The sequence below is a fragment of the Ailuropoda melanoleuca genome, chromosome 16 (assembly GCF_002007445.2).
Source record: "Ailuropoda melanoleuca isolate Jingjing chromosome 16, ASM200744v2, whole genome shotgun sequence".
Lineage (NCBI taxonomy): Eukaryota > Metazoa > Chordata > Mammalia > Carnivora > Ursidae > Ailuropoda > Ailuropoda melanoleuca.
The window spans coordinates 64,505,740-64,792,704 of NC_048233.1; the positions used below are offsets into that span (position 1 = coordinate 64,505,740).

Genomic DNA, 286,965 nt, shown 5'->3' on the forward strand with positions numbered 1-286,965 from the left:
TATAAATAAATATATATACATATATATAGAGAGAGTGTTGTGTGTGTGTTTGAGACTTCTGTAATGCATTTACATTTGAGGTAAAACCAGCATTGAGGTCTGCCTTGTTAAAACGTAGGGAAATTATTAGCATAAAGGGATGAAGTAATCATTTACTTTATTTACTTACAGGTGTTCAATATGAATGCCCCAGTTCCTCCTGTTAATGAACCAGAAACTTTGAAACAGCAAAATCAGTACCAGGCCAGTTATAACCAGAGCTTTTCTAGTCAGCCTCACCAAGTAGAACAAACAGACCTTCAGCAAGAACAGCTTCAAACAGGTAGGAAAGCTGGTGTCACTTCCTTGGCTACTTGCTTTCCAACACAGTTATTTTTATTTTTTTTTTTAAAGATTTTATTTATTTATTTGACAGAGATAGAGACAGCCAGCGAGAGAGGGAACACAAGCAGGGTGAGCGGGAGAGGAAGAAGCAGGCTCACAGCAGAGGAGCCTGACGTGGGGCTCGATCCCATAACGCCGGGATCACGCCCTGAGCCGAAGGCAGACGCTTAACCGCTGTGCCACCCAGGCGCCCCTCCAACACAGTTATTGACAGTGTTAGAAGAGGTTAGACTTCAGAGTGTCAGTGTCCAAGAGTTTTTGTTTTAGTAGTAGACCTTATGGATTTTTCATTATGGTTCCTGAATTAAATCGACTCCATGTTTATTGTATGCGAATTACCTGCACTTTCTTTGGAGGCCTTATACCAATTTTCTTTTGGTTGGTAAGCGTTCATAATATCCCTGTTTCGTTCTATGATTTTAGTGGAACCAAACTTGTTACTTAAATTATGATCAACTTTACTTTTAATTGCTAATTAATTGAAGCCAACTAGCGTGCTACCTGGTAGGTAGTAAGTCAGTTATATGAAGTTAAGAAGGAGTAAGGAGTTGGCTCGGTTGTCAGTGTGCTAGTTAGAATAAAACATGCAAAAGTCTCATGGTAGCTATATTTGGTAGACAAGGTTGAAACAAAGTCTTTGTTGGCAAGTAAGGTCATTCATAAGTTGGCTAGTTACCACACCCATTGCAATAATGTAGATAGAGATATCATTGATTTCTTAACTTTGTAAGGGATGAAATAACCTGCTTTAGGTCTTAGGTTATTTAGATCCCAGGTTGTTTATTGGAATCCCATAACAAACTAGCAAACCTTTCTAAAATCATAGGAGTTAATAGTTTAATTTTATCAGGCTGATTTAAGTAATTATGAAATATTCTAATTGTTCAGTTTCTTGATAGACTTGGATCAACATTATGGATTTTTCAGTACTAAATTCTTACATATTTCCTGTAGTTTTAAGCACCAGTAATTAGTAGGGAGTTTGAATCAGCTGCAATCTGATATTTATCCGTTATGCTGTCTGTCCAGCTGCTGAGTGATAAAACTGGGCTTCATGCTCTCAGGCTCCTTTAGTTACTGCCGTGTACTCATAGGCATGTCAGCACAATGTCTAAAGGCCCCAAATTCACCTGCTCCACATACATTGTAGTGTCTAGTCAGGAATGACATGAAAAAGGAATATGGCAAGAATCTGGCTATTATTTATGGACTAAAGAGTTTATGCTATACAAACACTTCGATAGAAATTCTGGTTTTGTTTTTTTTTTTTTTAAGGAATTCTGGTATTTTAATATTTTTTAAAAGATTTTATTTTTGTGAGAGAGAGAATGAACATATGAGCCTGGGGGCGGGGTATAAAGGGAAAAGCAGACTCCTCCCCACTGAGCAGGGAGACAGGTGGAGGGCTTGATCCCAGAACCTTGGGATCATGACTTGAGCTGAAGGCAGACAGACACTTAACCAACTGAACCACCCAGGCGCCCTGATTTCTGGTATTTTTAAATAAAGATCACACTTTAATTGTACTGCTACGAGTTTTCTTGCAGTGAGATTTGACCAAGACTAATAAAATTCTTACTGATAAAAAGTTGAGTTGAAATTTCACTTTTGACAGCTCTCTACTAGGCATGTGAATGAATCTCTTTAGATAGAAAATGTTACCTGTAATCATAACAGTTGGCTGTAGTTTTAAATTTGGGGAATGTAGTGAAAGACAGTCTGTAGAAAGATCACACTGTGAGTAGTGTAATTGGTCCATTAATTACATAGTTCAAAAAGGAGCCATGACCCCTTTCCCTAGGCATACTTGGGCTTATTCACTCCAAATAGCACTCTAAGAACTGGTAAATGTGTTTGGGGTTTCTTCAGGATATAAAATATATCAGGTGAAGTTTTTCAAGAGTCACACCACTTTTTCTCTCTGCCTAAACATGGGAGATTTGGGCTGGCAAGAGGCTGCTGATTGTTTTTGTTCCTGGAGTGTGGGCCTTCCTTTAGTCTCTACCTCCCTCACCTTCCAAAGGTAGTCTTCGCATCCTGTTTTTTCTCCCCTGTGAATTATAAACATTGGGGTAATACCAGAAAGGTACCTCAGGATTTAATTTTTGAAGATTTCTAGATTCTAGACTTCTCTCCATTGTGGAAGGAGGAGGGGGTGTGCAAGGTTAGTGTGAACCTTCTAGAATCTTCTCTTCACCTCATCAGGTTGAGTGCCAGTGTGAGTACTATTTAACTGTCCTCTAAATTGGTTGTATTTAAAAGTACTTGAAATGGAATCAGGCATTAAGGGGCGTAAAAGTTGAAGGCCTCTGCTTATTTATCTTTATAATTGACTGAATATTCTACCGTATGGTTGTCTAGCTATGGGAGAGCATGGTTTTATATGTTTCACTAAGTATCAAGGGAAATTTAAAAGGATAAGAAAACTTTTACCCCTAAGGAGCTTTATAGTGAAAAGAAATAATTAAGTGATACAAAATGGCAATTATACTCTTCCAGTGTGTAAGATCTTTTGAATTATTGTGGGTCTCTTGTGCTAATAGGCAGATGCCTCTTAGAAGATGTTTAATAATACAGGTTTTTGTTTCATTTGGAAGGATAGAATTTTGTGCTCTCACACATTTGTGTGCTTCTAAAGGTTTGGAATTATTGTTGGAGAATTGTATTAATGTATGGGTAGGAGAAAAATAGGGACTTAATGACTTAACTAATGTATAGTTTTCACTGTTGTTAATATGAAAATTTAAAGACAGTTTGAAGAGGAAGTATAAGACATCTCTTAAACCAGAAAATGTGAGAGAACAGGTTGTAATGAGCTGTGTGTATGCGGTGTGTGTATATGTAAATTTTTTCTTTTTACTATAGTGGTTGGCACCTACCATGGTTCCCAGGACCAGCCCCATCAAGTGACTGGTAACCACCAGCAGCCTCCCCAGCAGAACACTGGATTTCCACGTAGCAGTCAGCCCTATTACAACAGTCGTGGTGTGTCTCGTGGTGGTTCCCGTGGTGCTAGAGGCTTGATGAATGGATACAGGGGCCCTGCTAATGGATTCAGAGGTACAAAAAAAAACACAAAAAAACAAGTTTATGTTCTTTTTTTGATTTATGAAATACATAGAAATATGTTGTATGGTTTTTGGGAAAGATATGTATCTGCATTAGTGTCTTATGTACAACTTAAACATTTTTAGTATGTTATAGGCAGTTGTTAATTTTTTTTAAAAAGGATTTCATTTATTTGAGAGAACAAGAGAAAGCATAGGCGGAGGGAGGGGCAGAGGGAGAGGGAAAAGCAGACTCCTTGCTAATCAGGGAGCCCGATGTAGGGCTCCATTCCAGGACCTCAAGATCATGACCTCAGTCGAAGGCAGGTGCTTAACCGACTAAGTCACCTAAGTGGTCCTGTTATAGGCATTTAAATTGACAAAATTAGGAATGAATTTTTTTAGGTGTCAAACCCATGTCTTCTGTGTCCTCTAGGTGATAATTGCTTTCCATACATTATCAGACTTCATGGGGATTTTTTTTGGTGGGTGTGTGTGTGCATGAATGGGTAAGATGTCCTCTTCCAAGGAAGTTAATACTCAGAAACTTAGGAACAGATTGGATCAGGATAGGAAACTAGAAATTAGTTTAAATAATTAGCATGGCTTACAGTTTTTTAGTTCTTCCCTTGGTCAGTAGTAAGAAATAAAAATTCCTTGTGTAGATAAGAAAATTATTTTTTTGTCCTAAATTTTAGGAGGATATGATGGTTACCGCCCTTCATTCTCTAACACTCCAAACAGTGGTTATACACAGTCTCAGTTCAGTGCTCCCCGGGACTACTCTGGCTATCAGCGGGTAGGTAGAAGTTGCTTTAAAATGTAAACCTGACCTAAACACCCCAATGAAATGGACTGATGTGGTTGTTTGGACTTCAGTAATTAAGTAGTTTGGGGCTAATTTTGTACCTTTGTACAAGAAACTTCATTATGAAAAATGATGACTTTTGCTTTCCTTAAGCACTCAACATAGGTACTTATTTAATAGAGTCGGTTAAAAACAGGATGGTTTTGTGCACTGTTGGTGGGATTGCAAATTGGTGCAGTTACTGTGAAAAACAGTGTGGAGGTTCCTCAAAAAATTCAAAATAGAATTACCATATGAACCAGTAATTCCACTACTGGGTATCTACCCAAAGAAAATGAAAACACTAATTCAAAAAGATATATCTGCACCCCTGTGTTAATTGTGGCATTATTTATAATAGCCAAGATATGAATGAAAGCACCCCAAGTGTCCATCACTAGATGAACGGATAAAGAAGATGTGGTTTCTATAACGGAATATTACTCAGCCACAAAGAAAAAAGAAAGGAATCTTGCCATTTGCAGGAACATGGATGGACCTAGAGAGTGTGATGCTAAGAGAAATAAGTCAGAGAAAGACAACTACCATACGATTTCACTCATATGTGGAATTTAAGAAACAAAAGGTGGACACTCTTAAATGGAGAATAAACTTGGTAGTTGCCAGAGGTGGGAGGTGGACAGGGGGATTAGTGAAGTAGATAAAGGAGATTAAGAGTGGAATTACCTTGAGCACTAAGAAATGTATAGAATTGTTGAGTCATTCTGTTTTTCACCTGAAACTAATATAATTTATGTTAATTATACGTGAATAAAAATAAGTTTATGTAGGAGAAAAAAATGATTTTTAAGAGCAGAGACATCTCATTGAATGTTCTTGAATAACAGAAGTACAATTACAGAATAACTTCTAGCTATGATACATTGAAATGTATAAAAGAATGAGGAAGAATTTTGTGTTCTATAAAGTGTCAATAAGAATAGATAAGATGATGAGTAAGCATTAAAAATTACATTTTCTTCAGTACTAACTAGCTTGTCTTTTAGGATGGATATCAGCAGAATTTCAAGCGAGGCTCTGGGCAGAGTGGACCACGGGGAGCCCCACGAGGTAATATTTTGTGGTGGTGATCCTAGCTCCTAAGTGGAGCTTCTGTTCTGGCCTTGGAAGAGCTGTTCCATAGTCTGCATGTAGGTTACATGTTAGGAATACATTTATCATTATTACCAGACTTGTTGCTAGGGATTAAATGAAATGCTCTGTTTCTAAACTTCTCTTGAACCCAAATTTAATTTTTTGAATGACTTTCCCTGTTACTATATAAATTGTCTTGAAAACTAGAACATTTCTCCTCCTCAGAAAAAGTGTTTTTCCAACTGCAAATTATTTTTCAGGTCCTAAAACCTGCTAAATGTTTTTAGGAAGTATTTACTGAAACATTTTTGTAAGACATTTTTGGAATGAGATTGAACATTTATATAAATTTATTATTCTTCTTTCATTTTTGAACATGCATATTATATTTTAGGGTCAGAAATCCTTTAATGGCCAGATAAGCCATAGTTACATTTAGAGAACCATTTAGAAGTGATAGAACTAATTGAAATTTCGGTGCATTTGGATCACTAATAGAGATATAAATGTCAAATTATTTGACTTTTAAATAAAACATCCAAAATCCTAACTAACTTATTGAACTATATTTAAAAATTACACGTTTAAAGAGTTTCTGGTTTTGTCTGTCACCATAGGAAAACTGTTTTCTTATTTGGGCAGGAAGTCAATCTGTGTAACAATTAGAGAGGTAACTTTTCATAATGATCTGAAGTTCTGAATGGTTCTCTGATTTAAGAGAAGTTAAATTGAATAGGTTTCCTCTAGATATTGGCCGTAACATGTATAAAATGTATATTAAGGAGGAATTGCAAAGTAATTTGATTTCAATGCTAGTAGAAACTGGCCAGCAAAAAGGTGCATTTTATTTTTAAATTAATGGATCAGTTGGGAATTACTGACTTGAAGTATCAAAGGATATTTGCATGTGAATGTGGGTTATGTTCTTTCTCACCTTGTAGCATATTCTATGAAAGTTGAGTTGACTGGTAGCTAAAAATCTGTTTTAACAGCATGTAAAAAGTTATTTTATCTGTTACAAGTCATTATACAATTTTGAATGTTATGTAGTTTCTTTTTTAACAGTTTAGGTAACAAGGTCTGTTTTTCATTCTGGTGCTTTTATTAATTTTGATAGTATGATGTTACTTACTACTGAAATGTAAGCTAGAGTGTACACTAGAATGTAAGCTCCATGAGAGCAGGTACCTTGTCTGTCTTCACTGCTGTATCTATTTCCAACGCCTGATGATAGTGCCTGGCACATAGTAGGCACTCAATAAATACTTGTTGAATGAATGAATGAATGAGTACTGGTGGAATACTCCATTAGCTCTGCTCTTCTTTTAGCTAGAGAACATGAGCAAATTTGCGCATGACAACTTCCAGGACAGGTGAACACTGAAGAATTGACCTCTTAAACCTAATAATGTGGTGACAAGCCGCCCACATGCTTCTTGACTTCAGATGAAAATCTGCTTGAAGGCAAAGCAAATAATATTTGAAAGAAAAACCAAATGCCATTTTTGTCTTCTAGGTCGTGGAGGGCCCCCAAGACCCAACAGAGGGATGCCGCAAATGAACACTCAGCAAGTGAATTAATCTGATTCACAGGATTATGTTTAAACGCCAAAAACACACTGGCCAGTGTACCATAATATGTTACCAGAAGAGTTATTATCTATTTGTTCTCCCTTTCAGGAAACTTATTGTAAAGGGACTGTTTTCATCCCATAAAGACAGGACTACAATTGTCAGCTTTATATTACCTGGATATGGAAGGAAACTATTTTTATTCTGCATGTTCTGTCCTAAGCGTCATCTTGAGCCTTGCACATGATACTCAGATTCCTCACCCTTGCTTAGGAGTAAAACATAATATACTTTACTGGGTGATATCTCCGTAGTTATTTGAAGTGGCTTGGAAAAAGCAAGATTGACTTTTCGGATAAAATCTACAAATCAGCCTTAGAGTTATTCAGTGGTAATTGACAAAACTAAAATATTTCCCTTCGAGAAGGAGTGGAGTGTGGTTTGGCAGAACAACTGCATTTCACAGCTTTTCCAGTTAAATTGGAGCACTGAACATTTAGATGCATACCACATTATGCATGGGCCCTTAATATAAAAGGCTGGCTACCAGCTTTGACACAGCACTATTCATTCATCCTCTGGCCAAACGACTGTGGTTAAAAATACATGTAAATTGCTTTTTAACAGCTGATACTGTATAAGACAAAGCCAAAATGCAAAATTAGGCTTTGATTGGCACTTTTTGAAAAATATGCAACAAATATGGGATGTAATCTGGATGGCCGCTTCTGTACTTAATGTGAAGTATTTAGATATCTTTTTGAACACTTAACAGTTTCTTCGACAATGACTTTTGTAAGGATTGGTATATATATCATTCCTTATAATGTACATTGTCTGTCACTAATCCTCGGGTCTTGCTGTATTGTCACCTAAATTGGTACAGGTACTGATGAAAATATCTAATGGATAATCATAACACTCTTGGTCACATGTTTTTCCTGCAGCCTGAGGGTTTTTAAAAGAAAAATATCAAATGCCTGCTGCTACCACCCTTTTAAATTGCTATCTTTTGCAAAGCACCAGTATGTGTTTTAGATTGATTTCTCTACTTTAGGGAAATGACAGACAGTAGTTTCAGTTCTGATGGTATAAGCAAAACAAATAAAACATGTTTATAAAAGTTGTATCTTGAAACACTGGTGTTCAACAGCTAGCAGCTTATGTGGTTCACCCCATGCATTGTTAGTGTTTCAAATTTTATGGTTATCTCCAGCAGCTATTTCTGTAGTAGTTGCATTTATCTTTTTGTCTAACCCTAATTGAATTATCTTTTTCTCATGGAGGCATTTATATTCAAAGTGGTGATTCCTTCACTTAGATGCATAGGGAGAGTCACAAGTTCGATGGAGATGACAGTTAGTAATTCATGTACTGTTGGAATTTGTGCTAGCAGTTTGAGCACTAGTTCTGTGTGCCTCTGAACTTAATGCTGCTTGTCATATCCCACTTTGACTTCATGGAGAATTAATCCCATCTATTCAGCAAAGGCTACTAATACTAAGTGAATGGTATTTTCTGTGCAGAAACTGAATTTTGTTTTATTAGCCTTTAGCTATGGAATTTTTCCAGTAGGTGCTCAGTACTAAAGAAAAACAAAAAATAAGACACAAAACTATTCTCAAACATTCATTATTAGACAACTGGAGTTTTTGCTGGTTTTGTAACCTACTAAAATGCATAGGTTGTTGAACATTCCACATTCAAAAGTTTTTTGTAGGGTGGTGGGGAAGGGGGGGTATCTTCAATGTTTATTTTAAAATAAAATAAGTTCTTGACTTTTCTCATGTGTGGTTGTGGTACATCATATTGGAAGGGTTATCTGTTTACTTTTGCAAATGAGTATTTCTTTTGCTAGCACCTCCCGTTGTGTGCTTTAAATGACATCTGCCTGGGATGTACCACAACCATATGTTAGCTGTATTTTATGGGGAATAGATAAAATATTCATGGTTTACTGGGTAATCCCTAGATGTGTATGCTTACAATCCTATATATAAAACTAAATTTGCTATCTGTGTAGAAAATTATTTCATGACATTTAAAATTGAAGTAAATAAGTTCTTTATACAGTGATCTCCTCTATGAGTCAGTTCAGAGATGGGATGGGGGAGAAATGCTTTCTAGGTTTCAAACTATGCATTAGTGTAGATGTTGTGAATGTGTAAAGTTGTTAGTAGTTTTATTATTTCTATGTATGTTTTTAAAAGAATCATTTGTTCTTTTGGAAATATTATAATTTTTTTTGGCATTCTATCACAGTCTAAATGTTAAGCTTTTATGTCTCAATTCAGACTATATTTTTTAAAGGAGTGCCTCATTATGAGGCAGAGAACCTTTTAAAAAGAAGTCCCGTTAAGATCTGCGTCTTGGTACTAAGTGTCCTGTATAATATGTGAATACTTGTCCTACCTGCAGAAGGCCTTTTGTTTCGTCAAATGCTTTTAGCAGAGTTGCAAGGAAATGACTGTCAACATGTGTCACTGTAGCTTCTTGGTATAGTAAGACTCCACATATAAGGTACTTTTTTAAATGCACAATATGTCATCTCATGTGGATAATGAGACTTCTATTTTAAAGCTTTAGGGTAGAATGTCATTGATGACCTTGGTTAGAACAGTTTTATTTCTAGATCCTAATATCCCTAAAGAGTATGGAAGAGTTTTTGCAATCACTGTATCTTGATATTAAAACATATATCCTTTAAACATTTTTAATCGGTTAGCTTCTATAGTTCTTTTGTCTCCTATGTAAGCATCTCTGTTATGTGGGAGACTTTTCCACTTATAGGAGGCATGAGAATTTGTGTTTATTCTCAGAAGCCTCAGTAACTGAAGTGCTCTGTTGACAACCAGTTCATAAAATGTAGAAGGCAGTTGAGTAGTCACCCTCCTAAGTGTCTTAGGAAATTTGTACTGTTCATTATATTTCTGGTAATATACCTAGGGGAATGAGATACAGGTAAGCATGGAGTTCAAACCCTTCTCCATTTCATCTTTAAGTTCCCGAACTCTCTTCCTACTTGAGTTCTTACTAAACACTTTTAATTTTACTGGCTATAAATTATATTCAGAGAATCAGTATTGCCCTTGAGCTTATCCCTTCTGTAGCGTCATTGGGGAGGGAAACTATCAGGAAAATGAATGTAAATTGTTAAGGCTTATCTCTATACCTTTTCCCATTCTGAGATCTATAAAAACACTGGAAAAGACTAGTGAATGTCTTTAATTACATTAGATTAAATATTAAAATCTGATTCCTTACTGTCCTTGAGTGAAGTCTGCATTAGTTGTGTATACTATCCAGCAAAGCTCTGAAGTGCTTACTTGTGAGAGGAGAGAAGGAAAAAGCTTTGAAGAAATCTCTCTGGTAGCCTTGTCTTCTGTGGAGACTAGACTACCACCTTCTTTCAGCCAGGATCTTAATACCTTAATTTAACAGCTTTTGCAAGGCCTAATCCAGTCTCATGCAGAAGACTGGCTCATTGAGTGTAGGCAGTTCAAGACCACTTGATCTAGTAAAGGCAGTTCTTAGTGTTGTATTTTTATTTGTAAATACTAGTTTTAAGTACTGTGTTTATATTTGGGAGACACTGTATTAAGCCATTGAACTAAAGGCTTCATTTGGCAGATCTGGGTGTCCTTTCCCAAGCATCATGGCAAGCACTAAGCATTCAGTGGTGACAAAATCACTGTGGTTCCTACTTTCACTGAACAGTCTAGTCAAAGATAATGAGGTGGTGACAAAAATGTAGCAAATGCCATGATGGAGCAACATGGTTGATGACAGGCATAAAGGCCATGACTGAGTTATGACCTAGTCAAAATGATCAGGAAAGACTTTGGTGAAAGGGATAATTGAACTAAGACTTGATGGACGAGGAGTAATTAATTAGGCAGAGAAGTGGAGAGAAGAGCATGTCCAAAGGTACAATCTCCCAGTGACTGAGAAGGCTATCTGCTCAAGTGGAAGGAGACGGTTTTAGTAGTTAGTGGCTGAAGAAACAGGTAACGGGTGCTATAGATAGCTTCATAGTTATGTTCCATGTTATGTTTTTTTTTTTTTTTTTTAAAGATTTTATTTATTCATTCGACAGAGATAGAGACAAGCCAGCGAGAGAGGGAACACAAGCAGGGGGAGTGGGAGAGGAAGAAGCAGGCTCATAGCGGAGGAGTGATGTGGGGCTCGATCCCATAACGCCGGGATCACGCCCTGAGCGAAGGCAGACGCTTAACCGCTGTGCCACCCAGGCGCCCCTCCATGTTATGTTTTATCTCTTTAACAGTTGGAAACTATAAAGGGTTTCTAAACTGTGTGTGTATGGGGACAGGGGTGGGTTAAAGGATGGTCACCTAATAAAATTGCCATGTAAAGAATACACAGTGCAGTGTTGAGAACAAGATGTATGGGGCAAGACATGTTTATTGGAGTAGCCCATTGAGAAATGAATTACAACAAAGTGGAGGGCGGTAGTGAATGGATTCTGTGTTTCCTGTCTCACTGGCCACTCAGTAATCAGTATCCTTTGCTGGGTAATCCACGCTTCAGTTGTGAGACGTTGATCTCTAGCTACAATCTTCCCTAGGTGATCTCATCTAATTCCAGGACTTTGAATACAGTCACTCTCTGTCACTCCTAAATACTCCTAGGTCTCAGACTCCCCAAAACTCCAGTCCTAGTCAGATTTGAATGTCTTGAGTGTTCCAAATTAATCTCTTAATTAACCTGCATTCATCCATCCATTTGCTTAGGGCAAATACTTCGGCTCTCATTTTTTTTTTCCCTTTCATATGCTGTATCTAGTCCTTAAGCAACCTGCATGGTTCTACCTTGAAAATACGTCGTGAGTCATCTCGCACTTCCAACCACCACTACACTGGCTTAGAGCCAGGTAACTACCGTAGCTTACGATGGCTGGCTGCTGCTACTCTTGTCCTTCTGCAGCGATTTTTGCACAGCAGCCAAGAAAGCCTTTTCTGAGGGCAAGTCAGATTTTGTCACTTCCTAATTGCCCATACTCCACTGGTTTTCCCATCACACCTAGAATTCTGAAGTTTGGCCCATGTGCGTTCATTATTTGGCCTAATTTCCTGCCATTTTGTTCTTGCTCATTGTAGTCTGGCTACATTGGCTGCTTTGCCACCTTGCCAACATTTTTCCCATCTAGAAATCTATATGTTATATCTTCAGTGTGGGAAGGCTTTTCACTTAAGTATTCTTAATGCTCATTATTTCTAAATTCGGGTATTTGCTCCAGTGTTATTACCTCAGGCCTTCCATGGCCATCACTAAAACATATCCTTTGTCACTATCTACTTAATACTTCTTTCTTAATAGCACTTAAAACTTAGAATTATGCAAACTTCATGAGTGATAGGAACATTTTGGTCACTTGATTCGTTGTGTCTGGCATGTTGACATTTTTGTTGAGTGAATTAGAAAATGGTAGATATTGGACTAAATGGGTGGTGGTTGATTACATTAGAATTGGAAGTGTCTTGATTTGGGGAAGGAGTTAAGTGGGGAAGGGAAGATAAGTTCGGCATCAGACATTTTGAATTTGAGGTATCCGAAAAACGACAAGCAAGCAACTGGGATTTGTTAACTTGAAGGTCAACGATCTGGCCCAAAGACAAGAATGTATAAGAATATATGTGTGGTTCTTGTACATGGGCGAATTTCGCCTGGGAGCTGGTGGGGGTGGGGGGTGGAGGAAGAAAGGAGGTGAAGTAATTTTGCAAGAGCAGAGCCCCAGAGCTGGTGTTTCAGAAGAGCTCCGTCATCTGATGGCCAGATAAGGCCTATAGGGAGCTTACAAAGTACCCATACTGGTGGGCAGAAACCATACTGAATTCTCGATGGTTCTACAGGATTTCTGCAGGTGTGGAGGGTCAAGTGAGATGAATCAAATAGGCCTGCTGGTCGAGTTTTCTCATTTTGTCACATTAAAGTGGGAAGTTATTTAATAAAAGAATCCGTAAAATTACGCACGGATCCCTGGACTCTCGTTAAACTAAGCTAACACAACCCTGGACCACTTACATGTGCTGCCTCGGACCCATCTGGGAACCCGGGCTCGTCCCAGCACAGTGTCAGGAACTGGGGGGCGGACACCTGTATGCTCATTTTGCCCTCGGAAGCCAGGGTATTTTGAATCGGATGTGAGGCAAATCGCAACCGGCATCACAGCTGCCGCGAGCAGAGGCTGAATCCCAAGGCCGCGCCAGGTATTTAGGCTACAGCTCCGCCTCCCGGGCCTGTGACGTCATCACACGGAGACCTGGTTGAGGAAGGACCCCCCGTGCCGTTAGTGCGCTTGCGTACACGCCTCTTGCTAGGGCCTGAGCGGGACGCGCGTCGCGGAGTGAGGCCAACTCTGAGAGCGCGCGGCCAGGCATCCGCTAGGGGCAGCCCGCCGCTCCCTCCTGGCTGCTGGAGTAATTCGGTTCCCCCACGTGCTTCCGCTTGGCTGCTGGCTGGGATCTGCTGGGCTCGGGCCGCAGGTACCCAACACGGGATGGCTTGGGGTGGGTGTCGAGGTCGGTGTCCATTTATTCTTGGGCCCAGAGGTGACCGGATCGAGGATGAAGTCTCTGCATCCATGCCGATGCCCGGCCCTTGCCGACTGCCTTCCCGCACGGGCGCTCCTAGGTGATAGATTCTTCTTCCCCGATTAGCGGCCACCCTCGGCGTTCTTCTCGAGCGCTCTCGGGGGGGTTGCGTGGCTCGATCTCCACCTTCTAGGGACCTCTTGTTAGGGGTTGGAGTGAGGGGGTGGGTGACAACACTTTGGCTTTCCGCGGAGCTTACCCACAGTTCTCGGTATTGGCGCTGGGCATTAAACTGAGGCGCTGGGCATCAAACCAAGTCTAAATCTTCCCACGCTTTGAACTGTTTGTCTCAGCTCCTTCTTTTATAGTCTTTGTTCAGCAATCACATCCAGGACTTTGTTTTGTTAATGCCCCTAGAATGGTGACTGGCACATAGATGCTGTTTTGTTAGACCAGTAGATGAGTGAATGAAGACAAGTCCTCTTTCTCTTCTCTCAGGTCCCTGTTCATCAAGTCTTCCGTGGCACCTCCAGCCCAGAGTAATCTCAAACCTTCATTCAGACCACTGGCTGTACTATTATTTTTATATCTAATTTTGTCTGTCTTCAGACAGCGCCCCTTATCTGTTTCACTTGAATATTTTCTCCAAGGAGAATGGGAGCTCCTTGAAGTCAAGGCTTTATCTGGTATTGCTTCTGGGGCTCCCACAGTAACTAGGGCAAAACACAGTCTCTAATAATTAGTTACTGATTGATCAATGTGTGGTTGGTTTGTGGCAGCAATCAGCCGACAAGCTGGGCAGATTTGTGAGCTGTAAAGAGCTTAGGCTTTGGAGTCAGGCAGACTTGAGTGTGAATCCTATCTTTGTCACTTTTCTTCCTTGAGATACTTGAATTCTTTATACTTGCTCCTTTTCTTATGAAAAAGGAGCCATTTATTTTAACAAAATGTTTGATATTAAGATAGAACTGCTAAAACCCATATTTGGATTGGAGATTAGAAGCATGGTTACAGCACAGTTAAGGCAATTAATGAACTTCATGTTTAGAATGCAGGAGGCCCTGGACTTTCTAGGTAACCTGTCATTCTTAGTCTTATGTTGTAGTAATATAATTGATAGTCCTGATGTTTTTTTGGTGTATTTATTCTGGTAGTGATGCAATATTGTATCATATATAGTCACAGTAACTTTTACGGTCTATACAGGCTTCAGTATGGTTTTCCCTCCCTCGAGGAGACAATTGGGACACATTTCATCACAGTAATATTCATTGATTTCCTTTCCCTGACTTTATTAGTAATGCATATGATTTAAAAAAAAAAACAACAGAACACCAAATAACAAAAAAACAAAATAAGAACGATCTGCAGTCTCACCATTCAGAAATCATTACATTTTGGTGTTTTCTTCCAGGTTTGTTTTCCCTATATGTTATGTACATGCATAAAAAAAAAGGTATCGTGCTTTATCCCGTGATGTCTGTCTTCTCATAAGTATCTACATTCATATCCTTAGATAATTTCTGAAAGTTATTTTGAAAAAGTTTTCTTGAAAACTGCCTTATTCTATAAATATGCCATCATATATTTTAATCATTCTGTTTTTTGGAAAATTGTTTTCAGTTTTGAAAAAAAACTCCTTGATAGGAGTGTGAATTATAGCTTCTCTTCTGACTTTCCTGCTGAGGAAATATATTCTTCACCTCCCAAGCCTCGGTTTCCTAATTTTAAAAATGAAATGGACATGTTCCCTAGGGAACAGTTGGAGGGTTAAGTAAAATGTTTCTTAAAAATGCGCCTCTCACAGCCCCAGGCCCCACAGGAAGCCTCCAGCTAATGTTCCTCACCTAGAATCTGGTGTTCATGTCCAGTTGCGTTTCCTTTCTCTCTGTTTCAGTGGTAATCTTTCACCATGCATCGGAAGAAAGTAGATAACCGAATCCGGATTCTCATTGAAAATGGAGTTGCTGAACGGCAAAGGTCTTTGTTTGTTGTAGTCGGAGACCGGGGGAAGGATCAGGTAAGACCCAGTCAACACTTCCTGACTGACTTTGTATCTTATTCCACAGAGTCAACTTGTTATTGGCCCTCTGAGGTTTCAGCACATGGTAACCTTAAGGTCCCTTTGACTGGTCTTCTTTGAGTAAAATGCCTAGTGAGAACCTTAGCAGGGACTAAGCATGAGGTTAAGTGTGTGTGACCGGGCTTCTAGCCCCTGCTTAGGCCCTACTGGCTTTGTGACCTGGGGCACTTCCCTGTCCTGGCCTTCGGTTTACTTTCCGGATCTGTCAAGTCAGGTCTTGGGCCTGGCAGTCTCTAAGGTCTCTTTGGGCACTGAGATTCTGTGACTTCTTCCTTTGGCAGGTGGTCATACTTCATCACATGTTGTCCAAAGCAACTGTGAAGGCTCGGCCTTCAGTGCTGTGGTGTTACAAGAAAGAGCTGGGGTTTAGCAGGTAAGTTTGGCCTTTACCACTTACAGTTCCTGCCCCTTACTTCAGTACCAGCCAGTGATTCCCTGACCTAGTTTTTCTGGGATCATTAGGGAGGTGCTACCTCTGAGGACACTTCCAAAGAGAGAAAATGATAGTGCTGATGTCCTTTCTTCATTCCTGACAATAACTTTCACATCTGTTCCATGCTCTGTAGAAGTCCCCAGCCCAGTTCCTTGATTTCTGCCTGTGATTTTTCCTTTTACTTTTCTAGCTGATCAAGCCTATCTAATGCAAGTTCCTTCAGTTGACTTTTCCCATCTCATATTTACTCTGCATTTTCAGTCTCTTTTTTTGCCTTTTGTTTCTGAGGAGGGTGTGCCTCATCCCATGTCCACTGCCAACCCTTCATCTACGCTGGATCTCTTCTCTCACTTCTTTCAGGACCTGCACCCTCTTTCCTCTGCCAGCCAGCCACTACATACCCCTTTGAAACTTGTTCCTCTTTCCTGTAAACGTGCTCGGCTCTCCAGTCTCAAAAAAAAAAAAAAAAAGATTAGCTGCCTACCCAGTTTTATCTCTCAGGCTTTCATTTTCTCTCACGTTTATTGCCGTGAAACATAAGCCTTGTGTGCTTCTAGCCACTCTCTTTGATAACTGGTTTCTGCTTCGATCATTGTGACCAGATTGTGCTCTGGGAAGTCACTGACAGCCCGACATCTCACGCAGCAGCTTTTCTCCCTCCTCTCAGAGCTCTTTCTCCACCGGTTCACTGTTGTGTTTGACAGTGGGCCTCCTTTTATTTTTTGAAGCTGCTGTAGTCGAGATGTCTAGTTGTAAATAGCAGACCTTCGCCACAAACACACTTAGGCCCAAAGGGAGTTTCTTGAAGTATAGGAGATACTTACGCGGATGAGATTTCAGCCCTGCCTCGGCTGATATAGAGCCGGAGCACTAATGCTCCCCGCTCTTATTGTCGGCTCTGTTCTTCCCCACCACAGCTCCGCTTTCTGTGTTCTTTTGTCCCCATGGCAGAAGTAGCTGTTGAGGTCCAGCAATGTTGGACATCAGTCTTTCTTCCCAAATTCCTGTGGAGAGATACCCGTCCCTGGGCCTGAGGAGGTGGGGTCAGTCCATCTAGTGGAGACCTGGTAGTTCCGCCCATAATTTTGTGTATGGAGGAGTTTGGAGTGCCGAGTCCTGTTCCTCGGCAGATAACCCACTTTGTGATATGTCAGAAGTGCACTCCTATCTTGGCCTCTGTGATGCTTTCTCAGACTGCCTTCCTGAGCAGTGCTCTTTTTCTTGATCTTATTTCCTGCCCTCTGCCTAGCTTGCATGTGCTTTTCTGTCCTTGAGCCTCTCTTCTGTGCTCTGTTGCCAAATGTGTTTGTCTCTGGCGTTGACTCTGAACCGGAATCTCAGCTCTGGCTGCTCTGTGCAGTGGGTACTCCCGGCCTTGGCCCTGCTGCCTCCTCTGCCCAGGGTGCCACGTCTGCCTCTCTGGCATCACCTTCTGAAACATTTTGGGGCCTGCCTCATTCCCCAAACTTTCCCCAAACCCTGTAGTCACACCTCGGGGTGCCTCCACCCTCCTTACTCCCTGCTGTCTTCCAGTGTTGGTCACTCTCTGTTCTACTTCCCCGGCAAGATGCTCATCTGCACCCTGGTCTTGTTTTATTTCCAGGTGGTAAGTTCATTTAGTTAGGAAGCCTCACCTGCTTATCTTTATATTTTCGTATTTTCAAATGATCTGGCATGTTTGTAGTAGGTGCTCAGATAATATTTGTTGAGTTGAATGCATTGTTTAAGTTTTTTAATTGTACTTAGTTCCAAACGCTAAATTTGATCAGTTAGCATCCTTTGGTCTTCGAGAGACTTGATTCTGCCTAAAAGAAACTAGGTTTTGAGTAAATTGTCTTGCTTTTTAAAAAAACATATAAATGCGTTCTTGTAAGAAATACGAAAAATACAGGCAGATCACAAAGATGGAAATAAGAGCATTTATAATCTCAGTACGTAGGCATAGTTAGCATTTAGCTGTCACTGTGTGTCATTATGAATCATAATAGGTATTTTGTTGTATATATTCTTTCGTAATTGGGCAGGTAAGCATTTTTAATACAGATTGAGGATAAGCTCTCTTGCCTGTCAGCAGAATAGTAAGTTTCTGGGGCTTGTGAGTGTTACTGCCGTGCAGTTGGTAACTCAGACAGGTGCAGAATTAGGCAGTTCACAGTATTCGGGGCAGATTTGCCTTTCCTATTTAACCCCTCCGACTTCACTTGTAAGAATCTCTTCTTTGCCTCTTGTAGCTCTCCCAACCCTGTCTTGAGGTGACAGAGCCCCAGATTAGCTGATGCTTATAAGTCATGGGCTAAGGCACAATCCCTAAGTGACAGTAACCTTGCCCAACTGCCTCTTTCACAGATGAAGAAATATGGGCCCAGAGGGAGGGTCTTTGTTCTAGCTATTCAGTTAGAGAACTGTGGTAACATTTCGATCAGTTATAAGCCTCAATTCTGGAGCTTTCCTGTTTTTCTCTCTTTTGTAGAAGAAAGTTAAATGACAGTTGGATAGTCAGGGTTTTTAAGACAAAAGAAAAGTTCAGGATTCCTGAGAACTATCCAGATCCCATTCCAACCCTTATATCTTCTGTCTGTATTAAGTCAGAGCTGCCCTTGAGGACTTGATCCCACAGTCTGGGGAAGGAAGTAGATGAATTCATTTATGCAAAATGAATAAACTGCCTGTGGTCACCCTGCCTTTCCCAGGTCTTCTGGGGAACGGTACCATGTAGTGGAAGCAGGGGCTTGAGACTAAGGGATGAGGTCACCAAGGTTGATTTCAAACTCTGGTCTATCCGAGATGTGAGGTTTAGGTCCTTCCGTTACCCTTCTTTTGAAGTTAACTATTTACAGAAGGTGCCAGGGCAGCATAGCAGGGTCCCCACACAGACTTACCCCTGGCCCCCTCCGAAGCCCATCCTCAACCTCTCTACTCTTTCCTTCCCCTTTAAAGGGAGGGGTTAGCACTACAGTTGCGGAGTTTCCTTCTAGCTCTGAGGGTCTGGGTGGGTGATCATTGGCCTGTCCCCTGCTGCCACCCTTTTAGCCTCTCTGGTTTACTGGCCTTCCTGGGGTGTGTATGGGGGGGGTGATTGCAGTCACCGGAAGAAAAGGATGCGACAGCTCCAGAAAAAAATAAAGAATGGGACGTTGAACATAAAGCAAGATGACCCCTTCGAACTGTTCGTGGCGGCCACAAACATTCGCTACTGCTACTACAATGAAACCCACAAGATCCTGGGCAACACCTTCGGCATGTGCGTCCTCCAGGTGGGTGGCTCCCCCGGCTTGTGCCTGGAGCTTGAGCACGGAGGGCTCCCCGCAAGAACAGGCAGACTGTCAGGAGAAAGAGTCCCCTGTACCACCTCCCCCGAGCGTTGTCAGTGGAACACTTGGCCACTTCCCAAAGCAAACTTGATAACTCACCGCATATAAAAATAAACTTTTCCACTGAGAGCCACACTTATCTCGAGATACCAGAGCTGACACATATGCTCCATCACAGCTGCTTCTAAGCAGCTGAAGGTGAGAAAGAAAGTGCCGTGAGCTTCAAGCAGCCCCCGTCCCCAGATCCTTGCTGGAACTAGCTGAAGCCTTTGGTGAGCAGTGAGCAGTGGGGCCTGTTTTAACCGACAGGGTGGAGACCTGTGCACTTAGGCGTTCTCTCCAGAGTGCTTGATCGGCATAACTGCCACGGACACCCTCCATCCCTCTTTGTAGTCCTTAAAATCCCCTTACTTTTCCCCCCGTAGAGAACTACCTGGTGCCTTTTTTCACTGGTCTTATTCTGCCAGTCAAGTGAATAGACTAAATTTCACGTTTTTCTTTGTTTTGGGCTCTGGTGGTCTGGCGGTCTGTGTTTTATCTTTTGATTCCTGACATTCGTGACCCCCACATACCCCGAAAAAGAACACGTTTAAGCTCAAATCCCCAATTTTGGTATGTGTTTATTATATGCATTCATTACTATGATTAAGTACATCATAAAACGTACCTTACAAAATGTAAATTAAGAAATGAGGGGAAAAAATCATGAATTGGAAGTTTTTATTTTTTTCGACTTTCCAGTGGGTTGTCCCGTACTGCTGGCTTGCATCCCACCTTGGAGACACGAAGAGAGCATTTTGCCTCTTCTTGCTCAGGCTAACTGGTAGGGAGCGTTCCTAGGCTGCCTCTGTTACCAGGGTCCGTGGAAAAGGCTCCCTTAAGCAGTGGCTCCCCCATGTGGTGCAGTTGAGTTTTGTCGGACAGCTTCTGTCTGTAAACACGTGCGAAAATGAACATGAGGGATTTGTGAAATGCAAGTGCGGGTCAGTGAAGATGGGAGGATTTCTTCCCAAATAGGATTTTGTCTGAGATTATTAGACACGCTTGACATACAAAACCAGGTACCCCTATTCTCCAGGGCTGGGCTCGCTTCTCTGCCTGTCAGGAAGGGGTGTGTGTGTATGTGTCCATACTGGTGAGTTGGGTGGGGGCTGTGGTCTTGGGTTTGTTCTCTGAAGTCGTCCTTTTACTTTATCACCTGGTCTTTGGCGCTCTTTGCATGACCAGCCCTTTCCAAGCTCTTCTTCTTCCAGGATTTTGAAGCTTTAACTCCAAACTTGCTGGCCAGAACTGTGGAAACAGTGGAAGGTGGTGGGTTGGTGGTCATCCTCCTGCGGACCATGAATTCGCTGAAGCAGTTGTACACGATGACCATGGTAGGTGTATGGTTTTTAACTGAACTCTGGTGGGTCAGATGAAGCTGTGTTTTTGCTGTTGGTCATTTTCTTTTAAGAATTCCGATTGCACAGCTCCAGTGAGTGGTCAGCACAGGCTCTGAGCTGGGAGCTTTTTGACTACAAGTAATGAGAAGGTCACTGTGGAGAAATGTTAGCGGCCCTGACTGTGCCCGGGCTCTCTGAATTTCACATTTGCTTTCGGGTGTTTGCAGCTTCTACACCAGTGAGGTTCAGGTATGACGCGGCTGTTACGTAGTTCCATTTCTGGAATGGTATTCTGCAGAGAGCCATGCCAGTGGCTCATTTGTGTATTGCAAAAAAGGGACCATGCACAGACGTCCTCACCAGTCCTCATCCTGTTGGATAATGAAGGAACATTTGCCAGTTCCACTCCTACTTCGGCAAGAGCTTCGGCTCTGGGAGGGGTAGTTTCCATCCAAAGCCGAGGACATGGTTAGGAATGAGAATATGTCTCAGTGGATGCAGAGCTGGGCTCTGACCCCATCAGTATTGCCACGTGGATGTTCTTAGTTCTTAGGTTTTCAGTCATCCCATGGCCCTGCTCGGGAATGGTGTTAGGATTGGCCTCAGGCTTTCATGAGCTGTATTTATACAGTGACCTGGACTTTCCTCAAACCTTAGTAGCTGTTTCCTGTCACCACTCCTCTTCCCATCACCCACCACTGTGGCCCCTCTGGCTTCCTCAGGTGTCCTCAGACATGCCCAGTATNCCTCAGACATGCCCAGTACGCTCTCACCTCAAGGCCCGAGCACTTGCTGTGGCCGCTGGGATATCCGTGTGGCCCTCTTCCTCACTGCATTCAAGTCCTTGCTCAGACACCACCTCCTCAGTGTGGTCTTCCTCACACCCTGTTTGAAATGCGTGACCTGCTTTATTTTTCTTCAGAGCATTTGGCAACTACCTGAAGTTACATATTTATTTGTTTACTGTCTGACTTCCTGTGCTTGTCTCTAAACTTCGTGAGATCAGGGACTTTGTTTTCCTCACTGGTGCACTCCCAGATCCTGGAAGAGTGCCTGGCATTTAGTAATCACTCAATGCTTGTGAATGAATGAATAACTTGTGCCCGTGTCAGTTTGTTTGTCCTTCTTCCCCCTTTCATGTGGCTGCCTGCCTCTCACCTCAGAGGGCCTTCCCTCTGTATTGCATGTAAGTAACCGCCCCCCTGCCATTCGCTATCACTGCACCCTTTTTTTACTTTGTAGCATTTGCCAGAATTTTACTCGTTTGTTTCCCTCCAGCCACTCGACCATAGGCTCCATGAGCACAGAGGTTATGCTTCATTAAACACCAGCGTATACCCAGCATGTCTGGCACACGGTTGGTATGTACGTTTTATTGAACGAGTGAAGACATCTTACGATGCTGGATAAAATGTGGAAAAACGTCAAAGTTGAGATGAGGGGAAGTTTGTTATAATAGAAAACACTACATTGAGTGTTTGATGATCCCAGTTCTGGCAAAGAGCAGTCAGGCCGTTTAGCACAGCAGGTTACATGGCAGTGGATTTCCAGCAGTTGCCCCAGCGCCTCCTTTATCCGGGGGTTGCTTGTTAGACCGTCCTCGCGTTTAGACCCAGAGCCTCAGCGTTACTTTGGGATGTTTTTGTTCACGGACGTTGTCTCTTTTAGGACGTGCATTCAAGATACAGGACCGAGGCCCATCAGGATGTGGTGGGAAGATTTAATGAGAGGTAGGTCTGAGGCACATTTCTCCCTTAATTGTGGGGAGCTGTGGGAAGCACAGCTGAAAGCTGTGCTTTTGTCTGAGGGTGGGTAGCACGGGTCCAGAGCGGTGAGATTGCGGACAGCAGTGATGGTTGGGAAGCCCACTGGAGGCAGTGAAAGTGAGTGGGAAGCTGGGGCTTGAACCAAGTCCTCCTCCTCTCTGGCTTTTAGCTTATTTTTCTGTCAAAGGGGTAATTTGGGTCACAGATTCCCAAAATGTGTTTCACAGAACACTAGTATTTTAAAAGGGACTTTATGTCGAAAGGGTTTCTGGCCAGTTGTGTCTGGGAAGCTGTGATACAGTTTGTCCTGTGTGAAGATTCACTTTAGCCTGTCGTAGCCTCTGAAAAGTCTTGAAGCAGCAGGGACCTATTTTACTGATCGTTTCCCAGATTTATTTGACCACAGAGCCCTTCCGTAGGGAACGCCAGTTAGCAGCCTGTGAAACTCCATGAGAAGCCATGGCCTGGATTAGTGGTCCTCATCTAGAGCAGTCTTGCTCACTGGGGCCATTTGGCAATGTCTGGAAACAATGACTCGGGGGAGAGCATTGGCAGGGGCGGGAGACGCTACTGGCATCTAGTGAGTAGAAGCCAGGGATGCTGCCAAACGGCCTAAAATAAACGGAACAGCCCCACAAGCAAGAATCATCTGGTCCGAAACATTGCTAGTGCTGAGGTTTAGAGGTCCTGGCCTTGAAGCTTGGGGCCTTTCCAGTTTTCATCGTCTCTGGAGCTTTCGCTCAGTAGATGGANGGGGGGGGGGGGGGGGGGGGGGTGGCCGCGTGCTGCCAGATAGAACAATAGGAAGCCTGGGGTAGTAGCTGTTGGGGCTCTCTTCTTGCGCTGTTGGAGAAGTTTGAATTTTCTAGCCAAACACATGTTTTCCTACCCGTGGGAGTGTCTGTGTTAATTTCTTAAGGGAGCTTTTCTTTCTTCTGCCTCGTCTTTATTTTTTCTTCCTTGTGGCAGAAGGTAAATTCATTCGCATATGGGTTTGTTTCCCTGTGTGACTGGTGATCATTTGTGGGGTGGGTTTGGAGTTCCCCATTGAAGGATGGCCTGAGACAGCTCAGTCCTCAAAGGGTGAGCTAAGAGGGTTGGAAACGGTTGTATGACACAGGGAACAGTTGTATGACAGTCGTGCACAGTAGGAGTGCTTGTAACCTGTCTCTCAAGACAGTTCTGGGTATTCGCTTTTGCTGTATAAAGCACGTTTGGGGGGCGCCGGGTGTCGGTTAAGTGTCCGTCTTCTCAGGTCACGGTCCCGCGGTCCTGGGATGGAGCCCCACGTCAGGCTCCCTGCTCCGTGGGGAGTCTGCTACTTCCTCTCCCTCTGCCCCTCCCACTGCTTGTGCTCTCTCTCATTCACTCACTGTCTCTCAAATGAATAAATAAAATCTTAAAAAAAAAAAGCACATTCAGGTGCCTTGTAGGGAGGCTCGGCATCCTCTTGCACTGCCCTACAACTGGGTTTTGGCTTTCTCTGGCTTTCTTAGAGATGTGGGGGCCAAATGATTTTCCTGAAGAAAAGCCACACCTTTGTTGTGTAGACATTGCCCTTCTTCCCCCTCAACACCTCATGACCGTTTTGTTTCTCAGATTTATTCTCTCTCTGGCCTCTTGTAAGAAGTGTCTCGTCATCGATGACCAGCTCAGCATCCTGCCTGTCTCTTCACACGCTGCCAGCATTGAGGCCCTACCTCCCCAGACCCCGGTGAGTCAGCCAGCGGTCCAGGAATCAGGGCGAGGCCGTGTTTTTTGTGAGGACCCTTCCGTGGCAGTGGCAAACTCTCTCCTCTCTGGTAGGATGAGAGTCTTGGTCCTTCTGACCTGGAGCTGAAGGAGTTGAAGGAGAGCTTGCAGGACACTCAGCCTGTGGGCGTGTTGGTGGATTGCTGCAAGACCCTAGACCAGGTAAGTGTGGCGTTTCGAACTTCCCTGCCCTAGGATAGATAGTGCAGAGGGAAAATAGAACATTCAGAAAGCAACGGAAGCCAAGTTAGGACAAGTCAGGACTTGGATCCTCCTGGGGAAGGGACCTTTTCTCTTGCTTGAACTCATGCAGCAATACCAGGGCTACTTTCTGTCATCTGTGTTTATAACACGTCCAGGGATTACCTTCCCCTCCACCCCAGGTCGTTAGTCCTGGGAGTAGAGGGTCTGGGGGGTGGGGTGCAGGGGAGATGGATTGAATTTAAAGAGGAATCCCCCCAGCGCTTTTTCCAAGAGAGGGTAATCTGTATTCTTCCATTTCAGTTAAGTTTTAGTGACAGAAAGATTTTTGCTTCTGCTTTGTGTAGAGGTGAGAGGAGAGGCTGAGGCCCCTTGTATTTACCCTGGTTGCAGAGTAAGGCCTGATAGGGCCTCCATGGTGGGGTGGACCTGATCTTTAGGTACAGATAGTGGGCTGGGAGAGAGCTTCCAGAATGCATTTCTGTGCACGCCGAGGTGGCCAGGGCTGGTAGACTCAGCTTCTCTAGTGGTTCCTGGGCTGAGCGGGAGCTGGCTGGGCAGTGCCCAGAGGCCTTCAAGCTGTCAGGTGTGTTCAGGGTTCTGGTCCAGCCAGAGGATCAGTCCAGGCCTCTTGGCACTGGGCTCTGCCCTCATGATGGAAAACAGCTGCAGTGACACCTCCCACTAGGGGCGGAGGCCCAGCAGGCTGATTTCCCTGTTCGTTCTAGAAATAGAATTATCGGCCACATAGCTCTTTATGCAGCCCAGGCTGCAGGCTCTAGGCTGCTTTGAGCCACTTCCTGGTCTCCTTTGTCAGAGAGAGGAAATGAGTAAGAGGTTGGAGAAAGGGCAGAAGAGGGAATAGCTGTAAAAACAGTAGTGTGAGAAAATACATAGAAAAAAAATCACTAAGTATGAAAGAGTGTGCATTAAAAATTGGAAATGGTGTTTCTACTTGGCAGTCCCACTCTGCAGAGACAACTGCCATTAACAGTTTATCACGTGTTCTTCTGGAACTTTTTCTGTGCATACAAATGGAGATTTTAAAAATATGCGAAGGGATTACACCGTATAGTGTAAGTGGTCCCCTAGTAGGCATTTGGGTTGATTCCAGCTTTTTTCCTGTTGTAAACAGTGCTGTTAGGACCTTCTTACAAATACGCACTATCTCTTGGGTAAGTTTCCAGAACTGCGGGATTAGAGTGTGTGTGCGCGTTAAAATGGGTGTTGCGCCGGCTCATGGAACCAGCAACAGTGTGAAAACGCCTTTTTCCCTATACCTTACCAGCACTGGCTATGATTAAACTTCTAAGCCTACCAGCCCTGTGCTATGGGAATGCAGGATCACTGTTCTGATTTGTGTTGCTTGAATTATGAGAAAAGTGGTACTTTTCTCCTATAATTGCCGGTCACCCAGGTTTTTTTTGTTTTGTAAATTATTTTGGGGCGGTTGGTTTTTCATTTTAGCATATTGTTTTAGAAAAAGATTTATTTATTTGAGAGAGCACGTCTGTGCAGGGGAGGGGCAGAGGGAGAGAATCTTCAAGCAGACTCCCTGCCGAGCAGGGAGCCTGACATGGGGTTTGATCCCATGAACCATGAGATCATGACCTGAGCTAAAACCAAGATTCAGATGCTCAACCGACTGTGTCACCCAGGTGCCCCTAGAATGCATTTTTAGTCCAGATATCTTACCCTTCCGTTACGTTAGGTTTTTCCTACTTATGTTTTGTCAGAGTTTAAAACTTTTCAGCAGTAAGCAACAAAAGAGCAAAATACAGTGCTCAGCAAAAGCCAGGTTAGGATGAATAGGACCTGGCTCTCCTCTGAGTGTTTCCATCTGGAGAGACTCTGGCTTCTTGGAGCTCGTCCCCTTCCTTCCCTTCCATCTGCCTGGGCTTGTGCCTCTACAGTATCTTCTTTAGTGTCGCTGCCTGGGTGTGTAAGGCAACTGCCAGGCTGGACCATCTGGCCTTCTTCCCAACCTTGGCCTGTTCCCAGGGCAGATCCCAGTAGGGGAGTAGAGTTTGGCCCCCGAGTAGTGTTGTGGTTCCTCCTCTCATTCTGTGCCTCTGGCATCTTGCTCTCCTAGGTGCCAGGCACTACCCTAGGCACTGGGGTCAGCGGTAAAAAGGAGGGGCACACCTGCTTCGTGGAGCTTGCGTGCTGGTGGGTTGAGTCTGACAGTGAGTCAAGGAAACAGGCCAGTCCTGATGTGTAATAGAAGGTGCTGTATACGATGGAGAAACAATGTCAAAGAGGGATCGGGAGTGCTGTGGTTCTAGGAGGCCTGGTTTAGAAGGTGGTCCTCGAGCAAAGCCTTGAAGGAGTTGGGGCAACGAGCCGTAGGGCCGTCTGGAGGGAGAGTGCTGCTACCGCAGGTGCCGAGGCCCGAGGTAGGAGTCTGCCCGGTGTGCTCGAGGACCAGCAAGGAGGCTGCCTGCGGTGAAGCAGAGCGAGCAGATGAGAGTAGGAGGAGATGACAGAGGTCATGCCCCACAGCCACGTGGCCCCGAAGGGCTTGGCACTTATTCTCTGAGAGGTGGGCTCCCACGGAAGGTTTCACGTGTCCAGTCTCTCAGCATAGCTGCCGGAGAGATCCCCAGCTGAATTTTAAAATTCTTCCTCTGGCTGCTATGTTGAGTCTAGACTGTAGGGGAGCAAAGACGGAAGTAGAAAGACTAACTGGGAGTCTCTTGTAATAATGGGGAAGACAGGGTGGGGGCTTGGAGCAGCGTGGCAGAGGAGGACACTGGTGAGAGGTGGTAGGATCGATCGTATATATTTTGAAAGTAGCACTGATGGGCTTTGCTGGTGAATCAGGTGTGGGGAGAAAATAGTGGCCTAAATAGTGGGACAGTTAACTGAGATGGGTAAGACTGTCGATGGAGGAGGTTGGTGGGGGACACTCTGGGTTCCCCTCAGGTCAGCCTGAGAAGTCTGACAGACGTACAGGTGGAGACATGTAGGGGCAATGGTGTGTATACAGGAGCTTGATGGGTTGGGAAGAGGTCTAGAATTGGGTGTTCGCAGCATCTGAGTGGCATTTTAAGCCCTGAGACTGAGAGGAGATGACCAGGCAGTAAGAAGCCCAAGTGCTGAGCCTTGCCTCCTGGCTCGCCAGAACTGGCCCCCTTTGATTTCGGTTCGACTTCTCTACAGTAGTGGTGGTAGATGGCTGAAACTTGGTCTTTCTCAAAGCTCATAATAGGGTTCTCTTTTCACAGGCCAAAGCTGTCTTAAAGTTCATCGAAGGCATCTCGGAAAAGACCCTGAGGAGTACTGTTGCGCTCACGGCTGCCCGAGGAAGGGGGAAGTCTGCAGCTCTGGGATTGGCTATTGCTGGGGCAGTAGCTTTTGGGTAAGGAGGTCTCATTCCCCCTCTTTGGGAAATCTGAGCTCTGAGGAATAAGTGTGCGGGATAGGAGTCAAGGGACCAGGAGACCGTCCCTGGGTCTGCGCGGGCTCCTGTGTGAGTCTCTACGTTGTGGGTTCCTGTCTAGACACAGTGACACTGTTTCCCCCCATCCCCCCAGGGGTGCACACATGTGTGCAGGCGCATGGATACATATACCAGGACCTTTGCGATCACTATTTAAAGTTGAACAAACACAAAAAAAGTGGGACAGATGTACAAAAGCAAAGACACAGGAGTAAGAAACTTAAAGCTGTTTAGGAGGTGGGAATATATGTGACCATCTCTGCTGACTGCGAAAAGTACACGTTTGACATTTTAATGATTTCGGTCAGTAGGAATCTTGTTTGCTTTTGAGGAGCTGCCTTTGAGTGTGATGTCCTTTCTGTTCTTTTGCCTTGGGCAGAAGATTAATGCAGTCGTCAGAAGAGTGTGTACTTCAGCCTCACAGGCAGAGATAATGGACCTAGAATTTACCATGTCCTCATAGGCATGCTCTTCCTTGGTGCTTCTAATAGCTCCGTAAGCATTTCACAGTGGGATAAACCCGGGCCTAGGGAGTTTCAGTGAGTCACTCAAGATGCCCCAGCAAGTCAGTGCCGGTAGTGCTGGGGCTGAGGTCAGCCCCTGACTTCCCGTCTCTTGTTCCTGCTGCTCCAGCGGGGACCGTCAGCACCTTCGCCATCGGCATCCTTTACACTCAGCCAGTGTCCCCTGCAGGTTCGCTGCAGCCCAGGCTTGAGCGCTGATTGAGCTGTCGGGCTTCACGTTCTGAAACGCTGTCAGCACAGCTAGTGATGACTGTGAGGCCACCCTCTTGTCCCAGGACGCAGGCTTGGGAAGTAGCACGCTGCCTGTGCACGCGGAGGGAGTCGTGTGCCTTCACGGATGTCAGGAGCTGATGGCCGGGACGTGCTACCTTCACATCGTGCATGTGTTTTCATTAGTTTGGGAGGAACAATGTGCTCAGATTGGGAGTTGCTTTACTTTTCCTCCCTTAAAAGTGTTCTTTTCCTTCTGCTATTATCTCTGGTAATCACCTGTGTGATAGGGCAAACAAAAATCTCTTGTTTCCCCTTATGTGTTCCCTAAACGTCCCTTTTGGATTTCCTAATTACTTAAAAAAAAAAAAAAATCACCTTTTTCTTTTGTTTAACAGGTACTCCAATATCTTTGTTACCTCCCCAAGCCCTGATAACCTCCACACTCTGTTTGAATTTGTCTTTAAAGGATTTGACGCTCTGCAATACCAGGTAGGAAATTAGGATAAGAACTTCCTTTGATTCGGTGCTGGGTTCAGATCTCGGTGAGGCCTCTGAGATGCCCGCTTACTTTTAACTTCTAACGCTTGTCATTGATTTGACTGTCCACCAGGAGCATCTGGATTATGAGATCATTCAGTCTCTCAATCCTGAATTTAACAAAGCAGTGATAAGAGTGAACGTATTCCGAGAACACAGGCAGACCATTCAGGTGAGGCTTATTCTAAAACCTTGCTGTGTGGGGCCGTGTCCTGCTGTATTTAAATATGGTCACTTTATGTCATGTCATGTCGTGATCTGTGTAATTGGGTGTCTTGTATACAGTGTTGCTGTTTTATGATAAACCTGGTCCAGGTTTTCAGCCTCTTCTCAAGGAATACTTGCAAGCAAACTCACAAACGTATGTCGCCAGGTTGGAAAGTTATCGTTTTATCCCTCGAAAATGGAGTAAGTGGGATTGCGAGTATTCAAATCTGCTAAAAGAACTACAGTCACTGTTCTGACATCAGTTCTGATTTTGCTTAGTTACATAGGTTTTGAGATGGTGCATCTGTAACTAGAACAACAGCCTCTCCATTTAAAAGAAAAAAAGAACTTTGCAAGATGTACTCTGAATCTTTGTGGTTTAGCCAGTGGCCTATTTTCCTTTTTAAACAGTGTTTCCCTGAAAGCTCTATAAATCTCCAGTGCTCTGGAAGCCTGAATGGTTTCCACTTGTCCAAAGGCTGCAATTCTGTTCAGTTGTAGGAAAGTATCAGTGTGACAGGCTTCCAGAAGGGATGGAGGCCCCTGGGCTCCCAGCGGGGGAGGCTCATCGATTATGTCGGACTTGGGGTGGGAAGTGGGCCAGGTAAACTTGGCAGTTTATGACCTTTATGCCTTCGAAGGGATATGTATCTACCTGTCAGGGAGGTATGCCTTTCATCAAAGGTCCAGATTGTAAATAATATCGTTGATGCCTTTTATCTAAGGATCTTATTTTCCTACTAAGTCTCTTTGTAAAATCTCTTCATTCTGTACATTTCTTCCCACTTTTGCCAGATTCCCTTAGCCTCACTGAAAGTGGCGGGGGGGGGATGTCTGATGGTTGGGTGGGGTGGAGGGCAGGCTACCAACAGTGAGAATACAGAGACCTGTTAAAACTCAAGAAAAATACACAAACCAGAGAAAGAAAACCGTTCCCTGAAATGCCCAGGCTCAGCCCTTGCTGCTCTTTGGATTTGTAATCAGAGACCCGCTTGTATTGCCAGAGTCCCTTTGTCTCCAGGCTGGAGTTTAAACACAGAAGTGACCTGACTTTATGAGGCTCCATTTGGGTCCCTTTGAGGCCTCCTCCTCCTTGCTGGAAGTTGAGAAAAAGACGAATATTAGATTAAAGTCAGCTATGCCTCTCTGGGGGGCTGCTTTCTGCTGCTTTTATGAGGTGCTTGTTTAGTTTTTTTTCCCCTTCAAGAGTCCAAGACATGGGGCCCTACTGAGGGGGTGTATTTGCCGTTAGAGTTGAGTGGAGTTGCTCTCTCCCTGACCCGTCATTCAGCTTCCAGCAAAGCAGACGATCTTATTTGTAGTGAAATACTTCAGAAAAGTATGGAGGTCAAGGTAACTCAGAATCCGAGCACTTAAGCCTAAGAAACGTCGACACTTTGTTGTTTGCTGTGTTTATTTCATATTTTAAAAGTCATTTTTACTTCTGTCTTGAAGATATAAAGCATCAGAGACACAGTTGAAGCCCCTCTTGTACCCTCCCCATCCCCTTCCCTCCTTCCACTCCCCATAGGTAACTCTACTCTGGGTTGGTGTGTTTCTTTTCAGATCTTGTGTTTGTATTTTACTAGGTAATTAGGCATCCATCAATGGTAAAGTACTGTACTTGTCCGTTTTCGGCCTGCCTTGTTCCTCAGCATTTGTTTTCAAGATTTGTCCAGATTGAAGTTTGTAGCTCTGGTTGATTTCAAGCATTGTATGTTTATACTACTGTTTGTTTATGTTTCTAGGAGTGAAACTATTCGATTTAGGGTATGCACAGATTTCTCCCTTTCTTGGATTTTGCCAAATTCTCCTTTAAAAAAGTGTACCAGTTTACCTTCCGACCAGCATTTTTTTTTTTTTTTAATTTTTGTTTTCCTCAAGTTCTTACCAACACTGGGTGCTTTGTAGGTATTTAATTTTTACCTGTCTGTGTGTGAAATGGCATCGCACTGATTACTGAGGTTATGTGTCTTTATGTTAGTTCAGGTTTCCTCTCCTGTAAAGTACCTCTTCGTGGCCTTGCACAAACTTTAAAAATAGCAGGAAGCCCTGAAGAAACTGAAGGGGTGGTTTGTATGCGTACGGATGACAAACTTAGGGCAAGTTTGTGGTATTAGGTGGCCAAGCTAATAGTATAGTTAAGGATATGTGAGTGTCTGTGTATTAGGAAGGAATCAAGTCTTAGAAGTGTCCTAACCAGTGCAGGAGACTTGGCCTTAATAATGACGGTGTGCAGGCAGGGAGCACAGGACCTAGTGTGTGGTAGGTGCTAGAGACACCTGGCATCGTCCCATCTGCCACCTGTGCTGGGGTGAGGCTGTTCCTCTGGCTCCCTGGCCAGAGCAAAGCTGGGGAGAAGCATGAGAAGACAGAGAAGAAAGGAAGAGGGAGCCCCACCTATCAGTATGAGGCTAGACACCAGCCAGGGCATTTTTCTAGATTTCCCTGAAGTTTCTCTCAAGCAACCATCAGATAGGTATTTCCTCCACTTTACAGGAGAGGAGTCTGAGGCCGTGAGGCTACGTGACCCGTCCAGGGGCACATAATCGGTGGTGAACTTCCGAACCCAGGTGTCTGTCTCCAAGCTCATTCTGTTTTGTCCTGCCAAGGAAATGTGGAAAGAGGAGTGAGAGAAAGAAGAACTGGGAAGGGGGAGAGAGAGGGGACAGAGTGTGGCCTTTATGAGGCCTTGCAGGAATCACAGCTGTGGCCCTGGGGTGGCTGGGTAATAACATCCACTTTTCTTCCCCACAGTATATACATCCTGCAGATGCTGTGAAACTGGGTCAGGCCGAGCTCGTTGTGATTGATGAAGCCGCTGCCATCCCCCTGCCCCTGGTGAAAAGCCTCCTGGGCCCCTACCTTGTGTTCATGGCATCCACCATCAACGGGTAAGCAGCTCGGTTGGGAGTCATTGCTCCCATTGTAGGTTCTTGCCCATTAGACTGGGCCTGGGTTGGGGCACATCGGTCCGTTTCCCGAAGTCAGAGTTGTGGGAGCTGCTTTGGTCTCTCCTGGGGCTTGTGCACGTTGGAGTCAGTCTCATTAATGAGCGGTGTCCACCTCTGATCTGACAGTGAATGGGCAGCACAAGACTGAAGAATTTCATAACCCAAGCGGTGAGGGTCTCATTCTGTCTCTAGGCCTGATTAGGTTTCAGAGAGCCATGTGAAAATACAGTGTTACAGCAACTATCAAATTAGTATCAGACAGCAGTCGTCGTCTTCTTTTTTTTTTAAGATTTATTTGGGAGCAAGGTGGGGGGAGGGGCAGAGGGAGAGAGAAGATCCCAAGCAGGCTCCCAGCTGATCATGGAGCCTGACTCAGGGCTTGATCTCACGACCCTGAGATCGTGACTTGGGTGGGAACCAAGAGTAGGATGTTTAACCGACTGAGCCATCCAGGTGCCCCAAGACAGCAGTCTTTTTTTTTTTTTTTTTTTTTAAAGATTTTATTTATTTGACAGAGATAGAGACAGCCAGCGAGAGAGGGAACACAGCAGGGGGAGTGGGAGAGGAAGAAGCAGGCTCATAGCGGAGGAGCCTGATGTGGGGTTCGATCCCATGACGCCGGGATCACGCCCTGAGCCGAAGGCAGTTGCTTAACCGCTGTGCTACCCAGGCACCCCCCAAGACAGCAGTCTTATACCGGCTCGAGGGCTTTGTTTAGATACTTGAAATACTTAGTTCATGCTTGCTGTAGAACCGTTAGGAAAAATAGGCAAGCAAAAAGAAAAGTTACTGATAGTATCACCACTAAGAGATAGCTTCTGTTAGAATTTTGTTATACATTCTCTATGCATTTATTTTACTTTTTTATTTTGAACAAGAGTGTAAACATAGGTTACATATTGTTTTTAATTTGTCTTTTTGTGTAACAATGTATTGTGAGCTCTTTCCAGGTCAGTAAGTATGTATCTTCAATATTGGAAAGATTTCTTTGTGTAAATCACATCTTGAAGAGATAATTCTGTTACAGATTTATTATTGTGTTTGCTTTACTTAAACTGAAAATATTAAATAAAATGGATTTTACTTTTTTTGCTAACAGTTTTATTGAGATATAATGCATATACTATACAGTTTACCCACTTTGAGTGTGTAATTCAGTGATTTTTAGTATCTGCACAGAGTTGTGCAGCCAGCCCCACAATCAGTTTTGCATTTTCATCACCCCCAAAAGAAAAACCGTACCCTTTACCTATCACCCTCTAATCTTACCTCCCTAACCCCCTGCCTTGGGGAACTACTAGTCTACTTTCTGTCTCTATAGATTTGCCTGTTCTAGACCGTTCGTGTAGATGAACTCAAACAATGTGGGGTCTTTTGTGACTGGCTTCTTTCACTTACTATAATGTTTTCAAGGTTCATCCATGTATCTTGTGTCAGGATTTCCTTCCTTTTAGCGGCCAAATGATACCGCATTGTATGTTTATACACATTTTGTTTGCTCATGCACCCGTTGATGGACATTGGGGTTGCTTCTGTCTTTTGGGTGTCAGGACTAATGCTCCTGTGGACATTTGTGTATAGGTTTTCTGTGTGGACATGTTTTCCGTTCTCTTGAGGATATACCTAGGAGTGAAATTCCTGGGTCATATCGTAGCTTTATGTTTAGCTGCTTGAGGAACCGCCAGAGTGTTTTCTAAAGCAGCTGCACCATTTTAAATTCCCGCCAGCAGCGTATGAGATTTCCAGGTTTTCCGTGTCCTTGCCAGCATGCGTGTTGTCTTTTTGATTATAGCCATCCTAGTGAGTGTGAAATCGTGTCTTGTTATGGTCTTCATTTGCGTTTCCCTGACGGCTGGTGAGGTGGGATGTCTTATGTGCTTATCTGCCATTTGTAGATCTTGGAAAAATAGCTATTCAGATCCTCTGTTCATTTTCTATTTGGCTTATTTGTCTTTTTATTATTGAGCTGTAAGAGTTCAAGGTACAAATGTGTTACATGATTTACAAAAATTTTCTTCCCTTCTGTTTTTTTTCCCACTTTCTTCATAATGTCCTTTGAAGCACAAAAGATTTTTTTGTTGCTTGTGCTTACTTGTTTTTCTTCTTTTTTGAATAAGTAAATGGAATTCCTTTGCGAAAGCTTTGTTATGTGTGGTCAGGAAGGAGAATAAAATACCTCAAAATTCCAATTTTTTGATCATTCTTTAAAAATAGTGTTTGAGTAAGAGGAAGTATTTATATCTTTAAATATTATCATAGTACCATGAGGTGACATAATACTGAATATAAAAGACCCACTGAGCAGTCTGCCTCCCCCCCCGTCACCTACACCGTGACTAAAGGAGGAAATACAAACGAGAAGAGCTGTTTTGGTGACCAGAGTAAAGACGATTTCTTTTTTTTTTTCCCCCAAATTTTTATTAATTGTGTCACCTTCTCAGTGAAAGTAGGGATGAAAGGAATGACTGAGGTTGTGGGTTTATTCAGTCGCGATTTGCCGAACCGGAAGCGCTCTCTGCCTTCCTTCAGGTGCATTACTTCAGTGGCAGCTCGCTCACCGGCCATTTTCCAGTGTTCCAGTTCGTTGTGCTGAAGGCTTTATTCGCATCATCTTTCCAGTCCTTATTTTTTTTAGTTCCCAGCACTGTCCCGCGAGGTGTGTAGAATAACCCATTTTTGAGGATGAGGCTTAAAGAGGGTGAGGTCCTTGCCCAGAGGCGCGAGGTAGTTGGCCAGACTCGAGCCCGGGCCCGCCAGCCCCCAGCCGAGCCCCCCGGCTGCCTTGCCTCCTGCGCACGTGTGTACGCTCTGCTCGGAGTCCAGACGGCAGCAGGGTGAGGACGGTACTTGTCCGTCCTGTCCTAGAGAGTGTATTTGGGACGTCATGCCCGACGGCCTTTGCTTTTGCTCCTAGCTACGAGGGCACCGGCCGGTCCCTGTCCCTCAAGCTGATCCAGCAGCTCCGTCAGCAGAGCGCCCAGAGCCAGATCAGCACCACCGCTGAGAACAAGGCCACAGCGACAGCCAGACTGGCCTCAGGTACCCCCAGCGCTCTGACCGGGCCCGTCCTCAGCAGGTCCCCGCAGATTCTCTTGTGGGATCGTCTCCTCATACCAGCATGGGCGGTACCAGACTGTGCTGCCATCAGGCACAGAAGTTGGGTCCCCAGGAGGTGGAGTTGCTTTCCCCAGGGAACAGCAAGCCAGTGACTGGATGGGAGGCTGACCCAGGCCTTCTGGGTTGGGCGCTTGTTTGTCACTGCTTCAGGGCATGGTTGCACTGCCTTAGTGGGATCCCTGTGGGATGAGTGTCATGGCAAATTGAACATCCCCCCAGAACAGTTCAAAACCACTCAGTTTAAATTCTCAAGCCGTATTAACGTGGGCCGGTGACATAGAGAAAGTAGAACATTGCCTTGCTCTTGTAGACGGAACACATCTAATAATTGTTTCTCATCGTGTGTGTGTGTTGTGGGGAGCAGCGCGAACACTGCATGAGGTCTCCCTGCAGGAGTCCATCCGATATGCCCCCGGGGACGCGGTGGAGAAGTGGCTGAACGACCTGCTGTGCCTGGATTGCCTCAACATCACCCGGATAGTCTCCGGCTGCCCCCTCCCCGAGGCCTGCGAGCTGTATCCTCCTGGCGTCTGCACCCTGTGATGGGAGGGGGGCAATGAAAGCATTGAACAGAGGGCCTCGGCCCTTTGTTCCATAGGCTGCTGCTCCGGGGCGGGGGAACGTTGAATGTTCTCCATTTCCTTGCTTTTCCTTCCCTACTGTATGGGGTTTCTCTGGAGGATGCGGGGCTCCTCCTTCCAGGCTGGGGACCACGTATCCCAGTCCCTTTTGGAAGCAATATGTCCTGTTTGGGGCCCTCTTTGGTTCGTTTTGGCTGCTTAACTCCAGACCCAGCTACTACGTTAACAGAGATACCCTCTTCTGCTATCACAAGGCCTCGGAAGTTTTCCTGCAAAGGCTTATGGCCCTCTATGTGGCTTCTCACTACAAGGTAACTGCAGCCAGCCCTTGACTGAACTTTAGTTCTGACATTCCCTTTTTTGGCTTTTCGTATCTTTTATTACCTAATGGCTCAGGTGACCATTGTACCGGGAGTTAGATGTCCTGATATTGTCACGGTCCACTGATCTTGCTGGAGAGATTGCATTTCCCATTGTTCAGACCTGTCTTGGGCTCCTAGCGTTGCATAGAGTGTGGAATTCCTTCACGTAGCTTCGTGCTTGGCAGCTGGGGAGGGTGGAGAGCTTTGCCTATTTTAAAATGGGTTCTTGTGTTTCTCGCTTGTCTGCTAAACAGACGGGCTCAGGGCGTAGCAGTGGTTACGTGGTGGCGCCGACTGACCTAGGCGAGCCTTGTACCTCTGGGCTCTTTTTAAGGAGCACCGAGTGGGAGTTTAGAATATTTGAAAGTCTTCAGAACTGAAGGGCATGTTGGGAAGGACACTTCGTGAGGATCTAGGTAGCATTTTTATGAACACCCTTCAACAGAAGGCTGAAGAGTTGGGTGTTAGAAGTGGTGATAGGTTTTCTTGAAATAGCAGCGTCTTCTCAGGAAAAAGTTCACGCCCCAGCTGTGAAATCCGCGGTGCTGATGATGCACGGGCTTCTCCGTAGCCCCAGCACTTGTGTAGAGATGACAGCAAACATTTGAGGCGAAGTCCCTCCTAGGCCATTTCAGAGGGTCTCGGGCTGACTGGCTGACATAACTAGAAAGGCGCTTAGCCGGGTTTCAGCTCGCCGCTTGGCTTTGGGGAGGGCGGGCCTTCAGTCAGCCGGTGACTCCGGAGCGGCCTCTCGAGTAAAGGGCAAGAGGGGTGGTTCTCACGGACTTGTGTTTGTGCTCCCAGAACTCTCCCAATGATCTCCAGATGCTTTCTGATGCGCCTGCTCACCTTCTCTTCTGCCTCCTGCCCCCGGTGCCCCCCACCCAGAATGCCCTGCCCGAAGTGCTTGCGGTCATCCAGGTATGGTGGCTGGGATTTGGGGAACCATTTAGGAATCCAGGATTAATGGCTCAGTAATTATGGCGTGGGGGGGAGGTGTTGACTCCCGGTGTGGAGCCAAGTGGCTGGGAGATTGGAGGCAGGTGATTAGGGTGCGTGGAAGGGAACCACTACCGACGGAAACCCGGAGCCCCACTGTTGGACAAGAGGTCAGAACTGGCCACTCGTATTTTGACTTAGGGCTCCTCCTAAAAGAGAACTTTTTTGTTTGTTTCTTTTCCTCCTTTATTACAAAAGCAATACCTGTACTTCTAAGATTAGAAGATACTGATTGGAAAAAATAGTGTTTTTAATGTCTGGCATGTACTTAGGCATTTTTTACTTTTTTTTATTTTATTTTAAGATTTTATATGTTAGAGCACGCACACTCCCATGAACAGGGGAGGCAGAGGGAGAAGCTGACTCTCTGCTGAGCAGGGAGCCCAATGTGGGGCTCAATCCCAGGACCCCAGGATCTTGACCTGAGCCGAAGGCCGATGATTAACTGACTGAGCCACCCAGGCGCCCCTACTTACGCATTTGTATATTATTTTCCTCTGCATAAACATGAGAGCATAGTGGTAGGAAATCTGCGTTGCATAAACATGAGAGCATAGTGGTAGGAAATCTGCATTTTGTTTTTTTTGCAGCATGTCAGATATTCATAATTTGCATAGTTTAAAGGCCACATTGCATTTCATTTATGCACGTGCCATGCTGTTTTGACCCATTCTCCCGTTAGACCTCAGAGTCCTCGCGAATTGGCACTGTGTCGTGCAGAGTTTCGTGAGCGTCCTGTGTCTTAATTGATGCGCACACGTGCACCCCGTGCGTGGAGACCCTCGTCTAGCCTAGGTTTTGCCCTTTGGGCCAGGAGGAGGTGTGTGTTCTGCCTTACGAGTGACGGTGTCAGGATGCCCCCTGGGCATAGTCACGAAGCTTCCCCTGGAAGTGGAGGAACTCGTGATAGGATTAAGCCCGAACTGGAGTGGAAGCAGCTGGCCTCTCCAGGAAGCAGCAGCAGAACGTTGAGGATGTTCTGTGAGTGGACTGGACATCTGCTTCTGGCTTCGCTGTCTGCACTGTCCTGCTTCCCCCGTAGGTGTGCCTTGAGGGGGAGATTTCTCGCCAGTCCATCTTGAACAGCCTGTCTCGAGGCAAGAAGGCTTCAGGGGACCTGATTCCGTGGACGGTGTCCGAACAGGTGCTGCCCCTTTCCCCTGGTGTGGCCGAGTGAGTGAAGCTGGCGGTGCTGGGGGTGTTTCTGTGGCTCACTTCCTGGCTCGTGTCTCCCACACAGTTCCAAGACCCAGACTTCGGCGGCCTTTCAGGTGGAAGGGTTGTTCGCATTGCTGTTCACCCGGATTATCAAGGGGTAACATGTCCTCGTGTCTCTCCAGCCTGCTGGGCTTTGTTAGCTGCAGCTGTGCTGCTGGCAGCTCCTTAGGGCAGGTGTATTTGGTTGTTTGGATGGATGGCTAGTCAAGGAGTAAGCAGTTCCAGGTACTCCTCTGCTGTGGACAGTTTCGGTGGGGCTAGGGGTGGGCTGGTGGACAGGGTGATTGTATGTGCTTGCTTTTCTTTTGTGAAGGCAGGGCACTTGCGCACCTGACCTGCTTTCCACAGTTTCCTCCTGTCTCCTAGAAATCCCCACAGAGGAGTCAGCTGTGGAGACGTCCGTTTGGGCCTTGCTGCTCTGGGGACCAGCCCTCCTCCTGCTCAGGCTAGATGGTGTGAGAGTGAGGGTGCTAGCGTGCTCGTTCCTCGGGTCTCTGCTTTGACCTCACTGAGGGTTTCATTAGTTTTCTGCCAAGTGTAGTTTGCCTTGGAGTGAAGGCTTTCCGGAAGCAGTACGGGGGCGTCGAGGTGGTTCAGACAGTTTGAGAACCTTTCTGTTCCTTCTGTCTCCCTCCGTGCTCGCTCACAGATGGGCTACGGCAGCCGAGCCCTGCAGCTGCTGCAGATGTACTTTGAAGGCAGATTCCCTTGTCTTGAGGAAAAGGTCCTTGAGACGTCACAAGAAATTCACACGGTCAGCAGCGAGGTAAGCATCTTGTTCCCAGGAGAGTGGTTCTCTGGGTCTCCGGGAGCACCAAGAGCTGTTCGGTGGTCTGGGCTCTCTGCGCACTAGCAGATTCCCTCCTGTTTTGGAGAAGCTTCTTGCACTTGAGTGGAGAACCTCAGATCAGCATCATCAGCGTCACCTGGACACTTGAAAAAATGCCAGTTCTCGAGCCTTGCCCCAGGCCTCCTGAATCAGAGGGCGGGGGTGGGGCCCCGAGATCTGTGTCTTAGAGAACTCCCAGGTAATGCGGAAGTGTGCGCCGGCTTCGCCCCCGCACTCCGCCGGCCCCTCCTCCATCACTGAGCCCAGACTAAGGGAAGTTGTGTCTCTCTTGGTAGGATCATTAAGGCCATGAACTGCAACAGTTTTTCACACAAAAGTCACTTGCTTTTCACAATATGCCTGTTTAGGAGGCAGGCGAGGGGCTTGTATTTAAGGGCCAGCTTGGAGGTGTGTCACTTCCCAGGTCACACAGCCACCTGGTGGCAGAGCTGGATCTTCAGGACCCTGCCTCTATCTCTTTTTAAATGTTTAGGCATTTTGAAACTGTGGCTGTTTTCCTGAATTCTGGGTTTGGAGCGGTGTGATTTCATGCGCGTCCAGGTGTTTGGTGTACTTGGGAATGATTACTAGACCTTGTGGTGTGCCTGTATTTTAAAAACCAGGGAACAAACAAAGAAACCTGTCCCATTTTTTTGCCGTGTTTAGGGCTGAGCCTGGTATGGTGGGGGTGCTTGGGAATATCACTAAACTCCCTCCCCCTCTGCTGGGTGGACTGTGTTCTGTTCCTGGCACCCTCCAGGCCGTCAGCTTGTTGGAAGAGGTCATCACTCCTCGGAAGGACCTGCCTCCCTTACTCCTCAAACTGAACGAGAGGCCTGCCGAGCGCTTGGATTACCTGGGCGTGTCCTATGGCTTGACCCCCAGGCTCCTCAAGTAAGGGTTTGCCTGCCCTTCCTTCCTCACATCACTGCGTGGCCTTGGTGTCCCGAGAACAAGAGTTCTGTGGGTTGTGTGTGTGCCTTTCCAGGCGGTGTGTTTGTCAGCCATCCGTTGACCACCCTTCCCATCCTCTCATGTCAGCTGCTCTCAGAAGCTGCACGTGGTGACCTCTTTCTGTATCTCTGCAGGTTCTGGAAACGAGCTGGGTTTGTTCCTGTTTATCTGAGACAGACCCCGGTGAGTGAGGCAGAGGAGGGCTGTGGGTTTGCGGTTACAGTCGGTGACAGGTCTGTCCCTGTTCGGGCCGTGGTGCCTCTTGCTGATCTCTGAGCACGTGTGCCCCTGCCTCCAAGAGGCTGATTCTGATGACACTGAAACAGCCGTCATCCCTGAAAGGCCGTGCAGTCACATGCTTACTCCCGCGTTGTGTGGCGCACACCTGGCGTGTGCCAGGCCTTGTACTCGATTATAAAGCGGCAGAGTTGCACGTGGACTTGTTCATCAAAATCTGGAATCCTGCAGGCTGGGGGCCTTCTCGAATTTGTAAAAAGTAAAACGGTGTTTTTAGGGGACGGTTGCAGGTGGGCAGACTCAGATTATAAGCTGGTCTCTGAGGGCAGGGTGTAACTGCATGGCTGACAGAGCCATGGAGATTATGGAAGGGGGTGTTATTGACTGGGAGTCCATACAAAAATCCATTTATTTACCACCTGTAGTGAGCAAGGTAAGCCACGAAGCTTATTTTCTAATGGGCAGAAATGGGCAACAAGAAAGAAGATGAGAACTTTTCAGATCATGCTAGGTGCCGTCAAGAAAACCAAACCCTGAAATTGCGGTGTACGGAGTGGTCAGGCTTCTGAGGGTGTCCTTTCACCTGGACCCTGAATGATCAGAGTGGACTAGCCGTGCGGACACTCCTGGAGAAAAATGTTTCCGTGCAGTGGGCACAGGGCCTGAGGTGGAGGTGAACTGGTGATTTGAAGGAGATGAAGGAAGGCTGGCGCGGGTCACGGTGGGCAGTGTGGTTGGCTGGGGACTCTGTTTTCTTCCCGTCCGCTCGGAGGGAGGTGTTAAGGAGCCGTGACTGCCGTGTCGGCCGTGGACGGTGGTGGCCTGAGAGTGAAGGCAGGGACGGGGCACCTGCGAGGGGGTGGGGCCGAGGGGGAGCGGTGAAGGTAGAAGTGGCAGAGGCCACGCGTGTTTGGGGGTTGAACTGATGGAATAGAAGATGAGCGAGCCGGAGGAATTGAGGATAATGCTTGGATTTTTGGCTTGAGAGTCTGGGTAAGAAGCTGGAAGATGGAGGTGCTGTTTGCTGAGAAGAGCCGCTGGAGGAGGGACGGGTCTGGAGAGGACAGTGGGAATGCTCTGGCACAGTGTGACGTGTTGTCAGATACCTGATGGGAACGTGGGTTGAACAGTTGCCTACAGGAGTCTGGCACTCCAGGGAGAGGTTGGGGCTGGAGATGGACACTCAGGAGTGTGTTCTTAAGAGAATATGTTCCCTGGGGTCGAGGACTTCGTTTTCTTCACAGGTATAATCCCAGCACTTAATAGCATCTACCATGTAGAGTAGTATTGTGTTCAGTGAGTACTTTGGTTCAGTGAATGAGTACATTTTTGAAGTTATTGAAAACTGGGACTGAAAGTCGGCTGAGAGGTGGGTGCATCCTGGACTCTCCAGCCTCCAGAAGAGTGGGTCAGAGAGGAGTGGCCTTGAGCTGGAGGAGAAAGTGGGGGAGAGTATCAGAAGCCCAAGTTGAACCAGTGTTTCAGGAAGCGTGGGGGAGCCTGGGTGGCTCAGCGGGTTGAGTGTCCAGCTCTTGATTTCGGCTCAGGTCATAATCTCAGGATCGTGGAATCCAGCCCTGCATTAGGCTTTGTGCTAAGCTGGAGTCTGCTTGAGATTCTCTCTCTCCCTCTCCTTCTGCCCCTGCTCCCATCTCTGCCTGCATGCATGTACTCTCTCTCTCTCAAGAAAAAAAAAAGAAAGAAGAAAAAAGCGGGGGGATCTGTGGCTGTGGGAGAGCAGGTAAGCCAAGGACAAATAAATGGCCAGTGGACTTGCTGGCAGTGGTGATTAGAGGGAAGGCAGCTGCTGTAGAGCTGAGGGGTCATCCCCACTGGAGAGAAGGAAAGGTGAGAAAGTAGATGGTTTGAGGGGAAGCAAAAGGGAACAGAGAAACAGGTAGCTGCAACGACCTTGGCATTAAGAGGAGTTTGTCAGATGGAAGATTCTAGAACGAGTTTGCTGCAGGGTGTGATCCTGTAGAGATTGCACAAATAGTAGTGCGGGTGACGGGGGTCTGATTGCAGACCTCGAGGAAGCAAGGGGAGTAGGACCCTGAGTGCAGGAGGAGAGGTGACCACCTCATCCTTCACAGCAACAGGGAAGGCAGAGAAGGTGTTGGTCAGTTGGTTGCGTTGGTGTTGGGTGGTTGAAGTTCTTTTCTGGTTGCTTCTGTTTTCCCAGGGAGGGGAGGCTGTCAGCTGAGAGAAGGGGTGTTGGAGGTTTGATTTTTTTTTTTTTTTTGAAGTGCGCAAGGTGGCCAATATGCAAGGATGGTGCCCATTTGAGTGTTTAAAGTGGGCCTGTTGACGGCTGCTGGGTGTTTGGCTGCTTCCGTGTGGGCACAGAGCAGCTCCCACATGGGCTGGATCCTTGCTAGTGAGTTCGGTTGTGGCTGGGCTATCAGTTTGCTGGTCACCTGCAAGGAGCTTGCAGACCGTTAAGTTCAGTAGAGACCATGGTTTCTTCCTGTGCTTTTGTGCTGTGTGCTGCTCATTTGTGACATTGTGTGGGTGTTTTCTGTGAATGCTCTTAAATCCATTAGATACTTGTGTGGGGTTTTGTGGTGGTTGTGTAATAAAAATTTAAAAACCCATGCCCACTATTCTAGCACCTAAAGAAACTTGCATTTGCAAGCTGATTGCCAGTATGGGAATTCTAGGTGTGGGGCGTGTTTTGTTGTAAGGTTCCAAAAACATGTGGATTGGATCATGGGGAAATTAAGCTGTAATGACTCTGAGTTCAGAATCTGACCTGATGTGTGCAGGCGGCTCCCTTCCGTGGGTCCGGAGCAGACAGTGTGCTCGGACGATCTGAACCGCTCTGCTCCGCTGCCGTGGCACCTGCTGGGAAGTCACAGAACCAAGTGGTGTCTGCCAGCTGTCCTGAGGGAAATGAGGCTATGTGGAAGGTGCAGGCTGTGCACAGAGGGCCCTCTCCCAGCTGGGAGGAAGGAAGGCCCGGGGAAGCGCTGCATCTTCCCGCCCTGCCTGCTTGCCCTTCAGCAATGACAGGTGCTTCAGAAAAGGGTGCTCTTGGTGCCAAGTAGGCATTTGTGTCTCGCAGAATGACCTGACTGGGGAACACTCGTGCATCATGCTGAAGACACTGACTGACGAGGAGGAGGCTGACCGGGGAGCCTGGCTCCCAGCCTTTTGGAAAGGTGAATTGGAGTGGAAGGGGCGCAGCGAGGTAACAGGCTCTGTTGGGGAGCCTGTTGGAGAGTGGAAGGGGCCCCCGTACCTCTGACTGTGGGGTTGTCATCCACAGACTTCCGAAGGCGGTTCCTAGCCCTGCTGTCCTACCAGTTCAGCACCTTTGCTCCTCCCCTGGCTCTGAACATCATTCAGAACAAGAACATTGGGAAGCCAGCACAGCCGGGTGAGCTGGGCGGGCTGACGCGGAGGGCTGGTAGTGGCAGATCTTAGTATGTTTCGTGGGAGGAGGAGGTGAGGTGATCATGGTGGTCCAGGAGGAAGGCCGGCTTAGGAATTTTAGGACTCGAAGGACGGGTCCTAGGCCTGCCTCTCCCCCTGACTGCACACACCGCCCTCCCCGAGGCCCTGCTCTGCCTCAGGGGCGCCAGCACCCATAGTACCTTCCATCTGTATTACAAGACTCTGGAGATGTGATTTGACTTCAGATGTCAGATAGGGTCATACAGGTAGTTCACTGTGGAACCTGATTTAATCCTGTGAGCTAGGGAGCCCAGCTCAGTTCCGAGGCTCAGCCTCCTCACGCATGAAATTATAGTAAGAACCCGCACCCAGCCTTAGGTGGCCAACACATGGAAGGTGCTTTGGCACATAAATTCTATTTAAATATTTAAAATATTAAAAAGTGGATCATTAGTATTAACAGTTGTAGGTTATTTTTTTCTGTTGCTCAATGTGTTTGTGGGGGGTGTCCTTTTTTTTTTTTTGGCCAATTATATTTTGATGGAAAAAGCTGTGTTCCTTGGACTGGGCAGAGCATACGCACACTTCTGTGAAGCGGGGTCCTGAGGAGAAGCGGCCAAGTGGGGAGGGAGTGTTTCCTTGGTCTGATGTGTTGGCGTGGAACTCTGAGCAAGGGGTGCATGCCAGCTGCCCCCGCTCCCTGCATGGCCCGGAGCTGCCTCCCCCTTTGCAGGACGAAGGTCAGGGCTGCCCAGGGCCGTGTTGTATCCGTGGGCATGTGCTTTCAAGCAGCTCCTCTCCTGCCGTGGTTCGAGGCCCTGTGGAGGAGCGGCTGTTAGCGTGCCACCTGGGGACCATTGTGTGTGTGATCCCGGAATCCCGTCAGACCTGCGAGGGCATCTGGCTGCCCTGACCTGTCTGGCTCTGTTGCATGTACAGCGCTTAGCCGGGAGGAACTGGAAGCCCTCTTCCTCTCCTATGACCTGAAGAGGCTGGAGATGTACTCACGGAACATGGTGGACTATCACCTCATCATGGACCTGATCCCGGCCATCTCCCGGATGTATTTCCTCAACCAGCTGGGGGACCTGTCCCTGTCCGCTGCCCAGTCAGTAGGTTATCTGTGGCTTGTGTGCAGGGTGTCGGCTGGGAGGCTTGGATGCAATTTTGTGTGTTTAATTCCTTGTGGTTCTGATAGGTGGGTAGTGTTCTCCCCATTTGACATGTGGGGACCCTTGGACTCTGAAGTCGGTCATGTGCCCGGCCATACAGTTAGCGCGTGGAAGAGCTTCAGTGTGAACGCACCCCCTTCCCACCCCAGCACATTGCCTTGATTCTCAACTCTAACTTCGCAGAGGTTGGGGCACCCTGAACTTCTCATGCAGCTGTCAGGATAATCCGTTCGTGGAGTTCAGGAAGGGGGAGCATTTCTTGGTGGTTTCAGTAACAGGATGAAAGAGAAGGTGCCAAATAGACCGTGCCGGTCCACAGCTTGTACCAGAGAGCTGGGGTCAAAAGAGCACCTGGATCTTGGTGCCATTTTCACAGGCACAGGCCTGTTCTTGTGGCCTCTTTAGCGGATATTCCATCCTCCAGGCTCTTCTCTTGGGAATTGGCCTACAGCATAAGTCTGTGGACCAGCTGGAAAAGGAGATCGAGCTGCCCGCAGGCCAGTTGATGGGACTTTTCAACCGGATTATCCGCAAAGTTGTGAAGGTAATACCAGCCGAGGGCACGGTTTCGGTCAGTTTCAAATAGTTTAACAAACTCATTCCCTGCCTCAAGATAAATAGATGTTCATATTTGGCCATATTTGTTGCAGGTCTTCTCTCTCTCTCCTCTCTCTCTCTCTCTCTCTCTTTCTCACACACACACACACACACACACACACACACCCCAGGGGGCGGGCTTCAGCTGTGTCATGCTCCATGCTTTCTCCCAGAGGTAGCACCGGTAGGAATTTGCCACCTTTCTAGTCTGTGTTCTTATCCTCTTAGTGTGACTGAGTGCACTCGGTGCTACGTGAAGTGGGTGCCGAGTGGCTCAGGGGCGAGGGGCTGGGTCTCTGCTGCGGCCTTATCTTCTGCTCCCGGCTGTCATCTTGCAGCTGTTCGGTGAGGTGCAGGAACGGGCCATCGAGGAGCAGATGGTGGCCGTGAAGGACGTGGTTATGGAGCCCACTCTGAAGACCCTCAGCGACGACCTGGTACGCTCCTGCTGAAGGCCTGGCACCGCCGGCTGTGCACCCTTTCCCCTGGAGGAGGGGTGCTCCGCCCCGACCCCCGTGCCAGCTCCCCACGTCTCCCTGCCTAGGGGCGCTCCAGCTCTCCCTCCTGACGTGCAAGGCCGCAGCTGCTGACGGCTTCTTGATTGTCCTTTTGGACTTTTCCAAATGCCTATTTTCTGTTCCCGTCTGGTCAGAGCTGCCTCTGATGGCGGGGATATGTGCTGGTCCTGGCGATACTCTGCCCCCTCCCCTTTTCCTGTGCTTCGCCCTCTGCTGGCCTCTGACCGACTCTTGTCTCCGGGGCTTTGACCGCAGGATGAGGCAGCGAAGGAATTCCAGGAGAAACACAGGAAAGACGTGGGGAAGCTGAAGAACATGGACCTCTCTCAGTAAGGCCCCTGCGTGGCTTGTGGGCAACACTGGCTCTGCCTTGGCTCTCAGGACCCTCAGGACTGCGATCCTCTTCCGAGCCCCTTCCAGGCGCCCTGGCAGCTGTTGCACAGCAGGCTCCTAGAAGCCCTCTCAGCTGAAAGCTTCCTCCTTCCCTGTTGGCAGAATTTGGGAGGATTTTCCCTCCGGTCCCTTGGGGAAGGGGCGTGCTGATTGATAAGCGTCCACTTTTATGGCTACTTTGTGTTTGGCTCTTCTCTGTGAATTTGAAGAAAGGATTCCACTGCCTCCAGCAGCAAAACCCCTGCTCTGGAAGCCCCTGTGTGCTAGGACTCAGTCCCCTTCCAGCCCCAGCTGTAGGGGTGCTCGGGCAGGGGGCTGACAGGAGGCTCCCCTGGCGGGTGGCGAGTGGGAGTCGCGCTCCTGGCAGGCCCGGCGGCCCCCTTGCTGCAGTGGGGCTCCATGTCGTGGAGCCCGGCTCTCCGGGCAGGCCCTGCAGCACAGCGTTCCCCTTCCCCTGTGCCCGGGGCCCGGTCCGCCTGATGAGAATGTCATCTGTCTTTTTTTAATCAGGCTTTGAGATTTTTTCTTTTTTTAAGATATGTAATCCGTGGGGATGATGAAGAATGGAATGAAGTTTTGAACAAAGCGGGGCAGAATGCCTCCGTCGTCAGCCTGAAGAGGTGAGGCGGGCCCCACGCGACCTCTGGCAGGAGGGGCTTTCTGGCTTTTGTGCTTCTCTGGTGGCTGTCACTAGGAAATCGGGCTTGAAGCAAAAGCTTTGAGGGACAAGGCCCTGCTCTTCCCTCGGAGGGTTGCTCCTGTGGTAGCCTGTCTCCTGCAGGTGACGCAGGGCCGTGGGGCTGCTCTGGGCTTCAGTGTGGTGCCCGTTCACCCTCAGAACAGCAGCGGGGGCTGTTTGATTACCAGCGCTGCTTTAAGGATGACATGACGAAGGCTGTGGGGTGTTCAGGAGCTTCCGAGAAACATCCAGCCAGTAGGAGGCGGAGCCAGGTTGGGGACCAGGTGTGTCCACCGAGAGGCCTGGAGTTTTACCTCTGCACCAAAGGTTCTCCAAGGCTCAGGGCTTAGAGTTCCTTAGCGTCCTAAAGATTGAGAGCCCTTCAAGGGCTTTTGTTTATGTGGGTTGTATTTTTCAATATTTCCAATATGAGAAAGGAAAAACAGAAAAATATTCATCTAAAATTAACAGTCATGGGGCGCCTGGGTGGCCCAGTAGTTAAACGTCTGCCTTGGGCTCAGGGCATGATCCCACGCTGGGATCGAGACCCATATCAGGCTCCTCCGCTAGGAGCCTGCTTCTTCCTCTCCCACTCCCCCTGCTTGTGTTCCCTCTCTCGCTGGCTGGCTGTCACATAAATAATTTTTTTTTTTTAAAGATTTTATTTAACAGTCATGGATCTGTTATTGATTTGTTTTAAAAAATACTTTTTTTCTTTTCTTTCTTTTCTTTTTTTTTTTGCCCACAAAAATCTCAGAGTGGCACTGTTTTATATTTTGCCAGTCGGTACCATGTGGCTTAGTTGGAAGGCAGCTGGCTCATTTGGTTCTGCATTCAGTCTGGTGCCGCCACACACCTCGTAGCCTCTAGAAGACTGGCCAGCTGTGAGAGGACAGAGTGAAAGGCAAACAGTGTATTTATGTTGTTAGGAAAACAGTTTCTACCTTGGGGCCCACCTGGAAGGGTCTGGGGCATCCCTGGAGTCCCTGGACTTTGCTTTGAAAACCATCCCCTCCGGCTTCTCTTCTGCAGAGGGGAGCATTTGTAGATAACGGCTCCTCAGGCCAGAACCTTCATCAGAGTTCCCTCGGGAAGAGAATGAGGTTTCCCCTGCCCTGGGCCTCTGGAGGTGAACTTCCACATCTGGTCTGGGGTTAACAGGGAGGGGAGGTCTTGGCATTGCCACAGGACAGGGTCCCTTAAAGGATGTATTTGGAAAGATAAGTCTTGTGACTCTGGCAACCGTAGATCCCAGAAATCATGAAGTTGTCTTCTGCAGTCTCTGTAAGTTACTGTGGTATTTTGAAGGTTCCAGCACTGATGCCAGCCTTACTCCCCAGATGCTCCCAGATGTGGCACAAGAGCCCACTGTCAGCGTGTCCTGATGCGGCCCAGGGCCCATGATGGCTCCAGGCTTGAGCGCGGGGCTTTGACCGCAGCAAGAGGCCGGGGCCGTGTGCTTGGTGTGGAGACGGTTGGTTCCTCGCCGCCCAGAGCTTGGCTTTGCCTGCCGTTTGTGTGGCTGTTCTGCCGCTGGGCCTCCTGAACTCCCTGACCGTGTGGTAGTTCCCCGCTTGAGGGCTCTGATGAATGCCACCCTGGGAGTTCGTAGAAACACTTCATTCAGGGGATGTTAGCGGTCCAGGGGTGGAACTGTTCGTTTTCTTCTCCTAGGGAGGTGTTTGTTCCCAGGGCAAAATGCCGCTAGCGAGGATCTTCAACCTGTGAGGGGGAAGGAAGGTGGCGTCTGCTGAGGGACCCCAGTACGGAGCTGTGAGGCTCCTGCTGGCTGGCCGAAATGTGTAACCTGAGTTACTGCTCCTTAGGGGTCCCTCTCATTTAGGAAAACTAAAATAAGGCCACGTCGCAAAGTGTTATAAGGCTTTCCTTGGGAGTCTCCTGCTTTGTGTTAGAGACTGTCCTCAGGGTCCTTGGGATAATATGTTTGCTTTCCAGGGTAATCCCGAGTCGTGAGCCGTGGGAGGGAATCCTCCTTTGTGACGCCTGAGATTTTCCTTGAGGTCTCAGGAGCGGGGAATGAACAGAACTCCAAAGAGAACTCTGGTTTCAGGTGTGGAGAGAGGGATTTGTTTCTCTGTCCGAGGAAGAGCCCGGTCAGGGGAGGAACTGGGTTGACACATCTTCCCAGCCCAGTGCCTGACACGCGGATAGTCTTGCAGGAAACATCGGTGTTTAATGTCGTTAATGTTTCAGAAGGTGGAAACCCTTTCGGACAAAGCAAAGCAAGCCTAAGCAAAGCAGTCTGAGAGCTGGCACAGATCTGGGTATTTCATTTCTCTTTCTCTTTCTGCTCATGATTTTTCTGTTTTCTTTTTTCTCCAGTGACAAGAAGAGGAAGCTGGAAGCCAAACAAGAACCCAAACAGAACAAAAAGTTGAAGAAAAACAGAGACATGAAGAACAAAAAAGATATGAAACTGAAGCGGAAGAAATAGCGAGGAGGAGTGGGCACGAGTGGCTGGCGCGTAAGGAGAGCCCCTGATTTCCTGAGCTGCCTCTGGCTGGGCCGGGCGGCCACCTGGATTGTTAAAAGCAACAAGGGCCTGGCCCCGGACGCCGGCCAGGAATTCAGTCTGCGGGCTGCACTTGGCTTAAGGCAACGTCCCTTCCTTGCTGGGCCACCTAGAACTCGATGGTTGGGCGACCTCTGGCATTGCCGGGGGCCTGTCTCCCCTCCCGCAGTCCAGGCCTTTTCCCCTGTAAGTTCCTGTGTTGCTCCGGGCCCAGTTGTGTTAGCTCCTGGTCACACGTGCAGAAGCTACACTGACTCTTTGTCCCTCCTCAGCCATTAAACACACAGCTTTCTGGTGACACTCAGGAGGCTGCTGGTGGAGCCCTGGGCGCCTCATCGTGGCCTCGTCCAGACACCCTGAGGCCTAGGGCAGCAGGAGCTCTGCTCCAACCACGTGGCTGTGGCAGGTCGCTGTCCTGCGCCCTGGGCTTTGCTCTGCCGCAAACCGTGCCACTCCTGGCTCCGCAGGCTTGCTGCCCTGTGTCCCAGAAAAGCCTGAGCTCTTAAGATTATGACCTCGAGCCCCCCAAATCTGTTATTTCATTTATTTGGGAAAAAAATGTTGGATAAGACCCTTTTGCTAGCAGGGGTGAGGGAGAGCTAGAGAATCTATTTTTAATAAATAACGCGCTAGAAAGACCAGCTGCGTCTGGGTGCTCGTTGAGTCCACACAGTGGAAGTTGCCCCTTGCCCTGTTTCTTCTGGTGGATCTTGGCTGCCAGGTAGACTCTGGAAGTGTTGGGGCCAAGGCCAAGGAGAGGCAGTGGCCGGGGCTTATCAGCCCAGAAGTCTGTGGGAGAAGAGGCTGGCACCAACCGTGCCCACTGTGGGCCTTTGGAGGGACAGGCTGTGGTACCTGGAAGCTGGCCAGCTGTGTTCCCCCCCAACCCCCCCACCGGGCTCCTGTCAGGCCGTTTGGTTCCTTCCTTCTGTTGGGGAGAGAAATTATGTGGTGGCTTCACACATACTTTGGTATGTGTGTTTAATGGCATCACTTTGTGGTTCCAAATCCAGTACTGTGTTAAGCCGTGACCCTGAAGGGCCTTCTGCCAGTTTCTGTGGGATTGTGCCTTCTCCCTATCCCCGAGTACGAGCACCGCTCAAGGTGGAAGTCAGCTCAGTTGCGCTCTTGTTCGGATCTGCTGTTTCCTGTGCCCTGCGTGGGAGCTGAGGGCAGCCCTGCACAGCTCCCTGGCTGCATCCGTCTTCAGCTTCCATGCTGGCTCTTCTTTTTATCTGGAAAATTCACACGGAGGCCTTGGTTACTGATCTGCTTTGGTTTTTCATAGACTTTAAAAGGACTGGTCTTCCATGAGTCCAAAGACCCTTTCCTCTGCCGGGATGTGTAATCCGGGTTCCTCGAAGTCTAACACATGGCGGGGAAGGAAGCGGAGCTTCTGGACCAAAGAAGAGTAAATGCACGCTGCCCCGGACTCACACGCACAACAAGGCGAGCAGACCCTGCCTGGATTAGGGACCCCTACACCTTGTCTACACAGGACTCGGGGCCTTTCGTCTCCTGGATCTGCTGGTTTCTGCCCGCAGACCCCCTGTTAGGTCTGTAGGAAGGTTTGCTGAGACGGGCAATGAGACTCATTTTTCCTCTGCTTTTTTCAGGTGAGTGCCTGAGCCTGTCTTTCAAAAAGGATTTTCTTGGGAGAGAGGCTTAAAAGCAAAGTCAGAATCCCAAATGGTCAGAGCTGGGGGCTTTCTTAAGACTGTCCAGCCATGTCATCCCATGGGTAGGAGGGCCAAGGCCTTGCGTGGCCTCTCCAGCCCCAAAGCCTGGCTTGTGCTCTGTTCCGGGAGGCAGGGAGAGGTGCCCTGAAGCCAGACCTCCTGGCTTCAACCCCGCTCTGCCCCGAGTCTCACTGTGACCTTGGGCACACCGCTCACCTGCACGTGCTGTCCAGGTCGACATCTGCGAGATGCAGGTGGCAATGATCGCTGCCACCTCCTGGGCCGTTGTGAGGAGTGGAGCCGAGTACGAGGAGCGGACCACCATGTCTGGTGTGCGGCAAGTGCTCCAGAAGTCTCTGTGCCGCGTGGTCCGTGTCTGCATAACCAGGGGAGCTGCTTGGTGACACAAGCGCTAAGACTTAGCAAGACCGGTGTTGTTCTAAAGCCACAGCCTGAGCTCAAGAGCCCCACGTGGGCAGCAAGGAGAGGCATTGGCGGTTAGAGCTGTCGGGCTGCCCGGCTTCCAGCAAGGTGGTTCTTCGCCTGTCTGAGCCGCCTTCCCTCCGTGTGCAAAGAGAAAGTGAGCATCTGCCTGCGACCTACAGTCCCGGCCCTTTTATGGGCAAATCGAATGTTCCTAAACAGGTCTCTGCACTTTCGGGTTGTGCTCTTGGGTTCTCCTCTGGACCTGAAAAAGCACAGCCCCCCCCCAGACATCGCCATCTGGCCCGCAGACAGAGTGACATCTGTAAAGCTCAGCTGTCTCAGGAAATGTCACTGGCGAAATGAATTCAGAAAGGCTGGTTACGAATGCTGTCACCGGGATGGGAAGGGGCTCAAGAAGCCTGAACAAAGAAGATGCCTAAATGGGCTCCATCCCCCTCCCCCAGCCGGGTTGGGGCTCCTGCCCCACCTGCTTCCGTGAGTCCACTGCTCATCTGGCCCCAGAAGACTCCGGAGTGACCAGGAGATGGGTTGTGGAGGCTGGGGGAGGGGAGGAAATAAGTGACCGCCACCTTGGAAAAACGTCGACCCGTTACGTGAGGGCCATTACCGAAGCCACCAGCTTGCAGGCCTGCCTCCCTGGTCCCTCCGCCTCAGTGGGCGGGTCAGGCCTCAGCCTGGGAGGCGGGGAGGGGGAGGGGATGTCCGGTCTGTGGGCATCTGGTTGAAGGGGGACCGTCATCATCATCGTGTGGATTTTGCAGAGGGTTGGGGTGGCAGCAAATGGAAGGCCCAAGGCCCTCGTGCGGAGCTGTAGGTGTTCAGTGGAGGAGAAAATTTCCATGGTCCTGGCGTCTGGCTGGCACGGGGTAACCAGCAGAGAGCAAAGGAAAGGGGAAGGAGGATTGGGAAGGCAGGGGACCCGCAGGTCTGGAGAGGGTTTCCTTTGGGGACAAGGCCCAGGATCCAGCCGCTAAGCGCCTGCTTGTCATTGCCTGCAGGGCCGCTGCAGGAGACCGAAATCCCTCTGTCTAGAACTTGCTTTCAGCCTCTTGTTTCCCTGGGACTCCTGCAAAGGGCAAGTTCGCCTTCCTCTTCTCTAGCCTGCCTTTGGCTGCTAGTAGCCTGAGGTGGCAGCTGGAGGAGAAATGGCCCCCCGTGCTCTGGAGCAGTGGCCCTGAGGAGGCCCAGCCACCAGAGGTAAGGTCAGGTGACCACCTCCACTTCTAGTTCTCCTAGTCCCCTTGAAAGAATCTGATTTTTTTCTAATTATTTTTTTAAGTAGGCTCCATGCCCAGAAACATGGCCCTGAACTCACGACCTTAAGTTCAAGACCTGAGCTGAGATCAAGAGTGGGACACTTAACCGACCTAGCCACCCAGGTGCCCCCTATTATTGAAATGCTTTCTTGGTATATTCTGCTACACATAGGCTCAAAGGGGTCCCATCCCTCCCTCCCCTTTAGGCTGCCCCCCAAAAGAGAAGACGGCTGAGCTCTCTAGGTACTAGGATGAGGCATGTCCTACAGGGGGCACAAGGAGGGGGGAGAGACTTGTGGGGAGGGTAGCCACTGCCCCCTGAAGGTTGCCACTGCAGATGGCAAGTGCTGGGCAGGGACAGCGCCCCCCCCCCACCTCCCAGGGGCCTCTGCCCAGCAGGATGGTACCAGGGGGTGCACCTCCTGCCTGTGGCCCCCAGAGGGTGCCATGGGTCCACGCAGGGTCCCATCCCCACCCAGGCCAGGCCTCACGCTGCCTGGCCTGGGCCCCGCTCCGCAAAGCTAGGCATCAGGCCTTTCCTGGACTGGCCCCATCTGACCCCCTGAGGTCTTCACGTTGTCCCCCAACTTCTGAGTTCTGGCCTACCAGTTACTGAACCGCAGCCACTTGGGCCACTGTTTCTAGTGACCGTAGGAATTTTTCTTCCTGCCTCAGGTAGCAAACATTTAAAAAACCTTTATTTCTGGGGCGCCTGGGTGGCACAGCGGTTAAGCGTCTGCCTTCGGCTCAGGGCGTGATCCCGGCGTTGTGGGATCGAGCCCCACATCAGGCTCCTCCACTATGAGCCTGCTTCTTCCTCTCCCACTCCCCCTGCTTGTGTTCCCTCTCTCGCTGGCTGTCTCTATCTCTGTCGAATAAATAAATAAAATCTTTAAAAAAAAAAAAAACCTTTATTTCTGTTGGACTTCGTACCTAGAACAAATACAACCAGTCCCAGAAGACCCTTGGACCCAAGTCGCCCGCTCACTGTCCTCTCTCCATTCCCAGGTGGCACAGACCAGCTTGGGCTCAGCTGGGCTTGGAGGCAGCAGCCACTGAGGGACAGGTGCCCCTCGTCAGGGGGAGACGGCCCTGCCTCCACCTCGCCGGGCCACACAGGTGCCGACTGCACAACGGTTTGCAGACACCGTTAAGACAACCCCAACGGTAGTTCCCACGTGAGGGTCCTGGGCTCAGGGAAGATCAAAAAAGCCCCTGACAGCCATCTTACGGCTGGCGGGCGTGTGTGTGTGTGTGTGTGTGTGTGTGTGTGGTGTGTGTGTGTGTGGTGTGTGGTGTGTGTGTGTGTGGTGTGTGTGTGTCCTAACTCCTTGGGGCTGGAGGCCTGAGTAACTAGGAAATTATCCCTGGGTTCTGTTCCCCAGCTCTGAGCAACCGTCCAGCAGGAGTGACAAGGCCAAGGTCATTGTTAACAAGTGTTTATTGTTAATAAAACCATGGTACATTTACAATAAGTGACATTAATGCATAGTTACACTATCATACAATATTACAGCAATAAAATAATGCCTATTCTTTTGTACATCCAGCTGAAGCAGCTAGTCAAAAATATTTTCCAAGATTGCAAGCCCCCGGGGGCTTTTCAAGGTAACCAGTGACCCCTCCTGAAGTACCCAGGGCTCGTGGTGAATAAATAGTTTCTAAGGGGCAGCCAGACAGCCCGAAGAAGGCGACACCCAGAGCAGCCTGTCCAGATCGCTCCCCCAGTGTCTGGTCCATAAATACGACAGGCGTCCGACCTGGTGCTTGGCTCCCCCTGGGAGAGCCTGGAGCTCCAGCGGGCCTGTGGCAGGCGGGAGACGAACCCCATCCTTTCCACGCCCAGACTCGCAGTTCCCACGAGAAGTGCTCTGCTCTCTAGTCCAAGTGAAAGGACTTGCACTTGAGAGACTTAGCCAGCGGTACAGGGAGGGGTCTGCTTCCTGAGCCCCCGGAGGCAGCCTGACTCTAGGCTTGGGGTTTCAGGATTGGCCTCTAAAAGCAGCAGCAAGAAAAGCTGAGGCCAGCAGACTTGTCCCGGTACCCTGTCCACACCCGTGCTGCCCTTGGCTCAGCCTGGAAGTCTGTGGGCATCAGCTGGGGGAACTGCCTTCTCGCACTCACAGGGCAGGGGTGTGCTCCCCCAAAGGAGGGCCTCTGTAGGCCTAGACACCAAAGAAAATAGGACTCCAAGTGACCCTCTGGGCAGGGATCTTCAGGCCCCCTGGAGGCTCACATCGCAAAGGCACAGCCTTGAGGAAGAAGTTCAGGGATTTGGGCAGCCTTTCGGATGTGACCTTGAGGAAAAATACCGGCTTCTGTGTGAAGCGGCCTGGAGCCCAGAGTGTGTGTTCTCTGTCTTCATCAGGATGCCCATAGCCCCGAGGCTCCGGCTGGGACAGTCTGAGCTTGGGGAGGCCTGGGGGTTGTGGGCGGTCAGAGCCTGAAAGGCTCGGTCAGAAGCTGTTTCAAACAGGGGTGAATCAGGATCAGCTGTAGACCTCCAGGAGGGGAGAAGGGGCACACAAGGGTGAGTACAGGTGGCCCTCAAGGTGCAAACAGTATGGGGGTCGGTGGGGAGGGGGTGGGGGGAAGAGCCACCTTTTGGCCTTGTCTGCCCATCACTCGTCAAGCAAACCGCCCTGGGGCAGAGGGGTTGAAGGTGGGGCTGCCCAGTGACAGGAGGGCTCAGAGCACATCTACCTGCCAGAGGACAGAGCCACACCAGAGAGGATGTCTGCAGCAAGAGAGGGAAACTGAGTCCCATGAGCCTGGCTCCAGGAAGGCCTCCAACCAGTGCCCCTACCCTGCGCCTGCAGCGGGGCTCTGACCATGCACAGGCCTGAGGTGTGTACTTGCTCCCAGCCCTTCACACCGCCCCCCGGGCGTGCCGCCCCGCTGCGCCCCCACCGCGCTCAGACCCGGGAGGTGATGTACACCGAGTGCACGCGCTCGGCCAGCGTGCTCTGCAGGTCCTGCAGCGTGTCCAGGCCCTGCACCTTGCTGTTGCGGCTGTAGATGAGCTGCCGGAAGGAGTCCTGCTCGAGCAGGGCCTTCATGTGCTTGAGGAAGAAGCCTTCGCAGAACAGGGCCAGTTCAGGGGCATTGTGGATCTGTGGGGGCGGGGGAGTGTGAGAGCCAAGGCCTTCACATGGCCCCACCAGAAACGGCACCCCCCCACCCCCAAATCTTGCCCAGGGGCCAAGGGCCTTCCCCTTATCTGGATTCCTTCCATAATTCTCTCCTCCAGACGGGACTCATCTGGGTTGAAATCCCAGCTGTGCCACCAGGAACATCACTGTCCTTGGGCCCATCATTTACTTTGCCTGCTTTGCACTGCTGCCATTACGGAATGGCAGACGTCCTTGTTGGGTCGGAAGCCCCCCTTACCAAGGCCAGGGGTGGGGAGCCCAGCCTAAGCCCGGGGCCTGAGCACTTCACCCGGTACGTGCTTGGTAATGACTCTGACTCAACCACTATCAAGTGTCCACTCTGGGCTAGGCACTGGGCACCAAGTTCTGGGGGCCAGGTATCGGCCATGTGCTCTTAGAGCTGATGTTCTGCTTTGGGGGAGACAGAGAAGCCGGAGAACCAAGTGAGGTCACAGCAGATGGCGATAGTGGTGTGAGGGGAGTAGCAGGTGCTTCACGGGAGAGGCCAGGGGAGTCGGGGGCCTGGGAGGAGCTTAGGAAGTTGCTTTCCTGGGGGAAGGCCGTGGGGGAGGCGTGAGCTAAGAAAGCCAGGGGGCCAGGTGAAGGGAGCCGTGGGAGGGGTCCTAGGGGGCCAGCCAGTGTGTTATTCAGCCTGCAAGCAGAGGAAGCTTCGTGGGAGGGAGGCTTTAAGTAGAGGAGAGAGAGACATGGTCTTAACGCTTGTCAAAGAGCCTGGAGACGGCAGGGTGACAAGCCATGCAGGGGGAGGCTGAGCCAATGTCGTGGTCCGGAGAGGTGACGGTGGGTGGCTCAGGGCAGGGTGGGCACAGTGGACATGGAATAAAGTGGACAGACTGCCGATGTGTTCACAGGGAGGGAGCTGGCCTAGATGGGGCAAATTACAATATATGTAACTCCCAAGTTCTGAGCCTGAGCAGATGGCCGTGCTGTGTGCTGCGGGGTAAGATGAAGGACAGCTTGGGGAAAATGTCAAGTAAGAACCTAAGGAAGTGATCTGACTCGGAGAAGCTCAGCCCTTTGGCCCAGGCCCCCCAGCCTGGGAAGCTCACCTCCCGAGCTGCAGGCTGCCCTGCTGAACAGTGGGGACCCTGGGCTGCAGACGGCATCACACCCCCCTCCACTCCTTCCACAGCCTTTTGGCGCGGCCCCAGCACAGCAAGGCAGCCGAGGCCCGAGGCCCGGGTGGAGCTGAGCCCGCCGGAGGCAGGAGGCAGCCATGGCGCTCACCTTGGCGTACTTGTAGGTGTTTACGGCACTCTCCACGCTGAGGGTCTGAGAGCAGAGGATCTCGCAGTGTCTCTGCAGGGCATCCAGCTGGAACAGGCTGGCAGCTGACAGCAGCTGGTAGGGGAGGCAAACGTGGCCTTGGATGTGGGCAGTCAGGCCTGTGGCCCAGGCATCGGGGAACAGAAAACTCCGTGCAGTGGGCCCTGGTTTCTCCTAATCCTCGGGCCCTGCCCGCCTCCGCATGTCAAATCCGAGGACTGATTTCTTTCTGTTCTAGGCCGCTTAGGGACTTGCTGGGACACTTTGGAAGGCACAGGATGGGGGACAGACACAGGATGGGGGACAGACACTGGATGGGATTCCTGACCTCAGAAGGGTTTCAACCGTGAACTGCACTCTTTGTCTCCCGACCTTCTAGCCAGGGACCTGACCAGCAGGGGGTCAGTTTTCTAAGCAGTAAGGAGGTGAGTGGGAGGCTGCCTTTGGTCCTCCCGGGCCATTTTCCCTTCACTGGAGCCCTTCCTCCCCCACCCCTGGGCCAGGAGGCGGGTGGGCAAATGGCCCTTCCTGTCACAGGAAGAGAAAGGACCAGCAGGGAATCAGGAGGTCCTGCAGGAGGCCACCTCCCCTTTCAGCTCTCCAGACGCCCTGTCCCTGGGAGCCCACGGCTGCTGCTCCACCCCCAGCGCCGGGCCCTCACCTCCAGGACGTCGGCGGCGGGGACGTGCATGGCTTCCGTGCCTCCATAGTACAAGTACTGCATCACCATCTGCGGCGGGAACAGGCCCCGTGTGAGCACCAAGCAGACCCGCCGCGCCCGGGTCCTTCCCGGGCTCCCGCAGCGCGCCGCTCTCCGCCCCGCACTGGGCCGTGCCCTGTCAGCCCCGAGATTCTGCCTCCTTCCACGGGGTGGCTCCACTCCGATCCTCAGGACCGACCCATGAGCCCAGAGGGAAGGTACTATTCACAGATGGGAAACTGAGGCCCGGGGGGGGGGCCGGGAGGCAGCATGGCTCAAGTCACTCGGGTCTCCTGATTCCTACACTAGACCCCCAGGCGGCACGTTGCGTATCTCTCTCACCTACATTCTAAATCTGGGCCCAGGATGGGGGGGCTGCCCTCAGAAGCTGCTTCCAACTTTCCTGTATGTGCTGGGATCCAAGGTGGCGGTGAGAGCCAGACCCTGTCGCCGCCCTGGATTTGTTCCCTTGGACGACAAGCACAGAGCTGGGGGTGGGGATCTGCTCCAGAGGTCACCTTGCTGCCTGGCCCAGACCTGCCTGGGGCTTCCGGGAACAGAAGGCCTGGGATATCAAATGAGGTGGCCCAGGAGTGGGGGAACGACATTTAGTTTTGTTGGGGTCTAAGTGGCGAACTCTGCGAAGTTCCCCTTTGGAAACAGGAAAGCGATTCGCACTGGCTGGCTGAAGAAACAGCCCCAGCAAGGAGCTGGCAAGTGTGTAAGTAAACATGGCCCCAGCCGGCACAGTTGGGCTCTGTTAGCGGCAGGGCCCCGGGCTGGAAGAGGCACCAGAGGGTCTGGGGAAAGGAGCCCAACCCTGGGGGAATGGGAATGGGGAGATGGCCTGGCCAGACTGTCCGGCCCTGACACACACACAGAGGCGGGGCGCCCACGGGCCTGGTGCAGCCCCTGCTGCAGGAGGCATGTGCCTCGGCGGGCCCCAGGCCTGGGTTCTTCTGCAACCACCCCCCCGCCCCCCGCCGGGGGGCTCGGAGCTGTTCAGGACCGCACCGTAGGGCAGCCATGGGTGAGCCAGGGCTGGGAGTGGGGTGGGCGGGTGGGCAGGAGTTCCCAACATCGGTGGCTGAGGGCAGCCCCTCGGCAAGAGGGGACGCAGGGGTGTCAGCAGCAACCTGCCACTCCCCTTCCCAGCCTCAGCCTTTCGGGAGCTGGTTTTGACCAGGCACAGCCAGCTGTGGCCCGTGGAGCTCCCTGAGGGCACTTGAATGCACAGTAGTCCAGGGAAGTCCGACCACAACCGCTCCCGGGGAACCCTGCGGAGGGAGCTGGGTTTTGGCTTGCCCGGCGGCCCCCAGGCAGGACAGGGGTCCTCTGCCTCCCGGCAGGCTGCCCACGGCTCTGGATAGGCTGCTCTGGGAAAGGCCCGGGCACGATCAGCAGCAGAGGGACAGCACGGTTTGCTTCTGGGCTGAACACGAACCCAGGAACCCGCATGCAGGAAGGCCACGGACACTGCACGGACAGGACCGAGGTCAAGCCAGATAAGACCAGCAGGGCTGCTCCTCAAAGGCCTGGGTTTAGATGGCAGTGACCTCGGCAAGCGTCTAGACCTGGACGAATGCCACAGCCGCTGGTCAGGGGTAGCTTTTGAGCATCTGAAATAAGACTGGTCTGGACTGAGACGTGCTGTGTCGGATACCCACTGGATTTGAAAACTTAGTATGAAAAAAAAGGCATATGTCATTAATTTTTATATTGACTAATATTTGGGCTATAAAGGGTTAAATATATCATCGAAATAAATTTTACCCATTTCTTTTTGTTTTATGTGGCTAATATGAGATGTTAAATTACGTATGTGGCTTGCGTTAGCTTTCTCTTGGATGGCATAGCTCGGATCTCCTTGGGCCTGTTTCCTCCTCTAGAAAACAAATGAAGTGACTGATGACCTCCTTCCCTCTCTCTCCCTCTCCCAGTGCTGGGAAAGCCGGGGAGATACTCAGGGGCTGCTCGCACGCTTTCAGGCTTTGTCAGGAAGCCCCAGCCTGGGGTCGAGGGGCTCGGGCTGAGCCCGGCACCGACAGCATCTGGAGGCGCCAGCAGAAACGGCGCTCCCCCATGACAGATGTGCCCACATTTCCCAGGCTCGTGCGTGCCGGGGGTGCTGGAGCTGATGTTCCCGTGGGCCCTCCCCGCAGCCCCGAGAGGCTGTCCCAGGGCTGCTGAGGTTGCTCTGGCACGGGCACCCTCCCGGTGAGCAAGCACAGTCTTGCTGGGCAGCTCGGTGGCGGCGGTCAGCCGGGGCCACACACGGACCCTCACCCCAGCTCTCGACCTGGCCCTGCTGCCTGCCGCTCCTGCACTGCCGTCCTGTGTCTGCTCGTGGCCCCACCTCATGTTCCAACTCACCTAGACATTGGGCTTCTTAGCCAAACAAGTTTCTAGAGCTGCCCGCTTCCCAGTGAGTTGGATCAAGGGGTGGAAAAGAGGGAAGCAGAGACAGACCCCGCTCTGCTGCCTGTGCCAGACCCCGGGCCTCACTTCCTCCCCGTCAGTCCCCAGGTCCAGTCCACTCTCCCCCCATCCCACTGCCACCACCTGCTCACCTCCAGCACACAACTGGACTTCTCTACAGCCTCCTACCTGGGCCCCTGGCTGGAGTCATGGCCCTTCTGGGCCCTTCCTCACCCACTGAGTGGGCTTTGTAAATGTGAACTTGACCATTCCACGCAGCCTAGGTTTGAATCCCGGCTCTATCACTTCCCAGCTGTGTGACCTGAGGCAAGTTACTCAACTTCTCTGTGCCTCTGACTCATCTACCAAGAGGGAATTACATTACACACCTGCCCCTCCAAGGACCGTGCCGTGCCCTGGAGCTTACCTGACAAACATGGGCAAAGCACTTGGAACCACGCCTGGCTAACACCAGCTAACCACTGATGACCTTTCAGTAAGCTTCCTCTGTAGGTTAAAGGTCAAACCATGCAATGGCTCCTCAGGGCAGCGTCTTCAGAACCCCTAACCAGACTAGACCAGAGGGCGTTTCTGGAGCATGTTGTAGTCTCTGCTTCTGGAGTTTTGAGCACACCGTTCCCTGGCTGGCTGGCTAGCTGCCCCAGTCCTTGACAGCTGCCATGGCTGTGGGTTAGATGCCCCTCTCCTGAGCTCCCAGTGCTCCCCCCGCCCCACCTCTCACACTCTCGCAGTTCTGTCTCCTGGAGGGCAAGGCCCTGCCCTGCTGTCCCCATGGTGTCCAGAGATGACGAAATGCTAAATAATCAGTGGGTGAAGACAGCATGAGGGGGAACTAGGCCATTTTAGATGAGGGCTCCCTGTGCTTCCATGAGGCAGATCTGTTCCACTAGGCCACAAAGCTGTCCTGTGCAGGGCCAAGCCCTGGAGCCCACACTGGCTGCCCCCTGGCCTCAGTCCCAGCTCCTGGGGGTTGTCCCTGTAGCCCAGGGCCCACCACACAGCTTGGAGACCTGGAGTCGCCACTTCCCAGAAAGGAGCTCTCAGCTGGGGCTCGGCTGAGATCCCAGCCAGTCTCCTCCCTCCAGACTCTCTGGCCACGACTGGCGGCCAGCCTGTGGAGTTTCCATCACGCAACCTCTGATGTTCTCCAAAGCTGAGGGACTGAAAGACCTGACCTTGGTCTTCCACAACCAGGATGGACTCAGCTGGCTTTTTCTGCCTGGCCTGCCTGGCTGGGGTCTGATGCTTGGGAGGACTGGTGCAGCCCACACCACGCGCCTCAGAGTGCGTGCATGCCACCCGCCTGGGGGCTTGTTGATAGACGAGGGGTGAGGGGCAGGGGGCTGACACACAGGTCTGTGCTGCAGGGAGCCCAGCCTGAGGAATGAGGGCTCCTAACGCATGTGTGGCAGGTGCGGGGTCTGACATGTGCGTCTGTCCATCTGCCCAGGCCCCTCACCCAGTGGTCAGAGCTCAGGACTCGTGCGCGAGGCTCTGAACTGTAAGCCCACGCTGCAATGGCTACTGTGGCTGGGACAGACGCGCGTGCTCCAACCGGACCACGGATTCAGCGAACACAGAAGGCCATGGGGGTAGAGTGCAAGATTATGGCCAGCAACCAGCTGCCTCCCGGCCCAGACGGAAATGCGCAGCGCAGAGGCCCACCCACCTGGAAAATGTGGTACTTCATGTCGCTGATCTCGATGGTTTTGCCACCGTCGCTGTCTTGTTCTGATTTATTGGTCATCAGCGTCTTGAACCTGGAGCAAAGGGGGTGAAACAAGGCGGGTCTTGCACATGACTTTGACCTCATCACCGGGCAGCAATGGCACCATCCATCACCTGACCAGTCACCGGGAGATGGGGCATTTGTACAATTACTGCAGCGCTCCCAAAATAATTCTCCGCAAATGGCAGCTTACATCATCCTGGGCTGACAGCCAGGCTGGGCCCCCATCTGTCCCCACTGCCCTCCCATGAATGACTGTGATGCCTGTGACCCAAAAAGTGACTCTTCATTCCAGAACATTTTCTATTAATCGAAAGCAATACCTCGACTGGGAAGAATACCACCACAGAGCTCCTCCTGGAGAACTCTGAGTGCCACCCCTACTGTCCCTCTGTCCACTCTGCCCCGTGCCCCCTGTGGGGCGGCGGGGGCTCCACGGCCACGTGACCCATCTCCGTGGGGCTGAGGCTCGTCTCCAGAACGTGGTCACCTTCGTCTACATGAAGCCGCTCCCACCTGTCCGGGGTCGGGGCTTGTTCCCCGAGGCGCCTACCTGTTAGATGCCGTCACCAGCAGGACCTTGTGTGCATAAAACAGCTTTCCTTCCACTAGGAAGGTCACGTCGGACATCTCCTTGTTGTTCAGAAAGTGAGGATCTGTGCCCGAGGGGAGAGAAGGGACGTGACCGAGGGCCCCCCTGGTGCCAGGGAAGCATTCCGAGAGGCTGGGGGGCACCGAGGGGAAGAGCGGAGACACTGAGGCAGGGCCGCCGCGCGGGGAGCGGGGAGCGGGAGACCAAGGCGCGGGAGAGAAGCCGGCGAGGCCGCGGGCGGGCGGGCACCTAGCCTGGCGGGCAGGGTCCTCTGGATCTCGGGAATGCTGGGCACCGGGCTGCTGCCGTAGCAGTGCGTGAAGATGGCGGCCAGCTGCTGCGTGACGGCATCGTTCTGCGGGGCGGAGCACAGCGAGGCCCGTGAGGCCGCCTGGTCCTCCCGCGCGGACTGCCCTCCTGGCCGGGCTCCAGCCCCCCGGAGCCGGGCCGCGGGAGTCCAGGCGCGGGGTGGGTGCCAGGGGCTGCTCCGGCTGGGGACCTGCTCCGCGTCACTCACCTTGCTGGTCTTGAGGATGTCGAACAGGAGCTGCAAGCCCTCGGTCACCAGCTCCTCATTGTACTCCTCCTCCTTGATGGAGCCGAAGTCCCGCAGGAGGCTCTGCACCACCGAGTACCGCGACTGGGAGAAGGAGGTCCTCAGAGACTCGATCCACACGTGCAGCTTCCAGGGGACGCCTGCGGGAAGGCCGGCCGGCCGTCACCTCTGCCAGCTCGCCGCACAGACCCCAGCTGCGGGCGGGCTCCTGCCCCGTTGCCTCGCGCTGTGGGACTCCGAGGCCAGGGAAGGACAGCTTCCGTGGACCCCGCCAGGCCGGCCGAGAGGTCAGAGGGGACTTCGGGTGCCCATCAGAGAAGGCAGAGGAACGGCTCTGGCCCAAGGGCAGGGCACCTGGATGGCTTGGCCTGGGGCCACACCAGCCCCACTGTTTGTGGGGCCCCGGAACCACTTACTGGGAAGACCTATCAATTACGAGGGCTGGCCAGGGGCACTTGGAGGCCTCGGAAACGTGCCGGACGCTGGGCCCACGCCTGTCTAGAAGCCACCCGACCTCCCTCCGAGGGCTTCCACAGCACTCCGGGTACTGGCATCCAGTGGCATCTAATTACTGGGTACCAGCTCCCTGGAGTGTGTCAGTGGGGCCATAAACTAACTTAAAACTACTTTGTGGAGGTCATGACAAAAGCTAGTAATTTTCTTGGTAATTACAGAGATGGCTTCTTACCCCCCAGCCTCACTCTGGATTTAAAAAAAGGATGGATGGCATTCCCCAGAGACACAATGACGTAGGTGGCATGAGCATCCTCGGTGTTCTGACTGTAGATGGGAATGATATACCCATTTTACAGTGAGGAACACTGAGCCTGACTGGCTGCAAGAAGATGGTGTGGCCTCCCGTTCCCCTGGCCCGGCTGGGCATCTGTGTATGGTGGTCCCTGTGACAGTAACCACGCTGCCATCATGCACACAGAGCTCCCGGACAGCAGGCTCCAGGCCCTGTGCCTCGTGTGACGTCATGTTCTTAGATGAAGATCAGCAGTGCCAGTGATGGCGGAATGGCTGGGATCTCACCCAGGTCTGCCTGTCTGCGCGGCTTCCCTGGAGGAAGGAGCGTCCATGGACGCGCAGACCCGAGCAGCGAATGAGTCTGGCCGAGGGACAGCAGAGCATCTGGTTGACCAGAAACGTTGACTCATAGTGATGCAGATGTTCCCAGGACCACACATCCTGGCCGTGACAAGGCCAGGGGCCGTGGAGCTCCGACCAGGGAAGAGGACTGGCCTGAGGCTGGAGGGCTGGGGCGGTGCCCTCTAGATGCCGCCCCGTGGAGGACCGTCTGAGGCTCAGGGCCTCTCCCATCCCGGCCATCAGCTGTCAGGCCTGCGGCAATGGAGTGGCCTGTCTGCCCCTGTGGGGCCTGGCCCTCTTCCGGTCTGCTCTTGAAGAGCAGAGGGTGCTCGTGTGTGCGTGTGTGTGTGTGTACGCGTGCGCACGCCTGCGGGGCCTCACCCAGCGCCCGCAGCTCCATGGTGATGTCCACGTAGCCGTGCTCCGCGCTGTAGTACATGGCCTCCTGCAGGGCCTTTGTGCGGGTCCGGCTCAGCCGCACGGGCCCCTCGCTGCTGCTGCCCTGGCTGGAGGCATCGCTCTCCTCCACGCCCTCGGCCAGGATCTCCTCCAGGGACAGCACGTCCGCTTTGGCCTGCTGGGGCTGTGTCAGGAGCTTCCTTAGGACATTCCTGCGGGCCGAGGGATGACGGAGGGGGATGCCTGAGGTCCTGAGGGGCCCTCCCGAGCCCCGTGGACTAGACAGGCTGCTCTGGGGCACCTGTGGGCACTAGGGGCTCACGGTCTTCCCCTCTCAAGCAGGCTGGGCCGGGGCTCCCAGCACCCTCCACCTGCAGCCACCAGAGCAAGGCAGGGGAGAGTACAGGGGACTAGCCCTGGGGGCCGCCCGCCACACCCTGCCACCATCCTGGTATTACTAAGTCGTGGGCTTTGGGGCCAAGCAGGCCCTCCCATCCTGGCTGTGTGATCTCAGACAGCTTGCTCTGCCTCTCTGGGCCCTGACTGCTCTGTCATCTGCAGAGCCGGGTGTCCGCGTCACCCTCTTCCAGGGTTAACCGTAGGCCAATGTGACGGCATCGGATGCAGAGCCTGACAGAGCAGAACCCTGAGATGACGGCCAGCTGTACGCGCGGGAAGCGTCTGAAACCCAGGACGCACTCACACGCCTTTGTTTTCCGGCCTGCCGTGAGCAAGAGCACACTGGAGTCGAGACGCTGGTTACGTGACTTCGTGCGTAGAATGCAGGACTTGACGGAGCGTGCTCCCCGTACCTGCTGCGTCAGCCCTGAGAGCCCACGCACCCCGCCATTCCTGGCTGGCGACCGCAGCGTGCTCAAGGCCACAAGGGGCAGGAGTGCGGACTCCGGCCCAGGACTGCTGGTTCCATGCCCCAGGCTCATTCTGTCACATCCCGTGGCCTGGGATGGTGGCCGCGGGGGCAGGTCCACAGGTCACCTCCCAGCAGCCCTGCCCAGCCCGCTTCCCAGTCTGTGATGGAGGTCGTGTTGCACCAGGCAGAGACCCCCTTGAGAGACCCAGGGTCATCCCACTGTCGCTTTGCTAGCTCACCGAGCTTACAGAGCACCTCGTTTGTGCCAGGCGGTGGTATGGGAAGGTGAGCCGGCCACCACCCCTGTCCCCCAAATCCCGTGTTCCAGAGAGAGAACGGGAAGCAGATACATGGGCAGAGTGTGTCCGCACAGGGTGAAGAGGCTGCAATAGAGGAAAACACGGGGTGCTGGCTGGCTGAAGAGGCCTGCTGGCCCTGCTGTGCAGCATGGTGCTGGGGGGTAGAGGGGAAGGTGATTTAGGTGGCTGGCGAGCAGGGACAGCATGGGCAGAAGCTGTGGAGGAGAGCATTCCAGGGAGGGGGCCACAGCGGAACACACTCTGCTTCTGAGACTGGTGTTGGAGAATAGGGCACAGTTGTCCTGCCCGCTCTTCCCTCCTGGCCCCTTTTCTGGCTTCTAATAACCTTCTCTCTTGTCTCACTCTGCCCCCTAGAGCTGCCGGATGGCTCTGGTCCCAGCCTGCTGCCCGCCCTGTCACACCCCTGGGCAGGCCTGGCCCCCACAAAGCAAGGTCCACCATCTGCTCCCGGAGTGGGTTGTGATCTCCCACACGGCCACCAGGAGGCTCTTCGGGGTGAGCCATATGCTGTGCGAGGCCCCTGGAGCCCTGAAGAACCACTGAGCACAGGAAGGGAAGGGACGTGGGCCCAGGGTGGGCTGGCATGCCGGGTAGAGTCTACAGGAAGTGGGAGGGCCTGCCCCGGGCATCGGGACATCCGGGCTGCAGTCCCAGGTCCACCAGGAGCCGATGGTGGGTGGGGCACGGGGCCTCCAACATCTGAGGCCTCGAGGACCTGCCTCTTCTTTCTGGGTGGCTACCACGCAGAAACCCTGTCTGGAAAGATCTCTAGCTCTTCTGCTCCCCATGGAGGCTCAGACTCCTGAAAGCCTGTTTCATGCTCCCTCATCACACGGGGCAGGAACCCCAGGTGCGTACCTGTGGCCATGGGCGGCCGAGTGGCTGAAGCAGTTCATGTCCTCATGGAGGGAGGAGGCCATGCCGTTGGCTTCGAGCATGCTGAGTAGGGGGTCAGCCCCTCGGCTCAGCAACAAGCTGACCAGCTCGTAGTTCCCTGGAACACAAGGCAGACGGAGGCTGCTTCCACTGCCTGTATCACCGTGCGCCTCCACTGGCCGCTGCCTGGGTGCTGAGCTCCACGAAACGCTGAGAGTGGGGCGAGGGGGAGCCCCCAGAGGCCCAGAAGGAGAGGTTTCTAGGCTTGCCTCAGCGACCTGGGCTTGGGGCTGCGAGTCTGGCTGCAAGTCTGGCTGCAGGCTCAGCCAGGCTGGGTGATGCCGCAGGGAGGGGCAGGCGGAGCCCTGGGGCGGTGGGGGACCCTTGCTGGGCAGGGCAGCTGTCTGTATACCTACCAGCTGCAGAGGCCAGCTGTAGGGGGGTCTCCGTGTAGCTGTCCTCACCGCCACTCACCGCTGAGCCCTCCACGTGGGCCCCGGCGTCCAGCAGCAGCTGTAAGACACGGGGCAGGACACGTCAGCGTGACAGGGAGTGTCTGGGATGTGTGCAGGGGAGGCTTTGGGAGAAGGGCCTCTGACTCCCTCCAGGCATGTGACCAAGACCCAGCTCACCTGGGCACCTGAGGAACTGGAACTCTGGAACTTGAAGTTACCCTCAGGCCTTCAAGTTTCTAGAATCTTCACCTCTATGCTTACAGCTTTGGACCACGCCCCTGAGCTGTGGGGACCTCTGAGCTGTTTTTTCTCTTTCAAATGCTTTCCTATGAATCAACTGCAGTGACCTAAGAACTTGTGCAAATGAACTGAATAGAAAGGATCACCCCCAATCTACCAGGGGAAACTGAGGCTCTGGGAGGCATCAGAGGCACAAGTATTAGAGTCAGAAAGAGCTGAGTGTCAGTGCCAGCCACCAACCAGTGAGTGACGTGGGGCGGGGCACGAACCTCAACTCCCGAGGCCTCAGCCTTCCTCATCTGAGAAATGGCCAGAGGTCTGCCTTGCTGCCACACTGGGGATGAAATGAAATGGTGCTCAACCCACCACAGGGATTCGATAACCAGTGGCTTTGCAGGGTCTCACTGGAGAGGTCTGGCAAGCTACCCAGGCTGGGAGGCACAGGGCTGGGACAAGACCTCGCCACCCAGGACGCAACTCTCCAGTCTGGCAAGGGCAAGATGGTGCAGGGCTAACAGCCGCCAAGCCGTTCCCGTGGAGCCGGGCCTGGCTTTGCCTTGGGGCAGGGGTGGTGTCTGCGCTGCTCGGACAGGTGACTTTCGGCTGCACCTCACCTTCCCTGACCGGCTGCTCTGCAAGGAGGACCTAGATCCTTCCCGGGTTTCTGGACACCAACCCAGAGCCTCCTCCAAACCCAAGGGAAACCCTGCCGGCCCCACAGCGGGAGACCAGGCACGAGGGGGCCAGCTGATCTCCAAGCCTGTGCCCCAGTGTGTGGGAAGTGGGAACGGCTGTTGGCTGGAGGCTCTTATCAGTCAGAAACAGGTTGTGGCGCTGCTGCCGAGCTGGTGCGCCAAGGTGGGGGAGGCGGAGGCCCGCCCGATGGGGCGGAACTGGGCCCCAGTCCAGGCAGGTCCAGGGCATAGCCCTGCACACTGGTCCGGGCTAGGCTAGAGCTCTGCTCAGCTGCTTAGGAGGGCAGGAAGCAGCAAGCAGGCAGGGTATGGCACAGGCAGGGTACAGACCATCTGCTGACAACAGCCTGGACACAGGCCCTGCCCTCAGAGGACCTGCCTTCGAGCAGACAGCGAGGGTGGCACATAGACTCCCAGGAGGGAGTGTGCAACCCTGTATACCCCAGTGGCCCAGGGAGCAAAGGCGTCTAGGAGTTGAGTGGCAGGGTGACTGGTGGCCATCCTGGGGTGGGCTGCTATTCAGCTTTACTTCTGGGCCTGAACCCCACCCTCACACCAGCCACAGCTACCTGGGCCGTCGTGGGCACAACACAGCGTGGCCTGGCTGGATAGGTGAGCTGTGCCCCTCTGAGTCCTCTCAGGAACTGGGAAATTGAAAGACTAAGCCCGTTAATGGGGACGGGCTGGGCCAGAAGGACGCCCCGATACAGGCCCAGCTCTGCAGTACCATTCACGGGGGAGCAGAAAGAGCCACGGGTGGGAAAGATGGTTGCAGGAGAGGAAACGGAGCCCACATGCTGATTCCAGCATGCCCGGCGAGTCCCGGACAGACAGAGATGCCAGGCAGGCCCGCTACTGCTTGGACCTGGCCTTGTTCCCTCCAATTCCACACGTATCCTTATAGTAAAGCCGTCTCCTTGAGGCAAACCGGAGCGGGGGGAGGGGGGTCTGTCCTGCTGACCCGGAGCGGTGCCTCCTCCCTGATTCCAGGTGGCCGCTAGCCTGGGCCAGGCACGGCTATATTTGGGGCCCGGCCCTCCTGGCGAGTGAGGGCAGGGGCTCACCTGCACCACGGAGATGTGTCCGTGCAGCACGGCGAATGTCAGCGAGGTCCAGTGCCGGCTGTCGGGGTGGATGGAGGGGTGCCTGGGAGAGTTGCTCGGAACCTGGAAAATGGCACAAAGTATCCGTTTTTTTGGGTGAGTGCCGTTCCCGGGCACGTGACGCGGGCACCTGAGCGAGGGGGGCATGCTGCAGGGGTGGTGACTAGGAGCCTATTCGAGTGCTTTCTGTTGCACTGGTCACGTCTGTGTGGCGCACCCATAGCCCAGCTCAGCAGGATGGCTGGTGAGCGCTGCCTGCCCCGGGGAGAGACGTGGCCATGGACGAGGCCAGAACAGGGCCGTGCCCATTCTCTCCATTCAGCTCCCTGCTCTCGGACCGGAAGCCCACATGGGAGGAGAAGCGCTCTTGGCTCACGCTCATCTCCGTGCATCTGTATTCCTGTTCCTCCGAAACGCTGCACCCGGCGCGGCTGCTGGACCCCTTGGGGCGCTCCTTGCTGGGCCAGGTGCCCGCCGCGGTGGCTCACCTGGATGTCCAAGTTCGCTCCCGCATCAATCAGCATCTGGACCATGGCTTCGTCCCCGGCGGCACAGGCGTACATCAGTGGCGTCAGACCCTACGGGCATCGAAGGCCGACGCTAAACCACCTGGGAACGGACGCAGCTGCGTACTCCACAGGCCTCCGTCCCAGAAACCACAGTCAGTCTGCTTGACTCGGCTGCTCGTCCTGAGCAGTCCTGCGTCGTGGCTCGACCTCCTGCCCCTTCCCGGCCCTCTGGACACACACCCCGTGAGGCATGGGTCAAGAGCACAGGCCCCGAAGCCAGACCTGGACACAGAGGCCACCTCTGCCATGGGGAGCTGTAAACCGTGTCCAGGTCACTCATCTCTCTCTGTGCCTCAGTTTCCTCTTTAAAATAAGAACAACAACAGTATCTAGCTCATACAGTTGTTGTGAAGAAGACGAGTGACTGTGTATAAAGAGCTTAGTACAGAGGCAGCCGACCTCAAGAGCTAACGAGGCACAAGAGTGCAAGGAGCCCGTCACCGCCCGGCGACATATGCCGTATCCGAGCCCGCTGCATGATGTGATCTACGTGCAACGTCTCCGAGTCACCGTAACATCCCCATTAGGGAGGCTCTATTATTATCCCCACGGGACAGACGAGGAGCAGAGAGGCCCGAGGCCAGGCCACACAAGGAGGAGGAAGAACTCACACGGGACCCCGGGGCCACCTGAGCCATGTAGCCCCCCACCAGAGGCAGCTCACAGAGTGTGGACAGGGGTCTGACTCGGACCTCTTATGCTACCGAGCAAGTCAGAGCTTTTCCGAGAGCGGAGGCCCAGTCCCTCCCCGAGTCTAGATGGATGGCTCGATGGGCTGCCTCCTGGCTGGGACTCTTCCTCCGGGGCCAGTCATAGCAAAGGCGGCCGTGGAAAGTGTTATTTCACAGCTGGGTCCTGGCGAGCGCGCGTCCGGAGCCCCGCAAAGTTATTTATTAGGTTATCTGTGTGTAGACAAGATCTCCTGACCTCATAAATCCTTGCCTAGTGCCCAGAGATAAAGAAACGGCCTGACATTAATCACGGGCGAGAGAGCTGTTTACCCACAGATCATCCTATAAATACCAAGGCCGAGGGCACAAACAGGCTGGAGCGTTCAGAGGAGGGAGGCTCTGGCTTGGTTTCAGCCCCCTCCACGCTTGCTTGACTTTGTTCCCCACGCGTCTGTACACGGTCCAGCGTTTCCATCGGCTAGGAGTCTTGGGAGAAGAAACTACTTTTTTGTATCCGCCCTACCCCCACTCCAGGTCCACAGGAGGGTAAAGCAAGAAGGGCTGATGAACGGAGCTCACGGCTAATCGTCGCTGTCCTCACGTGGACAGTGAAACCCAGAACGAACACTCACTAAGCCTTTATTGTGTGCCAGATGCAGCAGTGTCCCCGATCCCTACAGGGCAGGGACTGCTGTCCCCCTTTGGTGGAAGCAAGGAAAGTGACCCTCAGGGAGGTGGAGCAGCTTGTCCAAGATGCCACGGCTATGACAGGGCGCATGGCCCTGGGCCTCACCCCGGTGCCCCGAGCGGGGAGAGGACGCCCTAGGATGAAAGCCCCCACAAGGCCCGGGGACCTGCCCTGACAGTGGCACCCCAAGGAGATCTGGCACCCAGCCTGTGGCCTCCCTGCTGCCCTGCCTCGGCCCCGTGGCCCAGCACATGCCCTGACTGTCCCACCTCTGTGCTCCTGCGCTGGGTCATCTCCTCTCCCTGGAGTGCCTGCCCCACCGCTCTCAGCTTCATCCCCACCTGCCCCCACCCGGAGGCCACGTCCCCAGCATTTCTGCTTGACCCGTCACCTGTCCAGGTCCACCTGGCACTTCAGCACTTCCCTCTCCCGCACTGGCATCTCACGGGACAGCATTCCACCCAAGCCCTCTGCTGTCACGGAGCCTTCCCCCCCGTCTGTGTGGCCTTCCAAACCACAGTGCAATCACCTATGCGGCGAGGACGCACGAAATGGCATCAGACGAACAAACCAGACAGTCCATAGTGGTGAAGAGCCTGGAGTCAGACTGCTTCTAACCCCAGTTCTTCTCTGTACTAGCCTGTGACCTCACGTAAGCCAACTTCTCTGTACCTCAGTTTTCCTAATCTATAAAATGGGCATAATAATAGTATGACATCCTAGAGCCACTGTCAAGACTGAATGAGTTCATCTGGGCAAAGCGCTCTGACCAGTGCCTGGAACGTAGCAGTGCTCTATAAATGTTAGCTCTTCACGGCAAAAAACAATAAGCAAAGCAAACAAAATCCCTCAAATTCTATCTAAAACTGTAAATCACGTCCAATGCTTCCTTTTCTGGCTTCATTTTACTCTCTAGCGCTTTTCGCTGACATTCTCTGTGTTTTACGTTTCTGTTTCTTAGCACGTGTTTCCCCGACTAGAATGTTAATTCCATGAAGGCAATGGGTTCTGTGGGCCCGGTACGGAGTAGGCCCACGAGGCGCCCAGGGCACACACCCCAGCGCTTAGCACTCACAGCGGGAAATCCTGCTGGGGCTCCTCTGGCTTCTTCCCAGCCCGGCACCAGCCGGGACAGTCCCCGGCCTTCCAGCTAGTGCAAGCAGAACTCTCCGTGACAAAGGTCTCCCCAGTGGTGTTAGGACTGTACGACCCCCTTGCCACGGCGAGCCCCGCCTGTGTCCCCCGCGCCTGGCTAGCAGAGCTCTCTGCACGCACCTGGTCATCCATCGTGTTCACCCCGTCCGGGCCCAGGGCGTCGATGGCCTGGTTGATGAGGTCTGTCCTGCCGCAGTTGAGCATGCGGAAGCCCAGGTCCTGGTTGAATTTTTCGGTGGCCGCTCGGGCGTCCAGCCTCCGGAAGGAGCTGAAACAGCATTCGGGTCTGCACAGACGAGACCGGCGGTGTGTGAGCAGGACCGTGTGAACGCCGGGGGCGAGGGCATCACCACTCAAGGAGGCGAGGCCGACGAGGGGCAGGACGACAGGGTGGAGGGGAAGGACGGGGAATTACGGCTCCATGGGCAGCGACTGGCCTTGTCATGCTCAGGGACACGAGCAGTACAGACTTCTGCTCTACTACACACGTGTTAAAGCAGAGCGCTAAGCTCTTTGGAGCTGTCCGCTGTCGGGAAACGATGTCCCCTCAGAAATAACCCACCAGGGACTCTGCCTGAGCAGGACGCAGCTTTAGCCCAGGCATGGGCCATGGTGCTCGCCTGTGTGCTTTCTGCAGAGCGAAGGCTGCCCTCGGACTACAGCATGGCCCCTGGCGCCCAATTCCAGTTCTTGGCCTACATCCTCTCTCCTCAAGGCTTCCCGAGGAGGCCCAGAAATACCAAACAGATGGTGGAGAGAGGCCCAGAATCCCACTGCCATCCAGCCATCCTACCAACGAGAGTCACAGATTACAAACTGCATCTATGAGACAGCACACCACAGGCTTCCCATAGGGGGCTTCAGCCTGGAGCCTTCGTTGGGCCAAAGTGTGGAAAGTTCATGTCCCAGAATGACATTTGGGAATTTGCCATGGAGACAGAGGAGCCTACAACTGGGGTTGGGGCAAAGAGTATTTAAAAAAAAAAAAAAAAAAAAAAAAAGCAAGTCTCTCACAGGATAAGGATGGCCATGGAGAACATTCTCCAGACCAACTTTAGGAGACCAGTCCAATATAAGACAGTCGTGCTGGGAAGAAAGTTAAGAGCCCAGGCTTGGGGCCATGTAGACCTGGGTTCAAATTCAGACCCTTTGCTGAGTATCTGTAGGCAAATTATTACTCCTCCCTGGTCCTCAGTTTCTCCCTTTGTAACGTGGGCATTAGAGTCCCTCCTTTTCCAAAGTTATCATGAGGACCAAGGTGACGCATTGTACAAAGGAAGGGCTCAGCCCAGCGCCTACACCAAGGAATAGTTCAGAAAAAATAGTGGCAAATATAGAAACAGAGGAGAGGAAGGACCCGCTTTTGCCGATTAACCCCCAAATATCCCACAGAGCCGGACTAAGTGTGCGTCTCCAGAAAGCAGCCAAGGTCTGGAAAGTTCAGTCTAACAGGCATGGCTACCCACGCAGCACGCCTGGGGAGGGGCCCCTCCCAACCTCCAGGAGAGGGAGGCATACAGGGGGCTGGGCGTGGAGCCCGGGCCCCCCAGCCTCACTCGTCCCCAGTTGCGTACTTGAGCTGCCGGGGCTCACAGTCCAGGCCGGGCAGCAGCAGCCGGGCGGCCTGCCGGATGTCGCCGCTGTCCACGGTGAGACTGCGGCGGTGCTCCGCGTAGGTGATGGCCACGCGCATCCACTCCATCAGTGGCGGCAGCAGCATGAAGGGCCTGGGAGACAGCAGAGAGAGAGGGTCAGGCTGGGCAGGCGGGGGGTGCTCTGAGAACGGCTACAGAGGTTGGCCACCCCAGAGGCTCCAGGCGATGGGGTGTGGAGGGGGCTTGCTCCTTGTCCTCACAGAGACCCCAATCTGTCCCATTCCACGGGCACTGTCATAGGTCAGGACACATTCCCATCACGGGCCACGAGCAGAACCCTAGGGCCTTAGGTGACCAATGAAAGGAAGGGTTTGCCAGTGTGTCAAATGGGGGACGCCTGTCCTCTCCAAAGAATTCAGATGGGGTCTCCGGGTCTCTCTCGGCAGGAGGGACTGCCTCCTGTGTGGTGGGGGCGTGTGGAGGAAAGCGTCCCACAGACCCAGGCTCCCACCCCAGCTGTGCCCTGAGCAGCCGTGCTCCATCGCCGCAGACCAACACAGCTCGAGCCTGTTCCCTGCGTCTGTGAGCTGGGCTGTCGTGAAGCTGAGATGATGAATGGCATGCTAGGCATGCGCAGCTGACGGTCACCCCTTCCTCAACCCCCACCTGGGCGGAGGTGGGCCTTATGTCACTTCCTGTGGCCGGCCAGAGCCGCCTCAGGTTGGCACTCCACGTCCTATGGGGACCAGTGGTCTCGGGGCCTAACACTAAAAACCCAGGGCCACAGCGACATGGGGCACTAGGTGGAAGCAGGGAGAGACTTCTGCGTGGGAAGGCCTCTGAGTTGCCAACTCCAGGGGGCACCAGTCACAGGGTAGTCCATGTGTCACCAGGGGGCGCCATTCACACGGAATGTGACTAGCGCCCACTGGCATTGAGCAATACGGCCAGCACAGCTGCTCAGAGGCCGTCCTTTCCCTGCCCCAGGCCCTCCCACCCCCATCCCGCCTGATCTGGGTTACAGCTGGGGAGGTGGGGTCCGGCCACTATTGAGAGGCTTTCCTCCTGTCCTCTATCAGTTCTGGCAAGTCTTCCACCATGAAGATCTTGGGAGACCACCTCAGTCCAACCCATCTCAGTGCTGGGGGCGGCCCTGACGGCCAGTCTTCGGCTGTGTGACACAATGGACAACCAGCCTGCTCTGCCCAGAACTTTCCTTGCCCGGTCATAAGGATGAGGCAGCCCTGGCACCCTGCCCCTTGTGGCTGTTGTCTCTAAGGACAGACCGAGTCGGCCTCCCATTCCTGTGTGTGTTCCCCGCCCTGCTGATGCCTGCCACCCCTCCACACCCCACTCCCTCTGACGCCCTGGGCTCCTCGAGCACTAGGCGTCTGCTGTCACCGCCACGTTGCCCCTAGACATGCAGAGAGGTACTGTGACCAGGAAAAGGATCTCTGTTCTCTCTCTTCGGTGACTAAGTCAGTCAACTGGAACCAACGAGAGACCCTCAGATCACTTGTCTCAGATTTCCAAACACTTAGGAAATCGTCAGAACTTTAAGAGCTTCTCTCCTTGAGGGAAAGGATGCTTTTATTTTTTGAACAAAGTAAGCAGACGCAATCTTGAAAGTGGTTCATTTGGAAGTAATTCTGATGTTCTGGCTCCATCATTTCAGAAAATCTATCTGGGTCCAAGTGTACCAATCAGAGTGATGAGGAAGTGTCACGGGTGGGGGAAGCCTGGCTGGTCTTGGCCTCAAGAGTGCCCTGGACCTCACCCCATTTCCAGTCCTGGCAATCTCCTTCACCAGGACACACCAGACCACTAGGCCCCCGTGGTTCTCAAGCCCACCCTGCCCTCCCTCCCTCCTCCAGAGAATGACCCTGCTCCCACCTCTGCCCATCCAGATCCTATTTATCCTTCAAGGCTCAGTTCCAATACCTTCTCTTTCCAAAAGTCCTCCCAGATCCTCTCTCCGCAAAGAAAATAATCTCTTGCAACTCCAGGATCCCTTAGAACTTGCTCTTCCACCAAACGTGTGTCTCATCTTCCTGACTAGACCCACTGTGCCTCAGAACAGGAACGATGGCCTGCTCATGTCTGCGTACTCCCAAGTATGCCCAGCATGGGGCCTGAAAACAACAGGTCCTCAATAAACACTGGCTGAATGACTAAAAGTATGGTTGAGCATCAGGAACTTGTTATGACGTATCTAAGTTTTCACTTCTGGACCAACTCCTGTTTCTTTCTTTCTTTTTTTTTTTTTAAAGATTTTATTTATTTATTTGACAGAGAGAGAGAGACAGCCAGCGAGAGAGGGAACACAGGCAGGGGGAGTGGGAGAGGAAGAAGCAGGCGCCTAGTGGAAGAGCCTGACGTGGGGCTCGATCCCAGAACTCCGGGATCACGCCCTGAGCCAAAGGCAGACACTTAACGACTAAGCCACCCAGGCGCCCCCCAACTCCTGTTTCTGCCCAGAAAAGAATGGCGTACAATTTTCAAGGGCATGGCGCTGACGTGCTAGAGTGGGAAAGCCAGGACTCTATGGGGGGAGCTTAGAGAATGTAGAAAGGAACAACAAGCCATTTGTGAACTCCTCTTCTGTGTACAGAGCTTTGATTATAAATACCCATTTGAATTCTCCCCAAATAGTCTTGGATTTTCCAATTCTGACATTGCAAAGCTAGAAGGCAAGCTCAGACACATATTTCTATATATATATATCAGTCCTTCTGATCCAAGGGGAAGGCTTTATCTAAACCACCAGCATTGGGATTGAAGTGTAAATGAAAAGATCGTTGGTGGATTTGCCAGGCACTCTTCCCTGTTGTGGCCAACAGCCAAGACCAAGTGCCAAGTATGGACACTGAAGCTCTAAGCAGCATCTCCCAGCTGCACTAGGGGAAATCCAAGAGGGAACTTGGGGAATCACCAAGTCTAATCAGATGGTGTTATGATTCATTATGCTCCGGGCCTCTTAGAACTCGGCACATGAAAAAATACAGTGTCAATAACCTTGGTGGACAGGTACTAGGGATTGGCTCATTCAGCCTCCATCATCTCATCTTTGTTGGAGACATAAAACGTTGAAAACTACATTTCCCAGACTCCTTTGCAGCTGGAGTTCTGTAGGCAAATTAGGTTTTGACATTAAGATGCAGCTGCAGGAGATCTGGTAAATAGGTGTGAGGCTGAGCCCACCTTTGTGCCCCCTTTGCCTGTTCCTGCTAGCAAGCCAGGTCATGAGACACGAGGTCTATTTTTCTTTTCTTACACTTCCAGTGTCCATTTTCTGCCTTCCTGAGTGCTTCAGAGGCAGTGGTAGTGCTCCAGAAAGCAACGACAAAGACGTCTCGATTCCGGCTTCAATCCGGGATTGCATTTCCAGGAGATGTCTCAGAGGGAGCAGCCCCCCGGCTGGAGGAGTCTGGTATCATCCTTGGAGGCTCGGCCTTGCAACCTGCTCCCTGAGCTCTTCCAATGATTCTATTAGCATCTAATTCCCTGCATTAAATCCCTTCCTGCTTAAAATACTTAGAGTGGTTTCCGTTTCCTGAATTGAACGCTGACTAGATATCCTCAACATACAGAAATCCTCCAGGGTTAAGAGTGTCTGTCTGCCTCTGGGGTCGTGGTTGGCGTCCACCTGTCCACCAACAAGGCAGTGCCAGTCCCCACACGGACCTCTTCAGGCCTTTTTCCCTAGCCTTCCCACCCCTCTGTGAGCCATGGGAAGACAAAATGACAAGCAATTCATGGACTTTCTCAGTAACATCCTTCCCTTGGCCTGTGAGTTCCAGGCTACTACTACCTTTCTGGTAATTTCATGTAGCCCACTGGACATGCTGAGAAGCTGGCCTGTATTCCTGGACGTTCTGGAAAATCCCCATAAAAATTCCCATCCATACTGGCCACGGCTGCCTCCTACCCTCCTGGCGAGAGGGCTCCAGAGGAGCAAGGCTGGGGATGGCGGACCTCTGCATTGACCCCAGGGTCTCCTGCTTGTCCCCTTCCAAAGAAAAAAGGCGGTTTCTCTCTTTTGGCTGTTCCTCTAGGCTGAGCTTGGCTACAAGCCTTTCAGTGCCAGGGCAGGTATCAGCTGTGCCAGAGGGGGAGGGGGCACAGCTGAAGGAATCCCCTTTGGTCAGCCCTTCTGCCACCGACATTCCCTCTTGCTGGGTCCAATATCTCTGACTAGCGCGGTTCTGGAGTGTTTTGGTCTCAGGATCCCCTTTGTACACTTTCAGATTATTGAGGCCTCCAAAGAGGTTTTGTTTAAGTGTGTTATTCTATGGCTATTTACTGTATCAGAAATCAAAACAGAAAATGTTAGGGGTGCCTGGGTGGCTCAGTCAGTTAACTATCTGCCTTCAGCTCAGGTCATGATCTCGGTCCTGGGACGGAGACCCGAGTCAGGCTCCCTGCAGGGAGCTTGCTTCTCCTTCTGCCTCTGCCCCTTCCCCCACGTGCCCTCTCTCTCAAATAAATAAGTTCCAGAAAATGTTAAAACATGTGAATATGCAAGTTCGCACGCCCCATCAACCTTCAGTGATACTGTCATCACCTGTCACATGGCCTCTGGAAAGCTCCCTGGACACATGTGAGGAGATGAGAGTGAAAAGGCAAATAACACCTTATTATTAGGAAAATAATTCTGACCCTGTAGACTCCTGAAGTCTCTGGGACCCCAGGGGTCCCTAAACCATACTTTGAGAATCACTACCTTAAGACAAGGCTGTACTGGGGCTGAGTGTGGGACTGGGATTCTGCCTCGGTCTGGCCAATTCTAGAATACTGTATGATTTACATGCACCCTCCCAGCCCAGCAAACTGAGGCTCCTACCCCCATTCCCTGCAGCACCCTCACTGCAAGAAAGCCCCAGTGTCCTGGAAGCAAGTGAACTGGCTCCATAACCTGGGGCAGATCATTACACTCTGGGCCTGTTTTTCTCTTAAAGAAGGGGTAAGTCAGTGGCTTCTAGATATTTTCCACTGTGAGAACCTCTTCTGCGGCTATTTCATGGACCCCACGTGACAATGGCTGTATCTACTCTGCAGTGATCAAGAGTGTGGGCTCAGGAGGGAGTCTTCCAGTGCTACTACCGACAAACTCAGTTGTGATCCTGTGCACCCGCAGCCTCAGTCGTCCCATCCGTGAAACAGGTGTAAATAAAAGGACCACCTTGCGAGAAGTACGTATGGAAGTGCTTAGCCCGGCATTTGGCACACGGCAAGTTCTCAATAAAGGTGAACTATTATTACTATGTTAGTATCTGTTGATAGAGAAAACACATAAAGCAAAATAGGCTATAGGAATCTGGTCCTATTAAATGCCTCAACTCTAGCTTTTCAAGTGGAGCCGACTCTCCCCTCCCCGGCCCTGCAGCAAGTATAAACATGTAAAGATTGCAAAAGCCTGCCAGCAGACTGCCCATCACCCACTCCATCCCAGCTCATAAAACAGACAGAACAAATGCAACCACTATGTTGAGTGTGATCTGGAAGCTGTTTCTGGCAGTGCAGGCTCTCGGCCTTGGCGGTCGCGGGATCTTGCACGTGGGAAGGGACAATGACAAGGAACACGGACTCACCAAGATGTGACGTGGTGGGGAGGTGGGCATGGAATTATGGCCAGGGACCTGCACCCCCTGCAAGCCCCAAATGCTGCCGGTGGCCGAACCCAAAAACCATCACGCTGTGCACACCAGCACACTGGGTGGGGCTGCTGCTGTGACAAACCAAGACACTTAAAAGGGCCACCGACCGGCAGCATCGTCCATGTGTGCTCCAAACAGCGGCCACGGCCACGTGGGACTGGCCGGGAGCTGCACCAGTGGAAACAGGGCTTCCACGTGAAGAGGCGGGCACTGCCTGACCGACTCCTATTCGCTCGACTCCTATTCGCTCCGGGAGGAAACGGAAACCCCCTGGGGCAAGTGCTCCACCCAAGGTCACAGAGCCAGTTCCGAAGCACCAGGGAGACCGGTCCCACACGTCATGACTCAGTTTCTCCTCGTGTCTCTAAGTTAACCATATCAAGCCACGGGTCTCATAAGGCCCTTTGACAGGACCAGGCCTGCAAAAGCCATTTTTCCCCCTTAAAAAAAAAAATGAAAGAGAGTAAACTTCTTAAGGCCTTGGTTTTAAGAGGTCCCTGCAGCCTGGAAAAAAAAATAAACCCAGCCCCACTCAGCAAGCATATGATTTATTGGGATTACAGCCCTATAAGCTGTGTCTTAACAACATGGAACAGGAAACGACTCTAATTTCCAGCTCAAAGCAGGCTCTGTTCTTCCTCGAGGTGGGCAGCGGCCTTGGGGAGAGGGGCAGGTTGGCAGAGAGGCACAGGCCTGTAACTGGAGGCTGTATGCCCCAAGCCCTCTGTCTTCCCCCGGCAGGTCCCACCCCTCTGTGCCCACCCACGAGGAGCCGGGTATGAGCACGCAGGCAGGCCCCGGACGTGCCCTCCAGCTGGGCAGGGCCTGGAGACCTGGCCTGAGTTCAGCCCTGGGAAAACCGGGCTGCGGTTTCTTCACTTCCAGCCTTGGCAGGGAGCACAGAGGGCTCCGGGGGCTGGAAGGATCTGGGGAGGTCCGTGCCGCCTTCGGCTTGCTTGCTCCCTACAAAGAGTGCCCCCTTCCCCAGGAAGCTCTGCCACCCCGCCTGTGAGCACGCTTAGTCCAGGAGAGGAAGCTCACGGCAGTCAGCCAGACGGTCCCCCACCCTCAGCCCTACATTCTTGCCCTGACTCTGCCCCACCTTCAGGTGGGGCCACTGCCAAGCCCTGGGGTTGCAGGGGGCCATCTCCCTGCTGCATCACCCCCTCCTAGCTCCCGTGCCCCTCCCCCCATGCTGTCTGGGCTAGGGCTATAGAGTGGCAGGATCAGGAACCAGCAAAGTGGCCAAGATTTGCCTGAGCGAACAACAGCTCTGCAGGCAAAGACGCCTCTGGGAAGGTCAAGGTCAGCTCTACCAGGCCAGCTCTGAGGCCTTCCCTATCGGTTGTCTAAGATTTCCAAGAGCCACTGTGGCCTCAAACACCAAGCCAAACCGTCCATGCAGGAAAAAACCCACCGTGTCCAGTTCACATCTTGGACTAATTAATTTTCTAGAATTGCTTGGTAAACCAGAATGGTTTGGCCCAGCTTGGAGTCCGAGTCGGGTAAGCACCTCCTCTGACCCCCAGGCCTATCTTCTCCAGCAGCCACTCTGCCCCAGCCCCTGGAGCTGATCCATGGCAGGATCTCTGCGTGGGGTCAGAGGACTGCTGTCAGAGGCAGAGCTCAGGGCTTGCTGTGGGAGAAATACTCTTTTCTTATTAAACCTCATCTGCTGTGGCTTAGAGGCCTAAAAAACCTCCACTTGCCCAGATCTACAATGGAATATAACCAAGTCATCAGCTGTGAGCAGTTTCTCTGCCTCTTCCCGGGGTCTGCCCGTCAGGCCCCGTGGGAGCCTAAAAGTGGGCAGTGGGATGGGAGGTCAATCGGGTGACGACTGGGGCATCTTGGCTTGGCTCCCCAGGCGTGCGGGAATAACAGAAAAACACTAACAACATTTCTAGAGCGGGCTAAGCACCTGGCACTGTTTTAAGCCCCTTATACCTATTGACTCGTTTCATACCGATGTTACGAAGCAGTTCCCCCACACATGGGGAAACTGAGGGCTGGAGAGGCGGACTGCCTTGCCCCAGATCATGCTCCTTGGTAACTCGCAGAACCGGGATGAGGTCCCGGGCTGTGTATCCCAGCCCCCGAGCTCCCACACAGAGCATTCCACTGCCGCCCAGCTGAGGAAGCTGGCCCTGGTCCTCCCCTTTTTTTTTTTTTTTTAAAGATTTTTTATTTATTTGACAGAGATAGAGACAGCCAGCGAGAGAGGGAACACAAGCAGGGGGAGTGGGAGAGGAAGAAGCAGGCTCCCAGCGGAGGAGCCCGATGTGGGGCTCGATCCTAGAATGCCGGGATCTCGCCCTGAGTGGAAGGCAGACGCTTAACGACTGTGCCACCCAGGCGCCCCCTGGTCCTCCACTTTCTGAACACTTCCCCGTCTCCCCCATCTTAGGGATGAGGAGTTTTAGGCACAATAACCATATCTTTTGTCACCCAGACTGGCCCACTTTTCAGAGAAAAATGGAATGCTGCTGCAATCACAATGGGCGGCAAACTGTCTCAGACAAACCAAACATCTGGTCACCCCAGCATGAGGGGCCTTGGTAAGGCACATGGCGGGCTCACGCTGTCGCCCCCCGAAGCAGCTCTCCGTTCCGCCCCCCAGCACTGCGCCTTCACAGCGCTTACCCGCTCTGTCATCATTTCATTTGTGTGTGAGCCTGCTCTCTCTTCAGGCTATCTCTCTCCAAAGGCAGCAACTTTGCCCACTGACATTCCCACCCCTCAGCACAGGGGCCCACATTAGAACTGCAGTCTTCGAATCTGTAAATGTGTGGCATGTTTCTCCCCACTGGCGGCAAAGCCCTCCAGCTGCGACCGTGTTTGCAGGGGTCTGCTCTCACTCCAGAACTCTCTGTGGGGCTCCAGAGTTCTTCCCAGGGGGCTCCGTGTGCCATGAAGTCAAGGGCATCTGGCCCAACTCTCTGCAGGCAAATGAGCTCGTGAAATGGGGACCAACTTCATCTTTCATTCTTGGAGGCTTGAGCTGGCTTGGGCATTGGCAAATGGTTGCCTTCAGAAAAGGAAAGTACTTCCCAGATAAAAAGACGACCAGGGGTGCCTGGGTGGCTCAGTAAGTTAAGCGTCTGCTTTTGGTTCAGGTCATGATCTCAGGGTCTAGGATCGAGTCCTGCATCGGGCTCCCTGCTCCACAGGGAGCCTGCTTCTCCCTCTGCCTCCCCCCCCACCCCCGCTGGCTTGTGCTGTCAAATAAATACAATCTTTAAAAAAAGATTAAAAAAATAAATACAAAGAGAACCATTTCACAGGAGACTTTCCGACCCAGGAGCAGTGTCCCGGGGCGGGGCTCCACAGACCGGGGCGACCTAGGCAGTTGCGGGGCAGGGCGTGGGCACGGCGAGGATCTGGGGGGGGCCTTCTCCGGGAGGGAAGCAGCAGATGTGCTTCCGCAGATGTCAGCGTGGCGCGGCGCCCCGGTGGAGGGGACACGGCCATCTGTCTTTGGTAACTGGGCCTGCGTCCAGGGTGGCATCTCTGTGGGCGAGACGGCATAGATTCCAGGGGAGCCTGCACACAGGCCACCCCTTCGCCACCCTCTCTGGCCCCACAGGGAGGGCTCTGCATGCTGCGTCGGGCCTGTTTCCCAGGTGCCAGCTCCCTGCATGGTGGCCTCGGGGGGGCAGGCGGCTGGCTCAGCGGCCCCGGTGGCACTGCTCCCCACACTCTGACAGGCAGCGGTGTGGAAGCAGGCCTCTCTCCACTTTGCTGGGGTGTGGCTGCCTTGGCCTGCCGGCCACGCCTTACCTGTGGAGCTGCCATGTGCGCGAGACCCACCTTCTGCACCTCTGCTCAGCGTCAGGGCTGGGTGACCAGAGACCACAAACTCTTTCACCATATGGAAGCCAGACCGGCAAGGGCCTCCAACCTGTTCACACACACAGCGAGGGCCCTTGCTCCACCATCAGCCTCTGCCAACGAGGTAGGCTTGGGAGGAGGCTGTGGCTTAGCTGTTCTGCTTATTTGTCTCAGACACCAGGGCGGGGGGGGGTTGTCTTTTTTTAGGGTTTCTGGATGGTATTCCTGTTCAGATTCAGTTGAGTATAATCACATAAAAGTTGTCCTTCCCTCCTCCACAGCCTAAAGAAAAAAGATGACCCATTCACGCTGTCAGGTAAAGAGTTTCTAGAAACTTCTGGGAGGCGATAGGGGCATGGGGTTCTTGAGGCCTGACAGAGGCGTCAGGGGGTAATTCCTGATTGGCCACTAGTGGCTTTGACCCACATCATCAACATTGGTGAGCCCAGCCAGAGGAACAGGAAAAGATGGTGTGGGCTCCCAGGACTGACTTTGCTTTCCACACCCATGTCCCAACTGCAGCTTCGAAAAAGACTCTGGCGTGGGTTTCTGGGCAGTAAACCCACACTGCTACGATTTGTTGAGGGCCTACTACGTGCTGAGCAGGCATGAGGCCACTCTGCCCACATGACACTATTTCTAATACAGCCACTCTGCAGGGGAGGTATGATTATTAGTGTGCATTTTCCAAACGTGGAGACTGAGGCTCTGAGTGCTTGGGACGCAGATCCAAGGTCACAGAGCTAGCCACTGGCAATCTGTTTGGCTTTAAAACGAAAAACAAAAAGATTCTGGGGTCTTCGTGAGACCAAACTGCCACACGCAAGGTGCTCTGAGCCCACCACCTGGCTGGAACCCAGGAAGCAGGCAGGGTAGACAAAAGGCTGGCCTCGGGGGCTCACCTAGGCCCCACCCAAACTCCAGCTTCTGCACCTATGGCCTCATCAGCCCTGAAGTCAGCAGGGAATGGGAGGCTGGGCTGGACCCCAGAGCCTCAGGGGTATTCTCCAGACCTCTGGAGAGACTCTCCCTCCCAGATGTCCAATACGAAAGCAGCAAAGTGGGGTAAGCCCCAGGTGGCTGTCCTGTCCCAGGTGGTTGGTCCCGTGGAAGGAGGGGGATCTGTAGAGCTGTGTGGCAGGCAAGTAGGAGCGGGCCAGAGACAGACATCATCAGAGCTGCTCTCCTGTCCCCTCAGTGCCTGTGCCGTCAGCAGCTCAGCCCTGAAAGCCACCGTTAAGAAAGCGAGGCCATTCTCTATAGAACTGGGGCTTCCCAGCACACCCAGGCTCTCCGGGATCCTGGCGATATTGCACACAAAGGGGATTGTGGCTGCCGTGTTACAAAAACACTGCCAGTGAATGAAGCCCCCAGGCCTGGCAGCCCCCTCCCAGTCTTTTTTTCTGTGAGGACCGGTGGCCCCAACAATGGGGCAGGAAGTCAGACGCAACAGGCAGCCCCTAGGGGCACTTGTCAACGGCAGGGCCAGGATCCAGCCTGGTCGCCATCTCCCCATCCCCCGTTATCTGGCTTTGCCACTTTCTTTGTCTGCCCCCAATCCCTGGCTCATTCCTTGTCAGATGCTGGACACATGCCTGCTGTCAGGCTGGCCACCGCAAGCCAGTGGGCGCTCGTCTGCCGAGGAAGAGGCCTCAAGTGGTTGAGCGCGGGCCTAAGTCACACTGGGTAGAGGTGGTGCTGCCCAAGAGACCCGGCTCCTGGGGTCCTGCGTCCTCTCTCCTGGGAGCACCCCCGATGGTATGAACGCTGTGCTGTTACAATCAGGCCTCCCTGCCCGAGCTCCGATCTGCTCTTCCTAGCTGCGACCTTGGCTGCCCCCCTGACCTCTCTAGAGCTCAGTCTGCTCATCTGTAAATGGGAACAGTAACAGCTTTCTCCAGGAGCTCTTGTGAAAATCTATCAGAGAGCTGTGTAAGTCAAGTGCTTTATAGACTGTGAAGTTTGACTAGGTGCTTCCAGCCCGTGTGAAATACAGCAGGTTATCTCACTCCCCAGCTGGAACCTGTAACCACAGCCCATCCTGTGGAAGCACTGGGGCCAAACCAGCAAACAAGGGGTCAGGGTACCCCAGGAACGGTGGAGAATGTCTGACTCTCAGTTCGCTTGGTCTTTGAACCAATGGGTGGATGAAATCCAGTTTTTAAAGTTTTCTTCAATCCTTGGGTGGTACGTTGTGATAAATCTAAAGTTTGTACTCATCTTTGTCCAAAGCAGTCCTCACTTAGTCCTTTGTGACATCTGGTCTACTTCACCTTCTCTGTCCCTCGCCCGGCTCCCCGGCTTCTGTCGGGGCTGAGTTAAAGGAATTAAGGGTAGGGACTGAGGGCGAGTATATAACACAGAGAGAAAACACACATTAAAAAAAAAAATTATTTGAGAATGAGAGAGAGAGAGAGAGAAAGCAGGGAGAGGGGCCAAGGGAGAGGGGGAGAGAGAGAGAATGTCCAACAGACACCCAGCTGAGCATGGAGCCCAACACGGGGCTTGATCTCACGACCCTGAGATCATGACCTGAGCCGAAACCAAGAGTCAGCTGCTTAACTGACTGAGCCACCCCATGCCCCGAGAAAACACGCATTCTGAGTAGATGTCATTTTTTAAAATTCACCATTGTTTCTGGATTATTTATGCATTAAACATGATTTAGTTGTTTTAGGCCTTCCATCAGGTTGACGAAAACAGTAATTACCCAGCTAACAGCAGCTACCATGTATGAAAAGCTTACTCTGTGCTAACTCCTCTAAACATATGGCCTCCCATGACTGCTACCAGAGCCTCTGGAAGGATCAAGCCATTTTCCAGTGCAAGCTGAGAAGTTGAGGCCAGAGAAATAAGCTGCCCAAAGTCACCCAGCTTGGAACTGGCAGAGCAGAGACCCCATGCTGCGGTCTTTCTGACACCAGTGTCCAGCCTTCAGGCTCTGCATCCTGTTTCATTAACTGAACAAACTGTTAACAGCCTACTGTGTGCTGGGCACACAGTGGGAACACAGCTGGTCTAAGGTGCTCACATTCTAGAGGGAGGGGAGCGGGGGGCAGACAGGTAAGCAGACAGACATGTAGCAGCCAGGTATCACCGGGCAGAGGAAGGTGCTCTGGAGGAAAGCAGCAGTGGGTAAAGTGACGGGGAAGGACCGGGTGATGGAGGCACCGGTCACTGCACATGGCGGACCACAAACAAGCCACTTCAGAAGTTACTGGAGGTGCCAGTCTGGGGAACACAGGGAAACAAGTACTAATTCACCCAATCGCTATTCTGATTTCTTTTACTTCCACTTTGGGTAAGCAGATGGGAATTTAATGCACAGAAAGGGGGAGAGGAAAAGAGAGAAAAGAGCTTAACGTTGCAAATCTTCTTGAAATGGTATTTAAGGGAACCCTAAGTCAGTAGCATCAAGCCCCCACTGCCATCATCTCTATTATTTGATAAGAAAACACTTTCGCAAGCTGAGCAAAAGATTAACGAGCCCACTTCTTCAGACCAAGCACACAGCCTATCCTTGGCGCTTCCTATTTATGCAGAGTGCTCGGCTGAGGGGAGACATCCCCCCTTTGCATCTGGAAGGGAACAAAGAGGCGCCTCTCCTCTCTTTGTACCTCACTTGTGCGGGGTGTATTTCCCCAGAACTTGGGGGGGGGTGCCCCGAGGAGGCAGAATCTGGAAGCAGAGGAGCCAGCAAAGGTGGCTCACTTTACACAGAGGGGAAACTGAGGCTCAGATGGGAAGCTGGACTTGCTCAGATCCCAGAGCCAGAGGGGCAGGAGCTGGGCGTGACCCTCCGGCACTTGTGAGGATGTACTTTCCCACTGGAGAGCTGCTCTAGCCCCACCTGGACTTATTTGCCTAGATACACAGTCAATGAGAACTTGAAAAAACAAAACCCAAATTCTCTCCAACGAATTCTTGTGATTTTAAAATGTAGATCCAGTTTTGCTGTGAAATACACACTTTGAAACAACAAAGTCCTCCTGTGACTCTTGCTGCCTCCTGCCACGCGGCCTATCCCAGTCTTCCTGCGGCTGTCCTTTACGGCCCAGTTAAAACCCCAGGCTGCTCGGAGGCCCTCCCTGACCCCACCAGGCTCCGCGAGGTCCCCTGAATGTGGCAGTGGCGAGGGTGACAGAGCATCTTGTGTGCCAGGAGCTGCTCTAAGGGCTCTCGGTATATGAACTCGAACCCCACAATACCCCTGTGAAGAAGAGACCAAGGCATGGAAGCTAAATGACGTGCTCAAGGCCACCGGATCGTCAGCAGCAGAGCTGGGAGTGGGCCGGGCAGGCTGCGCGGCCTGAGGGCCGAGCTTCGATCGCTCCCTCGATCAGGCGGCTAGGGTCTGCTGGGTTTGGCTCCTTCTTTGTCTCCGGCCTCCCTCACGAGGCTGGGGACTCCACCTTCGTAACTCTCTTGCATCGCTTCCCCACGGGGCCACAGGAGCCCAGGGAGAAGTGGGTCAAGAAGCAAAGCACTGAAGATGGCACCTGCCACTCGCGCTCTCCAAACGCTGGCTGCCTCCGTCGGGGCAGGATGGAGTCATGCTACTAGTTGCGTTAGCAGTCGTAGGAGTTAGGTTAGTAATACCAGTATTAGTAATAGCAGGAACGCATTAGTCTGATCTCACAGAGACCACTTGAGAGCCACATTGTAAGAAATGCCATTCTAGGTCAATGAAGACAGCTTACTCTGCATGTCAGACACGTGTTTATGAGTATTATGATGAGGAGGGTGGCAGCCGCCATTTAATAAATATTTTTTTTAATGAGCCAGGCGCTGAGTGCAGGGCTTCGCCGCATTATCTCGTTTACTGCCGGTGACCATTGTACCTTCGCCATTTTCCCAACGAGGAAATGGAGGCCCTGAAAGATGAGCTGACCTGCTGCACTGCTTGCGAGAAGACAGCAGAGGGAACAGCTCCAGGGGGACCCGAGAGGCTTGTGGAATCTTCCTCCTCTTGGGCAGGATCTAAAACCACAGGTGTGGACTTCTGGGGGAGTGAGGGGACCCAGAACGGCTGGTGCCCTGGCTGGCTCCACCACTTCTGAATTCTGTTCACACACTTGCTGGAAACTTCTTGACTAGCCTGACATGGAATGGAGCAGCCAAGAGCTGGGCCAGACACACGCTGTCTCCCACCAGGATCTCACCTGGACGAGGGTCTCCTCGTCTGCGCAGGCCCCGGAGCCTCGGCAGGGCTAGCACTCTGGGAACCGTGTCCTCAGATGACTGTCAAGCCAGCACTTTGGGCCCCTGGTCCCTCCTGAGGCTGTTTGGTGGGGCAGGACCACAGACCAGACGCTCCTGGCTGGGCCGGCTGGGGTGGGTCTCCAGGGGAACACCTCTCCTCGCAGCATCAAGGTGAGCAGAGTTGGAAGGGCTGCCTGGCACCCTCTGCTCCCCTTGCTCTCAGAGGGGTCCGGGCGCTGAGTGTGGAAGGCTGGAGTGAGGGCGAAGAAGAAGCCCCCAATCACGGAAAGCACCGAGCCGTTGGGCGGGGCCAGGACCCTCCAGCCACCGATGAGCCCTCTCCTTATCTCGGCCCGCAGGGCCCCAGCTCCCTGCAGCTTCGTCCCTCCTCCGATTCCTTGCTCTCTATCACACTGCTCAGGTCTGTCTCTGCTAGGGATCGTGTTCTGCCCTGCCACGCGGTCTCTGCCCAGTACAAGTGACCCTGTAATTGTAGTAGCTCAGGTCTTGTGTTCACTGTGTCCCAGGTACTGTTCTAGAATGTTAGCAATGTGAACTCATTTAGATCTCGCACCTTACCAGTGACCGTGAGCACTGCGTGTTGTTGGTCTATAGAACCGAGCTTTGGAGGAACCTACTGGCTGAAGGCTCTAAAATCACTAAGTGATAAGTCCGGTCTGAAAGGTGTGTGTTTGACTAGCAGTTCCCTCCTCAGACGGGGCTCTGCAGGCTAGGAAGTCATGACGCTGGACGCTTGCAGGCTCCGTCTCCAGTCAGACTCTGGCTCGCCTCCCACGGTCCTCCTGGCTTAGCATCCTGGGGACCGGCAGCCCCCAAGCCTTCTGAGTGTGCCTCCCTCCAGCAAGGGGTGCTGGGCGAGGCCGGGGAGAGGGAAGAGGCCAGGGCTCCAGCGAACACACTGGTCTGTGGACAAGTGGTCTGCTGTCATTCCTAGGATTCCCAGAGAGTCCTCAAAGGCCCGGCGTCTCGGCTGCCGCCGCCGTCAGATCACATACACTTGGGAATGCCGCTTGCTGAGCCCGGGCCCTCCAGCGCCCGAGGCTTTGAAGCAGAAAATTGGTTCGCCTCCTTTGTACCTCAGCCCTCTCTGCACCTCGAACTATCTGTCTCCCTCGTGTGCTCTGCCTGATGACGCTTTCTTCCAGCAATTTCTGGCGAGCTGGCAGACCTCCCACCGCTCCTGTTTGTCCATGCCGCCGTCCTCCCTGCTGCCCAGACACCTCGTCCCCGCGAGGTTGATGGCCAAGGAGGTCTCTTCCACCCAGGATGCCCTTTCGACTAGCTCATCCCTCTGCCTCCAGGCATGACTAGCAAGGACCACACTTAGCCAGATGGCTGTCCATTCTCCTCCAGACCTCAGGGGAAGGCGGCTCCTCCATCTCCATGGGCAACCCTGGATGTCTGACAGCAAGTTCTTTCACTTTTCAAGCTTGGTCTCGGGTGATGACATGCCCTGCAGGGCAGCAGCTGTGACTAAGCCTGTGCTTGAGACCCTGCCTCGTGCCTCGCTGACGCCTGCGATGCCGAGCTGCCAGCAGGAACAGCGCTCCGGGAGGGGGCAGGGAGGCTCCTTGTGCCAGGCTCCGCCAGGGGGGCCAGGGACGGGTGCTGGGAATAGGCAGGCAGGTGGGGCCGGGATGGCCCCGGGAGACCCCCCCCATTGGGTAGTCTTGAGAGCTTGAGGACCAGGGCTTAGCAGCTGGGCACGGTGAAGGGCAAGGGCTTTGAGGTCAGACAGACCTGGTTCAAATCCCTGCCCAGCCGCCACTTAGCCACTGGATGCCCCCTCTGGCCTCATGCCCTCCTTTGTAAAATGGAGGTCATTCTGGCACCTATCTTGCTGATCTGGGGGGCACAAAAGAAACACAAGTAGGTAGAAAGGTAGAAAGGCCTTTTAGAAGGAAGAGCCGGCTGCCTGCTATGTGTCATCTCACTTTGTCCTCCCCGCTTTACAGGCGAGGAGCCTGGAGCGTGGAGGGGCCTGTGCGGGAGGCTGGACCAGAGTCGAGGCCTCGGCGCCAAAGCCTGGGCTGCTTTCCCTGGTGTTGCTGGCTCACTGCTGCAGGGCGCGCACGGATGCTAGAGTGCCCGGCTGTCCCTTGCTACACCGCCCCGCCTGCCCACGCTGGGCTCCTACTGTTGCCGCAGCTCCCTCCTCCCACCACCTCCCTTCCTACACCCAGAGCAAGAGGCTCTGGGGAGATGGCCAGATACTCGGGCCCGACTGAGCCAGGCAGAGGCAGCACGCGGCTTAGCAGGGGAGGCCATGATGAGCTTCACACAAGACAGGCGGACGCATGTCCCACCCTCTATCAGCACGGATGCGGTCACACGGCCCCCCCGTGGGAAGGAAGAAGGGTCATTTCCTCCAAGCAGACATCTGAGCATAGACTTGAGTGGACCATCAATGCTACCATGTGGCCAAACCCATGCCACCCCACTGAGCTCCTTAGCCCCTGTGAGCAAGGCAGTGGAAGAGGCCACTCAATCCCCACAGACCCAGGAATCCCCAAGCCATCCAATCCCAGAACGGGGGCCTCGGGACCACATTACGCCATCGCGTCAGAGGCTCTGTCCGATTCTGGCTGGGTGGACTTGGACAGAGGGAGGAACTTCAAGAGTCAATGAAGTGGGGGTACAGGGGGCAGAAAGAGACAGCCAGCCATCCCCAGACTCACGAAAGCAAAGCTCTGTTACCCTGGAGCCAAGTCCGGCTATCTGTGTGCACAGAGAGAGGTTTCCCAGAGCTCTGGCGAGGGTACCAGCATGGCGGAGCCTTGGGAGACGTGTGGCTTCACCTGCCGTGGAACGTGAGCTCGGGAGCCCCCAGGAAGGGCCGGCCAGGCTCCCCAGGGCCTGCCCCCCCGACAGAGTCCAAGCATGGCACGATCCCCTTCGACAGCCAGGAGCCGGGCCACCACACAGCTGTCAGACTGTCTGCCAGCCTGGGTATTTTTAGGGTGTCCTCCTTTTTGTGCCCAAATCTGAAATGTCTGGATACTTTTTTCCTAATGGTGGTTCCAATTCCTCATGTATCTAATACTCATTTGAAATGATTCATGGAAAAATGCCTTAGCTACCAATTCTTTTTGTGCCACAGACAGTGTGGATTTTAAATACTGAGATATCTACACACACACTCAGAAGCTCAGCTACTACAGTCACGTCCAGACAACAACCCAGGTCTTACCGAAACCCTGCCTCTGTGTGTACAGCGCGGGGGCCGGGAACTCTCCCAGGAGGAAAGCCAGAGGGCAGCCACAGATACAGCCAAGAGGTTCCGGGCGCGACGGCTCCAGAGGGGCACCTCCCGGGCCTGCCCCACGGCCAACCGCCACGGTCACCGCCAGAGGGCCAAGCAGCCCAGGCCGGGGCAGTGGGCCCAAAGAAGGCCCCTCATCTCCCAACCACCTTTGCTTGGGTGATCGGGCCCCGTCTAGCACCGCTGGGACCTCACCAAACAACCAGCAAGTCCCCCCGCCCTTCACATGTTTTCCTTGCCCTTTCTCCCTCCCAGCCAACTCTGGAAACCACAACCATTTCTCCACAAAGCAGAAACAGCTGCGGCCTAGGCCCTCCGCTTGGTTCCACCTTCCTGCCGGGTGCTTCCTTCAGGAAGCCTGGAGCCACCCCAGCTGCCTTCTTGCTCGGGGGCAGGTCCCGCATTCACTGTCCTTCTCCAAGACGATGACAATCTAATAATGACCGCGGTCGTAATCACAGCGGCGGCAGCATTTACTGGGAACCTACTACGTGTGTGTCACCGGGCCACTGCCGCTTTATGTCTCTTGTCATGAAAGACAGTACTGCATGTGTAGTGGTTGGGAGCAGAGCCTCTGTGGCCCTGGCAAGTTATCAAATCTCCCTGCCTCCACTTCCTCATCTGTCAAATGGGGCCGTGAAGCACACACGTTTCCTGTGAGTGTACACTCACGAGGGCACACGTGTCAAGTGCTCAGCACGGTGCCTAGCGCCCAGTAAGTGCTCAGGAAACGCCATCACGATCCAATCCTTACAACTGCTTCGTTACCACCCCGTTCACAGCAGAGGCAGCAGACGCTCAGGGAGATCTGAAACCTTGCATAAAGTTCTCGAGCTCCATGAACGCTGTTTGTGCCCAGACCCCTTGACTCCTGGGCCACTGCATTACCAGCCTGCCATATTTGCTGTATGTCCGCAGGATTTCCCGTATTTTCATGATGGCTGTTTTGAATGAGCTGGGGTGCATTGTCCCTCTGTTTTCTGTGACCGTGGGGGCACCGGAGAAGTGGGCCTGGTGATGGAGCAGGCATGAGGACCGCAAAGTTGATGAGACCCAGCGCCTCTCAAAGGCAGCAGCCAGCTGGGGTGGGGGCCTGGGAAAGTGGCAGCCTTCACTCTTCAAAGCTGTAGGTCAGCTTCCTCCGCCATGTGGCACAAAGCCCCTTGGGCTCACTCCCTCTCCAGGGCCTGCTGAGTGGTGGAAGGCGTGCTGATGATGCTTTCTAAACCAAGGGCCAGTCTTACTCCCAGGACCTTTAAGCACGCAACTCTTGAGCCCCCAGACAGACCCTGCCGGGCGGCCATGTTGGCCACCAGCCAAGGCTCGTGCCAGCATATATGATGTTCTAGGCAAATTATAAAAAAGCATCCTCTCTAGGGAGAAAAATTTTAAAAGGCAGCCCTCTGAGTAAGACCAACTAGAAAAGGCACCTGGTCTTCAGGTTGACATGACCTTGTGTTTGTCTCCCACTTGTGCCCTTCAGTGGGTCCCCTTGTGCAAAACCTTCACATCTGCTCTTAGCAGCCCTGCTCCCAGCCGGGGAAGGGTTAGGATCCTGTAGAGAGAGCAGCAGGCCTGGGTCCTGCGGCTATGCAACCACTAACCTACCAGAGCCACAATGCTCTTGTTGGTAACATAAGCGGACAGGGCAGAGCAGGCCTTAGATCCCTACCAGCAATGGGAACGGTGGCATCACCACGATCATAAGAGGTGAGAGCTACCATTGACGGAGGGCCCGTTTCCACCCAGACACCGTCCTGAGTACTTTTCCTTGGAGCCCTCGCTCACTCAATTCTCACGAGCACCTTTCCAGGCAGCTGTGAATACCTGTTTTTATAAAAGGGGCGACTGAATGTCGGAGAGCCCAGGAAGTGAGTGCTAGAGCTGGAACCCCCGAGACAGAAGCTTAAATCCACTCTGAGCCTCGACGACCCCGGGCCACCCCCACCCAGGGTGAAGAGCACGACCGCAGGCCAGGGCCAGGCTTCTGTTTGTCGCATCACTCCCCCTGAGCAGCCCCGGGGAGACCCCTACCGTTCGTTGTTCAGGGCCATCCTCGGGGGGTCCAGGTTGGGGTTCTCCATGGATTCCATCTGCGGACAGCGCAGGAAGTAGTAGAGCGTGTGGAGGGCATCGGGGGACCAGGTGATGGGCTGCGGCGGCTGGCGGGCCTGGCGGGCGGGGCTGGAGCCCGGGCACAGCGGGCGCCGCCCCTGCATGTGGTGCATGGCGCGGGACACCAGGTCACCTGCGGGGAGGGCGGACGGGGAGAGAGAAGTTTGAGTTCACCACCCCCATCCTTCCAAGGCTCCTCGTGGCTCCAGAGAAACAGCTCCCCTGGCCGCGGCATGTAATTGCTGTTAACCCCGGAGCCAAAAGGCGGAGGTGGGGACAGTCACCTAGACACACGAGAGCAATTTCACTTTCCTTTCACTGCCAGTCTCGCCTGCACAGCCGAACTACAGACTTGGCAGGGCCAGTCTCCTTCAGAACTTATGCTAATGTGGTTTCTCTTTCAACATCCCCACTCCCTCCACCACCACACGGGCCTTTCCCCAGCTCTTTGACCAAGGCAGTCCTGGCCTCCGACACCCAATGCCAGGCTGCGTGGTGGTCCTCTGCCGTGCCGTCTGGCGCAGAGCCCAGGTGCTTCTGCGGGGCAGGTCCCTCCATCTGCAACAAGTCAGGTTGGACGACCGCTGCCACCAGCCCTGAGTGCTCACTGTGTGCTGCCACCAGCCCTGAGTGCTCACTGCGTGCTGCCACCAGCCCTGAGTGCTCACTGTGTGCTGAGTGGTTTCCCAGGTACAGAATTCCATCTGATCCTTTTAACGCTGGGGCCCAGTATTATCCCCATTTTACAGGTGATGAAATTGAGGCTTATCTGGTAAACACACGCTTAACTGACCCCTATGTCTCCCCAGTCACAGGGAGGCTGTGGCGCTCAGAGCTTAACCAGCCAAGGTCCTGTGGTTAGTAAATGGTAGGGTCTAGATTTGAATGCAGGCATGAACTGAACTGTGACCCAGGCCTGACCCACTGAGGTCTGTGGGGTCCTCGGGTCCCCATATCCTGCGTTGTGTTACTACCCAAGTCGAGGCTTTTCCATATCCCACTGGCCTGGGACAGGAAATGTCCCATCATTGTGTGAGGCCACAATGCTGAGACAGGATGGGCCACGCAGCCCCAGGCATCTGCGGGCCCCTCTGTTCTGGGAAGAGTGGCACCCTTCCATTCTCCTCAGGCCTGAGAACTGAGGGGGGCCTTGCCTGTGGGCCAGCTTCCCCCGACCCGTGGCAGTTCCTTAGAGATAGCCCTTTCCAAAGAAAGCCTCTGGACAAGGCTGGCCCTAAGGCGAGAGAAACGAGCAGGTCTGAATCTGGTGAAGGGCATTCAGTGTGGCAGAACCAGCTCTTTTATTCAATTAACCTTCAGGATACAGCCTCTGTGAGTCGGGTTCTCTGCTCGGCTGCGTCCCGAGCACCCTGCACGGGGTCTACTGAATGACAGGTGCCCCCGAAACATTTACAGAATCAAGAAATAGCCTTACACATTCATTTCATTTTAAAGTACAGCTTCTGGTAGGGCTTGACCTGAGCCCATTAGTGGCCAAGTTCTCCTAGGACAGCCTCAGTGACGGTGTCTGGCTTCCAAGCAGGGAAATCTCCTAGAACTGGAGATCTCCACTAGCAAAGAGACCTCCGTGCCTCCCTGCCCTTCCTTTCTCCACACCTGACTCTGCTTGTCCCTGTGACTGTAGCTCGCTGCCTGGGTACCTTGTGACTTACGGACACCTGGCTCCCATCTCCCAGACTGATTTAATTGGTCTGGGCAGGACCCAGGCAACCTCTTTTGCAGAAGTTCCCTTGGTGAATCTCATGTCCAGTGACGTTACGGAATTGCCAGGTTAACAGATGAGAGCCCAGATTCCAGAGTCAGATACACCTGGCTTCCAATCAGAGCTCTGCTATTTCCAACCATGTGCCTCACAGAAGTTTCTCATCAGAGCCTCCATTTCCTCATCTGTAAAATGGGATCTACCTATCTAACCTCAACATTGTGAGGATTCAAATAAATAGTAAGTGTAAAGCGCTTAACATCACGCTTGGCACAGAGTACTTGGTGAAGGTGAAATACAACACTATTATTATTACTGTCCTATTCCTATCATTCCTCTATCCTCCAGGCCACCTTCCACGGTGCTCTTCCTTCCCGGATTCTTTTCCATGCAGTCAAGCCTTGCCCTGCATTTCCCAGGATGGGCGGAGTCTGAGCCCTAAGATGCCAGGTCCCAGCCCTGCCCTCGGGCTCCTGGGTGGCAGAAACTGGCGTGGACAAGCCCCAGGCCAACCTGTCTCACAGCAGTTAGTAGTATGGCTAAGTTGGCTGCACTAAGCTGAAACCTGGCTTCCATTTCTCCAGGTCAAAATATCATACCTTTTGGCAGCATCACAGGACCACAAGGAGGCGAAGTCAGAGAGTCCCTGACAGCATCAAAGAGAGACCTTGTGGAAACACTTCAAAGGCTTGACAAGGTAGAAGCCATTATCATTAATTATGTTTATGATCGTCTTATTGTTATTGGCGTAGAACCCTTTTGGCAGCACATTTCCAGCCAGAATGCAGGCAAGAAAATCAAGGAAGAAAAGGAAGCTACCCTTAAGCATTCCCTAAACGGAAGTCGGGTACAAAAAGAGGCCTTCCAAAGAGTGGGGGTGTGGGAAGGACCACGAAGGCAGCAGAATGGCTGCTGGAGAGGCAGGTCCCCCGCCTCTCCGCTCCAGGCCCAGCTGCGTGCCATCAGTCCCTCAGACCAAGAAGCAGGTGCCCGCAGACAACTGTGATCAGGTGTCTGAACACTCCCGCTGCTCGGCAGCCCTCCTTTCCGGCCAAAGCCAGCCGCTCCCCTTGGGTGTTCTCCCCAGGGGGATCTTCCTCCCTGCCACTTCATATTTTCTAGGCTGGAGAAATGGACTAAATGTCATCTAATCTCCACAACCTCCCTGTGAGGGAGGTATTTCCATTTTACAAACGAGGAAACAGGCTCACAGAAGTTAGATGATTCGTCCTGGCTGTATTAGTAAGTGAACCAGCTTGGACTCAACCTGGGGACCCTGAATCCCAAACGCATGCTCTGCGCCATGGCTCATGAAAGTGTGGTCAGTGCCCTGAGACAGGCCTGCAAACTGTGTGTTACTGTTTGATATTGGGTCACAACAAGCTGATTCTAGAAATTGAGAGTGGGCTTTAAAAAAGTCTCATGGCAATTGGACAGAGTGATCTTCTAATAATTTTTTAAAAATAGGCTTGCATTTTACATGTCATTGGTTTCATGCTTCTTGACATGCGTTTTCTATTCTATTTTGCAAAGGTTTCAGTCTGCAACAGAGCGGGGGCCCAGCACCCATGTCCGTGACCGCAGCGGACTTGGAAGTCATGGCCCAGACCGGCCTGCACTCTTGCTTACTGCAGTGGGTGCTCTGAGCTGCTCCAGAAAGCACCCATGTCCGTGACCACAGCGGACTTGGAAGTCATGGCCCAGACCGGCCTGCACTCTTGCTTACTGCAGTGGGTGCTCTGAGCTGCTCCAGAAAGGTCCTTGTACTTGAGCATTAGCTGATCCTAAGCTCGATGAAACCTCAGTCTGAAGCCCAGAAACGCTCACAAGGCGCAGAAAAGCAAGCCCACACTGCTGGCTAATCAGGAGAGCCTTGGTGAGAGGTGCTGTGGGCTTCTCGTCTGTCCAGCCCTCATCACGAGCCATCAAATAAAAACAGCAGACAAGGGGCACCTGGGTAGCGCAGTCGTTGAGCGTCTGCCTTCGGCTCAGGGCGTGATCCCGGCGTTCCGGGATCAAGCCCCACATCGGGCTCCTCTGCTGGGAGCCTGCTTCTTCCTCTCCCACTCCCCCTGCTTGTGTTCCCTCTCACTGGCTGTCTCTCTGTCACATAAATAAATAAAATCTTTAAAAAAAAAAAAAACAAAACAGCAGGCAAGAGTCTGCAAGGTGACTCTTCAAAATGAGCCTGTACCATCGGCTACCTTTAAAAAGAAATGCTTCATTTTGTTTATGTGGTATTCCCTCCCATTTACCTTTTTGTGGGGAGAGAGGGACAGAGAAAAATACAAGTGCCTACATTCCCTCTGCAGCTGGGCCTGATGCAAGAAGGAAACTTCTAAACCACCTGGCAGGCCGGTCCTGGCTAGGTGCAGGGAGTTAATGCCTGTTCAACCCGCGGTAAACTTTTAGGTACAAGGAGCTCAGTGCCAAGTATCACTAGCCTCATTAAGTTCCTCAGTCTCGGAGAGAAAATCTGCATTATCGGCCTCCACCTTCGTCTCCTCCCTCCTTCACAGTGGGTTAGCAAAAACCCTGGTTTCAGGGTGGGGAGGTGGGGCAATGTGGCATATGATCCAGCCTGTTTGGTCGTCTGTGAAAGGATGCGAAGGGGTATGCTTCTTCCCTTTGCCCCGAGGAGCGGCTGGGCCAGGGTGTGGACCCATCCTAGGTGGGTTTTAGGAGGCAAACCCTGGACAATACAGAACTCATTCCTACACACACACACACACACACACACACACACACACACACGGTGTCAGGTAGTATTCTAATCATGGGGCTACAGTACAGCAGGGAACAAAACAGAGAGAGAGTCTATTCTCATGAAGCTGACATTCTATTCAGGAGAAAGAGTAAATATGAGATACATTTTACAAGATACATTTTACATATTTACAAGTGGATATGAGATACATTTTAAGTGGTGACCAGTGCTTTGAATGAACTCAAGTTGTAAGGGGGGAGCCTGAGGAATGAGAACGGGGTGCTCATCTATACAGGGGATGCTCAGGGAAAGCCTGTCTAATAAGGTATCATTTGGGCAGAGACTTGAGGAAAATGAGATGAAGGACCAACATGGCTGAGTGTCTGGGGGAAATGGTCACAGGCAGAAGGGAGGAGCCAGTGCAAAGGCCCTGGGGAGGGAGGATCTCGGTCAGGAGGGAGTACGGTCCACGAGAGAAGAGTAGTAGGCAATGAAGCCAGATCATATATTGCATTCGGGCTGTGGTGAAGATTTTGGATTGTGCTGAGAGAGCTGGGAAGCCATGGGAGGATGGAGGGATAGTCAGCAGAGGAGTGACACAATCCAATTTGTGTTTGACGTGGCCCTAGATTGGGCTGAGTTGATAGGAGTGGGGGAGGCAAAAGGGGTAAACTAAACTTGGGATATTTTTAGAAGGTAGAACCAATAGGGGCTGAATTATAAGGGCAGAATGATGACAAGCCCTTCTCTTGAGGAAAGTCTCTGAATGGTCCTCCCTTTGCCTGGCTGTGGACTGTCATGGGCACAGAGGCTGCCATGGTAAAAGGCAAAGGATCAGACTCCAATCCTGATCTCAGCTGCCTGAGATGCTGGTGGCCGGGCTGCTGGCCACATCTAGGAAGCCCACAGCCCCAGACAATTAGAAGCGTGGCCACTTAAGCCAGATGTACCTAAGCCTACTTCCTACAGGGTCCTGGGGCAGCCATGCACTGGCCCTGACTTCTGTGATGCCCCCAGGAGACAGAGAGCTGGAAGTCTGCTTTCTCTCCCAGCCCTATGATGAATCTGCCTTATGACCTTGAACCAGGCACTTTCTTTCCTGCTCTGGGAAGGAGGAGGAAGGAGGTGGGGGAAGAAGGATGGAGGGAGGAAGCTGTTTCCTGAAGAAGCAAAAAGGTTGCCATTCACCATTCAGAAAGCTCAAAGAAATCACAAGTGGGAAGGGCCAAAGCAGAGTGAAACTGCACCTGTTTCCACACCGTGCACTTCGACCCCTGTGTGTGTCCCCACCGGTCACTGGGCGGTCTCATGGGGCCACAAGGGAGAACTAAGGAGGTGGAGTGTGCAGTCTGATTTCTTAAATAACTGGAACAGCGAGAGAGAGATCAGGAGATGCATGAGATTTCTTGCCTAACAGTCTCTTTTGAAGCAGATGCCAAACAGTAATGACCTAGACTAAGGGGTTTCCAACTGTATTCTGCAGGGCTCTGAGATCTCAGGAGAAGCCCAGGGCCACTGCAGGGCTGAGGCCATCCCAGCATAAGCAACTTCTGCCAGAGGAGCTCTGCTTTTATCTTCCATTCTCTACACTGAGATTTCAGGGGGCGCTTTAAGAAGGAATAGCAATTGTAAATGTGGAGCAGTGTGGCCCAGGCAGGTGAAACGAATGAACGAATCGGGCCACCTGTAAATACTGAGGTATATGACAATGCCGGAAACACGTGCTGCCCACTTTGCTGCTCCTTAGCTCCCCCTGATCGCTGCCTTGCAGGAATGGGGTGCAGAGGCACGAGGTCATCTGATTTTTCAAGAGAAACCAGAGATCCAGATCTGCCTATGACTCAGCCCACATGCTAACCATACATGCTTGTGGGCCTCCAGTTTGCCATCTCTGGCCTAGAAAGATCTGGCTTTCAGAGACAGTGTGGAGGAGGGGGAGGAGGCTGGAATCTAGAAGGTGAGCTCTTCCCCGACTTCTCCCTTAGAGCCAGCTGGACTGGGATGCCCCACACTTACTCAGCTCTGAGATGCTTCCCACACAGGTGGCCAGGAGGGACTGCTCCAGGGTCCGGAGCTCCAGCTGAGCGTAGGCGTCGGCTCGCTCGTCGTGGCCCAGGGACCCACCGTTGTAAGGGCTGAAGTACGCCGGGAGGGAGAGGACACCTGTGGGGAAACAGGCAGACAGGTAAGTTCAGGAAGGAAGCCAAGGTCCACAGGCCCAGCCCTGCAGCTTCTGATAGAGCAGGGGTGGGGGTGGGGTGGTCCGTGGGCAAATCTCAAAGCTGTACTTGAGGACATCTGAGTTCTCCAGAAGCCAGAATGAGGAGCAGCCCGCTTGTAGATGCGGTTTCTTGGAGCTGCATAAGGAACTAGCCTACATGAGCTCATGGGCCATAAAAGAATTCATTCACTCCTTTGCTTCTTCATTCACTGAATATTCAGAGCGTCCTTGGCCCAGGCCCTGTGACATTCAGGATGCTGGGGTGACAAAGAGACCTGGCTTTGCCTTCAGGGACCTCAGGGGATGTGAATGTCCACCGTGTCCACCCAAAGGGTGGAACCCCCCCCCCAAGTCCTCTCACTTCCTCATGTTGCCCCCTTTCCTTCTTTCCGGTGAGGAAGGGATGAGGACAAACCACAGAGAAAGGGATGCTGTCTTCTGCACTCCAAGAAGGGGAAGCATCCCAGCCACTGGCCAACTCCAATTAGTGTTTTTCATTAGCACTGCAGTGCCGGAGGGACAGAGCTGTCAGAAGCAATCCCAGAGGGTGACAGCCTGCAAATTTCTCCAACTCAATGTGTGGCTTCTTAGAAAGCACCAGAAAAGCAAAATCAGAACGGCTTAAAATTACATGTTGGTTCTTAAGAGCCCGTGGCCACAGAGATTCCCAGCCTTCGGTAACTGCCGTTTCTTTGATCAATGCATCTTTGTCCGACACCCCCTGAACTTTTTTTTTTTTTTAAAGAAAAATACCCACAGGAATTTAATCGGTCACTTTTGGGAAGATCTCTTAAAATTCCTTGAGAGAGCTGGAGAGCCCCTGGGATGTGGCCAAATCCGGGTCAGAATTCCCTATCCTGCAAGCAGAAATGTAACGAGGATGGCGCCAGCCAGAGATGGTAAAGCAGAAAGGTCAAGACCGGGCCTTGGACCTGGAGCATTTGGGTTCCTGATTCCGGCTCTGTCACTTAACCAGCAGTGTGATCTTGGGCCAGTGACTTCCTTCTCTGTGCCTCGGGTTCCTTGCGCGGTAGCTAGGATAAGGCAGGATAAGGCAGGCAGCTGGTTCGCAGCGTAGCCGTGAGGACGAACAGAGCTGTGATGCCCGTGCTTGCACCATGCGCGCCTCCGAGGAAGGGCTCTGCAGGGAGCTCTTGCTGTTATTTCTACTATGCACTGGGAATGGAGGCTTAATTTACACCACGAATTTATTCTTTCTGCAAGGTAGCCACTGCTGTCTCCAATTTACATATTGAGGGACCGACGTTCAGAGTTTGAATAACTTGTTCAACTTAGTGGAAGAGCCAGGAGCTGAATCTGGATGTGACAGGCTCTCAAATGAGTACATGTCCCCCTCTAGTAAGCCCATGTCTGAGGAGCACCCCACTGAGGCTCACCTATGGCTGCCCCAGTGCGGTGGCCCGTGCGTGTGCCAATACCGGCGTATTACCACTACCCGGTTCACCCCAGAAGCCCCCCGCTGTCCCACGGGGCAAACACGCATGGCAGTCTTCCTCCTGCCCAGACCTTGGCGGTGTTCTCTGACCTCTCTGCAGGCTCAGCTGACAGTCCGCCCTGCCCTCTTCGCCTGGCCTCCCCCTGACCCAGCCTCCCTGCCTCCTCTGTGCTGCCTTACTGCCCCCCAAATCCCCCGTCACCCCTCCCGCCTGGCAGCGGCCCCTCCCATCACATCTGGGTCCCACACGGCAAGGCAGGGCATCACAGCACTTCCTCAAAGCACTGTTTCCAGTGGGGGAAGGGGGAGGGCATGATGGGGTTCCTCCTGCTCCCCAGCCCTGTGCCCCAACGCAGAAACTCTCCCTGATGGCTGAGTACCCAAACACATTAGGAAGAGCTGGCTCTGAGCATTAAAACAAGTAAAACAAAAGAGAATTCGCTCCCCTCCAACACACACACACACACACACACACACACACACACACACACACACACACACTCCAACCCACAGAGCAAACATTTGGGAGAGTTTCCACACATCGAGGGGTCCTGTGCAGGCTCTGCTCCCCCTCCCTTCTTCATTATTAATCTACGGAAACAACACTGGGGACATGTGGATCAAATTTACAGTGCTTAGAGCAAGGGAATAGGAAATTCAGCTGATTTGTCAAAGGATTCCCAGAGAGAAATATTATGTCAATGGGTCCAGTAACAGGAGCTGGCGGGTCCATTAATAATAGTTCCCATTTTCCTAGTCATCGCCCACCAAAGGGGCTTTCATTTCATATTGTGGCAAAAGTAATTATGAACCTATTATTAATAATAATAATTGATGGCATCACAGCTTTTGCATAGAACCTTTTGCTTTTAAGAGATGTTTAGCATTGAGCAACGCATTCTGCCAGCGCGAGAGGCAGGGCGCTCAATGTCAGTAAGGGCCACGGCCGCCTGTCACTGAGGGCTTCCTGTGTGCCAGGCACATATGATCCCCTTTAATCCCCCAAACTTCATGACGTACTCTCTGCACCCATCTTGCAGATGAGGAAACCAAGGCCCCCAGAAGACTTGCCCAAGGTTCCTGAGGGGCAGACACTGTCGTGGGGCTAGAATTTCAATCTCTTGGGTCCCAGACTGCTGAAACCAAATGACGTCCTGACTGCGGCCGCCTTGTCCTTTGAACAGTCCCAGGAGATTTGTGAGAAGAAGGTTCCATTCTGTGTGGGCCTGGGGTTTGACAGGAGGAAAGAGAAACTAAGAGCCAGAAATGGGACTTTCCTTTTAATGGGTCCCCGGGCACCTCTCGCCAAAGATCCCTGGAGGCCTCCCGTGGAAGTCTGCAGATGAAGGCTGTCCCCTTATTCCCTCGGATCTTTCCAGTACACAGCTCTACAACTCGTGCTCCAAATCTGCCCCCACAAAAGCCTTTTTTATGTCAAATTCATATAAGGCTGTTCCGCAGCAGCTCTCAATGGAGATGGAAAATCTTTATGTCCTCTCAACACCTCAGGACCTTCTTTGCCCCGCACACATTCCCAGCTTTATGATAGGGGCTGCCAGCACAAGGCCATTCTGGAAAAAGGGATTTCTCTCTCTCTCTCTCTCTCACACACACAGCCAAAAGAAAAGAGCATCCCTCTCTTTTTTCCCCCATTTTTGTAAAATCCTTAGGAAAAATTTTTTATTTCAGTCCCGATTAAAAAGCAAGCATGGTGGACTGTTTCCCTTGATGAGTTAATAAGGACATCCTTGATCAATCCCTGTTGAACTCTCTGAAAGTGACAGAGAAAACCGTCATGCATCACTCCATCATTCCTGCGAGCGATGTGACCCACGGAATTGCAAGCGGTAGGAAGCAGTTATCCTTTACCTCCCTGTCCTGTAAAATGAGCATCTCTGTTCAAACAATGTTCCCCTCGAATGTGTTCCAGCGGCCTGTGAACCTCTGCATTTCTCAATCTATACACAGAACCGTCACCTTCCCTCACTCGATTTTGCTCAATCTGGTTGCCCAACTCCCGAATCTCGGAACTCATTATCTCATTCCCCAAAGCGCGGCTGCCTCCTCCCCCGTCCCCTCCTGAGCACAGCACCACATCCGCCCAGTTGCACAAGGACAGCCCGTGAGTCATCCTCATCCAGCCTGCCTTCTCCTCCTCCATCTACCCGACCAATGATCAACCACAAGCCTCACTGCTTTGACCACTGGGGCATCTTAGAACTCCACCGCTGCCCTGACCCCAGTCCAGGCCACTGTCTTTGCTCACCAGATACTCACCTGCCTCCTCCCACCAGTCTTGTCCCATCCTTGCCGTGCCTTACTCTGGTCAGTACTCTTACTCACTTTGGCTTGGTACTCCTCAATGACTCCCTACTGCCCCACAACAAGGGCAAATCCCTTTCCACAGGTAACAACCGATCATTTTCTTTCTCTGAAATTTAGGCACAAAAACAGTTCTACCAGTGAATGGGGGAAATCCCCAGCACCTCCCAGGAAATCGGGGGAGTCAAGAGGCTTACACATATCTGATCCCTATGTCTCCAAGCTGTTTTGTGAGTTGGGTCCCTTGGCTCTGCGCCAGCCCTGGGTTTGGAAAAGCAACACGCTTTCTTCCCAAGAGATTCTCCACCAGTGCCCAGAGAGGGCGCCACTGAGTGAGGTGGGAAAGCCGCTGAGAGGAGGCCTGAGAACCGTGCCTTCTTGTGGGAGGTTGCCAACCAGGAATCAACCTGGGTTTCAGTTCGAGGGGGCACCAGCACCCCCAAGCAAGCAGCAAGCCAGAAGCAGATGGGCCGCACACGGGTTGACAAACCAGACTTCCAGTGCTAGGGCTTTTCAGAAGCAGGGCTCAGCCCAAAGGCCAAATCATTGGGGATTTCATTCTCTTCTCTGTGAAACACTGGGGTAGAGTCGTGGCTTCTTGAGTGTTCTGCACCGGGACCCTATGGTCCGACTGGCCTGTGTGCTGACGTGTAGCGCTCAAACCTTCTCCCTGCTTTCATTCCACTATCTAACCTCCTAAGTGTCAACAGCGGGAACGAATAGACCCTGTTGTTATGATTTTCTGGGGTTTAATTCCCCCCACAGCTAGCATACCCCCTCCCCAGTACACACACACAATTTTAAATGTAAAGATGTCTTTTTTTGTGAAAACTGGATAGATTTATGGTTCAGCTTTTCTGACCGGCCATCAAAAAACCATCAAGACTGTAACATAACCGTACGCCGGAAAAAAAAAAAAAAAAAAAAACAAAAACCCCCCCCCCCCCCCCCCCCCCACTCAACAGGCTATTACCAGCGCTCTCCCCAGACTTGTAAATGTTCTTTTCAGGGCACGGGGACTCCAATGGGCCCAGATCCCCGTGCAAGCCTGTGTCGCCTGCCCCTGCCCGCAACACTCCCCACCAGCAACCGGCTCAGGGAAGCTCATTTGTGAAGGCAGCAAAGGCCACCGCCTGTCTCCTGTTTCTTTAAAATGAAACCGGGATGCCGAGGATTACTCTTTTATTGCCCTTGTGAGGAAACTTGGCAGGGTGTATTCCGCTGGTTTTCTTAGGAGCTGGAAGCTTGGGTGGGGTTCAATCCATAAGCTTCTGAAAATAAAAATTATATTGCCCCACTGAACAGTTTCCAAATAGCCCACATAATCCAACACTTTTTACTTTTTAAAAAGTGTTTCCATTCTCTGATCTGGAATTTTATATATAGCACGTTTAATGCCCAATGTTGGATATTAGTCATACGGAAACAAAGTGCTGAAAAGTTAAAGCATGAATAGTTTTCAGAGAGACCCAAAAGGAGCACAAGGACAGTCAATTCTAGAAAAACGTCACTGAGTGGTATTTCTCCTGACATTCTGAATCAAAAAAAGGTTGGGGGTGGGTGTTGAGGCAACGGGCAGGGGGAGGGGAAGGAAATAAGAAGGAAAAACCTGGCGAACTGTCCATCATTCACGTGAAACTGATTCATCAAGAATAATCGAAAGGTCGCCCAGCTCGTGCCAGAACCCACCCGAAATGAGACCACTATGCTAGGAGGCTCAGGAGATGAAGCAGGAGACAAGAGCTGGGGGAGACCGGAGTATGGGCTGAGTTTGGGAAGCAGGTTTTCACCATGGGTTAATAAGGAATGGAGGGGCGCCTGGGTGGCTCAGTCGGTTAAGCATCTGACTCTTGACTTCAGCTCAGGTCAGGATCTCAGGCTCATGAGACTGGGCCGCACATCAGGCTCCGCGCTGGGCATGGAGCCTGCTTAAGATTCTCTGTCCCTCCCCTCTCTAAAAAAATAATGAATGGAGATGGGCTACCACATAGTGAGTAGTACTGTAAGCCAGGAATGGGATGAACCCCAGCATGTGAACCCACGCGAAGACCTCAGCAGGGGTCTTATTACTCGTACCAGGGAGCTGATACTGTTACCTGCTCCGTGTACCACTGAGGGACACCGAGGTTCAGGTGGCCGGGTCACTAGGCTAAGGTCACAAAGCTAGAAAATGGCAGAGGGGGGATTCAGACCCAGCCTGTCCGACCCCAGTATCCACACGGGTCACCAGCATGGCACACCCTCCCATGTGGGGCCCTCCCCGTCCAAGCCAAGGGACAGACACTTCTGTGCGCGCCGTTCCCATTAGCAGTGTGCTTTCCCTTCTTTTTAGGGTCAGGACATTAAAAGCAAACAATTGTGCTCTGGTGCACACCTGACTCTGGCTAAGTTATCAGAACACGAGTGGCTAAAGATGGTCATCCAGTTCAGTCAGGCCAGGGGACTAGGAGCTCACTGTGGAGCGGTAAAATCATAATGCACATTTACGACTGCCCAGGGAGCTGGGGGCCAGAGAACCCAGGGCAAGATCAAAGGCTGCTGAAGCAGAGCGTGCTCATTGCCAGCATCCCCAATTCTCTTTAAAAAGATGATTCAAAAGAAAATGGTAAAAAGCAAACCTCACCAGGAATTCTGGGCTGGAATTCATCTCCCTCTGGAACCCGTGACCGTCCTGGGCCTGCTGGCAGAGGACCTGCTTGTGGAGCTGGCCTCGGGGCTGCCTCCTTCCCTCCAGCTGGCAGCAGCACCTCTGACCTCAGGGCTGACTCACCCAATTCTCAGGGGGCTCCAAGGGGGGCCGAGGATGTATGGTGGGGAGAGGGGTCACCATAAAACAACAACAACCCAACAAAGTAGGGCTGGGGGGATGACCCCGGAATCTCCACGAAGAATGCTGCCTCCCCGCCATTCTGGTCACTGGTTTCATTAAGCTACAGATTAGTTCTGTCCTAGACCAGGAGGATGGGTGTTGGGAACCCATCAAAGAACAAACTACTAGAGATCATGGATTGCTGCTTAATTTGGGGGGAGTGAAAACCTAATAAAATGCAGTCTTTTCATTGCCATTTCCCCTCTTTGCAAGAGAGTGAAATAAAGCCAGAGTAACCAAGCAGATCAGTTTCAGGAAATTAAACCTAAAGGTGAACTCTGGAAAAACCGGCAACAGTCACAACATCGGGCAGTATGGGGCAGAAAACTCACAGTGACCTACTGAGCTTTTTCCCATGGAAAAACATCTCCATAGTGTTTAGAGTACTTTTTAAGAGATTCTGGGTGGCCTTTCTGCAAAGCATTGATGTAACACCATCAAGAACCTGAGTGACCAGAAGCGTGAGTCTTGGAACTGTTGCCTCTTAAAAAAAAAAAAGCCACCACGTGACGAAGCCCATCTCCTTGACCCACACCAGGTGAGCACATGAATTCCTGCGAGCCAAGACCAACATAGAGCCACTTTTGTATAAAGGCACACATTCAGTGTGCATGGGTGGGTACACACAGACATCACCCTAAAATATCGTCTTTTTCCACTGTCCGTGCAACCCAGGTAAGAGCGGTTCTCTCTATGCTAGGGTTTTAAAAAGGTTTTGAATTACCATGTTTTGTAAACTTTTTTTTTTTAACAATGCATATGATTTATTGGCATAGTAAAATGTGATTGTTATAAGGGAAATGGGGGACAGGGAGGGAGGGATATCCTTAGAGAATGAGGAGGGTGACCAATGTGCTTTCTTTTTTTTTTTTTTAAAGATTTTATTTATTTATTTGACAAAGAGAGAGAGACATCCAGCGAGAGAGGGAACACAAGCAGGAGGAGTGGGAGAGGAAGAAGCAAGCTTCCCAGAGGAGCAGGGAGCCTGATGTGGGGCTCGATCCCAGGACCCTGGGATCACGCCCTGAGCCAAAGTCGGATGCTTAACAACTGAGCCACCCAGGTGCCCCCCCAATGCTGCTTCTGAGCAAATGAATATCCGTAACTTCAAATGTGGCAGAAAATTAGTTATCAGAAATTAAATATTTATATAAGACAAGCAAATGTTAAAAAGAAAAATACTACAATCTAGTTACCTGTAAAGAGCCCAGAATGGAGGTCATCTATCATTAAGGATAGTTCGTTCTTTCTTTCCTTTTCTTTCTTTCTTTCTCTTTCTTTTCTTTCTTTCTTTTCTTTCTTTCTCTTTCTTTCTTTCTTTCTTTCTTTCTTTCTTTCTTTCTTTCTTTCTTTCTTTCTTTCTTTCTTTCAACTTTATTCNAAAAATACTACAATCTAGTTACCTGTAAAGAGCCCAGAATGGAGGTCATCTATCATTAAGGATAGTTCGTTCGTTCGTTCTTTCTTTCTTTCTTTAACTTTATTTATTTGAGAGAGAGAGAGGGAGTGTGCACAAGCAGGGGGAGGGGCCAAGGGAGAGAGAGAATGAGCTGAGCAGGGAGCCTGACACAGAGCTCAATTCTGGGACTCCGGGATCATGAACTGAGCTGAAGGCAGATACTTAACCAACTGAGCNGAGAGAGAATGAGCTGAGCAGGGAGCCTGACACAGAGCTCAATTCTGGGACTCCGGGATCATGAACTGAGCTGAAGGCAGATACTTAACCAACTGAGCCCCCCAAAGACAGTTATTTCTGCATGGGAAAATTTAAGATGAATTTTTTCTCCATGATTCTTCATACTTTTTTTCTACTAATTAAATAATGACCACATGTATTTTAATAAAAACAAAACCATATTACACCATTATGAGCTCATGGAGCCAAAAAAAAAAAAAGATAAATAAAAGGAAAACCTGGTTGTTTTATAGAAATACTACTTTCAAAAAACAAACAAACAAAAAAAGGTAAGAAGAAAGGATATTCCTTTTGGAAGAAATCCAGGCAGAAACTGTTCTGCATTGCTAACGAGGGGGTAAGATTTTGTCTGCATGCCTCACTCTAAGAATCGGCCCCTCTGAGAGCCAGCACCTTCCCCTGGCCAGGGGGTGGTGTCTCCGGGTGACTCAGGGGCTGTGTCACCAGTCGGACTCCTGCGGCATCCTGATACCAGCCCAGCTGCACTGAGCCTGTGTGATCGTGACGTGGCCCGCCCGGTGGCCTGGACCTCCAGTACCCCACGGCGGGTGCAGGCTGCAAGGTGCTGGTAACTGAGGACAGGGACAGCCAGGAAACTCTTCACACCACGTGACCAGAATCACCAATCAAGGAGAGGCGCCTCGGGCTGCCAGCACTGGTGTAGGGGTGCCGGTGGGTGCGGGGATGGGAGAGGGGGGCAAAGCTCGGGCCAGGACTGTTCCTGAGCCACATCTCCTGCTAGGGAGCAGTGCTGCCAGGAGGAAAAAGAGGGGAGCAGAGAAGTCTTCAAGTGTCAGCCCAGAGGGGAGGAGAGGGAAAAATAAGCCAAGCACCTAACACACACACACAAGTCACCCCTTGGGGGTTAAGAAAGTTGCAAATATCACAAGGTCCAGGGCAGATGGCCAAGGCATTTATTAACAGATCATGAGCGCATTAGTCAGAAATTTCCTGCACTAGAGTTCTTCTAACAAATATAACCTGCTTCAGTCAGCTTTGGGTCCCATTCCAAAGGGTTTTGACTATTAGACTTTCTAGATGAGTTAATAGAAAGAGTCAAAGAGAAGAGGGTTTAAAATCCAGCTCCGAATCTTATTAGCTGTGTGACCTTGGACTACTTACTTCACATCTCTGAGCCTCAGTGTGCTCATCTGTGAAAAAGGCTTAATAGCACCTAGTTCACAGGACTGAGGATTAAAAGAGGTTAAGTGAGCATTTAGCAAAATGCCTGACACATAGTAAGCGTGTAATAAATGGGAATATTCTTATAAATGGCTTTACTGATTCCCAGCGCCAATGGCTTTGGAATAAAACCACCAGATACCATATTAAAGTAGTTACCACCATTAGGAGGAAGGGATGGACCCAAAGCCAATCTATCCCGTTATTTTTTTAAATACGATTGTGGTCTACATGGATACAAAATCATGCTTTACTCACAAAAGATGGGTTATTTATTCTGCATTTGTTCACTCACTCATTTATACAACAGCTATTTATTGATGACCTAATCATGCACCAGAAGTAGCTATGCTCTGGGGATAGAAAAGTGAACAGATAAGGTCCTTACCCACTTGATGTTTGCAGTCTAAGGAAGGAGGGCGGACGGTATGCCAGTCAAGTCAATATTGTGTGGACAGGGCTAGAGTCAGCACAAGGAGCCCAGAGGAGGGGTGTCCAAGCCAGATTATCCAGGGCTAGTGTTTCAAGGAAGGCTTCCTGGAGGAAGGGACATCTCAGCTGATGACAAGTAAATGCCAGTCTGATGAAGGGTTGGGTGGGTCTCCAAGGAGAGGAAAAGCCTATTTAGGAAGGGTCTGGGGCAGTGATAGGTTGAGGAGAGGCCCGATGGGACTTGTCATGAAGTTGTGTTTGTAGAGCAAACTCATTATCTGTGCTAGGGTATGTGTTTATCTGCAGCAGCCTGGGAGGAGGCTAATGGAGATCACTGCCCTCTCTCCACCCACCCTTGGAGCCAGTACTAATCCAAGGGTTAGCAAACTTTCTCTGTGAAGAGTCAGAGACTAAATAGTTTTGGCTTCGCAGGTCTCGGTCACAACTGCTCGACATGGCCTGTGTACTGTGCACGTACAGGAGGCAAACATATGTGCATGGCTGTGTCTCACATATGAAGCTATAAACACAGATGGGCATTTCACATCATCTTCATGTGTCATGAAATAGCCTTTTTTAATGAGCTTTTCCAACCATTTCATGTGTCATGAAATAGCCTTTTTTAATGAGCTTTTCCAACCATTTAAAAATGTAAAAGCCATCCTTAGCTTGTGGACCCTACAGAAACAGGGGTCAGCAGGTGTGGCCCCAGGGCCACGTCCCACCTGACCCCTGTACTGATCCAGAGCTACCAGGAGGGACTGAGAGGGGGAGTGCAGAGGGATGGGCAGACTGCGACTGGCCTCGGGGGAGGGGCCGGGGGAGGGCACTGGTCACTAGAGTCTCATGGCCTGGGGCTATGTCTTGAGGGCAACAAGGACCCACTGAAAGGGTTCAAGCTGTTGAGTGCCATGGTCACACGCACATTTCGACAGAGAGATCAGGCAGCAGCGTGTGAACGGCCGGGAGGCAGCATCAGGCTGGGAGCCCATGCTGCTGGTGGACACCACCTTCTCCGTCCCGGGACTTCACAGTCCCAAGCCCACGCTGGCCGCTGCCTGGGCTCTTCCCACAAGAAAGCTGCACATTTCTGTCACCTTTTGCAAGAAGCACTTCAACGTCAAAGACAGAGGTAGCAGATGGTAGTTTTTGGAACCAAAATTCAGCAAGGTACCATTTTTAAGGCCAAATAAGTGAAAACTGTATTTGACTACTTTTAAAATTGATGATGTTCCTAGGTCAACTTGAAGCAGTTGGCAAATTTCAATCAGGCTCAAAAAGGTAACTCCCAAAGAATGCGAGAATTTTTACAACCCAGGCCTTGAGATCTGGGTCAGAACAAAGACACCCCAATGCTGAGTGCGCTGGGGATGCCAGGGCCCAGAGGCCGTCGTGCCCCCTTCGTAACTCATACAGAGCTCACACACACATACCCACCCCCACACATAGACAAACGGCTGCTTGCGAGCAGCTAAATCCTGCAACAGAGAACACATTCTCTAAGGCCCTGGGACCCTCTGTGTCAAGGTTAACTGATGGCTACGGAAATTTTAGCACTGTGCTATTCCCATGATTCATTCACTTATGCAAATATCCCTTATGTGCCTATTAATTACCCTGAGCTTGGCACTAGGAATACAGAGGTGAATAGATTCAGGATTCTGCTCTAGAGGACAGGAAATCCATGTAGACAAATAATTAAAATGCAGTAGGGTACATGTTGGGGGTGTCTGGAGTCTGTAAAAGAAATTTGGACAGAGCCTAGAGAGAGGGCTTTTGTTATGTGCTCTCATGAGCTGAGGAGGAAAAATAACAAAATGTTTCAGAAAGCCCCCACTTACTTCAAGAATCCCAAAAAAGGATTTTATAGACTTCATGAGAAACAAACAGTCCCTGGTCAACCCATAGCTGAGCAACACCACGCAATACCAGAGCGGGTTGAAGAGGATGTAGGGGGTACAAGGAAGGAAGCTCATTTCTAGAAAGGAGAAGCAATTCTACAGAATTGCTCATTTCTGGGCTGAGGACATCCCAAACCTCACTGGGTCACTCCCAGGATCTTGAAGGACACCGTTATCTTTCCCTGCTAAGATGTATGAAAACAGTCACCGGATGCTTGAAACTGTGCCGATGGTCTCAGTGACATACGCGATGCCATTCCTTCTTTCTAACAGAAACCCTACACTATTCTGTCTGGAACAGTCACATACTCTGAGCCCAAGGGGATGCTTCCTTGGCCTCCCTATAGCTGTGCAACATGATTTCAGACAACGGACATAAATTCAAGACTTCAGGCGTTCTGAAATGTCGCTTTTCCCAACCTAAGGGGACAGGCCACCCAGCTGGCAGAACTTCAGCTTTTCTTACTGCCTCCAACGTGACACACCATCCAAAGGTGCAGCAGCAGCCGCTGTGCAAACAGGAGGCAGGCTACCTGTGGCAAAAGCTGGAGCACTGTCCAGGGCCCACGGTCCTTCGGTGGAGGGGGGGGTGGCTGCAGGAAAGGACAAGAGCGAGATGAGAGCCAACGTGCTCAGGATGGCAGAGCAGAAAGCAGAAAGTGCCTGGGTCTCCCACAGCCTCACCAAGCAGCTACCTACCAGGAGGAACTGCCGGTCTCTGAATGTTTTCCGAGAGAAAACTAACCCCCTGTTGGTCAGCGCGTTCGTTTTCTAGGGCTGCCGTGACAAAGTCCCACAGACGGGTGGCTCACAGAAAGCTGTTTTCTCACAGTCCTGGAGGCTGGAAGGGCGAGATCAGACGTCGGCAGGGCTGTTTTCTCCGGAGGCCTCCCTCCTGGGCTTGTATATGACCGTGCTCTCCCCGCGCTCTGTGTCAGCGTCCTAATCTCTTCTTACAAGGACACCAATCATACTGGATGAGGGCCCACTCATATGGCCTCATTTTACTTTCATTACCTGCCTAAAGGCTCTATTTCCAAACACAATCACTTGCTGAGGTACTGGGGCTTAGGACTTCAACAGACGAATTTTGTACTGACACAATTCTGACTCTTAACAGTCAGGTTTCCAATGACTTGCAGATGAAGGGATCTCTCCAATACAAAGATGATTTCTGTAAATCACGTTTCCGAACTATTTTTATGCCATAGAACCCTTTGTTTGAATGAAATCATGTGAAAAGTCCTACAATAAAGCCCTCTCCCCACTCCCAGGGCCCCCACGTCTCCATGAAGGGTGGATGGCTACTCAAAGCCCAGTGTCCATTCTGGCTGGCTGTGGAAATGCCCCTCAGACCCCACCAAGAACAGAGTGGTCTGGTCCATGATGCCAAGCCCACAGCAACTCCAGCCCTCATTTAGTTCAGACCGGAAGCTTCGTGGCAGACCTTCCTGGCAAATCACTCGGCCACTACTAGGTGAGTATCCGTGCAATGCCACTCACAGTTTAATTTTAAAAAGGCAGGTAAGCAGAAAGAGAAACTAAAAATCATGGTAACTTTACCACTTGAGATGCTCCCCTCTGACATGATGGTTTGTATCCTTCAGGCTTTGGAATACGCACCTATGCTTTGAATGTGCATTTATACTTTAAATAAACCTTTAAAAAATAATCTTTGAGACACAGAAAGAGAGAAAGCATGCATGAGCAACGGAGAGGGGCAGAGGGGGAGGGGGAGAATCTCAAGCAGACTTCCCACTGAGGGAGGAGCCCGACATGGGGCTTGATCCCACGACCCCAAGATCACGAGCCAAGCCAACACCAAGAGTCGGATACTTAACCAACTGTACTACCCAGGTGCCCCTGCATTTTTATTTTTTAAAAAGGAACCCTACCATATACTTTAATAACTCCCTTTTTGCTTAATATTTCATGGACATTCTCCACAGCCCCAAAGAATGTTTCTCATCATTGTTTTCAGTGGCTGGACACACCATACCTGAGGCTCATGGTAGTTACTGCCATTATTTTGGGTGAGTCAGGAGGGCCCCTCGAATAGGACTTCACAGTAGGCAGTGCTCCCCGAGTCACTTCAAACCCTGGTGCTCTTGCACTGAGAAGCGCCCTCAACGGGAGGGCTCCACCAGCGAGAGGAGGAACGCCCTCTCCCACCTGGGACCTGTTAGGTGAGCTTATCAGGGCCTCCTAACAGGCATCAAGCAGCACCCTCCACCTCTGTCTTCATTTGAAAACCAGTCTCACCAAAAGGGAATTAAAGCCCCAGGAAGATGCGGGGTTTCCTCGCACGTGTCTTTGGATGACAGACTCTCTCTCGCAGAGGTCTCAAAGGGCTGGCTGTGGGGCAGTATTCCAGGGAGGCGCACTCGGGTCTCTGGCCCACTGACATCTAGCCCGGGACTTGCACACAGGTTCACTCTCGAAGGGGTCCTTTCCCCCCTGGGAAGCCCAGGACTCCCAGCGCTTTCCATGAGAACCCAAATGGGAAGATCTCTTGCTAAGCTGCAGGTTTCTGGGGGAAAGACAGCCTGCAGCAAGCTTCCCTGGGAGGGCGGCCTCTCCTGGGGGAGCTCCCTTGTCCGGCTGCCGTGGGCATGGCAGAGTCTCTGCCCGTCTGCAGAGCTGAATGTGACCCCGTGCACTTCAACTACAACTTTGGGCTTTGGCCGCAGTCCCTCACTGTTTGTTTTACAAACTCCTACTTACAGTCTCAAATTAGGCTCATTAAAAAGCCAGCTCCCCAAAGGGCTATAAATGTCACACGGACAAGCGGAGAGTGAGTTTACAAGGCTGGTGTGTGATCTGCCCACCAAGACCGCCGTGGACCCAGTGGAAATAGTGAATCAGCCTTTTTGGGCAAAACCCCTTTCCCCGGCCCTCCCCGACAGAAGCTGTGCTGGCAACGGGCCAGAGAAGAGGCAGCTTGGGGAAGTCCTTTCGAGACAGCTGGGCTGGCTCGTTCTTGGATTTGAGCGGCACTGGGAGAGGGGTCCGCTGCTGCCCCCAAATCCTCTGCTAACTCAGCCTTTTCTCACTTCTTCACGCGCAGCACGCCAGGTGTTTACGTCGCCCCCCGTGCTCATCATCGCAAGCAGAGGCCGCTGCCACCACAGAGCCCCAACTCTCACTCACGCTTGAGCAGATGAGCCTTGTTCTCCCAGGGCTGCTTCTCCTGCCCTCATCCTAGCTGTCATCTCTGCTTTGCAGCTTCTGCCTGTGGCAGGGGCCACACCTGGTGGGCAGCAGGTCTAGGTGAGTGGAGGGCAGAGAGTGCGTCTCCTGCTCCCCGGCATCAGGCTCATTCTCGAAGCATCCACCAGTCAGCATGCCCCGAACTCCACTGAGGCTGAATGCAGCCGTGGGTCACCTCGGAGATCTTACTCTCCAGCCCCAAGCCACCTGCCAGATGGCCAAGGTGAGAAAGAATCAAAGTCTTCTAACCTCCCTGACGAAGTTTCAGGAGATGCTTTCTCCGTCCCAGGGCTTTACTAAAACACACGCAAACAACATTTCTCCTACCTTCACCTTCCACCCCCCATGTAAACCAGAACACACCCCATATCTATATGGGCTGGAAGGACTATAGAAACCACACGGCCTCCAGCCCTACTCGTGCTTACCTGCGGTCTAGATTTAACATGGGGCCATCAGTTACCTATATTCGTCCCCGCCCAGTACCCGGAGGTCCAGCTCATCGCCGCTCTGATGTGTGACATGCCCAGCCGGGGTGCCAAGTGGCTGTTGGAGGGCATGGTCCCAGGGACCACAAACTCACTTCGTCCTAAGAGAGCTCATGTGCAGCTCCAACAGCTAGAAAGTTCTCATTCAATCCACTTCCGTCTTGTTGCAGCTTCTATGCCCCCGGTCCTGTGTCCACACCAGTAAACCTACCCTCTGCCCATGGTGGGGCCCCTGCCTCCATCACAAGCTCCCCATGGGCCATGGCTCTACCCCTCCTAGATCTGGGAGCCCAGGACCCCTGCACAACTCTGGGGTGTGTGGTGTGTGTGTCTATCCTGACTGCTTCAGAGTCTGAAATGCTCACAATTGCAGCCTCAACATTAGTGGCCTCTGTATCGATGGCCACTGCCCCCCCCCCCGCTCCCCAAAGCCACCAACCCCGACAATAGTGCAGTGGTTAGGACTCCAGGCCTTGTGAATTAGGCAGGCCCAACCTCAACTCTTGGCTCCAGCGCTTACTTGCCGTGTGGCTTGAGATAAGTGACACCTTCTCTGAGCCTGTTTCCCTGCCTGTGAAATGGGGATAAGACCCACTCTCAGAAAGCAAGAATGAGGATCAGCTGAGACCACGTGCAGACAGGCTTAGTACGCGTAGTGCCAGGCACAGAGTGGGCACCCAGTGGACAGAGGCTGTCTCTGTCAGTGCCACCATCCCTGGCTGTGCCATCAGCTCATAGCAACTGCCACTACAGTCCTCCCAAGTCCTCATACTTGACGCAGGAGTTCTCTGTGGTCCGAGGGGGGGAGCTTACAAAGGGCAGAAGCGATATTTTTCATCTCCCTCCCTCCTTCTCTCTGCCATCCCTGCCGTGCCGAGAACATAGAAAGTATGAAAAACCCAGGTTCAGAGAGCACGAATTGGACGCTTGCAATATTAAAGCGAACCAAAAGAATGGCTGTGGCTTCAGATGACATGAAAGGTTAAAGAAAACCACCATCTCTGTGACATCGGTCCCCTCCAAAAGCAGGTCTGGGAGGGCAGGTCAGAGCACAGGGGCCGGTGGGGGGCTGACCGCTCTGCCACAGACAGAATGGAAGGAGAGAGGGTGCGTCAGCGTGGCCGCCCGCCTCAGCCCTCCCCCGCCCTGAGCCCCATCCAAAAGATGGGCTGGAGAGCCAAGCGCTGGAACCATCTGCAAAGCCTGGCCGCCACCGTTCTAGTGAAGCCGACCAGCTGTAAACAGCGGCTTTGCAGACCGTAGAGCCCACCCTCTTCGCCCCTAGCTCGCCCCTAGCTCGCCTACTCCTCTACCTTAAAAAGAAACAGAGGGGGAGGGAGGGAGGGAGAGAGAGAGATTGTGAGAAGGAGGGAAGGAGGGAGAAAGGGAAAGAAGAAAGTGTTTATCTGAAAAATAAACGAGTGCTACACGACTGCTTTGAACTTAGAACCCTTGTGACATTTCCATTAACTAAGTTTTAGAAAAAGCCACTGCCTATTTGACTCTCTAAGTCTTCAAATAAACATTGGGAATGGCTTGGCAGGATGAACCCTCCAGCTGCCCACCCCCCAGGAGCCGGGTCTCTCAGAAGGGGCGGTTTTAATAGAGGGGCTCTCCCGTGGGGACGGAGAGTAAAAATGAAGCTCCCCTTACAGGAATGACAGCCCTGCGTCCTCGGGGAGCAGTTAACAGCTGCAGACTGGAGGCGGACGTGCAGAGGGAGCACGGGGTCAGAATGAAATGTCCCAGGGAACCTGAGATTGAACGGTGTCCCCATTTTATCATTAAGCAAGCGACGCTGGAAGATGGTAAGCCCCTTGCCTGACATCACACGGCTAGGAAGCAAGAGCCCGCATGCCTCACCGCTCTGTTATAGGAAATCTGGGCCTAGCATTTACAAGTCACAGTTGGTTGTTTTTGTTAATCTGAGATACAGTTCATATATCCTAAAACTCCTCCTTTAGGGGCACCTAGGTGGCTCAGTTGGTTAAGTATCCGTCTGACTCTTGATTTTGGCTCACGTCATGATCTCATGGTTGTAAGATCGAGCCCCGTGTGGGGCTCCGTGCTGGGCGTGGGGGCTGCTTAAGATTCTCTTTCCCCCTCCCCCCTTAAAAACACAAAACAAAAAACCTCATCCTTTAAAAAGATACACTTTGGTGGTTTTTAGTAGAGTCACAGAGTTGTGAAACCGTACCACTATTTAATTCCAGAACATTTTTATCATCCCAAAAGACACCCTGCACCCCTGAGGAGCCATACACATGGTCCATCCCCACCGCCACCCCGCGTCCTCCAGCCCTGGTGACCAGTAAGCGACTGCTTGTCTCTCAGTGCGCCTACCCTGGAGGGTTCGTATAGACGGCGTCACACAACCAGCAGTCTGCCGTGTCTGGCTTCTCTCATGGAGTTTAATGTTTTCAAGGTTCATCCATGCCGTGGCCCGTGTCAGTCCTTCACTCCTTTTTGTGCCCAAATGATCTTCGGTTGTATGGATAAACCACGTGCCATGTCCCTCTTCATTTGGTTTCTTTCCACTTGGGGGCTACTGGGGAGAATGCAGCTGTGAACATTCCCATACAAGCTTCTGTGAGGACCTTCATTTTCGGTTCTCCCAAGTGTAGCTCTAGGAGTAACACTGCGGGGTCAGAGGGCAATCCCATATTTCCTTTCTGAGGAACTGCCAGACCGTCTTCCACAGTGACAGCATCATTTTAAGTTCCCACCTGGTCTAGGAGGGTTCCTCGCCAACACTTGTTACTGTCTGTCTTTTTGGTTAAAACCATCCTAGTGGGTTCGAAGCTGTATCTCATTCTGTGACAGTTCTTAAAAAAATATATCGATTCTTTGGCAATGATTCGATGCTAGAATGGGCTTCCTCAGGAGGCGTGCCACCACAGAAGATGTGGAGGAGGCCCAGAGAAAAATAAGACAAGCACATTTAGTAAGAAATCAGTCCTAGGACATTAGGATGATCCTAAGAATGAAGCTTCCTCACCAGCTTCATGTCAAATTACTTCTATTATAATAATAATGCACGCTTACTTCAGAAAAATAGAGAAAATACAGTCCAGTGCAAGGTAAAAAATAAAAGTCACCCATAATGCCATTACTTAAAGAAGTCCTGATGTAATTTTTAAACATGCGGTGTTGTAGCATTCCACTTACTACACAGCAAAGCATTTTCTCAGGCCATTAAAGAGCTTTAAGACAAGGCTTTAAATGTCTACACGGTCACTGCCCCCTGTTGCAGGCTCCACTAGCCTGCTTTGTTCCGGGTCTCCCACATGTGTTCACTTTCCTGTCTTCTGAAACTAACCATCATTTAGTTCCCAGCATCAGGGCCTCTGGTTGGATAGAACTTCCTTCGGGGGGGGGTGGTGGAATCTGTACGGAAGCTCCTGGATAGCCTGTAGGATGGATAGACAGACACGTGTATGTGTGCACACATGTATGCATGTGCATGCACACGCAAGTGCACATACACACCTGCACACACACATACACACACACACACGCAGTCCTTACACCGCCCTGGGATGATCATTCTGATGAGAGAAAGTGGAGAAGGTGCACCTGTGGACTTGGGGACACCACAGTCCCCAAGCGCTGAAGTTCACTGAGTTCACAAAGCACACTGAGGGGTAGCAAAGCTCAATAAAGGAGAATCTGAGGGCCACACTGGGGTTTGAATGCAGGTTAGTCCCTGACCCAGGGATGCTGGGCACATCTTCAGCCTTTCAGCAGTAAAATGGGGCCTAAAACACCAAAAGTACCTTGCAGGAGGCTGTGAGGGTCCAGGGAGAGCCTAGGGCTGTGCCTGGGACACAGAATGTGCTAGAAATGGTCCCTGGGGCCAGGCGGTGAGCAGAGAAAGCCCTAGTAAGTTAACAATGGGGAGGCTTGCCCCCCGAAGGCTCCTGAATGAGCAGCTCCTCCCTGAAGCATCTGTGACCACTTATTTGCCTGTTTCCAACCCTACTCACTCCACAAAGCCCAGGCCACGGGACTCTGCGTGGTGTCCACCTAAAGTTGCTGATTTGACAAGAGGCTTAGACTGCCTCTTCTGGCCCCTTCCCTCTAATTTCCTCACTAAACTTTAGTACAGATGTGGCTCCTCTTTTCCCAGTTTTTGAAAATCTTCCCCAAAGCATTGTCCCAGACAGCCCAGGAGCAATGAGCACATGCCACCCCTGATCCAGGGTTCTAATGCCATTCTCCAGTAAAAGGACCTAGAGTCCCAACAGAGAAATGGCAGGTTCTAAGAACGGGCAGCTGTACAAAAGATGAGCTTGGACATGTAGCACCAGAAAGTAGGAGAGGGGCCGACAAAAGAAAATGATAGGGCGTGCCAAAGGATGCAGGAGCCCAGAGAAAGAGCTCCCAATGGCCCAAGCTGGAACACTGCGAGAGAGAAAAAATAACATAGCATTGGATTATAATCCAAAGTAGAAAATAAATATCCATGTGTCCATATGATTAATAATGATGGAATGACTGAAGGGGAAAACAGATAAATCTTTCATACAAAATAATTCTAACTTATGTAAATGCATCTCCCTCCAGGAGGTGGGGCATAAATTCGTTCCCCTGAAGTGTGGGATAGGCATAGTGACTTCCTCCTAAGTAGTATGGTATGGAAAGGGACAGTGGAGAAAGTGTACCTTTACAGCGAGAAGCCTGACAAACACTACCTCAGCCAGGTGGTCGGGGTTAACGTCATCAGTGACGAGTCACGTTGATATCATGGACCCTTGATAGGACGTGAGAACCAGGGTGCTTGACCTCCGTGACCTTCTGCCCCCAAATCCTACAATCCCAACCTGATCATGAGAAAAACCTCAAACCCAAATTGAAGGATTCCGCAAAATACACAACCGGTACTCCTCTAAACTGTTAAGCTCACCAAGAATAAGGAGAGTCTAAGAAACTGTCAGAGCCAAGGGGAATCTAAGGAGACATGGGACTTTAAATATAACACAGGATGCTGTGACAGGAAAACATTAGGTAAAAACTAAGGAAATCCTATTGGAGCATGGACTTTAGCCAACAACAACATATCAGCATTCATTCATTATGACAAATGTACAATGCGACACATCTAAGATGATAATAGGGGAAATTAAGTGTGGAGTATTTGGGAACTTGCTGTAATATTCTTGCAGCTTTTCTGTAAATCTAAAACTTCTAAAGTAAAAAGCTTATTAAATGTTATTAAATAAGTAAATTCTTATAAAAAAAAAGAATGTGCCAGAAACATCATGTGTACTTCCCAAATTCCTAATAAGGTGGCCTGTCCCAGAATCTCTAAAATCCTTCTAAAATCTGCAGACACTTAGCTCATACGACACTTGCAATACTTAATTGCGTTATATCTATTGATTTGTATATCCATTCATAAAACATTTTATTGAGCCCGTACTGGGGGGGGGGGCAGGCATGGAGCTAGGCCCAGAAGATGTGATGGTGGAGAATTCGGTTTTTCCCTTTTCCCTGTGCTGGGGGCTGTGACGGGAAGTGCCCTGTGGAGTTGGCTTGGTTCTTCTGTGACCAGGGAGGGAGCTGGGGTTGCTGGGTGAGCGTTCTGGCCCATACGCAGGCACTTTGTGCACTTAGTAGGCACCTTTGGGTAGCTAGGCATTTAACGAGGCTGACGTCCTTTAGGACACTTCGGGTTGCCTTATTTGCTTTTTACCCCCCATTTTTTTTTTCTGATTACAAAGGTAAATACGATTATTATTTAAAAATCAGAACGACAATATAAATTTTAAAAAAGGAAGTTTCCTATTATATATATAATATATACTTAATACAGTGTAAACTTTTTCTTCAAATAATTTTTTTGTATATATATTAACATATCAATATTTTTTCCACAGAGAGGTAAAAAATAATGTCATTATGAGCCTAACACTAAGTCAATATTTTGTGGACATTTTTTTCAGCTCACTATACTTGACAATACATGTATGTGTGTGTGTGGGGGGAGTGTGTGTGTTTGTGTGTGTATATATATATATTTTTTAAATTTATTATATTATTATTATTATTATTATTTAAGATCTGCACAGTTTTCTGCTACACCTGCCTCCCCACATTGGGACTGTGTCCACAGCCGGCCCCCCTGACGCCCTGGCTTTCTACTGGCTCAGTAAGGGGTTTTCCCTTTTCGGGGCTCCTCCCCTGCTGGGGTGGGGGCAGCCGGCAGAGCAGCTCCTGGGAGGAGGGGCCCAGAGCAGGTCCTGAGTCAGGCAGCAGAGCTTCCGGATGAAATTATGCTGCTGAGAGCTGTGTGCGGACACCCGGGCAGGGCCCGCTGAGCACTGACTCAGTGAGGCAGGAGAGCAGGGACGGGGGCACCCATCTCAAGCAGAACTGGTAACAGCTGATGAGAACACCCTGGCCTGCCTGGAGCAGAGGTTGTACGCAGAACACGAGCACCACAGTAAATTACCCAGGGCTTCCCCATTAGGGAGATTCCGGTTACTTTCACTGATAACAGGACAACTGCTTACACCCGGCTGAGGGTGAGGCTGAGCCAGGGAGGCGCCGGGGCTGCTTCCGCCCCCGTGGAGGAGAGATGCAATTCTCTGTTGTGCCTCAAAGTGCCCGCGTTGCAGGCTCGGCTTCTCATAAAACAAGACAAAGGTGCTTTGCATGTAATTGTTTCCTCATGCAAATGCAACGCTACGCGCGCGCAGTGCTGAGGACTGGGGACGTCCAGGGGATTCATTCTGCCCAATGTGGGTGAGCTACCTGCTCCTGCCAGCTTCTGAGGCCACTGGGCATCCTGGCTCAGGCTGGGAAGGGCGCCCTTTCAGGGCCCCCACGCACTGAGACAGAGACTGCTGTGGTCATCTGCTGAACTGTTCAGTATCCGGTGCTTCCCTCCAACACACAAACTCCTTTTGACAGGAGTTGCCTGAATGACGGTGGGCATGTGACTGGTGCTTAATAAATATCTTCTGGGGGAAAAAAATTAATGACATTAACTAGCTGTCCCACTGTGACCTGGGTAACTTATCTGACTTCTTCTAGAGCTCAGTTTCTTCATCTGTAAAATGGATGTGGTGTCTTCTCTCTAGTGTGTATGGGGAGAATTAAGAGGGCAAATGCACATGAGCCCGAAACCCAATGCCTGACACTGCAAGAGTTTAAGAAACCACTAAATGGGCTCTTTCTGTTACCATCATCAGAGGTGAGAAGCATCCTCCAGCCTGCAGGAAATGGCCACATCCCCAGTACTTAGCGAATTCGCCTTTGTTCAACCAGCCCCACAGGAAGGAACGGCGCCTGTCATCCCACCTTCCTAAGAGGATTTGCCTATCAGAGTCCTGGAAAGGACCCTGTCTGAGTGGAGATCCTGCCGTTTGGTTCCTAAAGCAGAAGCCACGGGTCCCAGGAAGCAGCAACAAACAACCCATCACTGATTGCCATTTTGCAAACCTTTTCCTGATCCAGGCTGCTGAGTCCCGCTAAAGGCACTCATTAGCTGCAGGAGGCCAGCTCTTAGCTAACTGAACAGTTTTTGTGCCCCAGGTAACAGAGCCAGGAAGGCAGAGTGGAACCTGTTCGTCCCTGATACAAACCTTTCAGGGAGCAAAGCCCTGAATGGGGAGCTGCATGCTCGGGGCAAGAACAGCACCCGGTTTCTCTGCTGCCCAGGGGCAGGCCAATCTCCAGAAGGGAAAGGAAGTGCTGTCTGGCGAGGCCTGATGGGGACAGCTCTGCAAGCAAGAGGAGGAAAGAGGTCCTGGTGGGAAGTCCCTGACGATTCTTGTTCTGGGTCGGGGGTGGGGGGTAAAAATGGGAATAAAGATAGAGGCTGGAGGAAAGGGGGTAAGAAAAAATAAAGAGTTGAAATAGAGGGAGTTCTTTCCCTAAAAGAAGAGGTCATTTGGAAACATCTCTTCACGGGAAATCTAAAAATGCATTTTGAAATAGCTGAGAAGATATGGAAATTTTCTTCTTCCTTCTCTCTTATGGAAGTTTAGAGAGTTCACACTTGCCTTCCACCTCTGGCCTTGCGTGAAGGGCAGAACACACAGGATACAGTTTCATGTACTTTTCAAGAAAAATAAATTCTTCCTGATTTGGGCTGGTTCATCCGAGGGCTTTCAGAGAGCTTATGTGCAGGGCTGGAGAAGGACCCTGCCCCTCCAGATTTCCCAGACAGCAGCTCCTTGCAAGGTCAGGGTGGGGGGATCCCCTGTCCCCCTCTTCAGGACATGCAGATTACAGATAGTTAGAAGCAGAGAGGACCCCATTCTCTTTTGATCCTGTAACCGCACCCTTCCCCCCAATTTACTGATTTACTCCGGGAGGCCTCAGGGCCCAAAGCCGGGCCTTGATCTCCAGGGGAAGCAGAAGTGATTGAGATGCCCATACATCAGGCTTGTCGGCAGGGCCCAGGAGGGAGGAGGGAGGATAAACAGACAAAGAGCGAGGAGGGGGGAGATAAACGAATTCACATCAGCTGCAAAGCGCCTCCCCTTGATGGATTAGCACCTTCCTCTGCCCTAATCATTCTAGACAGCCTCAGTGGCTTGGGCCAGCCAGGGCCATCTGGGAACCCTCAGGGATTTGGACTCTTGGTTCCATGGAAATGTTTTGGCAGCTATTATCCGTGATCCTCAAGTTTATGAGAAAGTTGAATGTAAACATAAAGACTTAATATTTAAATTGTACAAGGAAAGCAAGCTATTTAGAGTCAAGGCCAAGAGCGGGGCCTTTGGGGACAGATCGCCTACCTCTGAATCATCATGCCTGTGGGCTCCCATCTGTAAAATAAAGTCCACAGCACCACCTCTATGCGGTTGTTAGGAAAATTACATGTGCCAATGGATACAGAATAAAAAATAGTTTTTTTTAACAATCACCATGACTAGACCCCATGACATTTCTGGATGTTCTGATTTGACATTGTTTTCCTGTTATCTCTATAAATTCCTTTGCCAGATCCTTCGTGCTTCTTACGATCACCACAATACGCTCTTTGTAAAGGATAGTCTCCCTTTCTGAATTGTTATTTGTATAAATCTGAACTTGCCTAATTCAGGCTGGCTTACATGGGGGACCCACTCAAGAAGAGCCCTAGGCTACACAGCCAAGAAGCTAGGACACCCTTCTAAAGGTAATTCGGATCTCCATCTCCATCTCCTTCCCTAAACCTACGGGGAAAGGGCCAAAGGTATAAACAACTGTGAAGGCACCGAGAAGCCCCAGTGAAAACCATGTCCCACCCAAAGGAAGGAAATCCTGGAAACACTCCTTTCCAAGGATAGGCCAAGTCCCATCCACTTGTATTTCTGTAACTCTCATCTTATTTGGGGAGAAAAAGTCTGGCCTTGACGTTTTCAGACACTCTAGTTTCCTCGAGGGGGAGTAGCAGGAAGGCAGGGCACCCCAGGTTCAGGGTGCCCTTGTTACCATCAATTTCCTCTGGCATCTGAGAAGGAAGGTCAAGGTGGGACAGAGCAGGCCACCTCTACCCAGAAATGTGCTGTCTTCCTTGAGGACATCAGTTTCCATCTTCTAATCTCCCTGACACTACCTGGTCCATGAGACCATCATTGCTCATGTGGCTTTCTGCAGTGGCCTAGCTGATCTCCCTGTTGCTCTCTTTATACTCCATTCCCAGTGGAACAAAGAGAAGGATCCTGTTAAGTCCAAGAAGCCAAGTCTGATCATGCCACTCCTCTGATTCAAAGCTCTCCTATGGTCCACACCCGTGGGCCCTCCTTCCACCCAGCACTGTATGCTGAGTAGGTCTTTAAATTGGCTTCAGAGCCCTATATCATCCCCCATACCCCAACCGCTGTGGCCACACCACACTGGCCCCCTTGCTGTTCTAACAAGACAGGCGTGATGCAGCCACAGGGCCTTTGAACTTGCTGCTCCTTTTCCTGAAATGCTCCTTTCCCCAGGTATCTGCATCGCTGGCTCCCTCCCTCACTTCTTTCAGGGCTTTTCACAAATACCACTCTTCCAGTGAGCTCTTCCCTGACTTGTATCTGCCCACCTCCAGCTCTCCCTATTCACATTTCCTGCAATATTTTTCTCTACTACGTGGCTTACCATCAAACAAATTATGTATTCTACTAAATTATTTTCTTCATGAATATTATCTAAACCCCATGAGGCAGGGCTTTTGTTTGTTTGATTCATTGCTGTATTCTTAACATCGAGAATAATCCCGGGATACAGTAGGTGCTCAGTAAATATTTGTTGGATGACTATCAACCATATGACCATATTAATATGCATCCATGCATTTGCATAAATATTAATCCAGGATCTACCATATGGTAAGTACTTAACATATAGAATCCCATTAAACCTTGTAACAGCCCGTGAGGGGAAGTGTGAGTTCTACCTTATAAGTGACAAGGCCAGGCCTGGCAGCTAAGCTAAGAGGCTCGCTTGGCTATTCTCTTTCTTTATGTCTGGTCTAATGACTCCTCACACCCTATTGTGATCAATGGCATCCTTTTTCTCAGCTGACTGGAAGCTCCACGAGGGCCAGGGCCGAGTCTGGCCTCTTCATCCCTCTGTCCTTGATGCTCAGTAAATATCCATGAAATGGGTACAGTCTGCTAAAGAGTGGGGGGTAGGATTCACTGCCTTGCCTTTTATCTAGCTCCTGGATTTGGTTCCCACCTGCAGAGTTTTTCAGAAGCATAGAAGGCAGTTTACCCTGAGGCTGAGCCAATCAAGACTTCATGCACAGGCTTCTCCATCTTTCCTATCCCACCCACCCCCACCCTGGGCTTTTTGCCAGCAAAGAACAACTACCCAAACAAATTGCAAAACAGGCCTTTTCCTGCAACTCAGACCTATACCCTAGTACAAGGCCAGTCTCTCTGACAAGAGTCTTTGATAAGAATTGACATTTGGGGGGCTAACGGCGGCAGTTGTCACACTCTCCCTGCCCTAGGCCCCCTCCTCCACCCTCTCCTCACCTCTTGGCAAAAATCCACCACAGACCCACCATCAAGACAAAGGGCGGGAAGATGTTCTAGTCTGAACTGACCATTTTCCCAGAGAAGCAAGTAGTCTAGGCTTTTTTTTTTTTTAAATATTGGATAAAGACCCAAGAGCCTGGGGACTGAATTATCACTTAATAGGTGGAGTTTCTTATTTCAGTTACACAATTTCCTCACCACAAGATAGTTTAACGGACACAGAAGATTTGACAATTCATATGAAAATCATCATAAACTCAATGGCTTCTCATCACAGTCCATTTTTCCCTGGGCTTCTGAGAACAGGGGAGAACACAAGGTTGTGTGTGTGCAGGCCACGCCCGTCCCACCACCTTGCCCACTTAGAGCTGGAGCCAAGGGAGCTCTCACAGAACGCCCTCCTTCCCAGTGCCGGAAACTTCCATTTGATGCACCCACTCCACTTGCTAGGGTGGAAGCCAAGCTGCTGACAGGAAGAGCTCAAAGGTGGGCAGTCAGGACTCCAGGGAATCTCTGACGATCCACCTGGCCAAAGCACGTGGGCTCCCAAGCACCAGGCTTCACTTCCTCTGTTGGCAACCCCTTGAGAAGGGTCCCCCGGCCCCTGCACTGTCAGCACTGGTTCATCAGGGACAGGGGAGATTCTGTAATAATAAACTAATCATGCAATAGGTGCTCCCTGTGCCCAGTCCACTGAAGCATCATGTCCCTGAGGGCCTGGGCTCAAACCTTCAGAAAGACCAGGTTCACAGGGTATGGGCGGCGAGGGAGAGGGACAGAGAGAGAGAGGCAGTTGCCTTTTTTCTCGAAGAGTGGCATTATGGCACGGTGGTTAAAAGAATTTGAGAGCCAGATGGTCTGAGTTCTAGTCTCAGCTCCACCAGTTACTGTGTGACCTTGGGCAAATTACTTAACCCCTCAATTTCCTCATCCGTACAGTGGAAATAAGTCAGTAACCTCCTTCAGGGGGTGTTGTGAGGATTCTGGGGGTTCATACCTTTGTTCTACAGCCTCACAAAGGGGAAATGGAAAATGTAATCACACATTCGTTCGTGCATTGCTGGGGAAGGGGAGGGAGGATAGGAAGACGAGGCGGCCTTCACCCCAGGGACAGTCCAAAGGTGCCTCCGTCATCCTCCGAATTTCCAGTGAGAGGACATCCCTACTGCCCAAGTGCCACAGAAGGAGTGGGAGATACTGGAAGGACACCACAAACCACACATAGGTCCCTCTCCGGGAGTCCAGGCTGGAGCCAGGAAGGCTTGTTTTGTATCCCCTACACCCAGAGTTCCAACATTGCTCATTTATTATTATTATTATTTTTATTTTTAAAGATTTTATTTATTTATTTGACAGAGAGACACAGCCAGCGAGAGAGGGAACACAAGCAGGGGGAGTGGGAGAGGAAGAAGCAGGCTCCCAGCGGAGAATCCTGATGTGGGGCTCGATCCCAGAACACCAGGATCACGCCCTGAGCCGAAGGCAGATGCTTAACGACTGAGCCACCCAGGTACCCCACATTTATTATTATTTTTAAGAGACCCTGTCAGTCTTGTATTCTTCTTTAGATAGAATGTAACCTCAGCTACATTTTATTCTAAGACATAAACACTTGTCACCCTTCCTCATCCGTGAAAGATGCCAAGCTTTTAGGATTCAGGCTGAGTTTCAGTCAGAAACAGGCCAGAGCCCCCAAGACGCTGCTGTGAGAGGCTAACCCTTCAAGGTGTCCTGTGAAGGCTCCACACGGGTGATCTTGCCTCCCAGCCCCTCATTTGCTTTAACAAACCAAGCAAATCAAAAAGCAGAGAATACTGCCTGGGCACTACCTCTGGATCTCTCAGCAGCGTCACTCTTGACCTTAACTGTGCTCTGGAAACCCCCACTTCTGAGGCTGCGTTGTGACTACAGAAAGAGTGGGCTTTGCCTTTTAGAAATGAAACCAAGATTCATTCAGGCACAGGTCTGTGAAGTACCTCTGTTGTCACCCATGAGTCAGACCTCGCCACACCCTCCTGGTCCCTCGGGGGCTCGGGGCACAGTATCTGACACGTGGGTCGTCGTGATGGGATAGTGACACAGCCAACACTCACATCGTGCTGCTGCTGCGCGCCACGCCACATGGCGGCCCGGGAGTGGAAGCTCTTGTGGGACCAGGTGTGGTTCCTTTTTTGGGGGGCTGGGGGGGAGGGGAGGCATCCCCTAAGAGAGCTCTCTGCCGTCGCAGCTGCATTCATCCCGAGGGAGGGGCCAGTACCGGTGTCCTGGGGGAGTAGGGGCTGTGGACTCACGGGAAAAGTGACCAGCGCGCTCATCTCTGTCACAAGACTGTGTGACAGATCTAGCTAGTTACCGCAGGCCGCGGAGCCCCACTTCTGCCCCGAGCTACACGGTTCCCAGTGCATCTCCTCAGCTAATCTCCCCGAAGTCCCTAGAGAATGGGCAAAATCACTGTCTTCATTTTCCAGAAGGGGGAACTACAGCTCAGAAAGAGGGCACTGCGGCTAAGTGGAGGCCAGTAGGTCACTTACAGGGCCTCCCCAAGGGCCTGACCCCAGCAGAACCAAGGCTCCTCCCACACTAGGGCATCTCTCCTTGCTCCCCTGCCTCCCTCCCTGCTACACCTCTCCTCATCTCCCCCTGCCTGCCCAGCTCACAGGCAACCTGTCGGGGACCCTGATGAGGCAGCAGACTGGACGTGGGGGGCCTGCACAGGGGTCCCTACTGGTGGGTGTTTCTCCCTTTGGAGTAGCCATCACACACAGGACAAGAACAGCCAGGAGCTGCAGATGGGGGGGCTGTGGGCCCCACACCCAGAGGGGTGAGAGAGGTCTGCTTCTGCCAGGACTAGCCTCCTGCCCTGGGACAAATCACTTCTAACCCCACTTTCCTCACCCACAACCCTCCCCGCCCCCCGGAAAGAAACCACTAAAATAATCAGGGGAGATAGACCCTCATCTTATCCCCATTTTCCAGATTGTTACTGTCTATCTGTGAAAATGGTAAAGATACTGGTTCTCTAATGAGGCTTCTAGGACGACTCCGTAAGATCATTTATGAAATGCACCTGGCATAAACTCAGTGTTTGGAAGGTGAACACTCAAAGTCCATCCACAGGCAGCCCTAAGGTCAAGCATCAAGTCAGACCAGAATGGAGCCCTGAGACCTCCAGAGCCCGATGTTCTTCAAGGACATGCCCCAGCCCCAGGTATCGGCTCAGTGACTCAGCAGAGGGCATTCCACTGCCTCATAAAAAAATTTTCCTGGAAAACCCCTCTTGACTGTGGCCAAGATCCTTCCGTACCCTAGGACATGAGTGGATGTGTCTGCAGAAAGGATGGAATTTGAAGCATTGGGTTCAACACAAAATGGCCCCACGCATGTAATTCTCAAACCACCTCGGTTTCTGCACCAGTCCCATGCCATGCCCTGCAGGAGCTCTGGACATACAGAGAGAGAGGAGATCAGCTTCCTCCCTGGCACCAGCCTGGGTACCGGCAGACCAGCCTGCCTGGGGGACCGGGATGCTGACCTAAGGAGATGTCACTGTTGACCAAAAGGGGTGTTGTGGGGTTTTTTGTGGTTGTTGCTGTTGTTTTTCTCTCTCTCTCTCTAAATCACTTCCAGTTGTTAAATGAATAAACAACTCTAAAATACTTAGAAGATAAGAGGACAATCTATCAGGACTCCCCTGACCTTTGAAAGCTCAAAGTGAAAAGGGAAGCAGGCCTGGGCTGGCTGTGGGAAAAGTAGATAAACAGCAGTTTCACTGGCAACACAAAGGGACTGAAAACCCTGCACATTTTAAGCGTGTGACTGGAATAATCCACAGCTGGGCCCCTGGCACAAAATGCAGGCTAATAAAGCGCACGGGAAACGGATATCCAGGGGCCCTCATTATAACTGAGTGAGCGCTTCTCTGTGCCCGCTTAAGCCTTCCACGGAGATCACCTCATTTCAGCTGCTCTCCACACAGTGGGTGGGAGCGGGGTTGAGAGTCAGTCTGGCTGCATGGCTATAGTCACTGCCACCCCTTCTGCACCCACCTCGCCTCGCTGGCTGGGCCAACTGGGCACACTATTAAACGCTTTAGGCCTCAATTTCCTCATCTGTAAAATGGGGGGACTAGGACCTACCTAGAAGACTGCTGTCCATGCTAAACAAAGCAAACCACATAAAGTGCTTGGCAGGTTTTGGGACACAAGTCTCCAGTTAACATCAGCTATTGTTACTATTACCGCGACTGTGACCAGCCCTGTGACTGACGTGCGTGTCACCTCTAGCGCACACACGATTAGCCTGAAACTTCCCAAGGTCGGAAACTACTCACACTGGGTCCAGTTTCCTCTCCAGAAGGGAGTTGTTCCCCACCCTGCCTCCCTGGAACCACCTCCCTGCGAAACCATCCCTGCAGGCAGAGGGGCTCCTGCCGCCCCTCCATTCAGAAATCACTGCCTGAAGCAAACCACCCAGGAACAGGAACCGTTTGGGGGTCTGTCCAGGGAAGCAGACTGCAAAGCAGCCACTGGAAATGCTTGGCTGGGCAGACCCGAGGCCCGAGTCTGGCTGAACCATGGCTGCGCTGTGAGCCGCAGACCCGGAAGGCTTCCCCGAGGTGCCAAGACACGGGAGGCACAAGCCGGGACTAGCCGTGGCTGAGACCCCAAGCCGTCCGCAGCGACACTGCCTTTGTTTGCCGGTTCTCCTCCTCTGACCCAAAGGGATGAGCAGGAGTGGGTTTGGGGGCTTCGTCACAGGAGGGCTGTCTTCAGACCTCAGCGCTGCCTCCCCTGGGGCGCCTCGCGCGCTTCCGCACACCCTGGGCCCCTTCAGCAAGTGCAGAGTCTTACCATGACGACAAACGAGCTTTTTGGCGGACTGCTGCTTCTCCCCTGAGCGCTGAGCCACGTCTGGGCCGCCGCTGGCACAACCCAGAGCCAGCCGCTGCCGGGAGAGAAAGGCTGCTCCCTAAGGTGGATCTCGGGGTGCTGCCCACCCCTGCCTGTGACTATCACACCTGTGACAGAAGGCCTTCCGTGAGGCCACAGCCCTGCCCACAGGAGACTTACAATCCAAGAGGAAAGAGATAGTGACCAAAAAATTGTAACAAGGTCATCCCAGGCCCAGACTCAATACAGCAGTCGGAATCAATCCTCCAGCACATACCTCGGACCATGTCGCCCCTCTGCTCGAAGCCCTCCAAGGGCTTCCCCTCTCACTCAGAGTGGAGTCCTGAGAATGGCCTGTAGGACCCTGGGGGGCTGGCCCCAGGGCATCTCAGATCCTACTGCCCTGGGTCTCACTGGAATTCCTCAGGCCTTTGGGCAGGCTGTCTCTTTTGCCCAAAATATTCTTCTCCCACAGTCCCACATGGCAAGTTCTCTCAGCTCCTTCCAGCCTGTGTTACAGTCATTAAATCCACCTTGACTAGCCCATTTCAAACTCCGATTCCACCGCCTGCCCTCCTGCCCTGCCTTCCATTCTTGCCCATTTCCCCCTTCCCCCTTCCCACCCTCTCACATACTATATACACTTACTGTCTTCACTGCTGGTCGTCTTCCCGTCCCCCCGAACCCCCAAATCCACTGAGACATAAAGGCAGAGATGTGTGTTTTATTCTCTGACATACCCAAAACACCCAAGACAGTGTCTGGCACATTCCAGGCATTTGGTAAACATTTGTTGAATGAATGAATGAATGAATGAATGAATGAATGAATGAATGAATACTATGACAAGGTATTTGAGCACTCGGAGAAGGGCGAATTTGATCTAGGGGTCAGGAAAAGCCCCCCTAGAGCCTGAGGGTATTGGGAGAGGGAAGTAGGGTAGGGAATCACCTCCTGACAGCCAGTCTCTGCCCTAGGGAGGGTGAAGGTGTTGCCCTTGCCCCCTCCCCACGAGGGACAATTCCACCTACAGAGGGTGACACCCAGGCCTGGTCCTGGCCATCCTAGGTACTTCTGGCTACCTGGGCGGACGTTTCCACTTCAGAGCATGAAGATTGCATCAAAGAGAGCTACTTGCTGAAGCCTGATCTTTGAAATCGTTCGTCAGCCAAATCCCCCCAAAGATTCTCAAGTCAAAGACTATACCTAGTCCAATCCTGGCTATGAGGTTGAAGGACAGAATGGAAGCACCCAACAGAAAGTTAAAAATAAATGATATTTATTGAAAGCACATTATGAGCCAGGCACTATTATAAATTGTTTTCAGGCTTCATTACTGATGAATTGGGCATCTCCAGTACGGTGACAGGCGGATAATAATGGAACCCGCCTCACAGTGTGCTTCTGAGCAGCACAGGAATTCAAAGTAGGAAGTACTTAGAACAGAATCTGTCCCTCTAAGTCTTCGCCACTACATCACCTTCCTCAACAGATGAGAAGACTGGGCCACAGAAAGGTGACATAACCCGGCCCAGCTTCCACAGCTCACAGGTCAAGCCAGAATTCAAACACAAGCCGTCTGGTTTCAGAGTTGATGTTCTTTACCCTATGTTAGTTACATTGTTCTCAGAAATCAGGCTCCTCAAAGCAGAGTTCTCTCTGAAAATTAAATTGTACTTGGTCTTATTTGTAGAACATCGGCTGAAAGATCCGGCAGCCAGCTATGGCTGAAAAGCCCAGGACCTACCCGCTCCCCTCGAAGGCTCCCCTCTCCCCTCCCCAAGTATCTGCAGCCACTGTGCTCTTCTGGACCATATTGTAAACTGGAGAAGAATTCCAGCCTTCGATGCTGCAACCACAGAAAAGCATGGACCCCAGCAGAGGAGCAAGGCCTCCCTCCTCCTGGGGCCACAAGTGTCTGTCACATACGTATTGGTCTTTGTTGTCAGTTCCTGGCAGTGTGTGACCACCAGCAGCCCTCCCACACAAATGCTAATGGAAGGACAGAGGGGCTCACTGGGGTCCCACACTTCTTGCTCCCTCCTCCCCAACACCCTGACTTGGATGCCCTCCTATAAAAAAAAAAGAGACTCCCTCACTTCTTTAATTATGGCTTCATTTCCATTCCACGTTCCTCTAAGACAGGATGGCTTTTAACTCAAAGTAGGAATCCTTACAAGGCGGAGTGTGGAGTTGCAGCCCCATCCAGTTGAGAGGGGGACCTGAAGGGAGGGGCACCTGCCAGCACACAACACCGCCCAGCAGGGTATTCAAGAAAGGTTACAAGGGACTTAGTTCACAGTGTGGTTTTCATACATGAATGCAAACCTACAACTTTTTAAAAAGGGACCTGTTGCTTTTGGGGGAGAGACTTCGGCAACATCCACTGAAGTCGTCATGACATGATGACCCCTTAAAACTGAGAGAACTAGGATGCCAGCAACGCAGATACAGTGCCGAGGCCGTGCGGAGCGGCATGCTGCTGGCGGGGGCCGTGGACCGCGGTGGAGAACCCCCCGGGAGCTCGGCAACCCCCCGAGCCTGCAGGCTCTGTGCCACCGGGCCGGCTCTCAGTGTGGCCCCAAGGTCAGCGGCGGTCGAGGCGCCAGTCCACAGGCACCGCCGAGCAACTGAAAAAGCTGGGCAGGACTGGGGAACCACTAGTTTTACACCCAAAGCATCCACGGTTAGGGAAGGATTTAAATCCAATGCTACAAAAGCAACCCGCTCATAGCGGCTTTGACCCAAACCACCCCCGCCCCCAGCTTCGCAGGGAGTCAGAAGCCCTTCGGGAGTCTCCTCCAACGGCACAGGGCTAAGGCCCAGAACGTGGGCTGCAGGGCAGGCCCCCGGGCGGCGGGGGGTCTCCCCACCACACCACCTGAGGAAGGGAAGGCCTTAGGGGCCTGAGCCCAACTGAACACCTAACTTGGAGCCTGGTCCCCCTCGGGAGCTCTTGTGGAAGCCCCGTCACTGCATGGCAGTGGCAGAGCGGACGAAGCCCCAGGCCCAGCCCTGAGCTCACGGGGCCTGTGGTGCGGCCGGTGAGACAAGGCCTCGCCCGAGTCGAGGCGCAGCCGTGGCCCCAGCAGCATGGCTGTGATGGCGCCCAGAGGCCAGGACAGCTTCCCGGGGGGGACTCAGGGACAACCCGAGCTGGTCCTGGAAGAAGAGCAGGGAAGCTCAGGCAGAGAGAGGCAGGGGTAAGGGTCCAGGGAGCAGCAAAGGCAGAAGGGTGCAAGCTGCCCCAGAACAGAAAGAAGAGGGGGCATGAGGGGCAGGCGTTCATGAGAGAGGGGGGCCGGGAATGCCGGCGAGGTGCGTGGGGACAGGGAGCCTGAATGTCACCTCCTGATGATAAGGGGACACTAAAGGCATCCATGCAAGAGAAGTCTCTCCAGGCCTCCTGAAAGGCCTTGCAAGCGTTTGGGCACTCCCAGACCGTGAGTTCCGTACGGGCAGGGGGTTCGCTCCCAGCACCCATGGAAATGCCTGGCACATGGTGTATCCTCAGTAAATATTTGCTGAATAAAGTCATGACAGATGTGTATCCAGAACCCCTTCCTTCCTGGCCCAAGGAGGCATGGGTTTCCCATGGCAAAGCGGGTGGGGTGGGGGGCCTTCCTAGACATCAAATGACAGGGTTTTGGCCAACTGCAACAAGTCCTCAAATGACCCCTAGGGTCAGCTTTATGTTCGCATGGGGATGAAACTCAGCCCTGGGAGAGGAGGGAGGGATGTAGAAAGTGAAAAGTCATGGTAGAACACCTCATCCTTCCAGTCTCCGCATCAATTCCTCCCAAACCCCAGAGGCCGTGATTGAGGTTCCCCCTCAAAGAGGGACATCAGCAGCCCCGAGCTCCCTTCTGCAGCTCGCACAGTGGGTGCCTCCCTACCAACACCACAGCCGCCGTTACTGTGATCCCGCCACGTGCCAGCCCCATACAGATGGCCCTCTGCTCACTTAGTCCTCGGGGTAACATGGAGAAATGAGAAAGTTGAGGTCCAGACAGGCTAAGTAACTTGTAAGGTCACACAGGGGCAGAGCGAGACCCACACTGGTCTGACATCAAAGCACATGTTCTTCACCTCTACACTGACCCCTCCATCCGAATCCCTGACATTACCCCAAAGAGGAAGGGAAGGAGGGCAGGTGCCTGCAGAATGGACAAGTAGAAGCCGGCAGGTTAAGAGATGAACATTCCACCCTGGCTTAGGAGCAAGGCCTGGCTTGGCTGTGATACAGGGAAGCCGGGAGGAGCCTCTTAAGACGCAAGGCGACTGGCTCCTCCCTTCTCCTATGACAACCAAACCAAAACAGAGGGGGCGAGGCTGCCAGTGGGCGTGGGAGCGCATCACTCCCAAGTGAATCATGCCTCCATGCAGGGCGAGGTGCCTGCTCAGACAGCCGACACTACTTCTGCTCTGCCTGTGTGGGAGCCGAAGGGTGAGGGCAGAGTTCTTTGTGAAAGGGAGATGCATGAAGTCCGGCCGGAAGCATGCACAGACACCCTGCACCCCCCAAGCACCCGGGGGACGTTAGGGGGACTGGCTCTGTTGAGGGGACGCTGTCTGCCACCTTGCCCTGGGTCACGGTTGACCAGGCATCCACTCCTGTGCCCAGTAGGGTGTCAGGGACTCTGGGCCATAAGAGAGACATGGTCTTATTGAAATGGTAAAAGGAGAATTCTTTACTCAGTTTATCTTGTATTAGATGCATTTTTATAAAATTCCTTTTTTTTCCCCTGGGACCAAGCACAATGCAAAGAAATGACCAAGTTCTTTCAAGTGAAGCAGTACACAGATACTCAGGGTATGTCGCAGCACGGACCGTGCAGTTGAGGACACAGCTGTCCTCGCGCAACACCAGACGAGCAATGCAAGGCTCTGTGGAATAAAAGGAGAGGAGCTCTCCTTCAGACTAAAACAACAGTGGTTTGGAGGATAAAAACAGACCGAAATGGCTCCCGGTTATCGCAGTTCACGGGCACTCAGGAGCCCGTAGAAGAGAAACTGCCCTTACCCCATTCCATCCTGCCTGCTCACAGGGTGTGGTGTGCGGGGCACTGGCGGATCTGAGCCCACCACAAGGGGCTCATCACACATCCGGTGAAGGGGAGGCTCTCAGGAGAGAAGCAACACTGGTGGTCAGTCCCACATGGTGGTTTTGAGTTCAGGCTCCAGGGACCTCACCGAGGGAGACGAGCCTGACTGCGGAGGGTCAAGGAGGTGAACTGTAAGGCAGGCCACCTGACATGGCACCGTCCCCAAGCCAGAGCCCCACACTCCACACCCGGGGGAGGGATACGTGGAGCCAGTCAGGGGGCAAGATGCCAGGCTCCTTCCTGAATCTTCACATTTCCCTACTTCCTTTTGGTCTGTCTGGGCAGCTCAAAATGACCACTGCTTAACTAGCCTTCCCTAGTCACAGTGGGAGGGTGCCATTTGGATAGCATGACCCAGCCCCCAAGGGACCACTGACACCTTCCCAGAGAACTGGAAAGGGAATCTAGAAAGATCCCTAAGGTGTGCATTTAGGCACACACCCCCAGCCCCAATCCCCAACTGTGCCCTTGTTTACAAAGAAGCCCACGTGAGGGAGGAAAGCAGCTAAGGAGAAGAGGGAGGGAGCAAAGGAGACGTGGTGCATACTGCTGGACCTTGGGTCACAGCACATCCCAAGGCTCAGCTCTCCTGCCTTTGGGCTCTGCCTGCTTCCAATAATCCTTTTCCTTTTGTATTTCTACCTTACACTCAAATATGTTTTGTATAACTTACAACCACAAAATCTAGCCATTACAATCCCTAATCTAGTACCAGGGCCAATGAGACGACCAGCTGGGCCAGAAGACGCAAGGTGGTCTCCAGGGAGCCATCAGGGGACCAGATCTGGACACCTGGCCCCCTCCTTCCTCGTTCCAGGCGGCCATCACCTGGCCAATGTATAGCTCAGGGCTGACTCCATCCCTCCATCCCTCCATCCCTCGGAGGAAAGGGGCTTCCATGGCTGCCATCAGTGGAAAAGCCTCCTGTTAGCAGTGGCCCTGAGCTCCCTCCCCCACTTCCCAGCCAATGCCCATCCCCATGCTGGAGAAGACTGGCCGGTTATCTCCTCAGCATTCTTCCCGGGTGAAAACAGGCTTGTCTGCTGCAAAACCAAACGCCCTGGCCCCTTCTGCGCCGGGAGCATCCCTGCCACTGTCTCTCATCTCATCACTAGCACCTGGGCCAGGGGACAGCTGAGGCCTGGGGTTTGTCACTCCCTTCCTTCAGGACTGGGAGCACCGCCCAGAAGGCCACGGCCCCGGCCTGGGCCCTACAGCGCAGATGCAGCCCAGCTCAGAGAAGCCAGCCCGGCTTATTGAAGTAGCTACACTGATTCCAGGGAGCCACAGAGGAAGCCAAAAGCCCGTGGGTATCTCTGCTTCTTCCGGCCTGGGAACAGTGCCCCTCCTCCCTCCCCCACCCAGTAAGGGGTTCACGGTTTGCTTTATCCTCCCAAAGAAGGGCTACATCTCTGGCCTTCAGCGCACTTGGAACAAAACTGCCCTGTCTGGCCATCACCCCCTTGGACTGAAGAAGACCATACTCTCTCCTTCAACACCCCCTTGGTAAAGTTCACCTGTCCTTCCTTACGTAGCTTGGAAGGGCACGGACTGTGTAGATGTGTGTTTTCCCAGACGATGTAGCAGTGGAGTGACAGCACCCACAGCTTAACACACCATGACTTAACTAACAAGAAATCACATGAGCACTTATGAAGTGCCAGGTACTGAGCTGGCTGCTTGGCAGACACAATTTCATGAAACCCTCGTGGCTACCCTGTAAGGAGGGTACTAGTATGTTTTCCATGTTACAGACAGGAAGCAGAGGGTCAGAAAACCCAGGTCACCTCCCAAGTCCTAAGGCTGGTGACTGACAGAGCCTGGAGCGAATCCCCATTCCCCATGCTAAACTTGCTCAGGACTGTGAGCGCCAAGCCCCCACTCCTTCTGACCTCAGAAGGAGGGGAGGCTTCTATGAGCACCTACTTGCTTACGCCGGTATACAACGGCGCTGGCGAATGTGGTGGCCATCAGCCATGTGTGGCTACCAGGCACTTAAAGTAGGGCCAGTGAATATCAGGAACTAAATTTTTACTTTCATTTAGTTTCAATTAATTTAAATTTAAATCACCATGTGTGGTTAGTGGCTACCATACTAGGCAACACAAATATAAAATCATATTTTGTGCAAAGCACTTCCATAGTCATTTCATTTTCAGGCAAACAGGGCAGGTAAAATTAACCCCTTTTACAGGTGAGAAAACTGAAGTTCAGGGGTTTGCTCAAGTTGTATTCAACACTTCACTCTAAGCTCTCAAACTATTTCCATCATGTGTCCTTTACTCACACTTGACCTCTGACCTGAGGGCCGGGAGAGATGGTCTTGACTAGGCCCCACTCTGCCTCCACTATTAAATGGACACGTCACTTTCTCACCTTCCCCTCCTACATGCTGAAAAATAAGAGGGATAGATGCATGTGGCAGAATATTCTAGAAAGCCTGGGGTATGGTCTCCTCAGACCAAAGGGAAAGGTAGTCAGGATTCAAGATCCTTCTAAGCTCCTGTGTGGTTCCAAGTCACCTTTTTTTTTTAATTAATTAATTTTTTAAAAGATTTTATTTATTTATTTGATGGAGAGAGAGACAGCCAGCGAGAGAGGGAACACAGGCAGGGGGAGTGGGAGAGGAAGAAGCAGGCTCCCAGCAGAGGAGCCTGATGTGGGCTTGATCCCAGGACTCTGGGATCACGCCCTGAGCCGAGGCAGACACTTAACGACTGAGCCACCCAGGCGCCCCCCCCCCAAGTCACCTTTCTAAAGTGAGGAAAACGAGATAGAAATTAGATAAATTCTTTCGCTGGTCCACCAGTCTTGTCTCAGAAACCATAATTAGGGGGAAAAAACATTGTCCCACATTCTGGCCTCAAGGACATTCCAGTGCCTTGGTAAATGAAACCCAACTCCTGATCGTTTCCTTTAGGACCAATCCAATCCTCAGGACATCGCCATTCAGCCAAAAATGGTATAATCCACTGGGTGGGCATTAAGTCCTTGCCAAACACCCTGGAACCCACCCAATACTCATTCCCACTCCTGGTCCTTTGTGAAATCCAACCGAGGAGTCTCAGCTATGATGCCAATACTATGGTCGGTTTATAATCATACACCCATACTACAGCCAGGTTACAATCTCCTGGGGGGCAGGGGGACACCTAGAGGTGGAAATAAATCACATGAGAAACAAACAGAACACGTGAATTTAATAAAATACCGACAGAAAATAAACTACTAGTCCAGCCACTAGTGACCAGTGCAATGTTATGTTTTTCCCTCTGGTCCCTGGTGAATGCCCACTAATTCTGGGAAAGGCTCCCTTTCGTCTTCTGAGTCAGGCCTGAAGGAAGACTGCAGTATTTCAGCCTTGGGTTTCTAGCAGAGAAACAAACCCGGTTTTGTCGTGTAATTTTCTGCACCTCCACTGTAATAACACATCATTTGTGGATCTATGCTAAAGCAAACACCATATGGAGGCTGTGTCAAAAGCTGTCCGGGGTTCTGACCTTCGAGATGTAAGGGGTTTGTTTGGGAAAAGGAGGCTGAGCGGGGAGGAATCAAGATGGTAATAAGACACGGTGTCGGCAACCTGTACCGGATGACATGTGGAGGTTCAATGTTGGAAAACGAGGCTGGTGTCAGGTTCCAAACACTTGAGGCAAAATCGCCAATAATTCTTTTTTTTTCTTCTTTCCCAAATGAAAAATGTTTCCTGAAGTCTATTTTCTCAGTGTCTTACCGCAACTCTCTCTTTCTCTCTCACTCTCACACACACACACACACACACACACACACACACTCTCACACTCACTCCAGTGGGGAGGAGCGTAGGGGAGCCACGGGCTATCCAAAAGGAAAATGACATCCTGAAGGCTCTTGCTGGCGAGCTCTCTGTTTTGGGGACTGCCGTAGCCGTGCAGCTGCGAGAATGAGCCGGCATGTGCCCTGTCTGCAGCCCAAGGCTCTGGGGGGGCTCTGAGTCTCTACCACAACACAGCTCACGCAGACACAAGACCACTCACAGGAGTCACTGCCTTCTCAGGACCTGAGCTGCTTAGACACAAACTCATTTAAGACATTCAAAAATTCTCAATACACAAGATAGTTCTGTTCTTCCTCACCCGTGAAAGGAGCCTCAATGGTCAGCACGAAGAGCAGCTGGGCCTGTAAGATGGTTTTTTATGAAGGCAGGTCTTACGGCTGACCTCTGAATCCTGACTTGAATCAGCTGAGTCCCTTCTGAACGCACAGGGAGGGCAACTGCCCCAGAATGAATGCACACCCCTGGGTCCTTCTCTGGAGGGCGAAATTAAAAGAAAAATGAACCCAAGAGCCACTTGTGCCTTTGGAAGACCTGGTTCTACGGCATCAGAGGAAAAAGCATGACTAAAGCATTGAGAATTGGTCCTCACCAAAAAGCCACTCAGAGCAGCTAAGTCTCCAGGAGCCCCTCTGGGACTGCAAGAGATGAGGAAGGGTTTTTGGACTAGAAGGGGCCGCAGAGGCCAGCCTAGCAAGGAGCAGGCTTGCCTTCATATACCCAGAAGAATCAGCTAACAGCGAGAATTTTCTGCTAATGATGAAGATGTTTTATATCTATGCCGTCCAACATAATAGTCACTGGTCACATTTTGGCTTTGGGCACTTGATGTGTGGCTCGTGTGCCTGTCTTAATTTAACATTAATTGAAATATAAACTTAGTCACACGAGGCGAGTGGTTACAATACTGGAGAACACCATAAAATCAAACCCCAATCACTGTTCATGAAAAAGTGCCCAAACTGCCTTCAGCAAAGCGCTCTGACAGTTACTCTTTTTCCTTCTTTAAAAAAAAGAAAAGAAAAAAAAAAAAAGCTCAGCCAAGCTCACACCTTCTTACACCAGGACAGCCAGCCACAAAACCTAGGAGGCCAACTTGGGACCAGCCATCTTCTAGCCAAGATGGGCCCTGATGCATTGCCCCCAGAAGAGACGTTCTCTGCCTGACGGTCACCAATCCTGTGAAGCCACCAAATCCCTCCAGAGCATATCTGACCAATCATGGGCCACGCTGCCTCTGGCCAGCCCAGACTCCCTCGGGGGGGCAAGACCCACACAGTGGAGCACCCCCAGTTCCCCTTCAAGGCCTGCAGGCAGACTGCTCAAATGACCCCAAAACTCCACTGTCTCAGGGCTCCCCTCAAAAGCCCCAACCCGTTTTGTCCAATAGAAATCTCAAGGGGTTGTTGCGGTTGTTTATTTAAATTCAGTTAATTAACATATGGTGTATTATTAGTTTTAGGGGTAGAATTTGGTGACTCATAGTTGCATACAACACCCAGCGTTCATTCCATCACGTGCCCTCCTTAATGCCCATCACCCAGTTGCCCCTTCCCCCCACCCCTCCCCACCCTAGCAGCCCTCAGTTTGTTTCCTACAGTTAAGAGCCTCTTACGGTTTGTCTGCCTCTCTGATTTCATCTTATTTTATTTTTCCCTCTCTTCCCCTATGCTCCACTGTTTTGTTTCTTAAATTCCACATGAGTGAAATCATATGATAATTGTCTTTCTCTGATCGACTTACAGAAATCTCAAGGTTTAAGATGAAGTCCCGTGGCCTACCTACGGATTGCCATGATGGCCTGTAGGATCACTCATTTCAGCTGATACCGGTAATTATTAGACACCACTCACATGCCTTCTCTACAGCTCGTTTGAATAAGGAATAACACAGATTGCTGCCCTGCCCTATCATTAATTTTCTCCACTAATCCTGACAGTGAGGGAGAGATAGAGGGAAGAACTAGCATACCTGCTTCAGAGATGAGAAAAATACACCCGTCAGGGGTTTACAGAGGTGGAGTTAATGACCCAGCAGAAGACTGAGGATTACCTTGTGTCGCTCTGGCAAGTCGCTTAGCCTCTCAGTGCTTCAGTATCATGTGTCAAATGGGAATAAAAAAAAAGCAGCTCCCTCTTAGCGTTGTCGGGAGTTAGAGCTGTTTGCACAGTACTTAGAAAGGTGCCCAGCACAGAGAGAGCTCCCCGAGAGTGCCTGTGCTTATTCAGAAGGCTGTGATGTGTGTGCCTGGGGGGGCGGGGACAGTACTATATGCTTACATACCTGGCTGTGTAAACATACGCACCACTGCTCCGTGCACACCATCCTACGTGTGAGCAGTTTAACAGATGCTCGGCCAAACCCAAGCACTCAGTGTGTTTGCTATCGTCCATTATTGCTATTATTCTGTTACTGGTGTCAGGCCTGTTAGCGTTTTGGTCTAACAGCCTGATGGGTCTCTACATCCCAGCTCAACCTCTGCTCTTCCACCCATCGTCTATCTTGAGGTCCCGTGTGCCCGGCATCACCTTTGAGCCTGAATGAGGCTAGGAGGCTCAGATGCGACAGCTGTGGTCTGAATCAGGTGTGGTGATTTCACAGAGGATCAAGGTGGGTGAGATAAGAGAGGTCATGCAGCTGCATCCCCTAAACTCCTATAGGTAGTGTGGGGGATCGGGCAAGAACTACCACAGAAACTTCCAGAAGATGAACAGATTTTTTTTTTCAAGATTTTATTTATGTATTGGAGAGAGATTGAGAGAACGAGTGGGACGAGGGGCAGAGGGACAAGCAGACTCCCTGCGGAACAGGGAGCCCGACTCGGGACTCGATCCCTGAACCCTGGGATCATGACCTGAGCCAAAGGCAGACACTTAACTGACTGAACCACCCAGGTTTCTGATAGCGGGGAGGGCAGGTTGTACAATCCTCCCCAGCTCAACTCCATTCCTTCCCAGAAACAAGCAAACCTCTTTCGTCTGGACATGTGCAAATTCAGCCTTTTGACACTTAGGGATCTGTGGAGTATCTGTCTCCTTCCCTCTCTTTCAGCAGGTGGGCTCTGGCCTAGAGCCTTACTAAGCAGTTGAGCATCACCAAACAATGGCTTTTCAGAACTGGCTGGGTGGGTCACAGGGTCACACATACCGCTGTCCTCAAAAGTCCAGCACCCCTAGAGAACTAGGATTAGTCAACAAATCCTCAAAGAGCCTCCCCAAAATGAACTTAAAAAAAAAAAAAGATCTCTGCTAAATGTAAGGCTTTGGAGAGATTGCTTTCAATGGTGCTTCCGCCCAGGTGCAGAGTAGACAGAATCACAACCACCTTCCAAGCACCTTGAGGTGTCCCTGTGAAACCCCCAGAGGCCCTAGGAGCTGAGGAGGACCACGGTCAAGCGGCACAGGCAGAAACACACTGAATACAAAATGAGGATTTTCTGAGTTCAACAGCCCATCTGATCCCGGCTGATAAAGTGCCTGCGTGGCAGGGCGGTGTGCCGCCACCTGAATAATGCATCCTCCAGGTCCCACCTGCCGACCGCGGTGTAATTCGATGAGGGGTCTCCCAAGAGGACACGTCGTCGGCGCACACCACTGCGTCAGGGCCTCGAGGACGGGGTAGAATTCCCAGATCAGGCTTCTCCCCCAGAATGCCGTCCAGAAACACTCCTGCACCTTTCTAGGGATCAATCTGCACTGATAACAACGGAGTAACAGGTTTTCTAAATGGACACTTGGCCCAGCACTGCCTTTTTGGAAGAATTCCGTAATAGTTAGTCATTTCATGGGGTTTTCTTAACTCTTCTAATAGCTCCTTTTACAGATATTTAAACTGACCCCGATGGAGACCAAGTGTTCTGCCTGAGGCCACGTAAAAGTTGAGGGCAGAGCCGAGGGGACACGAGGCTCCTGATTTCCACTCTAGCTTTCCTTCTACCCTATTCCATAGCCCCAGCTCTGCCAAATGCCTCGTCCTGTCCTGTGTGGGTTCAGAGTATCCTTACATTTCAGTGATACTCTGTAGGGCACGTTCACATCTCCTGTCTCCATCTCTCTCCCGAGGTTCAACAATCTGAAAGAGTTTCTAGAGGAAAGATGGAAGCGAATGTGAAAAACAATGCAGCCAGAATGGTTGGGTGCACAGCATGATAGCTGTGGATATGAAAAATCCAGACTGACTAAAAGATAAATACACAGATGTCTCTTTGCTTTACACAACTATTTACCATAGGGTTCCAGTAAGTGGCCTGTTTTTCTCATGCATTTGAAGGAAGATTTAACTTAGAAAATCCCCCCCACCAACATTTTTGGGTTTATACCAATTGCATTATGGTAATTGGTATAAACCAATTTTTTTTTCACTGCCAGCTTTTTATTTCCGAGAAACCAAGGTGGGGATAAAAGGACTATGAAGGATAATGGCTACTGACCATAATGAGATTCCCATTTTACAGATTCACAGGGAGGTCAGAAGAGAATTCTATACCCTGGGAGAAAAAAGGCCTCAAGAAACCTGATGCTTCCTTAGCTGTAATGAGTTAATCCACTTAGATCTCATGCATAATGGGCATGATGATAAATTTATAATTATCAGCACTTTCACTCTTTTAAAATGCTCTCACACATTCTCTTCTGGCGTCCCCCACCCAAGGCACAGCCATTTTCACAGACTGGTGAATAAGCTGCATTCTTCTGGCTTTTAACAAACACCACACAGTGCTGTCTGTACCACCCCCCAAATTAAATCAGGCTTGTTGCAGCACAGCTGTGGCTACTGGCTGCCAGCCTTTCTGGAGGCCGGCACAACTTCCGACTTGGCAGGGTGGGCTCTGGTGTTCGCAGACCCTTCCAGCCCCAAATACCACCACACCCCTGGTACGGTGAGCCGGGCCCCCTGCAAGAGAATAAGGCAGACTCACATCCTCATCAGAAGCAGCATGGGGGCCTCTCATTCTCATGACCACTCTTTCACGGAGACGTAAATGCGGCCCAGAAATGCAACAGGTTCGGTGCTTGGCACACAGTAGGTTCACAGTAGATGGTAGCGAGGGTTGGGGCCAAGCACAGCATTTGCAGCCTCTCTCGAAGGGGCGCAAAAACACTTCTAGCCAGTCCTCTTCCATCAACTTATGTCTTGAGCGATGCGAGGGACTTGTGCTCCCGTGATCACTGATCCGAATGCTCCCCTGCAGAGGGGGGACCTGAGACTCCAAGGTCAAGCCCCTCGATGTGTGGGAGCCGAGATTTAGCCCTCGGTCAGCCTGACTTTGTTCCCGCTCTTTTTGGAGTCTCCGAGGGCCCCAGATGCAGGGGAAGAGACAAGACAGAGGTGGGGCTGGAGTGTGGCGCTCTTGCAACAGAGCAAACAGGAACACACAGTGAGGCTGTGGGGGTCTTTTTCGATTGTACCTCCAGCAATGACACAATCTATCCCCGGCCCACCCCCACAACGTCTCCCCAGGGATTTCCTCCATTAGCCTTGATAAATTACAAGGCCCCTCGGCAGGGACTGTTTCTTCCTCTCAGCTTTGTTTGCAGTATTGTCCCAGTGAGGCTCACATAAAGGGCTATTATTAATGGTGACAATAATGCAATGCTGTTTTCTCAAGGGCCTCCACAAAGGTTTGCCAGACCCATGCCATGCTACTTCCTGCCAGCTTTCACTGGTGGCTTTCACCTGGGCACCGCCGGCTGCCTGGGGGCGAAGGGTGGTACCCAGCGCTGCCCCCTCCCCCCATTCGTGCTGCCTCAACTCTGTCTCTTTAGCTTCTCAAGGGCCCTGAATATCGGGCAGGGGAAAAGGGCCCAATCCAGCACATCAGAGTGCCGGCAGAGGACGAACAGGGCAGCGGCAGAGGACAAACCCAGGCCAAGGAGATAATGAGCCCCAGCTTTGTTTTGAACTGAGCTCACTTGCAGCCCAGGGCATAGAGTGAAAAGCTCTGGGGACTGGTTCAGCATCAGGACTGTTTTGTAGCTCTGGTTTTCATTAGGCACTTTGGGCCCGTGGAAGCTCTGATAGGTTAAGGGTTCATCTCTTGAGAGACGCTGCCTGTGATGAAGGAGGGGACACGGAGGGGAGCCCTTGCGTGTTTGGGCTCGTGGGTCGGGGTCCACGTGTGCAAGTGTATGCATGAAGGCCAGGCTCATCCTTCACATTCCTAAGCTCTGGGCTCCAGCTAGAAATTCATTAATAAAGGCTCGGTGGGGGGAATAAAAGGCTTTTATTGCAACAAAAGCCACCATCAGGATGAAGGGGGGAGGATGTGGAGGGGAGGTGGGGTTTAAACATAAGTTCTTCAGCAGGTTCGCAGCATTTAATTAGCATACCTCTGGGGACGGAGTCCTCACCTCTACCCCCACGCTTATAAACAGCAGGTCTGCTCTTGCTTTACTTTTACTGTCACCCGTAACAGGCCCAGGTCACCAAAGGACTGGGTTCTTCCTTGAGCCTCTCATACGTGTGGTCGACCTGTTCTCGGGGAGGCTGGAGAGGCAGGCAGGTGTGGGACAGGTGTGGCATGCTCCCGTCATGCACCAGTAGATCACGAGCTTCCTCTGTGGCTAGAGCTCAAATCTAGGCCCAGTGGGGAAGAAAAGACCATGAGCCTAGACCCGCTGCCCAAGCCCTTTCCTCCCAGTCCAAAGAGCAAGATCAATCTCAGAAACTAGAGGCGTATCTGACATGCACGATACCACCACCTTCTCCACCCCCACCCCCAGCCCTCCTGCTGACAGCTGCTGGGGAGGCTGTGATCTGGGGGCCTAGGAGGGAGAACCAGAAACCGCCTGCTAACAGGGGGGTCGTGGGGGGTGCTGTGGGCCCAGGTAGCTCCCCTTCCCACACTGATGTCTTCACAGAATGTCTTTGATTGGCCTTGCTCTGTAAGATCAATGGTTTAACAGAAGACGTTTCCCGGGGGCGCCTGGGGGGCTCAGTCGTTAAGCACCTGCCTTCGGCTCAGGGCGTGATCCCGGCGTTCTGGGATCGAGCCCCACATCAGACTCCTCTGCTGGGAGCCTGCTTCTTCCTCTCCCACTCCCCCTGCTTGTGTTCCCGCTCTCGCTGGCTGTCTATCTCTGTCAAATAAATAAATAAAATCTTTAAAAAAAAAAAAAGAAAGAAAGAAAGAAAAGAGAACGTTTCCCACCTTCTTCTCTGAGGGGAGCGGCCCAGGCCTTCCTAGGCTTCTCCAGCAGGACCAAAGTAAGGACTCCAGGCCCTCCTGATCTTTGAGCGGCAGCTTGGAGAGGAGCACCGCTCCCCATGGAGCACTGTGAGCAGGGAGCCACAGGCTGGGATTCTAAACTAGACTCTCCCTCAGTCCTGATTTCTTCCTCTGTGAGAGGCAAGCTTCCATTACGCTACGTCCACGATTACGTGGTGGCACATCCAGAGCACACGTGGACGTGGCTCCTTCCCTGGGACCGTGGACAGGAAGAGGCACGATCAGAGGTCTGGGTACAGCTGGCGTCTCTACAATACACTGGGGAAGCTAGAGTGGACGGAGGCCCTTGGAAATCACGCTCAATGGCCCCAATCCATGGGAATTTGCCCAGCTCCTCGAGGGGTGATCTTTCCAACTTGTTCAGAAAGTTGTCTTGTTTGACATTTGGCTGCCAACATTTAGTTGAGTGGGTCACTTTTTCTACCTCTTTCAATTCCTCCCCACCCCCGACACTGATCAAAGAAACCCAAACTGAGACTCAAAGCCCATAGCCAGCTATATGCGCTCCCTGAACAGGACCAGTGGTGGGTGTCATGGACTGGCCGCTCTTCAGCACCCCCAGCATGCTGAACTCAGAAGCGTGTCCCAGGGCTACTGCCTGGGGGCAGATGCAACACGTCTTTGGGCCTGGCTCCGCAGGGCACCAACCGCCCCTTCCTGGCCTGGTTCCTTCATCCTTAGAATAAGGGGCTTAGCTTTGCTTTCCTGTAACCGTTCTTCTAGCCTAAGACTTCACAATCCCTCCATTCCTTCAACGGCTCGGCCCCCAGAAGTGGGGGATCGTAATCCAGCACGAAGGGCTGGGAATGAGGAGACAGGCATTGCAGAGCCTGTTCTTTACTGATAACTCGGGACTTCAAGTCATTGTACTCTCTTATGACTCAGTTTCCTTATCTAAGGATAAAGGAGAGGGCAATAGGCCTGTCCTTCCTAAGGGAGAAGCATGGATAAAGGAAGGAACAGAAGCGAATCACCCAGTTTGAGAGGCAGGTCTTCGATAGCCCTTAAAACCTGAGCCGAGTAAACGCCCCCACTCTCACTTTCTGTTCTCTCTAGCAGAGACAGGCAGAGAATGGGGCACGGCTGCATCAGCACTTCTACAGTCGACAAAGTCACCGGCTGAGGCCTCTGACATCTCGGGGGCACGACGACAGTTCTCAGAGATCTCAGTCCAAACAGGGATGCTCGTAAAACCCACAGGTAGCCCAGAGTGGTCCCTTCTGCGACCAGTCCCAAGCGGACCTACCAGCAAAAGGAAAACGCCCTCTTGGAGCAAGGAGGAGAGAACACGGATCGAGAGGTGCTGAGGTCTGGGATCTGGTCCCAACGCTACCGCTAACGTATCATGCGACTCTGAAGAAGTCCCATCCCCTGCCGGAGCCCCGTTTCCTCGTCTGGGAGCTGAGCTAGCCTACTAGAGCGATCCCTTCTGGCCGACGCTGGGCACTCCTCCTATGGAGCAGGAAAACAGTAATGGGTCTTGTTATTTCTGAGCAAAGGCCCTAATTGTTCTCTACAGCATGAACTCCTCTATCTAAAAACCACAACCTCTGCTTCCCTCCCGCCCCGGCCACCCCCTTCCTCTGAGATCCGCAAGACTGTTACAGAATATTCAATTCTTTTTCTTCGGTGCTTGGGCTGAAGACTCTGATGACTAAGCCACTGAATTTTAATACGCTACTGTGCTCCCGGGAGGATTCCTTCATTTCCCAGCTCCCACCTCCCCGGCTCCTGCGCCGTCCGTGGACATGTGGTAGACGTTAGCAGTTTGATGAAGTTTGGGCTTGCCGAGTCAAGGACAGACAGGGGAGGGCTGCTAGTGAGGCATGATAAATGGACACAACAGGCCAGAGAGCCACTCAAAAAATAAACATAAAGCTCCTTTTGAGTGAGCCCACTAAAAACAAATTCCAAAAAAGCTTCCTCCTCCTTTGTGTGTATGTGTGTGTGTGGGGGGATGGCGGTGGTGGTGCTGGTGGGAGAGGGAAGGTCTCTTGATGGAAATGAACACGGCTCGGAGGGAGAAACAATTCTCTTTATTGGCAGCAACAAGGAGCGCGCCTCGGGGCGCTGCCAGCCATATGTCAGGAACGCGGAGTCCTCCGGAGCTGAGGCTGGGCATCCAACTCTCGGCTGTCCGAGAGGCAGCAGCCTTCAGGAGAGCCGGCCAGTGCTGGCCGACTTCCATGGAGAAACGTGCATCCCCACGTCCCTGGAGGAAAGACTCTTCTGGTCAGGAACACCCCATGTGGGTTCAGTCTTGCTGACTTTCTGAAAGCCCTTCACAGTCCCAGAGGACTTCCTCAAATTTTCTTTCCTGGATCCCCACCCCAGCCTCTTGCCCACCCCGATGCCCTTACTCCCTCCCCCATAGCCTCCATTTCCATCTAAGCAATTAAAAACCCTAGCCCTGAACTCTGAACACAAACGCGGAGTGTGACACCCGCCAATGCGAGTGTGCACAGGCATGGCAAGGACATCGTGGTCATAAGAGACGCATTTTTTGTTTTTTTTGAGATGCATACTGCAGTAGAGGGGATGCGGTGACATGAGCTATGGGTTATGCTTTCAAATACTCCAGTAACAATGGGGACGGAGACACAGGGGAAGTGGGGCAAGATCGCAATAACTGTTGAGTCTGGGGAATGGGTACGTGGTCAGGAGTTCTTCGTACAACTCTTTACACGTGTCTGTACACTCAGAAATATTCATAGTAAAGAACAATAGTCTTGAACAAAATGCCAGACTTTCAGTAGTAAGCATTTCACTTGCGAGCCGAGTTTCTTCACAAGTCTGTGACCTGGAGAGTGAGAGCACTCGCCTTAGCGTGGACAAGCACAGCATTTCCGGAAGCTTTCGGTGCGGATTTCACTGATTTGTTATGCAAGAGTTGGGCAACTGGGTGCTGCCTGAGAAGGAAGTATATCAATGTTCTTATGCTTTCCAGGAGGCCTTGAGAAGTCACCTCCCATGTTGGGGTTATTTGGGAGATCTCCCCACGGATCCCTTTGGCACACTCTTCGGATGCACTGTAAGATGGCTAAGAGAACTGATAGTTCCCTCCTCGTCCATTATTCCCCAACTGTAAATAATACACAGACATAGGCAAAACACATCCCCCAAGTCCGTTTTTTGTTTTTATGTTACTGATTGAATTTTCCTCTTACACATTTGAGAGCTCGTGCAAACAAGCTCACATGACCACAGCAGGGTGAGAAACAGGAGGCGGAGGAGCCATCACTTGGGGAGCACACCCCTCCCCCCGGGAGCATCTCTGGACCAGCCCGAGGAATGCCATTCCCCGGAGCAGCAGCTTGGACCCGGGAGGCCTGGGTTTGAGTCCTGCTCTGCCACTGGCCCAAACCTCAGGCAGCTCCCCGGTGCTTGCCACACCTCTGTTGCCTCATCTGTAGAACAGGGTGAACGCCTAGTGTCTGGAAAGGCATCAGAAGGCTGCACAGAAGGTGGGCAAGCTGCCCGATGGGTTTCCTAAGGTTGCCGTACCAAAACACCACGGACGGGGTGGCTTCAAGCAACAGAATTTACCCTCTTACACGTCTGTAGACTACAAATCTGAGATCAAGGTGTCCACAGGGCCACGCTTTCTCGGGCCAGAATCCTTTCTTGCTTCTTGCTAGCTGCTGGTCGTGGCGGCCAATCCTTGACATTCCTGGGCTTCTAGATGCCTGGCTCCAATCTCGGCCTCCACCCACACAGGGTGCGTCCGTGCTGCAGGTTCCTCCTTCTGATAAGGATGCGGGTCATGTCCGATTAGCGGCCCAGCCTACTCTTCAGGACTTCACCTTCCTTAATTACATCAGCAACAACCCGACTTCCAAATAACATCACACCATCACATTCTCAGGTGCTGGGCCTTGAATTTCAACATATCTTTTAGGGGACACAGTTCAGCCCTAACACTCTTTTTTTTTTTTTTTTTAAGTTTTTCGTTTGTTTCAGTTTGTTTGTTTTTTTGAGAGAGAGAGAGTGAACGAGAGAGCAGAAGCAGAAGGAGCAGCAGAGGGAGAGTGAGAAGCAGACTCCTCACTGAGCAGGAAGCCCAATGCGGGGCTCCATCCCAGGACCTGGGATCATGACCTGAGCCCAAGGCAGACACTTAACCGACGGAGCCACCTGGGTGCCCCAGCCCTAACACTCTCTTGCAGGCTTATCGGAGCCGTAGCTGCATCTCCTGTCAGTCTGTGGCTGGGGGGAGGAAACTGCCCACCAGGCCTGTTCGGCGGTTAATGTGCTGGAGAAATGCCCATTGTGACAGGAACAGCTTCTTCTCCTTTTGCGGTTTTTGCTAAAAAGGGGATTGGTTTTACGAAAAATGTTGTGGTTTTCATCAGGAAGTGCCCCTAGCTGGAGCCCAGAGAATGTGAGCGTTGCTCCATGACAGTTAAACTGAGAAATCCTTGGCTTTGTCATGAAGGGCAGATCTGCTGTGGGCATGGAGGATGTGCCTGTGTGGTTTGAGACCTGAAAACATTCCCGGGCCACCTATTTGCAACACTACCTAAGTCTGGCTGGGAGAAGGCATGAAGAAAAAGAAGTGGGGGATTGAGTCACTATCCTTCCAGGTTCTTCCCTAGAGGTTGCTAAGTTTTTACTGTAAAAGGTCAGATAGTAAATATTTTATGCTTTGGGGGGCCATCTGGTCTCTGTTACGACTACCCAACTTTGCCGTTCTATCGGGAAAGCAGCCACAGACAATATATAAACAAATGGGCATGGCTGAGTTCCAATGAAACTTTATTTACAGACACTGAAATTTGAACTTCATAGAAATTCTATGTACCATTAAGCATTATTTATCTTTTACTGTTTTTCAACCATTTCAAATGTGAAAACCACCTTCGGGGACAGAATTTGTCTCAGCGCCCCCGCGTGCAGACCCCTGATTGTCACGCTACCAGGGAGAAGAGGCAGTGTATTTCCCCACAGCACGCCACTGCTGGCATATTATCTCATTTTTCAACACTAATTTGCACTGCATAGCATATTTTCATAGGATTAGGAACCTGATCCTCTTATCCACCCCATTGGTAAGCACACTAGAAGTATCCCCATTTTACGGATGAGAAAACAGAGACTCCAATAAGTCAAATGCCCTGTTAGTAAGTGGTAAAGCCACACAGAAACATACATCTTCTGACTCCTTGTCTGGTACCCCAGCTAATACTCCACATCCCCCAAATGTAGGCCAAGCCAGCTACTCCCCCACAGATGTACATATTCCCTGATCATCATTGGTCATCTTCCTGTCACTTTTCTAGGAATTCTGCCGCAACTGGGGTGTTGGTGTGGAGCAGAGCAGTCTCCTCCAGAATCCTAGCTTCCCAACTAGGACGAGCAGGTGTAACACTGACCTCGGAGGAGGAGGGACTTGGAGCAGCTCCCACTGCTTCCGCTGCACCCACACAGGGCAAGGGGAGGAGTCTCAGGACCGGCTGGGGCCCGATTAGCTCCTGATCCTGATGCTTCTTATCAGCGACACCGTTCAAGACACTCTTCCTCCTGCATCTGCGTCAGGAGTTGACAACAAGATGCTTATGGGGTCAGGCGTGCAAGGTACATGAGTGAAGTTTGGGGGATAGAGGTGCACAGCAAATTGGAGAACATCTGCTCCACTGGAGGGGGCAGATACCACTCCGCTTTAGCCAACTGTTGCCAGGTCATGAAATCTCTGAAGTTTAAATGATAGCATAATTATTATTATTAATTTTTTTTAGGGAGTATTAGGTCAAAAGATACCCATAGGCCTCTGCGTGCAGCCTCTGCCCTGAAGCCTTTCTCTAAACTTCAGGCAGGCGTTACCACCTTGTAGCACATAAAGTTGACTCCCTTTCCCCCCAACACTCATTACCAGCAGCCAAAGGTGTGGGTGGGTGGGTTTTTGGAGAGGAGACAAGGAGAAACAAGCAGCCATATGACCCTGAATAGAGTAGTACAAGGGAAAAAAAAAAAAAAAAGCCTTGGTGTTTAGAAGTAGATGAACACTGAATTATTCAAGGCAGGTTCAGCCCAGGGCAGAAATAGAAAATAAGTCCTTGCCATGTCCCTATTCAGACTAAATTGAACTTGACGGTACCCCATCACAAGACACCTTTGATGGAAATGAAGATGATAATCACTGATGCCATCCAGCATGGTGATTGATAATGTTCCCTCTTCCAAATCACAACAGTGTCCTTGAATCCCAGCAAGGGGCCTGGCTTGGGTCCAACATTCAGACTCTGGATCCAGAGGAAGGAGCTCAAGGCTCAGTGGGTACCCTGCTCCCAGTTTACACTCTGTAAATAGCGATAACTTGCCTTTTGCACCATGACCCATTACATGCTCTTTGATGGTAGAACCGTGTTGCGGTCGTCCTTGAAACCCTGGCACCCTCGGTGCCAAACCTCAGCAGAGGCTTCGACTGGCCAACGCGATGCTGTGTGGAGCACCCGGCAGGGCCCCATGATTGCTGAGCCAGCACACGGAAATCAACACTTATGGAACACTCCTGCACCGGGTGCTTTATTCCACCTAATAATCGTAATAAAACAAGGAGCTACTGCTCCTGTTCCCGTTGTACAGATAAAATAAAAATTAAACCTAGGAGTTTAAGCAACTTTCTTCAGGTAAAAAAACCTGATGAGAAGTCAAGCTGGGATCTGAACCCAGGTCTGAGCCCCCAAAGTCCACTCTTTCACTGGGAAGTGAGAAACACCTGCCATGCAGTGCCAAGGACATCGCTCCAAGGGCCGCTGAACTCAAGTGACCAGTGCATCCTTCATGGGGAGGAAGGGGACTGCTGGGAGGAGCAGTGTGGAAGGAAAAAACAGGATGGCACTTGACTGATTGGACCCCTCCTCGGGTCTGCCTTGGACCAAACAAGGTCCGGGGCTGTTCCAAGGAGATACCTGTCACCCAGAGAGCTCGATGGCGGAGCCTGACACAGGCACGTGACACAGAGCTGCCATGTCACACGCTTTCTAAATCTTCCTACTTCCAAAGGTGCATTCTGCGCTCAGGCTCTGGAGTCAGGAAGGCCCCGTGGCCTCCTGACTTCCTAGTGACTGTCCATCCTGTTTAAGCTCTCCAGGCCTCAGTTTCTTCATCTGTAACTGAAGGTGGGAAGCACCCACACCCCTGTGGGCTGCTGGGAGGATGAAATAAAATGTCTGTAAAGTGCTTAGCACAGTACTTGGCGTACAATCAGAACACAATATAATGTTGCCAGTGGTTGGTTTGTTGGAACCTTTAATTTTAAAATAATTATAGTTTCACAGGAAGCAGCAAAACTGCAGAAAGGTCCTGTATACCCTTCACCCAGTTCCCCTAGATGGTTACATATTACCGTACAATGGCAAAACTAGGAAACAGACATTGGAATAATGTGTATGTACAGTTTTACGCCATTTTATCACATTTTTATGGTTTATTTTTAGGATTAAAACCATTTTAGAATTTATAACTATCATGAGAGGCAGAATAGGGCTGTGGTTAATTGTGCGGCATCTAACTGCAGGCCATCCGGGTTCTAGAACCGGGTTTGGCCATTACTGGCTGTGTGACCTCCAGCAAGTTACTTAACTGCTCTGTGCCCTAGTCCCCTTATCCGTAAAAGGGGAACAACAAGAATAGAACTTCTCTGGCAGGATCACTAGGATTAAATAACTTAATATATGTTAAGTGCTTAAATAGTGCCAGGTAGACACTTAAGAAAACACTCCATGAGTTTTACCTATTGTTATGTTCATAATTTTTCCTATTTCTGGGACCCAGGCAGGGCAGGGGGAGAGTAATGTTGGCCTGCTTCTGTCATGGAGCTCAGGTGTTTCTTCCCCTTTGGTTGCTGGTCAGGATGCTTTACAGAAGTGAGCCAAGGAAATACTGGGCGTCTGCTTTCGTTGCTGTTTTGTTTTGGAATAAACCCTTGCTGCTCTCTGGAGAAAAATCAGGCAGCCTGGGCCTGAATCTGGTTTTTGGAAGGCCTGGGGTCTCTGTTGTGGAACCTTGACGGACTCCAGGCTCACTGTTTTGGAAAGTAAGCTGGCAGGGAACGTGGGAGGGGCAGAGCTGGCTGGCTCTACTGGCCTTTCTGCCTCACGAAGGCCAGCGCTTGAGCCCGGACTGTGGTATCCTGGAGCGCTCAGGCTTTCTCTGAAAGACTCCTCCATCCATCTGACTGGTGGCCCCCTAGATGGGATTCCCGGCACAGCAGCATGAGCAGACCTCAGAGGGGTGGACGAAACAGGAACCCATCCTGACAATGGGTCCGTGGGAGGAAAGCCACACGGTCAGGCTTCAAGGTCAAAGTTCCTAAGAACTTACATGTCCTTATGCACTAGTATCAGAGCAAAGACATAGACAAGAGGAAGATCAGAAATGTACAGCTGCATGGAGGGTGTCACCCCCAAACAGGCTGTTGCTACGGGAGGAGGGAGGACAGCCGTCACACTCGTCGCTGCCATTCATTAAGCACTTACTTTGTGCTGGGGAGACTCAGCTGTCAGACCAATGTAAGATGTGGTACCATCACCCAATTTCACAGTAAAGGAATAGAAGGTTGGAGAGGCTCAGAGCTAGAAGCCACAGAGCCAGGAATTAAACCCAGGCTCAAGAACTCCCACGTGAGAGCTCTCAGAGCCACCAGGCTGCACCCCTGCCCTGCAGTCACAGCTCCTCTAGGCTGGCTCTCATTTTGCCCTTTATGAATGGCTACGACTCATGGTTGGCTCGGTTCTGCTTACATCCCTTCTAGTATGATCTTATGCATCCTTGCATTAGGTAGTGGATTGGAATGGTTTCTATAGATGAACAAACAAAAACCAGCACACAGCAGCTGGATAACATTAAAAATAAAAGACAGGTTTTTTGTTTGTTTTCTTTTCTTTTCTTTTTTTTTTCTTGGCCAAGCAGGTCTCACTGTGTTTCATTTGGAAGATAAATTTCAGTCTTGGGATCCTATTAGCTGCATGGGAGAGCCCACGCTGGCTTGCCTGGCACTATACTGGGCAAAGGTGCCTTGAAATTCTACGATGCATTCGTGCCCTGGAAACTTCACCTGCTTTCCCACTTCCAGCCGGCTCTCATCCTTGGGCCGAGGCTGCCAGTCATTCAGACTATGTGGGGGGATGACGTCAACAGGGAGAACTGGACCAGCGGCCTTGACCATCTGACTCCTGCCTGGGGCCCCAGTCCTGGGGCTGCTGAGCCTCACGGAAGGGACGGACATCTCCAGGTGCTGAATGAGTCACCTGCGCTCCGTGCTGGCCGGGCCAGCCCGACATCTCTCATTCCACTCCCTGGGCCATGAGTGTATGTGAACTAAACAAACCGTGAGGGCCAAGTACGCCACACACGGATGCCCTCACCTCAAAACCCAACAGGAAAATCAGATTCCATCATTTGGAATCTATTTAGCTTGGATGCATGACAGCATTCCTTACTCAAGACCTGAGTCGGAACAGGGCCGGGTCCACAGGCCAAGGCTCCGCTGAGGAGAGGCAGAGCTGCAGGCACGGTCCTCCTCACCCTCTTGGAGTTTGGGCTGTAAACTATGACGAAAGAAAAGTTGGTGGACATCCCTCCTACCCCCGTGAAAAATGTGCCATCCTGCCTGCTCTGCAAACAGCACACGCCAGACTTTCTCCAGAGCCATTCGGTTGAGGGGAAATTGTGGGGACAACGGCTTGCCACAAGCTTCCCCTCAATATCAGGCATCATTTTCCTTTGAATCTGCCCTAACAGGGGGCTAAAACACCAACATGATCTCTGGTTTCCTGCCTAGAAACAGCCGCCGATGACACTGGGACCCAACGGCAGCTCCTAAGTCCAGAAGTCACCCCCACATCTGTGGGTCTCAGCTCCGTGCCTCCTTTCCTATCATTTCCCATCTGCTTCTCCTAAGCTGGCACGGCCAGTCTTCCCTGGTCTGCCGGGCCTCGGTAAGGATAGTTGTTAATTATGGACAGCGGGCTGAGCAATAATAATACATCCTGCCACCCTTTCATGTCAACAACACCAAAACTCTCAAACCTGTTAGATGAGCTGCATGCACTATTCTGTCGGGTCGGCTGTGGTCTTCTTCACAGGCAAGCGAAACAATGGCCAGAGCCGGTGACTGTCCTGCTAGAGGTGTCACAGGGGGCCACTGCCGGCCGGTGGAGAGACGGGACACTCAAGCACTCCGAGCAAGGTCACGGTCACATACTTGGACAGACAACTTTTCACATTTAATTCAGCAACTTGTTGAGCTTACAGAAAAGAGAAAGGGCCTTCGGGCCTTACCAACGTGGGAGGGCTCAGAAATAACAACTCAGGGGTCTTCGGAATCAGACGAAAGGCCCTGCAATGAGTAGAATGACATGTCCAAGTAGGAAAAAAAAATTGACATTAAAGAGAGCCCTGTCAAAAATCCTGACTCAGTATGACTAACAATTCCCTAGACCACACTGCTGAAGGGTCCTGACCAATTTAAAAGTTTTAAAAAGCATTTAAAATAGACCTTCCTGCTCCCCAAAACTTAATCAGTTATTCTTGGCTGCAAATAAAACCGATGCTGGTACTTACTTAAAGCTGTATTTCATAATCCAGTTACTATTCTTAAGGGAAAATATTAATACATAAAATCCTTCTTGGCTATATATATATACCATGTGGAAAAAATATAGGGCAACATGATTCTTGCGCGCACACGCGCGTGTGCACACACAGACACACACACGCTCTCTCACTTACTCCCTGGCCCAAGCCTGCCATTTCATCCGCTTTATTGGCATGCACATCTGGATTATATAAATTTCAAGTATGGTTTTCAATATTAGTACTGCTTAGGGTTACAATACTTGACAAATCTCAAATGCCAGGATGTCAAATCAAATTAGCTTGACCAGCCACAGGAGCAAAGGGGTGAGTGGGATGTATAGTTGAAGGGCTAGAATAATAAACATAAGCTGGCAGAGGGGCCATTGTTTCTTGCTTAGTTGGCACCGAGGTTTCAGGACTGACCTCATGAACTCTCAAATTCAGGATACTGGGGAGGGACCTGCCGATCCACGGTTCCATTCCTTACGAGAACAGTCTAAGGAAGTGAGCAACGAGGCTCGGGGGGGTCTGGTCATTCATCCCGATTTCCATGGTGCAGCGTTATGAGGACACTCACATTTTCAAATGATTCTTGTCAAGGCAATTCCACTGCAAGGCAGTATTCTGGATTAGTGCCATCCCCAGAGACACAAAGTATATGAAAAATATTTTTCGGGATAAATCTATCACCCTTGATCTTTCATACTGCTTTAATCTAATACTACTCGATCTAACTGTAACAACTAGATCAGGGGCTGACCCAGGAGATGCCTAGTTGGCTGGGAATGTGTGCTTAAAGGCTCAAAGGGAACTACTTGAATGCACAACCCCAGTTAATCCACGGTCTCATAAAGAGCATCTCTGAAATTTCAGATTTTACCTTTACTCCTCTGGTTCAAATCTGACCCCCCGCCCCCGCCCCAGTGGAGAATCTTCTGGTGGGTCATGTGGGTCTAGGCTGCTCAGACACTGAGTATTTTATGATCAAATCTAAAAGTGGCCACAAAAAAATTATCCAATACTTTTTTCTTTCTTTTGCCTAGTATTTAACACTACTTGAATTAAAATCCCACCATTTTCTAAGTGTCTTATTAAAAAATTACAGATTCTGGGACGCCTGGGTGGCTCAGTAGGTTAAGCAACTGCCTTCGGCTCAGGTCATGATCCTGGAGTCCCAGGATCGAGTCCCACATCAGGTTCCCTGCTCAGTGGGGAGTCTGCTTCTCCCTCTGACCTATCCCCCTCTTGTGAACTCTCTCTCCCTCTCTCATTCTCTCGCTCTCAAATAAATAAAATCTTTAAAAAAAATAAAAATAAAAAAATAAAAAACTACAGCTTCTCCCTTAATACTCACATATCACCTGTTAGAAACTCCTTTAAGATAATTAAATTTCGGGGCGCCTGGGTGGCACAGCGGTTGAGCGTCTGCCTTCGGCTCAGGGCGTGATCCCGGCGTTATGGGATCGAGCCCCACATCAGGCTCTTCTGCTATGAGCCTGCTTCTTCCTCTCCCACTCCCCCTGCTTGTGTTCCCTCTCTCGCTGGCTGTCTCTATCTCTGTCCAATAAATAAAAAATAAAATCTTTAAAAAAAAAAAAAGATAATTAAATTTCTTCAGTGTTTTTTGCCTAGCCCCTAGCAATGCTAATAGATGTTATGTGAAAAAAAAAAAAAGTGCCCATGGTGAATTACATTTGGGCACTACTGGGTTAAACAAGTTAAGTTTGCTCTTTTACTGTAGGACTTCTCAAGAGCCTTGAATGTGCAACAATGCGTATTATAAAATGCCAAGAAGGAAAGACAGTGTAATGCATTTTCCAAACATATCTGGCCATGGACCCTTTTCCAGTGGTGCATTTTTACATGGCCAGTGTTCTAAGATTCACTTTGGGGATTAGGTGATACTGGGGTTCTCTACTTCATCATCACCACCTCAAATCTGCAGATAAGGAAACCAAGGCTGTCCCATGTGCTGGCTTCCATCATGAGGGACTGGCTGAGTGTCACCAGCTCCTGTGAGCACACGATGGACAGAATCCTAGAATCGTGGCTGCCCTCTGGCTTCCCACAGCACCTTGCAGGGTCTGAGGCTGTCGGTAACACAGCTTTACTGCCTGCCAGGTCTCCCAAATGTCCAGCACTCTGGCGGGGGGTGGGTGGGTGGTGGACACCGCACAGGCGCATTCATGAGCATGAAATCACTGCACACACAAAGCTGTGTGTTTGGCCTTTCCAAGCAGGAGACTCAACGCCAACTTGGCAATACTTAGGAGATGTGCTCCAAGTCCGGCCACCACCGCAAACAGGCTGGGGAGATGCCCAAGGATCCTGGCCACTACAGACATGCAGTGGACTCCAAGGCCACCGTGAACCTCTCGGGTGGCCTAATGTTTGAGAATGACTTGTGAAAGACGTAGAGATGCCACTCTATGGTCGACGATGCCTGTGTGCACGGAGGTCCTGCTTTCTCCCTGGTGTTCTGACAGCCACCACGGAAAATGAAATAGAAACCAGAAATCATCCTTTTACTTCAAAATGAAACCTGCAAGATGCGGTACAGCGAGCATGACTGAGGCGCCATGTCAGCCCTCAGCACAAGCAACGTCGCTTCCTGGAAGCTCCCTTCTGCCGTGTGCTGTGCGTGTGTTCCGTACATTAGTCGTCACTGCCTGAACCCTGTGAGAAGACCACGATCGAGCCTATTTTACAGATGAGGCAATGAGGCCAGAGCAGTCAAAGGGGCAGAGTCAGGATTTGAACCCAGGTCTACCCAACAAACCTTTAGGAGCCCTTACTTTGTACTGCATACCGTGGGGGCTAAATGGATCAGATGGGGACTCTGCTCTCGAGGAGAAAGAAGATGTTAAGAGGAAAGACCTGAGGCATGCAGAGTCCAATTCCAGAAGGCAACGGCCAGCATTCAGAGAGAAAATGCCTTCCGTACCCATTGTTCTAATGGTCACTGTCCTAAATGCTTTTTATAAATAAACCCACTTGATCCTCTTGAGGATCCTATGTGGTAGGGACTATTACGCCCTTGTACAGATGAGAACACGGAGCCAAGAAATGGTTAGAAACTTGCCCCAGGTGACACGAGCAGAAAGGACGGAGCTGGGATGGGAGCCTGGCACACGCAGACTTGATCGCTATCCTAGACATCATGGCAAAGGGAGGTGAGTCTGGAGCTAAGACAGTAGTTAAGCCGGGCTAAGGTCCTGGGCTGTGTTTCCTGCGCTTGCCTGCTGGGCTGGGCTGCCTCCAGCACACAGGCCAGGGAGGAGAGCATCGCCCGGTTCTCGCTGTGCCTGTGCAGGATGCCGTCTGCAGAAGCCTTCAGCCACCCAGCCCTTCCTAGCTCCAGCAGCTGCCCTGGGGCCCCTCTCTTCTTCTCCTCATCATTTTAGAAAGGTGTAGCTCTATAATCTGTTGACAGTGGCTGTTTTCCCAGCCCAGGTCTGGGAGCCACAATAGCTGCCCTAAGCCTTTTGACCTCAGAGCCCCTATTACTAACTTAACAGGCATGTCTAGTGGGATCTGCCGCCGGATAATGGTCCCTCAACGCTTACAGAGTCAAACTACATTAAGCCCTGAAGACCAATAGACATTGTAAGCACCTCCCATTCAGTCAGTGACTAAGGGCTTCACTTTACATGTCACTTCTTCTCATCCTTACAACCACCCTGTTTTCTACAGAAGTTTAGTGACTCACCCAACGATGACCCAGAAGCCGTCGGAGGTGGAATCTAAGTGAAGAGCCACAGCCTGACACCCAGCAGAGTCCTTTCTGGACACGGAGTGTGCACCCCTCCTGCACGCATGTGCAGACACCCCTTCAGTGTGTAGCAAGAGCGCTTCCGTACATACCAAGGACACAGCACGAGTTCTCTAAGACCTTCCTACTGAAACCGTCGACCCTGGGTCCACACAGGCTGGCTCTCAGATCTGCGTCTGCCCTTTGGTGTGGAGGTCCCCTCACTCTGCAAGCGGGGCTCCCAGCTCTGCACTGGCTTGAAACCACCTCAAGTTCCATAGCACAGCTGCCCACACCACAGCCTCAGATCTGTTCTGGCTTCTACCAAAGGCCAGGGTGTGATCCCAATACGTGCAGACAGTGTCATGCTTCCCATCTGCTTACATGAGCCTCTGCCCCTCCCCTGGGCCCTTGTGTCAAGACAGTCCTGTGACTATCACCAATGCTGGGCCAACCATGCTTTGAGGTCCTCGCACAGCCCTTTGTGGCTACCTGCTAGGCAGGCCACTGAGTCCCAGAGGCCAATTTGCTTTCTTCAGAAAACCCAGATGATGCCCAAGAGCCATTTGCCACAATGAAGCCACACCCCTGGTTCAGCGTATGGACAGCTTACCCTCCTGAGGTCCATATGAATGGATATGGGCTACATCCCAGGAAGGAGTTAGATCTCAAAGTCCACCTTCCAGCTCTTGGAACTTCAGGCCTCTTGTTCAAATCTTATGTTTTTTGTATGTATTCAAAAAGTTGTCCTAAAGTAATCATCTAGACCATGTGCAAATATTTTGCTACAGATGGAGCTCATGACAATGTTGATAAAACAGGGAAACTGTAAACCAAAATGCCCAGTCACAAGCGATGAATTACACAAATCCATTACGCAGAGCATCCCATATGATGAAATACTTTGCAAGACATCAAGAATGAGTATGTACAAGACCTATACTTATTGGCGTGGAATGACATTTATAGTGTACTGAATGAACAGATGATAAAATAGCATGCAAGTGAGATCACATTTTTGTAAAAAAAGAAAAAAATCTGTGTGTACATTAACCTTTTTCTTCCCAAAGATTTTATTCATTTATTTGAGAGAGAGAGAGAGAGAGAGCAAGAGAGAGCACAAGCAGGGGGAGCAGCAGAGGGAGAAGGAGAAACAGACTCCCCACTGAGCAGGGAGCTGATGGGGGGGCTCGATCCCAGGACCCCAAGATCATGACCTGAGCCGAAGGCTGATGCTTAACTGACTGAGCCACCCAGGAATCCCTGTGCATTGACCTCCTGAAGGCACTCTCCAAACCGTGAGATTATAGATGACTTTATGGATCAAAAAGAAGCACAGTATTTTTAAAGTTTGTCTACACTGAACATGTTAGTTGTACAACAATCATAAAAAGTTTTCTTCTGATTGAAGAAACAGCATGTGTCCATTTAGCAAGTGTAAAAAAATATATGGAAAACAAACTAAACAAAACCACCATCCCATAAATCCAAGCCTTCAAAGTTTCAAATCAGTGCAAAGGCAAATTAGTAGTAATTTAGGGCACAGATCAAAATGGAAAATTGTCACTAAATGCCAGCCAGTCTAGAGGGTATCATCACCAGGTGGCCCCAGAGGACTTTATTTTTTGTAGGTGGTCTTTCTACATCAAAACATTTCCCAGAGGGGCACCTGGGTGGCACAGCGGTTAAGCGTCTGCCTTCGGCTCAGGGCGTGATCCCGGCGTTATGGGATCGAGCCCCATATCAGGCTCCTCTGCTATGAGCCTACTTCTTCCTCTCCCACTCCCCCTGCTTGTGTTCCCTCTCTCGCTGGCTGTCTCTAACTCTGTCACATAAATAAATAAAATCTTTAAAAAAAAAAATTCCCAGAGAATGAGAAACTGCCAGGAAGCTTAGTCCTCGGGGTCAAGACCCACATTTGGTTCCTTACTGTCAGTAAAGATGCTTCAAATTGGTTTTCTTGTTCCTAACAAGGTCCCCTCCGAAGCCAGAAGGAAGGAAGAATGGACTCTACCCCAGCCAATGTTATGGGAGTAAGTTGCTGGGTTCTCTTAACCCCTATCCAGCTTTATAATGTCCTCGTACAGAATTTCTCGATTGTCACCATATTCATGATCCCTGAGATCTTGTCAAAGTGCACGCTTGAATTCAGCAGGTCTGGGGTGGGGCCAGACACTCTGCATTGCTAACCTGCATTCCCAGGTGATGCTGAGGCTGGTCCAGGGCCCACAGTTTGAGAAGCAAAGCGCAATCCATGATTCTCAGATGGGGGGCCTGGCTCAGCCCAAATCCATCATCCGGGAGGGCAGAAACAGCTTGGCTTTAGGAAAACTCTGACCTCCTCAGGTCACTAGTGTGACCAATCAGCAAATGATCTAGATGGAACTCTGAAGGATCCTGACGACTTACTGTTCCTGTTCCTATCAAAAGGAGCCGTTTACCGCAGTTAGCAGAGGGAGCAGCCCCCATGCCCGGGCTGCCCCACAGAAAGGCTGTAGAGCCAGAAACACCCATGGGTGCCTGAACCAGGTGGGCCGTACCAGAGATTCCATTCAGAAGCAGGACAATCATGACAGCAAAAACGAATCAGCCCCAAACAGTCATTCTGATTGGCTGTGCCTTACACTAGAAGGAAGGTGTGAGGCCACACTTAGGGGGAATTAGAGAAGGATGACCAGGAAGCAGGGAAAGGACTATTGTTAACAGGCAAGGTAGGGCAAGCAGAGGACATAAAAACAGTAAGAGATGGACCCAAGTAGCCCGCTGCAGCCGTAAGTGTGTCCCCGAGGGCCCCGAACAATGGCAGCAGGCGCTGGGCTTGCACACCCCCCACTTGACACTGTCTAGACCTGGAGGGGCCTTAATGAGGCTGGGTGGCAAGGCGACTCCATTTTTCATCCCTGACATTCAGACGGGCAGTTCTCAGCCCAGGACCCTGGCCAGTCAATCAGCCCCCAGCTCGGCTGTGTATAAACACCTTCCCTCCTCCATCAGTAAGGGAGGCAGGTGCTGGAGATCTGGTCACGGTCAGTTGGACAATCTGATAAAGCCTTCCTGGGGTCGCGGTAGCCCGAACAGACCAGCATAATTAGACCAGGCGGAGGGGCTGTCAGACAGCCCAGGCGGAAATAACAGGCCTCTGCCAATCAAAGGGAAACCCAACAGAGGTGGCGTGGCGGGTGGGGAGGGGGGCGTCCGTTGTAGCAGCGGACGGTGGGGGAGNGGGGGGGGGCGGGGGGGGGGGGGGGAGGGGAGGCTTCCCCGAGGCTGGCCGGGAACTCTGGCAGGGCTGTGCAGCTCATTATGCGAGCCCCAGAGCTAGGCGGGGGCTATTGATCACTATCGGGGGTCTCTGGGGACTCGTCATTATGCAGCAGGACCTGGCGTGTGCTCCGCTCTGGAGGTAACCAGAGGAACATGGCAACGCATCCTTGCCAGTGGGAAAACAGGTTGGCCTCCCCACCACCCCCTCTTTTTTAATTATCTTGCAGCTCTTTTAACCCGGAAGGTGCAACAACGGACAGTTACTATTAAAAGAGCACAGGAGGCTTGTCGTTTACAAAGCCATTCTAGCCATGTCATCTCGGGAAGGTCAAAGGGGGGGCCAGTGCTTACGGGAGCCTAGCTGGGAAGTTTGGGGCCCACCACCCCAGCCTTTGGTCCTGTTATACTCACCCCGTCACACACGTGCACAAATGGCTGGACTTAGTCAGGGATTCCAGGATTTTCAAGAGCTGGGCAGAGCTCACCAGCCCCTGTTCCAGCCCAAGGGCACAGCATTTGGCCAGCCGCTCTCTCACTGCTTTTCAGGAAAAGGGACCCAGGACACAGTGAGGCAATCGTTCTCCTAACCCTTTCATTCCATGTCTTCTGTTTAATTAGCCAAAAGTTGTCCCCCTGCAGCTTGCATCTGGGATGGATGGGAACCCGATAGACAGTTTCTGTCCTCAGCCTGTGTGCACCTTGAGAAGCAGAAGGCTGACTTTTGGCCCATCCTCCAAATAAATTCAACTCCATAACCCAACAGTACTGAAGGTTTCTTGGGGGAAAATCAAAGAAAGTTCACACTGCACAGTGACAGGAGAAAACTTCATCTGGCCTCCCTTCATAGTCCTACTTCCTCCAGCCTTCCTTTCCCAGGGCCCACCGAGGTCCCCACGATCCACCACCATTTTCATGTTGTTCCTTCCCCTGCCCTCACTCCCAGCAAAACAAAAGCCACTTAACTATTATTCTCAACGTGTCCCCAGGAGGCTGAAAAACATATTCATGGGCATGATGTTGTGTGAAAACAGCCAGACGCAGAATGTTACGTATTACAGGATTCCATGTACATGATAGCCTCAACAGACAGACCATCATGATGAAAACAGAACAGCGGCTGTTGGGGGTTGGGCAGGGGGAGAGGGTGGCCACGAAGAAGAGTAAATGGGAGCTTTTGGGTGAGATGGAACTATTCTGTATCTTGACGGTAGTGATGGTTATACAAAAGTACACATGCATTAAAACTCATAGAACTGTACACATCCCCAAAAGCCAATTTTACCATATGAAGATAATTAAAAAAAAATTTGTGCCAACAGAACTGGTCCCCTCCCGGGATGGTGGTGGAGAAATTCTGCAGTTATGAATGATGGACTGATCCTAGTCACCAAATAGATCCACTTCCTCCAAATCCTCCCAATGACAGCCTTTACACAACATACACAGCCTCTCTGCCCACACCAGGGCCTCAGCCTGCATTACTCTGCTTTGGGGACCCCATTCATCATATGCAATGTGAACAGTACCCAGAAATCTACTCAATGGAATACCCTCCCCACCCCCACCCATGGCTGCCTCCTATAATCAGAGGAACATTCCAGGCCTATCTTGTGAGCCTCTGGCTGTCCCTGATCTCTCAGCCGCTCTTCCTCCCACACCACCCCCCAACACTAGCCTTCTTTTCTTTCCTCAGATACACCAAGCTCGTCCCCATCTCTAGGCCTCTGCACCAGCTGTGCCCCACCTGTAACACTCCTCCCTTCACCTTGCATAGTCAGTGCCTTCTGTTCACTCAGGTCCCAGCTCCAAAGTCTCCTCCCTGGAGAGACCTTTCCTGAGCCCTTTGCATGGAGCACTGTGTTTCTGTGGCTTTTTTTTTTTTTTTTCCTGGTTCTGGAACATTTCACTATTGCTTGTCTGTCTTCCCAGCAAAAGAGGGAAGGATGTATGTTAGGTAGTCAGAGGACCATCTTGCTTACCGTCACATCCACATCACCTAGGACAGGCCCAAACGTGCCCAAACACAGCGACTAGACCATGAAGACGACAGAGCTTGAACAAAATGGGGAAAGGATTACGAGGGTGGGGGAGGGGGCAAGGAGGAGTGGTGAAATCACAAATTTATGAATTCTCTTTTGCCTTTTGCCCAAAGTTTTACACCCAAATATTTCATTACCCCCCCCCATTTGGTTATTGAACATTTTTCAAACATACAGCAAAGTTGAAAACATTTTATGGTGAACCCCCCTATGCGGCTGCTACACAGACTACCGCCATCACTTACATTTTGCTAAACTTGTATTATCATAGGCCTATCCATAGGTCTGGTCCTCTATCTGTCCTTTAACCCGTCTGACTTTTTCTCTGACAATTTCTCTCCCACCAGCTAAAATGGCCCCTTTGCATAAACAAAGGAAACACACCGAGGATGAGAACACTCCTCGGAGCTGTCCCAAGTGCAAGAAGAATCATATTTTTCCAGGAGCTGGGGCCCCTGGCAGCTGGGCATCCCTTCCAAGTTTTCCAAGTGCTCTCCCTGAGCGCTGAAACCATCAAGCAGCACAGAGCACGAGGGGGCCTCATTAGTCTCCTTAGTCGTGTTTGTGGCCCGGGGGGGAGGGGGAGGCGGGAGGAGGGNCTATCTGTCCTTTAACCCGTCTGACTTTTTCTCTGACAATTTCTCTCCCACCAGCTAAAATGGCCCCTTTGCATAAACAAAGGAAACACACCGAGGATGAGAACACTCCTCGGAGCTGTCCCAAGTGCAAGAAGAATCATATTTTTCCAGGAGCTGGGGCCCCTGGCAGCTGGGCATCCCTTCCAAGTTTTCCAAGTGCTCTCCCTGAGCGCTGAAACCATCAAGCAGCACAGAGCACGAGGCGGCCTCATTAGTCTCCTTAGTCGTGTTTGTGGCCCGGGGGGGAGGGGGAGGCGGGAGGAGGTGCTTAGGGACTCAAGGGTTCACAGGGGGACGACAACGAAGGACGATCCTCAGCCACGTTTCCAAGTCCACTGCCCTGGAAGCAGGCTTCTGTCTTGCTGCAGAAATCGCTCCCCGGGTGCACAAGGGAAGGGTGTAGCAGAGTGTCCTCGGAAATGCTTCCTCTATCGCCCTGACGCAAAGCCCAGCTCTCCTCTGGGCGCTCCTGTGTCTGGTCATAACATCAGCAATTACCTTCACAGTCCTGCTGGGGTGATTCATCACATGTCCACACCTCTACCCCTGCCTTCACATGGAAACCCAGCAACAGGGACATTTTCACTGAGGTCACGCGGGCTGAAGGAGAGCCTGCTTTTCCGATTCTGATATCGGCACTGCCTGGAAAACTGGCTCTGCCCGGGAAGATGGTGGGTCAGTGGAGTGAATCTACGGTCAGTCGAGTTCCGAGGAGGATGGAAAGAGCTCACCAAACACGACTTTGTTCTTCTAGGCCCAGAAGGACCTGCTTGTCACGTCGGTAATGACATCCTCGGCTGCCCTAAACAGCTTTCCTGTTCTATCTTGGTGGATGTTTAGAGTCTTAGGAAAGGTAATGGGTCTCCCCCCCACACCCAGGAAAAATAAAGTGCATGTCAACACAACACTGTGCAATTATTTTTAGGAGTTCACCATGGAGCACCCACAAGGTCTCTAAGTTCGAGCAGCCGTGGTTAATGCTAACGCAGGCTGACTGCACACTGGGTTCCATGCCTGGCACTTTACCTATGTCGTCTTATACAATCTCATGACCCCTTGATCACTGCCATTATCCCATTCTCAGAGGCACAACATGCAGCAGAGAAAGGCAAAGCAACTTACCTTCCAGAACTACACGACTGGTAGGCAGCCGAGTTGGGGTCTACCCAGACTTGACTCCAGGACCACCGAGAAGCTCATGGCCTTCTTGCGATCCCTCAAAGCAACCGTGCTCAGGCCATGACTTGAAGCTACCCTGACCCCAGGTCTTCCTTCCCATGCAAATGGCTTCTTAGAGTCAACTGATGAGACAGTGTCTCCTGGCAGGCCAGCTGGAATGGGCCCTGGGTGAGAGCCAGGAGTCTAAAGCTCTGGGGCCTGAACACGGGAGGCCTGGCAGCAGGTCACTAAAACCTGAGAGACAGGGAATCAACCCCCAAAGAACAGAATACCCCATAAAGAACCAACTCCTTAGCAGATGTCAAACTGCACCCATGGGCCCAATTCAGGCCAGATGTGTGTTGGTTGGCCCACACAACTTTGCCTTTTTTTTTTTTTTTTAAAGTTTAAATTTGAATAGCTTTTGTTTGGGGCCTGCGGCTGACAATATAGTCCTCACTATTCCCAACTGTCCGGCCTCCAATACCTTCATTAACAACATGAACAAAGACCTAGCCCCTGAAAACATGTGAGTGGAACTCCTAAATCACAGCAAACCAGATGTATTGACTCCTACGATGGAATCTTGATACTGACCCCCAAACACTTCCCCTACCGCTTTGGATTTTACAAGCCCCAAAGCTCCCCAACCCCAGACTTTCTCAGAATGCCCATTTCCATGTTTGCTCATAAGCTAACACTTCTTTAAGCATACAGTAAGAGTCAGCAAGCAAGTAGGTGAATGTTAGCTCACTCCATTTTTCTCCTACGGTCAGAAAGAAAGAGTGAATCAATAAAAACACTGGGGTATTACAAAGCTATTACAAAAATTTTCATATACAAAAATAGAATTAAAAAATGATTCTAAATAGTTTCATTAGTGGTTAACGGTTAAAAATTTTTAAGTGGTTAAAAATACCTGGTCTAAAAAAAAACAAAACCAAACTAACCTAGTCTTCAGCTTTAGCTTGGGTTATTCCCTCGGCACTAAGAGTTAAAATATTTATGTAAGTTAATAGCCTTTTACACAAATATAGCAATAGAGAAAAGTTGTGTTCTACAACGAAAGCACATACAATATGATCCCACTTGTGTTTTAAAGATGTGTGCTCCATAGACGTGTGAAGACAGGAAGGACGTCCAAGGAGACACTACCTCATGCCTGTCAGGATGGCCACTATTCCCCAGTCTGAAAATTACAATTGTTGGCAAGGACGTGAAGAAACAGAAACCTTTGTGCACTGCTGGCAGGATTGTAAAATGGTACAACCACAGTGGAAAACAGTATGGAGGTGCCTCACAATATTAAAAATAGACCTACCATGTGATCCAGCAACATCTACTTTTGGGTATATATGCGAAAGAATCGAAAGCAGGGTCTGGAAGAGATTATCTGCACACCTGTGTTCATGGCAACATTGTTCACAATAGCCAAGAGGTTGGAGCTACCCCAATGTCCACCAATGGATGAATGGGTAAATAAAATATGGTATGCACATATATTGTAATACTATTCGGCCTTAAGAAGGAAGGAGATCCGACATACGCTAGAGCATGGGTGAACCCTGAGGACGTTATGTTGAGTGAGATGAACCAGTCACAGAGAGGCAAATACTGTATGATTCCACATACATGAGGTAGTGAAAGTAGTCTAATTCATAAAAACAGAAAGTAGAACGGTTACCAGGAGTTGGCAGGAGGGGGAAGAGGGAGCTGTTTAATGGGTACTGAGTTCCAGATTTGGAAGATGAGAAAGTTCTGGAGATATGTTTCACAACAGTGTGAATATATTTCATACTACTAAACTACCTAAATATGGTTAAGGAGATCAATTTTATGTTTTTACCACAGTTCAAAAAATATATTAAAAAAAATGAAAACAAATGGATGAATACTGCTGAAGTTTGGGTGTGTCTCTGGGGGTCGATTCATGGGATACGTGTGTTCTGTGTTTCTTTCATTCTTTTTTTACAATGACCGAATATTATCAGACAAAAATCAGTAGAGTCATCCCCTTTGCGAAAAAGAATGTCATGTTTAACAGGGTTCTAAGGATAGGATAAGGGATTATACGTTAATAGGAATTTCCTGGACGAAGTACAACTCTTTGCTTAGGGTAGCTGGCAAAAGAGACTCCATCTGAAATATCTGGGCCAGAGTACTGGCCCTTAAAATTATGTTTATTTTAAATACAGAGAGCAGGAGAGATCCTAATACACTCATATAAGTTTGCATTATAAGTAAGGGTACATGACAGATGGAATGAAGCATTTTCTTACCCTTTTTTCCTTTTCCTTTTTTTTTAAATTAAAATCTTAAACAGTGTGGGACCCCTAGTGATTCTAATCTTTATTTTGTTTCTATCTCAAACAATGTTCCTAAATGCTCTATTTTTATATTCAGAGAAGGCCCTGCAAATTCCTCACTTCTGTATACTACCTTAATGTGCTTATGCATGTCGAGTTTCTGCATATCTAAAATCAGAATGGGGTTTACAATCTACGCCTACTCTAAATACAGACCTTCTGAGTCCCTCAAAAAGTTATTTCTAAATCATTACTGAAGAAAAACAACACTTACGCAAAAGAAATACTACTCTTAGCACAGTGCCAGGAAATTTAGTGATATTGGGATTTACACGTTAAAAAATTAATAGTAGCGTCTGTAATGTGTTAGAAAAAATAAAACAAGCCCAACAAACTCAATGCTGTGGACAGTATGACTCAGAACAGGGCTGAATTTTTTAAGCTGGATTTAAAGAGAGATATCGAGTAAAATGTAATCTGTTTACAGCCCACGTATTTAGGTATGGACAAAATCATGAAACGAATAAAATATACAAGCAACTGGATGAGGGCAGGTATCTTTGCAGAGTGGGACTGGATTTGGGTTCAGTCCCATTTGAGATCAATCATCTGCATTTTCAAGATGGCAGCAGGAGTTAAGTGTTACACTGTGGCCAGGGGAGCAGAGAAGGCACAACTTTCTCTTGTGAAGGTTCTAATTCCTCCCTGACTCAGCAGTCCATACCAATCCAAGTAACCCCAGGAAAATAATTTCTAGACTTTAAAAGTGTGCTTCGTCTCTATAATAGATGGTGGTAGTTGAAGAAAGCAGATATTTTAGGCAGCTCATTAGCCACATATGGCAGATAGGAAAATCATCTATACATCATCAAAGACAGGTGGCCTTCAGAAAAGCTTCAGAGGGGGAAAAAAAAAGTGGAACAAAAGAAAAGTGTGTGCCAGAGAGGAGGGAATAATTGTGACTCGAACACAGACGGATAAGTGTCTCCGGGAATTCCACAGCCAGGACTAATAGTTAAAATTACCAGCTTAAACTATTTCCCATGTTCATTCTCCGGAGTGCTATAAATGGAAACAGTTATAAATTTTTTTCCCCAATAAAGTGTTCATATTCTTCTTTCTAAGACACAAGAGACTAACGCTCATTTAAGACCAACTGAGGAAAAAATAGAATTTTATAGCCACTGTGCAAAACCCTGAAAACCTTCATGTGTTGGGGAGCAAAGGGAGCAAGTGGTTTCCAGGTTTCTCAGGCCCCCTGCACACAGGACAGCCTAGAGCCTGTCCTTATGTGCGCATATCAATGAGCTTCAGATCTAAGTCAACGCCACAGTGATCCCCAAGGGAACTGGCTAAGTGTTCCTAACAGCCTGCTAAACTTTGGGAATTTGGAGGACAATAGTATCTTTTTCTAATTGGATCAGAATCTGCTTTGATGTCTTCATCCCAAGTGGACCAGCTTCTGCTTCCCAGCCAGCCCCTCACGTTGGGGTGAGGGGTCTGTAAACAACATTCCCAACCTGGAGGGAGCATAGCTGGAGACCCCTTTGTCAACTGAAAACACAGGGCTGCGAAACTGGCCAGCTGACTCTGGAAGATCACAGGCTAGGACAGCCGTGGCTGGGTGCTCTCTGGGGGTGGGACGCGGGACAGAAAACTGTTCCTCCCACGGATCTTGATTAGATTTATTTTTTACATTGTTTTTAATGTTATCATTTAACATGAATGGGCTTTCAGTTGGGCAAAAAGAGTCTGAAAAGAAACATCCCTACTTGGGGCTAAATTAGAGTTCGGGTTTTTAAAAAATGGTCTTCAAATGGCTCACACAAATCAAACAAAAGTACCATTTAAATGACTGTGGTAGGAACCTGAGCTCAGCAGATTCATACACCTAAAACATGGGCCATGTACATGGAGTCGCAGAGTCCCAAGCCCAGCCTCCACACTTTGCAGATCTAACGAACTGGGGCAGACGGCAGGCAAGTCTAAATAGACCTTCAATCAAAGATACGTCATTCTGCTTGAAACCCTGGTCTGAAGTCCACTGGATCAGGACCAGGGCTGCATTCCTTTTGTTCATACAGTAACCTCGCTCCCTCCCCAGTAATGAAATTAAAGCCGCAGCGTTCTACGACAGGGCTGGGAATGGTTTAGCAGACTCGCGTGGAAACTTCGAAAAGAACTGCAAGAAGCTACATGCCCGGTGGCACAAAGACGATCTTTCCTACTCTGCAAATTGGTGAAATGTTGGCGTTAACCTGAAACCAGCCAGTGGACTAGAGGATCCCTTTAGTCACGGCATAGAAGGCGGCCAGGCCAGGGCCACTGGTGTCCAGTCTTCTCAGAAACCAGCCAGTCCTCTTGCCTTTGCCCCGCTGGAATATGGGATGCTCGCTCTATGGAACACTTCTGTGCTAACAGGTGCCAGGGCATTCCATAGCGAACAGACAAAAGTCCTTCCTTAAGGGTCTTCCCTTCTCATGGTGGGAAAGGGGGTCATGGATAATTAGCAAATATACATAGCAGATAGCAGTTGTTGATATGAAGAAAAATTAAGCAAGACAAGGAAATGGAGAGGGACAGGGGAGTGGAGCTCCCCCACAGGGAGCTGGAGGGGGTGCCAGTGAAGCAGAGACCCACACCAAGGGAAAGTGCCTATGATGGGCCACTTGGGTGAAGTGCTGGGCCACGAGCAGGTGCACAGCCCTGAGGGGTGGTAACAGAGGAGTCACCCAGGAATGCAGAAGCCAGATCACAGAGGGCTTGGAGGCCACCGAAGGAGCTTGAATTTAAGTGTGATGAGAGGCCTTTGGTCAGGGGAGTGGCAAGGTAAATTCTGGTTCCTGGGGGGACAGGTCGGGAGGATGCCGATGTTGTGGAGGGGAGAGAAGACAACAGCCTAGATGAGAGCAGAAACAGAGGATTCTTTGAAGGCAGAGCCAGCAGGCTGGCTGATGGATCAGATGTGGGACAGGAGAAAGAAGAATAGAGGATAACTGCTGGGTTTTTGGCAGAGTGACTAAAATATGCCACTTGCAGATAAAAGAAGGCTTAGGTGAGATGTGCGTCTGGGAAGGTAAAATCAGGACGTCAGCTTTGGGGCATCAAATCTGTGACATCTGATGGGAGAAAGAAGGCAGGGGGAGAAGAGCTGGGGTTCAAGGGAGGCAGTCCAGGCTGGAGGTACAATGTGAGTCTCAGAACCAAATGAGATCACCCAAAGAATGAGCAGAGATGAAGAGGCCCCAAGGCCAAGCGCTGGAGAGCTCTCGAGCCCTCTGGGGAAGGAGGGAGAACCCACCAGAGGGCCAGTGAAGAAGAGTAAGGGTGTTCTAGACACCAAGAAGAACCTGTTTCAGGAAGGAAGAGTGACCCGCTGGGTCCAACGTTGTACACAGCGGAGGAAAAAGGTGGGGGGAGGGAGAGAGCAAACCTGGTAAAATGTTCACACTGGGGATCTGGGTGAAAGGGAGAAGGGGATTCTTTGTTCTATGCTTGCAACTTTCTCCACATCTGAAATTTTGTCCAAGTCAAAAGGAAAATGATGTTTCTGAGCAGTCCCATCAGATGAGGCACATAGAACAGGCCAGAGTCCGGCCATCCTGGAGCTGTGGATATCTCTACTAGGCCAACTCCAGTGGAGTGGAGTAGATAAAATCCTGATTGTTGGTGGGCCCAACAGAGAAGGAAAGGGGAGAAAATGATGATACTAACTAGAGACAACATTTTCAGGGGGTTTCACTGTAGACTAGAACACAGAAATGGGAGGGGGCTGTGGGCATGGGGTCAAGTGAAAAAAAAATTTTAGGAGGGTATGTATGTGAGATAGCATCTTTGCTGATGAGAACAATCCAGCAGAACTTTTGGGACAGAGCTCCTTCAGAGGCTAGAGTGGGTGGGCTGCTCATACAGAAATGGAGGGCTGGCCACAGACAGGTGGAGAGACAGGCCACCTGTCGGAGGCGTGGGAGTATGTAGACATGGATGCAAGGTCATTCAACTTGGCAAAGGCAAGAGAAGGAGATTCCCTTCTGATTGTTTATATTTTCTCAGTGATATATAAAGCAAAGTCAGCAACTGAACAGAGAAGGAGAAAGTAAGTGTTTAAGGTTTCAGAAAGGAGAGGAGGTGTGGGGAAAATAAAATAGTGAACGGGCTGCCAAGCAAAGCAGAAAGCTCAGTTGAGGTAGGTGGCCATAAACTTCAAGTGAATCTAATCAGAATGATGACGTGCATGTTCTTTCCCAGCCATGTTCAGCTGCTCGGGTGCCAGCAGGCAGAGGGCAGATGAGGGTTCAACCAAGATTAAGGTTTTCCAGAAAGTGTGAGATGGAGTGACGGACGAGGCAGTGATGATAGTGACAGGTCCTGAAATCTAATGTGGGTAGGGAGGGAAGAGAAGGATGAAGGGTGTTCACGGACTGTGGGATCAAAAGGATTGGAGGTCCCACTGGAATAGAGGGCACCACTCGAGTGTCAGGACACAAGAATTAAGCCAGAAAGACAGGAGGTGTTGGTGGCAAGAGAGGGAGAGAAAGAGGCAGGGAGGGGGAGAGAGAGAGAGAGGACTTCAGAGATACTGCAGTTAGTGGTCATGACAGGGCCCAGGAGAGGTGTCCAAGAGCAGGTAGCTGAAGGCAGTAAAGGATAAGACCATTGGGAGTGAGGAGGTCCAGGAACCAAGAGGGCAGCGTTCTCTGTGGGTGCTGACGCTGCCCGGAATGAGGTGGGGGTGGCAGTGGCGAGAAGGGCAGTGAGGCAGGGCCCCCATCTTCAAAGAAGGGTGGGGGTCTGAAGATGGGCAGATTAGTGAAATGAGGGGTAGTAGCAGGTGGCATAATCTGAAATGCCTGAGGCTTTGCAGGACCTGGGAGTCTGTTTGTTTGTTTCTTTTTCAGGGGAAAATAAGGGGGAAAGGTCTGGAAATGACAATAAGGAGCCAGGGAGAGTCCTGACCTGTATCCAGGCCCTGTGGACACAGACTGTGGGAGACACAAACAGCCACTCCCCGAGAAGCCTGTAGGTCAGTAACGGCCTCCAGCCCATAGGGAGGTTTAATGACAACATGATGGCAAAGGAAATGTTAAAAAAAAAAAAATCCAGACTTCTGAACAACTCTGAGATGCTCAAAGATGTAGAAAAATTTACCGCCATTCATGAGTCTGTATATATGAATAAAAGCCTAACGCCCATCAGACTAAAAGCCTCCTGTCAGGACGTGTGGACGATTTTGCCATCTATAGATGGCTTACCATGAAAGGAAACACCTTTTGTAAAAGGGCTTCCCTAAGGAAGATAGTTGAGTCTCGGCGCTTTGGGCACCTATCCATCTTACATCGCCGCTTGGCCGCCTCATGCCTGGTGCACGGCAGATGCTCTGTGTGAAATCAGGAGCAGATCTGCTTTTCCTTAAAAGTCCCTGGCCTCTCTGAAGCCTTTGTACCTCGTGCTGGATCTTTCTCCCATCTTCTCAGTGCCGTATTTTTTAAGTGGTTAACTTGAAGAATGTCAGCCAAATTCTGGTTAACTTTTTCTAATGTGCTTTGGAGTAGAGTATCTTAAAATGAAAACATAACCATATGTTCAAGCTGCGAGTATATAGACAGTCTGTCCAACTTCTGTCATCTCAGTTAGACAGGCCGAGTGACTTGCCCATGATCACACGAGGTATGTGAGACAAGGAGCCAGAACCCAGGACCCCTGGCTCCCAACCACCCAATACACCACATAACATACGTCCTCATCTCAGCGCAATGGGACTGACCGGCCTCAATCACTTATGGCATACCCTCGGCATAAAACTCACGTCTTAATTTCTACCTTTAAAACAATGAAGGTTACAGAAAGAAACTTGGATCAGGGGTAAGGGAGGTGGATCTCATTTTTTTTTTTTCTTTTAAACCAATTTCTTTTTTTTTTTTTTTAAAAGATTTTATTTATTTATTCAACAGAGATAGAGACAGCCAGCGAGAGAGGGAACATGAGCAGGGGGAGTGGGAGAGGAAGAAGCAGGCTCATAGAGGAGGAGCCTGATGTGGGGCTCGATCCCATAACGCTGGGATCACGCCCTGAGCCGAAGGCAGATGCTTAACCGCTGTGCCACCCAGGTGCCCCTAAACCAATTACTTTTAAAAGCCATTTTACTCACTCTCCAGTCTTCCCATAGAAAACCATGATCGGCTTGGATACACCAAAGCTGAAGAGTTGAGTGTGTCCTCTGTAAAATTGGGCCTGCATAAATGTTTAAATTAATGAAGATCCCTGTTCTAATTTCATTCTTGGTGCTTCTCACCCTCTTTCAAATTCCGGTCCTTGAACGGTTTGAGTGATTGAAGATGCAGCTTAAGGTTTCATAGGAGATTTTCAGGGACGTCTGCATTAATCCTCTGTTCCGTGCAATGTAGAAAACATTAAGTAAAATTGTCTGACGTTAAAATATGTACTTAATTCCCACTACGGGGGATGGATCTTTTTAGCAGATGTTTTTCTGGAATGGCTGGTGATTGTAAAATAGGAAGAACTAAAAGAATCAAAGTCAAAGTAGGTAAGGAGGATGGACCGGGCAGGGGTCTGGACCAGGAGGCAGGAATGGCATATCAATTAAATTTCCAGACTATTGCTTATGAAAAAAAAGCTGTCTTCAGATTGTTTCTAGGACGTGGCTATGCATGGTGGTCATGGACCAAAGAAAATGAATCCAAATTGACGTAAAAAAAAAAAAAATCATTTAAGCAGGACGTTCCTGTGATGTTTAAGCCAGGATCTCCAAAGGTATCGGGTTCCCTTGTTTGGAAGGACTGTGTGTTTGCGAAGTCGTGACAGTGCAGTCCTCGTGGAAAACAATGAAGGCAGTTGTTTGCCAAGGCCGAAGGGGCTGCAGCTCTGCAAATCTTGCTCCATCGGGGACCTGCTGGCCCACCACTCCCCCATGAGATGACTTAGGCCAGTGAGCGAACCCTGCCTGAAGCCTTCCAGGGGCCCGGCCTTTTCATTTGCAACTGGCTTGTCTTTTCCCAGACTGAAACTGACATCAAAGATACTTTGGGCCCCCATGCCAAGGGCATTTGGAGTTTGCTTGTCTGGGGCTCCCATTCTGCACCGTTCCTCCACTGGAAGTAACTGAGGAGCGGGAGATGTGGGAGGCGGTGGAGGGCTGCTGAGGCAGACCATCTCCCATGTCTGCCACTTACTGGCTCTGAGAACCCCTTATGCTCTCGTTTCACGTCTGTAAGATCGGAGTACCGTTACTACCTGCTTCAGAAAACCACTGGGAAGCCTGAGGCGAGACTAGAGTAGATGACACGGTGCCTGGCACACAGAGCTCTGTGCTTCCAACTCATGTCAGGGAGGGTGCAAGGGGGGGACGCGAGGACCTTCAAGGTAAGAAAGGGGCTGCTTTCATGGCTCTTAACAGTATATTGTTTTCTTTTAGCGGAGCTATTCTCCAAGCCCCCTGAATCTCACTGCCGTGTTAGCTCAGCATGAATACCCCTACATTAAGAATCATGTCACACTCCTGTCTCACAAGTTGCGGAAACCCAAATCAGACTGCATTCAGCTTTGGGTAGTGGGAGACATAGCGAAGGCCTTTCAATTTCCACAGCCATGATCAGAATGAAATGTTCTCGTATCAGGCGTTTCACATTTTAGAATTCAATTACAAAACCCTACCATTTAGCTTGTTAGGCTGGCTGCTCCACCCCAGGAAGAGTGACAAAAGACAATCTCTACAGCCAGGCTCCAAGTTCCAACGCTATAAATCACTGGTTATCGGATGGAGTGGAACTCATTAATATAAACGAGAAGCCTGAAAGGCACCCATTAGCATGCTATTAATTTGTTTGACGATCTCCGGCATGGCAAGAGCTAAAATCGTTAGGCTGGGCAATACTGCATCCCGTGCAGAAGAATAATCTTGTCCCATTAATTTTTGTCTTGGGCTTGCCAAATGTAATTGGGCATAATCAGAGCTCATACATCCCCTCATCACTTTTTCATCCTTTCTTCTAAAAGAGGAACATTGGGGGTGGGGGATGAACTCTTGGTGCTCAAGAAACATAACCCACAAGAAGAGGTTTCAAGTTGCAACAATCCCCATAAGGACTGTAAATGTTCTTACCTTTTTGTTTTCTTTCCTTTGCTCTTTGTTTCTCATGAAAAGAATGTGAATCCTAAACACTTTTCCGGTTGGGTTAACTTTCCTTATCCTTCCTTCCATCCATCCATCCATCCCATTTATTATGAGTGGGGGAGGGGAGGATCCATTCTATCCCAGCAGGGAAACAGGACTGTCTTCGATCTCTGCCATTAACAAGGAGGCATGAGGGAAGGAGAGAAGGTGAAGCAGCTCTATCCATGTCTCTGTGGCCTCATGTCTTTCTGTCCAATTACAGGGCATTTCTATAGCTGGTTAGTTTCCCAGCTTCAAAGGCTATCGCAGAAAAGCGACTCGCAGCCTTGAAGGCCTCCGCCAGTGTCTTGGCTCACCTGGGTCACTGTGGCCATTAAGGACACCGGAGAAGAGGGAGCTACTCACCTGCTCCTGAACACACCCCTTCTCGTGGTTGTTGCTGGTCAGAGGACACCCACCCACCTCGGTCAAGCCAGCAAATGACTTGAAGAAAAAATTGTGTTTTTAGAGTTTTTCAGACAATGGGGCTACATAAAAGGGCCTGTGGACACAAAATGGGTCTTCCAATGATCGTCCTGACTACACTGAATTTTAAAAATCAACAGATGTGTGCTCTGCCTGTCCATCAAAAAGCAAGCATAAACAATGAGTAAGTACATTGGTGCAGTCACATCTACTAGCAAAGCATGCAGGCCTCACCCCAAAACTGAAAGGAAGAGAAGACGGAAATGCTGGTGAGCTTTGCAATTTTGCTGAAACCCAATCATTTTAGCATCACCCTCCATCTGCAATCCAGAGAAGAATCCACCTTGGAGCATTCAGAGCTCCTCAGCTTCTCCTCACTGCGGGATATGTAACATTAGAAAACATTTTGACTTCGTACATGTTCAGTGCACAAAATCTGGCAAATATTAGAAAGAATAAAGAAATAAAAAATCCTGTGTGTTTCCAACTCCCTAAGATAATCACTAGTAACACTTTGGTACATTTCCACACACAGCTGACATGTGTTTTTACAGAACTGGACCATGGCAGATAGAGTTTCCTGTCCCGCCCTCCTGCCTACCACGACTGGATATTTGCTAATAAGCATTTCCCTAGGCCACCACATTTCCCTCAAATATGTACTCTTTAATGGATGCATACATTTCACCATATCCAAGTGCTGTGATTAATTTCACCATTCTCAGATGATGTATAGACAGGATTTTAATTTCTCCCTGGCTTCTTTACTAAAATTAAACTCTTATCTTCCTATCTGAAAGTCATGATCAGACAGATTCAAATCCATCAAGGGATATTCTATTGGGGGAAACTCGAGAGCAGGAATTCTTGCATGACAATCTCTGGTAGGAGAAGGTCCACTGGCTCTCCAGCCATAGAGGGCTCAAGCAATAGCCAGAAAGGTTACCAAGACCTGAAATCAAGTGTTGGTCTGGGCCCACCATTTCTGTCCTTGGTTTGTGCCGGTCAGTAGGGCTGAGGCCCTCAAATGATTCAGTGTTTGTGGCCTTGCAAATATCTTAGGCAGCAAAGCAAGATGTTCCCTGTGGTCAGCTAATGCTAAGGAGCCTCCAAAGCCCCAGAAACAGGACCTCTTGAAACCTTATATCCGAAGCCCCGGTCAGAAGGGAAGCTGGGACATTCCTGGTAGTTTGGCTTATTACCTAGAAGGCATCCCAGATTCATGGGGGTGGGGGTGTTCTGGGCTAGGCAGGGGTCTGGAGCTGTCAAGCCTCCAGCTGTAAATGGAACCGTATCTGTATATCTAGATGCTGGGTTGTTGGTGCTTCTCTGGGAGGGCAGGGTTAAGATAAGCACCTGATAAGACAGCTCTAACTCAATTTCCTGCTCTGGCAGATTTATTCCTGATGAGTTTCATTCCCAACATTCCTGTCCTTCAGGCCTTTAAGACAGAGGCCACGGGACACTTTCTCAGGTGGGAACCCAGGAGAGAGATCACACAATGAGGATCTCCCACTCCCCACAGTCCTATCGGGTTTATGGTACTTGGGAAGATGGCCATGGTCAGCTTACTACATTGGTCAAGAGAAAGAGCCACGGAGAGGCAGACGAAGAGGTGTAAAGGTGACTTCCTGCACTGAACAGGATCCAACTGCACGTCAGCCAACCATCAACTACCATCCGAGGGCTTACAAAGCTTTCCTTTCCAATTCTATCTTCCACTTTTATTTACCAATCAAGCACGGGTGACTTTACAGGGTGATAAGAAGATCAGAAGCAGTCTCCCCACATCTGAGACGATCTTAATCATTTGCAAGGAATTCACGAGTGGCACAGTGGAGAAGCTTCCTGTCTAGCGGAAGAAGGGATCAAATGTTTTCTTTTGAAATGCCAGCTCAAATGCACTCTTCACCCTTTACAGGGGTTGCTCTTTAAATGCATGTAACTGACATGAATGCAAATATAAACACTTGAAGGAAAAAAGCTTCTGGTAGCAAACACTTAGAGGAAACTAACCATGTGCCAGCACTGTCAGAAGCACTTGCGATACGTGAATTCACTTCATCTTCCCAACAGCCGCTGAGGTAGGTATGGTTCCCATTTCACAGATGGTCGAGTGACTGTCCGTGGACACAGAGCTAGGAAGCGGTGGGGCTAGGATCTGAACCCAGGCAGTCTAGCTAGGAGGGTTCTAGGCCAACCGATGGCTGAAGCAGCCCTGCAGACTGGTAATTTGGCTGCACAGGCCCTGGAGTCAGGGTCGGGGGTGGGGGCGGGGCAGGAGCATGAACTTGTCCTCCCTCTGTCGGCCTCAGTTTCCGGATGCCTCTCTCCGTGTACTTTACAGGCCATTTAAGGGATTGTCAGGAGAAATTCTGGCCGGGTGTAATTTCTGCGGGATGCACTGACATCACAGCCCAGCAGCTGTCTAAGGTTAAGACTCTCCGGAAAAGTGTCTGGAATAGTGTACGAGGGTGGATAACTGGCTTCCACATGAGAGCACACATCGCAGGCTAAGGAAAATACAGGCTTCAAAGGAAGACCCCACATAGGTGAGCTTGAGCTACAGGAGGCCCTTGCATCCTCTGGCCGAAGATCAAAACGTTAAGCTGGGCCTCCACACTGAAACTCAGCAGCACACACCCAAGAGACCAGACCCGGGCTCACACGTTAACTCTTGGCAGCGTTTTCCTAAAGCGTGCGAGCGGAGAAGTCTTCACGGGACTAGCCTGCTCCCGCATGCACGTGTGCTCGGTAACGCACGGCACATCTGTCCCCACCAAAGGAGTGAACCCTGCAGTCTGAAGCGGCTGATACTCCCGACGGCATCACCAGGGGGGCAGTCACCCCTCAGGGACCGCTTTCCCAGCAAAGCGAGCCATCGAGTCAAGGGAGCCATTGCTGAGATCTTGCAGAAATCCTGGCAGAAAACAATCGTGCGCCTCATGTAAATGGTCTACTGGTGGCTTCAAGGCTGGATTGGAAATGAGTGGAATAAGGGAATAGGAGGCACTAAAGAGCTGACATATCAGTCTATTTCATTCACGGTGATTTCTGCTCTCAGAGACAGCCGAGTTAGAGTACAAAAGACGCTACATTATGCTTCCCCTCCAAGTTTTCGTTTTACAAATGTCTAAACTTACAGAGAAACGGGAAGGCGAATACAGTGAGTACCCATATGCCCTTCACCTTACATTTACTTCTAAAAATATAAGAGTCAGCAAAGCCTCAATTGCATAAAATAATACAACTGGATTTGTACAATTTGGACTCAATTTCTTAGAGGGGATAATAATTCTAAAATGTACAAGAGTCCACTCTCGGGGTGCATGGGTGGCTTAGATGGTTAAGCGTCTGCTTTTGGCTCAGATTGTGATCCCAGGGTCCTGGGATCGAGCCCCACGTCCAGCTCCCAGCTCAGCAGGGAGTCAGCTTCTCTCTCTCCCTCTGCCTCTCTCCCCTCCTCATGTTCTGTCTCTGTCTCAAATGAATAAATTTAAAAATATTTTTTTAAAAAAGAGTCCATTCTCGAAGTACAGTTGGGAGACTAAAATAACTTTCATGTGATGATTAAGTATTTGCGAGGTCTCAGCACCATGAATCTAAGCCAATTTGCTCATTAAGCAACACTGTAGATAAAGTTCAAAGCGAACGGAGCCCACTACACATGCGGGTTGTTTTCAAAAAGATATTCGCTTGGGGGCGCCTGGGGGGCTCAGTTGGTTAAGCGTCTGACTCGTGATTTTGGCTCAGGTCATGATCTCAGGGCGGTGAGATCGAGCCCCACATTGGGCTCTGCACTGGGTGTGGAGCCTGCGTAAACTTCTCCCTCTCCCTCTGCCCTTTCCCCCGGCATACANTCCAAAAAAAAAAAAAAAAAAAGGATTTTCACTTGTGTTCTGGCTTTTTGCCAGCCAGTAAAACTATTCTGCTTTAGGGAAAGAAAGACTGGAAAGTGAGCCACTTTTCTTTAGTTGTCTTTTCCTTTTCATAAACAAATATTACCTTACAACATTTAGAAAATTCTGCTACATGAGAGCTCTGATGACCTCAACACATAACACGTATTCAGAATTGCCTAGTGACTGAATCAAAGCTTGCCTACTGGTTTTCCAACCACAGCAAGAAATGACAGCTATTAGTGTCATAAGGGACTTAACAAAAAAAACCAAAAAAAAGCAAAGCAGAATAAATCTTCAAGCAAGAAGACTCAGTGACGGGCCACTGAGTGTGAGACTGACTTTCTTGCATGCCTCCTTGAATGAATCACTCACTCACTCAGAGCTCAGTACCCTAAGAACCCATAAAACAGTGTCCCAAACCATCCCGACTCCCTCTTGTTACTGCCAGACTAGTCAACAGCAACCAGTGTGTGAGGTGCTCCAAAAGGTAACTGTCACTGGTCACACACGGAGAAGTCCAGAACAACTAGAGCACTTCTCTGAAATACTTGTGAAATCAGAACTGAGAAACGACCAACATGTTCAACTGAATCACACTTTCCCCTAGGTCTTCCCCGATCCCCTTGGATGTACATCCTGCATCTTGACTACCTCCTAAAGCTCTTGGATAACTCAACACCTCACATACCGAAACCTAGCTCTTTGGCGGTCTCCACCAACCAGAACTCGGTCAATGATCAGGAAATGAAGGACAAGAGCTTGAACAGTCAACAGTAATGCCCTGGACCCCATTCATGGCTCCAACAGGAGGGCTGTCCAGACTCACACCACGATTCTCTCCTTCCATGTATACTCGAGAGAGTGATCTCCTTGGGGGTAAAGGTAATGCTCTCCGGGTCTGATGCTACACTACCAGTGGGTAGAAGTCCAGCCCCACAGTAGACGATTCTCTGAGTTACAACATGGCAGAATAAAAACAGTGGGTGTTTTAGAATNCACCAACCAGAACTCGGTCAATGATCAGGAAATGAAGGACAAGAGCTTGAACAGTCAACAGTAATGCCCTGGACCCCATTCATGGCTCCAACAGGAGGGCTGTCCAGACTCACACCACGATTCTCTCCTTCCATGTATACTCGAGAGAGTGATCTCCTTGGGGGTAAAGGTAATGCTCTCCGGGTCTGATGCTACACTACCAGTGGGTAGAAGTCCAGCCCCACAGTAGACGATTCTCTGAGTTACAACATGGCAGAATAAAAACAGGGTCCTTGGGCAAGTTCCTTAATTTCTCTGAGCTCTGATTTCCTTATTCTTAAAACACAGTGTAAAACGTTTCCTTCGAGAGAGTGCATATTGCGAAGCCACGGGGCACAGTCGTGAAGGATGTGGCTCTGGAGCCAGACCACACAGGATGGAATCCCAGCCCTGCACCCCTTGCTCCGCGATCCCGGACAAGTCACTTCACTTCTCTGAGCCTCAGCCTCCTCACCAGCAGGATGGAGGTAGTAACAGTAGCACTTGCGTCATAGCTGGGGAGGACCCATACTATGGGGACTACACGAGTGGATACTTAGAACACAGAGCAAGCACTCAATAATGCTCGTTATCATTCATCATTATTACTCTACATACAGTTCCCAGCTCGTCATCACCTGACACATAACAGATACTCAGAAGAGCGTACTGACTCCAGGAAACCTGGCTGGTTTTTGTTTTTTCCTCAGACCACAGCTTGTTTGAAGAAATGAGAGCTAACAGCTTTAGAAGGGCTTAAAAATGTACAAAAAGAGGGGCGCCTGGGTGGCTCAGTTGGTTAAGCTTCCGACTCTAGGTTTTGGCTCAGGTCATGATCTCAGGGTCCTGGGATCGAGGTCCACATCGGGCTCTGTGCTCAGTGGGGAGTCTGCTTGAGATTCTCTCTCCCTGTCCCTCTCCCTGTGCTCCTCCCCCAACTCATGTGCATGCTCTCTAAAATAAATAAAAATCTTTTTAAAAAAATGTACAAAAAAGAGAAAGCGGGGCCCCTGGGTGGCTCAGTCATTAAGCGTCTGCTTTCGGGTCAGGGCGTGATCCTGGCCGTTATGGGATCGAGCCCCACATCAGGCTCCTCCGCTGGGAGCCTGCTTCTTCCTCTCCCACTCCCCCTGCCTGTGTTCCCTCTCTCTCTGGCTGTCTCTCTGTCAAATAAATAAAAATAAAATCTTAAAAAAAAAAAAGAGAGAAAGCAGACATAACTCACGACTAAGCACGGGGCCATTTGGTATTGGGGTCAATGCCCGGTCACATCTTGGGGTCCCTGGGTGACTCACTCCCTCAGAGCAAGCACGGTGCTGTAAGAAGACTCATACGAAGACCCTGAGTCAAGAACACATTCATGTCTGCTCAGCTCACTCTGTTTCAGAAAACAGGAAACTGTGTGAAACACTTTTAAAATACTCAGGTCTAAACAGTTGACAAGTTTTATGACAGTGACAAAGTTTGGGTGCTTACAGCACATGAATGTGCAGCTACCCTGGCTGACCTACGTCCCCACGGTCTGACGGGCTGAGGTTTCAGCCGAGGCAGATTTATGATGAAGCCAAGGAAGCTTAAATTTGGGGCAACCCCTACATGCATAGGTCCCTTCCAGAACCTTTGGTGGGTCTAGCAATGTGTTCAGTTGGACATGTGTTTTTACAAAATTTGGCCAAAGCAAGATGACAGACACCAGTTAAGACTGCTGTCTCTTTCCACTCCAACTGGCCATCCATCCAGTGTCCAAGGGCATTAGGTGGGCACTTCCGGGAGCTGGGTGAAGGGGAGTCGAGTTGGGGACACAGTCCACTAGGCTTAGTGGTGAGCAGACGTTTCCACAGACAGTTAATATATCACTAACCTTGTGTGTACCAAGGACATCCAGACACATCACCGTGGTCGAATGTGTCCTGACATAGGGTGCAGGTTGTATGAAGGCAGGAACGGGTCCTACCGCGCTCAGCACCAGAAGGGGACAGGAACAAAGAAGAAGAAATGAAGCTTAGAATGCAATGGGGCCAGAAGCTAGTTTGTAGGAAATTCTTCTAAATCTCACCGCTTGTAAATACATGTGATCACTGTTTCTCTAAATTTAACAACAGTCCTATAAATATTTGACATCACCAACAATGAGTTATAAAGCCAAAATATAGTTTTCTAAAGTATCAGTGATACAAGAAAAACAAACTTTAGATGAACGATTCTAAGGGGAAGACTGAATTATCCCTATAGAAGGGAGTTTAAAAGCATTGTCATATGAAGAGGTGATCAAAGCCAAAAACTGTGGGGAAAAAGTCCTGTCAAGGTATATCAGGCAGTTAATCAAATGATTGCTCTGGATTTTGTGATGTGTCAGCTTTCATGAACGTGTTGTAGTATCTTTTTTGTTCTAAAGAAATACTTGCATAATTTTATGCTCGTGTTGCATTTGTAATTTTGGATCCTTTTTTTTTTTTTTTTTTTACAATCTAATCCATTTATTTGAGAGAGAGAGAGAATATGAGCAGGAGGAGGGGCAGAGGAGATGTAGACTTCCGGCTAAGCAGGGAGCCCGACAAGGGAGTCGATCCCAGCACTTTGGGCTCATGACCTGAGCTGAAGGTAGACACTGAACCGACTGAGCCACGCAGGCGCCCTGGATTCTTTTAACTGCATAAGCTTGAGGCCTCACCGAACCTGGACTGCCCCTGACGGTGGCCTAGTGTGAGCTTCAGATCAATTAGGTCTGACCCTGAGACTGATGACCCCTGTGGTTTGGGAGGCGTCTTCCTCCACCCACTAGGCCTCCACTCTTGTTTCTAGAAGCGGGATCAGCACTGTGTGTGTGTGTGTGTGTGTGTGTGTGTGTGTGTGTGTGGCATGCGTGTCGGTGAAATGAGATAAGGCCTAGAAGGGGCTGAGCAGCAGGAAGGACTCCAGGACCTCTAGATACTGTTCACCTAAGTGGGGATGATTTTTAAGTCCCCTTCAGATCCACTATCCAACTCGTGACTTACAACTTTATTTGGATATCTCACAGATACCCCAATCTCAGCATGTCCCAAACCTGGTCCTCTCCCCTTAGGCCCCTCTTCCAGCTCAATGAAAGCCTCCGTATCTACCCTGCTGTGAACGCCAGATGCCTGAGCCCCAATCGTCACGTCCCTCTCAACGCTGCCAATACCTAATCAACTTCCAAATCTGTCACTGTGGTGTCCTTCAAACCACCTACTTGCCTCAATCCCGAAGCCACCTTGGTCCGAGCTTGCTCCCTCTCCCCTGGAGCACCCCAGAGCCTCCAAACGGGCTTCCCGCTCACCGCCCCTGCCCCAAGCACCCATCCACTCTCCAGCTAGAGCGATTCCTCCTTTCCCAGCACAGTTCTGACCATGACAACCCCTGCCTCAGGACGAATACCACAATCCTTAGTCGCGCTTACCACCCCAGCCGAGACACTCCAGTCTTTATGTCCTTGCTGATTTCTGCCACAGGGCCCTTGCACAGGCTGTCCCCTTTCCCTGTACAGTCCCTCCACTCCGCACCCACACTCAAGTCCTCCCTCTCAGAGCCTGGCTTCAGGAGACTTCCTTCACCCAGTGTGATCAGGTGTCCATGGTTCAGGGGGTACCCGGTTCTCCTCCAGGGGCTGGGCTGCACTGTGGTTAAGCACTGTTTAATGCACAGCCCCCTGATGAACCTCGCTGTCCCGTGCCCTTCCCTATCCTCGGCCCCTAGCACAGCTCCTCCACACCAAACACTCAAGGCCAGCTTTTAGAACACATGCGTGCACACGTGTGATATTTTCTGAAGTCAGGCCGCTCCTCGGTGCTGGCCCCTCTCCTCAGCCCAAGGCCCAAGGGAAGATACCAGTTGGACTTAGGACGGCAAAGTCATGAAGGAAAATCACATGGAGAGGACATTGTTCTATTCCCAAGGGGCTCCACACACAGCCCCCTCCTCCACTGCCCTCTGTTGCTAACCTTTTCGGCACTCTCTCCTCCCACTCTCTGCCTCCCAGCTCGTTCTGGGACCCCGGGCCTCAGGCCGGTGGCTCGTGGCAGGCCTCACGCACGCCCGGAATGGCGGCCTCACCCCTCGGAGAACTGCAAGCCGCAAGGCGAAGCTGGCTGGGAACACAACACTTGCATGCTACACCCCAGAAAGGCCCACTGCCGTGCTTCTCAATTTATCTGTCGCCGAGAAGTCTAAAAATACCGAAGGTGAGGCCTCATCGTCCAAGTACCAGAGCCGCTTGGACAAGGCCTCAGCTGGCCCCTGGTGAGCCTGAGCTCCAAACCAACCCGAGTCAGTTTGCTGTAAAAGACAACCTTCTGCACAGGGAGCTTCAAACCAACCCCTCAACCACCCCCTGAAACCAGATTAAGGCAGCGCCTCGCCTCACCTCACCTAGAAATTCTGCAGTTGCCACTGATATTTTAACTGAGAGAGAGGGAGAACGGTTCTTCCGGGGGTGGTGGCTGAGGTGGCTCTCCAGGGCCGGCAAAAAATTTAAAAAAAAATTTTTTTTTTTTTTTTAAAATAAGGTCCGCATTTTCAATGTGAGGCAATCATTTACACACAGCCCTGGCTCCTAGCATCCTGCCTTAGGGTAATTATGCCATTTCTCTTGAGTGGAAGCCTATAGCGAAAGAGCCAGCAATTGACTGTTTCTCTCTGCTGGGGCAGGACTTCATATTCTTCTTCTTTTTTTTAAGTGGGGCTCAAACTCAACAACCCTGAGATCAAGAGTTGCGTGCTCCACGGGCTGAGCCAGCCGGGAGCCCCTGGGGCAGGACTTCTAATTGTCAGTTCATTCAGAGCAAGTGACTCAAAATAATCCTCTGGAACACCAGGTGGCTCTGCCTGGAAAGACGTCTTCGAAGTGACTGAGCACCTCCAGACGTACCCAAGAGAGTTCCCAGTTTGGTTCAATACCGGAATCCCCGGAAAACCCACATTCTCCACTCACCTTCAGAGGGTCTCTGAGGGGTAAGAAACACTGGATTTGGGGGTCAGAAGCTTCCGGCTCAGATCTACAGAATCAGGCAAGCTTTCTCAACTGTGAACCAGGGGTGGTGGCTACTGTAGGGGTTGCCCCCAGGATAAAAGAGATGAACCACAGGCATCGGTAGGGCTGGACCCATATTTGCTGCCACGGAACCTGGTCTCTGGCTTTTAGGCCTACTAGAGTATTCAGTACTTTATTATTTCTAGATCAAAAAGATCACTCTAAAATGGTCTCTGCATCAAACTGGTTTGCAATCCTCGGAGTTCCTCTTTCTTCTTTCCTCTCTTGGTTGATCTAAGAAAAACGAGGCTCCCCAAGGGTATTCCTTAACATCAGACTGCTTAAGAGCAGCAACAAATGTTTACTGAGCACTTACTATATGCCACGAACTATGTAAATATGTTTCGTGCATTATCCCACTCAATCCTCTCAACAACCCTGTGTGATAGTTTTTATTATTCTCACTCTGCAAGAGGAAACAAGCTCAGAGAAAGTAAGTAACTTGTGATAGGTTACAGAGCTAGCAAGTGGTGGAGCTGGGCCTCAACCAAGCCTAAGTGATTCTAAAAACTACGTTCTTTAAAAAATTAAAAACAAAACAAAACAAAACCTTCCTTAGCAAGTGAGAGTCACACACTAAAATCAAATCTGTATTCTTGATTTGGAAATGGCCCAGGGACTAAAAGGCTTAATAAGAGCTCATTGTCCGTGGGACAATTTATACACAAGCCCATGTGCATTTTTTTTGCTCAAGGGTTCTGGAGCCTTCTGTGAAATGAGGTCAGCAGCTGGAGAGCGGCTGGCAGTGGGAAAAGGAGTAAGAGGATGACCAGACACCCCAAACAGGCACTCCTGAGGGCTGGCTCACAGACAGATCCTACTATTGGCTGGCTCCTGAGCACCCCAGCTGTCTCCTGGGTAGGATGTGGTCTGACCACATTCTTTCAAGTGTCTGGTAGCTCCTTGCAGGCCACCTGGCTCACGAGACGAGCCGCACCTGAGTAGCAGCCTTCATCACTGCCAGACTCACCAGAGAGGCCCCACCTCCTGCCCCCGTGGAGCTGGCCATGTCCCTGGTTAAGTCAAGGCCCTTCCGTCCCTCATGAACAACCAAGGGCGATCGGACAGGTGGACATCTGGAGAAGTCATCTCAAACACCCGGAGAGACAGCAGGCGTTGGTAGCACACATGCGCTTACGTGCACACACATGCACACAGACGATGCTATCAGCCATGCCATGTAAGTGGGAGAGATGTCACTGTGAGGACTCACCTGCCTCAGTTTCTTCATCTGTGAAACAGGCTCAATAGTAGGACTTTGCAACTCTGGCAAAATGAGTTAATATGCACAAAGCTCTCAGAACACTGCCTGGTGCTTAACATTCATCGAGCGCTGCTAGTTACCATTACTACTACTACCGCCACGGCAATGGCAGCAAGAGTTCACAGACTCACTGCATAAAACCTCAATTTCCTCCCCCCACCGCCGCCCTCGGAGAGGGACTTCCCCAGCACTTAGCGGAAGCTAAGGCCAAGTTCTTCTCCAAGCTGGGGGAAGGTCAGGGGGACGTGACCTGGCTGACACGCAGTGCTGGGGTGAGGGGACTGCCAGGGGTGCGCTAAGTGAATAAACATCTGAGAAACAGTACCCAAATTTTACAACAGTAGCAGGAGACTGATGCCAGGGACCGAGGGATGACAGAAAACACTCCCTGGGACATTCCCCTGAGTGTGGCTTTGATCCATTGAGAGCCACCACCCCAAACCCAGCAAGGGCGGAGCTGGATCCCAGCCGTTCCACAAGTCCTGGGAGGGTCCCAGACTTTTGAGGCTGCCGCTCTTCCTGGATAAACTGAGGCAGAGCAGAGACTTCCGTAAGCTGTTCAGGGAGGGTGGGTGGGTCTGACCTTACACTTCCGCTCCGGTGAAGGCAGGGCCCACGCACGTTTCCTCAACGAAGCGTCTATACCCCAAGTCTGCTCCAGCACACAGTATGACATGTTAGTCAGCTGCGGCTGCCAGAACGAAATACCACAGACCGAGTGGCTAAAACAACAGAAACATTTCTTCTCAGTTCTGCAGGCTGGAAAGCCCAAGATCAAGGCTCAGCAAGGTCTGGTGTCTGGTGAGAGCTTGCAGAGGACCAGCTACTGTCTCACTGTGTTCTCACATAGATCTCTCTCTCCACCCCCTCCTCATTCTCCCTCTTAGAATGCCACCAATCCTACTGGATTACGCCCCCACCTTTATGACCTTAATTTATCCTTTATTTTATCCTTGATTACCTCCTAAAGAACTGATCTCCAAATATAACCACACAGGGGGTGTTAGGGCTTCAACATATGAATTTAGGGGGACACAATTCTGTCCGTAGCATATGTGTTCAACAGTACTTGCTACACAAGGAAAGGACTAGAAAGGCAAGCCAGAGTGTGTTTTCAAGGGCCTACTACGTGCCACACATTGGGCTACCTGCTGCAGGGCATAACCTTTCCTTCTCTCCACAGCAGCCATAGGCGACAGGTTCTCATTTGAAAGGAGGACTCAGAGGCCAAGAGGTGAGTGTCCCCTAGCCCCAGGTCTCATGGCTGGTGAGTGGCAGAGCCCAGCCTTCAGCCCACGTGTGTCCACCCCTGATGCCTGAACCCTCCTGGCGAGATGGGCCACGTGACTTGTGGGGATCAGGGAAAAATGAAAGTATGGAGCCCCTCGTTCAAACATAAAGGATTTCAAGATAGTGACAATAAGTCAGTAAGTGAAGCGTGGGGCCCTTCTGAGTGGGGGCCCTGTGAGACCCCACAGGATACACACCCATGAGGCTGGCTCTGCCGCTAGGGGTTGGCTCTGAGAAGCTGAGGGAGACACGGAGTGTACAAGACGTAATCAGCCCCGCAGTGCTCCTGACCATTTTCACTTTGCCACGTTCCAGCTCAACTCTCCAAATGACTTCTCCAGAAAGGCCATCAAGTATTATCTTACCCTCTTTAAAAAAAAAAAAAGTGAAGACTGGAAAAATCTCTGCCAGAAGCATTCAGAATTCCACATTAAAAGGAGGCCTGTGCTTTAGTGAGTCTGTCTTCTGGATAAGTCTACGTTTGCAGGAGGCCACGTGAGTGGCAGACACTCTGTGGAAACAAGCTTGCCGGCATTTGGAAAGCTAAGTGAGACCAGATTCTCGGTTGAGGAGCCCCAGTTACCACAGAGCGAGTTGTCCTGATTAAAACCAGTGGCTGGAGGTTCCTGGATTTCACTGAATAAACACACCCAGTTCGGGCCGACTGATTCTGCTGACGGAAAGAAGGGAGTCTACCTGAAATGACCTGTGTCCAGGGCACTCCTGACCTCAGGCTTGGAGGGGTCTGGGGTCTGGCTCTCAGAGCCTCAAAAACCCATCTGGGAAACTCTGAAACAATGGAAAGCTGTTTGGGGGCAGCCAAAAAGCTCTGGGGAATACAGCTCCAAATATTCATGAGGAGGAATGGAAACAATTAGACTGATTCCAGGGATGAGCTCTGGGTTCCCATTCTCCTCTCTCCCCCCAACCAGCTCCCTTCTCCTCCGTTTCTCTTCCCCTTACCCAAATCCCAGCTCACCCACAAGCCTCAGCAGACGCAGCAGGGAGGAAAGGGAGACTTCTGGCCGGCCACAGCCCTGAGGCCTTTTATTCCCCCCACCAAGAGTCCGGTTCTCAGGCACACAGGTCTCCAAGCCGATTTCCCTTTTCCTAGTAGCAATCTGAAGTGACCATCCTTCATACGTTAGACTATCTTTCATGGCAGGATGTCCATGCTTCTGACAAAGGGACAGAATCCCCAAACACCTGTGCTGGGCAGTCCCTTTACAAAGAAGGGACTCGAGGTGGCATGGGATAATTTGTCCAGGTCAGCTTACGCAGCCACTTCTAACCAACCCGTGTCAAGCTGCTAATTAAATGTTTACACTTAGAGTTGTAAGGTAAGAAAAAAATGTTTTGCAGAGTCCTAACACCTGACATGACCAGAACCAACTTCATGACCCAGTGGCCAGATTTGCTCGAATACAGCTAAAAACGCTAACATCACTGCTTTACCCACCTAGCAGGATGGGAACTATGGTTCCAGGCTGCTCCGTGGGGCATGGGGTGGAGACAGCTCTCGGCTGAGGGCATCCAACATGAGCCCGTGTTCTGTGGTCTGTCCCAGGCTCTGGCCACACAGTAGCACTTGTCACATGGGTATTAGACAAGTTGCAAACTATTCCCTTTTATCCTTTTTCAACCATCAGTACTGGGGACCCTCCAAAGAGACAAGAACTCCTCAGTAGATAAGTACTCACTTTCTAGAAAGGACTTCATTTTAAACTTAGCTCCAGCCCAGCCAGTGGTCTGGACCTCCTGATCCTTTGGGAGGCGAAGATACTCTGTGGATCCTCTCCTACGTTCTGCTCATTTGCTTTCCTAAAACAGGCTTAAGTCAGTGACCAAGCGTAAACATGTGTTTGCCACAAGCATCTCATCTTCAAGAACAAGCGCACCAGGCTGAGTGCTGAGAATGCCGAGGCCAAGTTACTGTTTCCACCAGGGCCGCTAATCTGTGTGTTCTAGCATATACACAAACATATGTAAATACACACTTACACATACACATTTTAAATATGCCACATACTTAAATGTGATAAAACTGCAACAAAAAGACTGTACATAAAGAACTTCCAAGGGGCACCTGGGTGGCTCAGTCAGTTAAACATCTGCCTTCAGCTCAGGTCATGATCATGGGGTCCTGGGATGGAGCCCCGCATTGGGCTCCCTGCTCAGCCGGGGGTCTGCTTTTCCCTCTCCCTCTGTCTCTTCCCCCACCTGTGCACTCTCTCTCCCAAATAAATAAAATCTTTAAAATAAAAATAAAATAAAGAGCTTCCCAGAATAAATCAAGCTCAGCTAGGCCTATCCTAACAGACCTCATGAAAGGCATACTAAGGAACCATGCATGCATACGGCGGTAGTGAGCTGAAGGTGTGAGCAGTCTACAACACAGCTCCCCGCTCCACATGCCAATGACCTCATGGTGGGGGTTGGGGGGCAGCCCAGAAAGGCACATGAGAAAGAACTTAAAGATCTGGGCAGGACACTCAGGCCTCATCGGTATCAGCTCCAGAATGACCAATGCAGGAGGGTTTGGGGCAGGAGAGACATCCAGGGTGTTTCATTCTCTGCCACTAGCAGGCAACTACCAATCCACAGAGGTTAAGGTGACTCCAACCTCCAACCAGAAACGCACGGAAGACCTCTTGACGTCTCACAGAGTACACGGTCAGATGTCTCATAAAAACACAACCTGTCTCGGGTGGGTGATGCATATCACCTGTGAGATGCGTTTCTACTCTAGAGTCACTGGACAAGGCCAAGCTCAGGCAGTCCTTGCCCTCTGATTCCACTGCCCTACGTTCAGATCATTATCACAGTCATTAGTATGTTTGGACAGGCCTGTCTACCCTGGAGACTATAATTTTCCTGCCAGCAAAGGCGCTGGGACACGTCCCCTCTCCCAGTGTTGTAGTCTTACTTCCAAAGACAGCACTCGGCCCACAGAGCAGCCAGTGAGCAGACATAGTCAGAGAGAACAAAGGTAACAAGCGATGGTAAGGGAAAGTGCTGGTCAGCAGGATTGCAAGCGGCCGATTGGAAGGGCAACCAGACACCACCGAGAGAAGTCACATCCCAACCATTCCCCGAGAAGGAAGCTCAGGCTCCGAGGGTTCAGGTGACTGGCCAAAGGTCACTCGGCCATCTGCTGCAGAGCCAGGACGTGACTCGAGTCTCAGCTAACTAGACAATGGAGCAGTCATCAAAATGCCAACTTAGGTTCCTGGGCTCTCTGAAAGAAGGTGGTTTTACTTGATTGTGAATCATCGAATAAGCACAGAGTCCAAAAGCCCAGGGGATTATTTTCCAGTTCGTGCCAGCTGGGGTGTCAGGACTCCATGTTCCGAGTTGGGAGGTGACCCATCGTGTGATAAGGACCCAATGCAGTGCTCTCAGGTTTTCCTTGAGCCACTTAATCACCCACCCAAGTAATCCATGAAACCCGGTGTTTAGAGCAACAAGATGTTTTGATGAAATACCAAGAGATATCATCTGAGGGCTAAGGAGGGCAGCTGGCACGCCTGTCAAAGGACTGGCCCAGTTATCAGCCTGAGTTCGCTACGCTGCCAAAGGCACCTCTTCCCCAGACTAAACTTCTGGAGCCAGAAACCAGCACTGCCTTAGCAAGAGTGACAGCAAACACTCCTGCAGCTGGGGACCACATTTTGTCATCCCCACAGAGTAACAGGAATGGCACTGGAGCACAGACCACCCCAAACTCCAGGAGACGAGACTGGCAAGGCAGTGCATTGAAGGTCTGCTGCCTGGGTCTGGTGAACAGGGAGCCTCGCTTCAATCCTTCTTTCCCACAGTCCCATGGACTTTAGGCGGTCCCTCCATGGTCATGTGGAGAAGGTCACAGAGCCATCAGCAAGGCTCCTTTGGGCTTTCTTCCCACCTTGTCATAGAGGTACAGGGCCCACAGGACCAAGTGATGCCTGGGCTGGCCAGTGTCTCAGAGGCAGGGCAGGGGAAGCTAGGTTGAGGACGGCTCCATGCCACAGATGGGCTGTGGGCGAGAAGGGAATGGCCACCACGCACGGAGCCGTGGCTGTGCTGCTGACTTTGGGAAGCAGTTCAGGATCAGCCAGATCTGGGTGCGAGGCCCCTCACCATCCCTGGTCACCCCGTGGGAAGTTACTCCACCTCTCCAAGCCCCAGTTTTGTCATCTGGAAAATGAGTCACCATCCCTTCTTTGACAGCAGGCAGATAATGAGTTGCTAGCTATGAAGCATGTGGAGCCTAGGACCTAGAACGTACTAATCCCCTAATACACGTTCCCTAATTTTATTTTTATATTTTATTTTTATTCTTAACACACAGCTCATTCCCCAGGATCTTGAGTCACAGGCCTGAATGTGATTTGATGTCTCTCGGTCTCATGTACATGCACGGGTGACCCAAACAGGGACCAGTCGAGCTTTGAAGGTACTGATGTGTTTATAGAAGGAGCAGACTTTCTTAAAGATGTTAAACTTGGGCAAACACTGAAATATTCTGCATCTCCTGGGCAAGCCCTGTGTGAAGACAGAGCCCTAGAAATGCACTCGGTGGCAGAAGCAGTCCAGTGGATGAGGAGAAATTGTACTTGGATGATCTCCAAGTTGAAAGGCCACGGCCATTTCAACTCCCCACCAGTGGAGACTTAGGACAACAGGTCACCTGAATGGACATGTCTCACCACAGCAGAATCTTTTCTCTAAAGCAGAGTAGAAACGGGAAGCCCGAGTTTTAGGTGGGTGGCATGGGGCCTTTTCCATTCACTCACCTAGCCATCACTGAGTACTTCCCCCACGAGCACCATGTGTCCACATCAGAGGGCTGCCAAATTCTCCCAGCACATACATACCGGGCTAAATTTATTTCCCCCGGGGCAAGGCCTGCTTGCTGCCTTTCCCCTCCTAAGGACAACAGCTTGCTTCTGTTACCAACACAGTTTTTATCTTTCTTTCAGCCAGGTGCACTAAGGTCTGCCATGAAGTTTTGCTTTGCACCATTTCAAGATATGTCACCTTGGGTGAAGTCTTTGCAAGGAGAGAAGGGACATCTGCAGACTTCCCCCTCCACAGAAGTCCTGACTCCACAGAAGTCAGACCTTCATAAATGTTTCTGGACAAATCACGGACAGCGGTGTGCCAAGAGCTCAAAGGAAAAGGAGAAACATTAACCAACCAATTCGAAAAAAACACAAACACACACAGAGATTTAAGCAGGAGGATAAGGAAGGAGAGTTTGAAGGTCAGTTCCCCTTTTATGATCCATAGAAAATCAAAACCTATGGATTTTAGGTTTTTAAAGTGATATTTCTTTTTCCAGAAAGATGCCTGTGAACTGGATGTTTCACTGGGATGCTTCTGGGTAGAAAGCAACAAAAAGTAGCTTAAACAGTAATGGGAATTATCAGCTCTTAAGTCATCTCAGGTAGAGGAGTTTCAGGGTTGGTTGGTTCTGTGGCTTAACATCATGAAGGATCCAAGTTATTTCCCTTTTTCCCCTCAGTCTGCACCAGGATGGTGGACTCTACCCTATTTCCCTGCATAGCCATTGGATGGCTCCTGTTTGGGTTAACAACAATTCGCAATGTGCGGACCTTATTTGGAATCCGATTCAAACTAACCAACTTATAGAAGATATTTTTGAGGCCGCCAGGTAAACCTGAATATGGAGTGGGTACTGGGTCATATCAAGGAATTATGATGATGTCATTGTGACAATTAAACATAAGAAGTTATATAACATGTAAGCAAATCCTTATTTCTTCAAAGGATGCATACTGAGGTACTTAGGGATAAAAGGTCATGATGTCTGGGGTTTGATTTATTTCAGCCAAGTAGAGGCATAAAGACAGTGTCAAAATGGTGCTAACCGTTGAATCTGGGTGATGGATATACAGTTGTGCATTACACAATTCTCTACTCTTTTTAATGTTTAAAAATATTTTGTAACAAGGATTTAGTAAGTAAGGTAAGCTATGATCTCACCTTGCCTTCAGAAAGCTCACCATGCCTTCAGGCTGTTCTTCCTTGAGGGCCTTTGGACCTTCTCTGCCACCTTTCCGGGATGTTTCCCAAGATCCTTGCATTTTTGGCTCCTTCTTACACTCAGACTTCTGTCCCGATGTTACCTCCTTGCATTGGCTTTACTTCCCCCCACAATCTTTCTCTATCTTATTAGCCTGATTTTGCTGCCATTCGGTACTCATTGCTACCTGGAGTTACCCCATTTGTTTACTACTTACTGTCTATTTCTTCCATCTAGAACAATCTCCGTGAGAAGAGTGACCTAGTGTACCCTCTACAATCTTTCTCCAGTGCCAAGTCAGCAGCACGCATATAGAAGGTTCTCAAATATGTGAACGAAGAAATCGAATTCTCTCTCTTCTTAAAAGCCCTCACCGACACTAAGCAGAGTGATTACCATTTAATGAACAATTTGCGTATATTCATTTAATCCTCACAATAATCCTAGGAGGGCAGGTCTTGTGCTACGATTAAGGTCCAAGACTTATTTAGCCGCTGCACACTAAAGGTGACACACACCTGACACACAGGCTTCCAGCCCATTCCTGGGCCCAGGACTGGGATCCTTGACTGATCCCCAGATTTCTTCATGGAGCCTGGATTCGACACAGTGCTCTAGGCAGTTAGTGTCATTTGATTAGGTCTGGCCCACGAGGTGAGGTCTACTTGCCATTCCGATACTAGGTCTTGCTATTGTAGATGTCAGTGTGATGGAGTTCCCCCTCCAACAGTTCTTTCTGGGGTTCATTCCTGCCTCTTCAGGAAATGCAAAACTGGAGGCTCCAAACAAACCCTGGCCTTGGCAAGTGATACTGCCAGACCGCTGGATCAGCCTCCAGAAGGTTATTAAGTAGCGCGGCCCAGCTGCCAGAGCCCTGTGAGGCTTGGCATGCAAGGAAGGGCTCCCCTGTGGGGACTGCTGGCTGTCCCCATCACTTAGAGATCAGAATTCCCAGCTCCGCCACTCTGCCGCTTCCCACACTTTTCTGCCGAGAAGGCACACGGAAGCACAGAGACCAAAAGCAGGAGTCAGGAGACCTACGTCCAGTCAGGACTCTGCCTCTACATGCAGTCTGCTTCACTCCTCCCGCCTCCGATTCACACCTGAAGGGAAGTCCTTTCCAGTTCTGACCTCAGATTCAAGGTCCATTTTCAGAGCTTTGGCATTACGTGCATAACGCCCGGCACAGAGAAGGTCTCCCAACAATGTGTACAGGAGGGAAAGGAGCCTCTTAGTGGACCATCAGCAGGCTCTTGCAGGGGGTGATCTCAGCACGATGGAAAGGGCAAGATCCCTAGGACAGACTAAGAGTCTGCATACCTTCCAGTATGTTCTTCCTCCATTGAGGCCCTCTAATAGTGGGAGAAAAATTAATGGGTCAAAAGTCTGCTGCTTACTGGCTAGGTGACCTTGGGCAAGCTTCCTCATTATAAGATGCAGATAATTATAGTACCTCCAGCATCGGGTTGTCGGAATAACAGCATGATGCCTGTAAAGAACTTGGAACGGTGCATGACGCATAGTAAGTGCCCCAAGTTAGCTATTATTACTCTTCTTACGACCAATACTAGTCTTTGGATTATCCAACCTAGAAGGGAGGGGATTCTCCTGCCTGGTTAGATGCTAGATAAAGGTTACTGAAAGGTTCCATCCTTTCCATTCATTCCTCCCCCTCTATATGACCTGATTGATGCGTTAGAATGATTTGCTCTAAAGCTAGATTTTACATGGAGGGTAAAGGGACCTGTATGGTGGAGAACAGTCTACACTGCACTTGAAGTATGAAGATGTGATTCCTCAGTTGATGCGAAACATAAGTATGTATTTTCTTAAACCTCAGAGCAACCATTTTATAAAACATAACTACACAAAGAGATGGTAAAAACATATAATAGATAAAACGCAATACTAAGAATTGTTCAAATAATCTAAAGGCAGGAAAAAGGAAAGCGGAGTAAGAACAGAGGGGACAAACAAAAAATAAAATGGTAGAGCCTAGATCTAAATATGCCAATGACTACATTAGGTGCAACCAGGCTAAACCAGTGCAGACAGAGATGGTGAGAACAGAGAAAAAACAAGATGCAACTACATGCCGTTTACCAGAAACTCACTTGGCATGCGATATGAACCAGTTAAAATTAAATGTATAGAGCAATAGCCTATGGGAACATGTATCAAAAGAAAACTGGAGTGGCTACCATTAATATCAGCTGGAGTAGACTTCAGAGCAAAGGTAATTCTTCGGGACAAAGAGGGCCATTACAACGCTGGCTTTTACATAAAGCATCGGCAAAGATGAAGTTTCTAGTAGGACGAAGTGGAAACCATTCAGAAAGACCCTCTTCTCCCCACCCCCTCTCCCCCATCTCAGCTGCCCAGAGCCCAGTGGCACCGCCTGGCTCTCCCTCCCCGCCTCAGGTCCATCTAGCTCTCTGTACTCACCCCCCAGTTCCCTTCCCACCTCAATGAGCTTCTGAGGGAAAACCACCCCAAGGCGTCAGTGACCTTGTTGAAAACACCGTTCCCAGTCCAGGATTACACCTTCATCCGCTGGACCACATTCTCAACTCTGGAGCACCATGCTGTGTTCATGGGGCTCTATGCCCATGCTGTTGAGGATGTGGGGCAAAAATCCCCTCACTTCTATCTCCACACCACCACCCCCCCCCCGCCTCACATTTCTGCCAAGAGAAACTATATAGGGGGGGAAAAACCTTTAAAAACCAAATGATCCTGCCCAGAAGAAAAGGGTTCTGGATTATGTTTTCTGCTTCTATGACCTTGGCAGGATCTGGTTGAAACAAGCCCCTGGCGGTGTGCGTGTGTATGGTTAGGACGTGCTCTGTCTGCCGTCTGGCCTCCCCGGCCGGGCTCCTCAAAGTGTTTCACACCTCCACCCCCCCACACTGCCTGCACCCTCCAACGTGTCATCTACACGGTGTGCGAAAATACCGAGACTGTGGTGCCCTCAGCAGCTCTGGACAACTGGTCGCACTTGATTTCCGAAGCAAGATTTGGTTTGTGCTCAGACTGGTCCTGCTGTCCAGGCTGCAGACAGGCTGGGCCGGCAGCTCAGAGTCAGAAGTCAGACAGATGGAGGCATCACGTGGGTCAGACGGGCTGGCGGGAGGCCCACCCAGTATCCTCCTTCTGGAGAGGCACTGGCCTCGGCAGTCAGGCAATCTTCTTTCCTCCCAGGCCTGCAGTTTCACGAGTGATGAAATCTATTATCAGGGGAGAACTCATGTTTTGGACGGTGAGAAATCCTGCAGTGACAGGCTCCCTCCACAGCACTGGGGTGAGGGACTCGGGCTGTGCTGCTGGGGAGAGCCCACCGTGAGCCTGGCTTCGCTCCTCACTTGCTGTGTGACTTGAGGCAAGGTGCCTAACCTCTCTGAGCCTCCCCAGCCTCTTCTGCCAACCCAGGGCATAGTCTCTGCCTTCCTCTGGGGTTGTGAGGATTAAATGAAACAAGATATGCCAAGTGCTTTGCTTGGGGCCTGCACAGAGGAACTGCGGAATGAACAGTTCCTGTTGGCACCACCACGGGATCATTCGTTCCTGCAGTGGGGAAACCACTCCTTTTATGTCCTCCATGATGCCTCCAAGACGCCGGCCCAGGGCAGGCATTCAGGGAACCCTTGCTGGCTACACAGTCACACTATCTGGATCTAGTTAGCTATAGGTACTTCAAAAGGAACATTTAATAACACCCCTCCTTGTCTGGTTTAGTTCAGAAATGGAAAGCAAATTAGCCACCACGCCATCCAGGATTCTGAAAACCTGTGGCCTCTAATATTCTCACACCTTCCACTGGCACCTGCAGCTGATTAAAAGCAAGGATCTGCGAGATGAACTTGTCTGTGATACTTGACGACACACAGCTTAGACCAAACGGTCTCACTAAGCCTTGCAGGTGGCACTGAGCTGGAGACTGACCGGAAGAAAAGAGAGGTGGTCCTTCAATCCATCTGGCATAATTTAAGATACCATTAGGACAGGAATCAGCGCAGTCACCAGCGACTCAGGACCTAATGGCTCTTTCCCTCAGACCTATGACATGGCTCTTGAAGACGCACTCCAAAGTGCTCTTCTTCCGGAGAGGAAAGGTTACATGAGAACAAACGTACACTGAAGCCAGTGGATATAATAAAGAATAACTTGCTCTAATAGTTGCAACAAAAAGACACTTGTGAGCTTCGCATTTGCACTAATGGTCTGTGGAAGCTCTCTTCAAATAAAAAAGGTACCCTTGCCTAGCCTAACGTGGCAGATGTGTTTCTCCATAAAACTGGCTTTTCCATCTGACTTTTCCTCCCGGATCGCCCAGCCTACCGCCCTCCCCCCCTACCTCCCAGGTCCCCCAGTGCCTTGTCTCCACGGCATCCGTCCTTCTCTCTTCTACCCAGAGCCCCCTTACGGTTCCGTGACCAGCAGGGCTCCCGGCCCTCCCTTCCAGCGTGGAACTGCACGTGCGCAATGGACTACAGCGATTGGTTCGACGGTGGACCTACGACCTCAGTCAGGCCACTCAGGGCCAATGAGACTCTGATCCAGGGTTTTCATTGGAGCTGCCAGGCAAGTGGCCTTGTCCTGTTTGCTATGAGGCTTTAAAGCTGGGGCCGCTGCAGGCAGCTTATAATCACGAGGAAAAAAGCTGATGGATAACGGAGCCACCCGAGGAGCAGCATTAAGAGGAGGGAGCAAATGATCCCCTGAGCCCCTGAATCAAAGCACCCTGAAGCCAACCTTACTTCAGGACTTTTAAATAGGCCAGTGTAGGTCTTTCTTCTTGAATCAGCTTGAAATGTGTCTGCAACGTACAGAGTCCCGACATAGCAGTTTTAAACAGAAGTGTACTTGGAAGTAGCAACTTGATGTCTTCTCAGCTTCAGAAAACTTGGAGTGGGAGAACGATGCACTGGATTCCCAGAATTCTTCCCATCTGGCCGCCTGCAAGAATGGGTACAGGGCTGGCCACCTCTGAGCAAGCGGAGGCTGACTTAGAAATGCGGCCACCTGGGACGCCTGGGGGGCGCAGTCAGTTAAACATCGGACTCTTGGTTTCGGCTCGGGTCATGATCTCGGGGTCGTGGGATCGAGTCCTACATGAGGCTCTGTGCCCAGTGCAGAGTCTGCTTTGTATTCTCTCTCCCTCTCCCTGCTGCTCACTCTCTTTCTCCAATAAATAATTAAATAAATAAAATCTTTATTAAAAAAAATGCTGGTGACCTCACTTAGATAATACTGCTCAGGTTAATAGGTCTTGGGTAATGACAAAGTACGGGTCCCTCAGGAGACCCAACATCTGGCCTCAGTCGGGTCACTCATTGTCCCTGGGACCTCAAACATACCCTCGATTCCTTCTAATAAGAGAATGAAGCCATCTGCCTGGAACACAGGGAAAATGAGAGGCACTACCCGCATGGCATTGAACAACGTGGGCTTTGAGCTCGGTAGATTTGGGTTCAAACCCCCAGTCTGCCCTCAACTAGCTGTGATCTTAGGTCACAGGCTTAATCTCTCCAGGCCAGTTTCCACGTCTGTAAAACAGAAACAGAGTGTTACCATGTAGGGTTGTTTTAAGGATTAAACACGGTGAAGTTTGTAAAGTGTTCAGCAATATAGCTGGTCTAGAGTAAAGGCTCAATAAATGTTAGCTATAACGGAGATCAAATGAGGCAGAACGTGGAAGGACTTTGTAAAAACTGTAAGGTGCTGTCCCCATTTAGTGAGTATTGCCCTCACCTCACTCCTAAACTGTTGGTGGTTAGAATGTCATAGTGTGGGGTGAGGGCAATCAACTCAGTGAAATGACTTCAAGCGATCCATCATACCTGATTCAGCAGAGAGAGAGACAGTTGTCAATGGGGCACAGGGGTGCGAACCCCATGCTGTAATTGTCATTGCGTCAAGTTTAGTGCACTCCCCAAGAAACAGATCAGGGCAGTTCATGGAAAGCTCTATCAGTAGCGACCTGTTAAATGTTCCTCTGGAGGCCTGGAACTGTTCCCAAGCTGTGAACAGTCTGGCCCGTTCTGCACTTTTCCAGAGCGACATCTGCAAAAGTACAGGCAAGATCCCCTTCCTGATTTCTCTATTTCTTTTAACAACTTCATGGGCAGGATGAAAAGGTGCTTCTTTATGAGTGAGAAACTTCAGTTGCTGGACTTGGCGGCAGAGATTTCCAAGAAACCCAGCCGTGAGGAGTGCTGCCTTACAGCAGACCCTTCCTATTTTCCACTGGCACATCCCGTAAAATGAGGCAGTGTGGGGTTTCACAGGGGCCGCTCGCAGGAAAGAGACAGCTGTGGCAAGACCAAAAAGATATTCCTTCCAGGCTCTGGAGAAAAAAGTCCCCCCAGGCTGAAGGGACACTGTTTTTTAGTGTGGGAGCTTTAAAAAACACATAACCAGTCCAAGAAGTGCTTTCCACAAACATACAAAAGGGTCACTTCAAATAACCCAAGGATTGCTTAATATGGAAAAACTTAAAGCTTGAAAATCAGGTCCATAAAACGTAAGGAGTCGTGGAAAAACAACCCCATTTGATTTTGCACTACTCGTGCAGGAAAATAGATAGATTGTTCTCTTACTCTCTTTTCTAACTGCAGCCTGTATACCAGCCGTGTGTATTTTGGACTCTTTCCCATCCTACCATGATTTCCTGTCTAAGTCTGGGTCCCATGGTAACTGCAGAAATCTGGCATCCCGGCCCCACATGCGATGACTGGCCACGTGAGGGATGCCAAGCGGGTATCTTCTTCCATCACAAACACATCCCTCTACTGGTTCTGTGGCAGGCTAGTCTCTTGCTCATAGACTCTTACTAATAAAGTATTCAGTTTATAAATGGATCTCCCCACCCTGCCTGTCTCACCCACCACGCAGGGAAGTGAAAATCTCTTGCGGAATCAGAGGGCCTGTGTATTCAACACTCCATTCATCGCCCAGGGTAGAGAGGCTACAAGGTTGCTGAGGGAAACAATTATCAATGGTCCTGTGCCACCAGCTAAAGCATCAAGCAGTTCAGTAAAACCAAAATCTCCTTCATGGGGTGGACGGAAGTTATCCTTGGAAGTGTATTTCGTGAGAGTCCCAAGGATACCCTGATGGGGGCCATGTGTTTTAGACATCTGAGGGTTACCCTCTATTTATCTTTCTGATCTCCGCGCAAATGACACCAACTCTAGGACTGTGATAACCCTGCACCCCCAATCTGGATCAGGGGCCGTGGTCTTCCAAGCACAGCATCTAGCAGACTGTGTTACAAATACCTCTTTAATTCCTGCTCCCCGACTGGATGCTTGGCCCTGAAGAGCAGGGCCTGGAAATTTTCACCTGTACTTTGACACAAGACTTACTGTTCTTTAAATGTGCATACGATGTCTCGTGGGCAGACCTGGCCCTGAACCTCATCACAAATTCAGGGATTCTGCCTTCATGGCCTCCCTTTGCCCTCTGTTCGTTTGCTGCTGCCCACCAACCACATGGTCCCACCTCCTCCCTCATGAAGACCTACCCACAGGAAGGACAGGATGAAAACCATTCGGGTTAAGGTCACATGGTATCATACACCAAGAAAACCGAATGCACCCCCCTGCCCCCGCCAAAACTCAGGATATTAGTTAGTGCATCCCCTTGACCTAAGGAATTGAATTACGATTCTAGAATTTCAGGCAAACACAGAAGACTCTTTTGCTTGTTGTTTTTGAGGAACTCAAACTGATGGCCCCTCCCGCTGCTTCTGAAACCTCACAATGACCACAACTCCTGGCATTTCAGCAAAAGCAGCATCCACGGAACCCCCACTCAGGGGAGACAGTCCAGCAATGCCTCTGTTGATTCTGCTAATAGAACAAACAGACCCTCTTTGGAAAAAAAAAAAAAAAAGGAGGGAAAAGCTGCATAACTCTGCTTTCCTGCCCATTTCCTCTGCCTTATTCAGTAAGAAACCCTGAAAACCACAGATGGAACCATCTCGGAAGGGTGCTCAGCAGGTCACAAGGCATGGAAGGGCATGCAGGGCACAGGAAGCAGGCCTTGCAGCGAGGACACAGGGGAGAGGCCTGCGACTCTGGGGGAGACACAGGCAAAGACTCGGAAGTCCGCCATTGTCTACAGTCAACAATAAACAGCTTTACCTGATGAAGTGTTCACTGTTGTACACGTATTTTACTAATGACTTTACACATGGTATCTCATTTCTCTTAACCCTACAACACAAGTACTACAATTTCGCTTTCAAAAAAAACCCCCCAAAAAACAAAAAAACAAAAATGGGGATCAGAAAGGTTTGATGATGATCCCACCCCTAGAAGTTCCAGAACAGGCAAAAACGAACGGATGGTGACAAAATTCAGGACACTAGCTACTCTGGTTGGGGTTGGGGTGGGTACAGGCAGAGAAGGACCAGGAGGGCAATTCCTGGGGTGGGAGAATTTTAGATCTTGACCTTCACCTGGGTCGATTACACAGCTGAGCACCTGGGTAAAATTTCATCAAGCTGAATGGAATTTAGGAATCCACACTTTATGCCCCTCAATTTAAAATAAGGAAAACCAAATAATGCCTGTGCCTCAAATGACATGGTGAAGATCCCAAAAAATGAACCTAGGTCTCCCTAATTCCAAAACCTATACTCTTCTCTCCTTTGTCAAATTCAACGGGTGGCAGGGCAGAAGGATCATTTAGACCGAGATGCCATGACCTAGCGGCAAGGACTAGGGTGTCTCCAATGCCCTCCACGCTTCCCCTTTCTGTTAAAGGAAGGAACCACGGGTAAAGAAAAGCCATAGGCAAAGGTCAGGATGCTTGATGGTGGCAATGAAAGCAGAGAGGTCTAAGATCCTACCAAGACAAACACCATCAGATCCAACCCAAACATTGCCTTCGCTTGGAAAGAAAATCTCCTGGCGAACATGAATGCTCCTAAAGTGATTCTAATGAAAGCCTTTATATCTGGCACAGCTAGGACAAAAAACAGCCCTGTCTTTGTTCGACTGTGTTAGACGCACATGGGAGCTGATGCCAAGACCGGCAACAAACCTAAGGAGCAAGGCAGCGGAGATACCCCTATTGCTCCACACTCCGCACGTGGAAGCCCCTGCCGCCGGAGGTGGGAAGGCGTGGTTCTTGCGGCATTGTGCACAGATGACAGGCCATCTCAGAGGGTGGTCATGGTGGCCTAGGGTGTGGTCCAGGTGGTTCTTGGGATAATGAGTTACCACCTACCGAGAACCCACTAAGTTCTTAAACCCACTAAGTTCTTAACTTCGATGCACAAATTGGATGTATTGTAATCCCCCGTTCATGACCATGTTTATTTAGCTGTAATAACGTGAACTCACCTCCAAGACAAAGCTAGAGCCTTGACAACCCTCCGCGTGGCAGCCACCGGGTCCCCCCTCCCCACACAGGACATAAACACCGTCCGTGTTCACCACCCACGCTCAGGAGAGTGTTTACGCGGTGTTCATTGTGCCCGTGATGTGCCCCTCCATTACTTTTTCACTTAAAAGCTTTGTTTTTAACTTTACAAACACCGTATCATGACATATGTAATCTTTTGAGGCTGATTTTTATTTTCACCTCTTAGATTGTTACGGTTCATTCAACTCCTATTTTTCTTCCCAATTCATTCATTGCCAGCTAAGCCCATGCTTTGCTTGCGTTTTTGCCTTTCACCTTTACAACATTACAAGGCAGGTGCTGCTGTCATCCTCATTTAAAGACTAAAAAACAAAACAAATCAAACAGGCTCTGGAGCTTTCCCAACCTCACATTAAAAAAAAAAAATCAGCTTAGCTGGGATTAAAGCCAGATTTGCCCCTAAAGCCTTTGATCTTTTCCATGGTAGTACTCAGGATGTGCTCACATAGGAGCGGATGCCCTCATCATACTGTGGGAAGGGTCACCAAAGACCCCCATCTCCACGCCCAATAGTCACCGTTGTCCTCACGATCATCATGGTAATGGTCACATACCAGACACTTACATGACAGCTACTATTTTAAGCACTTTATAAAGTGTAATTCACTTCCTGCAACTACCATGAGGGGGGGGCTAGTATTATCTCCACTTTACAGGCAAACTGAGGGTTGGAGATATGAAGGAGTTCATCGAGGAAGCAGTGGACCCAGGCTTCAACCCAGGTGGTCTAGCTGCACGTCCGCAGCCTCAGTTACAAAGCTGTCTGCCTCTCAGGCTGCAGCCAAGGACAACCGTCTGAGTGCCAGTGATGAAGTGGGACAGTGGCTGCGAGGCCTGTGTGGAGTTTGCACCCTGGGCGGTGACTACCCCACTCCCAGATCCGGATTTCTTTATTTATTGAGGAAGGCGCTGACTCTAGGCCTGGGTCCCAGGAGAAGAGCTGCATGCAGGGGCCGGGCAGGGAAGGAGGAAGGGGGAGGAGGAGGAAGAGAAAAAGCAGACTAAAACACAGACAGGCTCAGCGACGACCGGCAGAGTTTACTGATGGCTGGTCTCAGTCAGGGACCTGGGTCTGCAGACGGAAAGAACCAGGCTCCGAAAGCCAGGGCTGCAGGGCCACAGGGCAGTGTTGTGAGGAAAGATGGCATGGCATATCCTTCTGGAAAATCTCCCGTTCTATTTAGAATACATAATTCTTATTTGACCCACTCCCAATAGCCTAAGGATTGTGATTAAAATTCCAGCCAGCTTCCAGCAATGGAAGCCATGGCTTTGAAGTCTGACAACTCTCTGGTCTGTGTGTGTGTGTGCGTTTGTGACCTTGGCCAAGTCATTTTAATTGTCTCTCTGCCTCAGCTTCCTCATCTGGAAAGGGAAGATAAATAGTACCTCTACTTTATAGGTGGGCAGGGGATTCCGTGATATAATCCGTGCAAACCACTTGGAATCTTGCCCCATGTCATAGCAGGCACTCGGCGAACATCAGCCTGGCTTCTCACCACCTCAGAGTGTGGTGAAGAGGACTGAACAACAGAGCAACCAATAAATGTCAGCAATGCCCTTCCCTACCTCTTCCTGCTCAGCCACCCAACCACAGTCTTCACCCCACTGCGCAGAGGAGACCCCAACAGACCAGCCACACATGCCTCCTCTCTCTCGAAGGGGCCTTTGCCCGATGCATATTCTGGAAGGTGCCTGGAAGTCAAAACCCATCTCCAAGAGAGGATGGATTCACAAACTTGAATTACCTGAGGGGCACTTAGAAAATATACATGTTTTGGTCCTAGTTTTCCAGGTTCTTACTTACTATGTCCAAGGTAGGGCCCAGAAGAAATGACTGATGTAAAAACTGCCTACATTTTAGGAGGGCAGGGGTATGTGCAGGCTCATGCTACAAGTACACAGACAGACACACACACCTCACTGGGATCTTTTGACATTTGAGGGCCCCCCCAATAATGGAGGAGACGCTGGCACAGATAACTAGCAAAGTGACTATTTGCCAAGAAGGGTCCAAGTTACCGATTAACCAAGAGTGATTTGTCAGTGCCAGGGAAGCCAAAGGACAAGGGTTTGGTCAGCCTGGGAGGGCCCACAGGGGGCCCAAGTTACACAAATGACATCATGATAATGCAATATCCTGGCCCCGTGTTCTTCGCTTCTTCTCTTAGAAGCGTTTGTTTGAAAGGGGTGCCTCCCTCGGTAGAACCATCCATAGAAGGAAAGTAGGGATATCACCACCCTCAGTGGCATTTGGAGTCCCCTCATTTAAATCCATTTCTTGTAACAATTGTGGTGAAAATTACTCGATTCCCTACATACGGTCCAAGTTATTTGGCTTTCATTACAAGCAGCAGATTTAGCGCATTCTGGATGTGGGCAAATGAGTGGCAATTGTATAACTATAAGGGTATTTCTCCCCACAAATTAATCCTATAGAACAAACGCGGCTCCGATTACACTGTTTGGCGGGGCGGTGCTGGTTACCCAGGCCAAACCAGCAGGAGGGAAGCAGGCTAGTGGTTACCATGTGAGGACCTGACATGCCCACTGCACAGAGTCACGCTTTTTACCCACACTGTCCTCCAGAAAGAAGAAAGAGAGGAGGAAGAGAAAAGACCATGTGGAGGCTCAAGATACGCAAACTTAACCCAGCCAGCCATTCACTGGGAGAGCGGACAGACTCTGTGTCACTGCTTCTGACCAGACAGATAATACACCCTCAAGTAGAAGACACGAGCATCACGGGAAGTGAAAGCATGCCAAATGCCATTGCCCAGAGGCAGCGACCGCGAGGATGGCCAGCGGTGCACGCCTGGTGGCTGCTATGTGTCAGGCATGAGGCTGGGGGCTTGGCTTTGCATCATCCCATTTAATCTTCAGAAAAACCCTGACAGGTAGGTTCTAGGATTGGCCCCATTTTACAGATGGTAAAATTGAGGCACGGAAAGGTTCCATAATGAGCTGTACAATCTGGACAAGTGAGTAATGGAGTTGGTGTTTGAACCCAGGCCCCCAGAGTGAGCAAATACCCTCTCAGACACTTCTACCCATTAGAGAGGCCTCTCTTGGTCCTACAGTTCTCAAAGGACACTCCTTTCAAAGCCACCTCCCTCCCAGATCCTACCAAGGGTTCTCTTGGGCTCAGTCCTCTTGGCAAAGGATGCGAAAGGACCCCAGGCCCTGCGAAGCACTAAAAATCTTAACCTCTTGGGTAAAGGTCAAGTTCTAGGGAGCCACGGGTTCTGGCAGCAGTGGCTCTCCTGGTGGACACCGACGGGCCAGCTTTAGGCAAAACGCCTCTGAAAAGAGCTCACCTCCAATGGTGGAGGACGTGCAGTTCCTAAAAGAATGTACATTCCGAAGGGCTTTTAATTCAAACAAACAGTCTCTGATTTCTGACAAGGGGCCCATCAACCAGCCCAGGAAGGAAGAAGAGGCTTGGAGAACTCTGGAGCTCAAGTTCAAGTCTTCCGACTCAGCGGTAAGAGCAGCAGGAGAGGTGGCAGCCTTGGAACTGGGGGAGCCTGCTTCCTGTCTCACCACCGGGGAATGGCAACAATATCTACCTCCGAAGGATACTGCGTGGCTGCGGTGAGAAAATGCACAAAACTTTGTAGCACGTGTGTGTTCTCACTCCATGTCAAGCATTTTAATGTGTTTCACACCTATTTCTTCATTTTGTTTAATTCTTACAAAATCTCAAGGTATCTTTAAACCACCCTTTCACTGACAAGGAAACCACTTCAGAGAGGCTAAGTGACTTGCCCTAGGCCACGCAGCTTGGAAACCATAAAACCTGACCTCGTGTCAAGGGTCCAGAGGTTAGAGCCACAAGAATCAATGGCCTTCATCTCCACTTCCATGAATCTTCTTGTTTCTGCAAACAGAGAGCTTTAGAGAGGCTGGAGAAGAGTTAAAATTTTGAGGCCCGGGGAAAACCCAGAGAGCTGGCCCCAAGTGACCGACCAATGACCCACTCTAATGGCCACGCATCCCACAGAATTGCCTGTGATGATGGAGAGGCCTCGAATCTGCCTTGTCCAATATGATGGCCACCAGCCTCAGGTGACAAGTGGGCACTAGAAAGGTGCCTTGTGTGACTGAGGAAGTGATTTTTTTAATCTCATTGAATTTTTCCTAAATTTCCATTTAAATAAGCCTCACATGGTTAGTGGCTGAGTCCAGAACAGAGCAGCTCCTCTCCCCCACCGTGCAGGCCTCCTGGGCACCACGCAGTGAAGGCTGTAAGAAAACGCACGCTTCCAGGGCAGGCCTTAGTGTGAATGAATAAAATAAAATAAATTCTTCTCACCCCAGAGCAAACACCATCACTGTGATCTGGGAACTTTCGCAGCTGGAAGAGAGAAATGACTGTTTCCAAAACAAACGGCCTCGCCTCATTTTTTTCCTTCTCCTTTTGAAAGAAAACATTAAATGTGTAGCCCCCTACCCCCATTAAATTACTTAGGAGAGGTGGTCACTTTTTCTGGGGACCAACTCCTTTGGTTTACGGTGACAAAAGGGCTAAAATATGGTAGAAAGGAAAAGCCAGAAGAATAAACAAGAGGCCCAGCACTCTCTAAGGTGTCATAAATCAAGCGGAAATAGACTCAGGGAGCTAAAAGCTTCCAAACATTCTTCCTCTTGAACTATTTTAAGCAACCCACACATACAATCTCTCAGAGGTTATTTCATTCACAGCAACAGATGAGAAGCAATGAGCTTGGCAGGAGAGCTCTTTAAACATGCAGAGAAACAAACACCTCCAACCACAGCCCTCAGGCCTGTCCGCCCGGCCACCCCGCCGAGCGAGGTCACTGTCCTAAGGCACCTACATGGCTCTGTGGTTCAGAAGCACCGAGGATGCTCTGGCCTTGCTTCGGTTCCTCTTGGCCTCTTGGACCAACCCATTCCTTTCCCTGCTCAGGAAATCACTCCCTGTGCTTCCTCCCCACCCAGGCCGCTCCCAAGGAGAGAGGCAGCAGGGCCAATGGGGACTCTGGAACCCGACAGGCCTGGGTTTGAGCCCTGCTGTGTCATTCACCAGCTTCGGCCCTTGCACTTCTCTGAGTCTCATTTGCTTCTGCTGTTGGAACGGGGGTAAGAAGAAGACATACCTCACCGCGTGATTTTAAGAATGACATGGTAGGATACAGGGAAGTGCGTGGCCTAGGGCCTGGTACTTTGGAAGGCTCCACACATGGTAGGAATGTGCTGGGGGTCTGAGTCAAGAATTCAGTCTCTTGGCTTCACTGGCTAGGAAAGGAACACAGTGTGGCCAGAGAGTAGAGAAGCTGGAGGCAGGCTGCCTGGGTTCGATTACAATCTCTACTTCTTATTAGCTGCACGACCTTGGGCAAGTGACTTAACCTCTCTGTGACTCAGTTTCCTCTAGTCAAAGATGGAATAAAATAGTACCCACCTCATTTACTAATGGGATAAATAACTTTGTTACATCTTGCTGCCACCATTCTAGATCTAACTCGGCCCTTTCCATGCAACCCTGACAATTCAAGCTTCTCTTGGGTGTTCTCTGGTGATCCTTCCAGATGAGTGAGCCAAAGCAGCATAGCAACGAAGTGAAGGAAAGTCACCATCCTGGGTGGGGCAGAAATGAGCGCTCCAGAACAATGATTCTTTTACCACCAATAACAGCTGATGTCTGAGCGCTCACGAGCACCAGACTTCCCAGGAACCTTACCCACATGGTCTGGGCCCCACTCCAGGACATTTACATCAGAATTCCTGGAGGTGGGGCCTTAAGACACACACTTACACAGGTGTGTGTGTGTGTGTGTGTGTGTGTGTGTGTGTGTGTGTGTACAAGCACTTAAAGTTCTCCAAGGGATTCTAATGTGAATCCAGGGTCAAGAGCCACTGAAACAACCCTATGAGATAGGAACCATGATAAATACCCATTAAATAGGAGAGGGAAACTGAGGCTCAGAGACCAGGGGGCAGTGAGGTGGTGGCGACTCTTTCATGTTCCATCCCTCGGCCACCCTGCATTGTCATGCCCCTCCTGAGGAGCAGGGGACCACGCTATCTAACAAGCACTCCGACACTCCCAGGGCCTGTCTCAGACTGTTCTGGAGCCCCCTCCACCTTCGCAAAGCACCCAAGAAGGTTCTCTCTCAGCTACATTCCTGACCCAGATTTGACCTCCACGAACCCCAAGTGGCCTGAAATGGAGCGTCACTTTCCAAGGACCAACGGATACATGCACAAAGTCAGAGCAATCCACACAACAACTGGACCTAATTAAACAGATCTCATGTTAATGGCAGGAAACAACAGAGGGGACGAACTTCATTAAAGGCTGCGGGCTGCCCCTGAAGAAGCTGGAAAACAAACTTCAGGGGCCCTTAAGGCCATCAACTGTGGAATTATAAGGCTGAAAATAAGTCTCTCCTGCCTGAGGCCCGATCTGACCCTGCTGGACAGTGCCCACTAGCCAGTCAGACAAAGGAGGGCAATGTTTCAATCCATCATATGATTAAAGGCATTCAAGGAGATCTGGAGGCCAACCTCCTTCTCGATAGCTCAAGTGTGGGACAAGCCACCGAACTCCCATGCAGACCTCTGGCTCCATCCGGCTTCTTCCACACACAGCTGTTCCCATTCTAAGCAACGGCTACTCCCTTCTTTCAGGTGCTCAGAGCATAAACCTTGGTGTCATACCGATTCCTCTCTCACCCTTCACACATCCAAGCTGTTGACGTATCCCATTGGCTCTAATTTCAAAATACACGCATAACCTCCATGCTGACTCCCAATCCAAGCCACCGCCCCGTTTGGCCTGCATGCCTGTAAAGCCTCCCAGTGGTCGGCCTCCGCTCCGTCCTCCCTTCCAGCCTACCAGAGGGCTGATCTCGTTGAAGTACAAATCACATGGGGTCATTTCTGTGCGGAAATCCCTCCAGTGCTCCCAGCAGACTCTGAATTAAAAGTCGAAGTGCCACCCAATGGCCTACGAGGCCCGACCTGGCTCACCACCCCTCCACTGGCTCTCCACCCGCACCCTCTCCGACGCGGCCTGCTCCCCCGCACTCGCCCCAGCCCAGCCACACCTGCTTCCCGGCACCCACCAGACACTTGCTGTTTCCCCTGCCCAGGTCCCTCAGCTCCAGCCTGGCTGGCCTCACTGGGATTCCTCCCGCATGCTCTTATGCTTCCTCCTTCTCCCCCAGGCCTGCACCCTCCCGTCCCCCTGGGCCTCTATCAGCAGACCTGGAAGCGTGCCCGGCGCACAGTAAGCCCTCAGTAAATATTTGTTGGATGAGCAAGTGGACGTACCCCAACCTGAGCTCTTGGCCTCTCCTGTGCTCCCAACCCCCAGCCCCAGCCCCTGTGACCACCATCTGTCTCCTCAAAGACCAACACGGCAGAGCGCACACAGGTCTCTCCCAGGATACTCTGCAAGCACCCACTAGACGGGTGGGGCTCACCACGCAGCCTTTTCTGAGGCAGCGCCGCCGTGGAGCGTGCTCACCTGCTACTGCATGGGTCCCAGCGTCACTCTGGCCTGCCCGGCTCGGCCCGGGAGGATTCTATCCAGAACAGCTGCAAGCAACTTGCTTCCAGAGTGCGTGCTGGTGTACAACGGATCTATCCGGCTCTGAAAGGAGCTCACGACGCAGCACCAGGCCCGTGGTTTTCACAGAAGCAGCTTTGGGGGCCGAATGTTCTGCCTCCTTCAGAACATTTTATTCATTTCTCAATGTGGGGCTTCGTCTGGTGGATGGGCTGGTGGGGAAGAGGGTGAATAAGCCGCCCCATTCACAGAGCCTCTCAAGGTGACCTTCCCAAGCCCTGCTCTAACCTTGTGACTGTGGGGTAAACTAGGGTTCAGAACCCATACACCTTGGACCGCTGAGCTCTGCGTCTCAGCGCTTGGAGTTGCTGGCAGCCTGTCATCCCCATTTATTCTTACTTTCCCTCCTCTTTGAAAAACCGGCCCTGCCAACTGTAACAAACAGCATTTAAAAATATCTTGCTGGATTATACAGCCCTGCTTTCTAAATTCCTCACAATGCCTGTCTCTGTCCCACATAGTATAAAGACGGGTGTAGCGTATTTAATTTTTTTTTTTTTCCTAGCTGCTCCCCTGCTATAAATACCCAAGTCTGGGTAGGCGGGCCTCAAACACCGGCTGCATGAAGTCACCTCAGAGGGAGCCGATCCCACCACAGTGCCGGCCCGCCAGGGTCTGGATGCAGCTGTTGAGCACTGAAGTGCTGGGTCGGCCAGGAGGACACAGAACTTCTCCGTCCAATACGGGGGTGGGAGGGGTGGTAGTGGTGAAATCTCTAATACAGTAATCGCAGTTAATCCCAATATGGAAAAGGATGGTGTTTAGTCCTACTACCCAGCCAGGTCTCCAGAGAGCTCGTCCAGCTCCATCCCGGGCTGTTTCTTTCCCAAGGATACTAATCACAGGGCTTGACCTCAGGAAAATGATTTCACAGTGTCCTTGTGGGGTCTAGAAACATCAGAGACAGAAGGGCCCTCGGAGGATCTAGCCCGACCTCTTCACACCACAGATAAAGCAACAGAAAGCCAAGAAGATAGTGTGATTCACTCCAGGTCATGGAGGGGCCACACTCCAACACAGAATTTTCTGGATCCAAACCCTCTGCTCTCTGAACTGGATTGTCCTAGATGCTTGTGCAAATATAGTTGCTTGGTGTGTGAGCTTCAGCTTGTGTTTGTTAACAGCTCTCCTCATAGAAAATGCTGATTTTCATATTTTAAAAGACACAGACTAAAAAATAATTTTTAAAAATTTTTAGTAAAAGCTTGGCCTCAGTTTCAGGGATGGTTTTCATGCATTGAAAGGCTTGTCTTGCCCTCTTTGAGGTCCAATCTAATCTCTCCCCACCCTAATCTTGTCTATCTGGTACTGCCAAGTTCAGTTTCCCTACTTAATTTTCCCATCACGGACCTGCACACACCTCCTTCTCCTCATCTCACTTCTGGGAAAAAAAAAATGGACCCCAAGTCATTAACCACAAATGACTCTGTGTGTGTGTGTATTTCATTCATGAGACCTTTTTCAAGTGACAAGAAAATTCCTTCACTGGGGTCAGGGAAAGGACTAACAACAGAGTTATTAGCTAGGCCATTGATAATCTATCACATTTTATTATTGTCAGTGGAATTCAACTGGACCCTAGGGAGTCCAATCCAGATGGCACAGAGAGATAGGGTGGTTCCACCAGATCAAACATTTAACAGAACTGAAATCTTTATTATCAATGCTCTGGAAATACCTTCACCAAGAATTGAAAGGTGACTAAACGTCTCTGAGAACTGATCTACTGGTTTCCAAATTGATCAATGCTAAACTGGAAATTGAACATATCAAGTCAGACTCATAACCAAAGAAAATATCTTGTCCTGCATTATGTCCCTCTCCACTTCCAGGATTTGAGAATGCTGCCTTGGCCAGAGTCAATCCAATGGTCTCATTTAACGAGTCTGTCAGCCCTGACCTTCGTTTGGTACTGGGATTGCTTTGGCCTGACATGCTCCGTTCCGGGCCCTGGGAAGAAATGCTGAGTCTGAAGCCAAGTGGAATGAGAGAAGCAAGGTTGATGGAAGCCGTGTTCTTCATGCCCTCTCAGCCCAGGTCTGCTCGCTCAGTCTTCCAGCGCTCCTTGTACTGCTAGGACAACGGACAGGGGGGCATTGCTGAGGCCAAGCTTTCAATCAACAAGAGGGGTAACAGGAGGTCTGGGGCTGTGGTTAAGATGCACTGGGGGACCAGACACACTTGATTTCTGAATTATAAAAACGAGTATTGGAAAGCTCTCTTCCTGCACTCTGGCAGGCTTCTTAACATCTGGATAAAAGATGTGGGAAAGTTGTCCCTCTTTGCTGTGTTATCTGCCCTGCTCTCCCCGTTCTGCATCTGAAACTTCTGGCCAAACAGGGTTGCCTGCTGTTCTCCAACACACACACTTGGGCTTCCAGGTCTTTGCGCACATCGTTCCCTCCGTTTGGAAGCCTGTGTGCTCTCCGCACTGCCTCCCCTGCCCTGCCACGGCCCTGCCTGCCCAAATCCCACTGGGCCCGATACCACATCATCACAAAGCAGCCCTGCTTCCCTCCCTCCCTCCCAGCCAGCCAGGCCTCCTCTCTCTCCCCTTTGAGCTCTCTCCCCACCAAGAGCTTCCAGGTCCCCATCTACGGGCAGACGTGACATCCACCTCCCAGAAGGGCTTGGGAGGAGAAGTGGGACAGCTGAGGGAGAGCAATCCGCACCACCTTGCCAACCGAAGCCAGCAACCCCGGACTTCCTCGTAAGGATCCGGGTGTGTGCCTTGCTTTCCCTACTAGACGCTGCGCCAGGTAAGACCAATTCTGGCCCTCCTCCAACTTGTCTCCATTGCCTTGTCTACCGCTGGCTCTCAGGAAGCAGCCAGTTAATGAAGCCGGCGTGGCATTTCTCCGTGTACTTGGGCTGTGCTCGCTCAGCTTCTCCTCCCAGTTCAGCACGTGGCTCCAAACACATCGCCAAAGCTGCAAAACCATTTAGGCCTTTTTTTTTTTTTTTTTTAAACAAGCAAGAAGACCACAAAGTATGTTTACATGACAGGCCAGCAAAACAAAACACCTGCTGTCCATGGCTCAGGACCTGGCAGCTGCAATGAGCGGGGTCCAATGTCCACAGTGGAATTGCTCCCTGGGGCCCGGAGCTTTGCGTGCGCACTGCCACTGTACTCGGTGCAGGGGTGGGCAGGAGCAAGGGGCTAGGGGTCCAATCTTGCTGCCTCCTGCCAGCTGGCTTCATCTTCATCTGGGGGACAATTGAGCCATAACTGAGCAGGGTGCAAGGTGCTTTTTCCAGATTCTCTAACTTCCTTCTACCTATTAGTCACCAAGGAAAGCCTTGTGACTCAACCTCGTCACCCTGGGATTTGGGTCACGATCTTCCCCTGCCCAGGAGACTCCCACTACGGCAAAAGCAAACATGACCAGCACATGCAACACGAGTCTGCAAAAAATACAGCAATAATTAGAATTAATAATTTATGTGCCAGAGTACAAAGTTCCTTACAGAGGCTTCCATTAAACCCTCATAATCATCCTACGAGGTGGGTACCGTTTTCAGCCCTATGAGAGAGCAGCGTTTCTCAGTCAGTGGTGGTTTTGCCCCCCAAGGGACATCTGGCAATGTCTGGAGACATTTTTGATGGTCATGGCCAGCAGCAGAGGGCGTGGGGGATGCTTCTAGCATCTAGTGGGTAGAGGCCCGGATGCTACTAACCATCCCAGGACGCACAGGACTGCCCCCACAGCAAAATTATCCAGTCCAACACGTCCACAGTGACAAGTTTTGAAAAATCCTGTTACAGAGAAAGAAACTGAGGCACCGAAGTTAACCTGCCCAGGGTCACACAGCTCACAAGTAAGGCACCAGGAAGGACACCAGGCAGTCCAACCCTGCGTGATGCTCTTCTTGCGGAACCCAGCAGCTCGGCCATCCCGGAGCCCCGACTCTGCACCACGTGCAGCGCCCCACGCAGAAGAACCAGCCCCTCGTTTTACTGTAGATCAACGGAGACTTGGAGCAACTTACTGGAGGCAAAGCAATGTGGGCCCCAACTCAGACTTCAAAGCCAAAGTATTTCAGGGCTTGCTAGGGGGCTGCTTTTCTCCATGGGCTCCCAGCACTGAGATTTCGCCCTGTGAAGACTGCACCGACTCAGGAAATCATAAAGGCTTTTCTGCCAACTCCAGAGCCAGTGAGCTGAGCTCCCGGAGGCCAGTGGCCTAAACACAGGCTCCTTTGGGGTGCCTTTCCTACTGGGTTTCCTCCTTCCCTGAACTGACTCAGCCTCGTAAGAGTTTGGCAGTGGAGGCCGCAGCTTTTCCATTCAGCTGGGCTGACTGATCAAGCAGCTGACACTTGCAAGGCCCTCCCTGGGCAGCAGAGCTCCCTGCCCCCTCCGGAGCAGTGCTCACGGCTGCTGAGATCAATGGTGTTTGCAGAGCACGCTCTGCACTGGACAGAGTCACACGGACTCCTTTGGGGGCCAGTCCAGGTCTGGATTTCACCACTGGTTATGAAGAGTCACCGGCCTAATGCATTTAGGGGGCCCGGACACAGCAGGCCACCTACAAACAAAATCTATAATAAATACTTCAGTTGCTAAGAGTTTGGTGGTGAGGGTCACATGCTGACCTGTTCCTCACACCTTTTTTTCTGTAACTCTTCACAGGAAAAGCACAGGCCTAAGGCTTGAGCAATACAGGGCTTGGTCCTGGCACGGCTGGGACCTCGCTGTGAATTCTGGGAAAGGGCAGTTCTATTCCATGGATTTTTATGGGGACCCAGTAAGATCACGGATGAAAAATGTTTAAGGTGCTGCACAGAGTGTCGAAGTGTGGAGACAGGCCAAGCCGTCCGCCCCCTGTCCTGTCTGGCAAAGGCCAGATACTGACAGTGGGGCGGTAAGGACCAACCTGAGGGTTAGGACCAAGGTGTCTCTGGCTTGTTTTGGAACTTAGGTGTCGCTCACGCACCCCAGGAGCGTCTCGGCAGTCGATTGCTTCAGTTCCTTCTCAGATTGGAGGTGGGGGGAGGGGGGTGGTGGTGGAACCTCTTCTGAGCAATAGTCATCAACCGAGCTCGCCCTCTGGGGCAGCTCTGTGGGCAAGGGCGGGGTGGGGTTGCTATTCTTAGGGGAACCGGCTGCCTCCGTCTCTCAACTCAGTCCTCCTGTGGATTTATCTGCTGCCTATTAGACTTTTGCTGTGACACCCCCACTTTGGGTACTGCACCCTGAAGGAATCTCCTATACACCTTTGACATACAAATGAAACCCCACCATTTACATTTACTCATCACAGCTGGCCTTGGGACCCCTGTGAGAAATTAGGGTATCAAAGAGGAATCTCCAAAACGCTGCCTCTGTTCAAGAACTTGAAATTCTCTGCCATGGTATAGAAGGGGGAAGGTTCTTCCATGGTGTCAGAGGATTTCAAATCAACTTTCTGGAATTAAACATCTATGTGGTGGAATCATTTATTTGCCTGACAAGTACACGCGGAGCACCTACGATGCGTCAGACGCCATGCGGGGCACCGGGGAGACGACGAGCTCACAGTTGGGTGGGAGAGACAGACCCGAGCAGGAGATGACATGAGCATATGGTCTGGGCGCCGCAGAAATGTCGAGGAGAGGCTGTGGAGGAGTCAGGTAAAGCCTTCTGGAAAAAGCAGAACAACTCCACCTTGTTCCTCTAACTACTTGAGGCTGGGTTGCATTTCTCAGGCATCCAAGGGGGGAAAAATAGGTTTTCATTTCCAAAGCTTGCTTTGTTTCAGTTTTACCAGCTCCCTTGGCTTCAATAAAATAGTCCAAGATAAGCTGCCTTCCTCCCTCAGACTACCCAGGTGTGGAAACTGATGAAATAGCAACCAGCGGCTCAATTAACCCCCGCTCCCTTCGTTGATGATCTCAGGGAAATCTGCTTGTAACCCCCTTGCTAGCTGCATCCTACAGGAGAACAGCACATCCCTGCTGTAGGTGCAGCCCTTGTATTTCTTGGCTGTAAATGAGATTGTTGGGTCTTGCCTCAGATGATAAAAAAAACTGAATAATTCAGAAAAGTCCCCAGTCCCTGTATTTTGCCTAGAGAATCTTCGACAACAGTGGTATCGATACACTGCCTATTACTAGGAACACACCAGAGAGACCCTCCTTGGCTGTCATTTAGATTAGCTCTAGTCACACTATCCCATTACCTTGTTTTGTTTTGTTTTTTTTAATAACATTTACTACTAAGGGTAAATCCCTATTTGTCACTGGTTTATAAGCTTCATGAGAGGCGGGCCCTCCCCTCCCTCTTCTCCACTTAGTCCACAGCACTTTTAACAGCGGTGGGCACAGGGTCAGTGCTCAGTAAATATTTGTTGAATGAACTGCTACCGTTTACTGAGCATTTACTATGTGCTAAGGTCTTTAAATCTATGATCTCACCCAATCCTCATACCAACCTTATGAATTAGGTGCTGTTATTACCCCCCCATTTTACAGATGACAATGGTTAAGAAATATGCCCCGGGTCACTCTTCTAAACAGCAGAGGTGAGCTCCAAACCCTGTGACTCGAGTCTGCACTCCTTACCCCTGTGATGGGGCTACTCTTGTGCACTTCCTGGTTTGGAGTAAGAACATTCTCAGCAAAATCCTCTCATTTCACATACAGTCTTGGAACTGAAGAGGATTTTCTCAAATGCTCTGAACACTCATGAAAGCTTCGTAAGACAAACAGCTAAGAAGAAACCCAGGAGTGAGTCTCAGTATCAAACTTACACACAGGGATAGTAGGAAAGAGCAGGCGGGGGGCAGGGGGGCAGTGAACCAGAGAAGCTTCTATTTTCTATCAGCTCCGTGCTTATAAATACTACCCTATTTAAGTGGTCTCTCTACCTCCCATAAGGAAGCCATGGAGATATCCCTTAATGACACTGCCCTGGGAACACGGACATCAATATCAAATGAACAGGTGATATAAACTCCTGCTGCTCTGTGAGGCTGAGATCATGTTGTATAAACACTACAGAACTTTTATCACCCATCACGGGCTGAGCAAAACCATATTTGCCCAGCACTCTGAGTAATGGCCAGGAGTAGATGGATTAGGGCCCTTAAATTCCTGGTTGGAAGACATTAAAATTTAAGAGCCCCATATAGCTGAGTCAAATGCATGTGCCCATGCTGTATAATTAGCAGGCACAACAACAATAAAGATATAATTGAAAGGGAAGACCAGCAGGACAAGAACACGAACCGGCGCCCTCCTCCCAGGTGTAGCCACTTCGCCCTTGGACTTCAGCTGTGTGAACGGTAACCTTGCCGGCCTTGGGCTTCAGTGTGACAAAGGTTTGGCTCTCCCATTCCTTCCCTGAGCAATTTCTGCTTCCCTCTGAAGTCCGCTTTCAGGCATAAGTAATTCACTGCTCCTCTACCAAACATTCAGCTCACTTTGTCTAAATAGACTTCATAAATCAGCCTAGTAATTGTTTACGGAGGCCACCAGCAGGATCTCATGTATAAAAGATGAGCAGCCGTGTTCCTAAGTGGAAGCGAATGGTCACCTTGCCTGCAAGAGACTTCCCAGGAGACCAGGGAAGGCTCAGAGGGAGACGCTTGCTCTGAACATCTAGGGAGCTCTGCTGTCTGTCACGTGGAGTCCTGCTGTCTTGACGACCACAGCTTGAGAAGGATTGTTTGGCGTAAGGGAGGAGGGTCAAAAACTCATCCTGCAAAGAAAATCCCAAGGAGTGATGACCCTAGATAAGAAAGGGCGCTTTGGGATAAGCCCTTTAGTGGAAGACACCCGTGTTCTAGCGATCTCTGGCTACTCTACATTTTCAGGGGACCCTGGAAAGGCAGCTCTTCTTTCGAGCTTCAATTTGCAGTTGGAAAAACTGAGAAGTTCCTCTACCTGCTGGGCACCAGCTGTGCCTGAGGGGCAATTTTGGGTTCTGTTTGGCACTTAGTGTTCCATTTTTGTTCTAGTCTGGTTTATAGGCTTGGGGCCTCCGTCTTTTCTCCTAGGGAGCTTTCCTTGAGCTCAGTCTGGGCCTCCCCCTCGGCCCAATGTATAGGACTCTCCCCTGGGCTATGATGATGGGTGGAAATCCCCCTGCCCTCCACTTCCTCTCCTGGAGCTCATGTTCCTGGTGTTAATACCACAAACTCAGAAGGCACAGCACAATTATCAGCTGTGACATCATCAACACAGATTCTGGGCTGATCTCAACTCTGACCTGAAAGAAGGGAAATTAAAAGGCAAACTCTCTTCCATTCCACGCATTTTTTTTGGTGGCGCCAGAATGAAAATCCAAACCAAGGAAGGGCTAAGCAAAGCCGTGCTGCTACATACAAACTATTTTCAAAATGAGGCCTTACACGTCAGCTGCCCTCCTTGGAAACTGGACTCGCAAAAACGAAGCTGTTTCCTCTTCTCTGATGGCTAGAAGCCTGAACTCTGGAGCCTGCCCAGGTTCCAATTCCAGCTTTGTCACTTAATATCTGTGTAATCTTGGGTAAACTGCTTAACTTGGTTTCCCCATCAGTATACTGAGGATCAGATTAGAGAGAACCTACCTAATAGGGTTGCTAGGATTCCTTGAGTTAACGTATAAAGTGCTACGAATAGTGACTGACATACTGTTAAGTGCTCACTTTAAATTTTAGCTATTTTGATGTTCAACCACGATTAAATTTGACTCCCTTTATCCCTTTTCAGCACCCATCTGGCCTCTTCCACGGACTACTTGTTTACCACCAAAGGCTGTTCCCAAAATGGCCTTCCAATCAGATTGCAAGGATGTCTAGCCATAGTACCATTCTAAATAATTTATGGTTTGCTGACTTCTGAAATTGGAGTCTGGTAGGCAGTTTGCTGTTATATGTATGTCACACCCTAACCTTACCAGGGAGAAGGTCAAATGCTTCCCTTCCACCCTTTGCACTGAAGCCTTGTCATCCTTCAGAGAAATGCAACTGCCCAGTGTGGTTCCCTTCTCAGACTCCACATCATGCAGCTGCCCATCCCCCACACCTCTTTCCCATAACCAAGTTTACTGGGTCATCATTTCTTTTAGGAAAGCCCATAAGGTTGTGCACTAAATACAACACTGAGCACAGTTAAGAACCCAACACTACTTCTCCGCCTTCCAGGAGGAGGCCTGAAGTGTATCCTTCAAGCCTGCAAAGCCCAAGTCAGCTGCACCTGATCCTGGGTTTCCTGCACGCTTCCTACCATCCCAGTTATCCAAGCTCAGGTCTGAGAGTTTGGACCCTCTGGCTGCTGCTATTGGGCTGGAGAGATCCAGGGTCAGAGCCACAGTCCATCTGCTCTGCTGTTGGGGAAAGACCACTATACATCCAGTCAAGCAAGGCAAAGAGTGGCGGGGCAGGCAGCTTCGCGGTAAGAGAGGTTCGAGAATAGCTTGGTCAAGAGCCTCAATCCGTAAACAGCACCAACATAGTGACAACGCCGCAAAGAACAGGATGTTGTACATCAACCTCAACTTTATCCTCCAGAAGCCGGTCCCGAAGAACGATCTTTGGCAAGAGCCATTTGATGGACTCCACCCTCAGAACAAACGTTTTCTCCCAGGTCCTGGAACACCCACCAGCTTTGCCCTAGGAAGCCCAGAGCGGGAATTCTCTACCATCCGTCCACGGCCGAGGCCCTCACACTTACCGTTGGCGTTCTTGCCGCAGATGAGATGTTCATAGGGCTGCAGGACGCCCCAGAGCTCAGCGTCGTTGTTGATGACCATCTCCAGGGCCTCGGCGGACACCTCCCCGCCCCCGGCCCCTCCACCATCAGGGCTCTGGCTGGCCAGCACCCTGGCCCGGATCTCCTCCACCAGGTTCTCCATGCACGCCGTGAGCGAGATGGCCGCGTACTCGTGGATGCGCACGGAGATGCGGGTGTCCACCATCCAACGGAAGAAGCGGCCCACCGAGAAGGTGAGGCCACAGCGCGCTGACTTGCCCCGGCGCAGCCCGTCGCCGGCGCTCATGCTGTACAGTGACAGCGCCTTGACCGCGGCCAGCGCGCAGCTCTCGGCCAGCGCCCAGCTGTGCACCAGGCGCACGGCGCTCTGCACCTCGAAGCGGGTGCACTTGGCGTGCAGCACGCTCAGGCGCTGCGCCTCGCGGGCCACACGGATGAGCGCCCTGCGGAGCAGCCCGGCCAGGCGCCGCACCGCCTCGGCGGAGAACAGGGGCAGCCGCCGGCCGCCGGCGCCTTTGCGAAGCACCCGGGCCACGTCTCCCTCTGTCCAGGGGAACTCCTCCAGCTCGGGGAGGCGTGGGCAGCGCGAGAAGAGGTCGGCCACTTCGGGGTCCTCGGGCAGCACCGTGTTCACCGTGTCCCAGCTGTTGTGGCGGCTGTTCATGGAGCCGGAGTAGCACCACCAGGCCGCCCCGCGGTGCTGCTGCGCCGAAGAGTTGAGCGCCTGCGAGTTGGACTTGGAGGACGAGAGGCTGAGTGAGCGGCACGAGTCCCCGGCCCCATACCCGGAGTCCAAGGTCAAGTCCTCCAGCGTCTTCAGAGTGGAGCTGTACGTCCCGGCCATGGGGAGCCTGCCGCCGGCGGCCTGGCCGAGCGAGGGGAGCTCACAACTCCATGCTCCCTTCCCCAAGTGGGCAGGAACAGGCTCTAGGCTCTCCGGGGCGCCCTCCTTCCTCTCAGCGGCCACATCGCCCGCCCGGAGGCCGCGGGAAGGTGGGCGAGATTCTCGGCTGCCGGGGCCCCGCGCGCCCAGCGTCCGACGCGAAGCTGTCACTGGAACGGCCCTCGCCGCTCCTCCTCGGCACTCCCCCTGGTCCACCTCAGCCTCCCGCCAGCAGAGCGTCTGTCCTCCGCAGAGAAGGAATCCCGGGAGAACAGGGCGGCGGCAGAAGGAGGAGGCGGCTCGCGGCGCCGCGCGAGTCCGGGACCAGCCGGCGAGAAAGCGCTCGGCAAACTTCTGCGCGGCGCGGGAGGCCCGCACAGCTGGGTACCCCGCCGCCGCCGCCGACATGCAAATAACCCGGGGAGGCTCACCAATCATCGGCCGCGACGGGCAGGGGCTGCACCAATGATCTCCTCGAGGGGCGGTCACTATGCAGATTTCACGGGGCTGCGGGTGAAACCCCGCGGCGACGGAGGCGGGGCTGGAGGCCGAGGGTCGGGTGTAGCTGCTGGGATGAAGGTGGAGGAGGGGGAAGAGGGCCCGCGAGCCCCGGAGCGCGCTGGGAGGTGGGCGCAGAGGCCGGGAGAGGAGGGGTCGAAGCGTTAGGCTCGGGAGCTGACGATTTAAAGAAAAATTTAAAGGAAAAACCATTGTGCGCTGCCCCCCGCCCGCCGTCCAGGCTTTGGGTGTTCGCAGTCCCTTTTCAAGCCCTCTGCAGCCAAGCACCGAGGCTGACTTGTCGAGTGTGGGTCCGGGGGTGGGAGGAAGAGCCGACTGGGGGAGAGGGGCACAAACCGGGCACCGCACCCCTCTCCCGGACTTTCTGGAAGGCCCCTCCCGTTCTCTGAGATGAAACTCCACTTGTGTTTAGAGGGAGGAGGGGCGCCCCCTCTTGCTTCTCCCGAATCCGTCTGGTTTTCTTTACATTGCTATCCAGGTTCCAATTAGAGCAGATCTGATGAATAGACGGGCTCCAGGAGGTCTGTGGTCCCCCTCCCCCCCGCCACCACGGGAAATTGCCCAGTTTTCTGAGTATTAACTCTGGGGAGAGGGTCCTAACTTTTATCAGATTCTCAAAAGGGCCCGTGACTTCCCTGTTACACCTGTACGGTAGTGCTGGCTGTCAGGTGGATCCTTTCTGTCCGAGGTGCCGTGTCCGAGTGCGTGTGAAGGTGAGAAATGTACTTAGCACTGGCCTGCGCTCCGAACACTTGGCTGCACGCACCGCCTCCTGACAGCGTGCTCTTGGGCGAGCCCTGTGCCCCCTTGGGACTCGGTTTCCTCCGGGGTGAAATGAATGCTGACCTCCAAGCAGCGCCGTTGTAAACCAGTCTCAGGGCCTGTGTCCAGAAGCGGTTCAGTCAGAGCTCTATTGGTTCCAGCAGATCCACGCCCAGTCCTCTCTGTCCGGCTGCTGTCCTGCAACTATGCACACACACGTGCTCCAACGTGTCTTTGCCCCCCTCCGGTGGAACCGCAAAGTCAAGGAGGAGATTGTGCACGCGTTGCCCCCAAATCAGCCTCCCGCGCTCCTGAATGGCTCCTTTGTGCTGTGTCTTACAGAGTTCCAACTTCGGGCCGTGAGTTGGATACGAACTAGAAATGTCTGGTTTGTCTCTTTCCTTCTGAAATTAATGGCCCTTTCCCTGTGAAACTCCTTTTTCTTTAGCAGTTTGGCTTCATTTTTCCTTTCTGCGGATCTTTCTTTATGCAATATCGCCACCTCATGGTTAGAAGTGGGAACGGAGTCAAGGGTGGAAGTAATACGAAAGGCACAAGTCCACCAGCATCAAGTTAACAGAAGACACAAGATGTGACTACATCTGATAGAACTGAGATAAGAAGTCAAATGTGGATATTGAGGTTCAGTATGTGAAAAATTCGAAAAAAAATTTGATGCAATTTAAAACTTATTAGGGGAAATATAATTTTAAAGCAAATGTCGCCCTCTAACGGACATTTAGAGGGAAGAACTTGCCCACAGATTCCTTCCTTCCTTCCTTCCTTCCTTCCTTCCTTCCTTCCTTCCTTCCTTCCTTCCTTCCTCCCTCCCTCCCTCCCTTCCTTCCTTCCCTTTGTTGTGCACACCCTTAAGAAGAGAGAAAGTTTCTTAACTGGAAATTTACTGCAGGGAGCTTATTGAATGGAAAAGTTATCTGGGAAAGAGCCGATGTCGTTTATCTTACATTTAAATGACTTGATGACATAAAAGTGTAAAGACCATCAAACATGACTACAGCCAAATTTCAGAATCTCGTGGATGTTAAACTACTCCACAAAGATTTGTTCCTCAAAATTCAGCCATGGAAAACACTACTGGAAAAACAATTGAGTTTCACTGATAAATAAATTATAAGGAGAGAAAGAGATGGTTAGGAACCGTATACACTAAAAAAGACAGAAGACATATCAACTATTAATTATAACATATGGAATTTATTTGGAATTTGATTTTTTTAGAATCAATAAACATTTGACCTTATGAAACAACTGGAAATCAGAAACATCGCCCAGATCTTCGCTCTTATGAAATCATTGTTCCTTTTTTGATGTGGTAATGGTAGTGTGGTGTGTTTTTTAAGTATTCCTGTCTTTTAGAGATACACAGTGAAAATGTGTGTTATAATATTTTTGTTGAAAAAATTCTTATGGGAAAATCTGGTAAAGGGACTAGAAAGTTATGAAAGATGGTTAAGATTGTAGATCTCTTGTCTTTCAGATGTTCACCAAAGTCTTCTGCCAACTTGAAGACTGGACATACAAAGTAAACTCGGAGTGTGTCTCTGTGTTTTGTGTGATGGGGGGAGATAGAAACGGAGGAAGATAGAGACAGAGGACAAGACACATTGAGCCACGTTAGAAATTAACCAATTGATTGATCTCAGTTAATTCTTTGGGAAGTTGGCAAGCAGGGTGAACAACTTTGGATCACGAAAGAAAAGACATGGCTTCTTACACATACATGTGTGTGTTTAATTAAGGCAATCTGGTGGTAATCTGCTTAATGTTAGGAATGCAAATTATATTAGAAGAAAAGGAAGTATCATCGCAACCCAGGCCTGGCCCAAACATCATGTTTGGAGACAAACAACTGTCTTGTATCTGGACACGTTAAAAAGAACATGATGAAACCATGGCAAACATTGGGAGAATTCCCAGTGCAATGAGTAATTAAAAATCTGGGATTGCCCATGCAAAAATTATATAAGGGAGGAAGCTCAAAATAAAGGTTAGAAACTTTACCTTGGCTGATGTCTCATATTTTGTTATACAGTTTCTTACAAAATCAAAATCGATCTGGAGATTAGGGGACAAAATACCCTAGAATTTATCTTGAAAGTGAAGAGGTTAAAACTAAGAACAGACAGAATTCTCGTATGAGAAAGGTAGATTATGTCCTTGACTTTAGAGAGGCCAAGTTTCAATTTAGTTTGTGGATCATTTTTAGTAAATTCTCTTAATAATATTTATTGAATACCCGCTAGGTCTAGACTGCTAGACACTACGGAGATGTGTTAGAGAAGGTTCCTGCCATAAAAAAAAAAAACAAAAAACAAAAAACAAACACATACCCATTATACAGAGAGGCAAGCATACGAGACTTAATATTCTGCAAAATATGCTTTGCAGAGCTGCTCAGAAACCACTGACCAAGGGCGACTGCCAGTTCTTTGACTCACCACACAGGCTGATGCACCTAGAGGCGACATGGCACAAACACGAGGAAGAAAATACTCTGTGGAATGCAAGGAGAGCTGGAAAAGGTGCCCATCGTTGTACGAGCACGCCATGGTTAGCAGAGAAGTTTTGTGACAGAAAATCAAGCAGAACCCTCAGTTGTTGTAAAAGAAACGAATGCTGTGGGAAATGTGAGGTAATCCTTCCGCTCCATGCAACCCATGTTAGCCCAATCCACACACCAGGTTGTTGTGTCTCTCTTTTTTTCTGGACCTCATGACTAAAGAGATAGATCATTTGGAACAAAGAGCCTCCAAAATGACCCAGGGAAAAAGAAATCCACTTCTCCAAAGCACGTTCTGCAGAATGGTGTCAGGGGTTGGTCGGTGAAACAAGGATCAGTTGTTATGTTTGGGAAATTCTGCATTCTGTTTCTCCCTCTAGTATATTCATGATGGACAGTATTTTATTTCGGGATCTTTCATATTTCCTTGAACCCAGGCTTAACTGGGCAGAGAACTCCTCCTGTCCTGGGGCTGCTGCAAAGTAATGGGGACTTTTTACCTAGCTCGAAGCAGAAATGACAGTGCCCATGCTTTATGAGTCCGCTCAGGCAGTGGCTGGAAGGCAGGACCCTTGGAGGTAATCCAGATAAATCCCAGAACAGAGCAAGGTTCCACATCTAACCCCTGCCCAATGCTGGAGTTTGGTGATCTGTTAGACATAAATGTGATTCCAGAGGTAGATCTAAACCTAGGGCATTGGTCCACAGGGGAAAAGGAGCTGGTACGGGTTTGGGCACTGGCACAAATCAAAAGGTTTACAGAGTAAACAAGATGGGGGTGGGGGTGGGGAATGTTTCTCCAAGGGGGGAATTCTGCTTATTAGGCAGTTGGTATCACTGACTTGTTAGCTGCTATCAGAGGCGAAACCATCTGCACCTGGGGATTAACGGCAAGAATTTTAGGGGATGGTCTGGAACTCGAAACTACAGAGCTGAATTCAAACAAGAGGACAGAAAACCAAGGAAAAAGCTCAAGGAGGTAATAGCGCCAAGTCCCCCATATCTGGATGTTCTGTATGCTGGTTATCAAGGCAGTGCAGTTGTGCTCTTCTGTCCTGGTATAGAGCATATCTAGGGTGAAATATGATATTTTACTAAACATTTATCTTGTAAGACTCATCTGGCATTCTTACTGCAAATCTGAAGTCCCAGCCCCCTTTCTTGAAGGTTCTGATTCAGGAAGCCTGGGGTGTGATCCAGGTAAAAGTATTTTCGACAAGCATTCCCAAATGATTCTTATCAAGACCTTGTTTGAAGGTCCTGATTCAGGAAGCCTGGAGTGTGATCCAGGTCAAAGTATTTTCGACAAACATTCCCAGAATGCTAAGGCATTTGTCTCTTCAACCTCAAAGTGCCTGAGGACTGGTACAAAAATGCTTATTCTTGAGCCATACCTGCAGAGTTTCTAATTCAGTAGGCTTGGAGCCTATGAAACTTTGTTTTTAACCTATGGGTCTCAGGCGATTGGAATGCAGGGAGTCCAGAAAACTTGCTCTTCAAGTTGCACGTCAGAAGTTCAGAGGCTTCCAGCAGGTGGCGCTCTTGTTCGCTTTGCTAAAAATGTGTTCGTTAAAGAAATGAAATTCTTGACTTATGAGCTGGATCTTTAAAAATTTTTTAAATTTCCCAAGTGGATAGCTCTGGGACCAAATAGTGATTCCTACTGATGAATTCACTGCATAATCTGAAGATGTCTCTGTCTTCCCTGAAGCAAGGATGCTGAATATTACAGGAGTGATTGTACACAGCTCCCAGCATAGGAATGGGACTGGAGGGAATGACATTCAGAGTTCAGCCAGTGGTCTCTCCTCCTGTTTCAACGCTGAATTAATTTGAAGACAAGGCTATGGTGGGAATATCTCTTAATTTAGCACTAAAGCTTTAAAATTGAACTCTATTTTAGTCTTTTTAAAAAGCAGTCCAAAATAATCAGCTTGGAATTGAAGAGGTTAGTGGGCATTAGGGATGACCCCCTATATTACAGATGAACACGGGAACATAGAATATTTTCTTGACTCCATTTGGTCAACAAACCAGAATCAGACACATGATTAATAACCAAGATTTGTTGACTTCTACTTGAATGATCTTAGTTAAAAACTTTTTATTACTGAGAATTCCAAACATAGAAAGATGGACAGAATTTGATAATGAGCCCTCATGCACCTATAACCCAGCTTTCCTGATGATCAGTTTGTGGCCAGCCTTGTTTACACTGTCACCTACTTCCCCACCTCCCAGTATTTTTGAAAGCAAATCGCAAATGTCAGAACGTTGGATAATGTCCATGTAAGTCTGCCTGCCAGGCTGACTCAGCAGTTTGAAGCAGGCCTAGTAGAACCATTTTTTTAAAAATATTCCATTTATTTATTTTATAAAGAGAGAGCATGAGTGGGAGGGACAGAGGGAGAGGGAGAGAGAATCTCAAGCAGACTCCATGCTGAGTGCGGAGCCCGACTCGGGGCTCAATCCCATGACTCTGAGGTCATGATCTGAGCCGAAATCAAGAGAGGGCTGATCAAAGCCACCCAGGAGCCCCATAATAGGACCATTCTTAATTCGAGTCCTGCTGGTTTCACATTAAGAGAACGTGCCCCAGGGTTACAAAATACTGCCCCTGATGCCAAGACGACACTTGCAAATGTGGGTGTTGCTTTAGATGGCAGGGCTTAAGGTACACTTGATGTATTATTTTCCCCTCCTATGTGAAAATAATTGTTATTATCAGTAGGAACAATCACTATTAATCTGTTCTCTTAATTTCTGAATTGAAGCCAATACACCCCCCACTTTTATCAAGGGGCTGTCTATAGGATGTTGAAGGGAGTAATTCTCTAATAATTATTTTTCCTGTGTATGGTTTTTGGTTTTTAAATCATCACCCTCCCTTAAGTAAGGAAAGAAATGCTTTTAAAGTTTACACTAGGAATCTAGGATAGCAACTTTATTTCTAAGATTTACATGTTTTTCTATATTTAAAATTTGTATTTGGAAAATAAAATAAGGATAAGTACCAACCATAAACCCACCAATTAACAAACTGTACAGAGTAGGAGGTAGGAGTTCTTTGTTTATTCCTTCAGGCTCATGCCCCTTAACAACTGGGCCTTCCGGAATTTTCCCTTGAGCTTGACAGATACATCTTTTTCTACACACACACACACACACACACACACACTTTTTTTTCTTTTCACAGGGATGAGTTTATGTTATGTACATGTTCTGCAGGACATCATGTGAAAAGATAATGTGGACATCTTTCCAAGTCTGTTAGTAACGTATTTTACTGCAGTCTTTTCAAAGACAGAATAATATTCCATTGCATTGGGTGCCTTAATTTTTTCAGCTAGTCCTTTATGGAGGGACTTCTCTTCTTCTTTCTTCCTGTCTTTTTCTTTCTTCCTCCTTCCCTCCCTCTCCTTCCTTCCTTGCTTCCTTCCCCCTATTTCTGTCTTTCATCCTCTGTTGTACAAACAATGCTGTGAATCTTTGTACACGAATCTTTCTCCCCTTTCAGTTATTTCTATATGATAGATTCCTAGAGGTGGGATTATGGGTCACTGGGTATGCTCTTTATTTTTTTTTAAATATGGATCACCAAATACCCCCCCCATTGTTATACCAGTTTACATACTGCCTTCACAAATCCTACATATCTTCCAATCAGCAGAGTTCCTACTCCTAGCTTCTAGCTGAAACTTAGCCTAGCAGTCTAGCCCATGAGCAAATGCTATGCCCTCACCCCATTTCAAATGTCACAGAGTTTCACTTCTTAGAATCTGTGGTAAGGAAATTAGAGTGAGCTCAGATATTTAATAACAACAACAAAATCCATTGCAGTATTGTCAGTGATTCTAAAAAAGAAACAATGTAAATTACAAGGCTTACATTTCCCTGCTTCAGACCTGGATCTGTTATTTCTCCAGAAAGCCCCAGTTCCTTTTAGTTGAGCTTGCTGGAATTATCTTCTCTGTGAAGTTTTCTATAACCTTCCTGTACCCTACTCCAACCCTCACCCCACTTCGATTGCAATCATTCCTCACCATAGTGTGATGAGACTCCTGTTTACTTGTCTGATTTGTTTCCATTTTACTGTAAGCACCTTGAAGTCAGAGATTTTGTTTCATTGAACTATGTATCCCTGGTTCTTACCTAGCACAGGCCCAGGGAAAGCATTCAGCATTTTTGTTGAATAGATGAGTGAATGACATTTATCTTGTATGCCCAAAACATAATCGAATTGTTTCTTGGATATATGTCTTTTCCTTTCAATAACATTACCTGTTTTTGAAAGAAACCTGTTTTACGTCTCTTGTTCTATACCCTTTTGCCTCCAGAACCTAGAGCTGTTTAAACCCAGAAGAGGCACTCAATAAATATTTGTTGCATTAAATTCAGTTGACTTACGCTGAAATATGCAACGTTCATTGCTCAGAAACTGAAAGCTCGATCTCCTTGTATCTCCTTGCTTGTGAAGACTGTACAGCAAAGGGGATTTGTAAATACTCATTAAGCACTACAATTTAGAGCAATCTTTCTCTCTTCAAAATGAAGAAGATTCAAGGTCAGGTAGATTAGCTAGAAAGAAACCAGTATTGTAACAAGATACATCATTTATGACAGCAAACAGGAAAAGTCACCCCAAACACTCAGCCCACAGTTAAAAACTACTTAATGAAGTAGGTCTTCCAATTACCTAACCACCTCACTACAAACATTCTATTTTCAGGGAGCAGGAGAAATAGAGTCAATGTTCTTTATTCTTGCTTAATGTTAATATGACAATTATGTAAAGTGATGACTCAGATTGTGGCCGTCTTCACGTCCCTTCTGCCATCTTAATGACAAGAATAAATGCCATTTGCCTCACCCACTCATCCATGAGTCTGAAATTACAACCTGCTTTCTGAAATTCTTCAGGAGTAGTTGATATAATTCTGATGAGGCAACTCTGTTTTGCTGTCATCTGCTGCTTCTTTCCTTTTCCTTCTTTTGACTTTATTTTTTTAGAGCAGTTTTAGGCTCACACCAAAAATAAGAGATAGGTACAGTGATTTTCCATATACTCCCTGCCCCCAAATATACATGGCCTCCCCATTATCAGCATCCCTGACTGCCTGGGTACCTTTGCTACAGCTCATGAACTTACACTGACACACTATCATCACCCAGAGTCCGTAGGGTTCGTTAGGGTTCACTCCTGGTGTTATACATTCTATGCGTTTGGACAAATGTATAATATGTGTCCCGCACTATAGTATCCTACAGAAAAACTTCTCTGCCCTAAAAATTCTCCGTGTTCCATGTATTTATCTCCCCCTCCCCCCACTGCAACCACTGATCTTTCTACTGTCTCTGTCTTCATAGTTTTTTCTTTTCCAGAATGTTATATAGTTGGAATTCATCTGTCATGTAGTTGGAATTCACTTTTCAAAGTGTTACAGAGTGGAATAAGACCTTTGCCGGACTTCGTCTGGAAACTGGTGATCTAAGAGGGGCTAGTGGAACCCAGGATATAATCTTGGGGACTATATCTTTTCATGCTCTATAATGTGACTCCTGGGTTGTTTCCAATATTTGATAAACTGGGGCACACTGAAGCCAGAAGAACTAGGCAAGCTGTGTTGGAATCACTGTACCATTATGCTCACATCGGACCTGCCTTGGAGGCCCTGGTTCATTGTTTATCATTGAAGGAATCTCCCACCTCCTTGTCCTGCCTTTCATTTCTCAAACAAGAATATAACCCCCAGAGAGCAAACTGCTCTTTATTTGAGCAAAATTAACATGCTGGCAGTTAGTGTGGAGTTGAGAAAGGGTCACATGTAAGTTCGCGAAGCAGGAAATATACCCATGGTTTTGGCAAGCCACAGCTAAACGTGGCCCAAGCAGAATCTTGCCAAAGGTGTAGATAGTCTGAGTTACAAATATTGACATTAGGCAAAATATCTGAAAAAAGAAAAAGAGCGGGGAGGTAGTCTACAAATTATTCCAGGCAGCCGGCCATTGAGGCTTCAAGAAGACATTGCATTTCAGAACTTGTCATGATCTTGTGTTTTATAGCACGGTGATAGCCTCCAGCAAGCCACGGGGGTAAAAGTCATTGAACTTTGGCCCATCATACACGCCCCTGTGATGAAGTTTAATCGATAGCAGCTGGTACTAAAACCCAAGACTACAAAACACAGCTGAGCTGGGAGTCTTATGTTGTGGCCATTGTCTCTGAATCTCCCTACAGGTGAAGTACTTCAAATGTTACAAGCTTTCACTTCTTGGAATCTGTGGTAAGGAAATTAGAATGAGCTCAGCTATTTAGCAACGACAGCAACAGCAACAACAAAATCCATTGCAGTATTGTCAGTGGCTCTAAAAAAGATAGGAACAAAGTAAATATCTAACAATAGCAGATTGCTAAAATAAATAATAGAATATCCACGTAGTAGAATAATATGTAACCATTTAAATGCTGTTGTAGAAATATATCTTTTATTTTGAAATATGTTCATGATCTATTGAATGAAAAAAAGCAGATTATAAAATATATATGTTGGGGCGCCTGGGTGGCTCAGTTGGTTGAGCATCTGCCTTCGGCTCAGGTCATGATCCCAGGGTCCTGGGATTGAGTCCCGCATTGGACTCCTTGCTCAGTGGGGAGCCTGCTTCTCCCCCTGCCTGCCGCTCCCGCTCCCCCTGCTTCTGCTCTTTCTCTCTCTCTCTGACAAATAAATAAATCTTAAAAAAAAAAAATAAAACCTGTACGGTTTTTTTTAATGTTTTTTTTATTATATTATGTTAGTCACCATACAGTACATCCCTGGTTTCTGATGTAAAGTTTGATGATTCATTAGTTGCATATAACACCCAGTGCACCATGCAATACGTGCCCTCCTTACTACCCATCACCGGTCTATCCCATTCCCCCACCCCCCTCCCCTCTGAGGCCCTCAGTTTGTTTCTCAGAGTCCATAGTCTCCCATGCTTCATTCCCCCTTCTGATTACCCCCCCTTTCTTTAGACAATTATCATAAGATTTCTCTCATCTATGGAACATAAGAACTAGGAAGATCGGTAGGGGAAGAAAGGGATAAAAAACCCTGTATGTTTTGATCCCACTTTTCTTAAAAAAATAGAAAACAACTTAAAATCCTGAAGTGCTAATAGTGGCTCAAGGTAGATAAAATAGATGGGGTTACAGTTTTAATGTTGGGGTTTTTTTTGTTTTTGTTTTTTGCTTGCCTGCATTTTCCAATCTTTCTGAAGCGTGTATTGCTTTATTATAGCAAAACAATACATTTTGCAAATAAAACTGTAGGTCCTGGCTCTATTAAGCATTATGAAAATAAATGAATGAACGAAAGGTTACTTAATGTCCAGTCGTCCCCACAGAGCACTTTGTGCTATCATGACGCATGAGAAAAATGTTTTAATAGAATATTTCACATTGCATTGTGATTTATCTGTTTACAAATCTGCCTCCCCTTCAGCCCAAGCTTCTCCAGGGTTAGGATTATTATTATTGATCTTTATATCCCTAGTACGTAGGTCAGGTATGTAGAGGGTGGTGAGTAAATGTTCAATAATTGAGTCTACAGCAGACCAAAGAATGTTGAAAAATTTCAACTTTAGTCTCAAAGCATAATGTTCACAATCACACCATCTGTCTTGCTCTAACCTAAGAATGTAGTCAATGTATTTACATTAAAACAAACTTCGTATTGCATGGTGCACTGGGTGTTTTACGCAAGTAATGGATCATGGAACTTTACATCAAAAACTAGGGATGTACTGTATGGTGACTAACATAACATAATAAAAAATTATTATAAAAAAAACTTCTATGTGAAAAGAGTGGTGGTTCTCAAACCTAGAGGATGATCAGAAATACCTGGGAACTCAACTCTCAAACAACCAAATCGAATCTGACATAAAGTATCTCCAGCTGTAAATATGGCAAAAATCCAATCCACCATGGGAGGTTCTCGAGGCAAAGTTAAGAAAAAAGGTCAGGGGCCAAGGGCTGAAGACAAATGACTTACAGAAACCCCATGTTTGGGTTGTGGGATCTACCTCAAAGACACCGTCCAGTTTGGGATCTCAGAAAGTATTCAGGAACACTGCAAAGAAAGCAAATGATAATACTGAGTGCTTTCAAGAAGGATGAAGAAATCAGTGCATACTTTAACGCCTGTTTGCTGGAGATCAAGTGAAGCATACTCCTCGAAAGCCTTAAAAATAAGCATAACTTTTGACCTGGTAATTTCCCTTCGAGAACTTATCCTAAGGACATGACGGTGGCTGTGCCGAAGAAAGTCACTCTAAGGACCTTGATCACAGTTCCATGTATAATACCAAAAACAAATAAAAGAACTGTGAAAATTAGTAATGGGAAATCTCTCTAAAATGGAGTCGGGAGGTTTTGGCCGGGGCAGGTCTCAGGCCCTAGCACGCCGTCGTCGATTGCAGACCTAACAGGAGGAGAGAGACTTGACCTTTCTCGGATTTAAACTTGCACATAGATACGACTCTACCCCTCCAGCTGGAGGAAGACACGCTTTTCTTATTTCCCCTGTAACAGTTCAGCCAAGGAGAAACCACCACACTTCAAAGGCCGGTGCACTCCAGGGGACTTCTGTTTTGTTTTTATGTGGATGGATCATATATGATGAATGGCTGTGTCTGGAGGAGGGAGATTGTGGATTGTTAGAAGTTTCTTTTCTTTGTCTTTTCTGAGTTCTTTGTAGTAAACCTCTATTGCTTTTATAATTAGAAAAAAAAGAAAATGAAGACTTTTAACAAAAACATACACATATTAAAGCCTGAAATCAATAAGACCAGAGGAGAAAGGCTTTAATTTTGGAAGCCAGTTCTTACATAGCACTTTCTATATATACTGTGTGTGCTATCAAGTTAGTTACGTTCATTAGCTGTTCAATCCTCATTACAACCCCGTGAATAAGTCACAGAGGGAGTGGAGCCAGGATTTGGACCCTGGGAGTCTAACCCTAGAGTCTGCACTCCTAGGGAGCACCCTATTATGAGGGGACAAGTCTAGGTCTGTATCTCGCTGTCATCACATCTCCGTGATGTCCATTTGTCATGTCTCATTGATTCTAGGCAGGTGGTAGGGCAGCACATGCTGGAAAGACTCTGCCTTACCCTGCAGGAGTTGGCTCTGAGAGTTACCCTGGGCTAAGCATGGCGGGTGAAATTGATTTCTCAGTGTCTTCTGCCTTTATACCTGCCCCTGGCTAAATTTAGTGCCTTCGCCTGATTATCGATACTGAAGGTCTACTCTAAATGTCTGGTGATTTCCTGATAGATTTCTACTATGTTAAAGCCTAGCTATCTTATTAATTTAACGGCTGACTTTATGCTCAGCAACTGCTAGCCAATCTTCAGAAACAAATCAGTGCTAACATGATAAAGGGCACAAGTGTGTTGGTGCCGTGTCACACTTCCAGGCAACATAAACATATAAACAGAGGCCTTCTAGAAATTACTCCTCAAGCCAAACAATTCATCATTCTCATGGTAGATATTTTGGACATTGCAGGTGAAAAGTTTTAGCCATTCATAGCTGAACTGGCTGAGGAACAGCTGTATCTAACCCCCTTAGCTCCTGCCAACTTCCCTAAGAAGGTTGCAAAAGCTTTATAAATAGACTCCTGTCCCCAGCCTCCCTGCAGCTAAAGGGAGCCATGTGGCACAGTTCTAGCCAACGAGATGTAGTTTGTTGAGGGTTACCGAAGAAAATTTCTACTTTTCTGATGCTTATACCCTCCAGAGCGTCCCCCTGCCCAGACCAGTTGCCTTCAACTCCATACCTGGAGCCATTTTAGTCATTGGTGACTGGCAGGAAAAGTTCAGAAGAATCTTGCAGATGCCAGCCCAGGAACTATTGAACCACTGAACCAACACCAGCAGCTGCCTGTATCCAGATCTTCCTTTTTTAATGTGTGAAAAATAGTCTCTGTGAAACCACTGTTAGTCAGTTGCCTTTCACCGTCAGCCAAAACATTCCTGACCGATACACACATCTTTAAAAACAAACCGCATTTCGAGTTTGTGGCTCTAGTTTTATCCAGAACGTTGAAGTGCAGTTCCAACACATAACAAGGCAAAGAAAACCAAAGATCCACACCATTGTGGAGTTTGTTCACAGCATTCCTGAGCGCGTTATGTCTTTATTTAATTTCTGGTTACTTTATTTATTTTTTTAAAGATTTTATTTATTTATTTGACAGAGAGAGACAGCCAGCGAGAGAGGGAACACAAGCAGGGGGAGTGGGAGAGGAAGAAGGAGGCTCCCAGGAGAGGAGCCCGATATGGGGCTCAGACCCAGGACTCCGGGATCACAGCCTGAGCCGAAGGCAGATCCTTAACAACTGAGCCACGAGACGCCCCTAATTTTGGTTACTTTAAAAAGAAAGATATTAAGATTAAAAAATAGAGGCTACTATCTGAGATTCATCAGGGTAGCAAAATGCAATATATAGCATGAAAAATTATATTGTTTCATTGACTTGACAAAAATATTTGATAATGTTCATTTTGATAATGTTTTTCAGTTTTGATAAATCCATCAGGTTCTTAGCAATCTATGTTGCAGGAGCTCACTGATCAGATCTGTTTTCTTTCTTAGTCATCTTCTATTTTATCTTTTCCTCTTTTCCTTCACTCCCTTAAGACCTCTCTCCCTTCCTTCCTTCCTCGCTTTTTTTTTTTTTTTGGTAAATCACGATCCCATATGGAAAAAAAGAATAACATGTATAGGTATGATGCAATAAATAATAATGAAGCAAGCACTGGGGTCAAGATTCATGTGCTAGATATCTTCTGTTTCTCCCCCTAGATCTATTGTCTACCTGCTGTTGATCCTGGAAGCTGACCAGTGTGGACCCATGAGCAACTTTGCCGTCTGACTCTCTCTTGGGTCTGGCCGATGGGGAGCCTCTGCTGGAGATCCAAGGAAGGAAAGCGAGTGGGGTAGGACATCTATTCCCTCGGCTCCTCATGTAAGGTCATCTCAGGCTGGCTGTGTCTTTCCACTCCTCCTGACATGGTAAAATCTACTGAATTTTCTGTCCTTCGGATTCCAGGAACCAAGCATTCCCCTTGACCCTGCAGGCCTAGGCGTGGTAACAACTTGGCTGCCGCTAGCCCCAGGTCATTTCCCCTACACCTGTACCTTTGTAATTATTGTCTTATAAACGAATCCTCCTCAAATTACCTGATTTTGACTAAGCCTGCTGTTTCCCATTAGAACCTTGATTGATCCAAGATAGATACCACATTGTCCAAAATTGTAGCTGCTGGCTTCATGTGACTATTTATTTATTTATTTTTTTAATGATTTTTTTTATTATATTATGCTAATCACCATACAGTACATCCCCGGATTCCCATGTAAAGTTCGATGCTTCATTAGTTGCGTATAACACCCAGTGCACCATGCAATACGTGCCCTCCTTACTACCCATCACCAGTCTATCCCATTCCCCCACCCCCTCCCCTCTGAAGTCTTCAGTTTGTTTCTCATAGTCCATAGTCTCTCATGTTTCATTCCCCCTTCTGATTACCCCCCTTTTCTTTATCCCTTTCTTCCCCTACCGATCATCCTAGTTCTTATGTTCCATAGATGAGAGAAATCATATGATAATTGTCTTTCTCTGCTTGACTTATTTCACTTAGCATTATCTCCTCCAGTGCCGTCCATGTTGCAGCAAATGTTGAGAATTCGTTCTTTCTGATAGCTGAGTAATATTCCATTGTATATATGGACCACAGCTTCTTAATCCAGTCATCTGTTGAAGGGCATCTCGGCTCCTTCCATGATTTGGCTATTGTGGACAATGCAGCTATGAACATTGGGGTGCATATGGCCCTTCTCTTTACTACGTCTGTATCTTTGGGGTAAACACCCAGTAGTGCAATGGCTGGGTCATAGGGTAGTTCAATTTTTAACTTTTTAAGGGACCTCCACACTGTTTTCCAGAGTGGCTGTACCAACTTGCATTCCCACCAACAATGTAGGAGGGATCCCCTTTCTCCACATCCTCTCCAACAATTGTTGTTTCTTGCCTTGTCTATCTTTGCCATTCTAACTGGCGTAAGGTGGTATCTCAGTGTGGTTTTGATTTGAATTTCCCTGATGGCTAATGATTTTGAACATTTTTTCATGTGTCTGTTAGCCATTTGTATGTCTTCATTGGAAAAGTGTCTGTTCATATCTTCTGCCCATTTTATGATTTGTTTATTTGTTTCTCGTGTATTGAGTTTGAGAAGTTCTTTGTAGATCTTGGATACCAGTCCTTTATCTGTGGTGTCCTTTGCAAATATATTCTCCCATTCCGTGGGCTGTCTCTTAGTTTTTTTGACTGTTTCCTTGGCTGTGCAGAAGCTCTTTATCCTGATAAAGTCCCATAAGTTCATTTTATCTTTTATTTCTCTTGCCTTTGGAGATGTGTCGTGAAAAAGGTTGCTCTGGCCGATGTCATAGAAGTTGTTGCCTATGTTCTCCTCTAGAATTTTGATGGATTCCTGTCTCACATTGAGGTCTTTCATCCATTTGGAGTTTATTTTTGTGTATGGTGTGAGAGAGTGGTCAAGTTTCATTCTTTTGCATGTAGCTGTCCAATTTTCCCAGCACCATTTATTGAAGAGACTGTCTTTTTTCCACCGGATGTTTTTTCCTGCTTTATCAAAGATTAGTTGCCCAAAGAGCCGAGGGTCCATTTCTGGGTTCTCTATTCTGTTCCATTGGTCGATGTGTCTGTTTTTGTGCCAGTACCATGCTGTCTTTGTGATCACAGCTTTGTAGTACAGCTCGAAATCCGGCATTGTGATGCCCCCAGCTTTGTTTTTCCTTTTCAACAGTTCCTTGGAGATTCGGGGCCTTTTCTGGTTCCATACAAATTTAAGGACTATTTGTTCCAGTTCTTTGAAAAATGTCCTCGGTATTTTGATCGGGATAGCATTGAAAGTGTAGATTGCTCTGGGTAGTATGGACATTTTAACTATGTTAATTCTTCCAATCCATGAGCATGGAATATTTTTCCATCTTTTTATGTCTTCCTCAATATCTTTCAAAAGTGATCTATAGTTTCTAGCATATAGGTCCTTTACGTCTCTGGTTAAGTTAATTCCAAGGTAACGCATGGTTTTTGGTGTTATTGTAAATGGGATGGATTCCCTAATTTCTCTTTCTTCAGTCTCGTTATTCGTGTATAGAAATGCAACTGATTTCTGGGCATTGATTTTGTATCCTGCCACCTTACTGAATTGTTCTATAACTTCTAATAGTTTGGGAGTGGATTCCTTTGGGTTTTCCATATAGAGTATCATGTCATCTGCAAAGAGAGACATTTTGACTTCTTCATGTGACTATTTAAATCTTTGTTTTAATGAAAGAAATGAAATAAAATTAAAATTCAGCATTCACCTCCTGGGTCACATCAGCCACATTTCAGGTGTTGAATAGCAGCATATGACTAAAGGCTATGGTGTTGGCCGGGTCAGATACAGAAAATTTCCATAATTCCAGAACATTCTACTGGACAGCACTGTTGGAATATTGGCCACCCCCAGACCTCCCTTTCTCCATCAGGCTTCTTCTTGTTTTTACTGTAATCACATCCTTGCCTTTCTTTATCATTTTACCACCTCTGTAAGCATACTAAACAATATGTTTTTAAGTTTTGCCCGTTTTGAATTTTAAAACGTAATTTTATGGTATGTGTTTCTGTTGTCTTGCTTGTAGACTGTTTTGAACTTCCACTCATATTTAACTAATGTTTCCTCATCATCATTGCTATATAGTATTTCATTATATGAATATGTCACACTTCAGTAAAAATCCATCTACTCTTGTTGGATGTTGGGGTTGTTTCCCACTTCTGGTCATGACAAACCACACATCTGCTTCTTTGTGGGTGTTTGCGCTCGTACATAGGCACATTCCTGGAGTAGAATTGAATTTCTGGGTCATAGAGTGTGCATTTCTTCCCCTTTAATAAATCATGCAAATCTGCCTCCCAGAGTGACTGAGCCAATTTACACTGCCTTCGGCTGTATGTGAAAATACACATTGCTTCACACCCTCACAGCGCATGGTATGTCAGATGTTTACATGGCAGCCGTCCTGATGTGTGCAGCAGTCTCGCCCTGGGATTTTTAAATTGCATGTACCTGCTTACCAATGAGGTCAGCACCTTTTAGGTCCAATTTCATTTTTCCCCACATATACAGTCAAGTATCTCAGCATCATTAAAAACAAAACAAAACAAAATACAACTGTCCTTTCCCCATGCCCTGTGCCACTTATGTCTAAACCAGAGTCCATATATGTATGGGTCCTTTTTTAGGGTATGCTTTTCTTATCTGTTGGTTTCTTTGTCTATTACTGTATCAATTCCACACAGTTTTAATTACTGTAGCTTTGATATCAACATATCTTGGTATCTATTGGAGAAAATCTTCTGACACTGTGCTGCTTATTTAAGATTTTCTTGGATAGGGGCACCTGGGTGGCTCAGTCAGTTAAGCATCTGCCTGCAGCTCAGGTCATGATCCAGGGTCCTGGGATCGAGCCCAGCCTTGGGCTCCCGACTCAGCAGGGAATCTGCTTCTTCCTTTCCCTCTCCCTCTTCCCCCCCCCCACTTGTGTTCTTTCTTACTCTGCTCTCTCTCAAATAAATAAATAAATAATCTTAAAAAAAAAAGATTGCCTTGTATATTTTCGGTCCTTTGCATTACCATATATGTATGTTTTATTTTATTTTTATTTTTTTAAAGATTTATTTATTTATTTATTTGACAGAGATAGAGACAGCCAGCGAGAGAGGAACACAAGCAGGGGGAGTGGGAGAGGAAGAAGCAGGCTCCCAGCGGAGGAGCCTGATGTGGGGCTTGATCCCACAATGCTGGGACCACACCCTGAGCCTAAGGCAGATGCTTAACCGCTGTTCCACCCAGGTGCCCCTATTTTATTTTTTAAAGTTCCATGATTCATTACTTGCGTTTAACACCCAGTGCACCATGCAATACTCCTTAATACCCATCATATATGTATGTTTTAAAATCAGCTTGTCAAGTTCTAAAACAAAACAATACAGAACAATACCTCCAAATTCTGTTGAGTGTTTTTGCCAATGAATATGGTATATCTTCCCATTTAACCTGGTCTTCTTTAATATATCTCAATATAATTTTATAATTTTCTCTGTAGAAGTCTTGTAAAATTTTAAAAACAATTTGTTTCTAGGTATTTAATATTAACAATGCTATTGGTTATAGTATCACCTTTTCAAATTTTATTTTCTATTTGTTTTTGGTACAGAAATGCTGTTTATTTTTCTTTATTGACTTTGTATCCTAGCAACCTTGCTAAAGTCTCTCACTGACCTAATAATATAAAGTAGATTCTTTTGGAGTTTTTATGTCATTATTGTATAATTTGTAAATTAATTTTTCTTTCTTCTTTTCTAATTGCTGTGTCTTTTCTTTTTCTTGCTTTATCACACTATCTAGGGCCTACAGTATACCAAACAACATCAAGTAGAGGTTATGAATAGAACTGTTTTTGTCTTGTTTCCAATCTCCAAGGGGAAGATTTCAGTGATTCACTCAGTTGACTATTTGCAGGGTTTTTTTCCCCCCAGATACCATGTATCAGATTAAGATTAAGGAAGTCTCCTTCTATTCCTGGCTTGTTAAGAGTTCTTTTTTAAAAATCATCAATGGATACTGAATTTTATCAAATCCATTTTTTGTATCCATTGAGATGATCATATGCTCCCCCCCCAATTACTTATATACCAGCCTCAGAAAATTAGCTGGAGAGTTTCTAGGTCTATTCTCTAATATAAATATCTTATGATGTGCCTCTGTGGGTATATCAGATTAGGCTCTATTGATTGCAAAAATAACATAAGCAAAAAGGGAACCTACTTTAACCATTTAACCAGAACTTTGGCACAGGTGAATTTGGGCATCAGATTATGTCATCAGCACTCTTTCACTGTGCTCTGCTTTTTTCTGTGTTGTCTTCCCTGCACCCACCCCCCAATCTGGGGCAAAAGACTGTCAAAAGCCATGGGCACCTTCTTCAAGCTTCAAGTTCAACAGAATAAGGTTAGGCTTCTTTCTCTCAGCTTTCCCAGCAAAACTGTCATTGTATCTCATTGCCTGTAACTGGGTCGTGTTCTCATCCCTAAAGCCATTACAGTGGCAGCGTCATGCAATGACCTGATCCATCAGGCTTTAGTCATGAATCTGGGGGTGGCATCAACTCATCCTTAAGCATATGGATTGGGGGAATGGCAGGATGTAGGTGATTTCTGAGAGAAAAACTGGAGTATGGTTGTCAGAAATAGAATAAAAGACGCCTCTTACACTAACCTAGATCTTTACCAGTATGCCCGCTATATCTATTACAATCGTAACTTGCTGATGAGATTTTTTTTTATTTATGTTTAATTTGGCTTATTAAGTGCTTAGTCATTGTGCTAAGTGCTTTGGATGAATTGCTCCTGTAATTTTCACAACAACCTTAAGAAGTAAGTACAAATATTACCCACATTTATAAAATAAGGCCCAAGTGACACAGTTGAACGGACAGACTGGGATGGAAACTCAAATCTATTTATCTCCGGGTTCTGGGCTTTTTACATCACCCAACACTACTTCTCTAGTCATCTACCTCTAAAATACAAGGATACAGAAATTGGTAAATCTTATTTTCTAAATGCAAGCCCCTTTATCTCATTCCAACAGAATTTGGAAATTTCATCCCTGAAAAATGTTTTGTAATGTAACATACCCCAGAGGAACATACAAATGGAAGGATGTATGATTTGTCACAAAGGATGTGCTTCAACAAGAAAGCTAAAGAAAACAAGGATCAGTACCAGCTTGCCCTGTTGCCCAGCCTTCGTCAGTGGCATGGGGCCATTTCTGAATTTAGATTCCCTGTGAATCAGCCACCTAATCCCAGAGCATCATGTTAAGGAAGTATTATCTGGTTGGCAACAATGGCATAATGAGGGTTAAATGCCCCCACGGCCATGTAAAATGTTCCTGCCCTCACTTTCTTCATGCTACTGCCTGAAGGGTGAGATTTTGCGGTATCTAGTGCATTCTGGTCCTCCATGCATTGGATCCCTATATGTTTCACTGTGACCCACCTTCTCTATTCCCCGGCTGCCAATGTCCGCAGAGATGCTGCGCTCTGATAGTCATTATAATTAGAGAGTGAAACTCTACTGTGAACCAATTATCGGTGTACTGCTTTTTTCATTAAGAAAGTCTTATATTAAAAAAAAAAGCTTGTTTTCTAACTAAAGTGGACTGCTTATCGTTCTGCTGTTATTTCCTAGCTAACTCAATGTTTATCTTATTCTCTATACCTAGAACAATGGGAAACTGGGTTAATTTAAGTTTGCTAGGATAAACTTTGCAAGAGCGTAGTTTTTTGGGTTTTGTTTTTACTCATTTTACTGAGGCACCTCAAGTGTCAAGAACTATTCCTGGCACATAATAGGTACTCAAAAAAATTTTTTTCTTTAGCTCAGTTAGTGTGCTGAGTGTCACAGTTGATTTGTATTCTGGAACGAGCTCCTTACCTCATCACAGAGCAGTTACAAACAGTTCATCAACTGTCACACATGTCCTTGGCCCCCTCTTTGAGTAACCCTCATCTTGTCCAGTGTTTCTCTAAACAGAAACATGTAAGCATCTTAGCATGGGGTCTTTGAATTGGCAGTTTTTACGAGTAACCTGGGTAATTTTTATGCATATTAACACTTGAGATCCCTGATCAAGTCCAATATCTTATTTGATAAAAGAAGTAATTTACCCAAAGCCACACATTTTAGGGTGTATTGGTACTTGTTCCCTCTCCCTCTCTTCCTAATGGTACCCGGGTTTTTGTTGGAGCATAGACCCCCTTCAGAGACAGCCTGTGTACTTTGGAGGAAGGTGAACAACATCCCCCTTAACGTCAAGGTTGTACCCTGAATGGCATATTTAATCCCCCTGGATGCAGTAACTGGTTCAGAAGTAGAGACACATGACCCAAACCAGTCCAATCAAGGTGAATGTTAGAATTCTCACAGGGCCCGCTGGCATGTCAGCACTCTCTCTTTCTGAATAGCCTGGGATGGTCTTCAAGCCTGAGATAGTTGCAGCCATTTTGCATCATGGGGAAGCCAGGTACAAGGTAAAGCTGATGGGGAGCCAAATAGGACAGACAGGCTGTGATGACATCACTGAGCTGTTGAATCAACTCGACCAGGAAACAGGCCCTACTTATAGGCCTTTCTGTTAGTTATGTGAGTGATCATTTGCCTTTATTATTTAAGCCAGTTAATTTGGTTTTTCTGTTACTTGCAATTGAGTATGTCCTAACAGATTTATTAAGATGTTTTAAAGCAGAGAATTTAAGAACTTCAGCTCTTTGTGATTCAGTTTTATAATTAGCAAATTAATGGATTGGAACACATCAGTGGTTTTTAAATATATTTTTAGCTACCAAGCCCATTTTTTCAAGCAAAGTTTTACACGGAACATACAAATACATAAAATACATTTCAAAAAAATCAACAAATGGACTCATTATTCAGTAATTCTCATTACTGATGGCAGCTATTTCATTGTGGAATCCATGGAAACTTTTATTTTTCCTGGGAGCACAATTTAAAGTCCACTAGCATAGACAATAAAATATATGTAACATATTATATATAATAAAATATATATAAGTATATATAATAGCTGATATTTATTGGTCTTACTTTGTGCCAGAGATCGTGCCGAATGCTTTTCTTATACATGGCTTTATTTTAAATTCAACACCAATCCATGAAGTAGGTACTTGTATTTAATAAAGGGGAATAATAATGCCTAACTTGTGGGACTGTTGGGAAATTCAAACAAGACCCTAGACCGCAGAGTGAGTGACTTTTCATTGAACTTGAACCTAGAAGAATGAACACCTGAAAACCTTGCCTATGCATAGGCTTTCTAATTTAAAATCAATAGATTTCCCCGTATATGTGAGCCTTAACTGGTTCAGATTCTATGTGAACTTGGGCCTTAATATTCTCATCAGCAAAAATGAGACTCAACTTCTGTTTCCTCTTTTCCTCTGTGAGATGTGTTAGTTCTTTTGTCGACAGAAAATCATACCATCAGGAGCAGTACTTTGAGAGTGAAAACAATAATATATTCATAGACACCACAGAATGTTTGTGCTGAAGCCCTCATAGTCATGTGAGTTTAAAGAGGAGTCACAGACAGGTTTAACAGCTTCCCCGGGTTGCATAGCTCATTAGAGTCTGGAGATGAGACTAAAATCCAGTGGGCTCTGACTTCTGGGCCAAGGCTCTTTACACTTGATACTGCTATTAATTGACCTGGCCAATTTTGGTCTCTAACAGCCAATGAATTTAGCCAATAAGAAAGACAATCTGGTGGGTATTAAAAGCAAGTATGTCCCAAATTTGACTTGTCAGGACTTTCAATGGCCTTGTGAAGAAAATATTTTGCACTCTGGTTTTCTGTGTACACAGAGGTGTGACTGTGGTTTGGAATCTTATTGGAACCCTTCACGTTGAAAGGTCAAGTACAGATCCACTGAAATAATACTTGGTAATGTTCTCTAGTTTTTGCCATTTCTCTATTAGGTAGAAAACTAATGCAATGCCCTCAACATTTCAGATGTTATTTAATTTGCTCAAGTGTTCAATAGCTCCTCACCGTATATATGTATATATATTTAATGTATCAGATAAATTGTTGCTAATGTATTACTTGTCTTTGATTATATCCTCTCTAATGTGATTGTAAGTTTTCTGGGGAAGAGCCCATCTTTTTATCAAGTATATACAGTCTTATCATACTTTGCCTTGTCATATTTTGATAGTTTCCAAACATTTGAATGTAGTCCAGATGTTAGTTTAAGCCTCCCACTGCACATCTTCACCAAAATTTCTGCACATTCCCGGTGAAATTTGTTCTGGCCAGTTCCAGTTGTGATATATAAATATATATATATATACATATATATATATATGTATATATATATATATCACAATTTCTTTTTTAAAAATTTTATTTATGTATTTATTTTTAGAAGTCTCTATAACCAGCATGGGGCTCAAATTCATGGCCCTGGGATCAAGAGTTGCATGCTTTTTTGACCGAGCTAGTCAGGCACCCCTATATATTAACATCACACTTTCTTTCATTCATCCATCAATGGATACTTAGGTTGTTTCCATATCTTGGCTATTATAAATAATGCTGCAATAAACATGGGGAGTGTCTATATCTTTTTGAGTTAGTCTTTTCATTTTCTTAGGATAAATACCCAGAAGTGGAATCTAGATTATATGGTAGTTCTGTTTTAATTTTTTGAGGAAGCTCCACACTATTTTCCATAGTGGCTGCACCAATTTACATTCCCACTAAGAGTACATAAGGGCTCCTTTTCTCCAGACTCTTGTTAACATTTGTTACTTCTAGTGTTTTTGAAAATAGCCATTCTAATAGGTGTGAGATGATATCTCATTGTGGTGTTGATTTGCATTTCCCTGATGATTAATGATGTAGAGCATCTTATCACGTATGTGTTGACCATCTGTGTGTCTTTCCTGAAAAAAAAAGTCTGTTCAGATCTGCCCATTTTTAATCAGATTATTTTGGGTTTTGCAATTGAGTTGTGGGCGTTCTTTATACATATGGATATTAATCTCTTATCAGATATATAATTTAAAAATATCTTCTCCTATTCAGTAAGTTCCTTTTTCATTTTGTGGATGTTTTCCTTCACTGTGCAACAGAGCTTTTTAATTTGATGTAGTCTTACTTATTTATTTTTGCTTTTGTTGTTTTTTTTTTTTTTCATTTGGTGTCAGATTAAAAAAATCATCACTGAGTTCTGTGCCGAAAGAGCTTACTGCCTATCTTTTCTTCTAAGAGTTTTATGGCTTCAGGTCTTATGTTCAAGTCTTTAATCCATTTTGAGTTAATTTTTGTGAATGGTATAAGATAGTGATCCAGTTTCATTCCTTTGCATGTCAAAATAGGCTATATATGTATGGGTTTCTTTCTGAGTTTTCTATTTTGTTCCATTAATCTAAGTCTCTGTTTCATTGATCTATTTTTATGCCAGTCCCATACTGTTTTAAGTACTAAATCTTTGCAATAAAGTTTGAAATCAGGGAGTGCAATGCCTCCAACTTTGTTCTTTCTCCAGAAGTCTTTGGCTATTCAGGGTCTTTCATGGTTCCATACAAATTTTAAGATTTTTTTTCTATTTCTGTGAAAAATAACATTGGAATTTTGATAGGGATTGCATTGAATCTGTATATAGCTTTAGATAGTATGGACATTTTAACGATATTAATTCTTCCAATCTATGAGCATGGAATATATTTCCACTTCTTTGTGCAGTCTTCAATTTCTTTCATTAATGTCTTGCATTTTTCAATATATAGGCCTTTCACTTCCTTGGTTAAATTTATTCTTAAGTATTTTATTCTTTTTGATGCAATTGTAAATGGGATTGCTTTCTTAATTTCTCTTTCTGATAGTTCTTTATTAGTGTATAGAAACACAACAGATTTTTATGTATTGATTTTGTGTCCTGTAACTTCACTGAATTCATCTTTTTTTCTAAGAATTTTTTAGGGTTTACTGTATATAATACCATGTCATCTGCAAATAATGACAGTTTTACTTCTTACTTTCAAATATGAATGCCTTCTATTTATTTCTCCTGCCTAATTGTTGTGGTTAGGACTTCCAATACTATGCTGGATGAAAGCAGTGAGAGTAGACATCCTTACCTTTTTCCTGATCTCATCCACCCCAGGGCCAACCTCAGAGGGAGCTGATTGCACCCAGACTTAAAGTGAATGAGGCTCACCTGCTTATACTAAAACATCAACCCAAGCACAGGTATCTAATTTCACACACATCTAGAAGTCCGCTGGAAAACATGGGGATGGGGGCTGGTGAGCATCTTCTTTGTGCTTTCTTTGCCATGCTCTAGAGTACCGGCATCTCCCAGGTGGGAACTTTTACACGTCTGGTGCTCTGGATTTATTAGCTGCCACCTAGGGGGCTCTCCTTGATTGCTTGGTTCTGGTGACCCACAAGGTTTTGCTTGCAGTTCCACAGGACTGTATATATTTGCATATTTGAAAAGTTGATACCTGAGGGTCTGACTTCCAGTCAGCCTGATCTAGGCACAGAGGTCCTTTAGGACACTGACAAGTTTTGGCACACCCCCAACTATGGGATCTATTAGAAGTATAATAGGCTGATTGGACAAGTACAAAGTTTTGAGAGACAAAAAAAGACCTGGACCAGGGTTGAACCACAGGGTTCATCTCCTTCATGAGTCTACTCCTTCAAGACTAGGAGAGGAAGTTATTTCATCTACTGTATAGAAACCAACACAGAAAGTCTAGCAAAATGAGGAAACAGAAATATATTCCAAATGAAAGAACAAGAGAAAACTTCAGGAAAAAAAACCTTAATGAAATGAAGGTGAGTAATTTACCTGACAAAGAGTTCAAAGTTATGGTCATAAAGATGTTCACCAAGAAGACTGGAAGAACACGGTGCAAGCTACAACAAAGTGTGTGTGTGTGTGTATCAAATAGGGGTGCCTGGATGGCTCAGTCAGCTAAGCATCTGCTTTTGGCTCAGGTCATGATCCCAGAGTCCTGGGATCAAGTCCTTCATCAGGCTTCCTGCTCAGTGGGGAGTCTGCTTCTCCCTCTCTCTCTACCCCTCCCCCACTCATGCTCTCTCTCTCTCTTTCTCTCTCAAATAAATAAATAAATAAATACATAAGATCTTTAAAAGAGAAGGAAAAAAAGAAAGCATCAAATAGAAGTCACAGAGCTGAAGAATAAACTAAACTGAAAAATACACTAGGGGGGTTCAATAGGAGACTAGAGGAAGCAGAAGAAAGGATCAGTCAACTCCAAGATATAGCAGTGGAACTCACCCAGTCAGAGCAACAAAAAGGAAAAAAGAATGAAAAAAGTTAAGATAGCAGAAATCTTGTTTGAATAAATAATGGCTGAAAGCTTTCTTAACTTGGGGAAGGGAACAGATATTCAGATCCAGGAAGGCCAGAGAGTTGTAAATAGAGAAACCCAAAGAAACCCATACCAAGACACATTATAATTAAAATGCCAAAGGCAAGAACAAATAGAGAATATTAAAAGCAGCAAAAGAAAAACAACTTGTTACATACAAGGGAACCTTATAAGACTACCAACAGATTTTTTCAACAGAAACTTTGCAGACCAGAAGAGGGTGGCATGATATATTCAAAAGGCTGAAAGGAAAAAACTTCCAACCAAGAATGATAGCAAGTTATCATTCAGAAGTGAAGGAGAGATAAAGAATTTTCCAAACAAGCAAAAGCTAAAGGAATTCATCACCACTAAACTGGCCTTCCAAGAAATGCTAAAGGGACTTCGTTAAGCTGAAAAGAAAGGGTGCTAATTAGTAACATAAACAAATATGGAAAGATAAATATCACTGGAAAGGTAAATATATAGTAAAGTTAGCAGATTAATCACTTATAAAGCTAGTATAAAGGTTGAAAGACAAAAGTAGAAAAAATAACTATAATTATAATAATTAGTTAAGGGATACACAAAAAGATGTAAAGTGTGACATCAAAACCATAAAATGTATATGTGTGTGTGTGTGTGTGTGTGAATAATACGGTTGAACCCCCTTTTTAAAATTCATAACTTGAGGGGGGTGGATGTCAATTGCCCTTTGGGAATAGTTTCCTAATTCCTGGAACGATGATATTGCTAACTGGAGAAAGAGCAGATGTTATGGTCTGTTGGGCAGAGACCATGACTGTTTACTCACTGTTGAACTTGCATTGCCTGCATATGTAGATGCCCAAGAAAAGCTTTTTGAATGCTGAGTAACTGAGGATGGGTTCACCAGCAGAATTCAATTTTCAATTCAGAGCTAGCTCTATTTACAGCACTTAAGCTGCAAATCAAAAAATTCATGATCAGTGTACATTTGGAGAAACCACAAAGAAAACCAAATTCCATTACAGTTTCCATTGGCGTAAGGGGTGAGGATTCCAATACTACCGCCTACTATCGACAGGTTAGATCACTTTATAACATACCCAAATAGCAGGGCTTACACTGAAAGCTCCATATGTTGAACAAAAGTCTTTTCTCAATGGAACAGATGTCTACTGTATTGATGTTGCCCTACCTAACAATAACTGACTTCCCCAGTGGATCCTGACATTCTCTCTTCCCCCTTACTCCTGGTATCTGCCATTATCACTCTTCCCATATTACAGTGGCAGTTTTCTGTGGGTCCAGATGGTAGATCAAATCCCGGGAAAAATTAAGGAAAAGCAGGGATTGTATTACTGGTGCACATTGCTCTCACATTGACAAAGCCCAACCTCAGCTCCACTCCCAAAGATCCAGTTTAACTGGATGGTCCATAACAAGGCTGCTCAATGGGCTGGACACATCCCAGGAAGGGTGGGGAGAGTTACAAAAGCCATCTCTGCTCTTTGTCCAACCCAGACAGTGAGCAGCAGAGGATATTGTTTTTCCTAAACTTCAGTTCTTAAAATATGAGAACTTCTACCCTCAGAATTTAATAATATTGTTTTGCCCACAATTACATTTCGGGGGGGGGTGTTGAAACATTTATGCCAAGTATCTTTGAGGCTGGCCACATATTTGCCACTTAATTCTTTAAATTCTCAGTTCATGGGAAGTTGGGAATCATTGTTGTAATTTTCTAAGGAAGCTTTAACATGTCTCATCATAACCACATTGTATCTTAAATGATTGTTTGGCAATGTTGAGATTGAGAGTTCCAATATGCATTTCTCAACAAAAGAAATCATAATTAGATATAATTTTTTCCTTCTTTATTTTTCTGATGCCTGCCTTCAGAAATGAAGCCCAACACTATGGCATTTGACTTCTATTAACGTTTGGATGAACCATACGACTGACATCTCATGACGTAACTTCCAAAGTGACTCAAAGGTAACTAATATTTAAGTAAACGTTTAATTATAAGTTCAAGAATTAAAGAATTTTAGCATTAGTAATATTCTAAGTTCTTCTGTTTGGATGCTTCACTTAGTAGATGTGGAAACTATGTTTTTAAAAAGTTGAATAATTTCTTGCAGACCATATTGCTGGGAGATGGCAGAATTAGGACCAAAACCTAAAGATCTTGACTCTCAAATCAGTCTATTTCTCTACACCAGTGATTCTCAAAGTGTGGTTCAGAAAACCCTGTAGGTTCCCAAGGCCCTTTCAGGGGGTCAATGAGGTAAAAACTATCTTAATAATACAAAGATGTCATTTGCCTTTTTCATTCATTCTCTCACAGGTATAGGGTGGCGTTTCCCAGGAGTTACATGACATGATATTGCAACAGATGGAACGCCAGGACAGATTTGAGAATCCAATTGTCCTTTGTTATGTCAGGCATGAAAGGATTCACTAAAATGTAAAACAATGTCATTATTCTCACTAATTGTTTTGAAAATATAGTTATTTTTCATAACAATATGTCATTTATATTAACATATTTTAGGCTTATTGTTTTTATTTTAAAATAAAGTAAATAAAATAAATTAAAAAAATAAATTTCTAAAATTCTCAGTTGCAATTTTTATCCATATATATATATATGGATATATCTATCCATATATATATAAAATTCCAACATTAATAAAAGAAAACTCTTTGGAGTCCTCAATAATTTTTAAGAGTGTAAATGGGTTCTAAGTCCAAAAGTTTGAGAACTGCTGCTCTACACCATGTTGTTTGGAAATAAATATTGATCAAGGTAGGCCTATATGGGGGCGCCTGGGTGGCACAGCGGTTAAGCGTCTGCCTTCGGCTCAGGGCGTGATCCCGGCGTTATGGGATCGAGCCCCACATCAGGCTCCTCTGCCATGAGCCTGCTTCTTCCTCTCCCATTCCCCCTGCTTGTGTTCCCTCTCTCACTGGCTATCTCTATCTCTGTTGAATAAATAAATAAAATCTTAAAAAAAAAAAAAAAGATAGGCCTATAATAGCTTCAGAAACTTTTCCTTAAAATCCAAGTTGTGTCAGTCAGGATCACAGCAGTTGATAGGACACTCTGAAGGGCTCACTAAGGGAATTTTCATGAAGGGCCTATACAAAAAGTGTGATTAGATTTAAGGGAAACCCACAGGAGAGGGTGAAGCGCCTGTGATTATCAGGTAGGCTTTACCACCCCTCGGTTAGAAGAGGCAAAGACAAAAGGTGGTTCCTGGAAGTATTACACCTGTAGCTTTAGGAAATGGCTGCCCTAAGGAGCTGTGAACCTGGTAGGAGTGGATCCAAGATTTTGGGGGGTCTAACACTTACATATTTTGCAGTACCTTATTAGGGAAAAGAACACAAAACAACCTTTATTTCTTTAAAAGAAATCACAGCTTAAAAACTTGAATAATCTGGTAAGTACCATACACATCACAAAATCCTGGAAAATAGTATATTTTATATGATAATATAAAACATATTTTTGATAATGACATTTAAAATATATGAATTGCCAAATTTGAGGAAAGCAATACCAACTTTATTTTATATAAGATTTGTAAGATTTCAGGACATTTCAAATTTTCTTGTGCTAATTCCAAATACTCCTTGGATTGATGATGTGTACCAGCCATTCTTGCTGTAATATTGTATCATGAATTTTATGTCATCTTCAAACTGGCAAGAAATGAATAAGAACGTAAGTGATTTTGATTGGGGAAGACTATTTCAGGCCAAAGGAAGACATGGACACTGCAAGCAAGTTTCAGCAAAGGCAAGAATTCTAGCTTAGTAGGGTGAAGAGTACTGGTAAGGCAGTAGTGGGAGATAAGACCCAGTAATAAGACCACAAAAGTGTGCTGGGGTCTGAAGGGAGGTGGGGAAAAGAGTGTCAAATGTCGGCAAGAGGCTGAGGGATCAAAGCCTCATTAATGACCACCAGACATGGGAAAGGCAACACAGATCCTTGGTATTAGAATCAGACATACCTCCGCCCCTTTCTAGCCGATGAAACCTTATGAAAAATAACCTAACTATACACGGAAGAGACTATGAACCACCATAATTAAATTCCACTAAACCCAACTCCATGAAACTGCAACTCAGTGTCTCCTTAGCTGGATGCTAAAAATAACCACAGCCACTCCAATGACACCTGACGAAAGGATAGTGTGATGGGAGGGAATTCAGGGTGGAAAGAGACAATGGTTATATTCAATTGTGATGAAAATATCTTTACTCTTTCTAATTTGATGAAAATACATTACATGGAAACACATCGTGAGGACTCCCCCTGAAGTTTGGCAGGAACATGAACAGGTGAGGAACTCTAAAGTTTAAGCTTCAGCAGCTTTAGCTTTGCAACTGATGTATGAATGTCATGGCCTCTCTCTCCTCCTAACCTCCCAACTCATGCCAGCCCCCCCACTGGCTGAACCCAGCAAGAAGCCAGGGTATCATGGGGCCAAGTGGATGATGAAGTCAGGATTCCTGAGTATAGACAGAGAAGGGTGGAGAGTGGATCTGGAAGAGCAAACAGAGAATGTCTACTTTTCAAGTGAAACAGAGAAGCTAATCGATACCCTGGAGAGATATTGCAATTGATCCCAACTAGTGGGAACTAGAAAGAATCTACAGTCCTACCACTGAACAGTAGAGGTCTGGGAAAACAAGGGTTAGATTAAGGAGACCTATGCAACAGTGGGTCCAGGAGATGGGGATTTATATGGAACGACTGGAGAATCCATGTACATTATTGGATACTTGACAGTTCTTTATGGGCACTGTTTTTCTCTTTCTTCTTTAGGTTCTCAAACAGGTCTGGTGATCACTGCGACTTGACAAAAATCTCTGGTAGCTCTCAATGGCAACTTTCACTCATATGAACTTGAAATACTTTCTCATGATATCTATTTATGTTGCTGTTTTGGCCGAAAGCTGAAAAGCTTGGGGCGCCTGGGTGGCACAGTCGTTAAGCGTCTGCCTTCAGCTCAGGGCATGATCCCGGCGTTCTGGGATCGAGCCCCACATCAGGCTACTCCGCTGGGAGCCTGCTTCTTCCTCTCCTACTCCCCCTGCCTGTGTTCCCTCTTTCGCTGGCTGTGTCTCTGTCAAATAAATAAATGAAATCTTTAAAAAAAAAAAAAAACTGAAAAGCTTGGGAGGAACCCAGGAGAAATGAGAGGCAACATGAAAGAGAAAATGAAAGTAGAGAAATGAGAAGAGAGTGGCACCCAGCACTAAAGAGCCGTCATTGCACGCATCAGACGTATCAGTGTGTTGTTTCGAACAGCACTGGACTTGGGGTGGCAAACCAGTGGCATATCACTAGCCAGCATAAAAGTGTAAAGAACCATTTTATAACATGAGAACCGCTTGAGCCATATATTATGCCATAGTCCTCCATCACCTATGGTAGCTTATACTTAAATGGCAGAGCAGAATATTGCCTTCAAGAAACAAATCCTCCTGAGAAATGGATTCAAAATTTCCTCTCCTGAAAAGCAAGTCAGAAGTATTAAAAACAAAGTTTGTCCCAAATCTTAGAAAGCAAAATGTACTTGAAAAAGAAAGCATGGGTGGTTTTGTCTATTTATATCCAACGTCGCCCTGTCACATATCAGTGAATCAAGTGTCCTGGCGTGTAGGCTACAAGATGATGGGTTTTTTCCCCCTTGATTATGTGTGCATTAATGCTACTGATGCCGCGAAGGATATAATGGAGTACCTGGTGGGACCGATGGTTTTTGTTTGTGAGACAGTGAAATGTCATTTAAAAGATGCTACCAGTATCTGTTTTCGGAAGTGAAAATTTTCATTTACTTCGGGTTAGATGTTTGGGGCAGAAGATATGAACAGACACTTTTCCAATGAAGACATACAAATGGCTAACAGACACATGAAAAAATGTTCAAAATCATTAGCCATCAGGGAAATTCAAATCAAAACCACACTGAGATACCACCTTACGCCAGTTAGAATGGCAAAGATAGACAAGGCAAGAAACAACAATTGTTGGAGAGGATGTGGAGAAAGGGGATCCCTCCTACATTGTTGGTGGGAATGCAAGTTGGTACAGCCACTCTGGAAAACAGTGTGGAGGTCCCTTAAAAAGTTAAAAATTGAGCTACCCTATGATCCAGCCATTGCACTACTGGGTATTTACCCCAAAGATACAGATGTAGTAAAGAGAAGGGCCATATGCACCCCAATGTTCACAGCAGCATTGTCCACAATAGCTAAATCGTGGAAGGAGCTGAGATGCCCTTCAACAGATGACTGGATTAAGAAGTTGTGGTCCATATATACAATGGAATATTACTCAGCTATCCGAAAGAATGAATTCTCAACATTTGCTGCAACATGGACGGCACTGGAGGATAATGCTAAGTGAAATAAGTCAAGCAGAGAAAGACAATTATCATACGGTTTCTCTCATCTATGGAACATAAGAACTTGGAAAGGCTTTTGAATGGACTCCTTTATTTACACAACAACCTAAATGGTAATACTCTAGATTAAGATATCAAATGTTATATTTAGGAGTATAATTTGAGTCCATCTTTAACAACCATGTCTCTACAGACATGTCTTTTCTCCTTAAATCTTGACTTTTAATGCTCTATGCCTGAAAATGGCTTCTTAGCAGATGTTTGTATCTTCTTGTCTAAACTGATAGGAGCTTAAACCTGATTGGGACCACGTGAGGACAGGCATGCAGCCTGATTGTCTCTTTGCCTCACACTGGAGGAAAGACCACATTAAAGACTTTCCTGTCCTCAAAAGCTCACCCTGCATTGAATAAAGGGTATCCTACATGGAATATTAAGACTACCCAACTTTGGGAAATTCACTATAGCTTTTTTCTCATTTCTTGTCTGAGTCATAAGTTAGCTTATACTCCTTGTGGGAGAGAGGAAACGACTTGTCCCCTTAAGGAAATATTTTTTTTTCTCCCCACTGTTGGTCATCCTAGAGTAGAAAAGGAGTCTTGAATCATGGGAGGGAAGGATTTTTCTCCCCGTTTTGGGAAGCCAGACATCAAGAAGAAAAGAGATACTTCTTGTGTAGGTTGAGTGGGCTGCTCACTACGGGGAGGGCTTTTGGGTGCTAGACCTGGGGGTCCGACTTGGAGCAGTATTTGAAATTACTGTTACCAGTGTATGCACCAGGGTATTATAGCAAAGGCAACTTTATTTTTGTTTCACTAAACCTAATCTAGTCCTTCCCTACTCCTGTATGAAAACTTGGACAGTCAATAGATAATAAAATGTTATGGTCATTTTAAGTTGTAAATTCAGCCTCAATGTGGTATTTAAGTTTTCTCTCTTCTCCCAACTAGGGCCTACTGCAGATAAGAACATACGATCCAGGAGACATAGGAGTTTCCTCTCTCTTTCTTCCTCCTCTATTGCCTAGCTGTTCTACTAACCCCGTCGGTGTGGAAGCAAGAGGAGGGAGGACAGGACACGGGGATCAGAAAGGTCTTTCTTGACCAGTACTATTGTAAGATTGCTTTGGGCATTCTGGACCTGGCAGACATTTAAACACAGACCTTTCTCCCACGGGCACTTTCACAGGTTCTTCAGGGGCTTCCCTTCCAGATCCCTTTGAACGCTGCTCCACTGACATAGCTCTTCCAGATCCCCACCCAGCCCCTAGCATTCACACAGTCTGTTTTGTGGTTGGTGATGAGTATATTACCTCCCAGACACGGCTTTTACTCCACTGCCGCAAGCTGCTTTCTCATTTGTGAGTTAGGTATCTGTGTTTTGTGTCCCTGAACTTGAGGGAACACACATCAGGTTCTCTGCTGGGGCCCCCTGGAGTCTCTCTCACAGGCTTTACTTGTTTATTGCAATCCTCCCCAGTCCTCCTCTCTCATCTCTTAGTACACACTTGAAAAAAAAAAAAAAAGAAAAAGATCTATTATTTGAGAGAGAGAGAGAGCACACAGGGGGTAGGGGCAGAGGGACAGGGACCGAGAGAATGCCAAGCAGACTCCTGCTAAGCACAAAGCCAGACTGGGGCTCAGTCTCACGATCCCAAGATCATGACCTGCGTGGCAATCAAGTCGGATGCTCAACCAACTGAGCCACCCAGGTGCCCCAATTCATATTCACTTAAAAAAAAAGATTTATTTATTTATTTTAGAGAGAGAGAGAGCACAAGCAGGAAGGGCAGAGGGAGAGAGAATCTGAAGCCGACTCCACACTGAGCTGAGAGCCTGATTCTGGGGCTCGATCTCATGAGCCTGAGATAACGACCTGAGCAGAAACCAAGAGTCAGTCGCTTAACCAACTGCACCGCCCAGGTGTCCCTTAACATGCATTTTTTTAAAATCTGAAAACTAACGTTTTTCTTCAATTATTGAGCTTTTAACATTCTCTCTATTCCATTCTATTCTTCTAGAGCCTAAAAAATGTGTATTAGAACGCTTTAATCTAGCCCCTATGTCTCTTAGTTTTCCATTCATGTTTTAACATCTTTCCTGGCCTGTGTTACACATCAGTGAATTCTTGCACTAGCTTCCAATATTCACAAATTCTTTCTTTGACTTTGTTCATCCTAGGGTCCAGACCATCCTTGCCTTGCATGGTACCATGCTAAAAAATTTGTGCGTATCTAACTGTGTCCTCAGTTATCACAGAAGGATGCAAGTGAGGACACAGTTTTGATGTGCATAAGTTGGGTTAACACTACACTGTGCAAAGTGAGGGCTGCCTGCATATTCAGTTCACCATATGTTTCTATTTCCAGGACTATATTTTTCATCAACAGGATTTCTAATTGGTTCTTTTCCATGCCCATTGGTTCTGAGTTTAAGCTGACTTTTTCTTACATTTTCCTGTGTTTTTTTTAAGTATATTATCGCTTCACTTATTTTCTTGAATTTCTGAATTGTACTTATTTTAAAGTAATTTTGAGAGTGGAATACCAGTGGCATTTTATGAGCAGTGAATTAATTTCTCCATTATTGAGTTCATTGGCTGGTTATTTCTATTCATTTTCATTATATGCCCTGAATACTTTATTTGAACATTTATCTTAAGTAGAAGTTTCTTCTCTCCCTTGCTCTGTGCTAAGTCTATCCTGTTCAGGCATTTTTGAAACTGCCTTCTGGTAGTTTCAGGACCTTCAATCAAAAACTAGGTGTGCAATTGTAAGTTCAGGGCTCTTGTCCTGTAGTGAAAGGATCCAGTCATTCAGCCAGCACAGAACTTGTCAGCTCTTGTCCACATGGCATTTTCAGCCACATGTGTAGTTTACAACAACTCCTTTCCCTGTGGGTAAGGCCTGCCCCAGCTCCCATTTCATACTGTGATACTGGATATGATTTTCTGCTATGCATGGGGAGCTCTTGGTTCCTGTTGTCCAGCTCTGCTTCTCTACTTAAAGGGAATCATCCAAAGCATTATCAAATTGCTTGATCTAACTCTGACATAAGGACCCCTGATCATGTTCAGTTCTCTCAAATCTGGGTATAGCTCCACATGGTGAGATGAATTGCTGCTAGTAGATGTTTAATCATCCCAATACCTCAATACAGAATGGCAGAGATTCCGGAAAGAATAACTATAATAAAAACAATTTAAACTCATTTAGGGTAAAGCAACATAGGAAACATTACACAGTGGCCTCTGTTCCATAGCATGTACATCTTAATGGGCAGGAATTACAAGATTTCCTTTTCTTGCCAGAAGTGTCAGCAAGCTCATCTAGTTACCAGAGGTGTATTTTCTGGAGGGTACCCCTTGTCCATTGACAAATGTGGCCAATATCTAAAAAGGACTTTGGAGTGGTGCCACAAGTGTGAGCAGCCCTGACAGGGGCCAGTACCACTCCAAAGTGACCCCTGCCCCAGAGAGTGGGGAAAACAACCACACATACCAGTTTGACTGTAGCCCAAGCAGTGGGCTGGGGGCAGACAGCTGGCCTAACTACAGGCCCCACCCACCAATGAAAGCCTCCCAGGGGATAACACAGGGAGAGCTCCCTGCAGTTCAGTCCCACCACAGCTCTGGCAAATGCCTGGTCTGACCCAACTCAAGCCAAGATGGCCCCAGACTGGCCCATTTACAACACAATGACCAAACCCTGCCCACAACAGGTGAAGAGAGTCACTGAAGATGACTGGACTGAAGGAAAAGGTAGCTCAGCCACCGTAGCAAGGTGGACGCAACACACATAGGAGATACCTCTGAAGCACCAGGTTCTGGTGAACAGGAGACATTGCACTGAGGGTCACCACAGGACCTCTTCTTCATAAGGCCACTATGTGCAAGAGCAGGAGACAGCTGACTTTCCTAACACATAGAAACAGACATAGACAGACAAAATGAGGAGACAGAGGAGTACATTTCAAATGAAAGAACTGGACAAAAGCACAGCAAGAGAGCTAAACAAAACAGAGATAATATGCCTGAAAGAGAATTTAAAGTAATGGTCATAAAAATACTCACTGAAGGGGTGCCTGGGTGACTCAGTTGGTCAAGTGTCTGCCTTCAGCTCAGGTCGTGATGTCCTAGTCCTGGGATCCAACCCTGAATTGGGCTTCCTGCTCAGCAGGGAGTCTGCTTCTCCCTCCCTTCTCTCTCTCTCTCTCTCTCTCTCTCTCTCTCCCTCTCCCCCTTCCATCACTCATTCTCTCTCTCTCTCTCTCTCAAATAAATAAATAAATAAATGAATAAATAAAATCTTAAAAAAAAAGACACTCACTGAACTTGAAAAAAGAGTGAAGGATCTCAGTGAGAACCTCAATAAAAAGACAGAAAACATAAAAAAGAACCAATCAGAGATGAAGAACTCAATAACTGAAATTAAAAATGCACCAGATGGAATGAATAGTAGACTAGAGGAAGCGGAAGAATGGATCAGTGACCAAGAGGATAGAGTAATGAAAAGTAATCAAGCTGAACATGAGAAAGAAAAAAGATTAATAAAAAATGAGAATAGGTTAAGGGAACACAATGACACCATCAAGCATAACAACATTCATATTATAGGAATCCCAGAAGGAGAAGAGAGAAAAGGGGGCAGAAAATTAATTTGAAGAATTAATAGAAAACTTCCCTAATCTGGGAAAGGAAACAGAAATCCAGATTGAGGAGGCATAGAGAGACCCCCACAAAATCAACCCAAAGAGATCCACACCAGGACACAGAGCAATTAAAATGTAGTGATAAGGGATAAGGGGAGAATTTTTAAAGCAGCAAGAGAAAAGAAAACAGTTACATACAAGGCAAACCTCATAAGGCTATCAGCTGATTTTTTAGCAGAAAAAGGCTGTTAGCTGATTTTTTTTGCAAGCCAGAAGAAAGTGGCGTGATATATTCAAAGTGCTGAAAGAAAAAAAAAACCTGCAACCAAGAATACTCTATCCAGCAAGGCTATTATTCAAAATAGAAGGAGAGATAAAGAATTTATGCACCCAACATAGGCACACACAAATACATAAAACACCTACTAACAAACATAAAGGAAGTAAATGATAGTATAACAATAATAGTAGGGGACATTAACACCCCACTTACATCAATGGAGAGATCCTCCAAACAGAAAATCAACAAGGAAACAGTGGCTTTGAATGACACATTGGACTAGGTAGATCTAACAGACATACTCAGAACATTCCATCCTAAAACAGCAGAGTATGCATTCTTTTCAAGTGCATATGGAACATTCTCCAGAATAGATCACATGTTAGGCCACAAAACAAGTCTCAACAAATTCAAAAAGACCAAAGTCATACCATGCCTCTTTTCTGACCAGAGCACTATGAAACTAGAACTCAACCACAAGAAAAAAATCTGAAAAGAACCCAAATACATGGAGGTTAAAAACATGCTACTAAACAATGAATGCGCCAACCAAGAAATCAATGAAAAAAAAATACATGGAGACAAATGAAAATGAAAACACAACTGTCCAGCTTTGGGATGCAGCACAAGCTGTTTTAAGAGGGAAGTTTATAGCAACAGGCCTACCTTAAGAAACAAGAAAAATCTCAAATAAACAACGTAACCTTACACCTAAGGGAGCTGGAAAAAGAAGAACAAACAAAACCCCATTTCAGTAGAAGGAAAGAAATAATAAAAGATTAGAGCAGAAATAAGCAAAATAGAAACTAAAAAAAAACCAACAGAACAGATCAATGAAACCAGGAGTTGGTTCTTTGAAAAGAGCAACAAAATTGATAAACTTTCAGCCAGACTCATGAAAAAGACAAAGAGAGGGCTCCTGGGTGGCTTAGTCAGTTAAGTGTCTGACTCTTGATTTTGGCTCAGGTCATGATCTCAGGGTCATGAGATTGAACCCCGCATCAGACTCTGAACTCAGTGCAGAGTCTGCTTGGGATTCTCAATCTCTCTCTCTCCCTCTTCCCCTCCCCGTGCTCCCTCTCTCTTTCTATCTCTCAAATAAAATAAATAAAATCTTAAAAAAAAAAGAAAAAGAGAGAGGACTCAAACAAAATCAAAAATGACAGAGGAGAAATAACAACTGACACCTTAGAAATACACCTCAGAAATATGCAAAGAGAATACTATGAAAAATTATATGCCAAAAAATTGGACTATCTGGAAGAAAAATGGATACATTCCTAGAAACATAGAACCTTCAAAACCGAATCAGGAAAAATAGAAAAATCGAACAGACCAATTACTGGCAATGAAATCGAATCAATAATCAAAAAACTCCTAACAAAGTCCAAGACCAAATGACTTCACAGGTGAATTCTACCAAACATCTATTTATATATTTACTTATTAAAGATTAACTTTGAGAGAGAGAGAGAGCACACATGCACGAGACTGGGAGGAGGGAAAGAGGGAGAGAGAGAAGCAGACTCTTCACTGAGCAGGGAGCCCGACTTGGAACTCAATCCTAGGACCCTGAGATCATTACCTGAGCTGAAGGCAGATGCTTAACTGACTGAGCCACACAGGTGCCCTTAATTCTACCAAACATTTGAAGAAGAGTTAATACCTATTCTTCTCAAACTATTCCAAAAAACAGAAAAGGAAGGAAAGCTTACAAATTCATTCTATGAAGCCACCATTACCCTAATACCAAAGCCAGATAAAAACACTACCAAAAAAGAGTACTACAGGCCAATATTTCCGATGAACAAAGATGCAAAAATCCCCAAGAATTAGCAAACCAAATCCAACAATACATTTAAAAAAATCATTCACCATGATCAGGTAGAATTTATTCCTGGGATGTAAGTGTGGCTCAGTATTTGAAAATCAATCAATGTGAGACATCATATCGACAGGAGAAAGGATAAAAACCACATGATCATTTCAACAGATGTAAACAAATCATCTGAAAAGTACAACATCCATTCATGATAAAAGTCCTCAATGAAGTAGGTTTAGAAGGAACATACCTCAATAAAATAAAATCATATATGAAAAGCCCATGGCTAACATCATCCTCAATGATGAAAAACGTAGCTTTTCCCCTAAGCCAACCCAAGATAGGGATGTCCTCTCTCACCACTTTCATTCAATATAGTACTGGAAGTCGTAGCCACAGCAACCAGACAAGAAAAAGAAAGGCATCCAAATTGGTTAAGAAATAAAACTTTCACTATTTTCAGATGACATGATACTATATATAGACAACCCTAAAGACTCTACCAAAAACCTACTAGAACTGATACCTGAATTCAGTAAAGTCGCAGGATACAAAATCAATATACAGAAAAATGTTGCATTTCCATACACTAATAATGAAGTAGCAGAAAAAGAAATTAAGAAAACAAATCCCATTTACAATTGCACCAAAAACAATCAAATGCCTAGGAATAAACGTAACCAAGGAGATGAAAGATTTGTACTCTGAAAACAATAAAACATTGATGAAAAAAATTAAAGGTGACACAAACAAATGGAAAGATATTCCTTGCTCATGGATTGGGAGAACAGATACTGTTAAAATGTCCTTACTACCCAAAGCCATCTACAGATTTAATGCAATACCTACCAAAATACCAACAGCATTTTTCAAAGAACTAGAACAAATAATCCTGAAATTTGTATGGAACCACAAAAGACCCCAAATAGCCAAAGAAATCTTGAAAACGAACAAAACTGGAGGTATCACAGATTTCTAGATAAACTACAAATCTGTAGTAATCAAAACAGTGTGAATACTGGCACAAAAATAGACACACAGATCAACAGAGCAGAATAGAAAGCCCAGAAATAAACCCATGATTAGATCATCAATTGATCTTTGACAGAGGAGGCAAGAATTCATGCAACGGGGAAAAAGACAGCCTCTTCAACAAGTGGTGTTGGGAAAACTGGACAACTGACATGCAAAAGAATAAAACTGAGCCACTTTCTTATGCCATAGACCTAAATGTGATACCTGAAACCATAAAAGTCCTTGAAGAGACCATAGGCAGTAATGTCTCCGACATCAGCAGCAGCAACATTTTTCTAGATATGTCTCCCGAGGCAAGGGAAACAAAAGCAAAAATAAATTATTGGTACTACATGAAAATAAAAGCTTCTGCACAACAAAGGAAATCATCAACAAAACAAAAAGACAATCTACTGAATGGGCGAATATATTTGCAAATGATATGTCCGATAAGTGGTTACTATCCAAACTATATAAAGAACTTACACAACTCAACACCAAAAAGCCAAATAAGCCAATTAAAAAATGGTCAGAAACCATGACAGACGCTTCTCAAAAAAGACATCCAGATGGCCAAAAGACACATGAAAAGATGTTCAACATCACTAATCATCAGAGGAAATGCAAATCAAAACCACAATGTCATCTCACACCTGTCAGAACAGCCAAAATACAAAAACACAAGAAACAGTAAGTGTTGGTGAAGATGTGGAGAAAAATAACTCTTGTGCACTGTTGGTGGGAATGCAAACTGGTATAACCACTGTGGAAAACAGTACAGAAGTTCCTCAAAAAATTAAAAAAAGAATTACCACACAGTCCAGTAATTCCACTACTGGGTATTTACCCAAAGAATACAAAGCACTAATTTGAAAAGGTAAATGCAACTCTATATTTACCGCAGCATTATTTACAATAGCCAAAATATGGAAGGAACCCAAGTGTCCACTTATAGATGAATGGATACAGAAAATGTGGAGCATTTTATATATACACATATATGTATGTATGTATGTGTGTATATATATATGATATATATGATACTAATATATGAATATTATTCACCCATAAAAAAGAATGAAATCTTGCCATTTCCAACAACATGGATGCATCTAGAGGGTAAATGCTAAGTGAAATAAGTCAGCCAGAGAAAGATGAATACCATACAATTTCACTCATATGTGGAAACAAAGCAAACGAACAAAGCAAAAAAGAGACAAACAAAAAAACAGACTCTCAAATATAGAGAACAAACCAGTGGTTGCCAGGGGGGAGGTGAGGGGGGTTGGGTGAAATAGATAAAGGGGATTAAGAGTACACTTATCATGATGAACACCAAGTAATGTACAGAATTGTTGAATTACTATATTGTATACCTGAAACTAATATAACAGTGTACATTAATTATATTGTAATTAAAATAATAGTAAATTTTAAAAATAATTAAAAAATTAAAAAGCTTTGGAGAGAAAGCTCTCGGTGGGGAGGGGCTGTATCAATTACAAGATCATTCTATACCTCATGGGTTTAAGAGTCTGGGGATTGCCTTAATGGCTAAGTAATCACAGGCTCTTGTTGTTTGCTAGGCATGAATTTCTCTGGAAATACACATCTTTAAAAAAAATCAGTTTCAACCTATTTTCTATTTGCCTAACTCCAGGGTCAAGTTACCAAAGATTAGTCAGTCTTCAACTCTAGGATCCAGGGTGAGATTTTCTTTTTCCCAAGAATAGGTGGTGCTTTGCCCATCCCTCAGTCCTCAGTTGAACTTGGGTTCCGCCTTCGTGTTCTTTCACATGCTGTAAGGAATAAAGGACTTTGAGAGACAAAGCTCTAGCTTACTCAGTCTCTGCTCTCCCATGGGCCAATTTCAATGGAACATTTTCTATTGCTTATTGAAATTTTACCTAAGGTTGGAAGACAAAAATAATTCAAGAAATAAATGCAAAAAATAGACCATGAGTCTAACCCAGCAGAAATTCAATGGTTTTCTCTTTCTGATCCTAGGGAGGAGGTGAACTTGTGCAAGGAGATTGCCCAACCACTTATCTGCAGGGAACGGTCTGGAGTAAGACTATGACAAGTTTCTCAAATAGTGAAAGAAACGTGGGCTTTGGTGTCAGGGTGACCTGTCTCAGAACCCTGGGCCTCACTCATTAGCTGGGCAAGTCACCTCCTCATTGCTGAGCCCCTCTCATAGCACCCACCCCTCCCAGGATGGTTACAGGGATTAAATAACACGTGGTTTACAATGGAACCTCGCAACATGCCTTGGCAAAAGGTGGCACCAGCCTGTCTGCTTCTCCTGGCACAAGCTGTGTAATGAAGGAGCTATTCTTTAGAAAAGAGAATCTGCTAAAATATTTAGAAATTCTTCCTATCCAGCACTGACACAAGGAGTCAAAACTAAGAACCAATGGGGACTCCAAGAAGACGCTCAGTCTACCCACTTCCTTATCCACCATTTCTCAGTAGGCTCTTTCTCAGACCATCATTTTGAAAGCTTGTTTTATATTTATGACACGAATTCTTGCCTCTTTCTGCTTGGCCAGATCCCCTGAGCATAAAACGAGTGGCCTGCCTCCAGTGAGACCAGCTAGTGGCAGTGTGTAGAAAGTTGGAAGTGGATGTGAGTGGGGGAGAGAGACAGTGGATGCCTGACTTTGAAGGCTGGTGTGATGGGTATTTGGCCAGCGTGGGAGTGTTGTGCATAGGAGAGAGGAGTTCTGTCACTCAACTTCTAAGAATTCCTCCTACAGGAAGACTTATAAAAGTATGCAGAATTGTACGGTCAAGGACAGACTTATGACAGTATTGTCTGTAAAAATGAACATTGGAGACTACCTAATGTCCATTACCAGGGGAATGGCTAAATACATGATGGTGTGGGCGTCCTATAGAACAGTACGTGGGGATCTGAAAGAACAAGGTGTAGTTGTGTATATTAACACGAAAGCATAGTCCTAAAAGTATTTTTGAGTAACGTAAGCAATTTTCAGGTTAGTATGTACCATTATGATGACAGACAGAAAGGGAGAGGGACAGGGAGGGAGAGAGGATGAGCTTGGCATAAGAATGGGTCATGGCCGGGAAGGACTTTCACTTTTTGTACATTTTTATTTTGTTGCATCCTGTTTTAAAAGAAGCACAAGTTGTTCTTCTAAAAACAGAAGTAAACAAACAAACAAAAAACCCTCTCGGCTGAAGTATAAATGCATTACTCCTAAAGTTCAAACAAGTTAAAAGAGGAAGTTAAGAGAGTTGTCCCCTCCTCCACCTTGCCACGTGTTCTTTGTACTCACATATGACAAACAGGTTAGAGGGGCGCTGCATCAGCAAGGGGGCGTCAGCCATTTAGTGAAGATCTGGTGGTTGCTTTCCAATGCAAGAGGAGTTGCTGGAATGGGGACATTACTGGAGAGGCCACTTTCTCCTTCATCTCTTTTAGAATTGCTTAGAATGAAACATTCAATCAATGTATAAATCCATTTTCTCTAAACAGGGGACACCACCATCTCAAAACAGAGTTCATGGTTCTCTTGTCAGGAAAATGCTAGGCATGCCCTCTACTCCCAGCCTACTCACAGGGCCACGGGTGACACAGCCAGCACGTAACATAGTCTCCTTGCTTGCAGCGCTGTGGGACAGCAGTTCAGACCTCTGACATTGGTATCCGGTAGGCATGTGATCAGAGACCCACCTGAAATCTCACTCAAATCCCCAACACACACAGTCTGGATGGAGATGTGACACTTGAAATCTGGCTTCTCAGATTTTTTTTAGCATAAAACACAGCGTAGTTTTCAGATTTCTCTTCACAGGACGACCAGGCTAGCAACCTGAAGGTCTGGGAAACTGACGTGTTCCTGTCTCTCCTTCTGGGACATTTTTTCTTTCAAATAAATAAAAAGGAAAAGATACAGGGTGCATGTGAAGAATGTGTTTATCTGTTGGGTTTTTGTACTGTAGTTCCAACAACACTGACATTCCATAGTGACGTATTCTTCTAGTTGTCTTTGTGGTTTCACTTTCAAAGGCATTAAACTTCAGCAAGTTTCATATATATTCGAGTTGCATCGTTTATCATGATTTGCAAACATCATTTAATGATGTGTCTGGATGTAGTGACCACTCCTCATCGATTCTACTTTACGGTCGCTCTAGAATCTGTCATGGCCACTACTCTTACTTCAATTTGTCCGGACTCTTCTAGTGATCTTATGACTGCTCTTCTGATCTCCAGTCTCCCCATTTTATGACCTCTTTCTATCTTACTGACAAATGAATCTTCCTAAAGCACAGTGCTGGGCATGCCACTGTGTGTTAAAACATTTCTAGTAGGACTGAGTAAGCCTTAGAAGTCCACCCCCCTTAGGCTGGCTTTCCAGGTCCCATAGAACTTCAGAGAAGCCTTGTTTCCCAGACATCCTCCAGTAACTTCCAGAGATCCTAAGTTCCAGGCAAGCTGAATTATCCCTGCATCCCGCATGCAGTATCTTACATCTACCCTGTGTCATCTCCTAATGTGGTTAGAACTTGAAATTTCCTCAGACTTCGCCAGCCTGAGGATGAATATGGAAGCACATTAGCATCAATACCCCAGTTTTACCATCTTCTCAGATACAGGAAGTGCAAACCTCTACCAACATTTCTTGCAAATATTTTGACAATTCCAGTAGAGTGTCCCCACATATTGAAGTGACATTGGAGCTGAGAGCCAGGCATGCTGTTACTTCACTTTTCTAGGTGCCAGGGAAGCTCTCTGGGTTTCTGGTGGTGTCACTGGCTTCCCCATGTCCTCGGGCTGTGCCTCTTGAGCCCTCCTGAAGCCGCGGCTGACCTCGGCAGAGTGAGAAAGAATGGCTCTCTCTTCTTTGTCACAATCTGTTGGCGGTATGTTAAAGCAGTGTTGTCTGGGGTCGAGTGTGTTACAGAATAAAGAGAAAGAATCATCTTTTATTCTGTAGTATTGTTGGAATGAAACTTGCACCCAAAGTTGGCCTCACAGCTCCCAGGCTATACTTAGAATCGCCACTTCTCTTTGATAATTCAGGTTTTGTCCCTGAATCCTGCAGTTCATGCCTGGATTTTCTTCTTGTAGGATGAGTTGTTCTGTAAGAGGTTTCTCAGGACCTCTGCAAAGTGATTTGTGCTGGACCTTGCTACCAGTTTATAGACATGTCCAGAAACTCTGGCTCCTAATAGTGCACTCAACTTCAGTTCGTAATAGGAGACATGGTAGACTGCAAGCAAGGAGACTTTTCTTTTGCCTGACCCCTTACTTTATCAGACATACCCACATCCCATCTCCTACAGATGGACTCGGCTTGGGCAGGTTTCATGTTTGCAAAAGAACACATACAATGTGATAGCCTTTATATAAAGTTTAAAAATAGGCAGACTCTGTTCCCCAAATATTTACAGAACACATGTGTTTGGCTGAACTATAAAGGCAAGCAAGAGGGAGGGAGGAAAATATCGTGGGGGGAGGATATACAAAAGACATTACCCATGTTAGTAATGTTCGATTTTTAGGCTGAGTGGCGGGTCCATGGTGTTCGATTTTATTATTATTTATAATAATGCATATCCATTACATACATATGAATTATATCACATCCAAAATTTTAAATATGAAATGTGTCATAACTAAAAGTTTGTTCTGAGTTAAGAAAACATGTAAGTGTTGACTTGTACTTTGCATTGCTTTCTTATCCCTTTGCTTTGCTTTTTAATGCTCTTCTTCTTTATTGTCTATGGTAATCTTCAAGTTCTGGAAAGCCCTTGGCATGTTTGCCTTTTTTCTCACCTTAAGGGCTGTCCTTTCTGTTTTCTCCTATGATTTTTACCTCTGCTCCCTTCATGACTGCTAGCTTCTTTATTTGGTTCTTGTACATTTGTTTTTCGCCTCTTGGGACTACACTGCCAGTGACGAGCAGGTGAGTTACTTTCTCCTCTTTGTTTTGGTTTCTGAAACAGTTTTCTGTGTACATTATATGATTCATTGTCTATTAGACCAGATCTCTGGATTTTCTATTTCCTTTTTTTTGGGCTGATGTTTGATAAAGGTACACTTTTTTTTTTAAAGATTTTATTTATTTATTTGACAGAGAGACAGCCAGTGAGAGAGGGAACACAAGCAGGGGGAGTGGGAGAGGAAGAAGCAGGCTCCCAGTGGAGAATCCCAATGTGGGGCTCAATCCCAGGACCCCGGGATCACTCCCTGAGCCGAAGGCAGATGCTTAATGACTGAGCCACCCACGCACCCTGATAAAGGTACACTTTAAGATATTTTATGGACTACTCTGTAAACTTTTTTGGGAATTGGGGTTATGGCAGATTTTTAAGAGGTGCCAACACTACAGTGAAATGGAGATAGCCCCTAAGAAAAATGCTTTCTTAACAGTTTCTCCTTGGGAAATTTCTTTAGCCCCACTCCAGCTAAAGAACACCTAGAGTAAGCATCTGTGGGAGACCATGTAGCCATTAAAAATGATCGTGTAGATTATTACTTATTGACATGGAAAAATGTTCATGACATATTAATAGATGAAAAGAAATATAGTATGCATATATGCACAATATTTATACATAATGTATATATTATATGATTTCATTTTTATTTAAAACCTTCTATATCTAAGCACATATATATGCATAGATAAAAGTAGAAGGACATACACAATATTAATTTTATCTTGTTGATAAAAATATTAACGGTGGTTATCTTGGAGTGGTGGGATTTGGGATAATATTTTTGGTTAAGTTTATTTATTTTTTAAAGATTTTATTTATTTATTTATTTTTCAGAGAGAGAAAGAGAGCACACATGTGGGGGGGGGGTAGCTGGCAGAGGGGGGAGCAGGCTCCTTGCTAAGCAAGGAGCCAGATGCAGGACTTGATCCTCAGACCTCTGGGATCATGACCTGAGCTGAAACCAGATGCTTAACCTCCTGAGCCACACAGGAATCCCTGGTTAAGTTTATATGATTTTCTCTGTTCTCTAAAGCACTTGAAATGAGCACATGTGGCTTTTATAAAAACAAGTTACTTAATTTCCATTTTGATTAAAAAAAAGTTTTTGGTGAAATTTCTCCTCGAAAGATTTTGGGTTTCTTTTGAGAAAAAAAAAAAAAGTCTGCAAGTATACTTACCTGGAAGTATCCATACCCTGTAGCATTTAGCATAACATATTAGCAGATTTTAAAGTGGAAAAAAAAAAGAGTGAGAAATCCACATGATCTCCGGCTGCACACGTATTAGAAATCACAGTAAGTTACAAGTACAGGCCATATCACTCTGGTTGTGAGGGTAGGTCCCCCGAAGATAAGGGCACTGGAGTGAGCAGGATGGACTGAGAGTGGACTGCAGAGAGGAAGGGTGCTTCCCAGGGTTGCACAGTTCCATCTAGGGAAATAGGAGTGTGTGAGTTTCTCCAGGATACCCAGCAGAGCACCCTCGAGGCAGAGGAAAAAGCTACCCCAGTAGTTTGCTCCCGATTCCACTGTTTCCACCTTGAATTTTACGACACAAGTCAGCAGCAGTGGCAATTGTGACCACTATGGTAGTGGGATGCCACTCTATTCTGGTTTGCCGGGGCCTTTCCTGTTTTAGCGCTGAGAGTCTTACATCCCTGCAAACCTCTCCGACCCAGACAAAACTGGGATGTTGGTCTCCCTATATGGTGGGAACATTAGCAGGGGTCAGGAGATATACTTGGCTGAGCAGCAGAAGGTTTTTGGAGGCCAGGACAATCAAGCAAGAGGAGGTGGCAGTTGTCATAGTGCTTGTGATGGGGTCCGTTAGAAGTGTTGCCAAGATATGGTGGTGCTGTTGGCAGCAGTTCTGAACTGCAAGCAAGGAGCTGTGTTGACAGCTCCAGCAGGAAGGGAGGGGTTTCCAGTTTTCCACTGTTGTTGTCATGAGGAAATCAAAAGTGTTGGGATGGAGGTAGGAGACCAGCCGTGATGGCGAGGATCCAAGAACTATATTGACAAAGAGCACACTTACCTTACCATGCTTGTCTCTCTGAGCTCTTCAGTTGCCCTGCCCCCACACTTGGGACTCGGAAACATGAGCGGGTTCTTTCCAGACTTCATCCAGTTTTGGAGACTAGAGTCACCTTTAGCTCATTTATACATCATCACTTACCTTTCTTGTTCACATTCTTCTGTAAAAAAAAAAAAAAAAAAAAGTCAAGTTATTTCTTAACTCACCAGGCACTGGAACATATATTACAGAAGAAATTCACAGAGTGGTTTTGCCAAGGAGAATAGTCAGGAGTTGTTAACTGCTCCAAATCAATGATAGAAAACTAGCACTTGGATAGGAAAGAATAAGTCCACAGACCTGTATACTTGTTAAACAGGACCTGCAGTTCGTTGGTCAAGAAATACTTGGCTGTTCCATTCCCCGAGGTCAGGCAGGCCCGGGGCGCTCAAGTTTACAGTCCTAACCAGTTGCGGCTGCGGAGAACCAGTTACAATGAGCCACAGGATATTCCTCTCTGCTGTCTCCCAGGCAAGCTCTGCTCTAAGTAGGGCGTTTCCTAAGTGGGAAGGTCTCTTGTAGTCAGACGTTGCTTCCTCCACCCCTCTCCATTTTAATCCCCGCATCAGCCACCGTTCCCAGGACTTGGCTGGAATAAATGCCATTTTTTTTATTCTGGACAAATAGTACTTTCCTTAGTATTTCCAAGTTGAGTCTTGATCACTGTTTATTCTCCCAAATTTTCTTTCTTCTCTCAACCCTCCCATCCTTCCTTCCTTTCTCTGTCTTTCCCCCCACCCTCCCTCCTTCCTTCATTTTTTCTCTGATGAGGACAGACTATTTATCTCCATCAACTCACTCTTATCTCTTTAGTTCCTCCTAAGCTTCCTTTGCAGCCAGCTTCTCACAGCTCCATTTGTCCTCAGTCCAACTGTGCGGCTTAGGCTCTCAGGGAGGCACTAGCTTTGACCCCCAGGTCATTGTTTCTTTTTGATCTACAAGAGTATTAAATAATGACACATCTGCATTGAATTATGAGTCAGCCTTCCTGGCCCCACATCCACAAATTTCTAATGCTTTGGAGGGAAGGAGTGTTTGCTACAAGTATTGGCTGTAGTGACAATGTTTCGATCTGCTTTTCATTTCCTAGATGTAGTCATAAACACATGTAAAGGGTGGCTGAAATGGTTGGAAGTGGAGTGTTTGGAGGATCTGACATGGTTTAGATAAACTGTTCACATGGCTGCACACATAATACTTTCTGTTTTTTAGTTTCTTTCTTTACAAATATGCTTCCCCGCCCCCCTTTTCTTTTAAACACGGGTACAGAACAACTAGAACTTTGACTTTGGTTTCACAATTTATGTGGCTGATTTCATAGACTATTGTGTTTCGTGTTGTAGAGAATTTCTGACAGTTATGCATAATTTTTTTTTCCATTTTAGGGCACAGGGCTTTTGTGTAGGCATGTTTGGAAGGGACGAAGAGTAATAACAGGGCGGAATATGATATAAGGAGGGCATATACTTTTCCTGGTACAAACCACATACCTCCTCTGTCCCCAGGCCAATGCAATGCTTCTGTCCATAGTTTATGTTCAATGCCCTGTCCATGCAGCCTGTGGTTAGCTGGTGCTAGAGCCTTCTTCCAACTGTGAGGCTCCCTGTGGGTTCGCTGTGGCATGAGGAGGAGTCTTGGTGACTGACATTTTGGCACCTTTTTCTTGTTGTGGGCTTCAGCCGCCTCAACTCCTATCCAATGTCATGATATTTTCCTTTGCTCAAGATTTACCTTATGACTGATTTTTACTATAGACACTTGGATATCAGAAGTTAGACCGTTTAAGGAGTGCATGGTGTTATAAGTAGGGTGAGTCTCCCACACAATTAACTTCAGACATGAGGACTTGTACTGTCAGGGTTCCTGTTAACAGAACAATACACAGAATAATCTCTAAACCTGACAGTGTGATCGTACAGCCATACAGGCCATCTTCCAACCACCACCAAAGGCAGCCATAAGATTAGGGCCTGTTTTGAAGATAATAGCTGATATTCACTAAAATTATCAACTAATTATACAGTAAAGAAAAAGTCAAAAGAAATGTTCATTGGCAAGTAGTTCCTTACCTCAGGATAATAATATAAGGTTAGCTTACAGTACTTTTGGTTGGATGACCTCAGGGTTTTAGAAGTACTAATATATTACATTTATAATATATATAAGAATTAAGAAAATTGTATGGGTGTTTCTCTGGGTAGCCTGATTGTCTGTGTTTACATTTTCTTACTTTTTTTAAAACATGATTTATTATTTTATTATACGCTTTATAAAAAGTCCACACACACACATACCTCCCGCAATGGTCAGGAAGGGGGCTCACATCTTTCTTAATGTAGGCTGGACATCTTCTAAAGTAGGCCATATTATTTGTTTTTATACCACAAGATATTTCTTTCCCCTCAAGTATTTATATCCTAACTACAAAAAAATGGAGCTGCAAAGAGTATATAAAGACAAACCACATTTTCTTACTTTTTAACTTATGTCTTGGTGTCTTAAATTGTTCCTACAAAAAAATCACTAGGTCCAAAGCAAAACTGTGACCTCGGTAAAGTTTGAATTCCATGGCTTCTGCTTCCTCCTCATTTTTCTTTTTCTTTTTTTTTTTTTTGTTCTTAATACTTCTCTTCCCACATAAGGCCTAAACTGGGCCCCATTCTGGGTCTCAGTCAGCTACCACATAACTTATAATTAAGGTATTACCTGAGAAAATATTTATATATGACTCTTCCAAGGAATGTATTTACATTTCTTTGGTAAATGTTTACTTTGATATATTAAAATTGCAGAAACTTATAAAAATTACCCCAGTTTACCCTTCACCCAGATTCAGTAATTGTTTACATTTTCCTCTGTTTATCATTTGCTTGTTTCCTTTACTTGTAGGTATGTATGTATTTTTTGAGTCATTTGATAGTGATATTGCAAATCATGCCTCTTTACCAATGAGTGCTTCAGTATGTATATTCCAAGAAGAAAACATCCTCTTACATAACCACAGTGCAGTGATCAAAACCAGGACATTTAACACTGATAAAATGTTATTATTCACGTTAAATTTATAGTATATATTAGATTTCATAAATTATCCCAATAATATATTTTTTTAAGATTTTATTTATTTGACAGAGATAGAGACAGCCAGCGAGAGAGGGAACACAAGCAGGGGAGTGGGAGAGGAAGAAGCAGGCTCCCAGCAGAGGAGCCTGATGTGGGGCTCGATCCCAGAACGCCGGGATCATGCCCTGAGCCGAAGGCAGATGCTTAACGACTGTACCACCCAGGCGCCCCCCCCCAATAATATTCTTTAAACCTTTCCACTCATTCCAGATCCAATCCAGGAACACACTTCATACATAATTGGCATGTCTCTTTAGTCTTCTTTAAATTGGGACAGTCCTTTAGTCTTTCTCTGTCATTTTCTCACTATTTTAAAAAAGCGTAGGCCAATGATTTTGTAGAATGTCCTTCAAGTGGAGACTGTCTGATGTTTCTTCATGATTAGATTCAGGTTATGCATGTTTGGTAGGAATGCCACACGAGCGATGTGTTCTTTTTGGTAGAGCAGATCAGAAGGCTTGTGATGGCTGGAATACAACTTTTTTAAAAGAGTACTCTTAAACATGAGAAAGCTTTCATGTCCTAAAGGAATATATATTTAAAAATGAAATGAGAGGGTATAATGTATTTGACAAGGGATCTTAGCAAATCCCTTATGGAATTTTGTTTGTCATGTGGCTGTCCTAGTATTACTAGGCTCATCCATTCATTCATTCCTTTGTTCACTCATTTAGTCCATGTTGATCTAACACTGACTGAGTAGTAGAAAACTCCCAGGTGCTGAGGATAAGTGGGAAGAACAAAAACAAAACAACAACACACCTTCCCCCTGAAGCTTCTATATTCTAGTGTGGAGAAATATATGTTCAACGATTTAGGTTGGTTATACAGGATGTTAGAAGGTAAGAAGTGCTGGGGGGTGGGGAATAGAAAGCAGGGAAGGTAGGATCAGGAGCACTGCAGGAGGTCGTAACACTAAGGGAGGTGATGGAGAAGGTCTCTCTGTAAAGGGAACATGGTAAACTTCAGGCCCAGAGGCTGAGCAATGTGACTTCTGTATATTGAGGAGGCAGAGACTAAAAGGGCATTCAGGGAAAGAACTGTACCTTTGAAAATTTTATTAGTGAATCATCTCTAATTTATCCATCAAGTAGTTGAAATGTCAGAGGCCAGGGAGGAGGAAAGGAACCGTGACTGCTGTTCACTGGTATTTAGAATATTGGGTGGGATGGAACTGGGAAAGATGTAATCCCAGTGCAAGGTTTCAGAGAATGAACTAGGGCTTCTAAGTAGAATACTGAGAGAAAGGTAAGGCGAGGGGCAAAGATGCAGGGTTAGGAGGGATAAATGGGGCAAAATTTGAACAACACCTGGCAGAAAGTAAGCTAGACAATAACATATAATGCATATAATATATGCTGTATTTTAAGATTTTATATTTTAAGAAAGTAAATAGACCTTTGTTTTCAGATTGCGTGAAGCAATTGCTTTTGACACCTGACACCACAGGAAAAATTTTGCTTAATGTCAAAAAGTCTCAGAAATGAATCTGCTTTTGTCCCCATATCCTAGAGCGAGAGTGTTGTAAAAGTCATAACACAGGTCAATGGATCCTCTTGCCTGGTGAAAAGGAGTCTTTTAATGGACATGTTTTCTCAGGGAATATTCATTCTACTATCTTCAGAGTTTGAGGTTCTGGTTGCCTTTTGCTGTCAGGATGGAGAGATGTCTAAGGATCTTCCTTCTCCCCTTTCATCCTCACTGCCCCAGAAGCCCCATCTCCTCTGGTATCCTTTTCACCTCCTTTGGCTACCCCTCAACCCCATATGGCTCCCTTGGCCTGTAATGCTCTCGTATCACAACCACTTCCCATTCTTTCTTCCAAAGACGGTCTAGAATGGAATGTCATTTTCTTGTGGTCTTCCTCGATTATGTGGGGTTTGCAATTAGTTTACATCAGTGTGCTTTCCAGAAAGCCAGGTCTGCAGGTGGGCAGGGGTTGGTTTAATGTTTCAGTTGTGTTCTAAGAATGTGGGACCCTCACCCGAGATCATCCTGTATTCCTGCTTGCTTTGTGGCAGGCAGGACCATGTCGAAGTTGAGATGTGACCTCTGGGGCCAGGTTTGAATGCTGGCCCTACCACTAACTAGCTATGTGACTTTGGGAGGTTACTTTATCTTTCTGTATCTCAGTGTCCTCACATGTAGAGCGAAGATAATAAGAGTTCATACCTTGTGGGGTTGTTGTAAAGATTGCATGGGTTAATATTGGGAAATGCTTTTAGAGTAGAACCTGGGACATTGTAGGAATGATATACCTGCTTAATAAATAAATAAATAAATAAATAAATAAATAAATAAATAAATGAAATAAGTTTGAGGTGACAGTGGATGGAACAGGAAGGTTTGGTTAGGGCAGTGGCTGGTCCTTGTTCATCGCTATGTAGACCTCGAGGTACACCTGCAGTGACCAGAGGCAGTCTCTTTACTCCAGCACATTCTATAGGGCTGTAATATAACCCCCTAATGCCAAGTTTGTTGCATTTCCTCAACAGCTGTAGCAGTCCGTGAAAGAGCCGTGTGTAGGTCAAGAGCAATACTGGGAAGTGCTGGTCACTAAGGCCTACTGTGCGCTCCATCCCTCTTGGTCCTCGCGACAACCCAGTGACATCAGTGTGGCAGATGCTGCCAGTTGATCACCAACCTCCATCTTCCCTTTCTTCTTTTACCCTAGAAGGCCTGAGGTTTGCCAAGCACATGGTCACACAGCTGGTGACTATATTCCCCAGCTTCCTGAACAGCTAAGCAGGGCCATGTGACGAAATTCCAGCCAAGGGAATATGAGCGGAAATCAAGTGTGCCATTTCCAGGTTGTGCTTTCAAAAGGAACAGGCATATGCTCCGTTTGCTCCTTTGTCCCCTTCTCACTGGTGGGCATGCAGTTATGGCTGAGGGAGGGGTAACAGCCACCTTGGACTCAGAGATGAAAGCCTCATGCTGAGAATGGCTGACTTGTCTAACCAGCCATGCCATCTAGGTCCGAGACATTCTGTGTGAGAGAAATAAACTTTTATATTGTTTAAGCCACGGCATTTTGGGTGGGTTCTTTTCATTTAGCAGCTTAGGTTATACCTAATACAGAAGGTGTTAGTATCTCCATCTTACAAGGCTGAAACGGATGCTTAGAAAGATTAGGTGACTCAGCTTGTAAGAAGCCATAGTGGGATTCAGACCCAAATGGTCTGGTGCTAGATCTGAGACTTTTAATTGTGCATCACATTGTTTTGCCCCTTGAAACCCTGCTGGTTTATGATCTGGGTTCACGGGAAAGAAAGGGGGAGAGAGACACCTGTCCTAGTCCTCCTGGCCTACATCCCCTGTTACACCCAATAGTTCCACTCAGCATGTACGATTTATAACTATTAGTTTCTTCACAGATACAACATCATGTAGTCTCAATCCATATTGAATGTGTTGATGTATCTATGAGGTTTTTGTCATTTTTTCAAATTGTCAGAGTTTAAGAACCCAAGTCTGGTTTCTGCATACAGATGTAAGCCCAGAGTCAAGCACAAACTCAGCACTTAACAGGCTATACCAAGGAGACCATCAAAATACCTCAAAGATAGCAGCCCTGGAAAATAACTGCAGCCAGGCATAACAATCCCAGTAGTTAACACGACAGGCTTGCACAGGCCTTGCAAGTGGGAGAAAGATGAGGAAGGAGAGGGGATGGTGAGCAGGGGCCAAAGCCAGTCTGAGTCAGATACAGAGGCCAGCATGCTCGGGCAAACTTGAGAAAGGCTGAACTCCAGCCACAAATGTTTGCTGGCTCTTCTCGTACTAGACAAGATGTCACAACACCAATGCTGATGAAGTCAGGCTTTCCAGAAAGAATGGAAAAAATCTCTTCAGATTTCTGTGGCTACAGTGAGGCTAACATAATGCTTATTCTTGGCCCTATTTCCAACACCTGTTCATCCTTCAAGATTCATTTGGCCATTATTTCCTCAAGGAAGCCTCCCATGACCTCTCGAGTTTAGGTTAGGTAACCTTCTTTGGTACCTGTGGCAAGTCTATTTCCTTTCTCAGAACACTCTTCACCCAGTGTTTGTTTGTTTTGGGTTTTTGTTTGTTTGTTTGTTTGCCCATACCCATCTCATTTAGTGCTATGTTCCCAAAGTCAAGCACACAGAGCACAGAGGACACTGTAGACATTCACTAGATGAAATGAATCCCATGGGGGTGGTGGTAATGGCTGAATATGACATGAGAGGTGTTGTTCTTTCTCAACAACCTAATAACATAGGCATTGTATAGGCATCTAGAATCTAACTACGTATCTATCTTTAAGATTTTATTTCCAGTCCTCACTCGGTGTTGATAAGTGTCAACTGGCTCAAGTTTTGCAGAAAACAACGGACCATATATCACAAGGGACTTCAAATATTCATATGGTTTGAACCAAGTTACTTCTAGAAATAGGTCCTATGGAAGTAAATACAAGGAGAGAAGAAGGATGTTCACGATACTGTTATTTATACTAGGAAAAAATTCAATGTTCCCAGTAAGGGAGTTTGTAAATAAGGGATTAGTTTTTTGATTGCACATTGTGCAGCCATGAGAACACACACACACACACTTTCAAAGAATATTTAGTGACTCAGGGAGAATTTCATCCCGTAAGGTTAAGTAAAAAAAACAGGGCATAGCACAAGGTTGTTGTGCCATGGTGCCAGAGAGGCTTGCAGCAAGATGGTGGACAGGGAGTTTTGGGATACATGGCAATGGAGTTTCTCATCAGATTCAGAAATAAGAAATTTAAACCACAGTTGTGGTGAACTAACCGTCTGGGGGGAAGCATTCCTGACAGACAGGCTTTGCATTTCAAAAAAACGGAAGATTCAGCAAAATTACAAGAGGTTGCTTTGGAAGGAAAAGAAGGTTCAAACCTCACAGGAATCCCTATTTGCAATTGGATGCCCTGACAACCCGAAACATCTCTAATTAGCTGAAGAGGAAAGGCTCAGGAAGCCACTTAGAAAAGTTAAGCAAGCTCTGTCAGCAGAACAAGGTGTTCAGCCGTTGCCAGAAGAACAAGGTATTACTGACCAGGCTTTGTGTGACGCACACTGCAGAGTTGACCAGCCTCAGCCAGGACAGTGTAGCAAAAGTGCAGACCTCATTACTATTCCAAAGAAAGATAAATCATCAAATGAACAAGCACAAGAAAAAGGTGAGCAAGTACAAGCTAAGTATGCTGCTAAGAAACAAGATTCTGAGAGGACAAAACGAGACAGACAAAGTTCAAAAGCTTTACAAAATGTAAAAAATGCAAGTGTTCAGAAGACTGAGCAAAAAGACTAAAAAGGGCCAAACCTGAATTGACAAATGGCATATCTTAAAAATAAAACAAAACAAAACAAAAACTAAAAAAACCTGTCAGAAGCTTTGTCCTCAATCAAGGGTTAAGCTATCTGCTGTCTGTTGCGTTCTTTTACATATGGGATGTACCTCTCAACAATTACCTAAATTTATCAACATACACTGGAATGCCAAGCTATACTAAATATCACATGCCTAACTATTTTATTCTTGTAAAGGAAAATCTTCTATATATGATCTACAGAATATGATTTGTTTCTTATCTATCTGCCTCTTAGGAAAGTTGGCTTGAAGAATGGAAAGGGCCTTGGATGACAGGTTTAAGCTTGTAATACTTTTGTATCACATGAAATTCAGGTGAAATAAAATGTTTTGAAAGTTTTAAAAAAAGCAGCTTGTGGGCAAAGGCAGTGCTACTTTTATGGTCCTGCAAATTTCCACTGTGGCCTAGTGGGTGGGCCAAAGATGTCTCCACTCTGCATCTTGCCCATTACCCACTTCACTCCCCACCCGCCCCTCAACAACTCAGCTTCCTATGTCTCTCCACCAGTGAGGGGAGGGCCCTCCCCCAGTATTAATGAGCAACACGAGGAGAAGTGCTCTGTGCCATGGTTTTTTTTGGGGCAGGAGGTACCAGTAATACTTCGGCTCTCATCTCCCTTAGGGGCAAGGTGGTGGAGGAGTACCCAGGGTCTTCTCTGGGTGTTGGGGAAGGGCTCTAAGTACCCACAGTGCCTCCCTGTCCCTGAGGGTGTGTCCGGCACTCAGGTGTGGACGCACTCAGATTGTTGCAAGCTGTTGTTGTTTTGTATGAGCAAAGTTGTCCTTGCTAAACAGATTTAATAGTTGAAAAAAAGTAGCATACAAAATTATATATTCCATATGATCCATTATTAGTCTCTCTCTCTGTCTCACGCACACATACACACACACAAACACACACATTACATATACGAGAGAAAATATTAGTAAAAAAGATACCTATTTATTACCACCTGTGGATAATTGCTTATTTTACATATTATTTTATATTCCCAAGCCCCCATTAGTAGGCGGTCTTTACTTTTAAAATCAGAAAAAAAGAAGTTAGGGTAGTAACAAATTCTAAATTCTGATTTCTGTGTTTTGTCTTTCTCAAACACCCAGATCAATACATGGAACACATGGCCTGGGGGTAGTTCCAACTGTGGCCACTACCAGACACCAAAGGACATGTGGGCTACCTTCTCCTAAGTGGCTGTTCTTATTAAAGCAGGAGTAAAGTGTGGTAAAGCAAAGTTGGCAGAGTAGAGGGTACATGCCACTGCCACATATAAAACCACTGGCACTTTTTACAAATTCTGCTTCCCTCTCCTGTCTGCTCAGGCCTAGCCCACAGTGGGTTGGAGACATACCACTGTGGTAGAGTTCACCATCTCTCCCTCATGGGGCATTCTGGATTGCAAAACATCTCTTTTCTTTCACACTCTGTTCCTTTCTTCTCTCCCTCTCTCTATCCCCAAGTTATTCCACAAGGCCACTGTGAAAAGAATGAAATAAAAATATGTGGAACCTTCTCCCTCAGAAGATGGGTGGAATCCAAACAGAAATAACAATCTCGGTTTCTGTTTCTGCTCATGCTGCTCTGCGCACCTGTCATCCGACAAAACATAATTCGTCCTCTCCATTCTTTTCTTTCAAATAAGTAATGAAAGAAAATTTGTCAGTAAAGGTTCCCAGTTGCGTGGCCAGACTTTTCTCTTAGGCATTTATTTTATGGCCTACTCTGTAAGCTTGGATTTAGATTTGGTGATATCAGGATTCACAACATTATGTTTTGTGCCAGTACATTTAACCTCATCGGGTTCTGAATAATCAGAGAATGGCATTTTCTAAATAACAATTTTACTCAATACCAACGAAAATACTCGTGTGTTATGTTAATAAAATATAAAAATCTGGGACCAAATTTATTTACTGAGCCAATCACTTGGAATTACCTTTAGGAATCAAATGGATTTAATGTATTTTTTTAGCTAGGGCTGATTTTTAGAAGTGTTTTCACTTAAATTATAATAATTGTAAAGCTAATGAGTATAATACTAGGTATTACAGTATTACAGCCAAAATAAATTCATTGTCATTACTTGAAAGCACATACCTTATTTTAATGTACAAGATATGACACGATCTGAAAGTGTCTTGTTTCT

At 48.6% G+C, this 286,965-nt stretch overlaps 3 protein-coding genes and 1 pseudogene across 7 annotated transcripts in view; 3 read left to right on the forward strand and 1 right to left on the reverse strand.

Moving 5' to 3' along the window:
- Positions 1–8,729, forward strand: part of CAPRIN1 (cell cycle associated protein 1) — a 37,145-nt gene extending 28,416 nt beyond the window's left edge. The window contains exons 15-19 of one of the 2 annotated variants that reach the window (XM_011226744.3): positions 172–322; positions 3,250–3,444; positions 4,130–4,230; positions 5,286–5,349; positions 6,890–8,729. In XM_011226744.3, the coding sequence (XP_011225046.3) occupies positions 172–322; positions 3,250–3,444; positions 4,130–4,230; positions 5,286–5,349; positions 6,890–6,954 (576 nt within the window). In that variant the 3' untranslated portion in view covers positions 6,955–8,729. Of the gene's footprint in view, positions 1–171; positions 370–588; positions 718–3,249; positions 3,445–4,129; positions 4,231–5,285; positions 5,350–6,889 lie in introns of those variants that run through there. The other variant, XM_034645914.1, reaches the window with a different exon arrangement.
- A 2,355-nt stretch (positions 8,730–11,084) lies between these two features.
- Positions 11,085–50,524, forward strand: NAT10 (N-acetyltransferase 10). Of its 4 annotated transcripts, XR_004621392.1 has the most exons (30): positions 11,085–13,448; positions 15,394–15,516; positions 15,861–15,952; positions 19,095–19,266; positions 20,577–20,699; positions 22,374–22,435; positions 24,071–24,185; positions 24,278–24,385; positions 27,652–27,785; positions 28,999–29,092; positions 29,214–29,312; positions 32,105–32,241; positions 35,216–35,340; positions 35,783–35,933; positions 36,214–36,310; positions 37,166–37,282; positions 38,403–38,504; positions 38,601–38,675; positions 39,228–39,344; positions 40,168–40,301; positions 40,496–40,544; positions 43,663–43,759; positions 43,867–43,977; positions 44,934–45,106; positions 45,591–45,710; positions 46,102–46,200; positions 46,537–46,610; positions 47,211–47,294; positions 48,694–48,827; positions 49,697–50,524. XR_004621392.1 is itself a non-coding variant. In XM_034645912.1 (29 exons), the coding sequence occupies exons 2-29, from the start codon at positions 15,409–15,411 to the stop codon at positions 49,806–49,808; spliced, it is 3,081 nt and encodes a 1,026-aa protein (XP_034501803.1). In that variant the 5' UTR covers positions 11,089–13,596; positions 15,394–15,408; the 3' UTR covers positions 49,809–50,524. The 4 variants fall into 4 exon arrangements, 3 of the variants coding, with proteins under 3 accessions (XP_034501803.1, XP_002920659.1, XP_019656714.1); XM_034645912.1 differs by lacking the exon at positions 48,694–48,827 and having other exon boundaries at positions 11,089–13,596; XM_002920613.4 differs by lacking the exon at positions 48,694–48,827 and having other exon boundaries at positions 11,090–13,448.
- A 4,167-nt stretch (positions 50,525–54,691) lies between these two features.
- ABTB2 (ankyrin repeat and BTB domain containing 2) lies at positions 54,692–227,711 on the reverse strand. The gene is made up of 17 exons (XM_019801154.2): positions 226,291–227,711; positions 100,987–101,133; positions 94,460–94,673; positions 74,432–74,584; positions 72,978–73,143; positions 70,263–70,352; positions 69,736–69,837; positions 67,698–67,794; positions 67,264–67,399; positions 65,197–65,426; positions 63,685–63,863; positions 63,417–63,522; positions 63,129–63,231; positions 62,516–62,606; positions 58,369–58,437; positions 57,669–57,782; positions 54,692–56,381 (listed from the first exon to the last, which is right to left on the reverse strand). Exons 1-17 carry the CDS (start codon positions 227,648–227,650, stop codon positions 56,184–56,186), a joined length of 3,555 nt encoding a protein of 1,184 aa, XP_019656713.2. The 5' UTR covers positions 227,651–227,711; the 3' UTR covers positions 54,692–56,183.
- A 56,435-nt stretch (positions 227,712–284,146) lies between these two features.
- LOC100474461 lies at positions 284,147–284,824 on the forward strand (annotated as a pseudogene).
- The last annotated feature ends 2,141 nt before the right edge of the window (positions 284,825–286,965 follow it).

What these genes read in the sequence shown, in the direction of transcription:
- NAT10 (XM_034645912.1), top strand. Translation starts at nt 15,409, where the DNA reads ATGCATCGGAAGAAAGTAGATAACCGAATCCGGATTCTCATTGAAAAT. An exon ending in GAGACCGGGGGAAGGATCAG is followed by an intron (nt 15,517 to 15,860) that starts GTAAGACCCAGT and finishes TTCCTTTGGCAG; the next exon opens with GTGGTCATACTTCATCACAT. An exon ending in TTTATCTGAGACAGACCCCG is followed by an intron (nt 40,545 to 43,662) that starts GTGAGTGAGGCA and finishes TGTGTCTCGCAG; the next exon opens with AATGACCTGACTGGGGAACA.
- ABTB2 (XM_019801154.2), bottom strand. Translation starts at nt 227,650, where the DNA reads ATGATTGGTGAGCCTCCCCGGGTTATTTGCATGTCGGCGGCGGCGGCG. An exon ending in GAGCGAACTTGGACATCCAG is followed by an intron (nt 69,838 to 70,262) that starts GTGAGCCACCGC and finishes GCCATTTTCCAG; the next exon opens with GTTCCGAGCAACTCTCCCAG. An exon ending in ACATCCTCAAGACCAGCAAG is followed by an intron (nt 63,523 to 63,684) that starts GTGAGTGACGCG and finishes TCCGCCCCGCAG; the next exon opens with AACGATGCCGTCACGCAGCA.